General features: G+C 44.9%; 6 protein-coding genes across 12 annotated transcripts; 5 read left to right on the forward strand and 1 right to left on the reverse strand.

Annotated features, from left to right (window-relative positions):
* The first annotated feature begins 13,488 nt into the window (after positions 1-13,488).
* On the forward strand, positions 13,489-121,656 carry KIFAP3 (kinesin associated protein 3). 3 transcript variants are annotated; one of them, XM_036272709.1, is made up of 21 exons: positions 13,489-13,731; positions 19,857-19,988; positions 23,346-23,500; positions 25,022-25,077; positions 25,603-25,744; positions 29,151-29,250; positions 30,507-30,631; positions 32,774-32,872; positions 34,523-34,701; positions 41,225-41,387; positions 57,747-57,847; positions 65,039-65,147; positions 66,312-66,424; positions 67,290-67,455; positions 68,195-68,320; positions 70,132-70,230; positions 72,586-72,671; positions 84,815-85,004; positions 91,377-91,476; positions 117,065-117,133; positions 120,611-121,656. In XM_036272709.1, the coding sequence occupies exons 1-20, from the start codon at positions 13,700-13,702 to the stop codon at positions 117,108-117,110; spliced, it is 2,319 nt and encodes a 772-aa protein (XP_036128602.1). In that variant the 5' UTR covers positions 13,489-13,699; the 3' UTR covers positions 117,111-117,133; positions 120,611-121,656. The 3 variants fall into 3 exon arrangements, with proteins under 3 accessions (XP_036128602.1, XP_036128601.1, XP_036128603.1); XM_036272708.1 differs by lacking the exon at positions 117,065-117,133 and having other exon boundaries at positions 120,611-121,067; XM_036272710.1 differs by lacking the exons at positions 117,065-117,133; positions 120,611-121,656 and adding an exon at positions 93,936-94,200 and having other exon boundaries at positions 13,545-13,731.
* Positions 121,657-124,991: 3,335 nt separating this feature from the next.
* SCYL3 (SCY1 like pseudokinase 3) lies at positions 124,992-149,252 on the forward strand. 3 transcript variants are annotated; one of them, XM_036272272.1, is made up of 15 exons: positions 124,992-125,147; positions 125,648-125,885; positions 129,629-129,839; positions 131,837-132,022; positions 133,322-133,435; positions 134,970-135,026; positions 136,205-136,307; positions 137,280-137,391; positions 138,838-138,915; positions 140,637-140,776; positions 141,960-142,141; positions 144,980-145,151; positions 146,925-147,071; positions 147,674-148,296; positions 148,682-149,252. In XM_036272272.1, the coding sequence occupies exons 3-15, from the start codon at positions 129,675-129,677 to the stop codon at positions 148,739-148,741; spliced, it is 2,139 nt and encodes a 712-aa protein (XP_036128165.1). In that variant the 5' UTR covers positions 124,992-125,147; positions 125,648-125,885; positions 129,629-129,674; the 3' UTR covers positions 148,742-149,252. The 3 variants fall into 3 exon arrangements, with proteins under 3 accessions (XP_036128165.1, XP_036128166.1, XP_036128164.1); XM_036272273.1 differs by lacking the exon at positions 125,648-125,885 and having other exon boundaries at positions 147,674-147,745; positions 148,217-148,296; XM_036272271.1 differs by lacking the exon at positions 125,648-125,885.
* A 97-nt stretch (positions 149,253-149,349) lies between these two features.
* On the reverse strand, positions 149,350-191,018 carry CUNH1orf112 (chromosome unknown C1orf112 homolog). Its single transcript, XM_036272270.1, has 24 exons — positions 190,908-191,018; positions 186,858-186,897; positions 185,397-185,485; positions 183,254-183,358; positions 182,467-182,607; positions 181,296-181,461; positions 179,747-179,831; positions 177,203-177,341; positions 172,632-172,712; positions 172,200-172,264; positions 167,800-167,948; positions 167,412-167,541; positions 165,750-165,936; positions 164,908-164,990; positions 164,518-164,569; positions 163,004-163,093; positions 160,103-160,288; positions 158,197-158,319; positions 157,062-157,157; positions 152,305-152,418; positions 151,789-151,893; positions 151,247-151,327; positions 150,508-150,627; positions 149,350-149,565 (listed from the first exon to the last, which is right to left on the reverse strand). The coding sequence occupies exons 1-24, from the start codon at positions 191,016-191,018 to the stop codon at positions 149,365-149,367; spliced, it is 2,739 nt and encodes a 912-aa protein (XP_036128163.1). The 3' UTR covers positions 149,350-149,364.
* A 173-nt stretch (positions 191,019-191,191) lies between these two features.
* On the forward strand, positions 191,192-193,573 carry METTL18 (methyltransferase like 18). Of its 2 annotated transcripts, none has more exons than XM_036273108.1 (2): positions 191,192-191,526; positions 192,253-193,573. In XM_036273108.1, exon 2 carries the CDS (start codon positions 192,452-192,454, stop codon positions 193,571-193,573), a length of 1,122 nt encoding a protein of 373 aa, XP_036129001.1. In that variant the 5' UTR covers positions 191,192-191,526; positions 192,253-192,451. The 2 variants fall into 2 exon arrangements, with proteins under 2 accessions (XP_036129001.1, XP_036129002.1); XM_036273109.1 differs by having other exon boundaries at positions 191,192-191,304.
* A 31,139-nt stretch (positions 193,574-224,712) lies between these two features.
* On the forward strand, positions 224,713-231,729 carry LOC118637866 (E-selectin-like). Its single transcript, XM_036273491.1, has 11 exons — positions 224,713-224,755; positions 225,509-225,895; positions 226,402-226,509; positions 226,889-227,074; positions 227,275-227,460; positions 229,075-229,263; positions 229,675-229,863; positions 230,059-230,235; positions 230,788-230,898; positions 231,547-231,568; positions 231,672-231,729. The coding sequence occupies exons 1-11, from the start codon at positions 224,719-224,721 to the stop codon at positions 231,727-231,729; spliced, it is 1,650 nt and encodes a 549-aa protein (XP_036129384.1). The 5' UTR covers positions 224,713-224,718.
* Positions 231,730-240,073: 8,344 nt separating this feature from the next.
* SELL (selectin L) lies at positions 240,074-259,721 on the forward strand. Of its 2 annotated transcripts, XM_036271908.1 has the most exons (9): positions 240,074-240,228; positions 241,037-241,106; positions 243,087-243,473; positions 244,605-244,712; positions 248,362-248,547; positions 249,678-249,863; positions 251,313-251,438; positions 255,545-255,563; positions 259,529-259,721. In XM_036271908.1, exons 1-9 carry the CDS (start codon positions 240,226-240,228, stop codon positions 259,545-259,547), a joined length of 1,104 nt encoding a protein of 367 aa, XP_036127801.1. In that variant the 5' UTR covers positions 240,074-240,225; the 3' UTR covers positions 259,548-259,721. The 2 variants fall into 2 exon arrangements, with proteins under 2 accessions (XP_036127801.1, XP_036127802.1); XM_036271909.1 differs by lacking the exons at positions 251,313-251,438; positions 255,545-255,563; positions 259,529-259,721 and adding an exon at positions 250,080-251,262.
* The last annotated feature ends 8,109 nt before the right edge of the window (positions 259,722-267,830 follow it).

Here is a 267,830-nt window from a genome sequence, read left to right on the forward strand (position 1 = left end):
TTGAGGTTTCATTTAAGCCTGAGTTATATGCACACATAAAAATATCCACATATAAGTTAAGCTAACATAGTAGGGAAAAATATTGCATATCCAATTTATCTCAATGTTAATATCAATTCTGCTTGATTCAGAACTTCCTTACTCTAAGCATTTTTCTTAACTTCTTACTATGAATATTAATACTATGTTTGGAAGCAAAAATGTATCCAGTAAGTAAACTTGATGATGAGTGTCTACACAGTAAATCTGATTGTCTTCAAGGAAGGTCCCTGTCTCTCATTAATGCTTATTGGTACTTGTATATTGATTTGGTTGACAGCACCTTAATTCTAACAAGAAGTTGTGATGAGAGAATGATAGATAACTTACACTCACATTTTAAGTCCCTGAAAAAAAAAATTAGTGATTCAGGAATGATGTACTTCAGTCTACTCTGTGTTGAGAAACACTAGTTAGAACTGGTAAGTGTAGTAGGCATTGATAGCATTATATATAGGTACATGTGACAATATAATCTATGGAATAAATTAAAGTAGTGCTAGACTCGCACAGATTTGATTTTTATGGTAATGGGTAAGACCATATGGCTAAGACATCATCACATGCAATTTAAATCTTCAGCACCACGGCCAGCATCTATTTGCCCATAAATTTCTGGTAGGCTGACAATGAATCACTTGTCAAAGGTTAGAAAATCCACGATCAACCAATCAACCACCCATTTAATCCCTGAATTGTTTTCTTCTCCCATCCAGACCCTGGTTTTAGTGATCAGCATCATTCTCTGTTTATAGTGATACTGTATGCCGTTTACTTTGTGTGTGTTACGTGACAACTGGCTCCGACTCTGGCAGCCCTATGATGAGTGATGCCCACAATGTCCTGTCCTCAACAACCCTGCTCGGCTCCTATAAACTCAGGCCTGTGGTTCCTTTTATGAAGTCAATCCATCCTTATTGTCCACTTTGCTAAACCATTAACATCAAAACAAAACAAAACAAAACAAAGGTTAATACAGTCTTGTAGCTTGGGAAGAAGTGTTTATTCTAAATATGTAACTTTATTTTAGTGTCCAGTATCTGCTGGTTTACATGATTTACTGACTTTACATATTAGAGCAACCCTCCATTAAGTGTAAGACAAACTGCTCTAGGTTTCTAGGAACTGAAATGGGCTGAGAAGGAAGAAACAGACATGAGAAAGACACAATTCTGTTTCTCAGAGAATTCCTACTCTACCAGGTGACAAATACTAGGGTCCAGCCAGCTATAACACTGTAACACAGTCTACAATCTAAACAAAAGTGCTGGGGGAGCCTAGAAAAAAAAAGGGGGAATTTATTCTACTTTGAAAATCAATAACCATTTTCCCAGGATAGGGGGCACCAAAAGGCGAGCCAACATTTGAAAGGGAGATAAGCCAGAGAAGAGAAAGCCCGAGAAGGCAGACTGCATGAGCTAAGTTACAGAATAATGCGAATACGTAGCGATTTGGTAAGAAGTAGTCTTATGTGACTCAAAAAGAGAAGGTGTGGTGGGTAGACAGACGGACAAGGTAATGTCCAGATTGGAAAAATCCTCCGAGAGCATGCCGACATACAGAAACCCAGTTCCTGTCCTGATGAGATCAGTATCCTTGTGAAGACAGGCACCAGAGAGCTCTTTCTTTTCTCCCCTTTCCATGTGCAAATGGAAATGCAGCGAGAGGTGGCTATTCACACGGCGGGAAGAGTGTCCGCATAGGGGCTGACCCACCCGACCCCGGCCTGGACTTCAGAATTGTGAGAGAATGCATTTCTGATGCTGAAGCCACCCAGCCTTTGGTAGTTTGATACATACATCCAAGCAGACGAATGCGGCTTGTAGGTGATAGAATTGAAACAGAATGTGCTCAACTCCAAATTCCAAGCTTTTGTTCCAGTGCCAAGTATTTTTAAATCTAGTAATCTGGCTAGAGGGAAAAAAAAAGAAATGCACATGAGACAGGGAGGAAAAGACAACAAATGATAAAATATTCAACTGAATAGAATGAAATGTAAAGAAGGGGTCTTGGGGACTTCATAGAGGATTTAAGGACTGGTACGACTTTGGCTGGACGGGAAGGAGCCGGTCGGGTGGGATGGCAGAGAAAACACGGTAGGAACAAGAGTAGGCGTGCGTCTGCAAGTTTGGGCGAAGGCGCTCGTATTTCACAGGAGAACCGGGATCTGAAGCGCCATGCGTCACGTGGGAAGAGTTGTGGGCTGGAGATGCTAGCAGGGCCGGGGGCAGGCCCAGCAGGAGAAGGTCCTCACCGTGGGGATCCCCTGCGCCCTGAGGTTACACCTGGCAGGAAGGAGCACCTTTACCTCGAACGCCAGGAGTGCGTTGATGCCAACCCTCCCCTAATTCAAGGGGCTCCTCTGGGACAGGAGTTTTACCAGAGGACACCTCACTAAAAAGGGGTGTCTAGCAACGATAGCCATGGTCCAGAGTGAGGAAGCTCTTTAAGAATTAAGAAGCAGAAAGGGCTGGAGAGAGGCCGGGAGCCTACAGTAGGGATGGTGCCCCGGCGATTAAGACGTCCCCAGGATTCGTTCCAAGCAGGCGTGGTGAAGCCAGCAGACCAGGAGGCAGCTGCTGGTGGAAAAACAGTTCATTACCTCAACTCCCAAGAAGAGGGGTGCTCCGTGGCTTGCATGGCCCCATGGGGAAGTACTTGGGTAAACCAGGAGGCAGAGGAGAAAAGGGAAACTCGAGGCCAGAGCATTTACTGAGCGAAGGAATGAGTGAGGTTAGCACGGGATACTTTGAATAATTTGGGTGGGCGCTGGGCTATAGGAGTGGTCCCTGGTTGGCTGGGCCCCGGCCCTGGGTGACTTAGGGCATGAAGACTACTGGCGCAGTGTGCATGAGTTTGATGAAGAAGGCGACTGGAGGTATGGCTGGGCTTTGACTGGTGGGTTTGCATATCCAAGCTGGGCCCCTAGGCAAGTCTGCTCTTTCTAGGAACGAGGTGACCCTGGGAGGGGCAGTCCCTCCCTGAGTCCAAGACCCCCGACATGTCAAATACGGAAAATAAAAATATATGATTTATATACAAAATCGTATCCAAAATGTGCAAGATGAAAGAGTAAGCTGAAATAATAGGTTAAGAGTCAGGAGGCAGCCCTGGCCGGTTTGGCTCAGCAGTTAGAGCCCCGGTGCTTGGACAGAAGAGTCATGGGTTTGGCTCTGGTCAAGGGCACGCAGCTCGGTTAAGGTTCGCCCCAGCCCTGGCTGGGGTCGTGTGGGAGGCAGCTAATCAGTGTGTCTCTCTCACATCAATGTTTCTATCTCTCTTTCTCTCTCCCCCTCCCTCCCACTCTATCTGAAGATAAATAGAAACATCTCCTCAGGTGAGGATTTAAAACAACAACAACAAAAGAGTCAGGAGGCAATGTGAGCCTGGTATCTGGGTCTTGAAATAGTTGATTCAGCCACTTGGATTCAGATTGATGATAGATAGATAGACAGACAGACAGATAGATAGATAGTTTTCCCTTTGTCTTAAAAGGGCCATAGCGTTGCCAGGCTAAGTTTGAGGACAGCCCACAGGTGGTTATGTAAATCTATGAATACATTGAAATAACTGTATTCTCAGAAATTTATGAAGTCATTAAGGCCTTAGCAGGGTATCATACTTCACCAAATCACCCCTTCTTGGATTGAAACAATGTATTTCCAAATTTATAATTATATTCAGGTATCGACTTACTTAACTTTCAGTCTCTGGCCCAGTAACTTTTAATTCTGAACATATATTTAAAACAGACATGATTTTAAACCACATTTTATTAATGGGCTCTGTTTTCAATGAGTTTCTTTGTTTAAGTAATGCTACTTTGTGCTTGATTTGGTTAAAAGCTATTTAAAATCCTTTGAACCTCGATTGTAGTATTATGTCTTAATGCCATTCTCATTTATGGAAATGTATGCGGAGAGGCAGAAATGCGTGTTCCCGTGCTTTCTTTTTTTCTGTTTGCTCCCCCAAAGAGAGCTAATTGTGCTTCTTTAAAGCAAAGTGACAATTTTTGATACAGATTTATTTAATGTTTTTTTAAAATCACATAGAATAATCAAACATGAGCGTTAATGAGAAACACATGTGAGGCTCCAGATATTCTGGAAATGAGTGCAAAGCAGCATTCCCGTCCCCACGGGTCAGGTTTCCTGGGCCTGCACGCGGCGTGGGAGAGCACGCGCCCGGAGCGTAGGTGTGTGGCCGTGCGGCCCCGGGCACCCCTGTGAGCGGCGGGAAAGGCCCGCTCCTGCGGCCGCTCCCGGCAGCCCGGAGCATCCGCCCTTTACACGGAGCAAGACACACTCCAGGATATTAACACCCCGCCGCGTCCAAGAGCCTCTGTTCACACCAGCTCCAGAGGAAACGGCATGAAAGAGGCAGCCCTCCAGCTGCTAGAAGGCGCACAGAGCAACCAGGAGAAACAGCTGCCCGTTTGTTCCGAGGGTGCCCACGGAGCAGGAGGGGAAATAAAACTCAGTACCTGTTAGATTTATGGGCAAATAATCATTATCTACTACGTGTAGATGAGTGAAGGATAATTTTATGCAAACCACAATAAGTAAATTCAAACAGTGCGAACTAAGCCTGCACAGCGAGAGCAGGAAGTTCAGGGAGGAAAAAAAAATAAGGAAGTGGCATTTTCTGTGTGGTGTATCACCGACCTGGGAAATCCATTACGGAGCCAAACACTGGAACAGGGTTTTATAAAAGCACTGGTTTGAAATAGAGCTATGCATCCCCTAGGACTTGTATGGTGATTTCATTCCTTCAGCCAAACTCTGCTCCCCAAGATCTAATTACTAATTGGCCTTACATAGAGGATTATGGAGAATTAGTAAATTGGAGTTTTTACATGACGAATGTACGGTATAAATTCTTTGGGGGCCTTCATGGCAAATTCAATTTTTGAATGAATCGGTTTCTGTCGAGTATCAGGAGCCAAGCACCTTACCCAACGGAGCCTGGGATTTTATGGACTTGTGTCTCAGAACTGGAGAGCTTTCTAATCAAAATAGCGCTTTTATAGGATTTTTCAAAAGCAGGACATTTGATTTTGGCCAAGTTTAAAATCTCTTTAAATTGGGCGGGTTTTAAATTGGAAAGTGAGACCCAGGTTTTTCAGGTTCAGATTTCGTTTACTCCTTATCGAATGTGGTTCCCTGGGTGGTAGTGGAAGATGAAAAGGAGGCTTTTAAAGGGTTATAGAATGCCTATAAATAGATTCATTAAAATGATGGCATCAGTTTGCTCGGTTCCATCTGAAAAGCACGTGAGCGTTAAAACAGCGAGGACAATGTCCTCCCTCCGAGCAAGGCGAGTGCAGGTTTCAGGGAAACTAATTTTGTGCACATGGCTTTGCTAAATTACAGGCTCCAGTGACTTCACACTTTGGTGTAACAGCCTAACAAAGTAAATGAGCTTGCAGAAGCCTTGAAATCAGAAACAAGTGGGTTTAAATCTAGGCTCTGGAGGAAACGAGGGAGAACAAGAGACAGAAAGAAGGGAAGAAGAGAGGGAGAAAGGGAAGGATGGAGAGAGCACACGTTGCAGTTTCTCTGTACCGAGCACTTTCCCCCAAGATGCTTTCATGTACATGTATCTCCTGCTGCTAGCTGTGTGGTCTGGGGCAAATACCTTTACCTCCTTGGGCCTCAGGTTCCATATATATAAAGCTGTGAGATTCTAGGAAGATGGTGGTGAAAATATAGCTTTTTGGGTTTTCCAAAATGACCACATTAAATAGACAGTACCAAAAAAATTAAAAATTAAAAATAACAAGACAGCACTTAGAGAGCAGAAACAAAAATCCGACAAAACCGGGCAGCAAAGTATAATACAAATCTCAAACTACAAGCAGGTAGAGACAAGTTACCAAGAATCTCAAGGCTTGTTTGTTATTGGCATCTGTGAGGGAAAAAGAAGGGGAATAACAAGGCATTTGATGATTCTGAGAACAAGGGAACCAAAAAGCACCCAACAGATAATAACCAGCTAGTACAGCAGGTCAATTTGAGAAGAGAGGCAGAGTCTGAGAAAGGTTTTGCCCCCCCCCCCCCCCCAGCAGCAGGTAGGCATAGAGCGCCTCTCATACCTGACTCATCAGAACAGGGCTCCGTAATGTAGCAAGAAAAAGACAACAGAGGTCAAGGAAAGAAGACAAGATAAAAGTGGGGAAGGTGAACAGAGCTAGGAAATCTCAGAAAGCAAGATGCTCTGTTTTGCAAACTGCAGGCAAACTGCAGAAGATGAATGTCTGCCAAGTTGGAAATGCTGCTGTTAACGATGGAGTTAGACCTTGATTCTTGAGTTCGGCTGAGACAGAATTCAGAGCCAAGAATTCTAACTCAAGAAGTTTATTTAGAAAGTCACAGAGGTAAAAGAAGTGAGCCAGCTGGGCTTTGTGGACTCAAGAAACAAGTTACAGGGGCAAAAGCTCCCTTAGAGCTTAGGAGAAAGAAAACACCTGAGAAACAAGGTGCGGGCATGAGAGAGACAGAGAGAGGGAGAGAGGACCTGTACAGGACACTGTGTCCCTTGCCTTAAGGGTTTTTATCCGTTTTTCAAAAGCAGGAGTTCTAGGGGAGGTCTGGCGGCAGGGTGAGGGGGGATTGGAGGATCTCAATAGGATATCCATCCGCTTTCCTGGTGTGCCCCCTCAGGGTTGTGGTCTCTACTGATTGGTCAGTGCTGGGGGTACTGGCCATTGCAGCTGGTCCTGATGCCAGCCATGGCATTGCTTCCTCTGGTCTTGCAGCTTTTCAGGGCCGGGAGCTGAAACACAGCTGAGGCCTAGATCTTACCTCTAGTTTGACCCAAATTGTCTCTGGTGAACAGACCCCAGGCCTTGTTCCCGAGATTATTTGATGCTGATCAGAATCTCATTGTCCTGAGGGCTTGATGCTTAACGTGCAAGGGCGCGTTTGGGTGTTCTCTGAGGCTTTCTCCAGCCCTTCTTCCTCCTCCATGACCAAGGACCGGCGAAGGGAGGGAGGTCACCCTGGGGATGAGGTCCTAGCCTGTACAGTTGTTTTCTGCAGTTTTGCCCACTGCTAGGCCCTGGGGACTTCCTGCCCGGGTGGCACTCTGTCCCTGGTTCATCGTTCCTGCTCTGCTCGTGCTAACTGCCTACTCTATCACCACTACTTCCTAAATTCAGGAACGCTAACTGCATGACAAATTAGCAACAAAAACGTGTCGAGGTCAAATCCCACACAATCACAATGAAGTCACAAAGGAAGACATGAAGGAGATAAAAGCTTAATTTACTTAGAAAGAACCCAAACTGGATTAATGATAATAAAGCATGAAATAATAACATAAATCCAAAGTAGAAAAGTCAGAAACAAGCCTGTATGAAGAGCTTCCTTCCAATGGCCTGTTTTGCTTTTTCTTTGCTCTGAGTAAATCAACCAGCAAAATGAAAGAGTAGGAGTATGTGTCCCTTCGGTTTATATTTGACTTTCCAGTGCAGGCTTTTCATGTTTGCTCAACTTTAATGATATTATAAACTCAAATGTACTGGCAACAGAATAACCTTGGAATCAATCCTAGCCCAACATCTCATGGTCTAAAAACAAAAGGTATTCTGGGAGCCATGAAGATATTTAATAAGGTAAAATAAAACCAATCTCGCTAAAAATGTTTAAGCCGTTAATGCTTCCCGAGCTCAGAGGGAGGAATTTTCACCAGCAAGCCTTCCTGGTTACGGTGGAGATGATTTGGTAGGGTTCAGTCAAGAGAACATTTAAAGGAAAATACACACCATGCCCCGTGTCCTGGAGAAAACAAATGGAGTAAATGGACACTCAGCATGTGCGGACTTCGTTTTGACTTTGTTTTGTTTAGGGGATGGCATTCTATCATCTCTTATTCAGAGCAGTGTGACTTCCTCTCGACGGACTCATTTGGAAAGAAAATGTCCATATGGCAGTGAAGGGTAGAGGCAGGAAGAGGGGTGTTTTGGGAGATGCATTTTACAATTTGTCAAGCTTGAAGTCGCATCTTATTTTTCACATCTCCCACTTTAAAGAGAGAGAAAAAGGCAATGTGTATAACGTATTGAAGTGTGAATGAAAACTAAATGAATTTTTAAAAAAATAACAAAATGAATTAAATCTGTTTTGTCACTAACACACACAGGAAGGATTCCGTCCTTATTTCAACCATTTCTCAGGGTCTTTGATATACATCTAGTTCCTCGCTGCATGCAGTAATGACAACATCGAAGAGTCATGGATCTGGCAGGAAATTACCCAAATCAGAAACAATTCTGTTTCCAATATGCAGTTATTTTTATGACACGTGATGTTTACACACACACACAAACACACAAAACAAAAAAAAGGAGAGGAAGAAGGAAGAGATGGGAGGGGAAGAGAAAGTTTTCAAGTCGAATAATATATTATTTAATTCCTGCCCCATAATGAAAAGGCTGGGCTTATACCGTCCATTGGAACATCATATTTTTCAACCCTGGGGACACAGATTTATTCCCCACCCACCTGGCTAACCGACAGTTGCTAAGAAGCGGCCTAGAACGCACCGGCAGTTCTAATTCTGTTCTTCATGACACGGAGGGCGTGTCACAAACTCTGAGGCTACGGCACTACCTTTCTTGAAGAGGTGAAGAGAGACACTCCTTGGTGACCAAACGGCTCTCAGCTCCTTCCAGCAGAGGTGTGTGTGGCTGCAGTGGCCCTGTGCTTCCAGAGCTAAAAATGTTCTAATTCTGCTCCCGAGGCTTGAGAGGAACACCTGGTTGCTAATCTGCCGTTGCCCGAACTGAGCGCATCTCGGCGACGCCTTCAGCTCCGAATTGCTCCTGGAACACATAGTATGCTCTAAACAAATGTGCTGAACAAGAGATTGGATTTACTTTATATCTCTAACATCGATCACTGTGAGAGCTTATGGAATTGAAGCAATAAATTGAAAAGAGATGGTGTGGCATCTTCTTTATAAGAAGCTTTAAAATCAATAGGTAAGCAGTTTAAAGTAACAGAAAAAAAAACAAAAACGACTTGGGATATAGATGTGGGGAAATATGGCTAAGATACCAATTACTTGTTCTCTGACAGCCTGTTCATTGACTTGAACTCCGTTAGGGTAAGGTCTGTGTCTCCCTCTCTTACAGCCTCAGTCTCTCGGATGAGTGCCTTGTGCAGAACAGGCGTGTCTAATGCCTCCACATTCATCTCTTCAGTTTCTACAGGGAGACAGTGTAGCTCTATCCTAGAATGTGTTGTTTCTAATCCCATTTATTTATTCACTTTGTGTGTATGTCTACCGGATATAGATATAATTCTTCAAGTCAGGAAGTGCGTCTCTTCATTTTTGCACACTCATGTCTAAAGCAATGCCTGCTCACAAATTTTGGTGAAATTAATAAATAGTTGATCTGGCTGGAAATACCCAGGTCCTCTTCCTCTCTCACCTCCCCATGGGCATCTCTCCAAAAGTACACACGCGAAAGCATGCTAGTAGCTACGCTCTCTTTCAGCGAACTTCCAACTGAACATGTGTGTATACATTCACATATACAAATTCAAACACAAATATGTGTGTACATGCGTGGGGAAATGCACACACCTCATTTATACTGGTTACCACATTCACTTGACTACAGGTCTTCAAGGATCATCAGGGTGACCTATCCCACAGCTATCTTCTCACAGTGTGGTTCGGGCTGTGAAGGAAGCTGGGGAAGGAGAGGGGCACAGAGATTAAGTACTCGTTTTCCTAATGGGCCACCCCTGTCCTGACTCTTGGAGCAACCCAATGATGTCATAATTGTCTTGTGTTATACTAGCTGAAAATAGAGGTTACCACCATCAAGAAGAGGCTGTATTTCCAAGCATCCTTTTAGTTGAAACATCCTTTGGACCAGGATGTGCAGCGGGAGCTGGAATTAATTCGGAAAGTGAGAAGATGAACGCATTACTAGCCAGTGGATATGGACTCTTTGGACCACAGTGGCCATTTGATGACATCCCAAAGGCAGTCACAAGGTAAGACAGGGTTTTCTATGGACTCTGGAAGCAAATCAGGATTGAAATTTCAAAGCAATGTATTGGAAGATAAGAAAATCTAATTCTTATACCTCTGTTCTATGTTGGTGTAGGACAATCACTATTGCTAAAACTAATAAATTTCAACTTAATAACTTTCCTGTATTAAAACGCTTTCCTGGCTTCAGATGCCTGAAGAAAGTGCCCAAATATCACACTGTCTTATACTTGCCCCCCATTTTGCTCCTCCTAGTTTTTCCAAACTTATTTTTCATTGGTCTCCCACTCAAACCTAATCCTGTAACCATTTCAACTAAATATACAGCGGTGTTCCGCGCATTCGTCTTTGTACATACTACTGCCTTTCCCTACAATAGCGCGATTATGCTCTCTGCCACATAAATTACCATTTATCCTCTGTGAGCCTTTCTCTGAGCCTCTGTCCATCAAGAGTGGACTATTCCCTCCTTTGTACCAACATTGTACTTGTCCCATGCTGCCATCGTGACGGCCATCAATGTGCTCATTATTTGTTACATGCTGATGACTGTTTTCTTTGAAGGCTGTCATTATATCTGATATGTACTGAGGAATGACACAGTAGTAAGTTCCCTGAGTTTTCATTTTGCCTGATAGCTGGGGATCGGCGAGTAAATTCATAAATTAGTGGAACACCAAATCCATCTCTTTCTCTCCCCTGCCTCCCTCCCCTTTCCCCCTCTTCTGTCTCATCTCTCTCTCAAACAAATGTTTTTTAAAAAACCATGAAAAGCTTCTCTTGCCCAGAAAATGTTTCAGCTGTGACTTCCCTATTCCATCCAAACACTGTGAAAAAACTATGGTAGCACCCTCACCCTATTACTAAAAGCCAAGTGGAGAGCCTAGATTTCTACCCCTACCAAGTTATGACAAGGTACCTTCTTCCCCACCAGAACGTTCCCAACATTTCAGTGGTAAAAAGACCTTCCACCACCACGGTGTCGGTGGAGACCTTATGGGAAGCAATAGAGACATGATTACTCAAGTATTTTGAAATCGTTTCTGTTTTGTTTTTTTCCTAGTATGTGCAATACTATCATGATAATTCTAGAATAAACCTCATTGTGCACACATGCTAGAATGTGAGGCCTGTAACTAGAAGTCGAATTGTAAAGATTTAGGTATATGCCTGTTCAACTTCACAAAATATTCTCAAGTGGTAGCCCCAACAACATACACCCAAACCTGAAATGTTTGCTAAACAGTTTCCTGGGGGGTCCATATTTTCACCAGCACTTGGTATCATCAGACTTCTTAATTTTTCACCCTCGTCAGTGTAAAATAGTAACTTTTTATTATCTGCATTGGCATCTTCCTGGTTACTGTTAGGTGGAGCATCTTTTCATGCTTTGTTTTCTTTCTTTTTTTCTTCTTCTTCATGCTGTTTCTATTTCCTCTTTTTAGTCTTTGCTCATTTTCCTATTGGGTTTATTGTCTTTTCCTTTTTGATTCATTGGAGATCTTTTAAAATATTATTCAATCTATTTAAACTAAAAGAAAAACGTTTACCCATGTCTTCTACCCCATCACACAGACCGACAGCTTCTGTAGTTCAGTCCCAGTTTCAGTTTCTCTCTTCGTCGCTCCGGTTTTCAGCTCTTTCTTTCTGGCTCTGACATTTTCTCTAGATTATTTGTTGTTGTTTCAAGCTCAGGTATACATTTTTTGTTTAAACTCCAAATGTTTATTCAATACCAACTACGGCATGGATGCTGTTCTAAGCATATAGAGGTGAACAAAAGTCTTTGATCTCAGGGAGCTTACATTACAAAAATGTGTGTTATGCATTTTAATGGATATTGTGATCTGGCAACTTTAGGTATTGTGGGGGTGTTAAAGTAATCTAGGCATGAATGATAATTTGTAAAATTTTATATCAATTTTAAGAATGAATATTTTGGGGCAGAATAAAATAGGAATGCCAGTTAGTAAAGAACTGCAGTATTCCAAGTAAGATGTGGTTAGACTAGTAGGTAGTAATGAAAATGGGGAAGAAAAGCTGGATAACAGGACTGTTTTGAAGGAAGAAATAATAGAATTTTATAATAGTTTAATAAGAGGGCATGAGCCCAGCTAGTGTGGCTCAGTGTAGTCCCCTGGACTAAGAGGTCCCAGTTTGGTTCCTGGTCAGGGCACATGCCGTGGTTGTGGGCTCGATCCCCAGTACAGGGCGTGCAGGAGGCAGCCAATCAATGTCTCTCTCACATCAATGTTTCTATCTCTCTCTCTAAAAAAATCAATAAAAACATGTTTTAAAAAATAAGAGGACATGATACAGAGGAAGATGTTAAAGTTAGCTCCCATAATTCTTCCCTGGAAGACTGAATGAATGACTACAACACTGACTTAAACAGTGCTGCTGGCGGGAATGGACGGGCAGATAAAAATAACATCTCTAGCGGTATTGACTGTGTCTCTGTATTTAATATTCCATGTAGTGCATTGCAGTAACTTACTGCATTTGAAAAAGGCTGTGGAATAACCACATAGACATGGCTCTAGGTGGCTGAAAATATAGAACTAGAAAAGAGTAAGGGACAGGATTACAGGTGCGGAGAGGGAATGAAGGTGTCTTCTTTGTATCCCTGGAGCCTGGTTTGGTGTTTGACACACAGCTGGCCCTAAATATTTACTGAATAAATGAACGTGAGTCGTTTGCATCGATGTGGCAGCTGAGCCCATGGGATCAGACGTGAAAGCAGATGACATTTACTTGCTAAGGTTCAAGGACATCCCTTCTTCCCTATGGCCTGCACTGCCAACAGCTGCCTGCCTCAAAGGAAACAATTCCGAAAGTGCCTTGATTTCGGGATAATGAGGGGAGGAAGTGGAGTTTCACAAGTTGTGTGTGTGTGTGTGTGTGTGTGTGTGTTGGGGTGGGGGGGTGGGGGGAGACAAGGTTCATTCTAGGTCTAGGATACCAAAGTGGAAGGTCACGATTTGACTCTGAATCCAAACTGCTACTAGCTGTATTCAATTGGCAAAGGGTCAAGCTATGTGCAGTAGTTCGGGCTTCTCAATGAGCGCAGTGCAGTTCCTTTTCCATGATGTCCCTCCAAAATGCAAACCTCACTGTGCAGGTTGTCGCCCGACGGCTGGACCGCTCTGTAGCATCCTCTACGGAGAAGGTAAACGGATTCCTTTCCCCCCTTTTCAAGAGGACGACCTGAAATTCTAATTTGGGTGCCTGGGGATTCTTTTCAATTCCCATCCTCAAGGGGGCGGTGACCAGGGAGTCACTCCTTAGCCACAGACGCCCACGTGCGCCGCCATAGCCTCCAGGCTCTGCTCCCGGGGCGTCAGATTAGTCCCAGGGTCCAGCACCTCTTACTGAGCCTGCGCGTAGTGGCGCGACGGAGCGGGCGCATGCGCCTTGAGGCGGGGCTGGCCGAGGCGGCGCTCTGGGAGGCTCGTGTTTGGGGGCCTGGGAGATGTGGGAGGAGCCGGCGGCCTCACCGTGGTAACCACAGCGCTGCCCGGGCTCCGCCTTGCAGGCCTCAGGACTGTCATCGCCTTTGGGGGTCGGGGCACTTGGGCCACCGTTTCCGGAAGTAGCCCCGCCAGCCTCTCTCAGACACCCCCATCCTCCCCACGCCGTCGCCGCCGCCGCTATGCAGGGGGAGGACGCCAGATACCTCAAAAGGTGACTCCCCAAGGCGCAGTCCCACCCTCCTGGCCCGGAGTCCTGCTGATATTCTTAGAGGTTCTTGGGGTTGGCCTTGAGGTGTCACTGGGCAAAGCGAGAAGCTCGGAAGAGGGGTGGACACGGGGAGAAGTGGGGGACAGGGGAGGGAAAGGTGCATTGGGTGAAGAGGTTCTGCAGCCGCCCACCTGCCTCGCCAGGCCCTGGCCGCACCGACGGTGGCTTCCCGCTGCATCACCTCGTTCTGGGGTGCGGGGCGCAGGGCGGAGACGACCCCGCTTCCCCGCGCTCCCGCCCCCTGGCCCATTCGGATTCTGCATTTCCCCTAATCCATCAACCCGTGGGGGCCTGGACCTGAAGTCTTCCGGCGCCTCTGCGCTCTGTCTTCGGTTTGGGGGTCACTGCCCCGGGGTTCTGGAACGATGGAGGGGAAAGAAGCGATGGCTTTTCATTGCTAAACGGAGGCTGGACTGAGATGTTGCTTTCCAGTCTGCTTTCCTCATCAGTTTCCTCCATCTGACTGCCAGGTGTACAGTGTCATTTTTTTTGTAGGACTGTAATTATCAGGAGGTTTGTCCAGGAGCTTGACATGGAACAGGCCATAATCATTTTAATTTAAAAATATTTGTAGTATCAATTACTCTTTAAAGAAAACTATAGATCTGTCGGGATTATTTGTTTGACTTCTGTCAAAGATAAGATCATCCCAGATGAAAAGGATACCTCTCAGTGGACCAAGAGTTAGCCAGTGATCCAATAGAGAAAAAAAAAAAACCTTAATTAGGGTGCTCCATTTTAAAATTCCTTGTTCTGATTGAGTAAATACCCTGGGAAAGTCACATGTATTCATTTGGACACCGTTTCCTTATCTAAAAACGGGGCAAATATTACCTTATGAGAGGACCAAATGTGAAAATACTTTTAAGAGATAAAACATGCATGTAAGGTAATGGTATTATTATGTTATGCTATACTTTTACTGAATATATTTACCCAGGCAGGACCCTCATCATTGCAGAAAGATCTTCTAACCTTTAATAGACACTTAAAAGGGATTCAGTCAATTGTATGATTAAACAGTCAACCAACCAACTGCATTGTCTTTGCAGAACTGAGGCATCTCTTGCCTGCCCTTCTCATTTTGCAGAAATATATCCAAAACTGTCAAATAACCAGCCTTTATTTTTAAAAAGGAATAGTAATCATAACAAGTATATAGTCAGTATTTATTTCCTCACTGAATTTTGCTTACGTTGATCTTTTGATTGAAAATTTTGTAACAGAAAATAAATTTTTTCTTTCAACTTTAAATATAAGATTGTTCTAGAGCAAAGAGCCATGGTGCACCATTAGCTTATTTTTCACGTAATACAGTTTTTCTTAGGCATCTTGTACCCATTTGGACCCTTAGGCATACTATAACTTACAACCTTCAACCTATTGCTTACTTTCAAAGCCATATTATCTAGAGTTAAAAACAACAACAACAGACAAATAAGTCACCATCATGTTTGAAGTACAATAATAGGTCAGAATCTGGAAATGTTGAAATATTTACTTCCCAATTTTGTCTAATTTTGACAAAATAGGTAATAAAAAGTTTGCATGGCCTGCTTCAGATTAGAAATATGCAGGTGACTGACATCTAGTCATACAGACCTGAAGGTTTATGATGTCTGACAGAACCTCCCATTTTAATGATTGGTTCTTTGATGATTACATATATTCCTTTTGTAATATTTTTACTTTTATATTTTGTTTGTAGCAGGACAAAAGTATGTTTTCAGTCTAATAGATTCACTCTACATTTAATTAACTTCAGTGATTTCATTGTAGCCATCACTGATGAATCTCAAATCTCTATGTTCTGCTAACAGTTAGTGTTTTGATTCAATAGTGCTTAATACTTACCAAATATCTGTATGCCTAGCATTGTTTTGGTCACTGGGAAAATAATTAAAGATAACAAAGTTTTTATCTTTAATTAAAACACACACACACAAGTAAATAGACAGTTAACATTTAGTGATTATTTTTTTTGGCTCCACTTAAAACTGTCCAATGGCTTTCCATTGCTCTTAGAGCACCTACCTTTTCAGCTTCATCTCTGCTCCTATCCTACCCCCAATAACTCCATACTCTGCAAATAACTTCTTTTAGATGCCTGTATGTTTCAGTGTTATGTTCTAAATGCCCTTCCCATTGTCTTGCCTTGTTCACTCAGTTAACTCTTCATCTTTCCTTTTTTGTTTAAATATCACTTTTTCTAAAAAGTCTTTCTTGAGCCACCCTTTCCCACCCCACATTCTGGGTCAACTGTGCCTGCTGGGTTCCCATGATACCTGCCTTATACCTTATCTTTCCCCACACTCGGCTGCTTCATTGTTATTGTTTGTTTTTCCTGCTGGTCTATAAACTTCAGAAGGGTAGGGTACTATGTATCTTACTTACACTCAGCACAGTGCTTGGAATGTAAGTACTCACTAAATAGTTATTCAATGAAGTGAGAATAGGCTACAAAGAAAAATGGACCAAATCCTATAGGACTTATGATCTGTAGTGAAGAGTTGAGACTTATAAGAGCAGTGAGTAACCACTGAAGAATTTTAAGAGTGAATGGTATTCATTCATTCATTCATTCATTCAATAGTTATTTAAAATCCTACCATGTAAGTCACTCAGCCAAGTGATAAAAAGTATTAGATGAATGAAACATTTTCCCCGCCTTTATGGTGCTTATAGTGTAGCAAGAAATACAGACTTTAAACAGTATATTATCAGAAGTAATTATTTTATTGTATGTATGATAAGCAATATAAGTGTATGATAAGTATGTGACCTGTGTAAAGCTTTTTATACACAGTATAATTTTTCAGCATTCATCTATATTTTAACATTCATCAGTATAGTGCTTCATTCCTTTTAATAGCTGGATAATAACCCATTGTATACATATAGCACATTTTGTTTGTCCATTCATCTGTTCATGGACATTTAGGTGGTTTTCTTCTATTGGCTATTAAGAATAAAGCTACTATGAACATTCTGGTACTAGTTTTTGTTTAAACATCTGTTTTCACTCTTTTGGTATGTTTTCAGTTGTTGCAGGGTCATATGCTAATTATATGTTTAAGTCACTGAGGAACCGCTGAACTGTTTTCCATAGTGGCTGCACCATTTTACTTTCCCACCAGCAATGTATGAAGTTTCCAGTTTCTTTGCCTTCTTGCTAATACTTATTGATTTTTAAAAAATTATGGCTATTCTAATGTAAAGTCATATCTTATTGTGGTTTTGATTTACATTTCTCTAGTTACCAGTGACATTGAGCATCTTATATGCTTCTTGGCCTTTGTCTGCCTTCTTTGGAGAAAAGAGTTCTTTATATGATCTAGAAATTAGACCCGTCATATCAGTGATTTGCAAATATTTTGTCCCACTCTGTGGATTGTGTTTTCACTTCCTTAATGCTGTCCTTTCATATGCAGAAGTTTTAAATTTACATTTTCTTTAGTTGCTTTTGCTTTTTCAAAAAAACTTCACACGATCATTGATTTTTTTAAATTCCAGTCTATCCCTCCCCTTCATGAACCTTCAACTCTTTTTCTGTATCAATGGGTCTGTTTCTGTTTTGTTTTGTTTATTCATTTGTTTTGTATTTTTAGATTTTTATTGCTGAGTAGCATTCCTTTGTATGTATAGATCACATCTTCTTTATCTAGTTATCTATTGCTGGAAACCTAGGTTGCTTCCATATCTTGGCTATTGTACACAGTGCTGCAGTAAACATACGGGTGCATATATCTAGTATTTTTGTTTCCTTCGGATAAATACCCAGAAGTGGAATTGCTGGATCATATGGCAGTTTTATTTTTAAGGAATCACCATACTGTTTCCATAGTAGTTGCGCTAATTTACAGTCCCACCAACAGTGTATGAGGGTTCCTTTTCTCCACATCCTTGTCAGCACTTGTTATTTGTTGATAGCCATTCTGACAGATGTGAGGTGATATCTCATTGTGGTTTTGATTTGCATTTTCCTAATGATTAGTGAGGTTGACCACCTTTTCATGTGTCTGTTGGCCATCTGTATGTCCTCTGGAGAAATATCTATTCCAGTCTTCTGCCCAATTTTTTTTTTTTATCCTCACTCAAGGATGTTTTTTTCATTGATTTTTTTTAGATAGAGCGGGAGGGAGGGAGGGAGGGGGAGAGAGAGAGTGAGAGAGATCAATGTGAGACACATCAATTGGTTGCCTCCCGCACAACCCCTACTGGGCCAGGGATCGGAACCTGAAACCAAGGTACATGTCCTTGATCTGAATCGAACCTGAGACCCTTAGGTCTGCGGGCTGAGGCTCCAACCACTGAGCCACACCGGCCAGGGCCTGCCCATTTTTTAAAAATTGGATTTTTTGCTTTTCCGTGTCAAGTTGTATGAGTTCTTTATGTATTTCAGATATTAAACCCTTATGGGATGTATCATTTGTGAATGTCTTCTTTCATTTAGTAGGTTGTCTTTTCATTTTGTTGATGGTTTCCTTCACTGCACAAAACTGTAGTTTAATGTAGTCCCATTTGTTTATTGTTTATTTTTTGTTTCCCTTGCCTAAGGAGACATGTCCAAAAAGATATCACTAAGAGCAATGTTGAAGAGTTTGCTGCCATGTTTTCTTATAGGAGTATTATGGTATCAGGTCTTACATTTAAGTCTTTAATTCATGTTGAGTTTATTTTTGTATAATGTATAAGAAAGTGGTTTAATTTCATTTTTATCATGTATCTGTACAGTTTTTCCAACATCACTTATTGAAGAGACTGACTTTACCCCATTGTACTTGCCTCCTTTGTCATAGATTAATTGACCACATAAGGAAGGATTTTCTATTCTGTGGGCTCTGTATTCTATTCCGTTGATGTATGTATCTATTTTTGTGCCAGTACCATATTGTTTAGATTATTGTAACTTTGTAGTATAGTTTGATATCAGGAGCATGATACCACCTACTTTGTTCTTTCTTAAGATTTCTTTGGCTATTTAGGGTTTTTGTGCTTCTATATAAATTTTAGAATTATTTTTTCTAATTCTGAGAAGCATGCCAGTAGTATTTTAATAGGAATTGCATTGAGCCTATATATTGCTTTAGATAGCAAGGACATTTTACCAATATTAATCCTAATAAATGAGCAAGGTATAGCTTTCCATTTATTTGTGTCTTCATTTCTTTTCATCAGTGTCTTATAGTTTTCAGAGTACAATTTATTCCTAGGTATTTTATGCTTTTTGATATAAGTATAAATGGGATTGTTTTCTTAATTTCTCCTTCTGATAATTCATTATTGGTATATAAAAGCACAATAGATTTCTGTATCCTGCAATTTTACTGAATTCATTTATTAGTTCTAATAGGTTTTTTTTGGGGGGAGGGGGTTGTCTCTAGGGTTTTAGTTGGTTTTAATGCCATTAAGAAACCATTGCCAAATCCAAGGTCATGAAGTTTTCTCCCTATGTGTTAACACTTCTAAGAGTTTTTTAGGTTTAGATTTTAAATTTATTTGGTCCTATTTGAGTTAAATATGTGGTGTGTAGTAAGGGTCCACTTTCATTATTTTACACATCCAGTGTCTCAGCACATGTTAGAGAGATTGTTCCTTCCCCCAGTGAAAGGTCTTGCCACCCTTGTTGAAACCAGTTGACTATTTATGTCGAGGTTTATCCCTAGGCTCAGTTCTATTCCACTGGTCTGTGTCTGTCTGTCTTTCTGCTAGTACTTCGCTGTTTGATTACTGTAGCCTTGTAGTACATTTTGAAATCGGAAAATATGAGTCTTTCAACTTAGTTATTCTTTTACAAGATTGTTTTGGCTACTCAGGGTCCCTCGTGTTTCCACATGAATTTTATGATCTCTTTTCCATTTCTTTAAAAAGCCCCGGAGAATTTGATAGGGGTTGTATTGAATCTGTAGATCACTTTGGGGAATGTTGCCATTTTAACTGTAAATCTGATTTAAATGTATATGTTAATCCAACCCACATATTTTTGGAACTAGAATCTAGATTAAAAACCATGAACATTTTATAAGTTTTTAATGTATCTATATACCTGTTTTTATTTTACATTATAGGAAAGTTAAAGGAGGAAATATTGATGTACATCCATCAGAAAAAGCACTCATTGTTCAATATGAAGTGGAAGCTACCATTCTTGGAGAAATGGGGGATCCCATGTTGGGAGAACGAAAAGAATGCCAAAAAATGTAAGTTTTCTTTCTTTGTGTACATTTTGAGAGTAGTGAACCTTATACAAACGTTATAGAAATATGATATTTAAATCTGCATAGATGATGAATATCTACGGCATTCTTCTAGACACACTTCATACTAGCGAAGCAGAGATAACATTCAATTAAAAATACAGATATATTTATTTCAGAGAAAATCATGTCTGTAAGCATAATGGGAACCTACTGAAAAATCTATTCTGTTTTATCCCATTTAGTAAATGCATATAGTAGAAGATAAGCTACAACTTGTGAAATCAATTATAAAAATATGTTTATGTGGTACTTTTTAGCTTAATTTAGGAAATTTCTATTTTGGGGGATCCTGTGTTCTTCCTTCTTCTTCCCTAGAATTGCAGAAAGTGGTATGATTTTTAAAATTCGCAAATGGGGTATGCACCTTGAATTCATTCCTTAAAAATCTAGCCTTCTGGCCCTGGCTGGTTTGGCTCAGTGGTTGGAGCGTCCACCCATAGACCAGAAAGACCCGGGTTCAATTCTCACTAAGGGCACGTACCTCGATTAAAGTTTGTCCCCGGCCCAGTGGGGTCGTGTGGGTGGCAACCACTTGATGTGTCTCTCTCCAATGTTTCTCTCTCTCTCTCTTCCACCCCTTCTTCCTCCCACTCTATCTGAAGATAAATGCAAAAATGTCCTCAGGTGAGGATAAAAAAAATATCTAGCCCTCTGGAAGTTCCTAATAAGACAAAAATTTTCTGACTCACTGAATTGAACTTAGATCTTCCAGTATCCTACACACTTTTCTTTCTGCATTTTAAGACTTTCAGGAGCCCCTTGGGAACTGGCCTCTTCCGTTAGTCTGTAGTTGTGTAGGTAATGACCTTGCCTTCCTTCCATAGTTTTGTGGAAGCAAGGAAGGTCTGAGATCACCTAGTATTCTCTCCCAGCCTGTGGGGAGTAATTAAAACTAATTTTAGTGTGTTCTGGTGGCAGTAAGTGTATTCAGACTGCCAGGCACGCATGGCAAAGACTGCCAAAGAATAGTTAGGAGAGCAAGGTCTTTGCCTTTAGAACCTCCGACCTCCACATTTCATGAGACAGATTTAGTTTTTAGTTCTTAAGAATGCAGTCAGCAATCTTATGCAATTAGAAATACATGAGAATGCTGTTAGTGTTTGAAAATCTGCAGTCTTTCTAGACAACGGATACATTCACTAGAAAGAGTTACTACCGACTGTGGCTGGAGTACATGGATGTAAACATCCGTAAGGGGAAACCCGAGGACCTCAATTTGGGACACTTCACCTCGGCTGCACACGACCTAAAGAGGCATCATGTTGTGGGACCTAAAGGAGAACGGGCCTGTTGATAGTTCAAGAGGTTTTATCAATGGCAGCAGCTGCGGGGGTGGGGGAGGGCTGGGGGGCTGGGGGTAGAAGGATCGGGGACACTCATATAGATTGAGATAGGTGTGAAGTGAGTCTGTCATTGAACTGGGTAGTCAGTGCTGCGGCCCAGGTCAGGAAGACTTGTTCTTCATTGTTCTTTATTGGGAAAAGAGTATACAAGCCCATCTCCAACAGAGTCCCAGTGTCTGAAGGTTTCTGCATAAGAAACTGATGGTTATAGTCCAAAAGAGTATTTTTCTTGTGAGTTTTGTGTGTTCTTAGTAGGCGTGGGCTGCCTAATGAAGATTCTAGTTTTTTATTATACGAATAATCAGTAAATGTACTGGTAACGTTTCCTAAAAATTCTAGCCCTACTGATTTTTTTCTTTGTCTTTTATAATAAGGAAAGGATTTAGGAGAGACCTACACACTAAAAGAAGAAAATCTGTCTATTATTTTTAATGGAAAGAAGATGAATCAGATTGCTAAAATATATATATATATATATATATATATATATATATATATATGATACATGACATTATGCATGTGTCAAAGCCCATAGAACTATACAACACAGAGTAAATCCTAACATAAACTGTGGACTTTAATTTATAATAATGTCAATTTCATTTCATCAGTTGTAACAAAGGTGGTAATAACAGAAAAAAAACTGTATTGGGGGTAGTGAGGGGTTACATGGGAACTCTGGACTTTATGCACACTTTTTCTGTAAACCTAAAAAGACTAGTAAGAAATTTTAAAAATATATATTTATAGCATTTCTATTGTGCCTCTTCTGAATTAGAGGTCTTTGGAGAGTTTTTCTCTGAATGGACACTCATTTCTATCTGTTTTGTGATTTGCAGTAAAATTATACAAAAACATAAGCAGGAATTTAAAAGATTTAAAAGGTAGAAATATAAACAACCAAAAAATAAAATAACGGGACCGAGTATAGCTCGGGTTCTTGTGGTAAACATGAGAAGCCACTGTAGCATATTTAAACTTTACAAAAGGAATTTATTAAAGGCTGTTAGGTAGATCATAGAATCCCAGACTTGGGATGACCATTAGCTGTGAATAATTTCTAAATCTCTCTACTGGACTTATTTCAGAAGAGATCACCTACCCTGAATGACAGTTTCACAGATGCTTCGTATAGGACCTTTTTCTCAGCTCTCTGTCCCTGCTCGCCTCTCACACCTTGATGTCTCCACATACTGGCCGTCCTTTCCAGGAAATGATTCTATACAGTGCCTACCTTCTTTTGTTTCTCTTTTTGAATCCAAGCCTTGCATGAGTATATCTGCTTGAGTCCTAACCCTGAACTTAATTTTATGTTTCATAGCTCATCTTGGTGCCATAAATTCATATAAATGGGCAACTGTTTCCAGACCCTGAACAACCATTTTATTTGTCTTCCATTGAATCTCCTGCGCTAAATTAAAAAGGAAGGAGAAGCTGGTTTATTATCTGTTTTTAATGTACTCACAAATATAAAATGTTCCTCAGAATTCCTCATATAGTTCTTAAAATGCAGCCTGTTTATTTTCTTCTTCTTCCTTCTACATAATTTCCATGAGAACAACTGAACCTGGACCTTAATTGAAAAACATAAATGATCCCGTGACTGCGGTCAGAAAGTGATTCACTTTTGGCGATGTGAATTCTCACATCCAGTGACTAGGACTTTATATGTGTTACATCAGAAAGACTGTTTTAAACTGAGGTCTTCGCGTGGTTCTGACTGGAAGAAGCAGGTGTGGGTTTATGTTCCTTTGTGATCTCATGTGTTCACCTCAAAGGGAATCATTGCTTCGCATGTTCTAAGCCTAATGATATTTAACACTTAATTATATTTTACTGAAAGAGTCTGTAAGGTCCATTGAAATGCTTTGTAAATGGTTTATTTAATGAACTGTTGTTTCAGTTACCACTCACTTTAGTAATACCTGAGTTTGAAATTCTGATTCGCTTGCAGCATTCGTCTGAAGAGTCTCAATGCCAACACAGACATAACTTCCCTGGCACGGAAAGTGGTCGAAGAGTGTAAACTCATTCACCCCTCCAAACTAAACGAGGTAGAACAGCTGCTGTACTACCTTCAGAACCGCCGTGACTCTTTGTCAGGGAAAGGTAAGCCGAGGCTTCCGACTGTTCAGTGCAAAGTAGGGCTTGATTGACTGCAGTTTGTGTGCTTCAGACAAGTGTTTTATCTTTCGTTTTTGCCAGTGCTGTGAATAGTAAACGAAAGAATAGACAAACATATTAGTTTTCTACATGTTGGGCTTTATAGTAAATGGTTCCACACAAAATGATATTTCTATTTCATAACTGTGTGTGTGTGTGTGTGTGTGTGTGTGTGTGTGTTTGGGACAAATACTTATTTGTGTGTAGGTGGCTATCTTTTATATATATTGCTGAAATAAGGAATTAAAAAAATAAATATCTGTCATATTGATTCCAGAATACTAAAAGGAAAGAATTTGGGGGCAGAAAACCTATTTTCTCTACTCCAACTAGATTTATGTTTTCTAAATTTCTTATTGGCATTTAGTTTATTATTTGAATGGATGACTTAAGTATTTAAATGTAAAAATATACATCATTTGCTTTAGACTACCCTAAAAATATGTTTTATGAATCTTTCTTAGGAAAATACTACCTTTTCATTCCTTAATGTCTCTATTGCTGACATTCTTCTATCTTTAGTTCCCTCATATAAGAACTAAGCCATTAAAATGTTAGAGCTAAGTGACTGATTATTTATAGAAGACGTTTTCAAATAATATAAACCAAAAATGAAACAAAATAAAAACAGACATTTTAATGCAAAATCATCTCAGATTATTGAATGGTCAGTTATTCCATTTCATAGTATTAAGTTTACGTATCTCTCTCTCACCGTGGGGGGTCCCCAAATACGGTGCCCTTGGAATAACATAGAAAGGCTTAAGTTTTTATTGTACTAAGTGAAAAAAAAAAAAGGAATAGAAAATTTGTTTAAACTTTTTTCAAGTTAGCATTCTTTCTCTATCCACAGCAAATAAAATGCCTTGTACCTAATATATATTTTTATTAGTTAGCTAGCCCAAATACAGTTACTAACTCACATTATATGATCAATAGGTGTGCACTGAGTGAATTGGACAGTTGTGAACTTATTTAAAAGCAAAATCAAGCATTTTGAACTTGATTGCTTCCAACTATATAGCTGGCATTCAGTGTATATTTGTTAATTATTAATAAGTACATAAGGAAGATATCAATAATCTTTTTAAATCCTTACTTGAGGATATGTTTTCATTGATCTTTGAGGGAGAGAGATCGAGAGAGAGGGGGAAACATCAAGTTGAGCTATTTATCTCCCCAAAAACTCAGCCAGGGAGGAAGTTAAAAGTGCTGCCTCACATAACTTTTTTGATTTTATATTTGTTGATTTTATTTATTTATACTCTCCTTGGTATATCCTCAGTAGAATAGATGGGTTATAGACGAGCATTTATTATACATTGGAAAAAAAGATTATTTTATTAACTATTCAGTTTTTAAATTCTCAGCTAGAGTTAATGAGCTGCTGAAAATAAAAATTACTTAGTAATACTAAAAACTTAGTTCTTCTCATTAAAAGAAAACAACTATTTTTTTTTCTTACAGAAAAAAAAGAAAAAACAAACAAGCCTAAAGATCCACCTCCTTTTGAAGGAATGGAGGTGAGACTGATCTCATAGAAATCTGACTAAAGTGTTGGCCTTGACCATCGGTAATTCATACAGTCACACCGAAAGATGTATAATTTTAAAAGCTGATTGAATTTAGAAGTGCCTGAAAACGGTAGAAAATGAGCATTTAATCGAAAAGACAAAAATTATTGGGTTTGTTTTTTTAGACAGTTTATTTTGATAGAAAAAAATTTGTGAAGTGCTTTAAATATTCTTATGTTTTGAAATACTGTTTATTGTACTGATACAAATTACTTTGCATTACATTTAAAATATTTTATAATTGATAGGCCAATTTTAGAGTTTGTATACATCCCATTTTATCACTTGGGATATAATTACTTTTATATTGGGAGTCCTAGCACCCAAAGGCCTAATTTCTGCCTCTTCAGAAAGATGGCTACTCTGAGTCCTTTGGAAGCTCGTCTATTGTTGTAGAAGGCAGTATATTGATCACAGAATACCTTCTGTAAGCATTATTGTTCTTTTGGAGTACTTTCTTTTCTTTTGTTGCAGATTGATGAAGTTGCTAACATTAACGATATGGATGAATATATTGAGTTATTATATGAAGATATTCCTGACAAGGTTCGGGGTTCTGCTTTAATTCTGCAACTTGCTCGAAATCCTGATAACTTGGAGGAACTACTATTAAATGGTAACTTATAGTTATCAGTATTAAAATTAGAAAAATTATTGTGAAATATGATTTTTAAGCTTATTATATTAGAGTAAGTTAAAATTATATACTGAACTTAAGAATGCACTTATTTTCCAGCTCTTTATTACCTTTTTATTCAAATTTTTAATATGAGAACATAACATTTCAGTATTCTCTGGAGAATTCACAAATCATTTAATTTAAGTAAGGGAAATCAAGAATTAATGATACTGTGTCTTTTCTTTCTTCCACTTTGGAATACTTTTTTATTCTTTCAGTTAGGATGCAACATGATATTTGTACACATTTCAGCCTGAAGAGTTCGGACTCCCTTTAGTATTTTTCATGGGGAAGGTCTACTTTCAACAAATTCTCTTAAGTTTTATTTACTTAGGAATGACTTAATTTTTTTTATTTTTTTATCCTCACCCGAGGACATTTTTCCATTTTTTGTTCAGGTAGAGTGGGAGGGAGAGAGAGGAAGAGAGAGAGAGAGAGAAACATCAATGTGAAAGGGACACATCGAGTGGTTGCCACCCGCACAACCAACCAGGGCCGAGGACAAACTGCAACCGAGGTATGTGCCCTTAGCGGGAACTGAACCCGGGTCTCTCCGGACCGCAGGCTGATGCTCTAACCACTGAGCCAAACCAGCCAGGGCAGGAATGACTTAATTTTTCCTTGTTGTTTGAAGGATAGTTTTACTGGATAGAGAATTGTCGGTTGATTGTCTTTTTCTTTTGGCACTTTGAATATGTCATCCCACTGTGGTCATGTCTCCATGGTTTCTGATGTGAAATTCACTGTTAATCTTATTGAGGATCCTGTGTGCATGCTGAGTTGTTTTTCTCTTGATGCTTTCAACATTTTCTTTGCCTTTAGCTGTTGCCAGTTTGACTCTGATGTATTGATACCTTTGAATTTATCTTGCTTGGAGTTTGTGGAACTTCTTGGATGTGCAGATTAATGTTTTTCAGCAAACTTGGGAGGTTTTTAGCTATTATTTGTTAAATATTTATTTTACTCTTTTTTTCTTCTCTCCTGTTGGAACTCCCATTTATGTTAGTATGCTTATTGATGTCCTGTAGGTCTTTGAGGCTCTATTTATTTTTCATTCTTTTTTCTTTCTGGTCCTAAGACTAGATAATCTTAATTGGCCTGCCTTTACATTTGTTCATTCTTTCTTTTTCTAGTTCACATCTGCTGTAATGATTTCTAATGGATTTTTTATTTCAGATATTGTATTTTGCAACTGCAGAATTTTCACTTGGTTTATTTTTTAAATAATGTGTATATCTTTAGGATATTCTCTGTTTGGTTAGACATCATTCTCCTACCTTCTCATACTTTTCTTTAATTCTTTCAATATGTTTTCCTTTAGTTCTTTGAATATATTAAAATGATTGGATAGATATTTCCTTAGATACCTGGTACTACGTGTCCCAACCTTTGCTGAAGTTTGTGTGTGTGTGTGTGTGTGTGTGTGTGTGTGTGTGTGTTAGGGCATGTCTTCCATGCTCAGGCAGGTGGTTTACAGCCTTATCTTGACTTCCTGTTTGTACATTGCCTCAAGATTGTCCAGAGATGAGAGGTTAGGTCCTTCTCCAGTCTTTCTCTGGCATGTACTTATCCCTGTACATGTGCGTAGCCTTCAAGAGTCCCAGGGAGTATGTTGGAGCTTTCCAGAGATCCTGTGAATATGCTTTCCCAGTTATTCCTCTTAAAGAGTTTAGTCAGCCTCTTGTTAACCCCACTAGCAAGCCTGCTGCATGTAACTGCCGCGTCTCCGTGGGTAGTTTTCAACCCATGTCCTGGGTATAAGGCTGCACAGAGCAAGCTCTGAGTCGGGTCAAGTACGGAAACCCTGGGAACAGCTTTCCAACAAGCATCCGGTTAGGTCAGAGGGTGACAGTTCTCTGGAGCAGGGATCCGGGCAGGGCCACACTGCTCTGCCTCCTCCGTTGCTGCGAGGCTGCTGTTTGACAGATGTCATCGGGATTTTCTTTTATATTTTTGTACAATTTCTTGTATATTCTTTGAGATCACTATTATGTTCTCTAAAAAACATAATGGAATTTTAATTATACCTTCTGTAAACTCTTTAATTTTCTTTTGGCTATTTCTTGATAACCCATGTACAATTCTTGTAGTTGTATTTTATTGATATATTTCTCTGTTGTATACTACAGGAGAAAAAATAAATAAAATTTAACAAATGTGTCACTGAACCTATGCCTACATTATGATATAGTATATCACTTCCAAAGTATATACTATGAAATACTATTTTTTTCTGGATTGTAGTGGTAAAATGCCCAGATTCTTTGTTAAGTGGAACTTTTTGGAGCCTTTGCTCTTAATATGCATGGCCGTCTATGTACTTGACTCCAGAAAGATTTTGGTTTGTATGTGCTCGGCCCTGTGGGTATGAATGATTCAAAATGCCATTATAGGATTTCTTAGTTTGTTTAAAAATTTTTTTTACCAAGTGGATTAATATCATAGTGGATTCTTACTGCTTCATAATCTGAATAGCCCAAAAGCTCAAATAAATTGAACACTTTCATTACAATGATAATACTGATAATGCAGTTCATGAAATAGAATATAGATCCTAAGTGCCAAAGAAAGTTGAATTAAGAATCATATGTAACACAGAAATATTTTGTTGAATTTTTTATTATTTTAAGAATTTGTAGGCCATGTAGCAACACTAATTTGAAAACAGTCTCATTACTTTATGTTTACTTAATATGTGGTAATTCTCGTTAATCCATTCATTAATTTCACCTTTCTGGAGATAAAAACCTAGCATGGATATTTATTAATCTACCCTGAAGCTAATTTTATGAAAGATTTTTGTTTTATTTATGTCTGTTGGCATCAATTTAACATGATATTAAAATATTAGACCTATTATTTCATTTATAAGTTATACTTGGTCATTAATTTGCTTTAATGGAGCTAGTGTCAGCCTGCTAAACTGCTCATTATTTTTTTTTAGAGTTCTAGTTTTTTTACTTATTCACAAACACCTTAAATCAGATGTTAAAAAAGGTAAAAATTGGTATTGCTGTAGCAAGATTACAAGTGGAAATTCAACTCAAGAAATAAATGGTTTTCTTTTATTGTCACCCAAAATATATTTATATTACTTTATCTAAGTCATATATTATTTTTTTGTTTACAGCAATAGACTTAAAGCTGCATGTTATGAGTTTTTAAGTAACAGTTGGATTTCAGTTTTAAAAATAGCTTTCTGTGTTGGAAAGAAGCATCCTACTTTTTTGTCCCAGTTCTATCTTAGCTTTGTTACTTATTAATAAGTAGACATTTAAAACCAATCACCCTTTATACCAGAGGCAAGGCGAATGATTATTTTTGTACGTCCCATTTTCTTTAGAAACTGCCCTTGGTGCATTAGCAAGAGTCCTGAGAGAAGACTGGAAGCAAAGTGTTGAGTTAGCTACAAACATAATTTACATCTTTTTCTGTTTTTCCAGGTAAGTGTTAAACTTAGGAAATAAAAGTACTAGTCTGTATTTCTCTCTGTGTGTGACATTGGTTTAGATTATAGATCATTGGTTTGCTTAGTCTACCCATGCTCTTCCTCTGAACTCTCATTCTGTTTCCAGTTCTCTGTCCGCTCTGTTGTTCTGTCTTTAATTCAGTCTGTACTCAGCCATGCATGTACATGTGTGCATGCATGTACATGTGCAAACACCCACTCACCCATGCACACGCACACAGAGTTGGGTGGTATATTATTGTTTAGAGTTTAAGAGTATAGGCTCTGGACACAGACTGTCTGGGTTTGAATTTAAGTCCTGCTGTTTATTAGCTGTATGATCTTAGCTACATTACTTCACTTCTCCTAGCCTCGATTTTCTCATGTGTAAGCTGTGGATAGTAATCATAGCATCCTTCAGGTAGTTTCAGAATAAAGCCTATCCAGTGTAAGTGCCAATAAATGTTACTGTTTTACACACACACACACACACACACACCTGTTATGCAATCATATATATAATTTTATACATATATTCTTTAGAAAGATATTTATTGAGACATTATAAAAAGTTTCTAGCTAATTTCTAGAGAATTGCCTTCCTCTAGTCCGAAAATGTGTCAGGATTAGCAAATAAATATTTACCGAATACTTGGATGAATGAATTACCTAGGAAACGTGTGCAAAACATGATTGCTCATACTTTTAAAATTTTTTATTGATTGATTGATTTTAGAGAGAGAGAGAAACATTGATTTGTTGTTCCTTATTTATGCATTTAATGGTTGAATCTTGTATGTGCCCTCACCAGGACTTGAACCTGAAACTTTGACATATTGGGATGATGCCCTATCCACTGAGTTACCTGGCCAGGCCTGATTGCTAATACTTTACTAGCTTATTCTTTGGTATCAGTTTTTATTTTATTAATAGTATTGTCATAGTATTAGTTATGTTAGACAGTAGTCTGAAAATTTATTTTGAAAGTATCTGAATAGTTTAAATGGTTGTTAATTATAAATGTGTTCTATTTAATTTCTAACTTAAAAATAATTTTATTTCAGGTAAGGGCAGTATGTTAAAATATAGTTAAAGGAATCTCATATTTTCAAGTCTTGCTAATATGCCATGGGTGTATTTATTTACTAAAATATATCTATCAAATGTATTTTGCACATTGTTCATGCCAGTGTTTACCCAAAACAATTTCCCGAACCCACAAAATGTTTTCCTAAAATCTCTCCTTCAAAGCTTTTCTCAGTTCCATGGACTCATCACTCACTATAAAATTGGAGCTTTGTGTATGAATATCATTGATCATGAATTAAAAAGACATGAGCTTTGGCAAGAAGAACTTTCTAAAAAGAAGAAAGCTGATATCCTTTTAGAGGTTACCCTACTGTTGTTGCCTGTTACTGTGAGCTTTAGATAGATGGGGTGGCTTTTTCTTGTTTTCCATTTACAGTATGTGAAAAGTGCAAGAGTGTTTCAAAGAGTAAGATGAAGATTGAAACTGTCAGAACGTAGTTTGACATATACTTTTAAAAATCGTGTTCCAACTTTGATGAGTTGGTAAGATAAGGGAGCAGAAAATGGTGGTCCTGGGTACAGAACTGGTGTTTCTCCCAGTAGCTACACTGATAGCCCTGAGACCCTGCGGCCAGCTGAAGCCTGGCTCACCGCCGCGTAGTAGGTGACTTCCTCTCTAGTAGGTGACTTCCTCTCTAGTAGGTGACTTCGATCGGAATGGGTGTGGATTTGGAGATGAACCTAGTTTTAAATTCTATTTTTCTAATTAAGCACAATAGTACTTTTCTTAGTACATACAAATTTGAGAGGCCTGTAGAATGATAGAACCTTTAAAGTGATCTATTTTAACCTGTCTTTCAATAGAGGAATCTTTTCTGCAACTTCCCTTACAAAGAGGTTACTCAGTCTCTTCTTACCATGTCACTGCTTACTGATTTAGCTCATTCTGTGATGTGGCGTCCTGTTTATTATAAGGGTTTTGCTTAGTGTACTAAAGTGTACTTCCCAATAACTTCTATCCCTGGGTTCTAATTTCACCTACTGCATCAATATATAGAATGGATGTTTTCTTCAGCATCACATTTCTTATATTTGAAAATATTTATCATGTTGCCTCTATAACTTGATTCTTCTAGATTGGGGTCCTGATTTATTCATGTCTGTCCTTATATGACATGTTTTGCGGATTAACAAACCATACTGGTACCTTTCCTTTGAATCCAAAATGTATTGATCTCTTTTAAAAAGTTAAAATATTATTCCTATTGTGCAGAGTGTCATATGTTTCTTACTTTCCCATCATGGAATCCCCAAGACACTATGAAAGCACACACATAAGGTTTTTGACTTAATTAACATCTTTTGAATTTTAGAAATTTTCTGTGTGCTATAATCTATCTAGATAGGTATTGCCTTAAACTACATGGGCAACTCAAAAATCCTTGAGATTTTAGATTATTTCTGGAGTTCCAAGTCTCCTGAATATGTCTCAGATTTATTTAAACTGAAGAGGACCACTGGTGGGACTTTTAGCCACCATTAAGTTATACATTGTGATTGTTTGGTGGTAAGAACTGATATTTTAGAACATACCATATTCCTATAAGAATCAGATATTGGTTGTAAGATGTACTCTTATTTATGAACCACTAATGAAGAAAAAAAATGCTTCCAATTAAACTATAGCACACCATGAATTATAAGACTCATCCAAATTCTGGAGATGTTACAATGTGGGAAAATTTATCTTAGAATCAATGGATTTCAGTAATTGAAGGAATATAAAAATGGCCTATCAGAATTCTGGTCATTTCTCCTAAAATATTGCTATTTTATTAAGTTTTAAGTTTCTTTGTGTTTTGATGTAAGTAGCACTACTCAGTAGGGGATTGTTTTTAAGTGCTTGGGGATCAGAAGTCAGACTGAAGTATCTGGTTATTTTCTGCAGGTGTCCAGGGGCTTGTTTGAGGCCATAGACATAATTTTTGCATTTTGTGTCCCTCTAACTTTGGTGTATTTCTTTCTGGCATCTATTCTGAAGAGGGTGCTAAAAAGCTTTAAACCCAGTCCGTGTTCTTTGACTATTCTGGCCATCTCTCTGAAGTGGAATCCAGTATTCTCATTAGCTAAACCATTCTCTAAGGCAGTAATCTTTTTGGTACATGGACACACTTGCTAATCTATTCAAAGTTAAAGACTTGTGCACAGACATAAAATATTTGCACATGATTTCTGGGGATTCAAGTATTTTGTTAAGTCCAAACATATGTTTACCCAAGAACTCCGAGCACATCCTTGAAACTTTGGTTAAGAAGTCCTGTTATGACACAACACAATTATTGTGCAGAGAATACTATTTTATCAAACTATTGATTAGATAAAATAACTGGGTAATGTAGCACATACAGTTTAATAGCACGGTTCTTCATAGTATGTTTCAGTAGGATTTCTTTGCTTCAGTGAGTATGGCAGATCCTTAACTTGCTTACTGGATGAAGACCCTGAAAACCAAACCTTGAGAAAAGAGTATGAAAAAACCTTTAAAAAATACCAGGGGCTTGTGGTAAAACAGGAGCAGCTCTTACGAGGTATGAATTCTTAAACTCTGAGAAAAACAGCAGAGTACTTATTCTGCATTTAGTTTGTTCCATTTTTTGTCGGGTCAATAAAGCTAATACCAGAATAACAGAGTTTTATATATTTTAATATGCTACAAATTCTTTTGTCTTTAGCATGGGTAATAATGTTTTAAGTTTTACTTTACTATTTTCCACCAAAAGGCCCATTCAGTTTTTAAATGTATAGATACTTGTTATTTATTTACTCAGTATGATATTTTAATCTATTGTGTGAGCTTTTCAGTAACAAGTATTGTGTCTCTCAAACCCTAATATAGTTACATAGTGAATTAGTTTGTTGCTTTCATAGAAGATTGATGTAAAATTTTTCAATATTTCTCTTTTATAAAAATTAGTGTTCTTAGAGGGGTTATTGAGACATGTGCATGCTCACTAGTATGGTTTCTCATTCATGAGCTGCAAAAGCTTGCGAGAGTTAGAGAGACTGACCTGGGGCTTCCCTGTGTACATTCAGGGTCTGCTTCGTAGCTGACTACTGAGGTTTTTCAGCTTTGTTGAGATATAATTAACATACAGTGTTAAGTTTAAGGTATCGATGGGATGATTTGATCTATGTATATATTGAAAATGTTTATCACAATAAGGTTAGTTAGCACATCCTTTACCTCAGATAATTACCATTTTGTTGTGGTGGTGGTGAGAACGTTTAAGCTCTCTCACGGGAACATTCAACTATACAATACAGTGTCGTTGACTGTCATCACCGGGCTGTACGTTAGACCCTGGGAACTTACTCGTCTTGTAACTGAAAGTTTGTACCATTTGACCATTGTCTCCTCATTCCCCCGTAACTTCGCCCCTGGTAACCCTCAATAGTTTATGAGTTCAACTACTTTAGATTCTACATATAAGTGATAACTTACAGTATTTGTCTTTCTCTGTCTGACTTATTTCACTTAGCATGATGCCCTTAAATTAAGGTCCATCTATGTTGTCACAAATGGCAGAATATCCTTCTCTCTTTACAGATGAATAATGTGTGTGTGTGTGTGTATTGGTTATTGCAGTTATCTAAAAGAACTAGTAGACAGTGAGTTCAACATTGTCTACACATTGTCTAGTGTAACAATTATGTTACTGAGTTTTATCTGGTTATTTCCTGTAGTGACTATCAGAAAATCAGTTTGAAAATGAAAAATGTTTTAATATCCTCAGATTGAATTCTAGCTGTACAATACATTTTGGATTATGGCTCTTTTTAACATAGCAGTCCCTAGTTATTGAAGCTTTATCTTGTTTTCTGCATGTATAAAATTATTTTTCCCCATCCGCTTACTTTGTTATTTGCTAACATATACTTTTAATTGCCATTTGATTATTATTAAGCTCTAAGCTCCAAGAGGGTAGGAATCATTGTCTTATTTTGGTTATTGTACCCTTCTCAGTATATATATAAACATATATATATATATATTCTTTTATATAACATCACTCAATAACAATAAATGTTTTCTAATGAATGAATTAATAACTAGTTAAAATTTCAAAATAATATATTCTCTTGTAAGAACTACATCTGTTACTTTAGTGAGTAGGAATGGTTTGTTAAATTGTTGCTTCAATGTGCAGTCACGTCATTCTCCTCTCTCACTTCTCCAGTTGCTCTTTATCTGCTCCTGAACCTCGCCGAGGACACGCGCACAGAGCTGAAGATGAGGAACAAGAACATCGTGCACATGCTGGTGAAGGCCCTCGATCGGGACAACTTCGAGCTGCTCATTCTCGTTGTGTCCTTCTTGAAGAAGCTCAGCATTTTCATGGAGAATAAAAATGATATGGTAACTTACCCTGAAACAGTCCACATTTCCCATTTTCAAGTTAGAATATTTTGATAAGAAGTAGACACATTATCCCCCTACTGAGATCATTCTGAATGGAAAATTTACAATAGAAATAACTCCCTTAAGTGGCTTTATGAGGAAATACATTTCATATTACTTAATACTCCAGATAATTGAAGTTTATAGAGAAAGATAAACTTTTTTTCTAATGTATAGAATGCATGGTTTCATATTAAACATAATACATAGAAAGTAATTTAAACAAGATTGTGCTTCAGAGTCATCTGCCCTTATATTATTTTTTCCTCCTGCATTTCTGATATCTGTGCGTGGAATTCCAGTGTAGCCAGTCTCTTCGTTCTCACGCACTGTTCCAGCTGGCGGGCGTAAGCCTTTGATTGTGCTCCCTGGCATCCCCCTTCCTCCTCCAGGTGCCACGCGCCAGGTCATTCTTTACTCCGTCTTCATTTCTTGTTCGAGTTCTCGCATGGTCTTTGAGACTTACAAGTTCATTGTATAGTGTTTCTCCTTCTGAAAAATATGCATAATACAGAAATATATAAAGATAGAATAAAAATTACCTGCGTTTTCCATGTTACTAAAAAGTCTTTGTGAGAACAGTGTTATATTAAGTAGACCAGACATTAACCTTACCTTGTTTTTGAATATTTAAGTTGTTTATAATTTTAGCTATTATAAAAAAATACTTCAGTGGACACATTTATACATGTATCTTTGCCTATAGTTCTAATTATTTTCTTAGGCTATTTTCCTGGAAATGGAATTATTGGCTCATTGGCCTTAACTCCACTGAGGACCATTTTAGAACTATATGCTAATATAACTCATTATGTCACTATGTATTATTGGTATAAGTGGATTCTACTTCAGATAGTCTAAATATACTGTATTTTTCATACTTTTTTTTTTTTTTTAAATCAAATGAACTAGGAAGTAGCTTACTAAATGACACGTATGCTCTTTGAAAACTTAAGACTGATTTATCAGCTTTATTATTAAAGCTGATATGTGCCTTCAATTCTGATACTTGAAATATATGAAATTTTATTTTACCCACAAATGTTTAGCATCTGTCATCTTTATCATTAGTATATAATTATTGATGATCACTGTATTCCTGATATTGTTTTAAGATTGAATGTACTTGAGAGATTAATCAAAACATTTTTAAATGTATTGATTTAATATTTAAGAGAACATGATGACATGGTGATATATATATATATCACATACACACACACACACACACACGCACGCACGCACGTGCGCTCTCCTGAATAATTAGAATGTGGTAAATAGTTAGCTCCCCTTGCTTTATGTTGCAGTATTGTCTTTCATTTATGTGTTTAGATTAAGTTTACCTTTAGTAGTAGATTCCCAAAGTTTAAATTGATTTATCATCAGCATGTGTCTACTATATGTTGATTAGATTTATATTTAATACAGTTCTTAGATGTTTATTCTATCAAAATTATCTCAAGAATATTATTAAAAATTATTTTCTGATAATATCATAGATTGAGAATATAAATGATCTCATCAAACCTTTATTTTTATTAAGGAGGAAAAATCGGAGGTTCAGGAAAGGTAATCCATGCATAAGAATGATTAGTCAGATTTTTACTGTCGATGGTATGCATTTGATCTTTCATTGTGGAAGAAATGCATTTTATTTAAGGGCATTGTATAGAATTAGGATTTTTAGAGCTTACCTGGACTTTACCTCCACATTTGGATTTAGTGAGTTACCTCCCAATTCTGCAGATGAAGTAGCAGAGGATCAGAGAAGCTAAGTAATTTGCTCAAAGAAAGATCTTCAGGTTATACTTCCTACTCTTTCTCTCTGCCTTCAGGGCAAACATTTTTTTGTCTTTATTTTATGTTGTTAAAAAAATTTAGCAATCTTAAGTATAAGCAATTTTTAAATAGCTGCCAGAAACACTATAAAGAATTACTTAAAGACCAAAATAAATTTACTGATAGATTGTTGATAAACTGACACTTTATATAGAATGTTTAATAAAAGTATTAATTAACTATACATTCCATTTTATAGATATCAGATTGAGAGAGCATTGCATGTTGAGACAAGTACTAAATTTAGCTTTGGGATTGGGCTTTTATAAACCTGAAAGATATGATTAGAAGGCTGTCTAGTGTTTGACTATCTGATTGGACTACCTGGCAATTTTACATTCCATTTTCTGCAATGGAAATACAAATTAATAAAAACAAACAAACAAAAAACTCTTCAGGTTACTGTTATTAAGTTTTCTGTAACACCGGTGTATACTGTTGCTTTTGCAAAAGAAAAATATTACTTAATTAGTAACAGATGAAGCCTGCGGCAATTTTATTTAAAAGGGGTGGTGGAGAGGGATGGCTGATCTATTTGTGAGGTTGTATTATTTATTTAAATAATACGTTCATTTTACTGTTGATGTGAACTAATACTATCCTTGCTTTTTAGAGTCATATATTTTAAAGGAAATTTTGTTTACTTAAAAAAATTTTTAATTAATAATTTAAATTTAGTTTTTATATTTTAATATAACAAAAAGGTAATAAGTCATATTAGAATATGATTTTAAGAGTAACAATAGGGTATATATATTCCTTGGGTTCTTATTATTAAAAATTTATAGTTCTTTATATTTTAAATATGTCTTTTATCAGTTATATTTTTTGCAGATATTTTCTCCTTTTCTGTGGCTTGTCTTTTCATTCTCCTGTAAAGAGCAGAAGATTTTAATTGTTATGAAGTCCAGTATACTAAATAATTTTTTTAATGGATTGTATTTTGGTGTTGTATTGAAGAAATTTTTGCCTGAGTTAGGTCACAAAGATACCTTCCTATGTTCTGTTCAAGAAGTTTTATAGGATTTGTATTGTTGATGTTTTGTTTTAGTCTGTGATTTATTCATTTTTAGTTGATTTTGTACATGGTGCAAAGTATGCATTAAGATTTATGTGGCAAAATGGATGTCCAGTTGTTCCAGCACCATTTGTTGAAAAGACTATTCTTTCTCCACTGAATTACCTTTATACCGTATTGAAATTGCCTTTGTACCTTTGTTGAAAATCAGTTAGCTATATATGTGTGGTTCTCTTTTTGGACTCTTTTCTGTCTCTTCTATTCCACTGATCCATGTGTTTGTGCTTTTACCATTACATCTTTGTCTTGATCACTGTAGCATTATAGTAAGTTTTGAAATCAGGTAGTATAAGGCCACAGATGTTATTCTTTTTAAAAATTATTCTTGCTATTTTAGATTCTTTACTTTTTTATACCTATTTAGAATCAACCAGTTTATTTCTTTAAAAAAAAAAAAAATCCTGGAATGTTGATAGGGATTGCATTGAATTTATTGGCAGTATTCAGTATATTAACCATATTGGATTTTCCAATCCATTAACATGGTATAGCTCTCCATTTGTTTAGGTCTTTCTTGATTTCTTTCATTATTTCAGTTTTTAGCATATATATTTTACACATATGTTGTTAGATTTATTTCTAAATATTTTACCATTATAAATTATAGTTTTTATAAAAGAACGATTACAATAAAGGTATGGAAAAGGTGGTATAGACGCTTTATAACTCTAATAAAAGAAAAAATATAGCAAGATTATTCATAAACTTTTTGATAATTGCTTTATCATAAAGATATGAGATGTTTTTATAACCAAATTTTTCTAATTGCTACCTTAAGAAATGAGAATACAGGCTTACATTACCAAATACGTTTTGTCCCCTGTGATTTCACAATCTAACCAAGTTCTCTTGAAGCAATTTTATAATCTTCTAGAGTTGGGGGTGGTGGTCAACAGACCTTTTCTGTAAGTGGTTAGTCAGTGTTTTAGGCCTTGCAGTTCATAGTCTCTGTCAGTTACTCAGCTCTGCTGGTGGAGCATGGTAGCCGTGGTAGGCCGACTGTAGACAAACGAGTGTGACTGTGTTCCCATGGAACTTTATTTATACAAACTGCATGTCACAGTTACTCAGCTCTGCTGGTGGAGCATGGTAGCCGTGGTAGGCCGACTGTAGACAAACGAGTGTGACTGTGTTCCCATGGAACTTTATTTATACAAACTGCATGTCACAGTTACTCAGCTCTGCTGGTGGAGCATGGTAGCCGTGGTAGGCCGACTGTAGACAAACGAGTGTGACTGTGTTCCCATGGAACTTTATTTATACAAACTGCATGTCACAGTTACTCAGCTCTGCTGGTGGAGCATGGTAGCAGTGGTAGGCCGACTGTAAACAAACGAGTGTGACTGTGTTCCCATGGAACTTTATTTATACAAACTGCATGTCACAGTTACTCAGCTCTGCTGGTGGAGCATGGTAGCAGTGGTAGGCCGACTGTAAACAAACGAGTGTGACTGTGTTCCCATGGAACTTTATTTCTAGAAACTGCAGTTTGAATTGCAAATAATTTTCATGTGTCATGAAATAATCTCCCTTTAGTTTTTTCAACCATTTAAAAAGGTCAAAATCAAAAATTATCTTCAGTTCTTAGGTTTTATGAAATGAGATGTCAGTCCAGATAGATACATTAGCCATAGTTTTCTGACCCTTGTCCTAGAGTTTCAATTATTACTCAACCCAGTCTCTCTCCTGAGTTTTATAAGATTTTCCAAGATCCACAATTACCTCGAATTATAGAAGACAGAAATAAAGTAACTTTGCTTCCTTATCATACACCTGTTTTTCAGTTTATCAAGTGTAGTTAATGGCACCTACATGCACCCATTGACTGTGTGGTAAATGGGCCCGAGACTGCTCTCCTTATATAGGCCTTCTCACAAGGTTGGCCCTTGGTGGGCGTCTAGGAGCCTGGATTTCTGGAGTGCTTCCACTATTCCCTAACTCATAAGGCTGGCGAACTGTGCCGAAACTGTCTGCGTAAGCAATGTGGTTCATGGTGAACACCTCTTTCCTTCTAGGAGCCTGGAATTGTAGTTCATGCCAGGCAGAGGGTACCTATGTACTTATCCCCAGTAAACACCTTGGACACCAAGTTTCCATCTCAGTCCAACATAGGAGCACATCCTGTATTCGTCAGTGGGAAGAGGATTCTAGGGAGCTTACACCTGGTTTCCTCTGGACTTGGCCTTCGTGTGTCTTTTTTCCTTTTCTAGTTTTACTTTGTATCCTTTCGTTGCATTAAGTCACAGTCGTAAATATGGCTATATGCTGAGTCTCATGAGTCCTCCGAGCAGATTTCTGAACCTGAGGGTAGTCCTCAGGACCCCGAACACGCTGACAAGCCGAGAACCGGAACAGCATCTCAGTGCCCCCTCATTTCTCGTTCGTGCGGTCTGAGTGTGTCTCATGGACGCCTCAGAGGAGTCTTTTCTCCTCGATCTTTACGCCTTTTCTTTGATTCAAACCCTAATCATAATACGATATATCTTTCACTCTCTATATAGGGCCCCTAGGGATTTGTGTTTTTGTGTGTGTTATGTATGTATGTATATATGTATGTATGTACTGATATGTTTATGTTACTAGTCTCACCGTGTCACCTTGAACTTAAAACCATTCTGGACACTCTACTACCTTTAGGACAAGGTTAAAGCTCCTAGCAGAGCATTGAAATCTTTTTGTGATCTGTCCAGTGTCTGTCCTTGTGGGCACCTGCCACTCTGCGGCAGACACTTCGTACCATGGCCACCCCAAAGCACGGCTGTCTCCCAACAAGCTTGTGTGCCCAGGTGCCTGACCACTGACGCGTTCTTCTCTCTGACCAGAGGGCAGATTAGCTCACATTTTAAAGAACTTTGTTTCCAGTGTGAAGTGTTTCCTGTCCTTCCAGGTGGCTCAGTGCTTTCTTCACTGTTGCTTCCAGGGCACTTGGTTGATTGATCACATTGTGGTTTGTGGGTGTTTTGTGTTGTTTTTCTTTCATTTTTAAAATATGTTGTTAATTGGTTTTTTAGTGAGAGAGGAAGAGAGAGGGAGAGATAGAAATATCTATGAGGAACACAGAGTGGCTGCCTCCTGCACGCCCCCTGCTGGGGACCAAGCTCGCAATCCAGGCGAATGTCCTGATCAGGAATTGAACCTGCAGCCTTTTGGTGCATGGGTTGATGCTCAACCAGCTGAGCCACACTGGCTGGGCTATCACGTTGTATTTTAATTATTTGTTCAATTTGTCTGCCCTCTTTTTAGACTGCAATCCTTGAAGGCCAAGACAATATCTTACTTGATCTAGCACAGGGCTGGTACTTAGTAGGTGGTACTCAATGTGTTTTCAGGAATCCAGTGTAATTTGTCTTCTAGTTGATGCTATTATGTAAGGAAGGAAGGGATGGTGTTACAATGTATATTTTTGCTTCAAAAGTTCGCTTTCAGAGATGTTTATAGATTAAAATGAGTGTATATATTAACACATAATTACTTAGGGTACAATGTAAAAGTAATCATTTGTCATCTTTTTTTGTCTTATTGTGCAGCAGAACCTCACTGCATCTGTATAATTATTTTACATAGGTGGAAATGGATATTGTTGAAAAACTGGTAAAAATGGTACCATGTGAGCATGAAGATCTGCTGAATATCACCCTCCGACTTTTACTAAACCTGTCCTTTGACACAGGACTGAGGAATAAGATGGTACAAGTTGGACTGCTTCCCAAGCTCACTGCACTCCTAGGTATGCTTTTTAAAAATTAGTGATAGTGTTGCTTGGAATTTCCAACATCACTGGAAAATTGAGCTGTGTGTTAAAAAGTCAGCTGAACAGAAACTATGCTCTACATATTCTTTGGTTGGGAGCTTAAAAATAAACAGAATGAGTGGCAAATGGCACGTGCCAGGCTCCCCTGGCGCTGTGAGATGCCCTGGAATAGAACCTCACTCTGACTTCATTTACCCTGTGAAAGCGAAACCAGAGTGCAACCGCACATGCCTACCGAGGCGGCGAGGGAAATATTTTCTTTCCACCGTTTTCTTAGAAAGCAGACCTCATTTAAGTTCTTATATGCTGCCATACTTTTAGGAAACTCCTGACAACTACTCACAATTGGTGAGTCTTTTTGTCATTAAGTGGAAAGGGCACTGTTACATAGCGTGAGTTAGCAAATACGGTATTGGAGGGTTCAGTTTATAATACATTATTTTCTTTTAGCTGTTAGCAAGGTATCTACGTGCCAAGGACGGACTCAAGTGCTAACTCCCCTGTGCTCTCACACAATAATGCTTCTCGGCAGAGTGGCGTACGCCCTAGACCTCCGCTCAGTGTCTCTGTAGGCACCTGCTCCTCCCACGCGTCCTGTGTTCTGTGTCCCTGGTGAGCCCCTCACAGTTTCCCAAACAAGCTTTTTTTAGGCCAAAGTGCCCGTTTGTTGCTCTTTCCTTCTACCAGGAATGTCATTGCCTTTGTTAATCAGAAAGCAAATTCTCACTTATCTTTTAAGACTCTGTTCCTTTGTTTCAGTACTGCAGCTTCATTTTTGCTTTGTAGCATTCTCCATAGAGTCGAAGATTTTGTAAGTTTCCAATAGTAGTAGTAGTGAATGATTTAAAAGTAAGTTTATTCTTTGGTACCTAGTATCTATGAATCCAGTCTCATTGACATCATCATTTTCTTTGTAATACTAGTATTAACATTTATTGAACCTTTACTGTCCCAGCACTTAGCTCTGTGCTTTGATTACATTATCTCATGGGATCCCCATCTGAGATCTGTACTACGGATTACATAGCTGATACAAAGCAGAGCTCAAACTCAGGACTATCTGCTGCCAAAGCTGGATTTATTAACTAGTATAGTAAACTGCTATGTATGGTGATTTTAAGAGGGCTATGATTAAGTAGACTAGGCAGAACTATAATTTAAAAATCCAGTTCTCCAAGTCCTCTTTAAAATAAGTTTTAACTTATCTCTTACTCTTTTCTAAGAATAGGAAACTTTTAGTTTATTGGTCAGTCCAAGAACATTTGGCTAATTGGTCAGTCCACAAATACCACACAGGACTTGGACTGCACATGTTCGAGAGACTCTGTTGAGGAGTACTTTCAAAAATTGCTTTGGAGAACCAAAGCAATACAAACATTAGTGAAGAAACAGAAAAACTTTAAAAGTAAAATTGATGGGTCTTGAATTTAATAATGTGACCCTCCATTTATCATAATCTAGCAGAATTATATATCAAACATTACAATTCTCATTGTATGAAGATGAATAAATTGATTCCTTGTCCTGAAGTAATTTAGAGTCTGTTTGGTTTGTTCAGGATCCAGTCTCCTACTTTTATGAAACATGATTTAAAAGAGATTTTGGGGGGAAATTACAGGATACTCATTTCATATTTTGTTAATAAATATCCGTCTCTTTTGTTGCTTGCAAGTCACTGAATTTTAACTTAAGGAGTTTCTTTTGTTTTCCCAAGTGTTCTTTCGCCTAGTAACTTTCTTTAGTTCTTCCTTTTCATTCCATGGAAGCAATGGCAGTCATACCTAGTAAACAGAGAGAGAATTTATCGATATTCCGGGGTCAAGGAGAGGGAGAACATGTCCACATTGAAGAGAAATCCATCCATACTAGAGAAAGAACTCTGCCTTCAACTTCTGTGAAGTGCTTCAAAATGTTACAAGTTTACGTCTGTTACTTCGTTCACATTCTTTTAATTTATTTATTTGAAGGGGACTATTATTTTTCTACTCTTTTTCATTTAAATTATGGGTTTTAATAAGCTTCTGTAGGCTCTTTATAAAGTGAACCTATGAAAAAAAGCATGTTCCAAATTTCAAGTAACTGATTCAAAATGAACTTTTGGAACATAAAACCATGTTGTAAACTTTATTTTATCATCTCCCAAAAATGGCCCTTTTATCCATTAGTTCCCAGGAAAAACCTATCTAATAAATGTATTAGGAGGAGAAGGCTATGGCTATTAATAAACAACCCTAAGATCTCAGGAGCTTAAAAAACTACAGTGGTTTATTTCTTGCTCATATTACATGTCCATTATGAGTGAGTAGAAAGTGCTGGTCTATGTTAGCATCAGTCAAGGACACAGACTGGTAGAGCAAGAAAATGGAGAATTGTACACTTCTCTTAAAGGCTTCCACTGGAAATGATCCACATTATTTTTATTTACATTTCCATTGATGAAAACAAGTCACATGGCCATGCCATACTTTAAGGGGTGGGCAAATGCTTGGAAGGACTAGAACTGAAACACAGGTGAGCAGGCAGCCTAAAAATCCTGAAAGGTGTTTTTCTGAATTTTAGCTGGGTTTCCAGAGTTTACTAGAATTTCTTAAAAAGTACACCCTGAGACATTGTAGCGAATACTTCCATATGTACTATCTCTAGCAACAATAGTAGTAGCACAGAACACACTGATTAAAAGCCAGAATTATGGAGCCAGCCTATACAACTTTGAATATTGACTTCATCAATTACTAGCTATGTGATATTATGCAAATTACTTAACCCATATGTCAGTTTTCTCATCTCCAGTATGTAGATAATTTGTACATATTAATAGGGAGGGTTAAATGAGGTAATGCAGTAAATGTTAGGGAATTATACATATGTGAAATTATTATAAAATTACATAGAATACAAACAATAGCTAGCCAGAAATGGGTCTTTTTTTTTTTTAAGTTTTTCAGGCTAACGCCATTAGGAGTATTTAATCATTTTGTATGTAGGTTTTTAAAAATTGATTAACATCCCTCTTTTGTTAAATATATTCTTAAATTTCCCTTAATGACATGAACATAATTTAAATTTTTATTGAGAAGCATTACAGTGTAGTAGCTAAAACCACAGGCTTTGGAGCCCGAGGGCCTGGGTTCAAGTGCTCTGTAATTAGCTATTATTGTTTTTGCTAACGTTGATTCAGGTTTATAATTCTGGAGATAATTTATTATGCAAGGCTGTGAAGATGACCGTGCTCAAGTATTTCACCTTGCTACCCGGCCCCTGAATGCCATGTATTGTAATTTTTATGTGCAGTTTTCCTGTTTCCCCTCGTGTCCTTGGCTGTCACCTCTCATTTCTTCTGCGCCAGCAGCAAGTCCATGGCAGCAATTTTCCTCTCCTCTAACGGTATTTCTAATCTCCTGTGGTCTTGGAAACCGGGACCGGGGCTTATTTGAAGTGTATATTTTGTTGAAAATGAATTCCAAGTGAATGCCTGAAAGGTTCTCTTCCTAGTGACATTCTCATCCTTGCAATGTTTACTGCGTGGGCTTTGCCACGTTTCTTTTGACTGTGAAGAAACCCATTTTGCATGATTGTGCTCTTTGCTATGTTTAAAGAAATGTTATTCAGTGTATAAATGATTTCCTGGTAAGTGATTATTAGGATAGTCATTTTCACATTTGTTAATGTGAATGTTACTTGTGTGGAAAATTAAGTCATTAACCCCTAACATAGTAAACTAAACTTCTCCATTGAGTAATGATATGTTTAATTTCTCTAATCTTTGGTCATTGCGATTAAATAGAACTTGTAGTAAGGAAGCATTATAGAGAACAGATTTTAAAGGATTAAGAAATAATTCATCTAGAGCAGAGACTTTCAGACATCTTTTACCTGATCTATAGTAAGATACATTTTATATTACAACCCAATACTCACTCATGTATGTGATGTATATGTATGTACATATATCCATATATGTTTGTTACTATACATTGCATTTTATTTATGATCTATTACATATTTAGTTTAATAGCCATTTCTATATGTAATGCACCATATTAGCTATATTTTTATTCTACTTAGGACTTACTCATTGATTTTATGTTCTCTGATTGATTTTGATGTTCAGTTGAAAAGCATTGAATAAGGGAGTGATTAGACTTCTTTCCCTTCAGATCTTCAGAACTATCAAGGTCGCTGCTGGACTTTTAATGTGTTGTTCAGTTGATAATCTAAATTGTTCTAGATTATTCTTTGGCAAATATTTGGAGTGATTACATGGGAATGAAAAAAAAATTTTGAAGTGGAATAAAACCTTCTGTAAATCAAGTATTTAAAGAATTTGGGCTGCATTTTCTTCACTGTCGTGGAGAAAGAATTAAAGAGCATGCAGTAGAACATGAGTGGTCAGTTTGCTTTTTCATTAGAAATAAACTCATTGTTTAATATATGTTCACACCGACAGATGACTGAATTAAAGAATTGCCCATTTTATATGTAGAAATTACTTATTTTTTAAAAGATGCAAAAAATGCAGAAGTACTATTTTAGGGCTATCCACGTGGTGGAACTTTTCAGAAATGATTTTTAAGGGATGCTGTTTCAGTTGGAAATGGTATCAGATTTTAAGTAGGTTTTTTATTATTATTTGGGGACCCCATAATTGAAAAGTCTTTTTATACTTAATAATAGATTACTTTAACTAGAGTACAATGAATCATGAATCTTTCAGGTTCCAATAAAGCTGTGCTATGTGAACATTTAATCCCCTTCTCTTGTATCCTGAAACATTTAACTAGTACATTGCGACCCCTGCTGTTGTGAGAATGGCTGAATAACTGAAATATGTATATAACGGAGGAAGGTTTTGTGATCTAAAGAATTGTTACAGGCAGAGGAGAATTTGTTATAGTTCAGCTTTTTTGCCATGCAAGGCTCTGAGTGAACTATAATATTGCCAACATTTTTTTTCATATTGTCTTATCATATAAAGCATTTCCCTTAAGAATTTTGATTTTTTTTCCCTTTGGCATCAGGGACTAAAGAGAAGTAAAAAATTTTAGAAATTATTATTTAAATTTTTCTTTCTCCACTTCATCTTGAAATTGATTGGTTTGAAGAGTCTTGGTCTTTTCTGAGGCATAGAGAATGGTATTCTCTCTCAAAAAGTTTCAAAATATTACTTGGGTTTGTAGAAAACCTTATATCTAAATATTCCTTTGTTTTTATTTTCTTAAATGCCACCAAAATTACTCCTTTCTTATGTTTTTTGATATGTTATTTTCCTAAGATTTCATAAGGACCCTAAAGTTATCTCTGCCTAGTTCAGTATCAGTTTCAGATCTTTCATTTCTTTTCATCCCTACACTCGACATCATTTCTTCTGCCCAGAAACGTCACGTGTGCATTCGGGACCCCTGTCACAGCCGGTGGTTTGTATCATAGCAGTGTGATTGTATGCAAATTGAACTGGACCTAGTAAGCTTGGCTTTACTTATCCAATTGATGGACAGTTTGTTCAGGTGTTTATGATATCAAGTTAACTTTTTAAAAGTGTTTAAAGATTTTTGGCTCATCTAAGAATCAGATCATTAAAAAATAAATTTTCTTGTCATAAGTCCTTAAGCCATTTGACCTTGATGTGTCTCAGGAGTGCTTCCTTATGTCAGAATATCCTGGGCTGGGAGATGGCAAGGAAATACCTTGTCACAGTGTATTCTTCAGCTCCCTGGAGAATGCACTGATAGTGTTTCAAAAGCAGCTTGAAAAACAAAATCTTCTTAGCATTTTGTCGGATGCACCAGGCAAATCATGTTTTTTGCACCTCTCAGTTGCTCTAGCGGGATGTTTCTTCAGCCGAATATTGTTTGATGTGCTTGGGGACGAGGAGCCTAGAAGCAGGCATACAGAGATGCATGGTGGAGATGTGTTCTTCGGAAGGGCCTAGTTCGTTACGACATTGGTGCGAGCATAAAGTTTAAATATCACATGACAGGGACAGTGTATTACAGAATGTGTCACACCTAATGATTTTATTTTTAAAACTATTAGATTTCATTGGTGAACTCTTTTAGACAATTTTGAGTTTATTTGATTTTTTTCCCTCTGTGAATGATATTAATATGTATTTTAAATTGAGTAATGTTCTGAGTTTTCATGTCAGCTTTTCAGTTTTTAACTAGATTTTCAAAGGAATTTAAACTCACAAGAATAAGCCTTCTAAAATATAGAGGTCTCATCAGATATATATGAATTTTTTAATTTGTTAAAATAAAAATTGAACAGGCACAGCCAACCTGATGGTTAGGAGATTAGGTAGCTGCCCATAAATTACAGGCAGTCACCACTTGCTTTAATTTTGCTGCTATTTTGTAAGTCTTCCCTGTTTATCAGGAGATTGTAGGAATTTAGTGATTAGTGCGTCAGTTTTCAAACTTTTGGTCTCAGGACCCCATTCACACTCTTAAAAAATATTGAGGATTCCCCAAAGAGCTCTTAATTATGCAGAGTTATATCTGTGAATATTTGTGGTATTCAAAATTAAAACTGAGAAAAATGTTAATATTTATTCGTTTAAAAATAACAAACCTGCTACAAGTTGACACAAATATTTTATGAAACGTAATTTTTTCCCAAAACGACACCTAGAAAAATGGCATAGTTTTACATTTTGCAAATCTCTTTAATCTCTTAAAGTCAGGCTTCATAGACAACAGCTGGTTCACATATCTCAGCAATCTGCTGTGATGTCATAGATCGTGTCTGTCCTGTACATCATGTCATGTGGCCTCTTATGAAAGAAGGAGAATTCTAAAATGGAAAATTGTATATTCAGATTGCCATAAAAGTGGTGTGACTTTGTGGGTCTCCTTTAAGGGTGCTCAGAACACACTTTGAATTAGAGCATTTCTGAAAGCTTTTAATTCCTATTAAATGAAAACTCTCCTGGTAGTAATAATTCACCACGAGTCTCCAATTAGCTGCTTAAATCAGCTAGAGGACATGTTTGATTTTGCCAGAATATATTTTCTTAATCCTTTTTTTTTTATTTGGATTTCTAGGCATGACCCAAACCCTGCCGTTCCCCTAGGATAACGCTTATTTTCTCTTAATCTAAACATTGAGTTACATTTCTTGCTCTTTGGACATCTGCATGTTCAACCACTCACATCTTAGAGTCATGGTTACCGATTTCTTTGGAGCTTTGCAAAGGGGGTGGGGAATGAGTGACATGGTGCAGGGCTGTGGAGACGGAAGACCCTGAGCCCAGACGGCGGCCACATACGTGAATTCTGGGTAATTAACATGCTGGACTTGTAATGCTGCTCAGCAGTCTCACTACGTTCTCCTTGTCCGGTCACCCCACTCTCCTAGGGGAACTTCCGTCCTCTGCCTCGTCCGCTGCCTCGTCCCCACGATCCAGCCTCGGCCGTCTCCGCACTCAGGCCATTGCCTTGCTTCCTGTTTCCCAGAGAGCAGGGCCTGAGCTCCGCTGCCTGCTGGCCCTCCGCCTGCGTCTGTCTGCCCTTTGCTTCTCCCCCATCGTGGATGAACTGGCCCCTGCCTCACGTCGGCCAGCACGCCCTGCCCCCCTTCCCTCTCCCCCACGCCAGTTCCTTCCCCAGAAAGTCCCCTCTTCTCGTGTCCTTAACTCTCCTCCCCTCTAGGAGATCATCCTGTCCACATACAAATGTGCTCTTCTTCCATCTTAGTAAAAGTTCTTCTTGCCTCTCACTTTACTCTTTTACCTTGCAGCTGTCTTCGCATTTTCTATCTTCCTGCGACTGCAGAATGCTCAGGAGAGTTGTTTTCATTTCCTGTCTCCATTTCTCTCTTTCTTTTCATATATTTATGTCCCTTCCTGTGTGCTGTCTGCTGTCTCCCTCTCTCTGTCCTGTCCCCTCTCTCAGTTTCTCCCTCACTGTTCTATACTCTTTCTAATCTTTTTTTAAGTCTTTAAAAAACATTTATTGATTTAAGCCCTGGCTGGTTTGGCTCAGCGGTTAGAGCGTCGGCCTGTGGTCCAGAGAGACCCGGGTTCGGTTCCCGCTAAGGGCATGTACCTCGGTCGCAGTTTGTCCCCGGCCCTGGTTGGGTCGTGTGGGTGGCAGCCACTCGATGTGTCCCTTTCACGTCGATGTTTCTCCCTCTCTCTTCCTCTCTCTCTCTCTCGCTCTATCTGAATAAAAAATGGAAAAATATCCTCGGGTGAGGATAAAAAAAAAGAATAAAAAATATTTATTGATTTGAGGGAGAGAGAGAGAGAAACATCAGTTTGTTCTGCTTGTGGATGCATTAATTAATTGGTTGCTTCTTGTATGTACCCTGACTGGGGATGGAACCCACGACCTTGGCATATGGGGGCGATGTTTTAACCAACTGAGCTATCTCGCCAGGGCTCTCTTTCATCTTTTGCAGTGAGGCTTTATCCCGTCTCTCTGTATCCCCTGCCAACACCCCCCATCACACTACTCTGGCCAAGTCCCGGCGGCCTCCACATCGCTCGATCTAGCAATCGCTCATCAGTGTCCAGCTTCCACAGTGCTCAGCTGAGGACAGTGTCTGAGGTGGCTCTCCTAACCCTTTCCGTCCCTCTTCCAGGACACAGGGCTCTGTCCTTCCGGAGTACCCAGCCTTCTCCGTCTCCTCCCCCAGTCTTGAAGTACAGAGTACCTCCCGGGCCTTAGTCCTCGGGCTTCGTCTCTGCCTGTGCTGGTCATCCATTCCATTAGATATGTTGCCTTTACTGGTACGAATAGGAAAATAATTTCAACCCTTTCTGTATTTTCTTACTCCAGCATTACCACTTGGATGCCTATGAGTACCGGAGGTTTAACACATTCAAAATGATGCTCCTGAGCCTCCCACACACACTCACACAATCCTGCCACCGCCCCCAATCCTCCCTCAACTCTTTATTTTCAGTCTTTTCTGTTATCTCCATAAATGGAAACGCCCTCTTTCAAGTTAACTGACCAAAACTGGGGAAGTTTTACCCTTGAATTCTCACTTCCCCTCTTTTCCTCCCTCCAATCTATCAGGTCAGTCAGCTCTCCTCAAAGTGCAGCTGCCACCCCCCGGGCCCAGCCACGGTCAGCTCTTCCTCTTTAATGCAGGAGCATCCTGACCTCTGTGCTTCCTCCCTGGGCTTCGTCTTTCCTTAACACCGCACACACAGTGATCCTATTACAATTTAGGTTAAGTCATGTGATTTCTCTGCTCAAAGCTCTCCAATGACTTCCCGTTTCAGAAGAAGAACCAGCTCCTTACAAGGGCCTGTAAGAGTTACATGTTCCCTCCCGGCTCCTTGCCTCTGTAACTGCAGCGTGTAGTACACACTCTCTCGTTCTTTCTGCTAAAGGCATGTTGGCCTCCTCGCTGTTCCTTGAATCCAGTAGACACACTCCTACCTCAGGACTGTTGCACTTCCTGTTCCTGCTGCCTAGAATGTTCTTCCCCAGTTTTGTTTCGCATGGTTAATTTCCTCACCATCCTCAGGCTTTGCTTTTAAGTGACTGTATTTAAAATTTCAACCCCTGGCTCCTGATGCTATCTTTCCCCATTTCCTTGTTTGTTTCTTTCTTTATTTATTTATTTTAATTTTTTTAAATTTTTTTATTTTTTTTGGTTACAGATGTTTCTCCTTTTTTACCCCATTGGCACCCCCCCACCCCGTCCCCAGCTTTGTTGTCCATGTCCATTGGTTATGCATACATGCATATAAGTTCTGTGATTTATCTCTTCCCACCCCCCACCCCCTCTTCTGAGGGATGTCAGTGCCCTACTTCCATGTTTCTGGGTCTACCATATTCCTCAGACTGTTATGTTCATTATATTTGTATATAAGTGAGATCATGTGGTATTTGTCTTTCTCTGCTTGGCTTATTTCACTTAGGATAATACTCTCCAGGCCCCTCCATGTCATCTCAAAGGATAAGAGATCTTTCTTTCTTACAGCTGCATAGTACTCCATTGTGTACATGTACCACAGCTTTTTGTATTTTTCTGCACGGCACTTCATCACCACATAATGTATCTTTCAAATAGTTACCTTTTTTCTTGTGTTGCCATCCTCCCACCAGGCCTGTCGTGCCCACCATGCCCACTATGTGCCAGGCCCCAGAGAGGACGCGCTCCATGACAATGTGGAGTTGTGTTAGTTTCCCTTCCTGTGTGCCCAGCCTGCAGCAGTGCCTGGCACAGTACAGGTTCTCGTAAGTACTGGGGTGGGTTCCTGTGTGAAAGGAGCACATGGAATGAATGGATTTCAAAAGAGCTGAGGTTGAGTCTTCCTTCCCTTCGCTCTTTAGCTGGTGACCTTAGGAAGGTCAATTAATCTTCATGGAGCCTTTTGTCTTGTTGAGAAAATAAGGGAATAAAATAGGACCTAGGTCACAGGACTGTTATGCGAAGCAGATGAGCGCATTCATAGAAGGCCTTATACCAACGTTGGGTATGACAAGGAGAAGGAAAGGAAGGGGCAGGCTTCAGGGACTAATGGTTGCTAAATGAAAAGGGTCAGGCGCGCAGGAAAAGTCTTTTTGCTTCATAGGTTTGAGACTATTTCTAGGGGTTTGTTTTAAACATCGAAATAGCTCTGTACTTTCACTTGCATTATATGATGTAGATTTCTTGAGTGAATTGTGTAAATTCAGGGCAGGAGTCTTCTAATACAGGGACACTCAAAGTATAAACTGTTACTGAGTAATGAGTAAATCTAGCAATTGAGATAATAAGCATTTGGACACTTACAGCAACTTAATAAAAGCAACTTGAATAAAAGTATACCTTCTGAATATAATAATACAAATTTTGAACTTCTATTTTTGCATACCTCTTATTTAATTTCATTTTTATTGTACGTTACAAAAGTATTGGTATTTGATACACTGAGAGGAAGAATAAAAACCTGACCCCATGGCACAGATAGTTTGAGGAACTATTTAGATGAATGACAGGTTTGATCTTAGATTAGCATACTGTTCTTTTAAAGTCTTCAAACGTCCATGTCATGTTTAAGCCAGCATCACAAATGACCATGCCTTGCCAGACTGTCTTAGTTCATGTGTTAGCAGAGATGAGAATATTTCTAAAAAAGTGAGGAATTAGTAGTATTACCTAGAGATGTTGCTAAGTTTTTTTGGTATTTATAAAAATTGTAATAGCTAAAAGTTAAACTCATACTCAATAAAATATTCATCAAGTGCTTGACTTGTATCAGGCACTTTAACACATAATTTATGAATCTCTGTGCAAGTTAACTACAAAAGTTAACTCTCTCCGACATCTTTGTTAAATGTGCCCTTTGCTCAGCGGAGCCACACTGGTCAGTGTTCAAGTTTGCAAGTTTGGGCCATAGTTCACGTCTTGATTAAAATCCCTATCTGTGTAAATTTTGATTCTTCTCAATTTGAGGAGCATGAGTCCATGTTAGTTTGCATGGCTGGTCTGTGCTTCAAATAATTTCATTGGTTATGGTGGGAGAATGAAGTTCCTAGTTCAACAGCGCTGTCGTGCCTGCCTCTCAGTTCCGCATGAATCATCTCACAGAGGACCCACATTTTAGGCAGAGTAATGTTAGACCGTATGCTCTTCACAAAAGATAAACGAGAGTTTCTGAGGTTTCATAGACTCACATACGTGTTGTTGTGTTCTGTGAGGGGACCCGGGCTGTATCGGAGAGGAGGGGCAGCATCTGATTGTCATGCTCCACGTCACATCAGCTCATCTGGGTTTCGGGGCCCTTTCCAAGGCCCGGGAAAGGTTTTATCAGCGTGTAGGGAGTCAGAAGAGGTCAGGAGCTAAGTGATAAATGTTTGATTTCTTCCGGTTGAGACAAGTCTGATTTCCCTTATGTTGGGGATGGCCAGAACAGATACAGTTGGGCTCTAAACTTTGATCACTTAAAAATGAAGGGTTATTTTCTTTGACCATTCTGTCATAAGTCCTTAAAAAAGAAATTGAAAAAGTTAACTTCTGAACACTTTTGAAATGCCTCCATAATGTGAAATTTACTTTTTTCATTATATATCAATATGACTTAATTTTTAATTTATCAGAAGCATCATAAAATGAAGAAATAAAGCCAGCCTTTATTTTGTGAAGAGCATTATTTTATAAATAGCCTTTTCTGACTTGATTATTAAAAACTGTTTGGGAAACGGTCAGAATAATGTTTTCCAATTAGGAGGTGTTTTCTTTTTTCTTTTAAACTAGGTTGCCTTTATGAAGGTTTCTTTAAGAAACTTAAAGTAGATTTTTTTAAATAACTTCATTTGGCCTGTTTATTACAAAACTGTTATGGAATTTCACACATCTGTTTTGGAACGCAGGTCCTCATAGACTACTGCACTGTTTCTCAATTTTAATAGGCCTCATTATCCTATAAATAAACCTACATTTTCTTACCTGATCAAGTGAGCAAACAATAGGGGTTAGATGTGGTAACCGCTTTAACAAAAAGCACATGTCTAGCCGTCAGGGTGAGGTAGAGTCATATCAAGATTGCTTGAAGTTATTAATGGCAGTAAAATTTATGCTTCCTCCTGTTTTCCCAATTAAATCAAGAAGCCTTTTTTCTTAAGATTCTTCTATCACCAGCTGGTTCCAATACTCTGTGTGTGAATATTGCCTGGGGTGTCTCCATTTCTGGATGGTAAAGGGCGACCAAAGCACATTAAGTCAGTGCTGGGGACCCGTAAGCTAGAAAGCAGGCCTCGTTAAGGGCTCCGTTTTGGTCCTTATCATTTGTACCACAAGCATGCATATTTTGTAGGGTGTATTATAAAGAAGTTGTTGTGGTATGCTCTGGAGGTAATAAAAGAATACTACAGACAAGGTAATAAAATAACTGAAAACATGTTGAAAGTCTTTGAAAAATAAGTTACATGGCAAAATGTACAATTGTACATACTACAAAAATGAAAATGCATCTAAACTTAGTGAATGCCTATTAATGTAACAGAGCTATTGCGATAAATGGTCGATTTGCGATGTCACTTTCTTGTAGTTTTTAAATTAAATAATTGACACACCATCATTTATCCATGAAGCATTGCATCACAGAACTATTATTACACTTGTTTCCCTACTGATCATTGTAACTTAACCATGTTGTCATTTTTTTTTACCTCTCAACTCATGGTTAAAAACTCTTGGATTTTATCTATTTATCTCACTTCTTGACTAGATTTGACGGTGAACACATACATTATAAAATAGGAGGCTATCCAATGCAGTTGCATTCTTAGAAATTGGTCTCTCCAGTTTCAAGTTTTAACTAAGGCTATCCGATTTTACTGGATATGTATCTGTAGTGTGTGCTCTAATAAGTTAAATGTAAAATTTTGTGGAAACATGTACTGAAGACGTTCTCATGTGCCTTCAGTACACTTTCAGTATATGTCTCCATATTCAGTATATATGTCCAGTAATTGCTGCAGTGATCTTTTAAGTGGTGTTCTTGCCTGTGGCATTTTCACTGCACTGACTGCTCTGGCGGCTCTAACTCTGCGGAAACTTACAGACACTTGTGATTTTTGAACTATGTTGTATTCGCACAGACGTTCTAGGGGTGATATATCGCCTTACTGCTACTCTATCCTAATAGAGGGGTGCTTATATTTCCACTTCGCCTATCTTTTCACGGAGCCTTTGTGACTTCAAAGGGAGTGTTCCACTTTGAACGAGACGTGGAGTGAGGGGAATGAGAATCTGGCTAATGATGTGGCCATAACTCGTGTTCTCACTGTTCCCACAGAGTTGGGCTGGGTCCACGCAGAAGCGGACATTTGGCCTCGAGTTCAGGTGTCCAGAACTCATGTTTCTGCGAGATTGAGCTGTGAATGGAAAATCCCGGGTGTCCTACAAAATTAGTAGCTAGATGGTGTTTTTACTAATCACTTCAGAGATGAAAAAACTGAAGACATTTTACAATTCAAAACCCATCAGCCTACGTTTGCCCTTTAATTGGCAGAATATCGATCGTGAGAGCAGCCGCGAAAGCTGATTTTTTTCCCTCCTTCAGCTGTTCCAGCTGAACTACAGCTGCAAATTTCTTTAAAAAGGAAGAAAGAAAAACAAAACCTCTTGACTGTATTTTATAAGTGCAGTAATTCCCACAAAATCAGTTACTGGAGTTAATGACCAGTTTGTTAAGGCATTAACTGCCCTCAGCTGGGAATGACCAATTTTGGGGGAATGGGGCGCACAACTGCTAAGATAATTCAGGAACACTTTCAAATAACGATCCAGCTAATTAACGGTGAATTCCTGTGGAAATCCTATCGAAGTACTTATGACCTCTGCATTTAATAGCCAGTGAGTTCATCACGATTCATGTTTATTACCATAAATACCAAGAGAAGCATAATGACTAGGCCATTTTTTTTCCACCCTGGCCTTATTACTTGAACAGATTTGACTAATCCACCTCTACTCATTAAGGCCTAGTTCTCAAAATACCCGGTCTCTTCACTGCTCTGCTCAGAATTCACAGGGCCTGGTGCTACGCCAGCCTGCCGACTGCCGCAGCCTGCCTGTACTCGGGGTGCCGTTGAGGACTAACGGGTGTCTACGAGTCTTAAAGGAGCCCTTCTGAAATGCCTGCCATTTGTAGGATGTAGAGGAAGCAGAGCTGGTTAGCTGGGGTTTATGGTTTTTCATCATGAATTTTTAGAAACCATACCTTCCAGCCCCTCGAATTGTTTAGGATATACAAGATTGTTGAGTGTTGTTTTTTGTTTTTGTTTTTGTTTTTTTGTTTTTTTGAGGTTTATGTTTTAAGGACTAAGATATCCATTCTTTCAATGAATGAAGATTATTAGCTTATAATAAAGGATAAGCTCTTATTTTACTTGGACCATTTAGTCTAACTTAATGGCTGTTTATTGCTACATGATCTGCAAATTAGCCTTTAAGTAATAATAAATGTTGGCAGCCAGAAAGCCTGTACTTTGTGTATGCAGCTGTGTTTGAAGAAATGAATTCAGGTTTTTTCCAGACATCTTCTCTCTCCAGATACTCACTTTCGTCCTAAAATACTTCGTCTTTCGTTGTAGCTGTCAGGTATCTGCTAGATGTCATGAAGTTACAGGCTGTGTTTTTATCAGGTTAATAACTTGTAGAAGTATTGATCAGTGAATAAGGTACCTGTGGTTTATATGCTGTAATCTTCATTCATATATTGCAGTTCTTTAAAAGAGAAAGGAAATATGTAATGTGTAACAAGATTTGAATTACAATCATCAAGGTAACACCTGGGTAACAAGACCATTTATGAAATATTTACATTTTTTAAAATAAAAAGACAAGTGTCAGTTTATGTCTTTTTTCATCTCTAAATAAATATAAAAAAGGATGAAAATCAGTTTCATAGACATTTGCAAATCAATTGATTGAGTTCTTGGGAACCTTTACCCAGATAAAATCTAAAGGACGTATCAGCAGCTTGGGGTAGATCGACCTCTGAGTACAGAACTGTAGTCCCTTGGCTCTGTCGTCATGTCTTTCACACTTTCCTCAAGGAAAAGTCTCTGGTGTAGTGCTCGTCACATTCCAGTTTCTTTTGTTCGACTGTGCTCAGCCCAAACAAGGGGGAACTCCTATAGGTTTTCTTTGCCGGGCACATACTGCTTAAAGAGAAATGAACTAATGAAATTGGAAGGTTTGTGTGCAGTATTCTGAGACCTCTCTCTCTGTATCCGGTCATCTTCTTCATAGCCCTTCCCCTCCACCTTCTCCTCTCGAGGAGAGAAGTTCACTTCTGTTAAACACAAGGAAGTTTGGAAGATGGAAGAGAGATTTGCAGTGTTTGTGGTGGTGGTGGGAGAGCATACACTGAGGATAATAATCTGTACTGTGATGATTTTCTTTTCTCAAGTTTATTTTTGTTAAGGAATTTATTGCCTGATGAGAATGAGAGAAGAATGAGGGGTTCTTAGGAGAGCAGAGCCCTCGAGTGTGGGGACTCTCCTAAGCCCAAACTTCTAGAGCAGCAGTGCTTTATAGGAAGTATTAATAACGTGTTTTGATTAAAAATAATAATGAGGGTGGGGAGGCCAATTTTATAGTGGGCTACTGAAAGTGATTGGTTCTCAGATTTGGGCCTCATTTTTTATCTAAAAATATACCTTGCAAAATACACATTACCTCTTGGAAATTATTAATATTTCACAGATAGTTGGCTCCAGACTTGGGAGATGAAATAGAGAGCAGGAATATTTTCTAGGAGAGAGTTACATAAGGGTTTGATTCAGCAGTTTGAAAGTTTTAATGCATTACTTTGAGTGAGTTATACAAAAAAATTAAAGCATATAAATATCGATCGCCATTTCCATGATTTTTTATTCCCAGGCAATGAAAACTACAAACAGATAGCAATGTGTGTCCTTTACCACATAAGCATGGATGACCGCTTTAAATCCATGTTCGCGTACACAGACTGCATACCACAGGTAAGTGGCGGAAGTGTTTTTAAAAAGAGCATTCAAAAAAAATTTCTTTTCACTTTTTTCTCTTCACTTGCCAGATGTCTGTTTCCTAAAAAAAAACAAGAATTCCTTAAAATATCTATTATAATATCAATTTGTTATAAGTACAGAACAGTATAACATGAAAATAACTTTGTTATCCCAAATGCAGAGATAATCATTTAACATTTTGGTCCATTTCCTTTTATGTAGTTAAAACGAATATATTGAGATTGCAGGCTCTGTGTAATTGTAGGTTGCTTTATTTACTACACAGACCATGAGTCTTCTCCCATGCCACTGAGCATTCTTCACAGATTTCTAACAGTGGTATAAGGTTCCATTGCATACATGTACCGTCATTTAAATATTGTTAAATTGTATGTTTAACTTTTTTCTAGTTCATCATGTAAAAACAGATATAAGTAAATGTATGTAAGCAAACGAAAAAATGTGGAATAAATATAGTATACAAATACTTATCCATACCTCTGATTTTTTCTTTAGTTTAAATTCCTAAAAGTAGAATTATTAGGTTAAAAGTCATGAACACTTGTGTATTTGACACATTGTGGCTAAATTACCTTCTAAGAAGACACAAGTTTGTATTTCCAACTAGCATTTTACTTTTAGCAACACTGGATGTTATCATTTATCTAAAAACGGAGTGTCTATTTCATTTTATTTGCATTTCTATGAATTGGTGAGGTTAAACATTTTTCTTTTAATTTTTTTCTTTATTGATTTTAGAGAAAGAGGAAGGGGGGGAGAGAGAGAGAGAAACATCGATGAGAGACAACATCGACTGGCCGCCTCCTGCACGCCCTTTGCCAGTGGTCAGGCCCACTCCTGGGCATGTACCCTGACCAGGAATCGAACCAGCGACCTCTTGGTTCATGGGTCGACACTCAAGCACTGGGCCACACTGGCCGAGCATAAACATTTTTAATATGTTTATTATGTTATGAATTACTCATTCATGTCCCTTGCCAGTTTTTCCATTGGCATGTTAATATTTTCATGATTAATAAATAAGATCTTGCCCTGGCTGTTTTGGTTCAGTGGTTAGAGCATCAGCCTGTAGACCAGAGTCACAGGCTTGATTCCGGTCAAGGGCACACACCTCGGTTGTGGTCCTGTTTGGGTCCTGCAGCAGGCAACTAATCGATGTGTCTCTCTCACATCGATGTTTCTTTCTCTCTCTCTCTTGTTCTGCCTACTGTATCTGCAGATAAATGGAAAAATATCCTCGGGTGAGGATTTAAAAATAAATAAATAAGATCTCTAAATATAACTACTTGGACTCTGTCATATTACAAACCCTTCCCAACTTTGTCACTTGCCTGTTAATTCTGTTATGGTTAGTGGGAATAAGAACTTTGCATTCTCTGAGGAGAAAATGCTTCATCAGAATTATTTTATTTGTATGGAACTGTCCTCAGTTTCTTGATATATTTCATATGTTAGGTCTACTTGTCTTGAAGGAATTTAGTGATTTATCTGTTTGTTTATTTTTTGGCATGGACTGTAAGGGTAGAGATTCTATACATATATGATTTTGCTCTTAGGGGATTTACATTCGTAGAATAACTAGTGTGCCATTAATCTTTATTAAACCAAGCTACAGTAATTTGATTATCTGATGATTAAAACACTGGCTGGGCTGATTTTTATTATATTATTTTCTATAAAATGGTTTTCTAAAATAGAGAAAGGAAAATTGCAGGATATATACTATACAATAAAAGTAACACTTTAAAAAACATTTTAGAAGAATATGAATAATAGGTCATACTTACTAAAAGTAATTGCTTTCAAGACTCCTAAAGGCAATTTCTTGTTAGCCTAATGTAAGTTATTAAAATTTTGTATTACTTGAAAAATAATAAGTAGTAAAAAGTAGACCACAATTTCTCTTTTTATTAATTGATCATCCTTCTGTTCATCCCAAATCAGTAGACAGTTCTAAAATTGAATTTCGTGTTACATAATTTTAGCACTTTATCTACATGCAATTAAAAACTGATAAACTCTCACGGATAACTCCTCAGCCTTTTATGTCAGGAGATAAGCTAACCATGCGTGTTTATAGGAAATAGACATCCTTTAAAGAGTATACAGCCTATTTTATCTAACAAGGCAAGGCTTCTCACAGAGATAACGCATGTCAGACCATAGCCAATGTGAAGTGTAATCAAGCTTTTTGTCAAACAAGTTTTCAATAAGAGAGTAGCCGTGTCAGAGGGAGATTACAGGTGATTTACTGCAGTCTCACCCACATGTTCCCGGGGCTCTGCTTTGCAGTTTCAAAGGGTTCCCTTTAGTCCAGCTGGTGTCAGAACCTCATTGACTACAGGATATGAATTGGAAAGCAGCCAAAGAAGAGTAGTAGTCTCACCTAGGTTGGCTGTTTCTTTATCCAGATTAGAGTTTTTTAAAAAAGAGAGGAATGTAAACTAAAAAGGAAAGGAAAACGTATTTTGTTGACGCTTGGATTTGGAGTTACCCTTCTCTCTTGGAATGTATAATCTCAGACATAAAATATAAAACCTTATTTTAAATAAAGAATCAGAAATAGAAGCCTGTTTAGGTTACCTTTGAGACATTATTATCTACTAGTTGACAACTTTATGTGTAGGAAATTCTCTCGTACCTTTTTAGAACAATATTCATGCATGTTTTCTTGCCAGATAATTTTCTAACATCAAACATTTCTGCAATGAGGTTTTCAGAACATTTATGATGTATATTTTATGAGTAGACTCTTCTAAAATTCATGTAGTGTTCACCATTTTTTCTCTTTCTTTTTAAAAATTCAACCTTTATAGGAATAGGTGAGGTTATATTATCAAATTATGTCATAAATACCCTGAAGCTTTTTAGTATGAGGTCATATTATGAAAAACCAAAAGATACTCTAGAATATATTTGTTCCTAAAGTGCTATCCAGCCTATAACTTGTATTTTATAGGGCTCAATTTTGACATATTTAGGGAAAAGCTGACATAGTTTGATTGACACCCAGTTTCAGGTTCATTGTAAAATAAAAGAATTATGGAAAGCAAACATGGAATGAAATTGAAATTTCCAAGCTTTCTTCAGGAATTAAAAGATAGTCCCTTCAGAGGTATTGGCTTTTTGAAGTAATGTTTATAACACCAGTAAAGCATTAAGCTCATTTGTGACGAGAGACTAACCTATTTATTAAATAAAGCTATATCTGAGGTTCGGAATATTTTTGAGTTAATGTAATAATACTCTGTTCACTTTGAGATTATGCACATTAGTTTCTGTTTAGTAAAGACCATCAAGTATTGCAAACAAATTTTTCAAATGAGAAGGCTAAACTCGCTTGCAGTATGATCATATTCTTCATTACATTATAGATTATGTCAGGGAGCTTTCCTGAATTGTAAAACACTACACAAAAGTAAGATACTGTTAGTAAAACGGCAGATCTTTTTCCCATTATTGTGGACCCATTCATAGTCCAATTTAAATACTGCTCTTTTTATATGTGTTTTATAGGTTAAACCTATAATTAAATTAGAGTTCACTTTTGAAAATTATTTAACATTCAGAGTAGGTGATTATATATTCAATGTGCCCTATAATCTCTCCCAATATTATGTTGTTTTGCTTCTTTTGTACCTTATTGCCTCTAATTATCCAATATATTCTAATTTTTTCCCTATTATGTCAGTATTCTGAAAAATTTTGGGGCCAGGGCAAGTCTTTCTTTACTTGTGATCTTAATGGTCTCAGTGGGTGAATTGTTTTAGGTAAGCATACTTGGGGATAACCAGGAGTTAATAGTTGTATTCTAATAATAGTTAAAAGTACACATTAACAGTTCATTGTTATTTAGACCTCTAAGATGCATGTTTTGTTTAAATAGGTGCAAATGCCATCCAGATGCTTATAAAAGTATTTATTGGTAATAGAGTGGCCAATCAAAGTACATGTTTAGGTAATGATGTCATGGTGTTATTTAATATTTCACCCTAGAACAGTGTGCAGGGATCTCCGTAGTGATCCACATGTTTCCACCACAGTTGTCCTGTTTGGCCCCTCTTTGATCTACATGCTTCTTTTTAGCCGAACGCTGGTGAACGTCCCTTCTGACAGCCCCTTGGCTCCTGCCTGCCATTATCTGCTGAGGTTCAGAAACCAGAGCATCACTTCAAACAGCAGAGTTAGGGAGTAGCAGTCAGAGAGATTCCTGAGGCATGCAGAGTTCTGCCGTAATCATTCAAAGATGTTTGGGCAGGGGTTGGGGGTGGTAGAGGTGTATGTGAATACAGAGAGCTGTGGGGGTTGGCCTCTGGTCACTGGTAAATAAGTAAAGGCAGGTGCCAGAGAGTCTAGACACAGTGATTTCAGTCGTGGGTCTTTGGTATCTGATACTCAATATGGGACTTGTCTGATTGAGCACTGTTGCCTCTTCATTGCACAGGCTGAAGCCCTTTTAGTGCCTTCCTGTTAAATTAGTAAAAGATGACAATGGATGTAGTTAAAGCAGAACAAATCTAGTTTTAATATTTCCTAGTTGTCAGCAATTACATTTACTTCTGAAGTGCCATGGGTAGCAATCAAATTACAGCCGTCACATTCATTGCACATGGAGTTTGAGCTAAACTATTATTTTAAAATGTGAATGCTTTAATTAAAATTGAAGTGTTTCTCTTTCTTATTATGAAAAACTAATTCTGTATCATGAAACATTTAATTCACATGTAGTCCTAATTTCTTTTGATTTGGGTGGGGTGGGTGGGGGTTGTATAAGATTTCAAATCAGACATTATTTTTTTTTTTAAATCTAGCTCCTGATTATTTCACCACAGGATGTTACATGGTTACAAAAAATAAAAACCTGCAGTTTCTAAACATATCATTTGTAACCTCATTTTTAAGGGCAGTTTTCATACAACAAGGTTAATTTCAAGTAAATAGCAACAGATAGTTTGCCTTCTTAAAGCTTTGCTTTGCTATAACATATTTTTGTTATTACAAAAAGCTTCTTGTATCAGTAAAAGTTTGGAAGAAATCTGTGGTAGGTTTTTAATGAGTATGACAAACATACTAATTACATTAGAGGATTGTTACCTACTTTTTATTGATTTATAATTTAATTTTAATTGGTAGTTAATTTATAGATAGGTAGCAAAATCTGTTAAAAGTATATCCAACAAATTTAGATAATTTTTGCCATAGAATTTTTTAGCCTGTAACATTAAAAGTTAATGATTCTTTACTCAAAGATTCCATTGGTAACAACATTTGTGGTTAAAGAGCTGACCTGACCTCTGGGAAAAGACTTGATACATGCCAACCTGAGATAGTACTTTGTAACTTTCAGCATATAGCAAACTTTATATATATATATATAGTTTTGTTAGAATTATACTTAAGCCCTGGCCAGTTTGGCTCAGCAGTTAGAGTGTAGGCGCACGGACCAGTGAGTCACAGTTTCAGTTTCGGTCAAGGGCACGTACCTCGGTTTGGTCCCCAGCCCTGGTCAAGGTCAGTCATGTGGGAAGCAGCCAGTCGATGTATCCCTCTCACATCAATGTTTCTCTCTCTCTCTCGTTCTCTCAAGATAAATAGAAAAAAAAAATGTCATCAGGTGAGGATTTAAATAAATAAATAAATAAAGTAGAATTATATTTAAGTGTTTTATTTTTAGAGCAATCATAAGTGTTTTTGTGAATTTTGTTTTGGTTTCCAGTTGTTCATTGCTAGCAAATAGAAACACAATGATTTTTGTGTGTTTACTATGTATTCTTCTTGAAACTTAGATGTTATCTGAAACTAACTTAGAGATTAACCAAAACAGTATTTAATAAAATAGAGTCTAACCAGTCAAGAGATAGTTATTATTCACTTAATTTATATAAGGTGCTATGCGATTCAGGAAGGCATGTTGATCTAAAAAAGAAGATCATAATAGACTAGCTTCTCAAAACCACAGCACCAAGTTTGTTCATTTCTCCTTTGTGATGGCTTCTCTCTCTTATGACAAATCTAGATTACTGCTAAATAGCATAGGTGGTAGCCTGCCTTTTCCTTCCTGCTTTTCTGTCTGCTGCTTCTCTGACCCTTTTTCTTCCTCTTAACCTTACATAGAATTCTTTTCTTATTTTATACCCATGCCCAAATAGTTGTGTCCAGCCTACACCTTCAGCTACTAACCATGTGAGAATTCCTAAAATTATGCCTCCAGTCCAAACATTTCTTCTAAACTTGGGCTTGCATCTGTTACTTTTACTGAATAGCTATACCAGACTCTTAAGTAGACCGCTTAACTCAGCATATCTAAAACCAGAATCACTGCCTTCCCTTTAAAGTTCTCTCCCACTCTGGTTTCTTTTTTGGTAAATGTTGGCACCACCATCCATGTTGGTGCAGAAACCCGGAGTCATCTTTGACCGTTCCTCTCCGACGTCTCCAACACAGTTATTCAATCCCATTTCAGTTCTTTCTTCTAAATTTATCTCTAGCCATTCTTTGCCTGTCTTCACTACTCTACCTAGTCCTGGAGGCTCTCATCTACCTGGATGTTCCCTCTCCCCTCCTGGCTGGTTTTCTTAGGTTTTTCTTACCCTGTTTCAGTGTTTTCTACACTGGCCAGATCTTTTTGAAACCCGGATCTTATCCTATCAGTTTCCTTATTTAGAAGCTTTTAATGGCTTCCCATTATCTTTAGGATGAAGCCCTAAATCCTTAACATGTACTTCAAGAACCTGCCTGATCCGGCTTTTACCATCTTATCTCTCAACACTGTTCCCCTCACTTCAGCCATGCTTTTCTCGTAGTTCCTCAGTGCACCGCGTTCTTTGCTGCCTTGTCAGTTTTGCCAAGGTATTTTTTGCTCAGAATGCTCTACTTCTGCACCACTTTAAATTCCTTAAATGCATGGGCTTTATTTACTATTTCTTTTGTATTCTGCACTTTATTTGGAAGTTTCTATTTAATGCTCCATGTCTCATTGTTCATTAACCATTTATTCATGTAGTTATTCAACAAGTGAGAGTGTACCACTGCATTGTGTTGAAAATGTAACTGTGTTATATTATTTTCAACATGCAATCTAAAGTAACACGTTGTGATAAAATACTGATTCTGTTTTTTTGTATGTGTCTTTTTGAGTAAAATATTCCCTGTGCTTCTTGCTAGTTAATGAAGATGCTCTTTGAATGTTCAGATGAGCGAATTGACTTGGAGCTGATTTCTTTCTGCATTAATCTTGCTGCTAACAAAAGGAATGTACAGCTTATCTGTGAAGGTTAGTGCCTCTGAGCTGCATAGATAACCTCTATCATATGGCAATTGGCATAGGATGGAAAATAGATAATAAGAAAGTAAAATTATAGCTATAATCCTAAAATGTCATATAGACTCAGAATATTCTTATATCAGGAGTAGAAACACTTACCCTTCAGTAACATTTTATAAACCAAGGTCAGTTGCCCTTAAATGAAATTTTATTTTTAAAATACTTTCTAGATGAAACAAAACTTTTAGTTTACAAAGTATCCATTACAATTTAAGATAGTACAATACAAATGTGTTAGGTATTTGTTTATATAGTATCTTTGCAAAATTGCTTGTCATGCATTATATTTCAGATTCTTCTTGATAGATTTTTTCTTATCTGAAAAGTATACGTTTGTTACAAAAAACAAATGAGCAAACAAGAAAAAAATTAAGCCTGTACTCTCACTATTTAGAGGTAATTGTGGATAAAATTTTCGTGTACTGCTTCTACATATTTTTTAATTAAAATGGGGTTCTTCTCTCTATGTATGGCGATACTTTTTAAATTAATAATATATTGAATATCATCATTCCATGTGATTAAATACTTTTATTAAACATAATTGCCAGTAGCTGCAAAATAATGCTTTGAAGGGTTTTCCACAGTGTAATCTGCTGATTTTGATGTTTAGTTTGTTGCCACGTCTGTGTGATGCAGTGATTTTCTTTTCTCTGAGGTTTTCCACATTTTCATTTTTATATTCTTGGGCTGAATTCTTAGAAGTACAGTTTTTCTGGGTCAATGAGCATGTCCATTTTTAAAATTTGTGACACACATTCCATAAACAAAAGAGCACATACTGTGTGATTTCATTTATATTTATGTAAAATTCTATAAAAGGCAAAACTAACCTATGTTTAATAAGAAAGAGAAGGAAAAGAGGAAGAGGGGGAAAAGAAGAAAAGTGATTGTATTTGGGGACTAGGATTGGCTGGGCACAGAACTCTGAATGGAAATATTCTGTACGTTATAAGTGTGAATTATCACAATGAATCTATTGGACACTTAGAATTTATGTACTTTACTGCATGTAAATGGAATTATTTTATTTGTTTTGCTAACTATGAACAATAAGTGATTAAACTTAAATGAACCTTATTTTTACTGGGGACTCTGGTTTTTCTGTACCAGGAAATGGGCTAAAGATGCTCATGAAGAGGGCTCTGAAGTTCAAGGATCCACTGCTGATGAAAATGATTAGGAACATTTCCCAGCATGATGGACCAACTAAAAATTTATTTATTGTAAGTATAGTTTTTGGCCTATTGTGTATTGAAATGGCCTGAGAATTGAAGCTTTAAAATGGGACATTTGGCCTTGTCCAGTTTGGCTCAGCGGTTGTGCAGCGATTCTCAACCTGTGGGTCGCAACCCCTCTGGGGGTTGAGCGACCCTTTCACAGGGGTCGCCTAAGACCATCGGAAAACAAAATTACAATTTTGAAGTAGCAACGAAAATAATTTTATGGTTGGGGGTCACCACAACATGAGGAACTGTATTAAAGGGTCGCGGCATTAGGAAGGTTGAGAACCACTGGGTTAGAGTGTCGGCCGGCAGACCAGAGAGACAGACCTAGTCAGTTCCCGCTAAGGGCACGTACCTCGGCTTCGGTTCATCCCCAGCCCCGGTTGGGTTGTGTGGGTGGCAACCAGTCAGTGTGTCTCTCTCACATCCATGTCTCTCTCTCTCTCTCTCTCTCTCTCTTCCTCCCTCCCCTCCCCCTCTATCTGAAGATAAATGCAAAAATGTCCTCTGGTGAGAATTAAAAAAAAAAGAGAATGGGACATTTGGAAATACAACTTTTACTGAGCTCTCATCAAATACCCAAGTTGGCTTTCTGTGAACTTCTTTGTAAGATTAACTCCTAGAAATATCAACCTAGGTTTCAATGTTGTTTTTGTTTTATGATCCCTACCCCAACCCTTCCATCCTCACTCGTTTTCTTGCCTTAAATCAGTTACCATAGGCTCCCTTAGTAATTCCGCTCAAAATGATTAAAACAAGGGAATCGCATTTGATACTAATTTTTCTTCCCCATGGGCTGAGTTATTAGAGGGGTTGTTCTGCAGAACGCATGTTTAAATTTGTATGAAAATTCTGTTTTCCTCAGGATTACGTTGGGGACCTTGCAGCCCAGATCTCTAATGAAGAAGAGGAGGAGTTTGTGATTGAGTGTTTGGGCACGCTCGCGAACCTGACCATTCCAGACCTGGACTGGGAACTGGTGCTGAAGGAGTACGAGCTGGCGCCGTACCTCAAGGACCAGCTACGACCAGGTCTGCGCTCAGCCGCCCCTTTTGTCCCAGCCTTAAGTTATTTCTTTGTGTTGTGGTTAACGCTCTAGAGCAGTATTTAGTGACCATTATTATGGTGACATTTTCTCCCTCACCTCTAGTTCTGGTTTCTTTCTCCCAAAAAGGTGGTCACTAGGCTCTTCTTGTGTATGTATTCCTTTTCCTAACAATTACTATTAGTTCCCCTTCCCCATTCTGCCTTCTTTCTTTTTTTTCTTTTTATTGATTTCAAAGAGAGAGGCAGGGAGAGAGAGAGAGAGACATCAATGAGAGAGAACATCGACTGGCTGCCTCCTGCACAACTCCCACTGGGGATCGAGCCCACAACCTGGGCATGTGCCCTGACCCGGAATTGAACCGACAGCCTCTTGGTGCGTGGGTCGATGCTCAGCCACTGAGCCACACTGGCCGGGCTCTTATTTTTTTTTAAATCCTGCCTTTTTAAAATCACCAAGTGCCATCCTCTTCTGCACATGCATGTACACACATATCCAAAGTGCTTTGGGGCATTCAAGTGAGTCTTCTGTTTAAATTATCATCTGTTTATATTTCCAAAGACTGATTTCTACCTCCCTGCACCACAAACTGTCATCAGTGAACATGGAAATTTAGAAAAAGACAGATATATAACTATGTTAAGGATTCATAAGAACTGGCTTAATAGTTTCAGTATCTTTTATTTTTTCTACACATGAAACTTTCTGTGATTTGACTTTATTAGGTGCTGCAGAAGATGACCTTGTTTTAGAAGTGGTGATAATGATTGGAACTGTGTCTATGGACGACTCTTGTGCTGCACTGCTGGCCAAGTCTGGGATAATCCCTGCACTCATTGAACTGCTGAATGGCGAGTTACAATTTATCTTTATTTGTTTTTATGCTAATACATTAACAGGTTATGAGTTTAAGTTTTTAAATATAAAATAGAATCTGGAATCATGAAATATCATTTATCTTGTTACATTAATGATTTTATAGCAACTTAAATTATATGGTTATGAAAAATGAATTAGATATAACTCTTCCTGGGATTAGTTCTCAACCTGTGGGTCACGACCCTTCACAGGGGTCGCCTAAGACCATCGGATGGTCTCAGGAACCGAGACCCCGCTCCTCTGTCTCGAGGCAGGTCCGCCGCCTGCAGATACGCCCACAGACGTGAGGAGCTGTGTTCAGGGTCGCAGCATTGGGAAGGCTGAGAAGCACTGAGCTAGAGTAATCTCGGAGTTAAGAACAGTGCTGTGTGGAGTTTTGCCTCAGTCTAGGGCACTCTCTTATGACCTTTCCTCTCTGAGCCCAAGGGGTCCTAGCAAATCCAGGCCTCTGACCAGGAGCCCTGCACGCACGGTCTGTCCCACCGCTCCCCTGCACCTTCCCCATTCCGGCCCGGCTCAGCCACACAGTCTGCGCGTGCGCGGTCTGGCCGCCTTAGGTTGTTCACATTCCTTCCAGCTATTATGTAGGGAAGTAAGAGACTTTCTAACTCAAAGAAAAAGAAAGAATATTGCTATTAAGAAATTCAGGACCAATTTTAGATACTGCCTTCCTCTCGTCAACCTTGAACAATGACTATTCCACCATTTCTTCGTCCTGTTGAATTTTGGATCTCCTATCTTGGGCAAAAGCTCTTTAACATTTTGATTTCTAATCAGGAAAGTTTATTTGGAAGTTAATTCTAAAAATCAAAATCCCCCCAGGCCCAGACATAGTCTTGTCTTCTCAACTGTCTTTGATGAAGAGAATGTTCTCAGTCCGTGCTGTCCATCACATGTGGCTATTGAGACTGAGAGCCTGAATTTTAATTTAATTTAATTAAACTTAAATGTAATTATCCACAGTGACTTATGGTTACAGGAACAGACAGTGGAGGCCTAGGTTGAGTCTTCCCCTTGTATTACTCTTAATGGGTTTATTGGTCTCCATATTGCACACAAAATTCATCCGAATCTAATATTTTTCTTTAAGGGCCACATTTTCTAGGACCTTGGGCTAGTTTTCTCAGGCTGCTATTAACTGAGTTCCACAGGCTGGGTGTCTTAAACTACAGAAATTCCTGGAGGCTGGGAAGTCCAGGATCAAGCTGTCAGTCTGCTTGGTTCCTGGCGAGGAAAACAGAACCGGAGTTGTGTAAAGAATTCTTATGATGGACAAGAAAAAGCACAAGTGGAGATGTGTTGCCATTTCACATTAGGGATATAAAGTTAATTTAATCAGTGTCTTCATAACTGGTGGCAAAATGCAGTGAAAACTATCAAGAAGCACTGTTACTATTCTCTCAAACCAGTCTTGTTCCTCAGTTCTTTCAACCTGGTCTTTTAGACAGATCATCTCAAGTAGTCTGGTTTAAACTCAGATATGATGTAATTTCTCTTTTTTTCAAAATCTTATTTTTTAAATCTTTGTACTCCAAAATAATTGTACCTATTTTGTTTAGAACCATATTTACTAAAACTTCTGAAAATATATTATTAAGAATTTCCTCACTGTCATCATCATGTAATTTAGAGAAACATCTCAGACATAAATGATATCTGCCACCCATATATTACAAATACTTTAAACTAAGTGTCTTTTATATCTCCTTGTCACTTTTAGTTGTTTTTAATTTTGTGTATACACATAGTATTCTTTTATTTAAAGTTTTCTGTTTCCTTTCAGCTCAACAAGAAGATGATGAATTTGTGTGCCAGATAATTTATGTCTTCTACCAGATGGTTTTCCACCAAGCCACAAGAGATGTCATAATTAAGGAAACACGTATCCTTTCAATGTTTACATAGATAATGACATTTCACATATTCAGAAAAGATGCATCTTTAGGTATTTTTTCTTGCAAATGTTCAAAAAATGTAGGAAATATCAAGCTTTCAAATACATTTTAGAGGGCAAGCTATTTTTCATGGAAGCTGTTGTCCCAAAAACAGTATATAGGTAGAATATTTTGGGGACGTTTCTATTAACTTGTCAGACTGTGATTTCTAAGAAACTTGGCAAATGTATCCACACTTCCTTTTCTGTTGACATGACTTCCCCATCAGAGGTCCCTAGGACTGCCCTTAGTTCTCGTTTAATCTTACCTGATTCACTCTGAGTGGGAAACACATCTATTTCCATGACTTCAGCTGCCAGCTATATGCAAAGTACTTAATATTTTCAGAACCTCTTTCTTGAGTTCCAGGTGAACTGCCACCTGAATGTCTTACATCTGCCAAAGGGGCACAGTGTGGTGTAGCCTAAGAAGCTACATAATCTCATAACCCTAAAGGTAACCTTTACTACTTACTAGCTGCAGACCCTTGATAAGCTACTTAACCTGCTTGAACATACAATCTTGCATCTATAAAATGGCCATAATATTATTAAATAGAAAGAAGACCTTCCTTATGGGATTGTTATAAGTACTAATGGATTTAAAGTGCTATATTGGTTCCCAGCACAGAGAAATGCTCAGTGGTAGTTTATCATTATTGCATCTAAAAGAGTTCTTGACATTGCCAACATCTTCACCTGAAAAATTGTCCATCTGCCCTCCCAGTCCCAGAGCTGAGAATTTTGTGCCTGCTCTCTCTTTTACCACACATAATTAATCATTTATTCTGCAAACAGTTATCTAGTGCTGACCATCTGACAATACTTGAAGTGTTAGATGTACTCAAGGAGTTTATAGACTTTTGGAGAGTTAGAGAATTAAATAAGAAATATAAAATTATAATCTAGTGTGATCAGTGTCATAAAAGGAATGTGCCAAGTACACAGAGAAGACATATAACCAAGTCTGGGGTGTCATGAAAGGATGGCAATGAAGTGGTATCTAAGCTGAATTTTTGTCTCTGCTTTTTTTTTTATTGTGGTGGTCTGCTTGTGGACCAGGAGAAAAAAAAAAAAAAAAAAAAAAAGTCTGCTTTGGAAATCCACTGCATAAAATTCTTCATTACCTATGTGAAAAATTCTAATTCTTTGGCTTAGCATACTCTTTATAACTTGACCTTAACCTAATTTTCCAAAGTTCCCCATTTAACCTTACTATATGTGAATTTCTCTTAGCACACCAAATTTCTCATCATTTATTAGACATGACCCACTTTGTCAAAACTTTCTGCCTTTTCAGGTCCCTTGTCAATCTCAAAAGTACTTCTCTCCTTTTCTTACCTGAAAGTCTCCAACTAGCAAAGATAAGGTTATGAGCCATCTTCTGAGTTAAGCCTTTCTAATCCTGTGCCTCCTTCCTTCCCAGGAGGAGTAAAAACTAGTTTGCCTTCTTTAATAATAATTTGACAAAATATGGACTTGTAGCTTGCCAGTTGGAAGGTATTTTTCCACTGTCTTCTGGCCTGAATGCTGCCAATGAGAAATCTGTAGTCTACTAATTATTGGTATCTGTCAGAAAGTCTGAGGACAACTTACTTTTCTTTCCATTATAAGTGAGTCAATCTTTCTTCCAGGAAGACCAAAGGAATGTTCCTGTTTCTTTAAAGCCAAGTAGTTTTATTAGAATTTGACTTGGTATTTGTCATCCTTGCTTCATTTTTTCCAAGTATGCAAATGTGCTCTTTTAGTATGTAGTTTTGTCTTTTTTTTTATTTCAGGAAAGTTTTCTTGAATTATAGTTTTTAGTATTTGTCCTGTTCTATTGCTTTGATTGTCTTCTTTGAGATTTATGTTATGTTGGATCTTCTTTGCCAATTTTTAATATCTGTTTCTAATTTTTATCTCTTCAAATTTTCTTTCTTTTTATCTTCTATTTCTCTTAAAGTTTCATCTATTATTTTTATTCTGTATTGTTATAAATTGTTTTTATATATCGTAAATGATTTTTACTTTTACTTTTAATTTTATTTCTATCCTGAATTATTTTATTTCTGAGTTTTCTAATTCTGACATACACTCTTTCATATACTGTTTTCTCTGATTCTTTTATCTCTTTTTGAGATATCAGGTTGCAGTTTCTATCTCTTATGTAAAAATGTCTTTTTTTCTCTCAAAATAACTGTATATGGAATTTGACTGCGATTCTGCTCTGTTGCTCTTTTAGTGTGAAGTTAACTCTCCTGAACTTTGGATTGAATAGCCTCAATCTCAAATGTCGTTTGTGTCTTTAACCACTTGTTTCAGAGGCTCCAGCATATCTCATAGATCTGATGCACGATAAGAATAATGAAATCCGGAAGGTCTGTGATAATACACTAGATATTATAGCGGTAAGTAATTGATCTGTCTCCACAAATTATAGCAGTCTTCATCTGGGGAGAAATAAGGCGTTGTGCACCTATTTAGAGCATTGCATTCAATATAAATACAAATATGTCTTTTGGTAAGGCTCAGAAAATACAGTGATACAAAATTTACTTTTTAAACATTATTAAGACTTTTGGCTCTTTAAAAAAATATATGTCTTTATTGATTCTGGAGAGAGAGGATTGGAGAGGGGGAGAGAGAGAGAAACCTTGATCAATTGCCTCCCACTTGCACCCCAACTGGGGACCTCTGTACCCACAAGCTGGGCATGTACCCCGACTGGGAATCTAACTGGCGACCTTTCGATACACAGATGACACTCAGCCTACTGAGCCTCTCGGGCCAGGGCTCTTCACTTCTCAGTATCAGCTGCTGATGTAAAGAGGTTTTACACATAGAGTTCTAGGTCTAGTCTGCATGCCATTTCAGAATCACTTGTTTGTCAGAGAAATTATCGCGTAGGGGCAGAGGGTTTGATGATGATTTCTGCCAGAGCTCAACACAGTCTACTCTGCAGTTTGGCCATTAATGTTTTTTCAAATAAGTCAAATATTAACTATTTTTCAATTCTCTGATAATTTTTGTTATATATAGGGTGAGGCAAAAGTAGGTTGACAGTTGTGATACAAATAATATAACAATTAATAAATTATAATACAAGAATAAATGGTATGTTTTACGTGCTCACAACTATAAACCTACTTTTGCCCCACCCTATACATAGATTTATTTTGTAAGTTACTTTGGAGTGATGAAATGCACACAATTATTAATGCTACTGATGACTAGAGAAGTTTTTAAAGGGTATATATAGCTGTTGGAACGTGATCAGATCATCTGAGTCCTGCATAGAAACTTGCCCCTTGTGCAGACTCTTTCAGAAATCGTGCTGCTCACCAGTCTCTGCCTGGATTCGGGCCTTGCACCTGGCATGTGCCAGATACTAGATTCCTTTACATTTTGTTTTCCCATATGGCAGACACTGCTACATACAACCTGCTTGCTTCCTTCTTTGAACTGTTTTTCTATTTTTTGTTTTGGCTCACCCTGTAAAAAGTTTCTTGAATACAGCCCATTCAGTAGTTTTCAAAGTTTAACTTGTGTTTTAAAAGCATCAGAATAACATTTAAAGAATCAATTAACAACTTCATTGCCAATGCTCCGAGTTGATATTTCTGCTAGTGATCTCATTATGACATTGGACAGTCACCATCAGGTACTTTTTGTCAGTTTTCCACATTTTATTTCAGAAATTCATCTTATTTGATAACATCTGCTCTTTGGATTTGACTGATTATATCATTACTGGTTTAAAACTAAATGAGTGCATTGATATTTTAGCTTTGATCTCTAAATTACAATAGGAAAACTTTGCTATGAAAGCCATGTTCCACCCAGATGTTTCATACATATCAGCCGCTGGTCACAGGGTTTATGAATACAGACTGGTTATTACTCCTGGAGAACAATTTCATGACTCATGTCCTATCTTTTAGAAGATCACTGATGTCACTGTTGCATGTAAAGTATGTGATGTAAGAACACTAAGCTTTTTAAGTTCTGTGGGTGACTGTTTTAGCAATGAGGACAGGAGAGAGATGGCAGCCTGGTGTGAACAGATTTGGCAAACTCCTTAAATCTCCTTCTTTCGAGAAAGGGTGGACGGAGGCAATGATAGATTTAGATGTACATATTAGGTATGTGTGGTCTAGAACGTAAGTTAGTGAAAGTTCCAAAAGGCCTGCTCATTCTTTTTATAACAATATTTAGTATAAAAATATGAGTATATTTATTATAAGATGGAATTTTTATTCCCAGTTATTTCTAAACTCTGAGCTCAAGTCTCTCATCTGAAACAGGAATTATCCCACCCTTTGTCTACCTTTCTTTTCTAGATACTATTCTAGCTCTCTACTTCTCTCTAGAACCATGGTTTTGGAAAAAATTGCCCACATGTTGCAGTTGATCCTTGAACAACCTGGGGGTCAGGGGAACTGGCCCCTATACCTCCAATGCAGTGAAATCCACAAATCACTTTTGACACCCCTAAAACTTAACTATAGTCATCCCTCAGTATCCACAGGGCACTGGTTCCAGGATCCCCACAGACACCAAAATCTGCGGAAGCTCAAATCCCTTACAGAAAATGGCTTAGAACAGTGCTTACAGTTGGCACACTGCATCTACGGATTCCCAACCGTAGATCCAAAATACTGTCTTTGGCCCATGGTTGGTTGAATCCCAGGGATACAGATGGCTGACTATATTTACTGAAAAAAAAAGATCCACATATAAGTGGACCAGCGCATTTCAAACTCGCGTTGTTCAAGGTCAGTTGTACTTCCATCATTTCCTTACTTCCCCCACCGTGTCTTCAGCCTGTGCCACATCGGGCTTCTGCCTCTATGGCTGCATTGAAACAGTGTCACTAAAGTCACCTGACCTTCATCTTTAAAAATCCAATGAGCTCTTTTAGTCTTCGTTTTACTTTGTTGATCCTGCTCTCTTTGAGGGAACTTGCAAATCCTGGTCAGCATTAAAATATAAATCACAAAGAAGATTATTTTAAATAATTACATTCATAAAAAGCCTTGTTGATGTGAAGACTTCAAAGAAGATGATCAGCAAAATGAAAGTGCTAATAGATCAGCTACTATACATGGCTCTCTCAGATGCTGTCTGATCCCTTGAATCAGCATTTAAACATCTGAACAGTAACCTGGAGGTTGGCCTGTGCATTAGTCATGTGATTTGCAGGTCCTGCTGTGCCGTCAGCTGAGCCATGGCGGGTCTTTTGGAAGAGAGGTGATGCTAGAGGGCACAGCTCTGGAAACATACTAGGTTCTGCCGGAGGATGTGTCTACCTTTTTACTATTGCACACCTACCAGATCCAAGGCCCTGGTTCAGCTGTAGCTCGATCATTGGGAATGGCACCAGTGCAAGTAGCTTTTCCCCAAAACCTCTTCTCTTCTCAGCTGGGTTAGGATTCTGGTCTTAGTTTTGGAGCTCTGTGGAGTGGCAGCTTGGTCTTCTAGGCATTGCATCTAGAATAGAACTGATTTGAGTTCTCCCACCTGCTGGATGATCTCAGGCAATAATTTAACTTGTGAAGATCCAGTTGACAGTGAGTCCTGAGGACCAGAGCTCCTGGAAGGGGTGGGAAGGGGTGCACGAAGCATCTCCCATATGGTGGTCACTCAGTATGTTCTTTTCAGACTAGACCAAAACTCAGACCTGCTAAGCTTACATGTAGACTGAATCTCTGGATCAACATTTCCCTTTTCTTAGTGCAGATAATTATGCTATTTTCTGTTCATTTAAATTTTTTAAATGGTATAGGAAAATTACCTGTTCACTGTTTGGATGTTAACTGTGGGAAGTTATTTGAAGTGTGTATTTTAGCCGGGCATATTACCATTTATAGTTTAATGTTATCCCACAAATGGCTGAATTTGTATTTTAAAACTTCATGTTGACAATTAACTGAAAATTCTTGACTGGGACGGTGTTTGAGGAGGGAGCTGCCTCTGCAGTGCAGAGGTGCCCCGCCTGTCTGGGCACCGTGTTCTGAACTGTGGTGACTTGTTGGGGTTTGTGCTCAATTTATCAGCTAACCTCAGACCGCAGTTACACTCCTCGCTTGCTGGGCCTCCATACTGGGGAGAAATTTGAGGAGTGGGCATTTCAATACCTCAGTAAAAAGACAGCTTCTCGGGCCACTTGGGACACAGCTGCCAGTCTTCGGTTCTTTGAGCCCAGACTCTATTACTGATCATGACTTCGGGGTGCTATTTGCTTGTCCTGAATCTTTTTCAAGAGTAAAACAAGAGGAAATTGACTTAATTTGAAACAGGGGGACTTTGATTAGGCACAGCAGCGATGATGAAACACTAGAAATAGGCTGTCAAGGGAGAAGGTGAAGTCTCTGTCCAGTTGCATCAGTGATAGCTAAGTAACCAGCTGCCTAGGGTGGAAGACTCTTTACCCTGAGATTTCGATGTCCTGGAACCTCAGCATGGCTGTGTCCTATACTAATAAGAAATCCAAAAATAAAAAAGAGAGAGCGAGAGAGAGAGAGAATGGAAAAATTTATAGCTTAAAGCAACTTATCTTTAAGAAAACAAACTTCTTTTTCACTCAAGACTGACAGTGTGAAATAATACTAAGAAAAATTCGATGCCTTGCAAGCACTAAGGAAACATGCCTTCTGCAATGAAGTGCGTGTCCCCAGATTATGGAAATGTTACATTAGTGATGATTTGTTTAATGTATTTGCGCCCAAGCCCTGAGCTGGTGAACTGAAACAGATGTGTGGTGGGCGTGCTCCTTGCACCGTGGAGGGTTACACGTTTGGAGGTGGCCTCTGTGGCCTCCGCGGCCAGTTGTCGCTGTGTGACTGGGCCCTACAGGTAGTTCAGGAGGCAGAGAATGGCGGGTGAGAGGAGCCTAGTAGCTTCTTGGTCCTCAGGGGGTTTCCATGGCAGTTGACCATTGCCTTTTCTTTTCTGAGATCTGGGAATCTTGAAGGGAAGAACAGAACCCTTTATATGTAGAGAGCTCCTGAAACCCCAGATAGATTTTCACCCTTCCGTGCCTCCTCAACTTTGTGCGAAGTAATTGTGAACCATGTAAATTCTTCCCCAAGTGCCAAGCAAATTCTTTCCCCGACTTTACTGGGATTTCAAACATGTGCTACGTGTTCATAAAGCACCTACTGTGCTCCAGACACAGGTAGACACTGGGAGTACAGCGCAGCATGACCTGAAGCCCTAGAATGCACAGGGTTACCATGGAGACTCTAGAGCACGAGGGTCCTGGTGTCTAGGTAGAGCTGGCCTTCGCAGCAGCACCACTGCGTGGCCCCACCCACTCGTGTTCCGGGCCAATGGCACATCATGGCCGCAGGGCGTTCATAGGAGTAGACGGTACCATGCTCCAGTAAAGATTGACGTCTGTTGTCTGCAGCCAGCCACAGGCCCCCGTGATTTGGTACCATCGCGGGTTTATGGTGCTCACATTTTCGATGGCTGCCCTTTTTGTTTTAGGAACTCTATGATGCTGAGCAGACTGTGTGCATTTGAGCGACTTGGAACTAATAGCTAGCTCCGGTGTTCTAAACTTGGAAAGCACGGTGCTGTCTTCATTCCAGGAGAGACAAAATCATAATAAGACTGGTGTATTGGAATGAAGTAAATCAATGTAGGTTTGTTTACATGTAACCTCTAAGACCTCAATTGTTACGGTCTCCACACAAAAGTCCCAGGAATGCCTGAGTCAGGCAGAAAAGCTGAGTTTATTAATGATCTTGCCAGCATGGGAAAGCACTTTAGAAACGTCTCTTACATCTCTAGAAGGGAAGTTCTGGAGGAAGTTTCATAGGGGCAGGATTAGAGTTGCGTTAGAAGTCAGTGTTTCAGGACAGGCTTGCAGAAGCGGAGAGAGGGTAGTAATTGGGCACAATGGGTAGATGGTCATCACTTTTCATTGGCTTGCAGGTTCATTATGGGCACAGAGCAGAGATTTCTTAGTTGTTGACAGAAACTTCTAAGATGTTCTTTCTAGAGCAGGTGCAGTTGATTCTTCCTTGTTTTACACTCTTGGTAAATTTTCATTTCTCAGATTTGTCCATTTGATCTTTATGTCTCAGTTCCATACAGTCAGATTGGGTTTAGTGAGACCAGTTTGGTTAGCCCTCTTTTGAAGTTCGCTTTTACACTGCATAAACCTAAGAGGAAAACAATCAGGGTATTTTTCTAGCTTTTTAGAATTCACACACACACACACACGCACACACTAGGTCTTCAAATAAGGTCATTTCATTCAAAGTCGTTTCTTTATACCATTGAGGAGATGCCCTAGGAACTTAACTCTTGTTTATAGCAGTTAGCCTACTGTACAAGTGGTTTAGTGTGTCGTTTCGCTTGAAGTCACAGAACAGGCTGTATATTATCTAGGTATATGCATATGTGTGTGTATATATATGAATGTGTGTGTATCTCTGCCAGTCCTATGCATGTTACTTTGCTTTTTTAATTGTCAACAGTTGGATTTAAAAGAACCCAAGCATAATATGAAAGATAAAAATCATGATTTCTTGTTTAACTACATTTTATGTAGGCATGTCTTCTCCTTTGTGGCCTGACTGGACATGCTATTTAAAGTGATATTGCACAGATGAGCCTCCTTAGTGGTTTAAACAGAGATTGAAGAGATAATTCTACTGTGAGGTCTGGTTAGAAAATGCCATAGGCAAGACTGAAGGGCAACACTTGGGACAGTACTGTTGCAGAACAGGCCTTATGTGCCTCAGAGTCAACATCTCCATTATGTATGTGTTTAATTATGTGTATCTACATATGTATGTCATATACATATCATTGGGAGAAGTAATTTCTAAGATATAAAAGGCACCTTTTTAGCAGCTATTAACTTAACTTTAATGAGCAACTAAATTACTCTAGATCTGCTTTAATTTAGTATGAAGAATTGTATTAAATAAACCATATTACATTCTCACTTAGGGGGCTGCCACATTAAAGGAGAAAGGAAAGTCTGTTTTCCATCAGGAATTTTAGAACACAGAGCAGATCTATGTAGCTCTATGTTATCCTGTACTGTGTTAATCAGATACAAGGTGTGACGGAAGCCAGTGACAGAGTTTCCTGATAGTGAGCAGGCTCTGGTAATAGGCTGGCTAGGGCTGCATACTGTTTCATTGGTTAAGTGGTAAACACAGTGATATAGGACTTCAAAAAGGATGGCACATTCCACACAAAGTCAAGCCATAAGTTTTCATGACACTTTAGAATTTATGGGAACTGAGCGCTTAAGATCATATTGTCAGGAGCTGAGAAGAAAATAAAAGACATAGTGTGTGCACCTTTAAATATAAGATAAGCTCAGGGCTCAAAGCAAGGCTATTTGGGCACACTCCTTGTGAAAAGAAGCATTTCAGAAATGAAGAAAAAACAGCTGTATTCCTAGAGTATTTCCACAACAGCTCGATGGATGTTCATATGGTTCAGCTTGGCTTAGCTCTGACATCCCTCAGTTTCCATAGTTATTTCTGACAGCCAGGGGTGGTGATGGAAGAGCTAAGTAGAGATTGGAGCAGAACGGTTAAAGGGAATGGATTTCATTGATATATATGTTGAATGCGTTAAATTTTTGACACTGGACATTCACTTAGAATTACCATTTAACTTTTTAAAATAAACTTATACTGCCAGTATTCTTCAGTTTTGGGGGGATAATTATTTCAACAGCTTTATGAAGTAATGGTATTAATCACAGATTTTAATTTATAGAATATTAGAACTTGAGTACATCTTAGATTTGGTTTTCATTTTAGGAATGAAGAATCTAAGACAGAAGATATTAAAATACCTGTAGAAGGTTACATACTTCTCTAAGTATCAGAGCTAGAACCAGAACCCAGATCTCCCAACTCCTAACTTGGTGTTCTTTGCATCATAGCATGCCGTATTATTAATAACGTTGCCATGGTTACTACTCTGCTCATTGAAGTGCAGCCTCACAGAAGCTGGCTGGGTCCTGGGATTCCCGAATGCTGGCCGTGGGAGCGGCGAACGCCTCTGCGCGCTTCACTGCGGTGGAGGAGCACACGCAAGAGTGCGTGTGTGTGTGCGTGTGCATGTGCGTGAGAGAGAGAGAGTGAGAGACAGAGAGACGGACAGAGAGACAGAGGTGCACAGAGACCAAGGCCGCGGAGGAGTGGCAAATGTAAGGCGGCTGTTAACATGTTTTTTTGGAAAGTATATATCTTATCTATTTTCAAACTGTCTTGTTTACATTTTTAGTGTTAAAATGGCCTTTCTTTGCTAAAATAGTAATAGTAGGTGGCAGTTGATTTACATTTAGTGTCAGTTCCCATTTGCTTTCGAACCTTTCTTGAAGTCTGAGGCTCTTGGACCACACTCCTGGCCCATTCACCACCCTGGCTGCACAGGCCCTCCGCAGCCACTCGCCGCAGTGCTGATTGTAAGAAATCCAGGACAGGGAAGCAGTGTTCAGAAGTATGAAGATAAAAGCCAGCACCATGTAGCAAGATCTCATTGGACTCTAAGCAGGGTTTACTGCTAAGGAAAAGGAGAAATGAGTCGTGTGAATGAATGGGGCGTGCCTCTGCACACACCTGCTGCGCACCCAGATGCGTGTTTGGGAACGCACACCCGAGGCTGCCGTGTCACAGAGGGAGCGAGCTTTTGTGGCACAAGTAGAACATCACAATGTTTGACACTGAGCCTCTAAATTTAAAATATATATTTAAAAATATTTTCCGAAGTTAGCTGTTACTACTAGAATTGAAGTCATTCAAAACTGGTTCTTTTTTATTTGGGTTCTATCTAGGTAAAGGGACTATGGGTATTTTTTTCTATAATTTTCAACTTTCAAAACTGAGATAGTTTTATAATTGTAAAACTCCAAATATTTTTTAAAAGTAGTTTTCTACCTGAGTGAGACTTGAAGGCCTTGATGCTGTTTGGTTGGGGTTTTGCTGCTACCCTTGCTATGGTCTTAACAGAAAGCCACCTACACCAATTAAATCTCAAGACCACCACTGTGAAAACCACTTGTCACTGCGGCCGGGGTCTGTAATCATCGTTGGACCTTCTGCAAAACGTAGTTTTCTGTGTCCTAAATGGTGGAATAGCATGCCCTGTCGTGTGCTCCTTGACGGAGAAGCTATTTTGTTGTTTCATCTTGTTTTGTGTCTGCAAAGCTGGAGCGACAACCAGAGTGTTTTCATTGCGAAATCCCGTAAACAGCAGGGCCCGCATTACCGTGTCAGTCACGGAGCTGCAGACCTGTGGCTTCACAGCACAAAAGTCCTTAACATTAGAACACAGTTCTTTTTAATAAGGAAAATGATAGTATAATCGATGGCATTGCTACTAAAACGTTGTGGCTTTATATTAGAGGCACCCTGGTTCTGTGGGTTCATTCAGTCATAAACTGGTAAAAGACAGAGGAGGAAACTTGAGAGAGGAGGCCAGTTTTACTTGTAATAGAACAGCAAACCCTATATTTTATAGGCTTTGGGCACATGACTGGGTTTTAACTCCTGTTCTTGCACTAGCAATCCATGTGCTTGAACTTAAATTGTAATAAAACAGTCAAACCATATTTTTCTGTCATCTTCCTTGAATACTTATTCATTCAGATAATCAGATTTTAAATTTCTCTGCCAGAATGGAAAGTTAGTTTTATATCTCTTGCCAAGTGAAACATGCTAGTATTCATAAAAGAAACAATACCACTTAAATTAGTTCCAGTATTTAATGTAGATTTAATACGATTTCTGGTATTCTAAGGCATATTCTGGGAGTTTGGATGACTTATAACTACCTTATCTTATAGGAAAAAAGCAAGTTAGAATGGAAAATTTTTTGCCCAAAGTATCATTTCACTTTTTGTTTATGCATTAAATTCTTTACCTTAATGAATAGTAAGTTCAGCCTTCTCTTCTTTTATAAGCGTACATGTGATCATTCTTAAATTAGCTAGCCACTTTGCCCTGGCAGTTTGGTTCAGCGGCTAGAGCGTCGGCCTACGGACCAGAGAGGCCTGGGTTCATTTCCCACTAAGGGCACGTACCTCGGTTGCAGTTTGCCCCGGGCCCCGATTGGGGTCGTGTGGGTGGCACTCGATATGTCTCTCTCACATTAATGTTTCTCTCTCTCACCCTGTCTCCCTCCCGCTCTATCTGAAGATAAATGCAAAAATGTCCTCGGGTGAGGATAAAAAAAATTTTTTTTTTTTAATTATCTGGCCACTTCTAAAATGACAGTAATATTTTTGCAGCTAACTTTGAGCATATACACTGTACCACACATGGAACCAACAAATATACTGTACTTTTGAAGTCATATAGTTTAAATAGGTTCAAAGTTATATTTAGCACTTGAGCTAAATTATTTTAAAGCTAATTACAGTGCCCCTATTGCATAATTAGCACCACTCAGTATTTTATTTAATTTTGGAAAGCCAAAGCTAAAATCTGTAGTCAATGAAACTACTTGTAACAACATCTCTCTGCTATTTTTTCAACACCCTTTTCCCCTAACACCCTTGCATGTGTGGTCAGTCGAAAAGAACATGCTTGAGAATATAGTGAGTAATGTACTTACCAGACCAGAAGCCACTCCCTCCCATATCATTGCCCGGTCAACAGTTCGACCCCTTCACAGACTCTTAGAGCTGAAAGTTGACCTTGGAGGTCATTTATTATACGAATTCACTGAAGAATCCTTTCTACAGTGACCCTGCCAAATGTTCCTTTATTCTCTCTTTAATTGCCTTTTCCACATGCTGCCCAAGGTTACTTCAGTGTTCTGGGCCTCGTTTTCTCATTTGTAAAATGGCAATGATTATAGTACCTAATTTAGAGAGCTGTTACTTCAATTAATTAACAGATTTAATGGCTAACATTAAGTGTTTTCAGTATAGGTTTTCTAAATGCTTTATCTGTATTTTCTCATTTTATCAGAACAATTTATGTGTGATCAATGATTGGATGGATTGTTTAAACGATTATATCTAATCACTCTAACCATACCAACAAGACATGGCATCTGGATTTAGCACTTATTGTTTATATTTAAATTATCAATTTCAAATATAGGTTAGCATTAAAAATATAACTTAGAGTAAAAAACTCCCTTCAGTGATTTAAATATTGACATTATAACAGTAGAACTAATAAATGTTTATTATTTTTAAAGCAAAATGTAGTAATTAATGTTTTTCATAGCTCTAGTTTTATATAATTTAATTTTCAATAATTATATTCAGAAGTAGATTGACAACTAATAGGGATGTTAATAGATAGCTATTAGAAAGAAGGGAAGCTTAATAATTTAGAGGCAACATTGTCATTAGCAGCACCATAGCCCAAAATACCTCCTACCTACACCGACCTCCGTAGACAAGGAGCATCTATAAGGTTTCAGAGATGTGCAGTGAGGACACCCAGTCTGAAAGCTGACACCGCTAAGAGACTTAGTGATATTGTGAAACTTTTAAAATTTAACAAGTAAATTATTAACAAGATAATAATAATTACCCTTATTATAAAACTTCAGACTTATTCTTAGATCCCAGAAATTCATTCTATGATGACAGTTTTTGACTCAAGCCTCAGCTTTGGATAAAAATCGCACAACTATTTAAGTACAATGTACATTTGGCCCACTTCTTAGTTATCATGGTCGTGTTGCCTATCGGAGGGCAGTGCTGTTAGCTGGCACCGTCCCACCTCCTTTCTAGATAACTGTGCACAAGTGTCACTATGACAGGATTTAGAACTGAGAACCCTAGGGTAAGGATGAGAAACACCTGAGGCCTTCTTCTGTCTGTGTCGTCAGTGGACTGTCCACTAATTGTTAAGTGAATGCATTGGTCAGAAGTAGCTATGACCTGTGGGAAAAGTAGGAAGCTAGATCCATTCGACTGTAGTTTATAATAACTTGCCTTTTCACCTGCAAAGTATCCACCAAGGATGTTCTCTGTGAACAGGTGTTGCAGACACGGCGGTGAATAGGCACAGTCCTGCTCCTTAGGAATTCATGGCTGAAGCAGGGCATAGACACACATAAAGACATAAGTATGACTAAATAAGATAACACTATTATTTTATTTTCCCTGGTAATCGTTTCAGTAGTTGGGAGCAATACTTTACCAGCGCTTTTTATCCCTACTGGAAAGTGTTATCTGAACAAAGAGACACAGCAAAAGAACTCATTGCAATGCTTCACCACCCTGTCATTCGCGCGCAAATAATCGCAGCCGCAGAGCTCCGTGGAAGCTGGAGTCCGATGTCTGCCCAGCGTCTAGTGATAAAGAACGTGTGAAGTCTAAACTTTTCCAGAGTTTGCCATTGCTGTGAGCAACTGGCCATCCAAACAGAGATGGCTTTAATTGATTTTATTGGTTATTATATAAAATCATTCTGAACAGGTATTTTAAATGTCTCCCCTGACCCGAACGAAAGACCCCTGCGTTCTCATGCCGTAAAAGCAGTTACCTGAGTGCCCAGGGAGTCCCTTCTCTTGCCGAGGCAGTGATCACTGACCGTCCCCCCAGGAATACGACGGAGAGTGGGCTAAGAAGATCCAGAGCGAGAAGTTCCGCTGGCACAACTCCCAGTGGCTGGAGATGGTGGAGAGCCGGCAGCTGGATGAGGGCGAGCAGTGCCTGTACGGCGAGGAGCGCGTGGAGCCCTACATCCACGACGGAGACATTCTGGAGAGGCCGGATCTCTTCTGCGGCTCGGGTAAGGGCCGGTCCCGGCGGGAGCGCTGCGGGTGCGGGCCTTCCGCCGCTGACTTCACTCCTGTTCGTTCCTGCTGTGTTTTTCCAGAATAATTCCTGTTTTATAATGTGATCTCCATGAAAAAACGCCATGGCCAGGAAATTAATTGCTCTTAATTTATTACATTCTAGAGTATAGACCTTGAAATGACATCTTCAAAATGTTTTACTTCTGTTTGAAAATGTGATATTTATTTTTCTTCATTTATTTCAATGTATACCTTACTAAGTTATATTTTGTTTTCCCTGTATTTCATTTTAACAATCTAATTTTGCCATGGTTTTACTTTAGTTTCGAAGTAGTAAACTATTTGGTGACTCTTCAGTTGGGATGATGTACGTACACATTTTATAGCCATACTTGTTTTTCCTTCTAAACTGTGCTAGTGTTTTCAAGGTAAAATTTTGTTTTTGCATAAATCGTACATATAACCTTGTTGATTCTGCCATACTGCCTTTTCCCAGGGATGAGTTTGGCACAAAGGTTGGTAAGTTTTTGCATATTTTGGCTTTTAATGTGTTTCACAATTGCCATTATTAATAGTCATTGAAGTGATTTAGTTGAAGGAAAGGATTTCTAAAACCTGCAGCAGGTTGGAAATGAAAGGCATGAAAGCAGTTGTTTCTGAATTAATGGCTAACTTTTTTCCTACTGTGTATAGATTCCTGTGTTTTCATAACTGTGCATTGTGCAAATTGCCCAAAAGCATGCATTATTTTTTATATTTGGTATAGATATTTGAATCCTGGAAAATTGATACTGTATTTTGAAAATTAAATAGATCTCTTCCTAACTGAACTTTACAGTAGTTATGAAATACTGCTTTGTGTTTCAAACCAGATGGTGTAGATCATTAATTTCAACCAACCGGAATTTCTTAGTTCAATAATGGCAAGCAGCTGTCTCGTACATATTCAGATATTCATGAAGTAAATGATGTAAAATATATGTGATATGAAGTTTTCTGTTAATAGAAATCAGAATTTCTTGGAATCAGATTTCTTGCTTTGAAGATTGATAGCTACTTTTCAGTGGGAATCACAGTTTGCAAAACTAAATAAAATTGTAACCACCACACTATTCAACTTTGTTGTTTTAATACAATTAGAATTTTAGAACAGATTTCTAAAAAGTTAAAGTACATTTTCAAAATTAATTTATTTAAATTAACCTCTTAAATGAAAATTATAGACATTTTTAGATAAGATATTTTATAATTAAAATGTACAACTTAGGCTTTTGTGAGAAATCTAAATTGAATATATTTTTATATTCCAAAATTTAGAAACAGCCACCACTGCTGGAAAAATAAATAAAGCATTTTGGGGGCAAAAATGTATCATCAGCTATACTCATGGTTGTTTTTTAATACCTGTAGCCTGATGATATGGTGGACATCTGACAGTGAAGATTACATTGCTGTGAATTTAAAGATATAGTTCTCATATCAAGCCATCAATTTTGTTTTAGTTTATTAATTATTTTACCTAGTTCATTTTCCATGAGTAGTTCATCTACTAAATGAATCTCTGTGGTATCTCTTGATGTATGTCATGGAAATCTAGATAACACCAGCCTTTTGTCTCTTGTGTGCAGTTGTATCTTCAGAAACTTAAGTGAAATTTGCAATACTGCAGATTTGAAAGCCATCTGATTTAAGTCCCTGGGTCTGCATGAGACTTTAGGCACTTCCGATAAAAGCAGGCTTAGTTGCTTTTTAGCCACAGAGGTTAAGCAAAGTGGCCCATAATTCCCTGGGTCTTATCTTTTGCTTTAAATGAAATATCATTTGCTACTTGCTAGTCATTAGTATTGCCTTCTATATATTCAAACTGTTAAATATGTCAAATATATCTGTTCCTTTCTCTGTTGCTTTTATTTTATTTTTTTAAGGATCTTAGTATTGTCATATGAAACAGGGATCTAGCATTTCCTTTAGTCACAGTATTTTTTTCTTACAGTCTAAAATTATTATGATTGTAATCACTGATTAGTTTCCTTTTCTGTCATGAAAAGTATGCTGTTTGCTTTAGTACATTTACCACAGAGGAAGCATATCGTAACTTATTACTACTGTTATAGCTGTATTGCTACTACACATTTCTAAATGACTTTTTACTTTCTTTTTGTTCTTCATCAATTGTGGTGAATCTTATTTCTAGCATTTGACATGTAAATATATGTCTGAATATGAAGCTTAAGATGGTTTGCTTCTGTCTCACAATCCTTGTAAAACTATAGTTTTCATTTATGTATTATCTGTGATGTCTTATTAGAGACAGCCAGATAAGTTATGATTTATCTATTTTAATTATTTCTTTTTCTCATTTTCTCCATTATTGATATCTGTTTTCTCCCACATAATCACAATTTCACCTTTAGCTGGTTCACCAAAGGGCCCAATATTGTTTTCATTTGACTTGAAAAAAATAACATTTGTGTATTTGTTACTTTTGTACACAATGTTTACAAGCCAGTTTTTAAATCGACTTTCAGGATTCAAAAGCCTCATAAATTACTCTCCTGACAATAGATGTGCTTTGATTTCACCCTCATTCCAGTACATACCCATTTATTCGTAAGCGTATTTACCACCATTCCTTGAAACACCCCAGAAAGATGTGTTGGACATAACATGTATAAAGGCTTTATGTAACCTAGTAACCTACATGTAAGGAGGGCTCTGCAGCTCACCAGGGCTCTGATGGGCATCTCTGTCTTCTGTCATTCTCTGCTTATTTAAATGGCCCATGAAAGTCTCCGGTTCCCTGTTACTGTCTTTGAAGCAATAAGGATAGAGTAGGAGCCCGAGAAGGACACGCCTAGATTTATCTGAAGTTTGTAATCAAGAATGAACAATTTCTCTTTAGTATTTCTATGACACAGTTACTTTTGGATTCAGAATGCTGAGAAACAGATAGTCCCGAAGAAGTTGGGGTGCCTGAGGGGAGGATTTAATTTAAGGTATAATTTAACTCTTATTAAATTATAATAAACTCTAGTGAAAAAAGATCACTCACATATCAGAGTTGCCTAAATTTTGGCAAGCCATTAAGGGCACAGTAGAAGCTGTGGTGGACAGAATGAATTGCAGTGTCTTAGGAGTATTAAAAAGTAAGTTCAGAAGTATAAACTTTCTCTTTTATACTCACATCGTATCAGGCTTGTTATGTTGTTAAACTGAGTGTAATCTGCGTTTACACAATTTCTGGCTGAATCTTTAAACTGAAAAACACTCAGTCTGGTCTCTGATGAGCCTCCAGCTTGTAGTTCTGCTCCTGCTCCGTTTCGCCTGCTCCTCGTTTTCCCTAGGAAGCCGGCGGCAGCTCCATCAGATGGACGATGTTGAGAATTCGATGAGCGTTTTTTATTTATTTTCTTCCTAATCTGGCTCACTTCATGGGGTCACGTTTCATGTAATAACTTTTAAAATATTATTCAGTTATCTTTTTTATTTAGTTGTATTTATATCTGAAGTATTTCTGAGTGTAGAATCTTTCATTGTGCTGACACGCTGAGTCTCTGAATTCATTTTCAAGGTGTAGTGTACATTTCATTTTGGTATTTTACTTAGCTTTGTTCCTTTAGATTGGCAGATTTATTAAACTCTGATCCTCAATTATTTGGTTTTAATTTAACAGAGAAGCTTGTTGATTTCTGTGGCCTTAACCTTATTAATTTTAGCCATACTTTCACAAAGTGTTAGAGTCATATAAAGTTGTTTTTTTTTTTTAGCTGTTCAGCTCTCTATGGTTTCTTGGCATTTCCTACAATTTGATTTTTTTGTAACTTTTTGTGTTTAGCTGTTTTGTTTTAAATTTATGGAATCTTTAACTTTTAGAGAACATAGAAACTGGTCTAAATAGTATAAGACATTTTTAAGCTACCTCTTAAGTATTTTAAATTTACTAAAGTAATGAGACAGATAGCAAAGGTATTCACTAACAATTCAGCAATTAAATAATAATATGTCTTTATAGATACATGTACCAAATGAGTAGTACAGGAGTCTAATAGAAATATAAGTCACCTCACTTAATCATTTGCCAACTGTATTATTTTTTCTGTTTACTCAAATTTGTTTTTTTGTTTTTTTTTAATTCTCACCCAGGGATATTTTTTCATTGATTTTCGGATAGAGTGGGGTGGGGGTGGGGGGGAGAGAGATACAGAGAGAGAGAAACATCAATGTGAGAGAGATACATCAATTGGTTGTCTCCTGCACGACCCCGACCAGGGCTGGGGACAAACTGCAACCGAGGTACATGCCCTTGACCAGAACTGAACCTGCAACCCTTTGGTCCGAAGGCCAACGCTGTAACCACTGAGCCAAACTGGCCAGGGCTGTTTACTCGATCTTTAACATCCTTACTCCTGAAATTGATCTTGTCATTAGTGCTTACCTATATTTCAGGACTCAACCCAGTCACACCTCTGCCCCCTCCCTCCCCAAGTGGGATTGTCGGAGCCCTGTGGACACTGTGACCCACTACAGCTTCTCTGTCTCTGGCGCTCATCTGGTACCTATACCCATTCCCTCTGTGTATCATTTATTAATGAGCCATAGTGTTTAACTGCATCTTACGTGTTTGTCTCATATTTCACTTAACCTAAGATTCTTGAACACAGAAATTATGTACTGTAATTTTTGTGTTGACCACTGGACCTAGGAAAGTATTATTATGCATTTGGTAGATATAAGATGGTCATCTGTGACTGAGTAATTTATTTACCACGTCCCACATCTATAAACAATGTTGTGGGTGTACCTAGCCAATATTTATCTAGAGGTCACTTCACAATGCAGAATACTTTCAAAATAGGAAAACCTAAAAGGCTTAGAACTTTCTAAATAGTTATTATGAAAGCCATATCTTAAAATGTATTTGTTCTGCGCTTAGGACAGCCTTGAAACCACCACTTACACCTTTTTATTTTTATCAGATTATTCTTAACCTGTTCATAATTCTATCAAAACTAGGTTATCTGGATTCTTAGTTTGGAGCAAATGAGAAAATAGTGTTACTTGAAAATCGGTAAGAAGTCGTAATAAAGACCTGGATTTAGGAAAATAAGCACTTTATAATCAACGGAAAAGACCTCAAAAAAGTGTGGTAGTGTAGAGCCATTTAGTGTAAGTAGTCAAAGGTATCCAATCACCTAGGCCCTAAGTCCTAGGGCTTGCTATTTAATAATTGATGCTTATAATGAAGACTGCATCATCAGGAAGTATTTAAGTGTGTTATGTACACTTTTTAAAAACACAGGGAGCAGCCCTGGCCGGTTCGGCTCAGCGGTTAGAGCGTGGCCTGAGGTCCCGAGAGACCCGGGTTCAGTTCCCGCTAAGGGCACGTACCTCGGTTGCAGTTTGTCCCCGGCCCTGGTTGGGTCCTACGGCTGTCAACCACTCGATGTGTCCCTTTCACGCCGATGTATGTGTGTGTGTGTGTGTGTGTGTGTCTCTCTCTCTCTCTCTCTCTCTCTCTCTCTCTCTCTCTCTCTCCTTCTCTCTCCCTCCCACTCTATCTGAACAAAAAATGAAAAAATGTCCTTGGGTGAGGATAAAAATAAATAAATAAGTAAAAAAAAATAAAAACATAGGGAGTATAAAATATATTTATAAAGATGGCTAACCCAAGTTTGTGCGTGTGTGTTTTAAGGTTTGTCAAGCATTATTTATTTAGAAATTTACTTATTTGAAATATCAAATTCCCCAGTCATGTTACGCAAATGAAGCTGTGTGGGTAGAAAATTTGGGACTAAAGTTTTACACTTGACTGATACCATACTATTTATTTCATGTCTCCTTGCCTTCACTCACTCTCTTTCCTCAACCTGGACCCTCCTCACTGTCTGTCCCTCCTCACTGTCCCTCCTCACTGTCCCTCCTCACTGTCCCTCTTCACTGTCCCTCCTCACTGTCTGTCCCTCCTCACTGTCCCTCCTCACTGTCTGTCCCTCCGCACTGTCCCTCCGCACTGTCCCTCCGCACTGTCCCTCCTCACTGTCCCTCCTCACTGTCTGCCTCACCCTGTCCTCGTCTATCTTTGTAAGTCCCCTGAAGGCAGGCGTTGTCTCACTCATCTCTGTACTTATACAGACCGCCACATAGCAGACACTCAGTAAACGTGCCCGCCCGGTGCTGGACTGTTGGAAAAGAACACACGGGCGTGTGCTTGTCTGGTCATACTCCCAGGAGAAGAGCATGTCATGCTAACGTTTTTCCTGCCAGATTAAATATGCAGATCATTTTCTATTGTGTTGCTCGATAAAATAGTTCCTTTTTTATTCCCTACAAATATGTTTTGCTAGTTACCATTTTCCTTTTTCTAGATGGATTAATTGCCTCTGAAGGAGCCATAAGTCCAGATTTCTTCAATGATTATCACCTTCAGAATGGAGATGTAGTTGGACAGCACTCATTTCCTGGCAGGTAAACCACCTTTCCAAGAAAATCTAATGTTTTCTTTGTTTTTGAAAAGCTAGAATTCTCTTCATTTCCCATTTTTCTTTTTTTATTAAAGAGGAAAAACATACTCGATATTTTCAAGAATATGCTTGCTTGATTTTAAATTACTTCATAAAGTCGCATTTTCTATGAAAAAAATGGAAATCACAGATCTGAAAAATGTATGTGCTTCATCACTGTAGAAAATCTAGGCTTTCTATTGAAAGAGACAGTAATTTTGTTAAATTAATGAACCCAGATTGCTTTCCAAAGCTAATAAAATATAAAATAAGAACACAATACATGTATTTTAACAGTTATTCAGACATCACTGTTAACAAGTTGATGCTTTGATTAAAAACTTTTTCCTCCTTGGATATCATGCAAATAAAATATTTAAGGAAAAAAATCTGACATGTTAGCATTGTTCTACAGTTGACTTGTAAACTTTTACCAGGATGTGTAAACAGTATTTTCTTCTTCATATCATTCCTGGAGGCATAATATTTGAATTTAGACTGACTGTTGAAATTTCACATTAAATTAGTCTCACGAATACCTATGGTCTTATTTGCCATTAAGACTATTTTTTCTTTAAATTATGTATTTAATTTCCTGTTATAAAATTGTACTTTTCATTAACATAAACTATTTTCTGTTTGGAAGATGTGTTTATGTATTTTTTATTTAAAGAATACAATTATGACTAATATTTAATAATTCTTATTGATTACTTATAATAAGCCATTTGATCCAACAGAAATTATTACAACCATTATTATTGATCATCTGTTGTGTATAATCTCTTTTACAAATATTCATCATATTTATTTTAGCCTGCTCTGCAGTGTTTTAAGGCAAGAATTGTTATAGCCATTTTACAAATGAAGAAATCAAGGCTCTAACTATTTAAGTAACCAACTCACACTAGTAGGATGTTACAGAAAAAAATTTGAACTGAGATCTGTATGTCTCCAAAGTTGATGTTCTTTCAAACATGATGCCTAATTTGGAAAGAAACATAGCATACCATAGTGACTTCTAAGTGTCTTTTTGTTTTTGTTTTACCACAACCCCATTAAAGAAACACTTGTCATATTACAGCCCAGTGCACAAACACACATTTGTTTATTTATTTGTTTACATATTTGTTTATATATATGTATATATGTAAAACAAAAATTTCTTAAAACAATAATTACTCTTACTGTCAGTAATGTACAATGATATATTCTGTTTTATTCTATTACTTCATTTTGGAATGCATGTTGCAACCCACTCTATTGGTTTCACAACTCATTGATGGTCATGACTCAAAGTTTAAAAGCATGGTGGAAAATGTAGTATTACATGAAATGTGATACCATATAGGTAGTTTAGAATTCTGTTGTGGACTTTAAATAAGTAATAGCACTTTAGAAATAGTTTTATTGGTGTACTGGATTGTCATGGTAAGAAACTCCTTGCCTTAGGAAATAAAAGTTAAACGTGGTTACATACCAGAAAGCATATGGCCTTTGATTACTTCTGATGTTTCTGTCTATATTAGCCATAATTATTTAAATGGAGGCTCTGTTTAATCATAACTACTATACTCCATCATGGGACAATTCCCTGTACAAATGTTTCCTAAAACATAATTGGAAAAGGAAGAAATGATTTGGGTTTATAATCCTAATATTTATATGGAAGATTTTTGCTGATGGCATTTACACGATTAATTGTTCTGTCATTTATATTTCACCATGAACAAAACATTGTTTTTGTATCTCCTTCAGAAACTGCCCATCTAAAGAAAGCAGACTGATACTAATTATGCATTACTTACTTGAGAAAGACTTGATTTCATTTTTATGTAATTGTGTGATTTTCAAGAACCTGAATATTTTCATTAAAATTTAGTGTATAAAACAATGAATTTATGAGCTCAATTCAGCAAAATTTCTCATTTCTGGTTTTCAAAACATGTTTTTTATATAAACATGTTTTGAGAGACAGCTGTACTTGGTGACTAAGTTATGCATGGTGGCCAAAGATTTCAGGATTTTATTTATTCATTCTGTTAATAACTCTTTAAAAATGACTGGGAAAATTCTCTTGCCTTTGTACCTCCAGTTCCTTTACAAAGGTAAAAATATTAAGTAGTGTCTTTTATATCATAAAAGGCACATCATAGTAATGTTGGCTTAAAAGGTTCGTTAATAAAACTTACTATAGACTATTTTCAAATCAAAAGAGTGATATACTTATTTATTGTAATCATTTTGATTTGAGAATTGTTTGCCCTTTACAAAGAACTCCCCTGAGAAAGTTAAGTCTTTCATCTCTTGTCTCTTGTAATTTTTCAGGCCTTAAATCAGGTAACTGTATCGTTTTCTTTTTTTATTTCCAGGAGAAATAATTTACAATGAATTTCCTTAGCTTTTTTTTTTTTTTTTTTTTAGGTAATAGATCAAATAAGAAGGGATTCTCTGTTGGATCAGCAGAGATACTGGGAAAGTCTACAGTGTAGCCCAGACTCGGGCATCCTGTCCACATTCCCTACTCTGTAACCATTTACTCCTGCTTTTATTCAATCACTTTTGATTGGTTAGGATTCTCTTTTAATAGGATTTCTATGCTCTTCTTTGATAGTAACAAACCATAGATCTTATCTGGCTTATTTTTTAATTCTGAAAAGACTTAAGTATTTTGAATTGCTACATAATTACTCACATATTTTGGCATGAAAATTTTGCCGCAAAATGTCCCAGATGTGAAATTTTAAACTAATGGCTACCTTTCAGCTTCTGATATCCAATCGGTAAATTTAAAGCCCATTAGATCAAATAACATTGACTTAAAAGACTGCTTTTGAAATTTTTTTATTTTAACTGATTTTAAGCAAAATAGGAATATTTTCTGAGAACTGTAAACAGAAGGTGTTGAGCTCAGAATAAGAAGACCTAATGGACAACACGAAGAATTGTGTTAGTTATGAAAAAATAGTGTCTCGATTGAATTTTGAATATTGAAAAAGCTGATTTTTAAATACTTTTAAAAAGAGTAAATGAATTGTTTTTTAAACAGGGCAGTTGTCCAGATGACTTAAAAATCCTTTCCCTGTTCCTTATCAGATGTCTTTGATAAGTAAGCACTGTCATGTTATCTGAAAAATTAATAATAATAAGTTAATGTCTAAAATGTGAATTTTTAGTCATCATGATTGTTTTTAATGTGAGACCGGATGGCAGGGCCAGTGCCCTCCAGCCGTGCGCATGGCTTTCCGGTCTTTGTGGGGTTTTAACATCGGTTTCCCTGGGGTCAGGTAAAGCAGATGGTCCCAAGTTCCTGTGAGGTAAAGAATAAGTTTCTGATTTCTATAAGAGGTGTTTTTGTTTGTTTGTTTGTTTTTAATTGTTCAAAGAAAAGCCTTTCACTTTCTTCCTAAAATGGCAAATTTTGGTAATAGGACATATCTGTTAAATTGCAGAAACTAAGCCAGATTTAGAGAACAATTCAAAGGAGTCTTTTCCTTAAAATCCAAATCAGGAGGTCCTTAATCTGGATGCCTGCATTTCTGTAATGTAGCAAGTGGTGTGAAGAATGGCAGTGCTGAAATCTGTCCGTCCGTCTGTCTTGTTCTACAAGGGGGAGTGACTGTCTGATGAAGTGGCTGCGGCAGCTGGACAGTGAATCCTGGGTTTCAGACACACGGCACCGTCGGTCTGAAACTCTGGCGCTACAGCTTCCCGACAGTTAGAGGCGACGCAGTGCGCCAGGGCTCCAAGGCTTTTAGCTGTGGAGTCGCCAGCCCCAGAGGGTCAGATGTACAGCTTCCCTCCCCAAACCTGAACTGGTGTAAAGTAAAGTGGAGCTTGCCATTTAAGCTAATTAAAAATAATAGGAGCGGGGCTAGCTTTTCTCTCCCTTTTTACCACGTATCCGTACCATACTTTTGGACCGTTTTTTATTATAACTCTTACTTTTCAAGACTAACAAGAACCTCATGTTGAGTATTTTTAAACTGCTTCCAGCTTTTACAAATCAGTTTTTGTTGCAGTAAAAATGGTCCATTTTTCTTTTATAGGAATCCAATTTTCATAAACTCGAAAAAAATTACAGAGGCTGCGTAGGTTTCCTTGGAGGCTTTGGACAGTGTTTTCAGAGGGAGGCCTGGAGTTCTTTCTGGTGGTTGCCACAGTGATGCTGTTTCAGGGGAGCCCAGCCAGCTCGATGCACCCTTCCTGCCGTCTGATCCAGGCACTTTCACCTCCTGTGTCCGTTAGGCAGCCCGCCTCCTTTCTCTTCCTTCTCAGATACGTTGGCGTCGCCTCTTCTGTGCATCATGTGAATCATACATCACAACTCCGCACCTTTCATTCTGTTCACTCGATTCATTTTTTTCAAACATTAAATCACGCTTAAAATGTTAGTTGTAATTTAAAAATTCATACTGGATAGACCAAACAAATTATGTATTTCCTTAATATATAAGAAATAATCTTTTATTCCGATTTTTAAATGTAGACTTTTTCCTAAGACAAGGACTCTACATGTGAAAATTAGACATTTCTGTAGCTATTAGGCCACCTTGATTATACTCAGCTATTTACTCAGTTTTTCACTTGAGAAAAGCACCTGAAAGTTGTGTATTATTCCCTGTCTAAAGCTCCCTGCGTAGTTTTTACAGGCTACATATTATTTCTAGAACTCTATTTGATGAGATATTTCAAAGCAGTTACTCAAAGAAGAAATGAAAGTATTGTCTGTTACAATCCTTAATTTATTTGGCCAATCCAAACTTCTTTTATACTGACAGGAAAGTAAATATGCCTAAAAAATCCCTTCTCTAATGAGTCTTTCATCAATTTTTAATTGATAACCCAAACTCTCCCATTTGTTCTAATAATTTACGTTTTGTGACCTTTATTACTCTGGCAGTAGTATAGACATTATAAGAAAGAATAAAAAAGGTGAAAAGAACCTTCAGGAAATGTTTCGTTGATAGACATTGAGACCAGCCCTTGGTTCAGCAGTATCATAAGGACTAAATGTACTGGCAACTGCTGATGAAATCATTCAAAGATAATCATTAACTAAAATTTAGTCTATTATCGCTCTGGCCGGTTTGGCTCAGCGGTTAGAGCCTCGGCCTGCGGTCCAGAGAGACCCGGGTTCGGTTCCCGCTAAGGGCGCGTGCTTCGGTTGCAGTTTGTCCCCGGCCCTGGTTGGTCGTGCGGGTGGCAGCCACTCGATGTGTCCCTTTCACATCGATGTTTCTCTCTCTCTCTCTCCCTCTCTCTCCCTCCCACTCTATCTGTACAGAAAATGGAAAAATGTCCTCAGGTGAGGATAAAAAAATAAATAAATAAAATTTAGTCTATTATTAATTTTTATCAAAAATGAACAGAGCCTTTCTGTTATTTATCAGTGTCTTCTATTTCTCTCAGTAGAGAACATGCTTCATGAAACCTTTAGAAGAAAACTCGACTTTAGTGATTTTTGTAGACACTGTGGTTGCAAAATAAAGCAGCCAGATTCCATTCTCGCCTCTGGATTGCCCAGGATTTTTAATGCTAATACCCGCTTATCAGAGCAAAGAGGACTCTGATCACCTCCTGTAGGAATTTAAATGATGGAACCGTCCTGGGATGTATTTGGTAACAGAGAACAGGAGCCTTAAATTGCTCACTTCCTTTCAGTCTTAACTTTATTCCTAAGACTTTATCCTTGTGAAGTAATCATAGACAAATCCTGCATAAATAAATGCATGTCAAAGAAAATAGATCAACTGAGTGTAGTGAGGTACGCTTACCTAATTGTGGAATAAATGTTATTTTCAGCACCTACTTCTATGGCACATGATTTTGTCCACATATAAGAGTATATTATATCAGCGTTCTGGTTTAAATCAATATGAAAGTCAAAATAGGTAAACATAGATACATTTAGCAATAGACATTCATTTAACATAAAATTCTTCACTTTTTAAGAGTTGACCACAGACACCTTATACAGGGTGTCCCCCAAAAATGTGTACACACTTTGAATAATAATAAATTCCAATGGGTTAAATTGAAAAGAAACATCAGGTGAGCTATCAGCTAACTGTTAAGTGTGTATACATTTTTTGGGGACACCCTATAGTTTGCTTCTTATTGAAAATTCTTTTTGATTAAAAAAAGTTATTCGCCTGTGTTTTGATAACATGATATTGAGTACATCACTGCCTCGTAATGGAAATCCACAGTATGTTTGGGGTATTTAGTCATTCTATTCATATTCATTTGCATGTATTCAAACATTATGACAACAGATTCTTTGATTTAATATGTAAATATGTTTTTAAGACAAGCCTATTATCAAACAATATATAAAATTAAAAAAAATTTACCGCTCATGCAAGGCACTGCTATACATTTTATTTACTTTTTGTTTTTGATGTGCATGGGTTCCTCATACTGTTCTTGGCTATATTTAGTTTGGGCTATTTGCAAGAGTTGCTTCTCTGTTTAAATGGGATTTTTTTAAACCATGATTAAAACACACAGAGTAGAACCTCTTTATAGAAACAACAGGGTTGAATAACAAGACAGTATTCTGTTTACTTTTAAAACTTGCTCTGTTTCAGAGTATATTATTTGATCTGAAAAGATCCAGATCTCTGCAAAGTTTTATTACAATTGTATTTGGTTATCCAAACAACATTGTTTTTAAGTGCTAGACCCAGGTATGATAATAGAAACACTTTTAAGTTCTTGCCACTTTCATCAGTATTAACCAGTCAGAAATGAATGGTAAAATTTCTCGGAATGAATGAAACCATTCATAAGAAAGAATACTGTATGACAGGGAAAATCATATCTAAGATAATGAAATGGTCATTTTGCTCTCAAACTAGTGGGCTAGTGAAAACAGGAGAACACGAGTGGCCTTAGCTCAGTCCTGATGAGAAAAGCAAACCACGGCAAACAAATGTCTCGTTCTAACATAATGCTTATATCAGGTTGCATTTTTCTTTCTAAATACTCCCATAGCAATTCTGCCTTTTTATGTTTATTATTATTATTACTTCAGAAGATGCCTGTCCTAGGAGCCTTCTAGAAGTTCAAGGAATAAAATGTTTAAGGCTTTTTTTGCTCTCAATTTAAGTATGCAAAGACTAATAACTTGCATTTAGCTAACATTTATATCATTGTGTATCTCAAGTGATCACCAACAAGCGTGTGAGGCACATAAGGCAAGGAGTAGTGTTGTCCCTATTTTAACAAATGTAGAAATTCAGTCAAAGGGATTTGTAAGGGACAATCCCCAAACCAGCTAGCTAGTGAGCAGGGAAGCCTTAAAGCTGGGTCAGTCTGCCTTCGTGGTATCGCACCATGACTGCCTCCAAATGGCAAGCCTTTATCGTCGTCTCTCAGTGAACTGTGCTTTAGAAAGCTTTTGAGTCAGTGCTATTAAAATTCAGAGTAAGATACGTAGGTTTCACTGTACAGCACAACATGTTGTTTGCCAGTTTTGCTTTAATACATTTGACATGGTATACAGCAAATTGGTATTTCAGCGTATAGGCAAATTGCTACAAATGTATTAACACCTCAGTTAGTTCACTACTGTTAAATTGTCCTAAATTAAGTCCTAAAGTCCTCTATAGATGAATCCAGTTGTATAAACAAATGAGGATGAAATGAGTGGGATAATTTCAGTCTAGAAGGGTTAATGTCTCATGCAAACCACTTATTTAGCTAATTAACCAATGTCAGTGTTTGTATACACGACACTGTTGCTTTATGCCTATAAAATGAATCTTTATATATTCGTCTTACCTTATTTGTTTGGACTTTTTATCAAGACAGCTTCTTTCTAGTCTTGAAAAGGCAAGGGAATGTGGTTCCACTGCTTGGACACTAATGATTTGCATTTCCCAAGGAGAATTGAATTAGGTTTTATTAGCAAATTGGGCCTATAACTTTTAAGGCTAAATTTTATTAGATTATCACACATCAGCATTAGCAAATTGTAAACTTTACTGAAATATAGAAATAGAAGCCAAAAATCAAGGCTTAGAATTCTGGAAACTTGGGAAGATGTTTTATCCTAGAGAAATTGTACTACTGACTTGGAAAAAATATTTTAAGTGATTTCCTTTCCTTTGAAATTTAGAAGGAAGAGAACTGGCGACAGAACTGCCCTCATGAAGTTTGCGTTAGTTTTCAGTCTGTGATCTGAGTTTTTGGAGGCACGTTGGCTGTGTATAAGGTCCAAAGGTGCCCCCAAAGAAAACCAGAGTTAAAATTGAATTTATTGTCACTTTATTAAGGCTACATTTAGAAGAAGAAGTCCAACATAACTGAGTCTATAAATAAAAAAGTAATCTGAATATGACTAGATCCTATAAAAATGTTAACACATCAATTATGGTGTAGCTTTGTACTAGACGAAATTAGATGGGAGTTAATCCAGTCATGACTGAGAAGTTAATTATATCACCACCATTTCAGAGTGATTATCTAGTGTTAAAGTTCATGCATTTTTATGTGTATTAATTGCATTTCTGTTGGTTGTACACATATATAAAAATTAGTTGTAAATTTAAATGGAAAGAAAATAGAAAGTCCTTCAGTAAAGATAACTGCTTTTATAACATTTAACCAATGGAATGCTCTTATTTTCAAAAAAAAAATATGAGAGTTTTTTTTTAAAGGAATAATATGCAAATTGCCATTGTAAAGGCGAGCTTAGCCACATTCCAATGATAAGAACAAAACTGTGAGCAAGTTGATTGCTAGGCCCTGCCACCCAAATGAACAATAGGAGAGAGGGAAACAGAGCACGTCATCTTCTGTTCCCTTGAGGCCTGGCCTCAGTGAACTGCGCTTGCCCCTAAACTCAGGGATATTTTCTAATCTAAGGTTGATTTATTCTGGCCCATCTGTGTTTTGATTGATTTAACAATGTGATTTAAGGATTTATTAACAATTTTTAAAAATTTATGTTAGAAATGTTAAGCCAAATATTTTTTTCTTAAATATTCTTTGAAAAAAAACAGATGAAACCTAGAGCCTATGGGTTTTAAAACGTAATATTAATTAATTCCCACATTCTCCATAGTCCTTCCAGATGTGCTGTTACCAACAGCTCACCCCTCAGATACAAGCCACGTGGGCTCTGTAAACCGATTTGCACTGATTTTGAATAGGAATTATACAGATTGCTGATGAATTATGAAGGTAAACGTATTGCCAAATAAATCTAAGAGCAAAATATTAAACTGCAGTAAATGAGAAAGGAATGTGCAGATGAAGACCTGCCTGCTTAATAAGTTTAGCAGTTACCTTCTCGGTTTCAGCCAAAAGAAAAGAGTTTCGTATTTTTGTTGTTATTGTGTTAAAAAAAAAAAAAAGAAGAAGAAGAAGAAGGAAAAAAAAGGTCTATAAAACTGCTTACAGAAGTATCTAAGACAAAAACAAGGAAATATAATGTTCTGAACTCAGCCAGTCCAAACCACTTGAGCCGCTCTGACAGCTCATAAAACAGAGCAGTTTTTAGCTGGGCCCTGTTTCACATCGCCAAAGTGAATTTTCCTCGCAGGAAGTAGCCAGAGGGTTTATTTAGTTTCCAGTCCGTGGCTTTGATCTTTCTGTACTGTCACGTCTCGGGTTACATAGCTCTTTTTCACTGCAGTAAATCTGCAACAGTTAATGAGAATAAAATTTCCTCCTCCTTACTGATCACATGCTGTTAAATGCCAAACCACAGCCAACTGCATATTTGCAAAATTTCAGCTACAATGTATGGAAAAGGTGCAATCAGTTTAATCTTGTCGTCTTTGTAATTCATTTTATTGGGCTTTCTTTCTTTTTAAGTGACCTACTTTATCAAGTAAGTGGTTGCAAGGCCAAACCTGGGAGAAAGATTTAGACTGTTAACAAACAGAGGAGAAAGGTGCGCACTGTGGAGGGGGTGGGCGAGGGGGCGGGCACAGGGCATGTGTACTGCTGCTGAGACTCGCAGTGGCCCTACTTTAGTGCTTTGGGAAGACCAAGCCGTTTTTCTCTTCAAATAAAATAAACTAGTTTGTTATTTCCTTGATTATGTTGTATGTTCAGTTTCAATTTGCACTTGGTGTTTATTTAATAAGTCAGAACACTATTTTTCACTTTTGATTAAAGATTTCATAGTATTTCATGGAATTTAAAGCATTTCAAAAAACATATTCTTCAAGTAGAAATAACATTGTTATAAGCATCCACTGAACCTTCTTACCAAATGAGGCCATATACATATTGCAAATATTTGTAAAATAAATAAAAGGAAATTGAAAATCACATTTAAGCAAACTGGTTTATATATCATTAAACATAACCATCTTCATGTGAAGTATAATAAAATGTTATATTTTTGTTTGTTTTTTTTTCCTACAATAAAACCCCTTAATTGAGGCATTATTTGATTCAATTAACATGTGTTGTTAAATTTATTTTTTACTTATACCTTTTATCTCTTTTTACTGTCTTATTTTGTGGTTGATAACTGGTTTTAAATGCTAGGCATTGATAAGTATATTTTATTAATATGCATTGATATAGATCATAACTTAAATAAATATGCAGTATTATTATAACATGAACCATATGAAAGAAGGAAATCAGCTGCTAGCGTCTCACCATGGAAGGCACATTGGTTGTTACCGCGTAGCCGTCCGATTCCACAGAAGAAATCATTAGTATTCCCATACAAACCGGCTTGTCGGGTATAAATCAGTAGTATGTAATACCCATTCATTGATTTAGATGTCATTAAAATGATCACTAACATTACATTGAAACTCATAGTATTTCTAAATTGGGGGCAGTAGCCCTGGCCGGTTTAGCTCAGCGGTTAGAGCGTCAGCCTGCGGTCCAGAGAGACCCGGGTTCGGTTCCCGCTAAGGGCGTGTACCTCGGTTGCAGTTTGTCCCCGGCCCTGTTGGGGTCGTGTGGGTGGCAGCCACTCGATGTGTCTCTCTCACATCGATGTTTCTCTCTCTCTCTTCCTCATAAAAAATAAATAAAAATAAATAAATTGGGGGCAGTAAAGTCAGAGTCCCTGGTGAAACAGAGGACCCACTCGGGAAAGTGCCTGTTGTTAGTTACCCCAAGAAGGAAGGAGTGATTTGAACACTTTAAAAGAGAGAGAGGTGCAGTACTACCCTGGGCCTTTCATTAGGTGTTAGATCTAATGCAGAAATGTTGAACTTGACAATAAGCCTGTCTGTGTCCTTAAACTGCAACGCCAGAGTGTTCATGTGGAGGAAATGCAGGTGGAGGGTACACAGAATTTTAGACTCTGTATCGGGAGCGGGGGGAAGGGGGTGTTCTGTAATTTGCTTCTTTGTTTTTCCGTCACATTAAATGTGTCAGACCATTAGTCAATAATCCATCCAATGTTCTGGATTTGAAAGTTTCTGCACAAAATACACATTAATTTTAAACAGCTTTTATTGTTCTTACTCTTTAAGAAAATACGAAAAAAAATAGCACGTAAAATTGCATTAAAAAGTTTGTTTCTGGGACATGAACAGTCCAGTCCAGTTTTAAATGAAATTGCTGGAAAGAATGAGAAACAATTCGGGCTTCAATGTCATACAGATTTCATCTTTATCCTAATTCAATTACTTGGAATGTTACTCTCTAAACGAGTTTCAAATCCATCTGAGAGCTGTTGATTAATAATAGCAATGGCACTGACTGAAATGTACGGACCTGAGTGCCAGGCAGTATGCTAATAGCCATCTGTTACATCCCTGTCTAATTCAGTCTTCACAACAGCTCAGGCAGGAGCTGTTCTAGCAGGAAAAGTGAAGCTTATCAAGTTAAGCAACTTGCCCAAGGTCATCTCCTCACCTCCCAGGGTCTCCTCTTGTTTACCCTCCTTTCTTCCTTCCCTCTGGGCCAGGGAAGGAAGTGTTCTTCCTGCAGCGTCCAGTCAGTCCGGCGGGCCCTGCCCGTCCCGTTGCCGTCTCATGGACTTCTCGGCCGACCTGTCTGTTCCCTCGTCTGGATCGTTGGGTCAGCTCAGGGACCGTTCTGGAGTCTCCGAGATCCACTCCCATGGCCGCCAGCACAGTGGCACTGCGGCCCATCTCTCACTTCCCTTAGCGCTTGCTTCTCGCAGAGGCCTCTCCCCCTCCCCTCCCCCAGTCCTGCGGGATCGGATCACCAGCGGCCTTCGCGGCCCACGGCCAGTGGACGTCCCCCACCTCCAGTGGACGTCCCCCACCTCCAGTGGACGTCCTGTCCTTCCTGCTCAGCCGCATCGGGTCCTGCTTTGGGAAACCTGCCCTTTCAGCTCTCAGGGTGCTCCCTCTTTTCCCGTTTCCCTCCTAAGCCCCTCTCCCCTCCTTCCCGTGTTCTCTGCTGCTTTACTTCAGGGTCTCCTTACACCTAGAGGGTTCCATTCCGGTCCCGAGCTTCAGGTGCATCTGTAAGCATGTTTTCACGTGACAGTCTCCTCTGAGCGCCAGCCCTGTTCCTCTCACTCTAACACATCCAGTTGAATGTTTGACAAAAGCCCTCACACCTGACCTTCGATTTCCCACATGCGAACAGGCTCCTCTCCTAACCTTCCGGCTCAGTGAACGTCACCACCATTCAGTGGGTCAAGCCGTCAGCTTGGGAGTCTACCCTGGTCTTCCCCTCCCTCACCGACACCACTGTCCCGTCGGACCATCTGTCTGCAAGTCCTGTAGTTTTCGTTTCTAGACTGTGACTCGAATTTGGCTGTTTTGTTTTTTTCTCCATTTCCACTGTGAGTACCCTAGTCCAAGCCACCAGTGTGTGTCACTGGAACCGTTCAGTAGCCTCCTAATTGATTTCCCTGCTTCTATACTTTCCTTCCCTTGCAATGCATTTTTTCTCTGTAACCACTATAATCTTTTTAAAGTGTGACCCAGATCGTCTCCCACCTGCCTTCAGTGGCTGCCCACGCTCTGATAAAATCTAAATTTCTTACCATGGTCCATGAAGTCCTGCAGTATCTCACGCCTACTTCTCCAGCCTCATCTCCTGCAAGGGTCCTAATGCTCGCTCATCCCCCCACTTGGGGCCCTTTCTGTTCCTCAGACACACGCCAAGCTCTTCCTCACTTCAGCACCTTTGTATTTCAGTCGAATGTTCTTCTGACTTTTTGAGCAACTGGTTTGTTCTTTCAAGTCTGAGCTCAAGTATTCCTCCCTCGAGTCTTTTCCTGACAAAACTGTCAAGGAAGCTCCTTCCCGGCCCTCTCATTACTGTCTGTGTTCACACCCTAATCATTTACTTTTTGGTTCACTTGTTCCCCACCTTCTTCCACAAAAATACAGCCTCCAGGAGAGCCGGAGCTTCCCCCGAGTGGCGCCCCGGTGCCTGCACACACTGGGCGCCCGGTCGAGGTTCGTCCAGCAGGTCAGACAGGTCAGAGCCGTGTTCACGTTCACGCACGGACGTGTCTTCCTCCATCTCCGGGCTGTCCTTTGTCCCCGGATTAACTTTTTCACTACGTCTTAATTTTGTGTTCATCCTTTCCAATGTACCATATTAGTACAGAGCGGGGCAAGAGTAGGTTTACAGTTGTTCAGATGGAAAATAATATAATAATGAAGAATAATAGTTAAGACCAAGTTAAATTCTTAGTACACGTGTATTATACTATCACATAGCTCCTTGAGTGTGCTGAGAGGTACTTACAGTATCTATACCGAAGATAAGCATTCTCTATCATAAATTTTTTTTTTCATTTTGGGGAAAAGAAACTTCTATTGTCCCAGTATTAACAAGTTTTGTATTATTATTTTTTAAATCCTCACTTGAGGATATTTTTCCGTTTATCTTCAGCTGGAGTGGGAGGGAGAGAGAAACAAAGTGAGAGACACATTGAGTGGTTGCCTCCCACACAACCCCGACCAGGCCAGGGACGGGCCACAGCTGAGGTACGTGCCCTTGGCCGGAATCGAACCCGTGACTCATTGGTCCGCAGGCCGAAGCTCTGCCGCTGAGCCAGACCGGCCAGGGCCTGAGTTAGTTTTCATTATCAAATAGCCAGTGTTCTGTAGAAACAAATTATGCTTCAAAAGGATAAAGCGTTTCCTTGATCTCGTTTCTTCCCTGTGACTGAGTCTGAAGCAAGGGCTTGTTCGGGACTAGTCAGAGGACAGCACGTGTCCGTGGAGCTTATTTCCGAGAGCTACTGCGAACTTAAGTGTCTGTGGTCACAAATTAAATTAACTTCATAGAATATAAAATAAAGATATAATCAAGGTAAGGATGTGCATGTTATGTTTTCCTTTAACAGTTAAATTTTTCTTTATTTAGTAACCTTTCTAATTGACGGGGACCTGAATGGGGTCCCCAGGGTTAAACAGATTAGTAAGAAACAGCCCCTCAAGAAGCTTACAGTTCAGCCTTAAAACAGAATTTTTTGAGATGACTTAAAGCATAATATTTATTGTTCTTTATTTCAAATTTCTCTTTTTGAAAATACTTAAGAGTAATAGAATTATTAGGCTTAGAAAAGGAATTAAGGAATTAATACTAAGTACTTGTCAATCTTGGGACATCAGTGGTCTTCCACACATTCCTGCCTGCTTTTGTGTGAGTCCTACACCTTGATTTAGTGTGTGTGTGTGTGTGCGCGCGTGTGTGTGTGCACGTGCACCAATGGAATAAGCATGTTAAACAGTTCTGAATTGCCCTAAATCTTAAAAGGACACGAAATCATCTTTGGAAAAGAACACCATGCCATTTTAAATGATAAACACTCTTTTTAAAAAAAGAGTATCCTATTTAAAGTGTTATCATTTGTTAACTTATTTCCATTACAAAAGATTATACCTTAAATATTTTCTTACAGGAAAAAACATCAGATAATTTGATGGCAATGTTATATGTGAATTATATACCAAAGCTAGAAAAAATAAAATTAAAAAGATTTAAAGATACTATGATGCATTTTCTTAAATAAAATCATAAATAGGTTTATAGATTCACACTTATTTTTGCCAAGCAGTGCAATTTTTGAGAAAGAATCGTGTTATTATTGAAATACAACTTCCCAAATACATAGGCTGTTGAATAAAGTGCTGCGCTGGGATGGTCTGGGAAGTCAGTACAGTTCGTGTGACAGTAAATTCTGCATCATAACAATAAGCTCTTGGAAGGATTAGTCCAGAAGACAGCTTGTTGTGGCTTTGCACTTGAGATAACGCTGCTTTTTTTAAAAATATTTTTTCTTTATTTATTTTGGAGAGAGAGGAAGGGAGAGGGCGAGAGAGATAGAAACATTGATGAGCGAGAACATCGACTGGCCGCCTCCTACACGCCCCCCCACTGGAGATCGGGCCACCACCTGGGCATGTGCCCTGACCGGGAATAGAACCGGCGCCCTCTTGGTGCAGGGTCGACGCTCAACCATGAGCCACACCAGCCGGGCGAGATGATGCTTCTTTAGAAACACATCTATGTCCTCAAAACATAATTGTGAGATTTGAGGGAAATTATTGTATCAAGGGTTTATTATAAATGGTGATATTGTTTTTTTATGCCTCCCATCTCATAAGCAAAGGTTTACTGAGTAAAAACCTTTCATTTTAGAGAGAAAGGAAAGAAAGAAAAAAGGAAGGAGGGAAGGAAGGAAGGAAGGAAGGAAGGAAGGAAGGAAGGAAGGAAGGAAGGAAGGAAGGAAGGAAGGAAGGTCATAGCTATTGATGAATTCTCAAAACTTGTAATAGAGTTTAGATTACAAAGGTTTGTTAAAATGGATCAGGTTTCCTCATTTTAAAAAGGCAACAAACCTCCATTGATAATTATATGAAAATGGAGGCGATGTCTGGAGTTAAGGGGGTTAATTATGGATTATAGTTCTGTAGGTTTTACCTGTAGGAATTTTAGGGCAACCTGCAGTCTTTCCGTAGTAGCCTAAGTCACTTGGCAGTCTCTTAGCTACTTAGTGCCTCCATCATTAAACAGAACTGAGCTATTTCAAAGGGACATGTGTAGCTCTGTAATAGAATCTAATTTCAAATGCTCTGTTTTTATAGATGAGAAGAGTATTAGTAATTTTCTAAACTTTATACTTCTATTAAAGTTAATTACTGGTGAATATAAAATATATGTGTGTCTATGCCCATTTTTATGTAAAAGCTACATATTTCTGTGGTCTCATTTAAGACGAGTGAAGCACAATCAAGAAATGCTTTCTTGTGTCCTTTGATTAAGTTAAATATTAAAGTTAAATCTTTTGAATAGATTTATAAACAGAAGCATTATTAATGATTTCCTGGATATCTTTTGTGGACATAAGTTGGCATTCTATCTCATGTAATGTCAGATATATATAATGCCTATTTTCTTTGTTTAGTTTTATCTAAAGTTGATACATCCTGCTTTTTCAGAAATTCTTTCCATTTCAGGTTTTTCCAGCCAAAATCAAAGCACTTTCACATTGGCCTGTCAGAAATTAAAAGGCAAAGAGGAACCCAGACTTGTGTGCAGTGTCAAGTAGGTAGTTTAGAGCCCCTCAAATGAGAAAGGAGGGGAGGAGGCTTCTAGGCACAGAGTTGGGCAAGTAAAATGTTAAATTGCAACTGTAACTTAAAATTACATCTTTTCAAATTGATACAAGAAACCCGTAAAGCTGTATTTACATGGGTACTAAAACTTCCTGCTGAGGTAGCTTTTGAGGTGGTAAATGAACAAGGAATTCTTAAAAGTCTCTAAAACATTCTTTTAAAAGGTCTCTGGGTTTTAAAGACTTTATAATTATTGAATTACCATTTAACTCCTTCTCTGTGAACACAAAGGGGAAAAAAGCAACACAATCTCTCACTGTTCCATTTGCCTTTCTCCTCCCAGAGCCTGGGCGGGAGGGACCCACAGCAAGTGGACATCCAGAGCCACTGGAAGTAGATCCGTCCCTAATCTTTCTTGTCCTGCTGCCTTGAAACGACTGGAGATACGCAGGGACCCTTGAGCACGCAGGGGCTAGGGACTCGGATCTCCGAGGCGGTAAAAAGCCGAGTGTGCCTCCAGCCGGCCCTCTGCGCTCGCGGGGTCGCACCCGGACCCTTGAACACGGCCGTTGCACGGGCTGGACCTCGCCGGTCAGACCCACAGCGGTCCAGGGTCACGGCCGTGCGCGAGTGGGAGACACCGCCTCGAACCGTTTGCCCTGCAGTCTCGGGGTGCGCGAGTGGGAGACACTGCCTCGAACCGTTTGCCCTGCAGTCTCGGGGTGCGCGAGTGGGAGACACGGCCTCGAACCCTGTTTGCCCTGCAGTCTCGGGGTGCGCGAGTGGGAGACACGGCCTCGAACCCTGTTTGGCCTGCAGTCTCGGGGTGCGCGAGTGGGAGACACCGCCTCGAACCCTGTTTGGCCTGCAGTCTCGGGGTGCGCGAGTGGGAGACACCGCCTCGAACCCTGTTTGGCCTGCAGTCTCGGGGTGCGCGAGTGGGAGACACCTCCTCGAACCCTGTTTGGCCTGCAGTCTCGGGGTGCGCGAGTGGGAGACACCTCCTCGAACCCTGTTTGGCCTGCAGTCTCGGGGTGCGCGAGTGGGAGACACCGCCTCGAACCCTGTTTGGCCTGCAGTCTCGGGGTGCGCGAGTGGGAGACACCTCCTCGAGCCCTGTTTGGCCTGCAGTCTCGGGGTGCGCGAGTGGGAGACACCTCCTCGAACCCTGTTTGGCCTGCAGTCTCGGGGTGCGCGAGTGGGAGACACCGCCTCGAACCCTGTTTGGCCTGCAGCCTCGGGGGGTGTGCTCCCATCTTGGCGAGTCCTCCTCGCAGTTGCCCAGCTTTGCTTTAGGTCGCAGACTGTCAGGCTGGCAGGACCCGGGAACACCCCGGAAGGGAATGCACCCCCTCACGTCTGAGGCCCGTGTCCTCTCAAAGAGCAGCCCCGCTCTGGCCTCAGCCTGAGCCCAGGGGTGCGCGAGGTGAGAGGGTGGTTGGCGGAAATAACCGGACACCTACCCTGGACGAGCTACTCGCAGCATCGACTCGGTGCCGAGCTGACGGAGACGCCGAGCAGAGCTGCCCCGTGTCTCCGGCGCCCAGGCTCGGCGTCGTCTGCACCGGTCACCACGCGGACTCCGAGGGCCCGGGTGGTACGGCCTCGAGCGCCCTGCGCGGAGGGAGGCGACTGTGCCCGCCGCCCGCTGCCTGCGTGGGCAGAGCTCGACTGCGTGGGAGCCCGAGGGCAGGCGGAGCACGCGGCCGGCCGCCCGGGGACGGCGACCTGTCACTGTCCATTCAGTGGCACGAGCCGGGCTCTCCTCCGTTCTCGGGGAAGGCTCCGTTACGTTCCCTGGTCATAACGAGGACACCGAGGGCAGAGCCGCCGCCCTGTTCTGCAGGAGACTTGGGAATACAGCAGTGAACAAGGCAGAGGGTTGCCAGGGGTAGCTGTTACTTACAGAATCAACATGACAAAGTTACAGGTGTGCACTGAAACACGTGACCAGTAGAGACAGAAATCGTATTCAGATATTCTGGTTTGGAGGTCATTGTACCCCGCTAACTTTTAAAAATTCAGGAGTTGTTAAGTTCATATTTAAGTTAGTGTTGCTGAATTTAATAAACGTAATTGTCAGTCCTTAAATTAAGGGAGAAAAATGCCTATATGCATCAGCCTTTAAAAAGTTGCCCTACGTTGCTTTGCAAATAATTTATTTAAAACATGATAATAGGGTACAAGTCAAGAAACTATTTGTTAGGATTGAATACTTACTTCTACTTTCCAGTCTACACTGACTTTGCTTGGTAGTAATTCAGTGTGTCCAGAGGGTGCTTTGCCCCATTCTGTGAAAATCATAAGGAAATAACCTATCTTGTCATCAGAAGACTGCACTGTGTGTTGTATAGTACTCGTGATAATTTTAGGTTGATCGGGGGACTGAAGTCAGACCACATTTTTGCAGTCTAAAGTTACCTTAGAATAAGTAGAAAATGAATTTACCTTGGGTTGGTTGGTTGGTTGGTTTGTTTTGTATATCCATAATACATTCTCAAGGACCAAGAATGCTTGTCAAATTGAAGAGTGGAGATATACTTTAGAACCTGTTCTTTGAGTGTCACATGCAATGTTGGTACATTGCACAGTAAACTGAGGTCCTGAAGGAATAGCTATCCAACTCGTGTTGGTGACTGAAATTATTAAGTTAGTGCCTGGACGTGTTTGCATAACACTGCCCAACATAGAGGTTTTAAAATATCATAATGCAAGGAAATGCCTTTAGGTTGTATATTTGATAGTATAAACTTACTGAGAATCAAAATTTCAAACTTTTATGCTTAGCTATTTTTTTTTTATTTTTCCTTTATTGATTTTAGAGAGAGAGGAAATGAGAAGGAGAGAGAGATGGAAACATCGATGATAGAGATCATTGATTGGGCGCCTCCTGCATGCCCCTCCCCCCACTAGGGATTTGGCCCACAACCTGGGCATATGTCCTGACCGGGAATCGAACTGGCGACCTCTTGGTACATGGGTCGATGCTCAACCACTGAGCCATACCAGCTGGACATGCTTAGCTATTTTAAATCACACACTTTTAATTTGTTTAAATATTATTTCTAGTACCCATTCTTGTACCCTCAATTTTAGAAATATGCTACTTAGTTTGATTTAGCTACAAACAAGTCTTTACTTGTCAACCACCGTTTGATTTTTATCAGCCAAAGGTAATTTGTAGATTATTTAGCCTAACCATTGAGACAAGTAAATGATTAAGTAGACATGACATAAATTGGAAACTTTACATTAACCTTCTTATATTTGATAAGACTTTTGAGATTTTTTTGTACAAATGTGTCTACCTCTTATGTAATAGAGTAGAAAAAAGAGAAAGTTTCAAAACTGTATCAGAATGTCCCCAAACTACATTATTTATTTAAGGACTTTGGTTTTTACAGAAGCTTAACAGTAATTCCCGTGGACGAGAGACTGCTGTGTCAGTAGGGTAGCACCTTGGAACCCATGTCGCCTCGTCGATTATGTCCACATGTCAGCTTTCTGTGTTGTATGAAGAAAGGTGGGGAGTTGATCCAGACCATTTTGTAGTACTTGTGATAATGCTGGGTTCTGTTCCATCGCTTGAACTTGTTCATTTTGATAATGCATTATCACTTTAAGATTCTGGTCAGTGCTTAAATCACAGTAACTGGAGGTCATTGTTCATATTTCAACTGGACTAAAAAGTTTAGTACCAGCATTAACTTTTGAATTATGCTCAAGGTCTTAGACTTTACAGCATGTTTAGTTTCTTTTCATTTCTTATTAGTATTTTTCAGTACTTAATAGTCTCCTGCTCCCACCTCTAGCAAGAACTCTCCTCTCTGTTCAACATCAGAAACATTTTCCTCTTTGGCATGTGCTTCCCAGGTCCCCAAACAGTATAAGCAAATGGGAAAGTTCAGCTGTCATTCTTGGAAGGTCATAGATCACACTCGCAGCCTGAGTAATCCAAGAGGTTTTAAGTATCATAGCATTTAGTTTAAAGTGAAATTTGCTCTGACAGGGCTGGCAGACCAATAGGAAAAAGAAATATTTGTGCTTGGAGAAGTGCATATGTAGAGACCAAGAGTATAACTGATGGCTGGAAGTGATTTCAGTCTAAAAAAACAAATCATTAAGAGAGTGCATAGGGGTAAAATACACAGTTCATATTTTAAAGAGTCTCAAAATGAACCAGCAACTAAGGTTAGCATTACAGAGTAATTAGCTGTGGTGTTCGGGCTTTAACTCACTCAGTACCAGACAGGATGCTTAAACCATCACTGTGAAAACATTGCTACTTACATTATATTCTCTACTTTAAGCCTACAGCAGCAACTTTTGTACCTTAAAATGCCGAGGTATTATGACAGATTATATAAATGTTGAAGCAGTAAGAGACAAACAGTTATTCAAAGGAGGTGCTAATGACTCACTTATCGACCCAGCAGCCCCTGCGTTTGGTGTGTGGCTGAGGTGCTGGCGAGCCCCGCGCGGCCGGTTCGGTCCCGGCACTTCCCTGAGGAAGTGCAGGTCGGAGACTCTGGCGTTAAAAGACCCCTGTAAAGCGCCCGAGACCGTTAGAGATTTGGGTACCCGTTCACATGGGCTTCGTAACCACATCTGACAGCTTCCAGCAGGCACCTCTTGGTGCTGTTTCTGTTAACTGCTGCAAATAAGGACAAAGCGGTCTTCTGGTGGCTCAGTTGGAGTCACAGGAGCAGAAAGCTGGCTTCTTGCCCTGACTGTGCAGAGCGGGTAGGACTAAAATGGAAGAGGGTAGACCGGGCGGACTTGGAAGGGCCCTCCCATGTACACACATAGAAAAGGTGGGCACGGCATGGCAGCCAAGTTCACGAGAATTCACGACGACGGGTGACGTCCCCACTGACACCCAGGCACAAGAGCACCACCCACAAGAATGCCGGCCCCGGCCTGAGGCCCGGGGGACGGGCCGATTCCCTGTCAGGTCAGAGCTGCAGGTTCAGGGGCTGCGTCCGTCTCAGCAGCGGAAAGGAGCTGACTGTAATCCACCAGCGCTCCTTCCCCGCACTCGGGAGTGGGCTCAGACCTTAGACCGTGTAGTCTAATTGAGCGAACCCTGAGTCCAGAAATCATTAAAACTGTTTCAGGACAGTGAAATCCCCGTGGCCTTGAAAGATTATAAACAAATACAGAACCTCTCTGTAGAAATATGTCCAAGCTCCAGGGCCAAGAGACAGGCAAAAACAAAACAACACACACGCACACACCGAACTTGAACACAATAAAAACCCGCCAGGCTCATGACGAAGGGACCGTCACGAAGAATTGTCAGACACAACAGCAAGAGTCAGGATGCCCAAGAACCAGTTAATAGAGAACCCCCAGCGAGACTATCAAACGTAGGAAAAGTGAAAGGGTAGACGACGTAACGCAACGATAAGATCATGTGAGACAGTACCAGCTCTACGTCTCCACATCGACGTGTCACCAAACAGACTGGAGACGGTTACACGACAGATGGAGACGGACAAGGGGAGAAGTGTAAACTGAATGATGTTACAGGAGCATCGGTGAGATGATCTCCCTTCATTTGGAGTGAATTCGTGACTGGTTTACACATTCCCCCCCATCAATAGTACAATTAGTCTTTATCAGCAGCATCTCAGTATAGTATCTGAATTGAAAGGATCTGTCAATGGTAGTTTTCCCCCTTAGAACTGACAGATTTCTTTTTCTTTTTTTTTAAGTTTTTTAAAAATAAATTCCACATGAGTACTTTAAACACAACTTCCCACTACTCATATCATTTGTCCCTGATTTTGGAGGGAAATACTACTTAGTTTGATTTCACTAAAAATATGATTCTTTGGTATTCTTGAGCCATTTCGTTTTATCATAGTAAAAGGAACATTGATGATCATGTATATAAAAGACTAAAAGAAAACTAAATGGAAAATGACAGCTAAACCTGATATGTATTGGTGAAGCTCATTAAAAGACTGCTTAGCTCTGGCCGGTTTGGCTCAGCGGTTAGAGCATCAGCCTGCGGTCCAGAGAGACCGGGGTTCGGTTCCCGCTAAGGGCGCGTACCTCGGTTGCAGATTGTCCCCAGCCCTGGTTGGGTCATGCGGGTGGCAGCCCCTCGATGTGTCCCTTTCATATCAATGTTTCTCTCTCTCTCTCTTCCTCTCTCCCACTCTATCTGAACAAAAAACAAAACAAAACAAACAAAAAAGACTGCTTAACTGCCCATTTTCTCCATAATCCAAAGGCTCAAGTCCAAAGCAATCAGTAACACCTTTGAGCCACCCAAAATATACATTTATTACATAAATTCATAGGATGCTGTTACAGTTAGATGAACATTTTAGAAGCCATTCGGCAACAGCAGTACCTGACACGCGTGCAGATTACATTTCCGCCGTGCAGGACAACAGCATTTTCTAGCGTTTTCACGGGCCCAGTCACACCACTTTGCATATGCAGGATAGACATTCCTGTTCAGCTTGAACTAAATTTTTTCACACTTGTAAAATGAAGACATCGATTATATGAGAAAGTGATGGAAACGACGTTCTGTCCATGGTAAATATGCTGAGAAATTTAAATTTGATAAAGCTTGCTTTTTAAGTTTGTACAAGTGCAATACTCAGTGATAAGACAAGCCCTCCATCTAGTGGTTGGTCTGTAAATTACAAACGTTTAGATCAGTTTAATAACATCACTATACACACGTTAAGTATAATTTTATTGGCATTATCTCGTTCAATCGACACTTCTCTTGTGACTATATATAAGAATATCAAGAACAAAAAATGTTCCTTCTTTCAGAGTAATCTATCCCTTTCTATCGAATACAGAGGCCAACTACTGCAGTCTGATTTCATCTACACGGAGTAACACAGCCTCTAATTACTGGATGAAACAGAGTCCCATTTTAATGGGGCAAAAATCATTTTACTCCCAATTAACTGTACCTTCTAAATTTTTCAGCCAGTTGTGATATTCTTTCCCTTTGTCCTCCGTTCCCAAATAGTAAGTGTAAAACTACACACATCTTAGAAGAAGAAAGTGCTGTGTTTTGCTCCTGACATGCTGCCTGCTCGGCCATGCTTCTGTGCCAGAGCCCCGGGGCTCCCCGCGCCCACATCTGGATGGCCACATCTGCCCTGAGTGCGCGCGCCCCTCAGCACGCTCTGCTACCAGGCTTCCCTTCCAAGCACGGCAGGAGCTGTCCCCCTTCTTCAGAACATTGGCAGCTCCCCCGAAGTGTAGAGGTCTTCACATGGCACGTGAAGAACTTCCAGAATCCGCCCACCTCCCTCTGCGGCTCTCTCTGCTCCACCATAACGTGCCCCTCGCTGTCCTCAGCCCTTCTCTCTCGCTCGGACTCCCGCACGGTCAGGAATTCTCTCTCCACCGGTGAAGGCCATCCATCCACACAGACAAATACTTTTTGAATGCCCGCCCCTTGTCAAATAACAGTGGTAGATACTTGTGACATAATGAATAAGACACTCCTTACCCTCATGGTGCTTGCATCCCAATAGGAAGTAAAGACGAAAATGTAATGGCAGGAATTAACAGGTGTATGGAAATCAAAGTATTTTCTGTGAAGATGTTCTGGGCCCCAAGATTCTTCTGTAACAATTTGTATATACATCTAATATACTCTCATACTGTATTAAATATGTGGGCCTCTTCTATTCTCCTGTAGCAATTTATAAATATACTAGCATAACACAGCATCAGTTATTGTCAGAATTTTGTTCCATGTTAATTGCCTCCAATCCATGGCCAGGCATCATGTATTATTTATCATTGCCTTCCCAGCACCACATCATTTAAAAAAAAAAAAAAAAAAAATGGACTCTCAACTCTATATGTAATACATTGTAAGAACTCATGTACTGTTTGGACGGACGGATGGACGGACAGATGGATAACTGTACTAAGCATCACTATTACATAGACCTAAATTTTCCATGAAAATCATACTTAAGCTGAAATTACTCTGGTAATCAATTTATAACCTATCTAGGAAGAAAAACATACTGGTTTTGATTCTATGACCGATATATTGGAGTAACTGATAAAAGAATACTCTTCTAGAAAATTATTATCGTTTTATATAGTTCTCTAATGTCCTGGAAAGTTCTCTCTGAAGAAACTCAGCCCTGTCAAACCCTTTCACTTCACATCTGAAATAATGTCAGCCTTTGATCTGTCTTGTGGATCACAGCCAGGTAGTAATAAGAATCACTGTTCCCTATTTCTGAATTTATTGTCATAAAGGGTTTTGTCTTAGGAAGAATAGAATCCCTAAAGAAAGACCCCGAGTAAAAAGAAAAAAATTCAACCTGGTCGTTATAAGTGAAAATTGCGTGTGTCTGCCCACAGAATTATATACACACTCACATTCCACGTGAGCCACGTGGTGACGATACCTAAAAACACGGGTGCAAGGTCAGTACAGTCCTAGCCGACATGGGCAGGGTCAGAAATACTCTCGGGATATTCTACACTGGCTCCAGACCACGTTAGAAGTGCTGCATTTTCAGCTTCTTCATTTTAAGAAAAATACTGAAAAAAGTGAAGTTATTTTAGAGAGCAAGTGAGGTGGCAAAGATCTCTGAGGCCATGAGGAATGGTGACATGAGAGCTGTGAAGTGGATACTGAGGAAGAGCGAGACTTCTCCTGTGGCCCGGAGGGCAAGCGTGGGACCCGCAGGACCAGGCTCAGCGGCGACCGAGCTGCCTGGGTCTGTCTGTCCGTCAGCGCCCCACGGGGCGGGGCCTGCATCTCGGAGGGTCCCCGCGGGTCCCCGCGGGGCGGGGCGGGCCTGTCGGGATGCTGCTGTGGATAACAGCGTAGACTCTCGGTGGTTTCTGGAGCTGTGTCCAACAAGATCCTGGGAGCCCGTGGAAAGAGCACGTGGCTGGAATTTACTACCTTTACTTTTGTCGTATACATTAATACATTCATTATTTACTCTGTGTTCATACTGCTGCTTTGGGAATCTCAAAGGAGGACAAGAATTGTATTGCTTTTATCTAATTTTAAGAAAATAACGATCCTACTTTTCACTTACGCAGCACTTTTCATCCAAGGATTTCAAAGTGCTTTTCAAATGTGCACTAATTAAGCCTCCCAAACAGCCAGAGGTAGGTGGCATCCTTCCCTCTCTGTGGGACTGTCAGCTCCGTCCGATGTTCACTGAGAGCCTCGGGGAGCCTGGGACTGCTCCCCGCTGCTGTCCCTGTGTCCTGTGCTGCATGTGACCCACCACCTGTCATGTCTGGGCCCCCACCCCGATCATCTCAAGTACAGAATTCTAATGAATGCTGCTGCTAAAAATGTGTCTGAAGCCTTGTAAATATTACAGAAAATTCAGTCTTCGGCTTGCTGAATGCTAATTAGATTTCTAAATTTAAAAAATTAATACGAGGTATAGTTTTATATTTGTTTTTGAATTTTAAATATAAATGTTTTGTTTATGAAGAATCTGTCACTTTCCTTTCTGGGTACCCCCAAATCATTGTTCTTGGAACTAAGACTTGACAGCAGATGGAACTGGTCCTTACCTTTGCGACTTGTCTTTTCGCAGCAAACAGTGACCATTTCCATCGAACCCGAATTATGTGTTTTCAGGAAAAGATCTTACGTTTTGGTATTTTTCTAATTTAAAGTTGCAAAGTACAATATCTAGACATTGAGGATACAAGTCAAATGACACTAGTCCTGGAAAGAAAACATGGTCTAGTTGGGGGTGTTCTGATCTAGAGGGACATGCAGCCCTTGTACAGGTCAGGAGTCCCAGGAAGAGGGGTGCACGTACGGAGACACACAGGCGCGTGGGATACGTCCCCACGCCAACAGCCACATGTACACACTCACCCGAAGAACAGCCACGCAGGGCAGAGCAGGTGCACGTGTCACAGCTCAGCCCCCTGGTCCTCAGGGTCCCCAGGAGGGGCCTTTGAAGGCCTTTCACGTGTCGACACGAAGTCTCAGTGGGTCGAAAGCATGGTTTTTACGACACTTCCCTCTTACATTCATGGTTTTGTCCCTTTCCGGAAGAACGTACGAGAAGAATCCATCTTACTCTGTTCAAGGACATGTAGTGTTACCTCTCCCGGGTGTGAACCAGGTCAGCGTTCACAAGGCTACATCGTTATCCCAAGGGAGCAAGTAGAGTCAATAAATACGCACACGTCCCAAAAGAACAGGGTTGGCTTCAGATTTCCCTCCCCTGTGGAAGTTCAAGACATCTTGTCCTTGACACTGAACTGCACAGAGATCTGTTGCATAAATAGAGCTTGATCGCAGGAAACCCGCAGACTCCGAAACAAGCTCACCAGAGTCCTAGGTCACGTCACTTCCACAGCCTGAGGTGCAGATTCTTACCAACACTGTGACTGACACGTCAAAGACACCATAGTGTCTGCCTGTCAGCTTACAATGAAAAGTATACCCAGCAGGCAAATCAGAAAATGTCTAAGTTTATTCTTTACCCTGTGGGCAAGCCCCTTGGGGAAACAGTGATCAGAAGTTTGCCTGTTGGTCATAAAAAGAAATAAAATAAAAAACAAAACAAAAGGGAAAGTTTTGCAGTTTGAATGTATAACGACCTCAGACTCAGAACCTGTATTAAGGCTCCTTCCTCAGTGAGGACGAACCTGCCAGATGGTCAGCTGCTCCCGGTGTTGACAGAGGTCACCCCGAGGATTTGCTTGGATCAGATCCACCAGCGCTGCCTCGAGGAGCTTGTGGGTCTGTGCAGGGTGGCACGCAGACCCCTCTGAGGCTGGCTTCCTCCTCGAGATGGAAGGAGTCACGCGCCACCGTTCTCTGCCAGAGGGCCTGTTTCCCAGGCGCCTCGTAGGTTTCCTCACTGACCTGCTGTCTGCTTCCTGTTCCCAAGTTCTTGAGGGAGGTCTCGCCACAGCCCCTCGATGGAGAAACAGACAAAACCAACTTGGGTTTAACCTAAGTCGGCTGCTGCTCAGCCTCACCAGAGGCTGAGAAAATGTGAGGAGTGGCAGAAGGCGGGCAGGAAGTAGAAAGATGAAAAGGAAGGAGTTGAAATCCTCGAGCTGTACAGTCGCTTTGTATAGTGGAGAGTTGTCTAGATGCGTGAGTATCTGCGGGCCTTAGCGCTGCAGGGGAAGATCTCCGACAGCCAGCTCTTGCTGATTCCATGCGGATGCGGGTGTAGTTAGCGCGGGGACGCCACCGACTTCACCGCTCCCTCTAGAGTAGTATCTCCCTTCATCATAAAAGTTACCCTTCCCCTGGGACCACGGCAGGAGGGGTGTGCTAATGTTTCCCATTGTAAGATAAAATTCAGACTGAAAATTTTCCAGTCAGCTTTCAGAAATTATAGATGGAGCCCAAAAGTTTGACTGATCCGGCATCACTCACGCAAATGCTGACCTGCACTTGTGTTTCAGAGAGTGCGTTCCCCTGAGCGGTAGGGGCCCATCAAGGCCAACACGCCCTACACCTGTCGTGACTCTTCACATGTAGTGTTAAGTCCTATCCCAGCAAACACACACACAGTTTAAAACCTTCATATTTTAAGTTCCAAAGTGTTTCTTCTCATGTTGAGCTGCGAAAGGAAGTTAGTGGCCCTATGAAAAGATTGTTTAATCCTATTGAGATTTTACTGGTAAGAGAAAAGTATTTTTTATCGATAGAATCTCAAACCATCATAAACCATTCAAGCACATCTTACCCTCTGAGCTCACGTCTCTGCATCACAAACCATTTCCCGTGACGAGACGAGCCCCCCGGCCACTGCATGCACCATGCACCATGCACCATGCACCATGCACCATGCACGAGCATGCCCAGGCCCGCCGGCAGGTGTCCCCGCGGCTTTGTGAGTGTCGGGGATTCGCTGGACCTCAGAGTGCCCTGGAGAGCAGATTCTCTCCTCAATAGCCTATTGATGGTGAAAGAATGATTTTCTAAGAGCAGCACCCCCAAGGTCACCCATGGTCACGCTATCTTTTTATGACTGAAGGTTTGCTTTGGGCTTCGATTTCCACGCAATAAATTGAACCAAAATTTTATAACTGACTTGCTATTACTCAAAAGAAACATGTACTGTTGAGTAATTTTTTTTTGCCCTGAGGAGTCGGAAGAAGGATGGCAGATCAAAGCTGGCTCGCTTTGAAATTTCGTAAAAGGCCCTGTCTTCTTCCTCGCCTCACATGCTTAGCGTGGCTTGGCTCTGAGGGAACACTGACTGTCAATCACACTGCGTGTGCGAACCGTTGACCAGTCTCTGTCTTCACATGAAGGTGATCTCTTTAGAAACAGCAAAGCTCACCCTTCTCCACGTCCACCACTCCCTACAACTTTCCTGATCTGTCCTCCTTGTCTGCTGGTTCCCCGATGACAGTGGTTCCAACACTGTCAACACGCAGTATTAGAAGTGATTATTCACAATGCACATTGCCGTGGCTATATGAACTTTTTGGAAAAGGGTCAACGATGTCCACATCGATCCCTTCCACATCACTTCCACTGCTAGGAAGAGAATCGTGAAGGTGTCAAGTTCCAGGCCCTTTACTTGACCTGCATTGCAGATGTGTGATGAAAAATATAACCCACATTTCTTCTTCTCTCTTTAGCCTCGGAATGGATGGTTTTGGACAGTCGGTTGGCATTCTTGGACGCCCGGCCACAGCGTACGGGTTCCGCCCGGATGAACCTTACTACTATGGCTACGGATCCCGATGAAGTCGTCCTTCTCCATATGTACTCTTAGCGTAGAAGAAACCTGTGTGGGTTGGGTTGACTTTGAATCTTGAGCTAATAATGCATGTTGATACTATTGCGGGTCTGTGCTTGTTTTTATTTTGTCATGTTGTTAGCTACAGGTTAACTCTCCCCCTTCCATCCCATGTTAAGTACAGTGGATGCTTGACATTGTTCATCATCAAACCACATCTTGACGCTGGATAACATTTCCCATGAGCCTCAAAAGCAGATGCTGAAAAGCAACAAGACTGGAAAACAAACACTACATTATGTGTATTAACTGACTAATTTAATTTCTATTAAAAAGAAGCATAAAGTACAAGTGAATCAGAGAAAGTCATGTGTTTCTATTTAATGTGTTTCATTAGGCGTTACATGCTTATATAGGGTGCATATGAATTTTATTTTTCCCTGCCCTTTTTGCCCCCTGGTAAACTCTTGAGTATTTCATCTGATATGTGCTACCCAGAAAGTTTATAAAAAGACGTCACCTTTTTATTCCATGACATGTGCCTGAAAGGTTGCTTCCCAATGTTACTGAGTAGGAGTTTTCAACTAACAATGGAACATATGTCATACGTTATGTTATGTATGAATATAGTCTCTTCGGCCATATGGATTCATGTCCTTCTGACTTTAATAGAGACAATCTGGGACATCTGTTAGCATGCATGAAACTAGACTAGTATTTTCCAATTATATTGTTTGTGAAATCTAAGATATGAAAACGCTAATTATGAGTCTCATTGAGGAAAACTAAGGAACAGCATTTTGCTCACTAAGGTACTTGTTTCCCATTTGTTCACTTGTTATAAGGTAGATTTACGTAGCAGGAAATGGAGGGACATTATAATTAATCATGAGTTTTGAAAATAGCTCAATGTTATAATGCTGAAAATCTACTTAAAGCAAATAAAATGGCTATAATCTAAGATGTTTCCAGAGCACTTGCTGGGGGAGGAGTTATGTCGATGGATGTTTCCGGAGCACTTGCTGGGGGAGGAGTTATGTCGATGGATGTTTCCGGAGCACTTGCTGGGGGAGGAGTTATGTGAGGCTCCGAAGGGAACGCACAAAGACCACGTCTGTCCTTGGGTTTTAGGTCTCACTGATCTACGACGCTGTCTATTGGCCTGATTTCTGTTTCAAGCATATAATAGTAGAGCTGGAGAGGGCGGAAATAACTCAGTCCATCTACCTTTTTGAGAAACCAGTCACATAGAAAGTTTTCATATAATCAACAGATTTTTAAAACTACCTCCTGTGTCTAAGGAAGAATACGGCCCTGAAGGAGTATGTGACTCTGAAATGTGATGTGTGTCTTTGGACACACAAGCTAATTGATCTTTCTGAAAATACATATTTGTCTTAGTTTCTTTTTCTGAACCATAGACAATTAAAGCTGGAAAGGGCCTAGAAGTAGAAATTCTTTCCATTGAAAAAAACTGTCCAAGAGAGACGCTCTGATCTGCCCAGCTTATCCATTTGGTCGGTGACATAATTTGTCTGCCTGCTTCCAGCCCAATAACCTCGATACTAAGCACCTTGTCTTGTTATCTGTCACATGTACAAAGATTAAACACACATAATAAGTGACATTAATATAAAAACAAAGCAAACATTCTATAGCTTAACTTCCCACATACTATTACAAAGTGATTTAAGAAGAACAGCATATAAAGTATCTAATGTACAGTAAGTACTCAACCGTCAGCCACTCATTATATTACCTCGTTTTATTTTTTTTCATAGAATTTACCGTTACCTGAACTTATCTTTGTTCACTTGTGTGCTTATTTTCTCTCTATCCCCTGCACCCTAAGATGTGAGGTCTGTTGAGAACAGGGAGGTGGTTCTGCGTGCTGCTGCCTCATCCCTGGAGCGGAAGCTGGCACACCGTGAGCCTTCACAGTGAACAGAGAGTGTGGAGTCACTTAACTCAGATCAAGATTTGCACACTGTAGTGTGAAACTTAAAAGTCCGTAGTGGGGCAGGGCACTTTGAAAAACTAAAATAACATTCCTAGCACATCACAGCCCCTTAAACAAACAAAAAAGCTTTATTTGGGCCCCTCAAACAGCCCACTTTTCGGCAATGATTGTTCCTTTTCTTAGTGGTCTGCGCAGCGCATGGCACAGAAAGGGTGTGTGTTAAATACCTGTGGAATAAACACAGTCCGTAACATTAGGTGACAAGTTCTAGAACATTTGTACAGTGTTTGCAACACAGGGCAGTATTTCTTACAATGACATGGGTGTCACCATGTCTGTGACTGACTTTAAATTCTTCAGCATAGATACTGTGCTGTCCTGTGTGGGTCAGCAGTTCAAGGTGTGCCCTATAGGCAGCTAGCACTAATCATCAGGGATGCACTCTCCAGGGGTAGTACCATCCCCGAAAGGCCCCGTTCCAGAGATGGTGCTACAAATACTTCAACCACCTTGATCTCTGATGACACCTGATGGCTTACTAATCGTCACAGAGTCAGATATGGGTTGTTACTGGCAAAAATAACAGCTTACAGCCCTGGCCGGTTTGGCTCAGCGGTTGGAGCGTCGGCCTGCGGTCCAGAGAGACCCGGGTAAGGTTCCCGCTAAGGGCACGTACCTCGGTTGCAGTTTGTCCCCGGCCCTGGTTGGTCGTGCGGGTGGCAGCCACTCGATGTGTCCCTTTCACGTAGATGTTTCTCTCTCTCTCTCCTCCTCTCTCTCCCTCCCGCTCTATCTAAACAAAAAATGGAAAAATGTCCTCGGGTGAGGATAAAAAAAAAATTAAAAAAATAACAGCTTACAATCACAGTGTACACTAGAAATGAGGTCTAAAACGAATTCAAGGGAGGTGATTGGCCTAAAATATTTTAGAAAATGCCCTCTACTCCTAAATAGGCTCTAAACATTCAAGGAGTCCTCCACTTTTGGAGATGCCATCTGAGGCTTTGTCCCTAGTGGTCCTGGCTCTGTCACTGGTCTGGGAGATTTCTGGTTACCAGCTGGTGATGCTGACGACGACGATGATGACAATCCTGCTTCCAGCAGTGTTACCTCTGCTTCTCAACTTTCCAGGGCAAGGTGGTGGTCAGACCTAGAACTGCACTCTCCAGCATGGCGGTCCCTGTCCACGTGTGACCACTGGGCATGAAACTGTGGCCAGCCCAACTTGTAAAAAACAAAAATGCAAAGTGTCTCATTAATATGTCTCATTAATAATTTTTGTATTGAGTGAATGTGTAAATGTCCATCTCAATCTACTGTGTTGAAACAGAGTATTTAAAAATAGACGTCCTTCTTGTTACCTCTTAACGTGGCTACTTGAAAGTGTTAAATTACACGTGGCTCGACTTGTGTTTCTGGACAGCACTGGCTCTCCAGAGAGCTCGGCGTTCATGGAGCTACCAGGCCAGACTGGACGCTGTCGGTGTCCGCCTCCTTGTGAGCACTGGATCCATTTCTGAGTAAGGGGCAACCTTCGGCCCGCTCGTCGCTTTCATGTAACCTGGTGAAGGAGGTCTGGGCTCCTTTATCCACCTCCGAGTTCCAGCTACTGCTACCGACGAGAACGAACCTGAAGGACTTAGATGACCGAATTATTTGGGTCCACTGTCCCCCGTGAACTCAAGGGGGAGGGATGATGACCGCGACCACGCAGGTGACAACAGGGAAAACAGACTGTGTTTACGTTGAGTCACGCGGTTCTAAAACCATTACGTGCATTCACTTTACTCTCCCAACAGCTTATTAAGTAGAAACCACCCATGTGAATTACAGGTCCCGCGGTGCCACCTGGACTCCCGGCCGAATAACTTCGGACTTCCCGTCTCCGGCCGCAGCCGCCCCAACGCAGGGCTTCGGGCCACGCGGCTCAGCCAATCAGAGCTGCGGCGTGCGTGACGTCCCCGGCGGGAACGCCCTCTCCATAGCCAGACCCCGCCCCTTTGCTATTTGCGAGAAGCGACCGAGGCCATTTTGGATTCGGGCGGAAATCCCACGGCAACGCGGGGTGAAAGCCTGAACGTGACCAGCAAGACGAGCTGGCGCACTCGGCTCGCGAGCTGAGAGAGGAGCCTCTTCACAGCCCAGCAGGCTGCGGGGAGCCGCGGGGGAGCCGCAGGGGTGCCCGAGGGGGGCACGGCGCCCGCACTCAACATGGCCCCGGCCGCAGCGTCCCCTGTGCGGCCGCTCTAGCTCGCTTCCGGGTTCGCGCGCCTCGGTGGTGGCGCCGGAGGGCCGCGGGCGGGCCTTCTGTCTGTCTTCCGGGCCCGTCTCTATGGTGGCGGAGGGACCAGACCCCGAAGGTTGTGGGTGTAGTGGCCGGAGCCTCACGAGGGAGGCGAGGGTGGTTGGTGCCAACAGGGGGCGAAGCGGGAACCGGAGCCAAGACCCTCGGCCGCCTCCCGCCGCCCTCCGGCAGGTAACAGGGCGCCGAGTTCCCGTCCGCGCGGCCCGGGCGCGGGGAGGGGCGGGGGCGCGCGCCCGGCTCGCGGGTCCGCGCTTGGGGGCGAGCTCGGCGCGGCCGCCGGTTGATCCCGGCCCGCGCGTCCGCGCAGCCCCCGGGGCGCCCTGTCGGCGGGGTCGGCGGGGTCGGCGGGGTCGGCTGGTCCCGGCCCGGCGGCGCAGGCGGCCGGACCCTGGAGGGAAGCGCGGAGCCGGGCCTCGCGGCAGGTGGGGCAGGTGAGGGGCAGCCCAGCGACACCGCCCGCCCCGTCCCGAGCGCCCCTCCGCGGCCGCACCCCGTGGCCCCTTGGCCGGGCGCTGTCGCCGGAGCCCAGGGCCCCCCGCCCCCCGGGGCCGCGCCGCCGCGGGACGCCGCCTTCCTCCAGGATCCTAGACCCGGGCCCGGCCCCAGGGGCCCGGCTGGCGCCCGGCCGCGCGTCGCGCTGTGTGTTTCGAATAAAGATGAAACGTTTGTAGGAAACCACGGGAACCCTCAAGAGTCGCCCTGAATCTCGGAATCACTGCACTGGCAGCGCTGTTCATAGGACCCGCGTGCAGCCCCACGTCGCCCCCTCTCTGGGCCGAAGTCAGACTTCTTTTGGGTCCAAGGCCTCATTTGTATCGTGGTCACCTGGTAGGGCCGGACCGAGCTTCAGGCGGGGACATACACCCGACACAGACCAAAGCAGAGGACCCCAAGTAACGTTACCACCAGGTAAAAAACGTCAGCCCTTGCAGGGTGACCTTAGAGCCACAGTGCAGGCCATTATCTCGGGCACTCCCAAGCCCAGGGCCTGGCCCGAGACCGCCCAGGCCGATTGGGGAAGGAGCAGAGCAGAGCAAACCAGAGGACCCGGTTTCTCAGTTGAGCAAGTTGCCCAGTGCCCCAGACCAGGGCTTTGGGATCCACAGGTGGCCCAGAAGCTTGGGGGTGCAGCCCAAGAAAGCCAAGGAATGGAGGCTGGTAGGCTCACACATTTCTAAGGACAAGACAGGATGCGTATGCAAGTCAGAAACGGCCTGGGTGACACAACTAGGAGACCTTTCATTGTCGAGTGGAAATGGCCAATTCTGCAATGTCCCCGAGCTCATAGCACAGGGCGAAGGTGTCCTCCTCCCCTTCTTGTGACTTCTGTCTCAAAGCTAAAAGATTTCGTGTTTCCCCCTTCACTCCTCAGACCGAGAAAGGGCACTTTGGAAATCCCGGTGCTCACTGCTTAACAGTCTTACATGTCAGAAAGTCCATTTCAGCAGGATTATCGTTCTGAAAGCCCTGCTGCTTTCAACAGTTTCAGTGTCTCTTAGGATCCAGTCGTGTGACCGAAAGAATGAAGAATTACTGCTTTTAAGACATTCTCACCCTGGCCGGTTTGACTCAGCAGTTAGAGCGTCAACCCCTGGACCCAAGAGTCACAGGTTCAGTTCCGGCCAAGGGCATGTACCTGTGTTGCAGTTTGTCCTTGGCCCTGGTCGTGGTCAATGTGTCCCTCTCATGTTGATGTTTCTCCCCCTCCCTACCATCTCCCCTCCCCACTCTATCTGAAGATATTTGAGAAAGTATCCGCGGGTGAGGATTAAGAAAAGACAGCCTCAAATCGCAGTCAACAGCATATCTTTTTATCCCACCCTAATAAAGTTTGCCCTGGACACAGGTTTGACGTTAATCACGCTTTTCAAAAATGGCATCTTTCTCTTGAGTTCTCACAAGAAAGGGAGTCATTCCTTTGTAGTTTTTAAGTGATAGTTCTCAGGGCCCGAGACCCAAAGTGTACACTGCTAAGAAAATGGCCAGTTTTGGCCTCCTGCTAAAGCTTTTATGACCCTACGCTGCTAATTATCTCGAGGGGAATCCATACTGCTAGGTCGAAGGTGAATAGATGACGCAAGGCCCAGGGTTGCCACAAGGAAGCGTTCTGCTCAGAAGTGACTACATTCTTCAGCCAGAGCACTGCCCCTGAATCGCAGGGCCCTTCTGTCTGCTCTTGACTCATACTCAGACTAAACGGCGTGAGTTTTGCCGGGTGGATTTTCATTCTCTTGATGTTTCGGAAAGCCGTCCTTTGTGGCCGAGGCTGGCTCCAGAGAGGCCCTTGAAAGCAGCGCCTAGAACTCATTCCTCTAGTCCGACTGGTTTGGCAGACGAGACCTTAGAGAGGAGCAGGGTTTTCTGCTTATGAACCAGCTATTGTTTTCATAGAACACAGACCCACTAGGCTCCCTGCGTGGACCCGAGGCCTCCTGCGTGGAGGCGCTCACTGAGGCAGGAAGGGAATGGCTGTCGAGCTGGGAGCAGTAACGTGCTCTGTAAACACCACTGAGCTGCCCGCCTGCTGCCCACTGGCTCCCTCTGTGCCTGCCAAGCATCTGCCTCCATGCGACTTTGGCTTGCCAGAGCCCTGACTCTACCTCATTGCACCCCTTTACCTCCTGTGGGAGACAGCCAGACCACAGGTCCCAGAGACGACACCCCACCCTTGACTATGTCCAAGCAGAGGAGCCAGATCCACACATGAGCCTGACCTGCTCAGCCGGCGTGGGGGTGTCTGGAAAAGAGAGTTAACGTCGTTGCTTTTCTCCGTGATCCTGTGTAAACTCGAATTTTATTTGCCATCCCTGTAGAAGGGCGAATGTGACGTGTAGTTGAGACACTTGGCCTTTTAAATACCGTTTTGTGGTGTTTTGTTTGTTTTTTACTTAGGGAAAGTGCATTGCTGGCGGGCAGGAGCTCAGTAGATTTGTTCCGAAGCTGACTTCATCCTCTTTCAATCCTCACCCGATAATATTTGTTTATTCATTTTTAGAGAGAGAAACATTGATATGAGAGGGAAATATTCACCAGTTGCCTCCCTTACACACCCGCACTGGGAATCGAACCTGCAGCCTTTTGGTGGACGGGCTGACGCTCCAGCCAGCTGAGCCACCCAGCCAGGGCCGGACTTCCTTATCCTCCGATCATCCTTGTATTATGAAAGACTTGCGTTTAGCTCGCGTCAGCCTTGTCCGGTGTCCCTTGCACAGTGTCGCCCGTGCGTCCGCAGCACTGGGAACTCGGAGGCGTGTGTCTAGAGCAGCCCGGCGTACTCAGAACATAGCGAGTGTGTGGCTCTTCACCGACGGGGTAAAGTCCAAGGGGAGGGTCTGTGTGTAACGGTTATTAGGTTTGTATTTATCCAAAGGAGGCATATTTTAAACTAAAACTGTTAAAGATCAGTGTTTGGCCATGTTATCTGTTTGCCAGATTAGTAAGAACTCTTTATTTTTTAAATTGTGGTAAAACCAGAACCGAAGTCTGCTACTTCTTTTTCAGACATGTTTGGCCTATACAGACTTTAAAACAGTTTGAGCCAACACTGAAAAATGGGGACATTTCCCTGTAAATATTCAAGCTCTTGGCTCCTTCTGATCAAGGACACAACCTGACATCTCTGGGCCTGCACCCTGGTTGTCACCTGGTGAGGGCACAGGCCTGTCTCATAGCAGGTGCTGTGCCCGCTCGGCAGACCCTGCGCTACTCTACTTGCTGGGCTGCTAGGCGTCGCCTGTCGTGACCATGTGAGCTGTGTCCCTGTTGGAAAGACAGGTCTGGACGGGGCAGGTCCACTGCGCATGTCTGTGTGCCTGTGAGTGCCCTGATCTGACACCCACAGCAAAGCTCTGTTCACACTGCAGCGTGGTTTTCAAGTGTGTGTGTGTGTGTGTGTGTGTGACACACACACATTTATAGGGATAGGCATACAATACAGATTTATTTTTTAAAATACATTTGAAGTGTACAATTTTACAAGTTCTGACGTTTGTAGTCACCCATAACCATTATAATCAAGATAACAAATGTATCCATTCCTTCCAAGGTGTCCTTATACCCTTTGCCATCCCCTCTGACTGGGCCCCCACTCCAGGCAACCACGGGTCTTTGTGTTATTAAGAGTAGTTCTCGTTTTCTAGAACCTTGTGTATGTGTGGGGTTTTTAGCATTCGAGGTTGCCCAGCTTTGCACGTGCCCCTTGCACTTAGCATGACTTTGAAGGGCAGGGAGGCTGCCCGTTCTTCTGTGTGTTGTCATTGGTATTCAGTGAGCTGTTCCCTGTCTGTTTCTCCACTGGGATTGTACTGGCTTTATGTGAGCTCCCCATTTGTTCACGTGGTTTTTGTCATTGTTGGAAGTAGTCTCCAGTTTGTATTGTTTTCCTTTATAACTAAGTTATTTTAAACGTAAAGTTTAGTGCTCATCAGGCATGCAACTTCCGTGAGGCGGGTAAGTGCGCGGGTCAGGGACGTGATTGCTCGTCCCCCACCCCGAACGGCAGGTGTGCGTGCCGGGGTCACCGACAGCGTCGCTGGCACCTTGCCGAGCATCACCTAGTTTACTGTCGAAACTGGCAGGTTGGCCTGGCCGCACCTGGGTCCTGGCTCGTGTTGCAGAGACTTGAAGTTTGACCGTGTTCTCTTTCCTTTCAGGTCCGTGGCTTTGGGGAGGGGCTGCCTTAGGCCCCCCGCCCCAGGGATGGGAGCAGAGAGCAGTGCTCTGAAGAGCTGTGCAATAAAGGGGCCCCCGGTCACCCTGCCCTCCGGACTCGCCGTGTTCCCCGCCGAGCTGCAGGATGGCAGAGTCGCGTCGGTGTTTGTGTACAAGAGAGAAAACGAAGACAAGGTTAACAAGGCCGCCAAGGTACGCGGTGTGGCCCCTTCGTAGTTAGTCCTTTTTACTGTGAAGAACATGAAATGATGGAAGGTCAAGGAGGGTGCGCCACAGGAATAGTGTCTTTGTTCGTGGCCTTAACAACATAGTTGTCCTTACTTCACGGGAGTGTCCCCAGCTTGTAGCACGTGGTCAGGGACCATGGGGATACTCAGAAGCTTCATAAAACAAAAACTCAGCTTGTGGCTTCCACACCAGATGTTACTTCGTGGTGAGGCACGTGGGAGGTGAGCGTGTAAAGAGGTCGCTGGCTCTGCACAAGGGTTTCAGTAGCCTGTTGACGGTGGGCCTGGAAATCAATCTTTTAGGAAGAGCTATTTCTCATGAGTCTTTAGGACTGCTGTTTTCTCTCCCTGGGGCAGTGGCACTTAAAGGCGGAATGTGCGTCCATCTGGTCTCAGCTTTGCACCTTAGGAGGAGGAATGTTTCTCCCTGAAATTCTGTGCCCTCCAGTCTGGGCCTCTTGGTTACTTATGTATTTAACAGTGAAATGATGGTATTCTCTCTGTCTACAATCCTGCAAGTGAATTCAGGCTACAGTTAAAAACTACTGCTCTGTGTAATTCTCAAAGTGAAATAGTAAGTCAGAGGTAGAACTGTGATGAAAAGTTAAGCCCCTAAGTCTTGAGTTAACTGTGTACCTGAGCCGAAGCTGATTCCTGGAAGGGGCTTAGTGTGTAGTCAGGACTAGATCTCACCCTCAGCCTGGGTAAGGGTGCGTCCTGTTCAGTCGTCTGGTCCTGCTCCTCTGGACAGCAGAGGTCCTTACTTGCAGTCCCTTCCTTGGCCAGTTCCTGGACAGTGAATGGGTAGACCAGGCATTGGGAAACTCAGGATGGACACTCTGAAGGTGCTGTCGTTCAGTCACCTCTGTCCCTCAGAACAGCTGTTTCTCTCCCCAGTGGATGCTCATTCGAGTTACATTCGGCAAGTGCACCTGGTCGCTCCCTCTGTCCTCTGGAGCAGAAGCTTGAATCAAGAAGTGTTTGCTGGCTGCCGGCCTAGCCCGGGGATCTGGGTGCAGGATTTGATAACTGCGGGGCGGGCGCACACACAAGGTTCTTGCTCGGGGTCAGACAGTGAGCTCTCCCTTCCTTCAGTAAACGCACCAGGAGTGACTGGACCCACAATTCTGCTGGGCATGTAGGATTGAAAATACACAGAAGAGAAAACAAAATTTATTTTTTCGTTTACTAACCAAATGAATGTTTATCAATTGTATTTCCAGGCCAGTAGTAAACCAGGCAGCATTCCTCTGACTTCCTGTTCCCCTGAGCCCTAGAATAAGAATGAAACCAAAGGGAAGCCAGGCCGGTGTGGCTCAGGGGTTGAGCATCGACCCTGCACCACTAGGTCACCGGTTCGATTCCCGCTCAGGGCACATGCCCAGGTTGTGGGCCCGATCCCCAGTGGGGGGCATGCAGGAGGCGGCCAGTCGATGTTCTCTCTCATCGATGTTTCTATCTCTCTTTCCCTTCCTCTCTCTCTAAAATCAATAAAGAAAAAGAAAACCAAAGGGAAATCATTCCAGCCTAAGACAGAAAAGCCGAATGAAGAATTTTTCCTGGAGGCAGAAGTGAAGGAGACTCACCACCCCCCCACCCCACCCCCGTGTCTCCTCCCCAAACTTTGACTCCCCTTGTGGTCCGCACCCTCTCATTGACTGCTGAGTTCCCAGGCGGTTGCTGTGGGCACTGTTCAATTCAGAGCAGGGACCCTCAGGAGGGCTGGGCTGTGGGGGCTGCATCCTGGAACCGAGACTCTGCCTCGTATTAAGTGTGGATAAAGTCGGAGGAGTCCGAGGTTCTCCGGCCTGGTTTGAGTGTGGGGTAGCCGGGGGAGGGAGGGAGCTGCAAGGGAGCTTGAATGCAAGTTTCCATCTCCTGACTCTTCTGTGACATGCATGCAGCTGTCATGGTGGGCAGCAGAGTCACTGACTCCACACTGTGCTGCTTGTGTTTTTCAAGCACTTGAAGACACTTCGGCACCCGTGCCTGCTGAGGTTCTTGTCTTGCACGGTGGAGGCGGACGGCATCCATCTGGTCACGGAGCGGGTGCAGCCTCTGGAAGTGGCCTTGGAGACGCTGTCCTCCGCCGAGGTCTGCGCTGGCGTCTACGACGTCCTGCAGGCGCTGGTCTTCCTCCACGACAGAGTGAGTGGCCGGGACACGCGGCTGGGGCTTGGCTGTGCACGAAGCTGCGTGTGGAAGTCAGGACTCCTGTCTGTGGGCCTGGGCAGTCGGCGGCGTTTGTTACCGCGCTCCCGCGTGGGGTGGTCGGTGCCTGCAGAGGCGGTGGCGGCAGCCGCGGGGGTGTCAGTACAGCAGGCGGCACCGCGCTGCTGCGGACCAGTCCCCCCTCCTCTTCAGTAGTTGGCTCCATTTTCAGTTTTGAAAACAAACGCTACCTTAACGGGGCAGAGTTTTACACGTCCCTTCCCGGCCAAGCAGGTGGTAGCGTGAGAAACGGCCTCTTGCCCTGGCGGGGTAGTTACTGCTGCTGGTGGAGTTCACACGGCGACGTGCTGGGCTCTGGCAGCCCCACCCTGAACACCTGTCACGGGGTAGACGCCTGCATTTCCTTCCTCTTCGTGTACGCCTTTACGTTTTGTCTGTTAGCGGGAGAGTGAGTCTCCAGATACCCGTGTGGATTTATCTTCTCCGGAGGGCGTCTGAGGTTCAGAGAGCGGGCAGCGTCCTCTTGCGTCCACGGTGCCAACTCTGGTCCTGGAAGTCTGTGTGCGGGGGCACCCCTGCCGCTTCTTCGTGTTTCCCAAGTGGAGAACCTTCCGCACTACCTGAGGCTCCCTTTACAGTAGGTGCGCCTCGGGGTAGCAGACGCACCACCAGGCGCATGTTTGCTCTGCCGGCTGAGCTGTTAAAACGCACTTGTCCCCGGGATGATCTCTGGTTTGGAAAAGGGACCTTGTTCTTCACCGTCTCCTCCTCTTCCTCCCTCTCGTATGTGTGGCTGCCTGTATTTACGGTGTCGACTGTAGCTCTGCTCTGGTCTGCGCTGCTCTGTCCGTCCTTATCCACTTCCTCCTCTTGGGCAGAAACTTGTCATGTCTTCCAGGACAGGATTTCAGCTCACGTGGGTCTGGGTTTGGGATAGAACGTGGGCGAGAAAGGATTCAGAGAAGGAGATTAATATAGGAACCTGTGGGAGCAAAGAAACTTGATCTTGGAAGGTCTCAGAGGCAAACATAGGTTCTGAAGATGGTGGGTCTCCTGGCATGGGAACGGGGTGCAGTGTGTTAGTGACGGCCTCGCTGGCGGGGTTGACAAGGCTTCCCAGCCTCTCCCCTCTTCCTGGTCCCCGTGCTCCAGCAGGCCCCTTCGGCGTGCCGTCTCCGGAAGTCCGGTCGTCCACGCAGGATGCCACACGTGGGAAGGCTTGCCAGGCCTGTGTCTGGTGATTCGTATTTAGTTTTTTAAAATTTCCTCTTTCAGGGACACCTAACACACAACAACGTCTGCTTGTCGTCTGTGTTTGTGAGTGAAGAGGGGCACTGGAAGCTGGGAGGGATGGAGACCGTCTGCCAAGTGCCCCAGGCCACCCCGGAGGTAAGCGGTGGCAGGCCCGGTACCAGCCCGGACTCCTGTGGTGCTGGGCGGTCGCAGGTTGGGGACTTGGCTTTTGGGCTCATATCCTAGAAGTGTGGGATTTTCTTCTCCACGGGGCACTGGGGTCATTTCTTCTTTCCTCCTCTGTTATGGCCGAGGAACCTGAGACTGAGGTAAACGGCGTGGTCAGGTTTTCAGTTAAACACACACACACACACACCACCCCCACCACCCCCAGAGCAGTGCTCTGTGCACAGCTGTCGGGCTGTCCGAGTCCGTCTGTCCTAGAGCTGGCGTCGGACTGTGCGTCCCACCTCCCCCCGGCCATGTGGCTGCCGGTGGCATATCCAGTCTGCCTCACGTCCGTGGGTGTCCCGGGGCTGGCCCAGGCCACCCCCTCATGGGCTCCTGCTCACGGCAGCACCGCTTCACCACGAGGCCCTCCTGACTTCAGCTTCCGTCTGGTTCGGTTCTGAGCGTGTAGCTCTTTCTGGGACACGCTCCAGGCTCTTTCCCACGGAGGCGACCAGGCCCCGTCTCTTCCCAGCTTCCCTCGGCCCCGTGGGTGCTCACACATTTGCTGGGCTGCACCGACCTGGCCTGCGCTGAGGCTCACGGAGGGGGGCCGCTGCTTCCGCCTCACTGGCTCTGATCCTGGGCACCCTCCCTGCCCTGGGCTCTGGGCAATGTCAGAGCCGAGGGTAAGACAGCTCAGTGTCCTCTGCAGAGCCCTCTCGGACACCTGCCCAGCAGCACGAGTCACTCCTGTGCTTTGTGTCCCTGAAACTCGGAGTCGATGGTCTCGGCCGAGTGCCTCTGTGGGGCAGAGTGGACTGCATCCCCTCGGTGTTCCTGGTGCCCGAGTGGTGTTTGGGACTGGGAGACTCTTCAAGAGCCCTGCCCTAGCCGGTTTGGCTCAGCGGTTAGAGCGTTGGCCTGCGGTCCAGAGACCCGGGTTCGGTTCCCACTAAGGGCACGTACCTCGGTTGCAGTTTGTCCCCGGCCCTGGTTGGTCGTGCAGGTGGCAGCCACTCGATGTGTCCCTTCACGTCGATGTTTCTCTCTCTCTCTCCCTCCCACTCTATCTGAACAAAAAATGGAAAAATGTCCTCAGGCGAGGATAAAAAAAATTTTAAAAAAGCCCTTACATCAGTGACAGAACGTCCTTGTTCGGTGGTGATGTTACAAGATCCTCAACTTTTCCGTCTCCCATGGCCGCGCGCCTTTCGATGGGGTCCGCGCCCTGAGGTCAGGGGTACGCGCGCTGTGCTGGAGGAGCTCGTTCGCGCCTGCGCAGGAGGGAGGCGGTTCCATGATGCGTGCAGGTGCCCCAGGAGCAGGGTGCCGGCGGAGCCGCGGGAAGGCAGGGACGGCGCAGGCCTGGCGCTGTCCGTCTTCCGTTGGGAGGGTGGGAACGCGTGCATTCACTGGTGGCAGTGTCGTGGCTGCTCTTTCCATCTCCTTGCTTTTGTCACTCGGTGTGAGATTGGTTCACCAACAGCCACCTGAATTCTTTTCCTTATTTCCCGTCTAGTTTCTGCGGAGCATCCAGTCAGTGAGAGAGCCGGCTTGTATCCCTCCTGAGGAGATGGTAAGCCGATGCCCTGCGCTCCAGCCTCTGCCCACCCCTTTGCTGAGCAAACTGAGGCCTCCTAATTCCTGCGACCCTCAGGCTCTGAGTCATCGCCACAGAGGGAGCTTCTCGCCACCCAGCTGACACCCGTGACATTGTTTAAAGGTGGTGGGGCCTCACACACATGGGGGACCTAAAGAATAACATAAACGCACAAACAATGACACAGACGCAGTGAGGGGCCGACGGCTGCGGGGGGGGCGCTGGGTGAGGTGAAGCCAGATGGGCAGGTACGGACAGTCATGGGCTGTGACGTGCAGCACAGGGACAGTCAGTACCACTGCTGTAGTGGGTGTGGGGTCAGCGGGTGCAAAAATACGGGGGACCACTTGGTAGAGTACAGCTTGTCCAGCCACTACGCTGTGCGCCTGAAACTGATGCAGAGTAACACCGAATGTCCACTGTGATTGAGGACGGAAGGGTAACGTGAGATGAAGGGGGGCCTCTGGGAACAGGCTGGTGCTTCCTCCCGGGTCATGGTGTCTCTGCACATGCTGGAGGCAGCACCAGCCATCGCTCCGCTGTCTGCCTCAGTTGCGGGTCCGAGACGCACACAGAGCAGTCACTGCGCTGCGTGCTGGTGAAGTAGCGCTGTTGGCCGACAAAGTAGAAGCAGCTGCTCAACCTGCTCTTACAGCCACTAAACAGACGTTCCCAGACACGTCTGAACGTGCTTTATAGGGAATAAAGCCCAACCAGAGAGACAGACACGAGTAGGAACCTGAGGCTCGAAGGGAGCAGGGTCATCCAGCAGGACTGCGTGTGTGCTCGTGTGTTCTGAGGACTGGTAGGTTGGAAGTCAGTTGGAGAGTTCTAACTAGCGTTCGGAGAAAAGGAATGGAGAATAATCTCTGGGCATCTTCGGTAGTGAAGTTTAGTGTTGTTTTATGAGACCTTGTTTCCATCACGTGTGCATTTATGCGCGTGTGTGTGCCGATCATAGTGAGTAATGACAGCATGACGACGGAGACCGTTTATCCTGGGTTGCTGTCGAGCACGTTTTGAAGGGCACAGACGGAGCCGGGAGTTGGCAGGTGCCGCCGAGGGCAGCTTTGAGCCCAGTCGGCGCAGAAAGGAGAGCGCTTCAGAAATGCTTGCGGCGGCTTCTCCGGCTGTGACGGCCTCTCTGCTTCTAGTCTCCAGAATTCACGACCCTGCCCGAGCCACACGGACACGCGAGGGATGCCTATGCGTTTGGGATGCTGGTGGAAAGGCTGCTCTCAGTCCTGAGTGGACAGGGTGAGTTGACGTTCAGCTGCTGCATGCACAGCACAAGCGGGACACCGACGGCCTGCAGGCCTCCGCGGCAGTGAGGCCGGGGCTTCTCCAGGACCCCTCGTGAAGAGGACCTTTGGTAGAAGCACCTCGAACCCTGGCTGGCACTGTGCTGTGACCTTACTACCTGGCGTGGTGGGGATGGTCCGAGCCCGAAGCAGCCCGTGAGGCAGTGAGCGCCGTTAGGACTGCTGTCTGTGCCCCGCAGGTGCGCGGAGTCCGGTCAGACCTGGTTTCTAAGTGAAGCTTGATGCTTTTACCTTCATTCTGTCAGAGGCCTGTAGAGCTTTTCATCTTGCCATGACCACCTCGTTGCCTGCTTCGTGTGTTGCCCCTTACAGCCTAGACTCCCGAGTCCTGCTTTGCACACGGGGTGGCAGCCTCGCCACTGCCCAGCAGCCACTCCTGGGGACACAGCTCCTAGCCCCTCACCGGCCTGTACCCCCCTGCCAAGGCCCAACCCGCCGCCGGGCTGATGCCGCGGCCTGGAGTCACTTGCACCGTGCCGCTGTCCCTCTGACTGTCCCGGCCTCGGCACTCGGCCGTGCACCCCCGCCCCCCACCTGTCTGGAACGGTGGCGGTTCTGTGCCCTCCTTGGGAGAATGGGAGGTGTCCTTCCAATGGCTCGGTGTTTGGCAGATGAGCCGCCCGGCGACGGCCCGCACACCTGCCCGTGTGACCTGTAGGCCTGAGCTGAGTGACAGTCAGCAGTGAGGGGCACCGGAGGGGAGGCACTTGGGGGTGGCTGCGTCGGCGGGGGAGGTTGGCAGGGCAGTTCCCTGACCTGCCAGGGAGTCGGCTTGAGGACTGGAAGCTGTTTGGCAACAGCCAGGCTCTGTTTGTTTGGGCTCTTCCAGGTTGGTTTTGCTCTCGTCAGTCCAGCTAGAGGCCCTGAGCGAGGGCGCCGCCGGAACTAACTGTCCTCTGGATTTCAGTTTCAGTGGACGTTCTCCGCAGCTTCCGGCAGACCTCGCACTCAGCCCTGCTGAGCCCCGTCCCCCAGTGTCGGCCGGCGCTCCGCACCCTCCTGTCCCATGACATCTTCAGGTAGGGGCCTGCCGGGACGCCGCCCCCTGCACGCCTGCCGTCCACGCGTCTGCCCCAGTGAACAACGCAGCGGCCCCTCTAGTCGTCCGTCAGGAGACCCAGTCGGGTCCACGTGGGGTAGGGAGGCCGGGTCGCCCTCAGGGTCCGGTCGCAGACGGGAAGCGGTAGAAGTCACAGGTGTCAGAAGGCCAGGCAGACACCAGCGGGGCCTTAGGCTCCTGGGGGGGAGAAGCCAGGCCGTGGCCGGGCCTCCGTTGTGAGGAATTGGGAACCTTGATGAACTGGCTTCTCCTTCCTGCCCACGTGTTAGCCACTTGAGTTTGGTCGGACTTGTGTTGGGGTGGCGATGAGCTTACTGTTCCTCAGGCAGCAGGTGTGGCTGTGCCAGGGGGAGCGGCACAGATCTCTCTCCGCTTCCGCTGTTTCTGAGCCTCTCCAGGCTGGTTCGAGTCACGTGTCCCTCGTGTTTTTACCTCCGTGAACCGCTGCTCAGGTTAATTCCACCTTTGTGCCTTCTGTCAGCAAAGCGACCCTGTGTCACCTTTGAACTGAAAGCCCTCGTTTGCAGAGAGCCCGAGAACAGGGCGGAGGGAACGCTGGTGCCCCCAGGGGACACTGACCTCCAGGACGGGGTGGGGGCTGTCGGCACACGGGCAGAGGCGCAGTTTTATGGTTATCGGAGCTCTGCCCTTGTCTCCAAGAAACAGTTCCGAACGTTTCCCTTGCAGGAGCTTTAACCAGGGTATCGCCCCGTCTTTCGTGTGACCCACAATAATGTCTTACATACCCTGACAGTCTCTGCAGACGCTGTCCTTTCGGTAAACAGATTCCCTCGTCACTGCGTGTGGCCCGAGTTCTGCAGAACTCTTAACAGAAAGGGCAGAGGGAAACGAGAAAACACACCTGCTCTCCTTCCCAAAATCCAGGAGTGACACGTGGGAGAACCCGGCAGGGGGCAGGGCAGCCGGCCAGCATCTCCTCCGGGCAGCTGTGCTGCTGGGGGCTGCAGGCTGCGTGGGAAGCCTGGTTCCCAGGGCACCGTCCCCGGAGGGCGGGACAGGAAGACGGACGGCTGTGGCCCCGCAGTAAGCTCACCGTCCCCTGCCCAGCTGGAGAAAGGACCAAACAGCTGCAGCAGGGAAACGAGAGTCCTGGGACCTGTACGGGAGCGCCGCTTCCCGCCTCGTCACTAGTTTTTGCTTCGGCAGAGACTTGAGAAGCAGCACCCACTGCAGTGACAGCCGTTTCCCCAGGCCTCTGGTGTGCCCTCCATCCCAGCAGCGTCGGCACGCGTGCCCTCCGCAGGCCGAGCCCGCTCGCTCCCAGGCTCCGTGGCAGCGGAGCTGCGCAGACCTTCCCCAAGTGCTGCTCGAGCCGCCTGGGTAGGCTTCGGCGTCCACATGCCTCCTCTGATCTGTTCTGCACCTTTTTCTTTTTGGCATTTAGGAACGATTTTCTAGAAGTTGTGAATTTCTTGAAAAGTTTAACATTGAAGAGTGAAGAGGAAAAAACTGAATTCTTTAAGTAAGTTCAGAGCATTAACACCTTAAAACTCAGTGACTTGGGCTCAGTCCATGAAATCGCGTGGTCTGGAGAGGGGGTCAGGCGCCGGGTTTGCTAACGAAGTTTCCCGAACATCACCGTGTCGGGCTCCACGTGCCCAGAGGTGGTGAGGGCGGCCGGTGGGGACGACAGTCCTTCAGTGATCGAGTTCACGGCGTCCTGAGGACACGGGGGAGGGGACGTGCTCTGGGTGGTGAACGGACACAGTGTGCCCTGTGCCTGGGCGACCAGCGCCAGGTCTTGCTGGGCAGGCGAGAGGAGGGCACCCTGCACGTGGCAGTGAGGGGTGTGCGTGGGCTTCGGGCACTGACACCATCCCCGGAGGGACCCCACGCTGCGGAGCCATCGGTCTCCCTGAGAAGGGCCTGCTGTCTAGAGGCACAGGCTCAGCCCGTGGCGGACTTGGGTCCAGTAGCCCAACCTGAGGTAGCCAGGGTGGTAGTGTGAGGCCATACGTACAAAGAAGACGGAATTGCAAGTCTTAGTGATCGCCACCAAGTGAACTAGGATCCCGGAGCAGAGGACCTACCGTGCAGGGAAGAGGACGCACGGACGTTCGGCGTGTCTGTGGACTTGAGCGGTGCCTGGTGCTTGGCCAGGCGGGTCTGAAGCTCGGGAGAAGGCTTAGCTGATGAGCTGCAGGTGATTTAGGGCTGTCAGCTTGTAGTTGGCGACCTTTTCCCGGAGAGAGTGGAGCACGAAAGGACAGTGGGCCCAAATGGTCAGCCCGGGGGCCCTGCCTCGTCAGGGCTGATGGGAGGGAGTGGCTGACAAGTGAGACCAAGGACCGGCGGTTGCAGGGACTCGGCAGGAAGGTCGCTTCCCAGGAGGAAATGGGGGGGGGAGTTGGCAGGAACGCACGGGGCGCTCGTAGAAGGAGCTGCTTCCCAGAGGGAGCCGGCGCCGCGGATTGAACTCCAGAGTGAAGGCAAGGGGAGAAGGTAGCCGTGGGGAAAGACCTCCTCCTGCAAAGATCAAAGCAGGGGAGCACAGACTTGCCGAGGATGGAGATGGAGTCGGGATGGAGTTGGGGACAGTTCTCAAGGCTGGAAGAGGAGTGGAGGGGCTGTCAGTGGTCCTGGCAGGGAAGGGAGTGTTGGCGCAGTGGCTGGATGGGTGGCCTTAAACACGAGGGAACTCCCACCCGTGGTGCCTGGACAGGAGGTAGGGATAAGTGGGATGTGAGTGGACCCGTTTCCTAGTAAAGCAGGAAGCAGGATTGCCCAGAGGCTGATTTGTAGTGGGGTGGCATCACCAGTAATACGTGTTACCCGTGTTCTTGTTAACTCGGAGCTTTGCAGGGGGTGTTTTAATGTAATGAGCTCAGTAACAAAAGGCTGCTTGTTTACTGCGGGATGTTTGGATGATCTAACGTCCTGCATCTTATTTCGGGGAAGCACCTTTTATTGACTCCCAAGCCTGTGGCTGATGGGAAAAAGGACACTTCTGTTCATAAGGGCAGCATGTTGAAAGCATTTCCTCGCTGGGGTTGGAGGTCTGAGTGCTGGGGAGCTGGCTGGCCTCTCACCTGCAGGCGTCGTAACCCCCTGGGACCCACCTGGTCACCTTCCCCAGCTTCATTCAAAGCGCGCCAGCCGGGGAGCAGGGGACAGGCTGCACGGTCCGAAGCGTGCACGAGTGGTCCAGGGCGCGGCCAGCCTGACCGGCCTCCTTGCCCGCAGGTTTCTGCTGGACAGAGTCAGCTGCTTGTCAGAGGAGCTCATAGCCTCCCGGCTGGTGCCCCTGCTGCTCAACCAGCTGGTGTTCGCGGAGCCCGTGGCTGTGAAGAGTTTTCTTCCTCATCTGCTAGGCCCCAAAACAGGTGACTTTTTTTTTTTTTTTTCAAACTGTTGATGGTAATTGAGGAATTTGGGGATGATTAGTCCGTGTTGGAGCAGTGAGCTAATGGCGAGGTGCCATTAGTGTGGCTGCTAAAAGTGGGGACAGTACTGGCCCCTGATGCCTGAGACTCAGACCTGGGTCCCCGAGCCCACAGGGCGGACACGGAGCGTCTTCCTGGAGTCAGACTTCCCACGGTCAGGCTGTCGCACGCACCTGCACGCGCACACAGGACTAGCGTGTAGAAGCAGGTGCCGCTGTGACGGGAGCATCCTCCTCAGGGACACGTGGGCTTGCGGGGAGTGGCTGGAGCCTCCTGACCCCACAGCACCACTTGGTCTTTCTCGGTGCGAGGATGGAAAAGCAGAGATCACTGTACTTCTGTGAACTTCAGGTTGTTTTCTGACTGAAATGAGGTTATTACTGTGTAACTATAGCACCGTAGATGGTAACATAAGCTTAGAGGGAATAGCATTAATGGGCTCTAGAATTTTCAGTTGCTTTTAGAACTTATTTTCTTAGACAATCTCAATCCAAATGATCAGCACAGGTAATTATTACAACCAGAATTTCCTTGTATCTTACTTGATGTCATTCCCTTTCCGTGAACATTTCGCTAGAGCACTGCCCTGCAGTTGCTCAGATCCGAGGTGGGGTGCGCTTCTGCGTCACCTGGAGCTCTAAAATGTTGCCTGTGCGCCTGACCCCCTGGTTCTGGGACCAAGGGCAGGGGCATTACACACACTGTAAAGATTCCCACGACCACACCACCGGAAGAGGGCGCTCCGGCACCAAGTCCCGTGGAGCATTCGGCCCCACCCATCTCACAGACGCACGTGCACCAAAGGATCGCTTTACCGTGCTCATGAAGTTCCCCACTGACTAAGCGAAATGTGTGAAGAGTCATTGTTCGGGCTTCTGTTGAAATCTAAGCTTTCTTTGTAAGAACGACGCAGTATTTTTAAAACGCTTCTGGCCAGTGGGGTGTGTTTATGACTCTGCCTTGAGAAGTTTGGGTCAACAGAGCTTCCCTTTGGTTCGGAGCCTGAGAATTCAGCCAGTCCCGAGGCGTGTCCGGTTCTGCGCTGGGTTGTGTCACGTATAGCGTGGCGCCCTTCACGGAGGGGGCAGTTGTTTTTCATCTGTCCCCCCTCTGCCCGGGGTAGGTGCGCCTGGAGAGACCCCCCGCCTGCTGTCGCCGGCCCTGTTCCGCTCGCGGGTGGTCCCCGTGCTGCTGCGGCTGTTTGCGGTGCACGAGGAGCACGTGCGCACCGTGCTGCTGTCCCACCTGGAGGCCTACGTGCAGCACTTCTCCCCGGAGCAGCTGCGGACCGTCATCCTGCCGCAGGTCAGGTCAGGTGGGGGGGGGGGGGGCGCCTGGGGGAGCGAGGCTGAAATGGGAGCTGCACGGGCGCGCATTCGCAGTCCTGTTCGGCATGGGTTTGGGCTGAGCCTGAGAAAAACGGGGTCGTTGGCCAGTTGTTGGGGAGGAGGCAGCGTCCTGGTGGAATGCTGGGTGAGCACAGGCTCTGCTCGTAGCTGCATGGAATGGTCCTCGCTGAGCAGGAGGCGCTCGGTACCAGGGCTCAGCCTCTGCAGCCTCACAGGAGCCTCGGTAGGATCTGCCCACTCGAGGGCTCCGGGCTTGTTTCCTGTGACCGCAGACTGGCGGCTTAAAACAAGAGAACTGCTCTCGCTCTGGGGGCAGAGCGCAGACTCGAGGTGCCGGCAGGCCCTCCCTGCCTCCGCTCCCGGCAGGCCTCAGCCTTTCTTGGTGTTGGCTGTCACTCCAGTCCCTGCTGCTGCTGTCACGTGATCTTGTTACAAGAACACCAGTCGATGGATGTGGGGCCCACTCTAACCCAGTATCACCTAATTCTGGGGTCGCATTCTGGGTGCACATGAATTTTAGGGAGACACTATTCAACTCATTGTGCAGTCTTGAAAGATTTTGTCAATCATGGGACAGCTTTCAAATGAGAGAAATTTACTTGAAATGCAAGGGCTGGCTTTATGCTAGTCCCTGTGCTGGTGAACTGGGCCTCGGGGTACGTGACACTTCCTGCTCTGAGGAGCTGGTAGGTGGGAAAGGCAGGTGCTGATCTGTGTGAGACACCCCAGAACTCAGTGCCTTCAGATGGACTCATTTTATCCTCATGGTTCTCTGGATGGATGGGGCTTATCTGGGCTTCTGGTCCACAAGGTCAACTGAAGCAGCTGTCATTTGGGCCCATTGGTGCCAACACAGCCAAACGGCTCCTTGGCACTTTGGAGGGCACGGCAGCGATGCCGGGCTTAGCTGGGACATGGGGCACTGCGCCTGTCTCTCCACGATGCCGTGGGGGACACAGTCTCCGTGCCAGGGTAGACGCTGGGGCTGTGAGAAGTGCCAGGCAGCCTACAAGGCCTGGGCTGGGAACTGACAAAGCCACTTCATCATTCACTCAGTTCAAGTGTCACAGATGAGCCTCGCTGTGCCGTGGGTGGGCGTGCTCGAGGGCGTGGATGGTGCGCCGTGGACGTGCTCGAGGGCGTGGATGCTGCGCCGTGGATGTGCTCGAGGGCGTGGATGCTGCGCCGTGGGTGGCGTGCTCGAGGGCGTGGATGCTGCGCCGTGGGTGGCGTGCTCGAGGGCGTGGATGCTGCGCCGTGGATGTGCTCGAGGGCGTGGATGCTGCGCTGTGGGTGGCGTGCTCGAGGGCGTGGATGCTGCGCCGTGGACGTGCTCGAGGGCGTGGATGCTGCGCCGTGGACGTGCTCGAGGGCGTGGATGCTGCGCCGTGGGTGCCATGCTCGAGGGCGTGGGTGCCGGGCGTGGCTCCCTGGGGGCTGGCTCCAGCAGGACCTGTCACTCCCCGTGGAGGTGTGTCTGCAAACCCAGAAGAGGGAGGAGGCTCTGAAAGAGGTGCCGCCGTCGGTCTCAGACCCGGCACTGAGCCCAGGTGGAAGGACTGACAGTCGGCATGTGCCGCAGTGACGGCTGCTGGCCTGGGTGCTGGCGCGCTCTCGGGGCTGCACTGATGGCTGATGTGAGGACAGTCCGGCCGGGAGGTGGCAGGGCCCTGGAAGTGTGGCAGGTTGTGGGAGAGGACAGGGAAAGCAGGGAAGGGGTGGGACTGGAAGTTTGAGGGTGACTTAGGTTTTTGCCTTGGGTGGTGGTTATGATGATCACGTTCAGCTGGTAGAATCCTAATCCTATGCAAAAGAAACACGCTCAAGTTTACTTGTACAGCTTTGTTGTGAGTGTCTGATTGTTGCCCGGCCCGTGTGGCTTAATGGTTGAGGCACCAAGAGGTCACCAGTTCGATTCCCAGTCAGGCCACGTGGCCAGGTTGTGGGCCCGATCCCCAGCGGGGGGCGTGCAGGAGGCAGCCAGTTGATGTTCTCTCTCATCGATGTTTCTGTCTCTCTCTTCCTCTTTCTCTTTCTCTAAAATCAATAAAGAAGAAAAAAAGCCTAGGAAAAAAGTGCCTGATTGTTAGCACTGGACCTGATAGTTACCCGAAGCCCTGCTGCAAACCCTGCTCTTACATGAGTGAGGAGACTGGCACAGAAAATAAAGTGGGCCATCAGTTCAGCTACGGGATTCCTGGCAGAGCTGGGATGAGAACGATTCCCGGTCACCCAGGCCCGCGTCCTGGCCGCAGGTCCCCTGCTGCAGATGCTCTGGGAGTCATCTTCCTTGCACCTGTGCCATTCAGAACAGAACCTCTCCTGACACCCGACGTGGCTGTCTTACTTCAGGCTCTGGCTGGGGGTTCAAACGAACTAAAGCACAGAGGCCTTAGTGCAAGAGGTCAGGTTGCTCCCGAGACCAGGCAGTGGGACTGGAGCCGGCGGTCTTCCCTCACTGGTCGTCCTCACCGCCCGGGACCAGCTCTCCGTGTGCTGTGCGCATGGCCACGCACGGCTGCCCCGTTCCTCTGTTTACCGTCCTCATTTTAAGCTCTTTCCGTGCATCCTCAGCTATGGGGCTTCTGTTCAGCTAGTCATCAGGTGGCCAAGGGTGGTGGCTCTGTAACGTTGTTTTGTTTACCTGCCCGCAGGTGACCATACGTCCCCTTACTGTGGTTTTTAGGATAAGTCTGCGACGGGTTGGGAGGGGGACACGGTGGTCCCTGAGCACAGAGGTGAAGCGCAGCTGTGGCAGGCAGTGGGGCTCCTACACTCACCTGTCCGCTCCTAGGTGCTACTGGGCCTGCGCGACACCAGCAGCTCCATCGTGGCGATCACGCTCCGCAGCCTGGCCGTGCTGGTCTCCCTGCTGGGGCCAGAGGTGGTGGTGGGGGGGCAGAGAAGCAAAATCTTCAAACGCACCGCCCCCGGCTTCACCAAAAGTGCCGACCTGTCCCCAGAAGGTAAGAATGATTTAAAAGGTCTCTTATGGCAACTGCTGGTACTTGATTAGATTTCTAACGTTGTGCAAGTAGCGCAAGTGGCTGTTCAGTCAGGTGACAGAAGTGGAAGGCACAGTTGGTCTTTCCCTCTCCCGACCCCTCTCAGGCCAGGAAACGGAGAGTGGGGGATCCTTGCACCCCTTTCTGTAAGGCCACAGAAGGACAGATGTACATTTACGCACAGGTTTTAACACGATGAGAAAATGCTGCCCAGTTGTACAGCTGGTTATTTTCATGGAGCAGCCCCTCAGGGACCGGCCTCCAGGCGAACACTCGCTCCCGTGACAGCTGCCTGTTTCCCAGAGTCTGATTCACTCGTGAGCTCCCTGCTGCCGGAGAGCCCCCCTCTGGGTCCCCAGCACACACAGCCACGAACCACTGCTCCCGCCTTAGTGCTGCGGCGGCAGGTCCCGGGAGCAGGCCTGCCGGGTCAGAGCGTGCAGGGGTGGGCAGACATGCGGGTTATGGTTATTGCGGCGGCTTTATTAACTCAGAACGTCAGTGCGACTGTGGACCTACTTTTGCCTACTCCTGTATTAGAGATTTAGTAGATCTTGTCAGTTTCCAAAAAGGTTGTAGCAGTTCTTAGTCCAACAGAATCAAGAGCTTGTCAGGTGAGCAGCTGTTGACGTTTAGGCGCTCCAGGGAGCCCTGTTTCCGGCACAGTCCCGGCGGGTGTCACCTGGGGGGGCAGTGGCTTCTGGTCTCAGAGGCAGTGGGGTCAGCAGGTTCCTTGCTCTTGGGCTGTGACGTCGTGGAACTGGCACAGGGAGTTACCGGGAGAGGACCAGATGGGCTCTCACGTGGGGCCAGGGAGTGGTGAAGCCTCACGGACTCCTGAGTGCAGCTCTGAGGCTCAGCCCCTCCGTGCTGGCCAGACGGGGCAGCGGGCGCCGAGGACTGGCAGCGGGTAGAAGCTGCCGTGTCTCCACAGCTGTGGCGTGGACTGAACGGGGCGAGGCCTGTGCTGCCAGAGGGAGGGAGCACCTGGAGCCGGAGGTTTGCGGGATGGGGTGGGTGTGAGATGAGGCCCTGGGACAGCTCTGCGCTGAGGCAGCAGAAGCCCTCACTCCTGGCCTCGGCTCTCGTTCCTGCCTGGAGTTGCTGGTTCTAGACCTTCTACACCTGGGTCACCTGTGATCTAGACTGAGGAGGCCCCGAGGCAGCAGGTCCTTCTTACTAAACTGTTTCCTGAAGACACAGCAGGTCTAATCCCAGGCTAGCCCAGCTGGACGCCAGGGGCCCAGATGGAGACACTCAGCTTTTCCTCTTCTTTTACTTGCCTGTGTGGCAGACTTCAGTCTGCTGAGAGTTGGGGGGACGTGTTAGAGAAGAGGGTGAGTTAGATTAAGAAAGACCGGTAGGACTTCAGCAGGGAACACGATGGCAGAATGAAGCGAGGGTGGAGGGGGGCCTAACTGCTGGTCTCCTCCTCTTCTTAAAGCAGAAGGTGTATCAGGCAAAACTCTGTTCAAATCCCTTTGAGCAACACCCACTCCTCAGAACGTCCAGTGTCCCAGGCTGTCCCTTTCCTAACCAGGTGTTATCAGAAGGGCTGTCTGTCCTTCCACACCCCCAGGGCAGGCAGTCTGGTCCATGGTGTCCGTCCCTTCAGATGTTTGATGCTCTCCTGCACCTGATCTTGTGTCAAATATACTGCGGCTCACCTATCACGTGCTGGAGCAAGGCCCGGTGCACTGTCCCTGTCATTCTCTGGAGCTTGTTTATCCTCAGATTCTCCCACGCACGGCCAGCACGGGACCTCCCCGCTCTCCGAGAGCCCCTCCAGCAGGCTCCCTGCGGGCTTCTTTTCCGGCAACAGGCCCATCGACAGTGAGAAGCACAGACAGCGCGATTCCTACAACACTCTTCCCCAGACAGGTAGAGATACTCAGTCTGCATGGCGTTTCCACTGCTGGGTGAACATAAAATTACCTGCACTTTGACACTGCTCACAGAGGTGAGCTCGGGTGTCACGCTGCCTTCCTGGGCCACAGGGTGTCTGACTGCCTCTGCTCCACAGCTGGGCGAGAAGGGCAGGTTGACATCAACGGAATCCTTTTTTGCAACAAACACTTGACTTGGGGCCTTCTGATGCCTCATTGCAGCATTTTCCGAGTCGTCTCCAATACGAGCTCTGGGAGACACTCAGGTGTGCCCCAAGGGTGGTGTTGTGGTCGGTGAGTCTGGGGAATGCTAGTAGTCACCACCACACAGGCCTCTCTGGACCACACACTCCCACAGCTCACACAGTTGTCATCACGAAGGTAACGTCGTCTGGCTTTGAACACTTCTGTTTATAGACAGTTCTGCCAACAGCAGTTCCGCTTGACTGCTTCAAGGACACTGTTGTTCTTGTGATTTAGTGTAAGGGTAGTTCCAAGAAATTCCATCTGTACATGTCTTCAGTGTTACCTTTCCCCTAACTATACTTTTGCTTTCAACCAGCATTTAGGAGAGTAATCCTTGTACACACCCCGCAGGTGATCGGTTCTCTCGGTCGAGGACATTTCCCATGAATGGACTTTCAGACGCGAAAAATACCTCAGGAGACGGTGAGAGCCCCCCGCCAAGCCCCCCGGCGCCCGAGGAGTGGCCCGACTGGAGTGAGCCCGACAACAGCCTCGTCTGCACCCCGGTGTGGCTTCCAGAGCCTCCGCAGGCTGTCGGGGCTCCACGCGCAGAGACTTGGGCTGGCCCAGGAGGCGGAGTCCTGGTTACCTCGGGGGAACAGGACGCCATTCCCACGTCACTTCCGCTCACAGAGGCCAAGCCCTTGGCATCGAGCCCACCCCAAAAGACTGGTCCTGCCCCAAGCATGGACGACCCAGGCCAGGCCAAGCCACCAAAAGTGGCATCACTAGAAAGGTGCCTGAAGGTTCCATCAGAACTCTGTTTAGGAGAGGAGTTCACCATTCAGGTGAAAAAGAAGCCAATACAGGACCCTGAGTTGGATTGGTTTGCTGACATGATCCCTGAAATTAAGCCTTCAGCCGCTATTCTTGTTTTACCTGAACTGAGGACAGAAACGATGGTCCCCAACAAGGATGGTGTCTCACCAGGGATGCGATTTTCCTCAAAATTTGCTGCAGCAGAAATGACCGAGGTAAGGATTTCCCTCTGGGTACCAGCTGCCTGGTCCCCTTCATAACAGACACCGACCTGTCTTCCCGCCGAGGGAAGAGACAAGTGTGCACAAGACTGGTGGTAACAGTCAAGGCAGCAAAAAGTGAGTAAAGTCACTTCCTATTACTACCTTTCCTTCCCCAGAAACACGTAGCCACTTGTAAATAATCACTTGGACAGGGGAATAACCAAGAATAAGGTGTCATCAGATGGAATTCATTGGCTGAGACCGTGCTCAAGTCATTTTACTTGTTAGCACGAGGAATGTATTCTGGCACCAAAAGACAAGTGTGAGGCCCTGTAAACTGCTGCCTTTTGATGGAGATGCTGCCCCAGTGGCTGCCCTTGGCTTTGTGTCGTTGCAGGCGGAGTCGGAAGGCTGGGGAGACGCTGGGGAGCTGAACTGGGGCGACAGCAGCTGGTGACAATGGCTGTGAGTTAAACTCTGGGAAAAAGGATCCTTTTCCAATACGTCAAACCAATACCTCAAGCAGGCTCTGCAGACAAGAAAACCCCCAGGCGTCCTGCCTCATGCCAGGAGCTTTGCCAGTCTGTGCCAATGAAGCCAGAGCCCTGGGTGCGGCCCACAGCTGGGGAAGAGCCTGCGCCTCTGAATGGGGCCAGGTAATTCTGGAAGTAAAGGAAATAAAGACAAAACTTCAAGCTGATTAGCTTTACTTTGTGCCATTTCTTTAACACAGGTGAGAAGAGTAAGCTCTATTATGAAATATAATTTACTGAAATTTATTAGCTATTATGTGTATCAATGACTTAAAATTGTTATGGTTTCCGTAGGCAGCTTATTTATTTGTTTACAGTTTCCCAGAGTGGGGACTGGGCAGGTACTGACTGTCCCACATGTATTCCGTGTACCAAAGTTCATGAAAAATGTCCCCATAATCCTGTTCTCTAAACATCCAATAAAGACTATTTTCACTAGATTCACCTTGACAGAAGTTGTTTTGTGTGTTAGAAAACGTACAGCCATAGTTACATCACTGTGCCCTTACAAACTACACTGTAGAACGAGTCCTGCGGTCTGGTCTACTCAGGCTTCATCTTGGAGCCCACAACGCTTCAGCTCATCAACCTGTTCCTGCAGCCGCAGCACTTCCACGGGAAGCCAGTCCGGAGCCGGGCCGGTCTGCAGCAGGGCCCCCACGGCCTCCAGGGCGGCTCTTGCTGCCCGCACTGCCGACCTGTACTCTTCCTCCAGGGGGCGCTCGTGACGGGCTCTTTTCGAGGAAGGCTAGCAAATGAGAAAAACGTAAGTGATGCCGTGGCCCCTGTTCTAAGACTCAAGAACTTCCCTTATGGACTGGAGCGGAGCTTATTAGAACCACTGTTAAAGCTGTACGTGCAACGTCATTCCAGTCCCTGGTTCACGGGCTGCGCCTTCCGCCGTCACCTGGCAAACTGCAAAGGTACTTGTGTCTGTCGGCGACCCAGGGAAGCCTGGACGCGTTGAGTTCACAGCTGATGACAGCGGTGGCCTCCCGGGTGCTTCTGGAGCCAGGTCAGCTGCACCGCACAGGGAGGAGGGGCCGAGGCACCTCTGTGCTCACTGTCCTCAGCCAGGCAGTGTCAGTACTGAGACTTCTTCACAGCACCGACAGAACATGTGACGTCAGACGTCAGGCTAAGGGTCAGTCTGGAAGACAAGTTCCTCACATACTGTCACTGCCCAGCACACTGCCGACTGCAACCCAGATGCGCTCAGTGCTCAGGGAACACTTGAAACATCCTCCGTGGTGGCCGAGTTCGGCCGGGTGGCAAGCAGACAGGACTCCCAGACAACACTGCCCAAATGATCGGGCTGGTCTCGGGATGTGGTGAGGGAGCTACTAAACTTTCTGGAAGGGGGTTCCCTGCTTTCCTGCTGTGGGTCCAGCTGCTGCCCTGGAGCGTCCCTGGGGCAGAGGTCACCGCAGGTACGTGGACAGTGCGTTTGGTATGGTGTTCAAACTCACTTTCCTGCAGTCCTACCTGTTTTAGGTGCCCACGTAACCTTTCAGGGCAAAAAAATATTTTTAAAAGAGCAACTACCAGAAAACAGGAGGCTTTACACGTCTAGGTCTATCTGATACTCAGCGTGAGTCCAGAACTGTCCTTGCTTCCGTGCTGCTCACTCAGTAAGTCGTGAGGGCAGTTTCCCTTCTGACAGCCTGACCCACACTAGTGCAGTCCATACCTCTGAAGACGGCCACTGCGCCTCTTCTGACAGAACTCTCGCCGAGGAGCCCCAGAAAATCCCCTTTTCCTGTTTCACACGCTCCACTCTGGCAGCTGCCGTCTCATCTACAAACCCCGTCTGCGAGAGAGGGAAGGCAGGTCAGCAGCGCCCTCCCCAGGCTGTAGCGTGAGGCTGCCCCCACTGCCTTTTTATTTTCTTTATTGATTAGAGAGAGAGGGAGGGAGAGGAAGAGACAGAAACACCAATGAGAGAGAACATCGACTGGCCGCCTCCTGCACGCCCCCCACTGGGGATCGGACCCACAACCTGGGCATGTGCCCTGACCGGGAATCCAACCAGCGACCTCTTGGTGCATGGGGTTGACGCTCAACCACTGAGCCACACCAGCTGGGCCACCCCAGCTTCTCTTAACCCTTAACTGACACCCATGGTGTCCCCACGGAAGTGTCAAAGGAGGCACATATATGGGAGCCGGAGGATTGAGTCCCCATGTTCACAGCAGGGACAGGGTCCCGGGGTGGAGATCGTGGTGCTGGTCCGTCAGGGCAGAAGGGCCATGCCTGTTACAGCCGATCGGTGGTGACCACGAGCCCTCTAGGCCCCCAGGGCACAGGGGACTCTAACTGTGGTCAGGAACAGTCAGGGTCCTCCCTGTCATCTTACTGCTGCGACTCCACGTGCTTCACTTCTGTGACGTGTAACCGTGCAAAAAGTGAAGCCAGGGAGACAGCCTTACCTTCTCCAGAAAGGATACAACTCTGTCCTTAGTGTCTTCAGACCGGAGGCACTGCAGGATGACGTCTTCATGATTTGTTCCCTATGAACAATTGATAAGGCCGATTTCAGTGTATTTCAATAAGGACACGTGCATGAGGGTTACGGGCTGGCTCACTCAAAGATGCAGTTTAAAGGAAACAGCACCAGGACCCTCGGGAGATGACCAGCCCCTAGTTCAGGCGCCTCGGGTACCACCTGCAAAGCATGCAGCGGTCACTCTGCTGCCATCCTCGTGTCCCAGCAGACAAGCCAGCAGGCCTGTTCACTGCCTGGCCCCAGGACAGTTTGAGATGAGACGTAGCATCACCCAGCCCACAACCGGCGTCGGGGAGGCGCCTGCTGCCTTGGCCCCACCACGGGCCCCGAGGAATCACTTCCTCCAGGCCTTTTGCAGGAAGATCTCCTGAGGCGGAAACTGCCCCAGCGACACAGCAGCAGCTCGTGTTTCTGGGTGTCTGAGTGAGTGGAGGGTGCCCTGCGGTCACCGCCACGCGGTCTTACCTCGGCAAACTGCGTGAACGCCTCCAGGGCGTGCTGCTGGAGCAGCCAGCTCCGGTCGGCCAGCAGCGCGGCGAACACGGAAGACAGGCTGGGCAGCACCCTGTCCTGGGGAGCAGAGCAGAGCCGCGCTAAGCACAGGACCTCGGAGAGGAAGCACACGTCCGCACGCGCTCCCCACCGCGCCGCTGTCCCCAGGCTGCCTGTCACCCGCCCTGGTCAGCGGCCTGGCAGCAGAAGGGCCGGGGTCCCTGACTCACTCCCCAGGCGTCAGAACACTGCCCAGCACACGGGAGCTCAGTACATTTTTTCTTAAATAGGAATCTTATCTTGTGCGTTTAAATGCCTCTCATGTGCGGATCAGATATAGGTAAGTCAACATAGACTTTTCTAAAAGAAAAAAACGTGAAATGAATCGTTTCCCCCCGTCTCGTCAACAATCCTGGGCTGAAATTAAGAGCCTGAAACCTGTCCGTCGGTCCTTCTTGCTGACTCCGTGAGAACGGCCTTGCGTGCTACCTGCGTGGCTGGCCAGAGAAGCGTCTTCCCCAGAGCACGCACGAAGTCCAGGGCGGCCAAGCGAACGTGGTCCGGAGGCTCCCGTCTGAGCAGCGAGGCCTGCACAGTTACCACCTGCAGAGGCAAAGACCCAACAGGGATTTTGCAGAAACGTCCTGACAGATTCTGATGGGGATGTGGGAGGGGAAACAAAGCAAAACCCACGACAGCTGAACACCCCCAAGCTCCCTTTCGTGAAGGCGGGCTGTGGCTGAGGCAGGGTGGAGCCGTCGCTCGGCGTCCCCCGGCCCCGTGCGGACAGGAAGCCACACGCCAGCGCTCCTTTCAGACCGTCCGAACTGCTCTGTCTTCAGTTCTAGTGGCGGCTGTGCACTGTCACCAGCAGGGAGGGCGGACCCTCCGTCCAGGGCCAGGCGGACGCATTGGGGCTGCGGCAGCAGGTGCCCGGCGCGCACTACTTCAGACCTTCCAGAATGTAAAGCCACTCGGCTCTCTGCTGAAAGGGCAGGATCTACCCAGGGGGCATATTGGGCCGACCCCTGGCAGTGTCTCATAACATCAGAACCTTCGGAATCAACAAATTCAAACTACTGCATTCAATATGATTTGAATCAATTATTTTATCATTCTTTCTCTATAATTCATGTCACACACATATTTTAAAATATACCTAGTAAGCAAATACTTAAATTTTCCATGTACACAACCACTAAGCTACTGAAACAAAGAGCTACTGACACCAAGCATTACTGGTTTTACCTCCCCCCATACACTGTGACAGGATAGTTCTTCCATCACCCACCCTCCTGAATAGCAAGGGTTACTTTTACTAAGTTTTTCTTTGTCCGTTTATGTTACTACGCACAAGCCAACTCCTGACTGGGGGATCGTGTGTCCACCCTGCACTCATTCCAAAGCCTCTCAACCACCTCAGGAAGATGAAGGTCCTTTCCCCTTTCTCTCCATTGGCCTAGAACCTCCAAAGTGGGGGATAACTGAGCAACACCCAGACTCCCCAAACAGTGACCCCGGTTCTGCCTAACCAGGCCAGGCAGGCCAGGGTCAGAGGGAAAACTCGGCAGGGCAATCACTGACTTCCTCGAAGGAAGAGTAAGGATCGGCCTCCGCCCACATTGGTTGCAGCCCTCGCTACCAGGGCCGCAGAGATGCCTTTCAGCAAGCTGGGAATGCGGTCCAGCGCCAAGGCTAGCTCAGCCTGGGGATTTTTCTGGGAAGTTCAAAGCAACAGAAAAGTTCTGACTGTGCCCTCAGGGAGACAGACAAAGGCTGAGTTAACAGCCCAGCACACTCTCAACACTCCATTAGAAGGAAGAAGGAAGAGATGAGGAGGAGCCCCCCCCCCAGCCAGCGTGTGCCTTGGCTACCTGCGGTCGAACAAGAAAGCTAACAAACTGAAACAAATTATTAAAAGGACTGTTTCTCGAGTTGTTTTTAACTTATCTTTAGTGTTGAATGTATTACAGATGTTCCCCCAGTTTTTCCCCACTGACCCCCTCCTTAATCCCTCCCCCTCCTGCCTTCCCCATACTATTGTCTGTGTCCTTTAGTTATGCATATATGCATAGAAGTTCTTTGGTTTATCTTATCACCCCTCCCTGCCCCCTTCTCTTTGAGGTTCATCAGTCTAACAACCAATTTGTACTTCTTAATTCCTTCATCTTTTTCACCCCCCCAGGCCCCGCCCATCTGGCAAGCAACAAAAAGTTCTCTGTATCTGTGAGTCTATTTCTGTTCTGCTTGCTCATTTGGTTTGTTGATAGATATGTATTAATTGCCATTTTATTGTTCCTATTTTTGTTCTCCTTCAAAAAGATCCTTCAATATTTCATATAATACGGGTTTGGTGGTGGTGAACTTCTTTAGCTTTTTCTTGTCTGGGTAACTCTTGATATGTCCATCGATTCTAAATGATAGCTTTGCAGGATAGAGTAATCTTGGTTGTAGGTCGTTGCTTTCATCACTTTGAATATCTCTTGCCACTCCCTTCCCTTCTGGCCTGCAAAGTTTCTTTTGAGAATCGGTTGAGTCTTATGGGAGTTCCTTTGTCGGTAACAAACGCTTTTCTCTTGCTGCTTTTAAAATACTCTTTGACTTTAACTTCTGGCATTTTGATGATGATGTGTTTTGGTGTGGACCTCTTTGGGTTCATCTTGTTTGGGACTCTGCTTCCTGGACTTGTATGTCTGTTTCCTTCACCAAGTTAGGGAAGTTTTCTGTCATTGTTTCAAATAGGTTTTCAATTTCTTGTTCTCTCTCTTCTCCTTCTGGCACCCCCATGATGCAAATGTTGGTACGCTTGAAGTTGTCCGAGGCTCCTTACACTATCCTCATTTTTTTGGATTCTTTTTTTTTTGCTCTTCTGATTGGGTGGGGTTTTTTTTTTGTTTTTTTTTTTGCTTCCTTATATTCCAAATCGATGGTCTGCTTCTTGGCTTTACCTACTCTACTATTGAATCTCTATAAATTACACTTTATTTCAGTTAGTGCTTCCTTCATTTCTGATTGGTCCTTTTTTATGTTGTTGATATTCTCACTAAGTTCCTTGGAGGTCTCCTTAACACACTGTTGGCTGCTCACAAATTAACTCATAAAGAATTTTCTGAGTTTGTTGATATTGATGGGACAAACGAAAAAAAAAACACATTGGAGGGATTACTGGTCAATGGACCCTTTGGTTGAAGCTCCAGTATTTCCTAAGACTATAAGCAGAATGACGTTTGAACAAATTCTTACATTTTTCCATCTTAGTGATAATTCACAAAATACATCTAATGAAGACAGACTGTATAACAGTAGGCCTCTTTTGGATTACTTTCTTCCAAAATTTCAGTCTTTGTATGTACCTAAGCAGGAGTTATCCCTAGATGAAAGCACAGCGAAACCAGATGTATTTGCAAAACATGTTGTGTACCATTACACATAGGTGATTGCTACACTGTATACCACACACAAAATAATTACTAAAATACATAATATGTATAAAATATAATATGTAGCAGATATGTACAAAGTTTCATTGAAATTCATTATGTATACAAAAAAGTTTACTAAAGTTTAGTTAGACTGCTTCACTTTCATACTCAATTATGAAAAAGTAGCTGGTGACATGAGATAACTTCTGCGTAAAATTACTGGTCAACAAAGTGTTAAGTTCCTTGACTGTCTCACCAAGTTCCTTGAGCAACCTTATGACCAGTGTTTTGTACTCCGCATCTGTCAGATTGCGTATCTCCATTTTAATTCTTTTCCTGGAGTTTTGTTCTGTTCTTTCATTTGGGACATGTTTGTCTCATTTTGGCTGCCTCCCCATGATTGTTTCTATGTATTAGGTAGAGTTGCTATGTCTCCTAGGCTTCGTAGGGTGGCGTATTGTTGTAGGTGTCCTGTAGGATCCAGTGGCACAGCCTCCCTAATCACCCCAGCTGGGCCCTCAAGGTGCACCCCTAGTGTGGACTGTACACCATTCTGTTGTAATTGAGTTGATTGCTGTTGGCCATGTCTATGGGAGGGATTTACTCAGGTTGATCCAAGGACTGGCTATGCCCACTGACCACTGGCCTCTGACCACCACACACAGCAAGACTTACTTCAGCAGGACTCTGGTACCTACTGAGTCCACTTATTGAGTGTGTCACTTGTGGAGGTGGTTGGGTGGTGCTGTTTTGATGTGGTCTGAAGCTGTGCACTGGGTGTGCTGGCTCAGGGGCAAGGTTAGCCACTGCCTGTGTTCTATCCAGGGCCACCCAGCATAAGCTACAGAGTGATCTGCAGATGGCTGCTTCTTGTGCTGGGCTTGGAGCTGCCCAGGAAAAGCCAAGTTGTGAACCAAGGCTGGCTGCTTCTAGTGCCAGGCCTGGGGCCACTTAACGAGAGGTACGGGGCTGGCTGAGACCAGATGCTCCTTGTTTGAGATTTTAGGAAACTCTGAAGCAGGATCCAAGACAAGCCAATCCTATGGTAAAGCCTTTGGAAACAGCTTGGGTGGGCCCGAAGGTTGGGTGGGGCAGGGCTTCAGGGAGTCACCAGGGCGGGGCTACCAGTGTGAACCAGGTTGCTGGAGTCCCAGATATGGTGGCTGTCTGCCGCCCCAGGGAAGGGCTCACCAAAGGAACAAAGGCCTCTGACAGCACGTCTGTGCAGGAGAAAGCCCCCTCTCCAGTCTTAGTCCGGAGGCCAGACAGCTCAGTTCTACTCTGTATGTCTCTGGTGCTCCTCAAGCTGCCTCCCCTCCAAGCTTAGAGGGAGCAAGTCCCAGTAAGTCTGTGCGCGGGCCCTTTAGAAGGAGCTGCCTGGGGATCGATCCAGCAGCCTCAGCCTCTCTCAGCCTCAGTTCCCCCCCGTTTTTTCCAACCAGAAGTGATGGGGATTCTCTTCCTGGCACTGAAACCCTGAGCTTAGTGCCTGGTGTGGGACGGGGACCCCTCAGTCCTCAGGGAGGACCCTCCCAGCCGAGGTGTCCTCCTGATTTGTATCTGCCACAGGAGGGGTGGGACCAGCCCGTCCCCTCTGCCCTCCTACCAGTCTCCATGTGGCTGCTTTAATTTCGTAGTTGTAGGACTTCCATTCAGCTCCATTTCAGGCGGTTCTGAATGATGGCCGTGCTGTAGTTTAGTTGTAATTTTGATGTGGTTGTGGGAGGAGGTAAGACCGCATTTACCTACACCGCCATCTTGACCGGAAGTCTCTCGAGTTATTTTACTTCCTCAACAAAGTACCAACTTGCTCACTGTTCTTACCTGAGTTATCAGCTGAGGATCTAGAGTTTGAATGAAAAATCCCAGCAGTGGAAATAAAAGGCTGAGTGTCTGTTGAACATAAGCTTGACCTGTTACCTTAAACAAGAAACAAAATCATTCTGGTGAGAATTTTCGATTACAAGTGACTAGGAGCATCATCCTATCCCAGGTGCTGTCCATCACTTCCCTTAGGCCTCACAACCCTCTCAGGCAGATCCTCCTCTCAGCTCACCGAGAACAGGGGCAGAGGTCACGCCATCTGCTCAAGACACACATCTAGGAGAGAGGGCCACGATTCAAGCCCAGATCTAGTCACTTCTGTCTGCCTCTGACCAGCCCAGACATGAGTCCTCTCCGCGCCCACTTCCCGCTCCACGCCCTCTCGTGACCCCTAAGTGCTGTCAGCAGTGGAGCGCCGGCTCCCCGATGCGCATTTCTCAGGTGCCGTGTGAGGACTGGGGAGCACTTGCGAAGTGGCAGCTCTGCGTCTGGGAAGTCTGACCACACAAGCTTCATGCTGAAACACCTGCAGAACCACGTCCGCAATGGCCCTACCATGGGGCTGCTGCCTTCAGCGCCCCCTGGTGGACAGCTAGAGGTCTACATTACTTCTCTTCGGTCGAATAAAACAAACGTCACGTTCAGCTTTCTAAACTACAGCACTTCAAACTGCCGTGACCCACGGTCTCCCCCCTCTACTTCCAGCCTGCTGTCCTCGCTGGCCATCCATCCACCTGTTCCTTCCACCTTTACGCCCCGAAGATGTCAGTAAAGAAACCAGAATCACAAAACAGGCTAAACTAACCCGAAAGAGAAGAAAAATAACAGGGCGAAGAGACTTAACAAAAACAAATTGGGTCCAAATGGTTCTGAAAACAAGCTGGACTGTCATGTCTTTACCAGGTTCTGGTTTTACTAGTCTAATCCCTCGCTCATAGAAGAACTGGTTTTACTAATCCGCTCGCTCACCCTCACTCATAAAAGGACTGGCTGAAGAGTCCACAGCAGTCGTAATCCCAAGCCCTACCCAGCACCTGCAGAAATGAGATCCCTTTCCTCCACAGGGAAATCTCAGCACGCTTCCTTTTCAACATACTATCCCTTCTTCAGGGACATGACCGGTTGCTGTCCTTACCAGGTTAGCGTTTAGAAAAGCCCAGAGCTCAATTCCAGCGTCCATGACTGCCGCCTGCTGCCCGACCTCCAGAGCCTCACCAGCAGAATCACACACCACAAGCAGAGCAGAGAGAGCCGTGTTCTAGAGACCGGAAAAGGGCCCGAGTTTAGACACCAGCCTGGAGGAGCTGAGCCCGATTACGCAGAGGTTATGAGTTACTCATAGCTCTTCGTAAAAGTCCATGTGGAATTATATTCCTAAGACCCAAAGCTATCTTTTCAGTTATTTCTTTAATGTAACTATATTTTATTAAAACTAACTTTCCTTAACATAGGAACATTTGCTTCATTTTTCTAAATAAACCTTTTGTCCTTTTAGGTTGAAAATTTTAAAATGAAATAAAAAGAACATTGTATTTTAACGTGTCACGGGTTTGATTCCCAGTCAGGGTGCGAAGCAACCAATCAATGTTTCTCTCTCACATCCATGTTTCTCTCTCTCCCTTCCTCTAAAATCAATCAACATGTCCTCGGGTGAGGATTAAATATATATATACTCATCAATTTAAAATTCTATTTTTTTAATATTAGCAATCTTTTTAAGTTACTAAATTTTTATTGCTGCTGCTGCTGTTTTGTAATCAATCTTTAAAATTCCTCAGCAACTCTGCATTCAATAAGCGAATCCAGTGCTTAAGAAGTACACGATCTAGATCAGAGACTGAACACACCTCCTCCGGCTCACTCTTGGCTGCACGTCCCATCTCTGCCCGCACCCCCTCTCCGGCCAGAAGTGGGCGAGGTCGGGACGTGGTGGGCATGAAGGCCGCGAGAATGAAACGAGAGCAACGATGCCTCTCACCCCTTAGTCGACAACCCACTGAGTTCTATGTAATTACCATACTGCTCGTCATTTCCGATTCACCGTTTTCCTTTTACAAATAAACAGGTCATGCGAGTGGGTGAACTGAAGTTTTGGTCATATAACAAAGATTTACTCAACTTTAAAAATAGGTGCTTTTATTTTACCCAACACAAAATATTTTTTGTCTTTACTACAGAAATTAGTGCACAGTGAATGCAACCCTGAACTCAGTCTGCTCCTAACCAGGTATTTAATAGTTCTCCCAAAATAAAGGCACACGAATACTTTCATTTCCTTTGGATATATTATTATTATGCTCAAGTGCCATTAAATAAGAGCCCCGGAACACTGACACGCAGGAATGAAATACGAGCCCCGCGAACATCCTGAACTTCCTGGCCCCCGAGCCTCTGAGGGCCCCGCACCCGCCCTAACTTGAGTTCTCTACCAGACTATCCGTTGTTTCACTGCCTCGCTAAGCTACAGCGTAGGTCCGTGAGAGTTGTTGTTTTGTCCCCTGATGTCCCCAAGCTCAGAACAGAGCTGCCACATGCAGGCACTCAAAATCCGTCAGAATGAATGAGTGAGCAAATGAACACTGAGCTGGAAAATTCAACACATTTACTATCATCAGTCCATTTTCAAAGTCATGTATTTACTACTTCTTCCAGATGAGTTTCTTTGTCATTCCATTGTTTTAAGAGGGAGCCTGCTAAACAGAAAGGCACATCGAGGCTCAGGGCAGATCTAACAAGGGGCCTGTCAAACAGAAGGTGTCTGCCTGACCCAGAGTCGTGTCAGCAAAAATACCAGATGAAGGATTTCATGCTGCATGGTGTCCAATGTGTCCTGAGCTTCGGAAGCCCTCCCCACCATGTAATCTACATCATCTAAAACGAAGTTTCCACACGCCCTTTAACACAAGGTAGAAATCTGAAAACCTTGCCAGTTTCTAACCTGAGGGCAGAGACTGGTGCATCTATCACCACCCATCCCACGCCCTACAGTGGTGCTCAACAACCGCTCCCGAATAATCAAGTCAGTGGAACTGATCACTTGCCAGCGCCTCGAGCTCCCCCACAGTGCGACTGCTGCGGAGCCACCCCCGGCTCTGCGTGGCACCCACGCTGGTGACCTCGCGGGCGGCCTGCTTCCTCAGCTCCGCAGGGAAAGCCTGGAAGGAAATATGTTGCCACAGAGGCAGATTCTCTGTTGCTTCCGGAGGGAACGTCTGGATAAAGTCCACCTGGAACACAGGAGAGCACCGTGAGCAACCAGACAGGCTGATGGACGGCACAGAGGCTAAGCGTCACCTCCCAGACCTCTCCCACGTGCTCAAGCGAAGGCGCCCGGTGCCAGGTCAGGGGACTTAAGTGGACGAGCGCTGCCCTGTCGCACTTGCCTCCACAGGAGCCAGCTGGAGGCACATGACAGAGACGCCCCGAGAGTGTCCCAGAGTGGATTTCCGCAGTCAGGCCGGCTACTTCCTCGGGCTCCTGCCCGGTAAGCCCACGGCCTTCTAAGAATTTATATTCTCGTGCCTTGTACGATTAAGTAATACTCCAAAGATGGGGATGACAACTTAAGCACAGGTGACAGGGCCGGCTTTGCAGGGGAACTGGCTGTGCCCCACCTGAGACAGTGGCCAGCGTCTGGTGTGAGTGAGCTTGGGGAAGGTCTTTACTTTCTGAATCAGCTTCTACATCTATAGAGTGGGAATGCCATCCACCCCTTGTACAAGGCTGATAAAAGGACCAAAGAGTTCAAGTGCCTGGTACAAGGCTGGGCCCACATCAGTCTCCAAAGGTCCGCTCCCTCCCTCCCTCCTTCCCTAGAGGAAGGGAGTGTGGGAAAGAGCTACGCCGGGCAGAGCGGACACGGACAGCGCCCCCTCTAGGTGTGCTTCAGTGTCTCCATCTCAGGACACGAGCTCTCCCAAGGACTTGCAGAACAGGGGTTCAAATTCAGGTTTTCCTTTCATCTTAAACTGTAGCACAGCAACTTGACCAGAGCAGCATCTATGTGATAACTGAAGGAAAAATATTCCAAGTAACCTGCATTCATCCTTAACTTACATATCTGATACCCTCGATTACTGGGAAAATTTTAGAAAACGGAGATGTGAGATGTCTAAAAATAGATTATCTCCTTTATAACAAAGCTTCTAGACTTCACTTAGAGCAAACTTGTTCTGAGTTGTATTATTCTAAAAGTTAAAATTTCACAACAACCCTGGGGAAAGGATAATCTTACTCCTTTTTCGTAAGTGAGTAAACTGAAGTTAAAGGACCCTTTCCCTTCCTCACGAACACGGTACCAGAAGCCTAAGGCCTCTGATGGGGAGTCAGGCAGGAAAGCTCACGGGACCTGGAGCGGACCGTTCGGGCTGGAGTGTGGGAGGGAAGAGCCTGCCTTCTGGAGCGCAGCTCGGCCCGGGTGCTCTCGCCTTGCAGGCGCCGGCACGGAAGAGGGTTTGGAGATGGGGGTGGTTCTGGGGCCTGGGCAGCCTCTCCAGGCAGGAAAGCAGATGTGGGCTTGGGGCAAACACTCTAGTGAGAAGGAACCCCCAGCATTCACTGAGCACTCTTCCAGTGCTAGTGTTCTGCATGGATTATTCTGAGTCCTCACATTTTTCAAACATTACACACATCCACACTTCGCAGACAGAACAAGCTCAGAAGGCGGCGCCCGAAGTCACAGTGAGCCAGGATGCAAACCAAGGCCTCTGACCCGCCGCTAACCTAGCAGTTCCCAGGTGTGTATCCGTGTCAGATTCACGCAGGAATTTATTAACAAAAACAAGTCACTGAGCCTCCCTTCCAGCCAGTACTCCACACCCACTCCATTCAGACGAAGGTCCGGGAACCTGTACTTTGGCAAGGCTGCTGCTTCAGGCAGCCCAGGTGCCCAGCAGAGGCTGGCTGCACGGCCAGCAGGCCCCGTGACCGCAGGACCCCTACAGCACGGCCTGTCTCCCCACAGCAAAGAGCTACGGCCATCACACCTTCAATTCCCCGCGTGTCGGACATATCTACTGTACAAAAATGAGACACCATGAAGGGCATCAATAATGTCCGGCTCTTCACGTTAGTTAAGGGGCAGGAGACACAGAGCCATTTCATGCATGTTAAACGCACGGGAACGAGGGAACAGTCTCAGGAAGAGGGTCAGAGTGAGCACCTGAAACCCGCAGCGAGGCCGACAGACCTCAGCCAGCTCCTCTGAGCCTTCTTACCCACCCTCCTGCAACCAGGTTCCTGTGCCCCGCCAGGCTGCACCAGTCCGTTTAGAAAGGGTCTCTCACCCTTGCTGTCTGGTCACCTGGTCTTTGTTCAGCAAGAACCTCGTCAAGACGGTTTAGCAGAAATCACCCTGTGCGATGCTTCCTCTTGCTAACTGTCCGCTGAGCCCGCCTGACCGAGCCCACACGTCCGTGCGGAGCTCAGAACCGAGCCCACACGTCCGTGCGGAGCTCAGAACCGAGCCCACACGTCCGTGCGGAGCTCAGAACCGAGCCCACACGTCCGTGCGGAGCTCAGAACCGAGCCCACACGTCCGTGCGGAGCTCAGAACCGAGCCCACACGTCCGTGCGGAGCTCAGAACCGAGTCCACACGTCCGTGCGGAGCTCAGAACCGAGTCCACACGTCCGTGCGGAGCTCAGAACCGAGTCCACACGTCCGTGCGGAGCTCAGAACCGAGCCCGCCGAGCGCTGGGGCCTCCTTTCCCAATCGCAGTTCCTGCGCGACGTCTGCGTTTCCCACTTGAACTATGTGGAGTTCTCGTTTTTCTGACTACATCAAAATCTAAATCTATCTAAAAGCCATAAGCAAAGCAATAAATCGATACGTTAAAAATTTTGCTGTCAACTTTTAAACAGAATAAATGGGGAGAGGACAACACCCTCCGACAGCCTGAACCCGGCCCCCGCGGGGGAAGACGTGAGGGCGGACAGCCTTGCCTGCTGGGGCAGGGCCAGGAGGAAGCAGAGGCGCCGCAGCAGCAGCGACAGGTTGGTGAGCTGGCAGCACTCTCCGGGGCCAGACTTGACCTGAGGAGACAAGAGATCCTGCCTGAGACCACCGCCCCACCGCCCCACGTGCCGAGTGCCAGGAGCTCTTTCTGGGAGACAAGACTACAGGTGACTTACACTGTTTTCTTCCGTGAACCTAATTACTTTTATAATGAAAAAACTATTTTGATATTATATATTTATTTTTAAGATTTTTAATTTATTTTTAGAGAGAGGAAGGGATAAGAAGAAAAAGAGAGAAACAGTGATATGAAAGCAAAACATCAACTGGCTGCCTCCTGCACACCCCCTTCTGGGGCTGGAGCCTGAAACCTGGGCATGTGCCCTGACTGGCGACCTCTTAGTGCACAGGACGATGTTTAAGCAACTGGCCACACTGGCCACGGCCTGACGTTATATTTTAAACACCACTTTGAGCCCTGGCCAGTTTGGCTCAGCAGTTAAGAGCATCGGCCTGCGGTCCAGAGAGACCCGGGTTCGGTTACCGCTAGGGGCGCGTACCTCGGTTGCAGTTTGTCCCCGGCCCTGGTCGGTCGTGCAGGTGGCAGCCACTTGATGTGTCTTTCACGTCGATGTTTCTCTCTCTCTCTCTTCCCCTTCACCCCCCCCCCCCCACTCTACCTGAACCAAAAGTGGAAAATGTCCTCGGGTGAGGATAAAAAAAAAACAAAACACCACTTTGAAATCTCAATTTCTAATTACCATTTTGATGACAACTTCCTACTCAAAAACAATCCGTGGAGTTTTTTAAGATCTCAGCACAACAGTGCACAGGTGGATATAACTCTGTATGATGGAAGCATTATTAAAAGATTTTGTAAACTCAATTTTCTGGAAATCAATTCCCTTCATAATATACTAGGGTTAGGGACCAAAAAAAAAGTAAGGAATAGGTCATGACCATCTTAAATGGAACATATCAAACATCTCGGAATTTAAAAGTAAAAACAGGTTAACGTGAAAAGATTAGAATAAATCATCACTATGTAATTTTCTCCTGTATCCATTCACAAAGCATCACTTCTTTCCCCAAAAGGCATTGGGCTCCATCACACTCAGTCTCTCCAGACCGAAAACATACAAGTCAAGAGTCCACTTGCCTAAGTCATATGAGAGAGAAAGAAATAGAGAGCGAGCGAGCTCTTGGTCATTAACATTGCAGTTCACTCTCTCATTCTCTACTTTGCATTTAATTTTAAATGTATTCTCAAGCTAGTCTTTATTTCCCAGAACAATTAATGAAACTCAATAAAATTTTGAACATATGAAACAATTTTCCCAGTTTTACACTGTTTCTAGAGCATCATTCTCAACAGCATCAATGAATGGCCGCAATAACGTGGCTGCCACGTATTTCTCCGTTGCTGTTCACTTTCTTTAGACGAGCGTATCTCCCAAGGCCCGGCGTGGGCAGTGGGGCCCAGGCCTGCAGCTGTACTCACCAGGTGGGCCACTACGGTGACGTGGTGGGCACAGAGCTCCGCAGTCCCGTATCTGCGATGCAAGGAGGCAGTCTTTACAGTTGTTTATACAATTTCCCAGAAAAGCAAGGAGAGACTTCCATAAAGCACTAACTGTTCTAACTGCAGTTATTCCCACGGCCAAGGAGTATCAACATACTAAACCACCTAAGCAACAGTTACCTATTGGCTTCAACCAAAGGAAGGAGAAAGGAACTCGGTTCCTAACTAAGTGCTGTGATATAAAATCAAACCACTTGGGGGCTATAAAGGCTTATTGAGACAGCACTTTTCTATAAAAGTACAAATCTAAAATCATTTACTGCTGGTCACTACTATGAATCAATCCGAAACCAAAGCAGTAAGCTGTACCGAGCAAGGAAGCACCAGGCGTCCATGGCCAGCAGGGCAGTGATCATGTTAGCACTCAGCACGGCGCTCAGCAGGGCCACGTCCTGGGGAGGCACAGAGCTCACGTAAGTTGGCTTTCACATTACTCTCCTCAAAGTAAAACAAGCAGGTCCCAACACACCCTCAAGGGAAAGGCTCCATTCCCTAGACCCAGAAGGAGCCTACGCTGCATGCCGGTCCCTGGACAGGTCTTCAGCACCTCTATATTGGACACTGTGCTGGGCATGGGGACTGAAACTGGTTTTAACTGTGGTAACTCCATCCCTGGGATCTACCAGAATTCTCTGAGTAGCTCAAATCGTTAAAACAGGTGTAACATGTAAGAAGCCTATACTTTTGTTTCTGCCTTTATCCACACAGTATTTATACTACTGATAGTACCCACTGTATAGTATCTTAAATCATACTGGTACTTCTGTAGATCCTAAGAATTTTCCCTAGAATTTCCTCAGCATCTTTTCTAATCCAACTCCACTTAGAAACTCTCTTACCAAAGATCATACTCCTCTCCACTTCTTCTCCTCATGAACTGAGTTGGTGCAAACCCGCACTCTCCTCCCTCACTCGTGTCCCCTCCCTCCTAGTTCTCCCAATGTTGCAGCTGCCTCGACATCTGAACGCTATGGGCTCCAGGGTCATCGTTTCCCAGGACATGGCTGAGTTAAAGGGTAAGACGTGAGCTGAGACAATGACGGTCAAGAAGAACATACACTAACTAGTCCCACTTTCTTCTGTATATAAACCACAACTTCAATTTAAAAAGAAGAGAAACTTCAGCTTAGCCCAACAAGTACCAAACTCACCAGCTCCGGAAACAGGGAGGGATGAAAGGAAGCGATAAACGTGCACAGGTGAACACAGACGTGCTGATACAAGGGGACGGCGCCCGCGGCTCGCCCTCCACCCTTCACTCCCTGTAAATGAACAGGCAGAGACAGTTCACCAGAACACTGCTCAAAACTGCAGAAAAGCGCTTTGAGTAGAGGTACCCTGCAGGAAAATTGAGAATATGGAACCCAACGTTATTAACACTTAATAATTAGCAAATATAATAACAACATATCAAAGTAAAATATCTCAAGAGATACCCATTTCCTGTATGTGAACATGTGTACAGAAAACCAAATGCAGTCACCGTCAGAGAAAGTCCTCCGAGGACAAGACTGCCTGCACACTTTGTATCATTTACCAAGTGTCTATCCCAGAACTATTCAAAGTCAAAGACAGAATCCATCAAGAAACTTGATGTTTCGCCCTGGCCGGTTTGGCTCAGTGGTTAGAGCATCGGCCTGCAGTCCAAAGAGACCCAGGTTCGGTTCCCGCTAAGGGCGTGTACCTCGGTTGTAGTTTGTCCCCGGCCCTGATTGGGTCATGCAGGTGGCAGCCACTCAATGTGTCCCTTTCACGTCGATGTTTCTCTCTCTCTCTCTCCCACTGAACAAAATCTGGAAGAATGTCCTTGGATGAGGATTAAAAAAAAAAGAACCTTGATGTTTAAACAGCCAGAGAGCATTGTAAACCAGACAGGACAGTTCCGATGGGGGAGGTCATGTTATGACTGAAATGGTTCAGGAAACCTTCAGAGGATGTGAATAACAAATGGAAGCGGACAAGCTGCAGAGCACTGGTAAGCCTGAGTAACAGGTCTGCCAGAAGCCGGGCACGCGAGCAGGAAATGGGCGAAATGATGAGGAGCAAGAGAAGGCGGCAGCAGGACGGAACGGCCTTCCGGTGCAGGGCTGAGCAGTCTGACGTGAGACTCCTCAGCTTTAGTTTGTGAGCAGCAGGGAGCCCCAAGCTGGCTTAGGAAGACTGACGAGAAGGCGGCACTGAGATGGGCCAGAGCGAGCGACACGTCCCAGCACAGAAGCACCCAGGGAAGCAGGACAAGCGAACTCCCAGGAGGACACGCACAGACCTCACACCCGCTCACCATAGCCCACGTTCCTGTTACTAATCACATCCACCGCTACACGTGACGTCTACGACACTGCTGGGCAATGCCTTCTAAAACACTGAACAAAATTAAAATAGTTTAGCATCTATAGATTTCTATTATTTTTTTTCCTCACCTGAGGACATTCCCACATTTATCATCAGATAGAGCGGGAGAGAGGAGGGAAGAGAGAGAGAGAAACATTGATGTGAGAGATACACATCGAGTGGTTGCCACCCACACGACCCCCACTGGGGCCAGGGACAAAATGCAACCGAGGTACATGCCCTTCTCGGGAACCAAACCCGGGTCTCTCTGGTCCGCGGGCCGACGCTCTAACCGCTGAGCAAAATCGGGCAGGGCTATAGATTTCTGTATTTTATGTGTATTTTTATACAGCAGCAACTACACAGGAGGTCTACAGTAACTGTTAACTAGAATGTCTGACACAACAAGAAACATAATTTCAAGATCTTTCCAAACAACGGACATCTAAACCACCCCGTGCCCAGAGGGAGCCCATCACTACCTGGGTGCAGCTTTGGAGGCCGGACTGTGGGCACACCAGAGGCTCTGCACCTCCCGGGGCTGCGCGGGCAGAGCGTCCAGGATGGTGACCAGCAGGAGGCACTGGGGGAGCTGCAGGGCACAGGGCAGCACTGTGGGGCATCAAGCACAGTGATTGCGTTACAACCGACCGCAAAGCATGCTCTGCGCCTTTTCAACTCATGTAAAGAAATTAGAGGCATCATTTTTAAAAATGAGAAATATGTTACAAGAAAAAAAAAAAAGTAAAATAAATTTTTACTAAAACTCTCAAACAAAAAACGACGACAGCTTGAGGGAAGATGACCCTGCCTGTTACATCACGCCATGACTAACGAGCGAGGCTGCACAGGGCTCGGTCTGCCGCTCACCTCGTTCACTGTCCAGCACCGCGCACACGAAGGGCGGAAAGGGGAGCAGCTGAGAGACCAGCGGATCCAGGGTAACCAGGAAGGTGCCCGCGATCTCCTCCTGCTGGGCCTGGGAAATCCCGGCGGCATACAGACTGGGAGGGACCTTGCTGGAAAGGGAGGGGACACGCAGTCATCGACCAGCTATCTTCCAATCTCAGGAAGAGGTAAGTACTGCAGACTGTGTTAGCAGTGAGCGTATGAAAACCAAGTAGCGTGTGTTTTGTTAAACAAAATTCAGACTGCGGAAATGACACCATGACTGTATGAAGAACCTCAGAACTCAATAACAAGGCTCAACACAACACTGAACGTCTAGAATCTTAGTGAAATCTCGGAATTGCTTTGATGCATTTTAATACCATTTGAAAACAATGTCTTCTAAAAATACTGTAAAAGTCTGGCTGGTGTGGATCAGTGGTTGAGCGCTGACCCATGTACCAAGAGGTCACCAGTTCGATTCCTGGCCAGGACACACGCCCAGGTTGTGGGCCCGATCCCCAGTGGGGGGCATGCAGGAGGCAGCCAATCGATGTTTTCTCTCTCATTAATGTTTCTATCTCTCTCTCCCTCTCCCTCTCTCTAAAACCAATAAAGAAAAAAAAATTAAAATACTGTAAAAATATGAATCTTAACTAGTAAAAATATTATATGTAAAAAGACATGTCTGATAAATTCTTGCATAGTCACTTGTATTGAAGGTCACTGTGAAACAGACAGAACGCTGAACTGGCCAGGGAGGAGCACTCAGATTCCCAGGAGCAAGGCTGCACAACATACTGGCCTCCAGGGAGGCGTGCAGACTGCTTCCTGGGGACGTCTCAGTAACGGGGTGTAAACTAACTTCAATTGAAACCTATGTGAAAGGAGACATGTGCTCAGACTTTCAGCCATGCCATTTTAATTGTGGCACACTGGACAGTACATGGGAACACACCGTCCCACGGAGGATTAGGACGCTTAAAAGAATGCACTTAAGCCCTGGCCAATGTGGCTCTTTGGTTGGAGCACTGTCCCGTACATCAAAAGGATGCGGGTTCAATTCCCGGTCAGGGCACATAACTAGGTTGTGGGTTTGATCACCAGTGGGACACGTATGAAAGGCAATCAATCAATGTTCTCTATCACATCAATATCTGTCTGTCTCTTTCTCTCTTCCTCTCTCCAAAATCAGTAAGCATATCACTGGGGAAGCGGGGGGAGAGCCCTGGCTCAGTTGGTTGAGTGTTGTCCCATGCACAAAAGGGTCTCCGGTTCAATTCCTGGTCAGGGCATACTCCCAGGTTTCGGACTCGACTGCCAGTCGGGGTGCAGGTGGGAGGCAACCTATCAATATTTCTTTCTCCCTCTCCCTTCCTTTCTCTCTAAAGTCAATTTTAAAAAATACACTTAAGTTAAACACTTGGGGCCTTTGTAGTGTGACAGAAAAAGTGCCCATCTGTCAGTTATCAGTTATTAGTTCCGTGACTTTGGTACATTCATTTGATCTGGAGTTGTGAGAATTAAATTTTAAGGCAAAGAAGTTTATAAATAAAAGGTAATGAAACTCCAGACTTGAACTATAGCTACTGAGATCAAAGTGTTTGCATTTCAATCAAGTGGCACATTTTAATGTATGTACTTGATAACCGTGCTGAACGCCTGTGTATGGTCACGCGGATGCACAGCAGTAAACACACCACACAGAATCGCAGCCTCTGCAGTGTCCATCCCAATGAAGGGAAGCAGTTAGCAAAGGGAACAAGTACATTCACAGCACAGTGGACGTTAACATTGTGGAGAAAAACAAGGTAAGGTGAACAGGAAACCTACTGAATTCTATTTGAATATTGAGTCATTTGAGGGTTTGCACAGAAGTCACAAGATCTAATGTGTGTTCTGTCACTCACTCTGGCTACTATGTGGGGAAAGACTAGAACAAGACAAGGATGGAAACAGACAGTGGCCTGGATGCTCCTTCTCAAAATCCAGGCAAGAAAATAACAGTGGATGGGACTGGCTGGAACAGCAAGGGGATGGGAAGGGGCTGCACTCTGTTACAGTGAATATACATGTTTGTACTAAAGGCGGTGACAAAAGACTTTTGCTAAATAACCAGATGAGGGGGATGAGAACGAGAGAAAAACATTAAAGATGATGGCAAGGATTTGGGGTCAGACCGATGCGAAGAAGGAAGCTGCTATTTAAACTAAACTGAGGAAGCACAAAAGGAATAGACTGTGTGTGTGTTGCGGGGGTGGAGGCGTAAAATGGGTGGGAAATGAGTTTGTTGGGTGAGTTTAAGTGTAGTTACATTAAAGGGAAAAAGATAAATTTAAAGTCTTGAGACTAAACATCCATCGAAGGGGCCAGAGGGCACAGGGCGGCTGCCCAACTTGAGAAGCTGGGAGAAGAGGGCCCGCCCAGACGGCGGAGGAGCAGCAGCCAGTGAGACCAGGACAGAACCCAGAGGGAAGGTGTCCCGGAAGCGAACAGAAGGCTCGAAAGACAGGGCCAAGCACCGCTGACAGGACAATAAGGTGAGGCCTAAAACTGACCCCAGGCCTGGTCGGTTTGGCTCAGTACAGCATCCGCCCTCAGACCAATGAGCTGCGGGTTTGATTCCGGTCAAGGAAACGTACCACGGTTGCAGTTCATCCCTGGCCCTGGCTGAGGTCGTACGGAGGCAACCAGTCAATGTGTCTCTCTCACGTCGATGTGTCTCTCTCCTTTCCCCTCCCACTCTATCTGAAGATAAACAGAAAAATATCCTCAGGTGAGAATTTAAAAAAATAAAAATGTAAAAAAATAAATAACACTGACCCCAAGATGTGGCAACATGGAGGTCACCACTGGCCTTGGCAAGAGCTGTTCTGGGAAATGGTGGAGTAGAAAGTCTGCCGGGGACAAGTGTAAGAAAGCAAGTACCGCCCTGGCCGGTTTGGCTCAGCGGTTAGAGCGTCGGCCTGCGGTCCAGAGAGACCGGGGTTAGGTTCCCGCTAAGGGCATGTACCTCGGTTGCAGTTTGTCCCCGGCCCTGGTTGGTCGTGTGGGTGGCAGCCACTCGATGTGTCCCTTCATGTCGATGTTTCTCTCTCTCTCTCCCTCCCACTCTATCTAAAGAAAAATGGAAAAATGTCCTCGGGTGAGGATAAAAAAAGAAAGCAAGTACAGTTAGTACAGCTGACGCTTGAACAATGCAGGGGTTCGGGGCGCCAATCCCCTGCACAATTAAGTCTGTGTATAACTTCTGACCCCTCGTCCCCAGCAGCCTGCTGCTGACTAGAAGCATTGCCAGCAACAGTCAACAAGTACTGTGTCCTATCACACACTAGATTCTTACAGCAAAGTGAGCTGAAGAAAGCGTCATTTTAAAAATTATAAAGAAAACACACGGCATTTACTGACAGAAACCCACGTACAAGGAGACGTGTGCAGGCCAAACCCACGCTGTCCAGGGCCAAGTGCAGAGACAGCGGTGCAGACAAGCTTCCCAGTTGTGTTAACAGAGGCAGAGAAGCGGGAAGGAACGTGGTGGATGAAGCGCTGAGAGGTTTTGTTTGCTTTGTATTGTTCCGAAGACGGAAAAATAGCAGCATGTGGATACACTCAGGGGAGTGATGGAGGGCGGGGAGGCTGGCGATGGGGGAGGAAAAGGCTCCCCACTAGAGCGAGGTCCCTGCGCACGGGAGGGACGACTCCAGTGCACACGTGGGGTCTGGCCTCAGAGTCCCCCCAAGGGAACAAGGGCCTGCGTCGATGGGCTGAACACAGGCCACGGGACTGTCCCGTGTTGTAGGGCGCGTGCGGAAGCTCCCGCTCCCAGTCCCACCACGCGCGCCGTTTTCTCGGTGACGCAAAGTGAGGACACCGCCTGACGAGGGGATGAGGCGTGGAGGACGGACGGGGGCGGTGTGAAAACGGGTCGAGGGGGAGAGCTGAGAGGCCCGGACAAGCGGGCTGCCGGGTTATTCTGGTGTCGAATCCAAGGTAACTGCCAATTTCCAATATCACTTAGCCCCTTTCTAACGTAATACTTTCCTGGAACTCACATTTTTTCTGAGATGGAGTTAACTACCAATGACTTAAATCTCATGGAAGTAAAATCTAAATTAACAAAGATAAACAAGATGCCAGTAGAAAGCACACACGCATACATAGCCTCTTTTTCTGGCCTTTGGTATTTATCACCACACCTGTGATTCACCACTTGGTATAAGATACTAGTTAAGAACACAAAGACATGCAAAACCCACATGGAACCTACTTCTTGAAAGCTGGCATCTCCAGTTATTTTAAGCAAGTAGATAAAAACTTATGAAAACTTTAAGATGACTGGTTCAAACGGCGCTGTTGCCTCTCAGTAAACATACGGCACTTACCTGTGTATCTGCAGGTACAGCTGGTGCAGAGCACAGCAAGCGTCGGAGAGGAAAGGAAGGAAGTCCTATGGCAGAAGAGCGCTAGTCATTCTTTACGTACACGTACCTTTCTGATGCACGTGCTTTCAAAAAGGCATGCAAAAATCAAATAAAACCCTTGCATGAGACTATAACGGAGGATAAAGCTAAGCATCTATAATTCTTTACTGTTAAGACTGTCCCCAAGCCCTGGGGGATAGTGAAAGAGACACACCCACTGGCTGCCCACCACATGACCGACCAGGGCTGGGGACCAACCGCAACCCAGGTACATGCACTTGGCCGGAATCGAACCCACAGCTCTTTGGTCCAAGAGCTGACGCTCTAACCACTGACCCAAACCAGCCAGGGCTAATTCATTCACATTTATGCATTATAAAAAATAAGCCTTACCTTAGTATAGTGCAAAAGAGAGTTGGCAAGGAAACGACACAATTTGAGTGTTTTCTGAAATAATCTGTAGTCAGTATTATCCTATTTCAAAAAAAGAAAATAAACCATAATAAGAAAAGAATATGAAATTAGCTTAATTTGTAAATGAGACAATTTTTTATAAAAAGGTCTCTTAATAAACACGTAGGGCGTAAACATTTTCCAAGAAAACAGACTTCTACCCTGAAATGTTAGGATCAGTATAAATAAACACCAAATGACAACAGAGACACTTTAAAAAATTAAACCCATGTTACTGAGAATAAATCAATATATAATAAGCAAAAGAGGTGAGCATTCTGGGTCGATCTATAAGTGAAAGAAATTTAATTGCCTTATTTTTGCTGTATGCAAATGAACAGATGGTCAAAAGAAAAAGGTAGTAAAACCAATAAATGATATATGAAACAGGCAAAACACACAAGAAGACAGTTCACAGAAAATACAAACTGCAAAAAAACTATTACTGAAAAGAATCCAGATTACAATCTCAGTACATATGTTTTGAGGGGGAAGAAGGGAGGGTTATTCAATTAGCACAAATTAAAAAGGCTGATAATACCCCAGGGTTGATGAGATGGTGGGGTAGTGAGCACTTTCTTTTGCCATTCGTGGGAGCATAAAATACTGTACTCTTTGCATTGTTATTAAAAGCTGAAGTGTTAAAATTCCTTGACTCAGACAGAAGCAGTTCCACCCTGGAAATACATTCTAAAGGAATACTAGCACAGGAATGCAATGCAACATTTTTTAACTAGCAAACTTGGTTCAAGTGTCCAACTGGAGAATGGTTAAATAAATTCAAGGTAGATTCATAAACTGCAATAGCAATTATTTAAAGGGATCAGGTAGATAGTATTTCATGACACACTAAGCACTAACATAGATTATCAACTAAAAAATCAAGTTGCAAAACAATACGTATAAAATAAAACTATTATTATTTTAAATCGTATGTTGCATGTTAATCCTTACTCCTTAGCCCCTCAAAAGTAAATGGAGACCCTACCTGCGGCCTCTCTGGCAGAGGACAGTGGTACTCCACTTTCCTGTCAGGCAGCTGTGTAATGGGTGTTTTCTGAGCTCACATTACACTGTAAGCTGACAAAACGTGGGGGTTACTGCCATGATCGAGGCATGTATGCAGGGAGTTAGAGACTCGGAGTCATCCTGCAGGACGGAAACCCTGGCCCTCCCACACCTACTGCACGGTCACGGGAACGCTGTCTACTCTCTGCGGGGTTGCAGTTGGCTTATACGAAGGTTACTCTAAGGGTTAGAGTCTGACAATTTCGCTCAATAAATACTGGCTATGTCACCCAAATGTGTTATACACATTATAACCCAAAGAACCTTATATTTGTACCATGAAATTCTGTCAAATACATACACTGTTGTCTTTAATTTTGAGAATAACATCTCATGAAATAAAACATCTTAACTTTAATGTTAACCTTATGTTCAATTTCTTTCCAACATAGCAAAACCATATTTAAACCAATCAAAACAGAATTGGACAACCCACTAATCAGACATGACCCTTCACTTTGACCTACATTAAAATTTAAAATACTTGAAAACAGTCACTTTTCTTTAGCAGAAACAGGTGAGATGAATACTGACCTTTTCTTTGACAATTCTGAACCTGAACACCACAGTGCTATGGAAGTTCACAAACTCAGGGACTAAAGACGAACCTACACTGATCTTCTAATATACTCATAAGACATTTTATTCAGCTCAGATGTCATCACAAGAACCCTCCCTGACTTCATGGCTGTGTTTCTCTCTTTACCTACACAAGCCAACCCCCAAGTCTCCACGGACCACTACTCTATAATTACCTGCTTAGCTGTCCCCGAGCTAGACTGTAAGAGTTTGAGGGCAGATTGTGACTAAGATAGCACCTGGTACAGTGCCTGGCACACTGGAAATACTAAATACATGAATGTTGACACACAACTTATGTTTGCCTACCTTAAATTCTTCTCATTCAAGGGGAAATTGTACAAGATTTGGTTGAAGACTAGTTTCACTTCATTACTAAATAGTATAACAATTAAATCTGGAGCTTTTATTTTGATATTTTCAAAAAGCAAGTATATAACACAAGCCCTGTCCCTTCTTGATGTACTGGACCATTTAGGACAGAAAGTTTGCATCCCAATGCCAGCAAAGGGGCTGGGACATATGCAAGGAAGACCTTTCTTCAGTGTTTCAAAACCCTGAGTACCTATGCTTCTTTTCCTTAAATGAAACAAGAAAAATACTAATTAAAAACTAAAGGTAGTAGGCAATAAATCTAAGTGTAGGCAATAAATATAAAATTATTTCTTTTCAGAATATAAATTTCTATAAGCAATGTATAAATAAAAGTAGGAATTACATGGAAATTAAATTTGTATCAAAGAGCCTTCCAAAAAAAAATTCCCTACCTTTATAGAAAAACTAAATCTTTGATGGATAAGAGACTATATGCTGGGGGGTGGGGAGGAACAAAAGAAAAGAAAAAAAAGACTATGTGCTAAAAAGTCTCATACAATATTCTCATTTTAAAAGCACATTCAAGACTTAGAGAACAAACATTTTAGCAGCTGTTATGGATGAACAACATCCTCCAAAAAGATATGCTGAAGTCCTAAGATGGAATGTGACTGTCTTTGGAAATAAGGTCACTGCATATGTAATTAGTTACAATGACGTCACCCAGGAGTAGCATGTGCCCTTACTCCAACCACCTGGACCCTACATGAAGATGTGAAGACTCAGGGAGACACACCACATGACGAGGGAGACAGAGATCAGGGTCACACAGAACGCCAGCCCCTCCAGGAGCGAAGCGACAGGCTCAAAACACACTCTGCCCCATCTCTGCAAGAACAAGGTCCAGCCGACAATTTCAGACTTCTCTCCTCTAGAACTGTGAGAGAATAAATGTCGTTTAACTTAAGCCACCGCATTTGTGGTAATTTGCTATTGCAGCCTGGGAAACACAGAGAATGACATATGCATAATGTCTCCATTAATAGCGCACAAATAATTAAATCTAGTGACTTTATTGAAACATTTCTTTAAACACTACTTGGAAAACTTTCCGTTTGATTCCTCAATAAATACCAATGGTGAACAGGAGAGGGCGCTGCTGATCAGAATGCAGAGTGAAGAAGGCAGAAACTCCAGACCATGGCAAAGCTCTGTCTCAGCCAACAGTGTAGAGGGATGGTCAATATTGATCCAAAATGTTCACAAATAAGAAAAAACATGAAAATGCACTTGGGGTTAAGAGAATTTACCATTTAAATTCCCCGACTTTCAGCTGCAGGCAGCTGACAGGAGCTGAACTTGCACACTGTGGCAGAATAGCCCTCCACCAGGCACTTGTCCCTCCCACTACAGACTATTTAGTTGGGCGGGGTTTCCACTGCTCGCCCCAGAAGCCTGCATCTAACTTCACTCTCCAAGCACCAGCTGGCGGCGCTGCGGTGCCAGGACAGGCCAGAAGGACCTGGGGGGGGGACTGGGGCTCAGGGTACAGACGCACAGGACAGGCCATGGTGGAGCGAACCACCTTCCTGCCGTGACATGGATGGGGACGGAAAAAAGATGAAAAGGAAGATGTGAGGGGAGCAGAGATGAGAGAAAGGGAGGCAGAGGGAAGGCCAGTCCCCTCCTAAGCTGCCCCTCACCTCCCTGGCATCTCCAGAGCTCCTTTCCACGCTCCCGGCCTCTGCGAGCATCTGTCTGCCCCGAGCATCCCCGCCCCAGCCCTCGCGACCAGGGTCTAGGAACTGGATGAATCCTTATGCCTCCTTCCCCACAGAGGCTCAGCAGTGAAGACACAGGTCTTCAGCTGGAGGAGTGGGCTACCACTACTCAAGGAAGAAACATTTAATCCATTTCCCATTGAGATATTATAACTGTCAGGTCCTGAGTACTATTAATTCCTTAATTTAGGGCTTTATGAGTTACATAAAATGTAACGGGCTAGTAGAGAACAAAAGGCACTATGTATAGCTTTGTCATAGGGAAGGAATTACAATTACCAGTAAGCATATTAGAAATAAATTTTTAGAATACAGTGGTTCATAAATGGGATACCAGTGCAATGTTATAACTATTTGAAATCAAAATAAATGCAAGTACATATTGATTCTAGAAGACACACACACACACGTGGCACATTGCATCACGCAGGCTTCAGCGGACTGGTGAAGACAAGGCCGGGAGTGGCTCTATCAAGATGATCGTAAATACACCGACCACAGCAGTAGACGTGTTCAGGGGAGAAAGGATGAAAGGATGGTGAGAAGAATGCCTCGACCAACCAGTCAGTATGCAAAGAGGAGGGACAGGTGGACCCTAGAAAGAACGAGGGCAGAGAGGAGTCTAATGCAATGTTCTGAGTGAAGTCATTATGGGCTATAATTCTAACACAAATTAATACCCTTAGAAGTAAAGTGATCCATAGATCCCAACGCAATTCAGTAACTGCCAGAGGATGCGAGAGCCACCAAGTGTGAGAGCGCTCGTACCTGGAGCCCTGCCTGGGCCATCTGCTCCGCCAGCTGCAAGCAAGACCCGAAGGAGCAGAGAAGGTCTTCGCACAAGCTGGTGACGATATCTTTGTGTCTCAGCTGACTCTTTATAACTGACTGGTGCTTAAGGCTCTGCCTGAATGAATAAAAAGAGCAAGTCACTATGAGTAACACATCAAGTAACTTAGTACCATAAGGATACGACGAAGGAACATGTAAAAAATGACTGTGCAGCACTGGCTGGTGCTGCTCAGGTGGTGGGGTGTCGTCCGGTGCACCAAGATCGCCTGTTCAATTCCCAGTCAGGGCACATACAGGGCTTGTGGATGTGCAGGAGGCAGCTGATCAACGTTTCTCTCTCCCCCTCTCACCCCTTCCTCTCTCTCTAAAAATTCAATAAAACTTTTTCTTTTTAATCACAGTGCACACATACGATACAGGACATAATTCAGATGTGCCAACTTTACCTATGAAGCAGTTCTGTCAGGTTAAGTTACTAATTTTTATTTCTCCATGTAAAATATTAATTGAAGTCTTACTGTGTGCCAGCCACTCGGCTAGGTTCTGGGGACAGAGAGGTGAATGAAGACAACCTCTGCCCTGTCTTCATGGAACATGTGGGCCAGCACCAACGAGAACATTAAGTAATAATTACTCAACTACGGCTGTGATTAGTGCGAAGTGGGAAAAGGCCAGTGTGCTACCATAGAAAGATGTGATATACCTTATTCTTAGGATGAGGAAATCAAAGGATGCTGCCACGAAGATGCAGCACTTAGACTTAGAGCTGAGAGAGAAGCAGGGGTCAGCACGGTGTAGAGGATGGAGAGGAGCATCCTGGCAGGACAGAAGCCGTGACAAGGCTCCAGGACAGGAGAGTTCAGTACATCTGAGGAACTAAGACCAGGGAGAGCAGCAGAGACAGGCTGGTGAAGAAGGCAGAGCCCAGAGAGGGTTAAGTGGTTAGCCTAGTAAAATGGGGTGGATTTTGCCCTGGCCGGTTTGGCTCAGCGGTTAGAGCATCGGCCTGCGGTCTGGAGAGACCCGGGTTCGGTTCCCGCTAAGGGCATGTACTTTGGTTGCAGTTTGTCCCCGGCCCTGGTTGGTCGTGCGGTGGCAGCCACTCTATGTGTCCCTTCACGTCGATGTTTCTCTCTCTGTCTCTTCCTCTCTCTCCCTCCCACTCTATCTGTACAAAAAATGGAAAAATGTCCTCGGGTGAGGATAAAAAAAATTTTTAAAAATGGGGTGAATTTTAAGCAGAGTAACATGAACTGATTACATTTTTAAAAGATCAACACAAATGCTAGGTAAAAAGTGAACTGGAAAGAGTTAAGAGTGGATGATATTTGATGATAGTGGTGATGGTGGTGGTGGTGGTGGTGGTGAAGGTGGTGATGATGATGGCGGCAGTGATACAGCTAATTCACTGAGCACTTAGTAAGTGCCATGCACCACTCTAAGCATTTCACCCTGATAAACTCAACTCTATTACAACCCACCAAAAAAGGTAACACTATTACTACTCCTATTTTCAGATGAGCAAACTAAGGGTCAGAGAAGTTAACCAAATTGCCCAAGTGTTCAGGAGGAGTAAGTTATTTAGAATAGAATCAGCAAAATGCAGCACGGCTCTGAGCTGACACTTCTGACCACTGCTCTGTCACTTGCTGGCAACTTAATGACCTGGTGCTGCAAAAGCTCCTAAGACCTGAGAGCACTGTGCTGACTTTAATGTTTCAGACGTGTGTGCAAAGGAGAGGTTCTCAACACATTTACATCTCAACTGCATCTTCTCCTGCACCCAAGACACCCGTGAACACTATGGGCACTCGCCCTAGTAACCCTTCATACTGCTCCAGTTAAAATTACTTTGTAAATGGAATTCGTTGAACAATTCAAAAGCTTATAATGAAGGGATTATGTTCATCTCTAAATACAGTTACTAATTTATCTCAGCCTGGAAATCAGATACTCAGTAATCTGTTAAACAACAGTAGCAGGAGGTAAGTGGCTAAGGGTTGGTCTGACCATGGTCCATTATTTCAGAATTACTAACTAAGCAGGGAGAAATTTTTTTTTTTTTTTTTTATCCTCACCTGAGGACATTTTTCCATTTTTTGTACAGATAGAGTGGGAGGGAGAGAGAGGAAGAGATAGACAGAGAGAAACATCGACGTGAAAGGGATACATCGAGTGGCCGCCACCGCACGACCAACCAGGGTCGGGGACAAACTGCAACCGAGGTACGCGCCCTTAGCGGGAACCGAACCCGGGTCTCTCAGGACCGCAGGTCGACGCTCTAACCACTGAGCCAAACCGGCCAGGGCAGCAGGGAGAAATTTTTAAAAAAACTTTACAGGCAGCAGGGTAAAGTCCAATTTGGTTTGTGAGCTACATGTAAGACTATCTGGATTATCAGACAGCACGGTCAGCGAACATTTTATACACCTACAGAAACTGTTTTAAATGCACTCTAACATTAATAAGATTTGATATGGAAAATTACAAAAAGTAAAAACAAAACAAAAAAAAACTTACTTAATTATAAATTTCCAAGTATTGGCATGAAATGCATGGTCCATACTGGAAATAACAGAGCAGATATCCAACAATGAATGAATAACTACAAAGAAAAATAACAGAACACTTAAAATATTCAAATGTCATGAGTATAGTCTGTATTTAGAAGTATCTACTGAACAATCAGACATTTATTCAAACAGGTAATGCAGTTTGCAAAAAATGTGTCAAAATAATCATTGAAAATAAGTGTCACACTTTTAAGGTTTTTATAAATCATGGGAAATTAATTTCTGAAGTGTATACCTACCCTATGACCTGACTAAAACTAAGATGTTTAGTGGAATAAAGCTGAACCCTGTTATAACTGAAATACTCTGGATGCATGTATTTCCACTCCGGAATGACAAAGTAACCCTAAGGAAAGCAACCCTAGCAGTGGAGAATCAGAACTAAGTTGCACAGTTCTCATGTAAGGCTTCTACCCTCCCTGGGGCAGATTTATACAAACGGCCCAGTAACCTCCCTTTCCATGTCCACACTCTTGGGCAGGCCCCGTCCCCACAGACTCTGGGCTTAGTCATGTGATTTACTTTGGTCAGCAGGACAGAAATAAATGTAAAGTAGGCAGAGATTTGAAAAGTGCTTACATATTGTGGTTTGCTCTCTTGAAACCTGAGAAATGCTGAGGTGACAGAACCTGGACAGCCTGGGGATGACACTCTACACACGGCTGGCTCAGTACTTCTGCCGCTTCCGACAACCCGATGTGAGTGTGGTCACTGACCACACACACACACACACACACACACACGAGCCACTTCTGCCACAGGGAACAGAGAAAGCTGTCCCAGCTGAGCCCAGCCTAAACTGCTGACTCACAGAATCATAAATAAATAAAACAGTGGCTTTTTAAAATAAAATAGATTTTGGAGTGGTTTGTTATAGAATAAAAGGTACCTAATATGCTGCAAAAAACCAATTTACTCTCTTCACACTGAAGTGCTGAATGTAATCTGTGCCCTTACTCATTAGAGTAGACTGCTTTCCAAACTGGGTCATAACCTAATAGTGAGCAAAATCAATCCTTTAAAAAGTAAAAAGAATATAACAAAGTGTATCACATGTAATATGGGTTTATTTCATGTATAATTAATTAACGAGGTGCACCTCTTATACACACAAACATACACATACATATGTAATTATATGTGCTCTGAGAAGGAATGCAAACTATGAGTTATGATTTAAAAACTCTTTAAGCCACTGTCTCCAAATCTGAACTACTTCAGACGGTGTCAGGTTGCACACCTCTCTTTGTTAATCACTGTGGGGAAATTATCTATTATGAACATTAACTGAACATACAAATCTAATGTTAAGGCATCAAATGTCAATTTTAAATTCTAAAACTTAAAAGATTAAAAATTTACCTGGTATGATTTATTCTGTTCCACATAAGATGTCACATGAATCATTAGAAACAACGGTGGGTTCAATAATTTAAGTGATACACAGTTAACAGTCAGTGTATGTCCTGAAGTAAGTAATAAGTTTCTTCACTCACCAAATACCATATTCAAAATGTCGTCACTCTCATCAGCTTCAGGGCCCACGCAGACCACATCCAGCAGCTCCATCAGCTGCTTCTGAAGAGAGTAGGCCTCCCTGAAAAGGGCCTGCAGAAGGTCGGACACGAGGTGCAAGCGCCCAGAATATACAGATTCACTATTCTGCTCAAATAAAAATGAGAGAAAAGGCAAATCATAAAAAGCTCAAAAGCCAAATTTCTTTTCATTACTATTAGAGATCATCAATTTAATGCTTTTCACTGAATCACATATTCACTCATTAAACAAATGTTTAGTGAACATCCATTAAATATAGTGTACTTCAAGAGATGCAAGCCATGTATCATATGATTTGGCTTCTAATCATTTATCTGCAAATATAGAACTAAAAGGCAGATGAGTAACGTTAGGTGGGATGCATAACAATGTAGTACCCTATCCCCAAAGAGAAGCTTTAATTAACCAAAGATTTTCATTCACTCAAAAAATACCAGTATCAAAACTGCCTGTGACTCACAAATCTCACACCATCTTTTGTGCTTAAAGCTGCCTCAGGAATGCAGAGATGAACTAACAAGGGTTCGTGTCTCTTCGCAACACCTAATCATTAAGGACTAGTCATGCCTGACGTCACGACAGAATATTTCAGGATCCCTGTGACTCAACACAAATCCTAGCACTTCTTTCTTTACAGAGAGGAAACAGGATAAAAAAATTAAAAAAGCAAGCCCTGGCCAGTTTTGCTCAGCGGTTTGAGCGTTGGCCTGTGGTCCAGAGAGACCCGGTTTCGGTTCCTGCTAAGGGAATGTACCTCAGTTGCAGTTTGTCCCCGGCCCTCGTTGGGTTGTGCGGGTAGCAGCCACTCAATGTGTCCCTTTCACATCGACGTTTCTCTCTCTCTCTCCCCCTCCCACTCTATCTGAACAAAAAATAGAAAAATGTCCTCAGATGAGGATAAAAAAAAAAAAAAAGGCAAAAGCCCACTTTTTATCACTTCCTTATAACCACTCGTTATAAAATATTCACATGCATGCTTTATTTCTATGGCAAAGTGTATTCCAATAATATAGGCTAAAATGTAAAATCTTATGTACAAATACTCATCCACTCAGCTCCTCTGCCCGTGGATTCCTGGCCATTTCAAGTGCACCTGCACACACTCCTCACCTTACAGTGTACAAAGGTACTTCTGATCACATGTAGGACTGAGGAGGGGAGGCTCTGGATATTTCTGAGAACAACGGACTCCTGTGTGGCACTGACATGCTGAACACATCCTGTAAGAGCTCCTAGGACCTGTACCATCGTCTGGAAATAAGGAAAGACGTTTCATTCAGAACTTCAGTCTATCGGGACTACAAATACTGGAACGACTAGCTAGCCATGTGGTTTTAAAAAAAGTTGAAATTCTAACCCACACGTCAAAAAAGCCCATATGCTTTGAAACTACAGGTAGGGCATGTTATCTCAATTACTCGTCTTCCTTTAAGAGTTTAGATGTTTGCCCTGACCGGTTTGGCTCAGCGGTTAGTGCATTGGCCCGTGGACTGATGAGTCACGGGTTCGGTTCTGGTCAAGGGCACATACCTCAGTTGCAGTTCGTCCCGGGCCCTGGTCAGGTTGTGTGGGAGGCAACCAGTCGATGTGGTTCTAACACACTGATGTTTCTCTCTGCCTCTGCCTTCCTCCCTCCCTCTCACTCTATCTAATAAGTAGAAAAATATTCTTGGGTGAGGAATTAAAAAAAAAGAAAAAAGAGTTTAAATGTTTACTGAGCAGGAAACTGTGGCAAAAAAATTCAGAATTTATGTTTCTGTATTCATCTTTAATTCTATAAACATAATTCCAGTATTGGCCATTACATAAAGAATACGATGATAAAACATAATAGCAGTGTAGAAATTCTCACACTCTTTGAGCTGCCCATCTCTCCTGTTTTAATACTTTGACTTACTTGTAAAATATTCCTTAGAGTGGTCTGGATTTCTAAGTTTTGGCTTGATAGCTCTCTGGCTTGACTACTCAATTCATACATCATGTCATCAAATAATTTCACAGTCTGTAAAAACAAAGCAGGTTATTAATAATAGAAATCACTAGAAAAGGAAAGATACCTTTAAGAAAAATCAGATGACTCTTGCCCTGGCCAGTTTGGCTCAGCGGTTAGAGCGTCGACCTGCAGTCCCGAGAGGCCCGAGTTCAGTTCCCGCTAAGGGCGCGTACTTCGGTTGCAGTTTGTTCCCGGCCCTGGTTGGTCGTGCGGGTGGCAGCCACTCGATGTGTCCCTTTCACATTGGTGTTTCTCTCTCTCTCTCTCTCTGTTCCTGTCTCTCCCTCCCACTCTACCTGAACAAAAAAGGAAAAATGTCCTCGGGTGAGGATTAAAAAAAAAAAAGAAAGAAAAATCAGATGACTTTTATTTTTGCATCAGTAACACCCTTGGGATATTGTCTAGTTTAACAATTGTACCTGATTAAGTTTAAAATATATATGTTATATATACAACATATACAGGATGGGGTAAAAGTAGGTTTATAGTTCTGAGTATGTAAAACAGTTTATTCTTGTATTTTTATTATTGTATTATTTACCATATGAACTGTAAAACTACTTTTGCCTCATCCTGTATAATATATAGTAATTCTACAGTACAATTTCTTCAAAAAAAAAGCCTCAAACAGAAACTGACTGATTTTCCATTTCTGTGGTTTGAATCTAATAATAACAATTTTAAAAATCATTAAAAGTTCACTTTTGGTGAAGTGCTACTCTACATAATCAAAGATGACGGTCTTGACCCATCAACGTTCACATGGGCATTTACAAGGGTGACTTCTGGTCATGGTAACGAATCTGTGCTGAGTCTCCCATTCATTTGTATTCCAACTTGTTCCCCTTTGACCCAACTCAAAATACAGTTCCTGGGTTACAGGCACAGTATGTGACCTCAGAACTAAGTACTCTGTCGGGGAAAAGTCAGCCCCTAAGCCAGGACCTTTCTACACCACTTCAAGGGCCTGCACAGTGCAGGAACAGGCACCCAGGCAACAGCCCAGGTGATTCCAGAGAACATACCGTTTCCCACAGGTCTGCTGATGCTCAACATCCTGTTTTCTTTTTTTTATCCTCACCCGAGGACATTTTTTTTTTCTTTTCGATATTTTGTTCAGATAGAATGGGAGGGAGGGAGAGGGAGAGAAACATCAACGTGAAAGGGACACATGGAGTGGTTGCCACCCGCACGACCAACCAGGGCAGGGACAAACTGCAACCGAGGTACATGCCCTTAGCGGGAACCGAACCCGGGTCTCTCTGGACCGTAGGCTCTAACCGCTGAGCAAAACCGGCCAGGGCTCAGCAATGTTTTCATTTACACAGCAGCTGAACCTTTTCCTGGTGGTCAAGAACAAATTCTCAGAAGCTTTTCAGACAGAATGAGTGAGTATGAGTAAAAGGAATTCTGATGGTTATCTGCCTCAAAGCTAAACTGAGAAGAGATCCATTCCAGTAAGAGAGTAAGTTACTGTAAATAGGTTTCATTTTAGCACCAAAGTACCTTTACTTCTCTCAATTAAAAAAAAAGAGAAGACTGCTTTTCAGAGAAAAAGTATATCATGCATTTATAACGTAATAATATAATCTGTAAACAGAATGTTTTCCCTTAGTTATCTGATTTTACCAGGATTCCAGCCTCCATCCTAAGACTCTTTAATAACCCTTGGGTCCATTTCTCCAGACAATGCTGCCTAACAATTACTAATAAACTGCACAGAGAAGACGATACAACAAAGGGACTCGCCGCCACCTTTATCACGCATCCCAAATTTTCATTTAACAGTGTCAAAATACAAGAGCATTTAAAATTAACTACAAATAGTTTAAATTTAGTTACTAAAGGATCCATATCATCTGCAAGTATAATAGTTTTTAATCACTTAGTTACTCTAACACCACCATATTCTCACAGGATATCTACTTTTTACAACTATATTTGTATGACAAATACATTTGATACACTTAAAAAACAAAAGCCACAATTAAGAATGATCTGAAACAGAGATTTGATTTAACAGCCTTTTTTTGTAATAGTACTATACCTTTGGCAGCACTTGTGAAAAGAAAGTCTGTTCCAATGTCAGGTGGTTCATATGAGGTAAAAACCTTTCTACAATGATTTTCAGAATTTCTACAAAGCAAAACAGTAACACATTTTGTAGGAATATTAAGTCTGTTAGCCAACAAAGATCAATGCTGTTAACAAATGGGAGAATATGTAAGTACAACCAACAGAAAGCATTGTACAGTTTCAAGTACCATAATCTATGTAGAGAAACTATTAAGTAATTGAAATAATATCAAAAAAACGAACAATATCTAAAGCAACTGAGGACCACTTAATGGACATGGGTACCTTTACTGAATAGGATCTGTAAATGATGCTTAGAGATTATTTAAAAACCGTAAAAAAATGTTTACAGTACTTTAAAATTAAAAGTCCCCAAATAGAACCCCAATTTTTTTTTTTTTTTTTTTTTATCCTCACTCGAGGACATTTTTCCATTTTTTGTTCAGGTAGAGTGGGAGGGAGAGAGAGGAACAGAGAGAGAGAGAGAGAAACATCGATGTGAAAGGGACACATCGAGTGGCTGCCACCCGCACAACCGACCAGGGCCGGGGACAAACTGCAACCGAGGTACATGCCCTTAGCGGGAACCGAACCCGGGTCTCTCAGGACCGCAGGCCGACGCTCCAACCGCTGAGCCAAACCGGCCAGAGCTAGAACCCCAATTTTAATATATGTAAAAATGTACACCCAAAGAATAACAGTCTCACAGGAATGTACGGAAATGCAATGACAATGTTCTCTATTAAAATCTTAACCATTTCTTATCCATGAATGTTTTATAAGTCTTCTGTTTTTCTACATGTTTCAAATTTTCTACAATTTCGAATGAAAATGTGTAATTCATACCCAGAATTTTTAAAAAATTAGACCCCAAAAGACAACATAGATTCAAAAGTATAAACAAATATTCCAAATCCATTCTAACTAAAAAGAAATGTAAACTCTACTGTCTAGTCTTTATTCTCTACCACCTCTTCTGGATAAATCACATCAAGTAAGAGCCATGAAGACAGATAAAGATGGTAAAGTCAATTTTTTCCAAATGACAAATGTGTCATCACCTAAATAATCAGCTTTCTGTGGCCCAGAAGCTGTTTTCTAAGTGCTGCTTCACGTCAGAGGCTGAAAGCAACAGCCTGCACATCACCTTTCACAGCGGCCTCACCACGGTTAACAACCGACATTGAGAGCTTACATTGTGCTTACACATGCATTAAACAGAGCACGTTTGCTATCTATCAAAAATAGAATTTAAAAGTCTAAGTACTGTAATTAGGAGGAATTTGGGCATTTTAAGTAACTGATGGTTACAGTGGCTGTAACTCTAAAATAGGAAAAAAATCAATTTGAAAGGAATACAAAACATTATCGATAAGTATTATTCGGATCTTAACATCAAAATAAGTCATACAATTAAGATAGTTTTACTCACGAATGTGCTCAATCCAAGTGTCAGACTGTTGATACATGGAGTAAAATAATTAAGGAAGATCTTAACATAACAGGACATCACTACTAAGAATAAATGTAAAAGGACCATTCGTGACTTTTAAGCAATGATCCATAAGAGACTGAAACTGGACTCAATTACTGGTATAATTTTGCCTTTTAAAAATTAATGCCTATACTATGGTTTCTCTTCATATCGTATCGATTTTTCTTCTTTTACTAAAAAGTTAATGCTTATTAGGTAAGCAAACAATATTATGAAAATACTTTACGGAAATATTTCAAAATTGCTCAGGGATCTTCTTGCTTTTTCAAGCTATGTGTATCCATAAAATATATTTGACAAATGACAAACAGTGCTACAATTAACCAGGGCTTTCTGGTTTCTAATGCAGGAGAGCAATCTCCCCCTCCTCCGCATTTCTATAGTTTATCTGTACCTGTCTTAAGTCACTCACCACTTTCTATCTTACTTTCATAACTTTCTTACCAAACTTATCAGACTGAAACCCTTCTGCACACAACAGGAACTTACAAAATGTCACAGTAAATTAGCCTAACAGTAATGATATTATAAAATATATTCCTGGATACTATCAAGAATTGTTAGAAATGTTACAACGTAAAAACAAGAATCGTTAAAGAATGTGTTAACAAGAAAAATGAACAGCCCATAACTCCATCACACTAATAAAATTAATTTTTCTTCTGAAATCTTAACATTGCATATTTTTTCTTTATTGATTTTAGAGAGGGAAAGAGAGATAGAAACATAGGTGAGAGAGAATATCAACTGGTCACCTCCTACACGGCCCCCACTGGGGGTTGGGCCCACAACCTGAGCATGTGCCCTGACTGAGAATCGAACTGGCGACCTCTAGGTGCATGGGTGGATGCTCAACCACTGAGCCACTGAGCCCGGGGGGGGGGGGGGGGGCCGGGCCTGGGGGGGATGTTTTGCAGTAGCATTGAAAGTGAGGTATAGTCATTAGCTTGAGTCTGGTAGGACAGAATTTGCCTTACGGAAAAATTTCAGCAGAGGTTAAAAAAAAAAAAATTCTAGCCTCCTCAAAAATTAAACATAAGTTATGATTATGAAGACATGCAGATAAAGACCAGAAAATAATATGTAAAGTGCAAAACATGAAAATAACTATTTCAGGGCTGAATCGTGGGTTTATTGCAAACTTTAATTTGTTGAAAAGAAGTATCGCCTGCCCTGGCAGGTTTGGCTCAGCGGTTGGAGCGTTGGCCTGCGGTCCAGAGAGACCCGGGTTTGGTTCCCGCTAAGGGCACGTATCTTGGTTGCAGTTTGTCCCCGGCCCTGGTTGGTCGTGTGGGTGGCAACCACTCGATGTGTCCCTTTCACGCCGATGTTTCTCTCTCTCTCTCTCTCTTACTCCCTCTCCCTCCCACTCTATATGAACAAAAAATGGAAAAATGTCCTCGGGTGAAGATAAAAAACAAACAAACAAAAAGAAGTATCGCCTAATGAGACTTCTAGGAATTTAAAAAAATACTATTTTTAGTCCTTTACTCGGTGCTTAGTATGGGGCCAGGCACTGTTCTAGGTGTTGGGATAACACAGTGAAAACACAACCCTGCCTTTATGAACTTCACAGTGTTGTGAGGGAAAGTGAAAAGTGAACAAAACAAAATGATTTCTGTAATGATAAAGTACTCTTCAGAAAACCAAACAGGGCAAAGTAATAAAAGTGTTGCTGACTGGGTTTGGGGAAACTATCTAAAGTTGAGGGCTCTGAAAAGGGCCAGGTGAGGTGATATTTGAGCCAAGACCCGAGGAGTGAGTTGCATAAAGGCTGGGAGAACAAGCGAGGCTGAAGGACCAGCAAGCATGATGACCGCGAGGCCAGGCGCGTCCTGCCTTCGTGGCTGGAATGCAGTGAGCGAGGCAGGAGAAAAGGGCTTAGAGCAGGGGCATTGAAGGTAAGATCGGATTTTATATCCAATTTGTTAAGAAGCCACTGGAGAGTAGTTCAAAAAGAAATGACACGATCTATCTTCCGCTCTGAACTATTTGGGGAGAAGACGGATACCAAGAGGGCATGAGGACGCTATCTGGAGTAGAGTGGTAGCAACTGGGGATGGGGATATGTGGGTGCATTCAAGATACAATCTGAAATCAGAGACAATACAAGTTGCTGATGGGATGTGAGGATTCATGTGAGGTTTGTGAAACCATTTACAAGAGTCTTCACTCGTCGACAGCTGCAACTTGAAGCAACATGATATATAACAAAACCGTTTTCCACAGGCTACCTGATATAAAGACTTAAGTTCCTATTTTACAAGGAAACGACTTTGAACAAAATTGTTATTCAAGGACCTTCTGTATTTCAATGAAGAAAACTGGGGAAAGAATAGGTTTGGGTCCTTCTGAATGTTACAAATATTAAGTGTGAGATGCAAAACCAGGTGGGAATATTGACTTTCAACTACTGAAGTCCCCGTGTAAGTTTGAGGGGCATTTTGTTACTCCAAAGCCTGCCACCCTGTGTGACACAGGCTAGGGACCCAGTACATGTCTTTCAGAAGGATAACTCTCATTTCCCAAGTTAAAATCCCCGAGGATGGCAATTCCATACCTGCACAGCAACTGAAAAGGGCTTGGGGACCCAGTGGGAGTGTGACAATGCCTAGACAAATGGTGTCCACGGGACGGTAACATTTGTATTTGGCTTTCACTGTAAAAACCATTTGTACCACGTGGAGACTCAACTGAAGGTCATGTTTTTCTTTTAAGTGTAGTTTTGTTGAAGGTGAGCTCAAAAGCATTAAAAAAAAAAATTACCTTTTAACCTGAAAGGCTAGGACTCCAGGCACGTTTACAACCACTGAGGCACCAGAGATGACTCAAGAATGGTCTGCACCCACCCAGCGGAGGCACCAAGCCCCTCAAACCCAGCAGACAGAGCCAGTCACAAAGCTGGCGGCTCCTTCCAATCAGCGAAACAGGGGACGAGGAGGGAAGGGAATGTTAACATCGTTTTAGACTTGACACCACGGCAGATCTGCGTCCTTCGGTCCTCCCGACACTGGGGAAGGTGCTGTGCATCACCACCCATCTCAGAGGTAACAGCTCAGGGTCCCTCTCGGCCTCATCCAGCTTAGAGCCAGGGCTAGCCTGATAGCCTGGGTCCGAGTCCCTGCCTGCCCCGCTCTCCCGTGCAAAAGTACTTACACTTAATTGCACATGACGAGTACAGAAAGCCTTCAGGGGGCTGAGGAAGGGAGAAACGCCACTCCCACTCCAGGGGACGGCGCGGGACGCGTCGTCCCCGCTCGCCCTCCGCGTCCCCGCGCTGCCCCGTCCCCCCCGCTACTCCGTCCCCCCCGCTGCCCCATCCCCCCCGCTACTCCGTCTCCCCCGCTGCCCCATCCCCCCCGCTACTCCGTCCCCCCCGTTGCCCCGTCCCCCCGCTGCCCCGTCCTCCCCGCTGACCCGTCCCCCGCTGCTCCGTCCCCCCGCTGCCCCGTCCTCCCCGCTGCCCCGTCCCCCGCTGCCCCGTCCCCGCGCTGCCCCGTCCCCCCGCTACTCCGTCCCCCCTGTTGCCCCGTCCCCCGCTGCCCCATCCCCCCCGCTGCTCCGTCCCCGCGCTGCCCGCGCTGCCTCGTCCCCCCGCTACTCCGTCCCCGCGCTGCCCCATCCCCCCCGCTGCTCCGTCCCCGCGCTGCCCCGTCCCCCCCGCTGCTCCGTCCCCGCGCTGCTCCGTCCCCGCGCTGCTCCGTCCCCCCGCTACTCCGTCCCCGCGCTGCTCCGTCCCCCCGCTGCTCCGTCCCCCCGCTACTCCGTCCCCGCGCTGCCCCGTCCCCCCCGCTACTCCGTCCCCGCGCTGCTCCGTCTCCCCGCTGCTCCGTCGCCGCGCTGCCCCGTCCCGTTCCCCGACCGAGAACCGAGAGTTCCGGCCGCGGGAACACAACACGCCCCGGCGGCGGCTGTGCCCGGGCCGAGGAGGAAGGGGCGACCCCGGCCCCACGCCCCACTGCGGGTGCCGGCGACAGCGAAGGATATGAGGAGCCGAGGCAGGGCGGTCGGCAGCTCCCGGCGGCACAGCCCCTCCGGCCAGCTGCTGAACTCCTCCAGGGAGGCGGCGCGGGCCGGGGCCGCGCGCTCCTGAGACATGCTGTCGCCCAGCGGCCGGCTTCCAAACGCTCCCGCCACCGCCGAGACCGGAAACGCCGCCGTCCCGGCAGGCCTTGCGAGCTCTCGGCGGCGCCAGAACCATAGAGAGGGAGCGGGCTGCGTGCTTGGTGGAGCCCGGGCCCCACGCGGCTGGGAAGAGCCGGGCTTGTCTGGCCCGCGGAGGACTCGACTCACTGGTGAGCGCTTTCAGTCGGGAGGATCTGGCCCGACTTCGGGTTTCTCCGGGCCGGGAGCTGGGAACCGGCCGGGCTGCGAGCATCCCCAGGTCAGGATCGCTGCGCATGTTACACTGAGGCGCTCTGTGGAGGCGAGGGCTGGAAGTCCCCAGATTTGCTACCCTCGGTCCCAGGGGGCTTTGAGATCCCACATCTGGGGTGGCGTTGGACCCGGCTCCTGCCCACTTAACCCTGTGACCCTACTGTGTCATCTTGTGTTATGGGAATAAAGACCCGCCTGCGATCTGACGCAGATCTAGCACCAGATGCAGGTAAGAGTCTCAGTCAAGTGGCTGCGACTTTCTGCAAACGTTCAGGGCCCTTATGTTGTGTGTGTTCTGCCTCCAAACTCACCTTCCTGGTTACTCCAAAATCACCCCACTCGCCTACACCTGGGGCTGCTGGTCTCCGTGAGTGTGCTGAGGCGTCTGGACGATCCTGCACCCAGCTGACCGTGCAGCGCTTTGCACGGCTACACATTTACCAAAAGAAACCCGTGCCCTGGCCGGTTTGGCTCAGCGTTGGGGCGTCGGCCTGCGGACCAGGGAGTCCCCGGTTCGGTTCCCGCTAGGGGCACATACCCCAAAAAAATAAAGAAAAGAAACTCGTAGATTCCTGCTACTTAACACAGGATCAGACTGAAGCGAAGGGACTGGCAGTTTAGCAGGTAAATATATTGGACAGGGTCATAACAGATGGCAGACACCAAGTAGCTAGGCCCGTCATTTCCTGCCCGACAATTTTGGCCTTTACGGTTTTTTCCTAGTTGTTGCTGCTGTTCTTTTATTTGTTTTTACTCCTCATTCTCTAATCCAGCTTTTGACCCCTGAGGGGTTGTGTGTTTCCAAATCTCTTTATCTCCCTCACAACTTTTATAGGAAAAGCACCTACCTGTATTGGGGCATGGGAGGATACTGTTTAATATTCTATTTTAAGGAAACGTGTCACTTTACTTTTTAATAACAATGTTATTTCTTTATTTTTTTTTTTCCCTCCAGAGTTAAACTGAAAGAAAAGCAAAGACCTTTAAAAAGTCATTTGGAAACAAGCCCAAAATATTTTAAACTGTGGATAAGCCGCTACAGAGAAATTGACCCAAAGGAAACTACCTGAATAACTGAGACAGGTTTATGTTTGCATCATCGATTCTATCCAGGAGCTGAGGAGTCTCCCTTTGAATCGAAGGACTGTGCAAAGATGACCTTCCAGTTTAATTTCACTATAGAAGACCATCTAGAAAATGAATTAACGTTCCTTGGAGATGGAGCTTTGATCCCAAATTCCTCAAAAGCGTCTTCAGTCTCAGAAAGTCAAGAAGGTGAGCCCAGGGACACGGCATGTTCTACAGAGCAGTCGGACTTGTCTCAGGGTCACTTGGGGCGACACAAGCCGGTGGGAATCACAGCTCCCTCCCAAGACACACACTGCTCACTCGGTGCAGCTAACAGTTCCCTTCACTTGGAGCCCCGTGAAGGACAGCCATGCTTGAGACTTGCCAAGGAGCATTCTGTGCCTGCAGACTTACAGAAAACGCTAGAAAATAAAGTGGTGGAAACGTCACCAGGCCTCCAGCACCTTAACGTATCCGTAGTGAAAACCATCTTGTTGAAAGAGAACTTCCCCGGAGAAAACATAGTTTCAAAAAGCGTTTCTTCTCACTCTGATCTGATTACCGGTGTTTACGAAGGAGGCTTAAAAATCTGGGAATGTACCTTTGACCTCCTGGCTTATTTCGAAAAGGCCCAAGTGAACTTTGCTGGGAAAAAAGTATTGGACCTTGGCTGTGGATCAGGGTTGCTGGGTATAAGAGCTCTCAAGGGAAGGGCCAAAGAAGTTCATTTTCAAGATTATAACGGAATGGTGATTGATGAAGTAACCTTACCGAATGTAGTGGCTAACTCCGCTTTGGAAGATGAAGAAAATGATGGAAATGAACCAGATGTGAAAAGACGCAGGAAGTCAGAAGTAGCACGAGAACTAGGGAAATGCCGGTTCTTTTCCGGGGAGTGGTCTGAGTTTTGTAAGCTTGTGCTAACCAGTGAAAAACTCTTTGAAAAATATGATCTCATTCTCACCTCCGAGACCATTTACAATCCGGATTATTATGGTCCTTTGCACCAAACACTCCTTCACTTGCTGGATGAAAATGGGCGGGTGCTTTTGGCCAGCAAAGCGCATTATTTTGGAGTAGGTGGAGGTATCCATCTCTTTCAGAAGTTTGTAGAAGAAAGGAATGTATTTGAGACTAGAACACTAGAAATAATCGATGAAGGACTAAAAAGATTCCTCATTGAAATGGCTTTTAAGTTCCCTAGTTAATGTCTACAATGTCCTGAATGAAATAAACAATAACTAAAATTTTGTTCTGAATGTTTATAATTTCTGCTTTGCTGTTATTTTTTCCGAAATTAGGATTCAATGAAATGTATTTACTGGACATCTGTTGACTAGGTATTTTGTATAGCGTCTTGCTTAGTATTTATAACCTTATGAAGTATACATCATCCTCATTTTAATGAAGATCATAATAGCTAACAGTTTTCAGCATATACTATATGCAGAGCAGAAGAACTTTCCATATACTAACATTTAATAGTCATAACAGCCCTGAATTAGGTTACAATTCAGGTGATAGTTAATACCTCCATTTTCTAGATGAAGAAATTGAGACTCAAGGAAGTAATTTGACCCTGGTCACATTTCTCACTTTGAACCAGAATCCGGACTGAAGTCTATTTAAAAGTTCTTTTCGCCACTGCAGTGGTCTCCACCTTACACTGCCTGTTTTTCATCAGAAATATTTCTTAGCACCCTTTTATTATTCCGAAATGAAAGTCGTGGCTAAAGAAACTTATTTACATTCATCACTAGGGAGTCACTGAAAACAGGAGTCAAAGCATGAGCCCAGTCTGGGGAAGTAGACAATTCTGGGGCAACCTTCCAACAGGGGCACACCTACCTAAGTGAGGTGGCAGCAGACAAGCCTTGAGATACAAATTACGGCCCCCAAGCAAGAGGAGATGAACGGGGCACTCGCATGTAAATGGCTTAATTCAAAGAGGCGGACATACGTTACGACAATGAGCTTTGGAGTCTAATACCTTGGGTTAAAATTCAGTTTCCCCATCTGTAAGACAGGGTTGATAATAACCGTATCTTCCTAACAGAGTTCTTTTAAATAACAATAGTTTAATGTGGAACATTTATCATGGTCCCTATATACAAATGGAAATTGTCATCTCCAAGAATTTTCATTATGTTTAGTCATCCTGTTTTCTCAACCAAATAGAAAGCCTTGTTCACTTCTGTTGAAAATTGTGTGTGCCTTTACAGTTTACAAATCTCAGTTAGGAATTTGGAGAAACGAGTAAGTCCCAGACCTGGCACTGCCCAGCACCCAGCCCCCTGTTCTCCCTCCACCCCGCCCCCCACCTCGGAGTGTCTAAGCTGTCCTTCTCGGACGCTTCAGTGTTTCAGTCACTGGGCATGAACAGAAGTTCATCTTGTGACGCTGCACCACAAGCTTCTTCTAAAGACTCCGTCCCAGCCAGCGGGCTCCGCCTCGGAACGCCCACCTGGCAGACGTGGCTGTACCCTTCTGCCAGCCCACTGCCCAGAAACGGGACGCTGGGGGCGGACACCTGCCTGGGTCAATGCAGTGGCCGTGTCCTTGGGGCAGGAGGGGTCAGCGCTCAGCTGGCCAGTTCACTGTCAGGGGAGGGAGTGTGTCTTCAGGTCTCAGCGGCCTCCAGCTTTTCTTCCCTGCTTGGTAAATAGCGACCGGAGCGTCTGTTTCCGGTGCCCTTTGGGTCCCAGGGCACAGTCCAAACCACCACCACCACCTGGGTGCAGCCCCGCTGAGAAGCCACGCGCTGCCACTCACTGATCTTGTATCTCAGCCCAGGACACAGCTCCTGTCAACCGGGCTGGTCGGGGGAAGCCACCGTCCACTGGGTGTTATCTCACGATTCTGATTTCTGTCCTTCTATGGAGTTAAAAGTGAACTCAGGTAACCCTCAAGAGTGGGTCCATCATCTGTAGAGAAGCTGTCAAAGGGCCGTGCTTTCTCAGGGGGAGGGTTCATACTCTATTTGAAAGAAATTAGGTGAAGATTACAGTGATGGCAAACAGCTGGGTACCCTAAGCATTACTTAAGAAAGTGGGGCATTTTACCTCTCCCAGACGGGGTAAGTGACCCATAAATCCGGATGGTCCGGTATGGTACGGGGACAGCTGTGGCTCACCTCGTCCCTGGCACACGAATGGGAAAGGAGGTGGGCGGGCTGGCCCTTGGCCCGGTGTGTCTTCAACCTCTGCAGTGGAAGCCACGTGCTCAGTCTCATGGGCCCCGCGTGCTCGGCCATGCTGCTGCCGGCCCGTGTGGGCCTTTGTGCAGAGAAAGACGGTCTGTCCCCTGGGCAGATTCAGGCCCGTGTTCGGAGACACAATGGGGCAAGTGGAACCGGCCTGTTTTCAGCCCCATTCACCCCCTCAGCTCCTCTTAGCAGCCCCGGGGCTTCATCCTACAAGCGTCCACGACTTTCCTACTGAGAATACAAAGGAAAACGGGCAGTACACTGATGAACATCAAGAGGACCATGGGACACCCACCACATACCGGAAGTGAGGGCTGTAAGAGACACTGTCCTCTTTCTCAAGGTAAGTTACAGCCTCCGTTGGGGGCGACGAGCCAGTGAGATGGACCAGCAGTAGGTGAAGGCGAAGAAAACCTCTGAGCCTGGGATGAGAGCCACAGAGGCAGCGCTCCAAGGTGACCTCCCCGCATGCTGGTCACTGCGGCGAAGGTTATCCAGGCGAGGGCTGAAGTCAACCCTGCTAACACCTGTCTCCACCCGGGACTCTGACAGGTTGTCTGGCTGGCCCGGCTCAGCCTGCTCTGAGGTCACCGACAGCTCCCACGCGCGGGGTCCGACGCCCAGTCCCAACAGGATGGACATCAGTCGCTCCACCAGCCCGGTCGTCCCTCAGATCGGGAACTGCAGGGAACTCGATGGGTCTCACGATGTGTGGACAACAAAGTCCCCCACTCTGAAACATGTGTTTAGCCCTGGCCGGTTTGGCTCAGCAGTTAAAGCATCAGCCTGCGGTCCTGAGAGACCCGGGTTCGGTTCCCGCTAAGGGCATGTACCTCGGTTGCAGTTTGTCCCCGGCTCTGGTCAGTCGTGCGGATGGCAGCCACTCGATGTGTCCCTTTCACATCGATGTTTCTCTCTCTCTCTCTGTTCCTCTCTCTCCCTCCCACTCTACCTGAACAAAAAATGGAAAAGTGTCCTCAGGTGAGGATAAAAAAAAAAAAAGAAGAAAAGAAAAATGTGTTTAGCCCAAGAGATCATTAGAAAAGAACTATGACCCTCTTTCTGCTCGCGGAAATGTGAGGTAGGAAATGCCCTAGGACTCAACATGTTTCTGTTACTCTCAGCAAATAAACTTCTGGTGAATTTTTAGAAACTTGATTCTGAACTTGTTTTATTTATTTATTTATTTTATCCTTACCTGGGGACTTTTTTTTTTTTTTTTTTTTTGCATTTGTCTTCAGACAGAGCAGGAGGGAGAGAGGGAGAAAGAGAGAGAGAGAAACATCGATGTGAGAGAGACACATTGACCCCAACTGGGGCCGGGGACAAACTGCAACCGAGGTACGTGCCTTTAGCAGAACCGAACCTGGGACTCTCTGGTCCACGGGCCAACGCTCTAACCGCTGAGCCAAACTGGCCAGGGCTGAACTTGTTTTCAATAGCAGCGCACAGAGTTTGGGTGGGGGGCATAGTTTCGAAGGGCGGAGTGTGTGTGGGAAGGGAGAATGAAGCTAGCCACGCCCAAGGCCCCGAGTTGGCTGGCACACCGCACCCTCATTAACCATCTTGGCGCCAGCTTCCCGATGATCCCTGCTTTTCCAGGCTCTGTGTGCCAGTCTGCAGAGACACGCGTTCTCCCCAGCTTTCCAGAAACTCCGCTCTGTTTCCTGTTTGCTTTGCTATTTCCAAGCCTCTCCAGGAGTTTTACAATAAGAACCAAAACAGATCCTCTCTTCTAAGGAAAATACCTGAGACACCTCTTCTAAGAACAGCACGGATGTTCCTGACTCTGCATTTCAGTTCCTCTAAGAGAAAATGTGTTCGAGCCAGCATGAACACCACCCTTCTCTGAACTCGCTCTGGTTTTCATTTTCCCAGAGTGGAGGAAAGGTCTTACTCTGCAATCTCCCCATGAAATACTTAGAAACTCTCCCACGTCTCCTCCGCCCTGCAGTGCAGCAGAAACAGAGTCGGCCTCAGAGCCAGAACTACCAGAGATGAGTTATGTCTGTAGTCATCGGAGTTTGCCATCATCTGTTACTATCATACAGACATATTCCTCATTGCTTCAAAATTAACGTCCAATCCAGATGCCGGAGCCTGAATGTAAATTTTTTTTTTTTTTTAATCCTCACCCGAGGACATTTTTCCATTTTTTGTTCAGATAGAGTGGGAGGGAGAGAGAGGACCAGAGAGAGAGAGAGGACCAGAGAGAGAGAGAGAGAAACATCGACGTGAAAGGGACACATCGAGTGGCTGCCACCCGCACGACCAACCAGGGCCGGGGACAAACTGCGACCGAGGTACGTGCCCTTAGCGGGAACCGAACCCGGGTCTCTCAGGACCGCAGGCCGATGCTCTAACCGCTGAGCCAAACCGGCCAGGGCCTGAATGTAAATTATTTTATCTGTATCTGGTCTAGAGAGACACCCTGGGCAGGCCCGCCATTGGGTCCCATATAATCGTGATGCAGTTTTCTATGTTTCAGGAATATTTGGCAATAGGAAGAGCTGATCCCCTCCCGGATGCCACCTTCCCGATGCCCCACCCTTTGTGTTTCATTGTCTCCAATACTTGTGCACCGAACAGCTTCTAAAGCCCAAATGTGGTCTCATTCCAACAAGAATGAACAGAGTCCTTACTGTCGTGGAAAAGAGCTTTTTCGTTAATGTCTGTTCAATATAACATGTGCAAGAAAAGTTTACGCTTGGGTTGTGTGGTAACTGAACACACTCCCAGTTACACCCATTTTTCCCGGATTTGTACAGAATCGGTGTGATGAACACTTGGTAAACCCCCAAGTGTATTTGACGCCTGGGTGTCGCTTTTACTGTGACTTGTGCATTTCCTTTGTTTGAGTCAAGGGACTCTGTCAGATCTAATTTATGAAGGGTCAGAAGTTAACTTACGGGAAAGAGAACAATAGACGACCCATAGCTTTGGACTAAAGTCTCAGAGGGAGAGAGGTGTATACAAGAAAAGAAAAAAAAAAACCCAAAGAAATGAAGCCAGGGTGCTGACAAGGGGAGGAGAGAGATGAAGAATGACAGAGACGGATATGGACTCATATTGATTCAAGTCAGAGCGGCAGAAAGCGTCCGGAAAAGATACAATGGTGGAGCCCGAGGAAAAAGACCTAGCAGGGAGCGAAGAGGTTGCCTGGAATTCACACAACAGTTGGACTTTGAAACAAGTGACTGGAGGTTGGACGTCTGGTCGCTCGGGGCAGAGCAGACAAGGCACAGGGTCATGCAATGAAGAGGCCGAGAAGCCTGAGATGACAGCGCCAGGGACCTCGCCGTGGCCCTGCGTGTCCTCCCAGGTGCGGTTGTGTTTCAGGGGACACCGCTGTGAGCCTTATGGCCTAGAATGACCATACACCCCAGTTTGCCTGAGACAGTCCCATTGACGGTTGTGCCAGTCCAACAGCATGGCCCTTAACCTTATCACGGTGTGAATAAGTCACAACGGAAACCACTCAGTAGATAAACACTAACTTCAAGCTGACTCTTTTTTCCAGTCCCTAGCATGATGACCATAACAGATGCTCAATGAATGTTTGTTGAATAAACGTTATCAACAGAGCGCTTTAATCCCCTAAAAGTCCACCATCCGTGAGCAGTTTTGCCTGGCCCTTGTTAAGAGAAGACAGTTCAATCTTAGAGGAAGGGTTACAAAGCAACTTCGGATCTGGGACCTGGTATCGTGAGGACCCACAGGAGTAACCGTAGGGAGGCTTACTGGGATGGAGCTGGCTGCACAGAGGGTACGACTGGAGGGGACCAGGGGCCCCTACTCATCCACTCTTCCCCACCCCATACAAAAGCTATGCGATGAAGAGGAAGCCTGCTCTGGGGTCCAAGGGTCCTCCCCTTGCAATTCCTTTGAAGAGACAATTACATTAGGACATTAATACTTTCATGGAAATTATTTTATCAGATCACTTTTTTTTCTGTAGTGGTGAGACCCAGGGACCATGATACCTCTGGTGCCTATGGAAGGAAACCATCCACCCACACCCACCCCCCCCACACACACACACCATGGAAAAAGGGGGCCTCCAAGCATTCATAATGTTTGCATGACGTTTTCCCCTAGTTACGGTGAGAAAGGGAATCCATTTACAAAACTCTCATTTTCAGTCTGGGGTATTTCCTATTAGTCAGTCATCATCATGGCTTATAAATCCAGTGACTCTCCAGAGGCCAGCAGGCCTGGGTAAGTCTCTGAATTTGACAGTTTCAGGAACAGAGGGTGGAGAAGAAAGATACAGTGGGCCAAGAGGCTGTGAGAAACTGTGGACACCCTTCGTCTTACCATGTCAATCACGGGGACTCTTTGATTGCTGTGGAAAGTGTCTCCTTAAAACAAATCTTGTTGGAGAGCCATCTTTCCGTTGTCTGGACCAGTCAAGTATATAAATAATTTTCTTGTTACCAAAAGAGTTTGGGAAACAGTTCGCCCTGTGGGCCCCTTGAACCTTGGAACTTTCTAAATGGGGCTTCAAGCTTCCTTCTTGAACAGGAAGTAATTCTGCAAAATATGAGCCATAACCCATGAAACACCAAAAACTTTCCCACTAGAAACATGTCAATGTAAACGATCACATTCTAAATTTCTGAGCAAATGATGGTATCCAATTTTCCAGGGACTCTTCTAGGGTATTACTCTCATGTTCTAATGACATCAAAAAACAGAAATTTAAAGCCACCTCTCTCCAATGTTGCTTTATTTCTCTTAACAGAGTCCTCTTCTTGGCAAATCACAAGTCACCCATCCACCCATCCATCATCCATCCACCATCCATCCATCCATCCACCCATCCATCATCCATCCATTATCCATCCATCACCCATTCATCCATCCATCCATCCATCCATCCATCCATCCATTATCCATCCATTATCCATCCATCATCCATCCATCCATCCTTCACCCATCCATCCATCCATCATCCATCCAACATCTATCCAACATCCATCCATCTATCCATCCATCCATCACCCATTCATCATCCATCCATCCATCATCCATCCATCCATCCATCCACCCATCCATCATCCATCCATCCACCCATCCATCATCCATCCATCCATCCATCCATCATCCATCCATCCATCCATCCATCCACCCATCCATCATCCATCCATCCATCCATCCACCCATCCATCATCCATCCAGTCCTTCAGCCAGGAAGAGCTGAGAATACACTGAAGAGCAGAGCTGTATGCTATGTAGTGCAAGTGCATAAACCAAAGGATAAAATACTGTTCTTCATCTCAAAATATTTACATTTCCCATGGGAAGAGAAAATGTGTTAAGACTCCAGGTCTCTGTTCTCTTTTACCAAAAAATGTCTCTAAAGTACTGTTTCTACTTACAGGCTACATTTCCTCATTTTTCATTATTTTCTCAACCTGTTCTCATTGGGCTTCTGCCTCACTGCACCGCTCAGGTGATCATCGCTCCATATTTCCAAATTCAGTGGTCACTCTCCTGTCCTTTGTTTGTCGTTGACCACAGCTTTCTCTCATTTTCTTCCCAAGAGGATCATTGTCTGAAATCACCTTATCCAAATATATGTTTACCTATTTGTCTCCCTCTCCCTCTCTGGATGTCAGTTCTGGGAGGTCTGGGACTTCACCTGTCCTATTCACTGCTGCTTCCTTAGTGCTTAGCCTGGTGCCCTGCACATAAAAGGCTGTCAATCGATATTTGTTGAGTGAATGAGTGAAAGACCCCTCAGCGGCTCCCCATTGCACTTAGCATAATGTCCAGGGCACTTCACTTAAAAGCTGGTCCCCGCTTCCTTATTGAGCCTTATTTTTCACTACCCAGACCCTCTCTGGATTCTTCTTGGCTTTGACCTTATACTGTCACTCGTCACCACTTGTGGACTTTAGCATACATTCTCTTTCCTTGGATGCTCTTCCTCCTCTGTGTCCACTGTTGCCTGCTATTTCTACTTTTAAGACTTAACTTGGACTTCAGTTCCTCTGCGGTGGTAGTTGATAATCTTCCAAAGCTGCTTCCTATTCAGACCAGAAAGCTTAGAGTCCTCATTTATAAAGTTCAGAGGTCTTCTTGTGTTCTTGGAATGAGATATTTCTATACATGTCCTTAACAAGAAAACTCTTTGTGGTTTGGAGTAAGCCCATGGCATGACAATTCATAATAAAGGTTTGCTTTGAATAGTCTACTACCATAGCAATCAGAAAATAGTTGTAGTGACTAATATAGTAACACAATATTTAAAGGTTAGGTTAAGCAAGGTGTTTCCTGTGTAAACTGATGGCTTTCGGTTCCTTGCCCCCCTGTCCTCGGGCCCCTCAACTCCTCACCTCGTGGTATTGGGAGTAATGGCGGACAGGAATTGGTCTTTAATCACCAAGTTTTGTGAGCCTATTTCAAAGTCAAAGTCAGACATCTGGTTCATTCAAAATGGGCAAGACCCTTGAACTTGAGAATGGGAATTTGTCATTTGTAAAAGACATTCCTCCCTTCAGGGTGGACAACTGAGGAGGAAAAAACAAGCAAGTATCAGTGTACATTCAAGTCCACTCTGATCTTAATGGTGTCTTTCCAGAACTTCGAGATTGGATGAGGTTTCCCCTGCTCTGTGCATTCATACTTCCCCTATCACCAAACATGGTACAGTACGATTATTTTTCTACGTGTTAGTTGGCAAGGAAAAAAAATCTCATTACAGTCCTATTGATTGTCATCTACTCTTCTTCTGGCTTGGCATTTAATAAATATCCGTGGGATGGATGGGTCACTGGGTGAAAATAGGAAAGTAGACAGGGCAGCGTGGAATATCACGAGGTCATCTGTGAGTACATGTGAGTTACAGAGTCAGAAGTTTGTCCTGAAGTTCAGAAGACACAAAAATCATGGCGGGCTGACGCAGTCAGGGAGGCTTCCCGGGGGCTGGGACAAGAACGTGGCCTTGGAGGTTGGAGACAGTTGAGTCACCAAGAGGAGAGTAGACACTACTCCAGAAGCAGTGGGAGAGAAGACCCAGGAGACAGGCACAGGGCCAGGGAGGGGACAACTGCCATGGTAGTGACATCAGGAGAGGTCCAACTAGGGAGAGCCCATACTAGGGCATCAGGGCCTTTTCCTACGGATCATGCAAAACAGTAAAAATCTCTCCATGCAAGGATGTGCTGCACACCCGACGGAAGAAAAGTACCTGGTCGTGGAACGCAGCTCGTGTTGGAAGAAGGAGGAACTGGAGGTGGAGAAAATGGCTTGGGGACTCTCGTGAGGTGTGCAGGAAAGGCTCGGGCGGAGCCAGCGACATGGGAAGGACAACGCAGAGGAGAAGGAGGGCAGCCAGTGTGGAGGCAGCAGGTTAGGGAGGTGCTGACCCACCGTCCTTCCCTTCGAAGAGTAAATGTGCTTGACTCCCTGGTGGTCTCTGTGGACTTCTCTCCTATGCTCTCCGTGTGCACCAAGTCTCCACGTCCTTCATCACTCTGAACCAACACTGAGATTCTTACGGTTAAGGGTTTCCTTCCTGGGTGTATTAACGCTGACGGCACAGAGATGGGACGTAGACTAGCTGGTCACCCACAAGCAGGCCTAAGTTGCCAAGGGAGCTCAGATCCCTCTGGTAGCGTCAGGTTAGAGAACGCAGAGCCGTTCTGGGCAGGGCTCCGGCCTTCAGTCTGGGTGGAAACGGGTTCCACCATATTCATGAAACACGTGTTTTGGCCGCGGGGACACTGTCGGTCGGTCCTACATGGCATGTGCAGTCCGCTGGCTTGGACCCGCTGTCAGTTATACCAACCTGTCAAATTGTCCCTGAAAGGCACCTAGGAGTCTCGTTAATAACTGTACCCCGGTGACTTAGTTATTACATGTCTATATGGAAGATTTCGGAAGGAAATTTTCAAGTTGTTTGTGACATGGGCCAGAGGACACTTGCTCCTGGTCAGCGCTTTGAGCGTCCGATAGAAGCGGAGGGTCACTACTTACTGTGGTTGCTAACCACACTTACCTAGGTGGGTCCACCCTATGACCCCAGACCCCACACTAGGTCTTCCTTCTCCAGGCAACAAAATATACTTGGATCCGATATTCAGAGACATGACTTAGTGCTCCTCAGAGTGGTATTCTGAAATAAAGTTCCTACCAGCACTGAGAAGTAAAATAAGAAAATGTACAACGCGGAGTCAGGTGCCCATCTGCCTAGCGGCTTCCTGGCATCCCTCCTGTTGGGTGGCCAGTCCCACCTCTGGCGGAAAAGCCATGGGACTCTTGCTCTTAGTATAAGTGGAACTTATCTGCACAACCAATGGACACAGACAACGGTGGGGTGAAGGCAAGGGAGGGCGGGAGTGGGGAGAAGGGGCTCAATGGGGAGAAAAAGGAGGGACACCTGTAATATATTCAACAATAAAGATACATTTTAAAAAAAGAAGTTGCTGCCCTGGCCGGTTTGGCTCAGCGGTTAGAGCGTCGGCCTGCGGTCCAGAGAGACCGGGTTCGGTTCCCGCTAAGGGCACGTACCTCGGTTGCAGTTTGTCCTCGGCCCTGGTTGGGGTCGTGTGGGTGGCAACCACTCGATGTGTCCCTTTCACATTGATGTTTCTCTCTCTCTCTGTCTTCCTCTCCCCCCCTCACTCTGTCTGAACAAAAAATGGAAAAATGTCCTTGGGTGAGGATAAAAAAAAAGCAAGAAAAAAAAAAGCAGTTGCTTATTGGACAAGAAAAGCACTAATATTGTGTCCCCAGAGGCAGTATATTATGACCACTTGGCACCGTCGTAGGCGAGGAAGCCAGCTCAGCTTTGTAACAATGGGGGATATGTTCCGGAAATCCCTCAGTGAAGCTCATTTTCAACCAGCTTTATTCAATTAGCGCCATGAAACCCTGGATCCCATGGGAGTCTGAGCCATTTTCACCCTCATATGCGTTGCTGGGACCTGGGTCCCTTCAGGTCCCTGTGGCTGTCACCAGCAAGCTGAGATAAACGAGAAAGGCAGGCCAGTCTCCTGTGTCTCGTCTACTTCCTCAGAGCACAGCTCATTTTCAATCCCATCTTTTCTTCCAGCTACCCAGGGTCCGGCTGCAACTTCCCTCTGGATAGAGCAGACACGCAGGGAGCCCAAGAAAGTGGGCCTGGAGAACCGGCCAGAAGAGTCTCCCACAGAACCAGCTAATCTGAGGAGCTTGTCCAGCCCAGGCCCGACCAGCTGCAAGAGGTGCAGGAAAAGAGCTCACTCTGTCTTTTAATGCTCCCTGCGCCCGCTTGCCTTTGCTGCAGCAGTACTCGACCACAATTCCAGCCTCACACAGCGTGTGTCTTCTCGTCCCGCAGGTCACAGGCCCGACACAGGGCTCCCTGGCCACAGTCGGAGCTGCGCTCTTCTCTGAAGGCTCGTGGAGAAGAGCCGTTTCCTCGTTAATGTGAGCTGTTGGCAGAATTCAGTTCCTTGTGGTCTGAGGACTGAGGGCCCTGCTTTCTTGCCTGCTGTCCGCTGAGGGCTTTGACCGGTTTCTCAAGGCTGCCCACGTGCCTTGGCCAGCGGCCCCTTCCCTCCCATTTCAAAGGCAGCAGCAGTAGGTAGACTCGTTCTCTCACTCTGAGTCTCTCCTCCTTTTCCCTCTGACTGATCTCTTTATTAACCTATCCAGGAAAGACTTTCTGCTTCTGGGGTCTCATGTAATTAGATTGGGCTCACGATGCTCTGAACAATCTCAAGGCCTGTAGCCATAACCACAGCAGCAAGGTCTCCTGCATGACATGTAACATATATGGTATAAGCTCTGGGGATTTGAGTTTGGGTGTATTTTTGGGGGGCAGGGGGCAGCGAGAGAGTCTATTACTCTGCCTACTCCATCATCTAGAGGCAAGGATCTATCTACCTATCCATCTATTGATTCAACAAACATTTATCTAGTGCTACTATATACCAGACACTTTACAGGGCACAAATCTCTGTCATACTTCACTTGTGAACTGTGAGAGGTGACGGAAAATGTGTGCACGGAGGAAACTTACCTGCTGCATTTCCTCTCGAGCCGCACGTTGTGCACAAGGAGACAAGGCCTGGGAAGGGACCGAGGGCACAGGAGACGCTCAGGCAGCCACAGGAGCTGTGCACGGCCCCCCACCTCGCCCACCCATGCTGACCCGATGGGTGTCACGAGGGGTTGGGCGTGAGATGAGGCATTCACGGTGGGGAAGTACCTCTGTGGGAGGTACCTTGCGTTCGGAAAGAAGCTGTTCGTGGAGCAACACGAAGAGCCGAGGGGTGCGCTCTGGCGTCCCACCAGCACCCAGACTTGCACGCTTTTCTCTGAAGAGTTTGCCGTTCGGTTGGGGAGATGTGGCGCTTCGGACAGTTTGGTAACAGTAAGGAGCAGTGTTTCACTTCATCAAAGCAGAAGTCGGGCTTCAGCCTGCAGGGAGCCTCGAAGGGCCCAGCTAGAGGTGCAGGAAAGTCCCCTCCGGTGTGTGGGAGCAGCGGGCCTGGTGGAGAGCAGGGTCAGAGTTAAAAATACCGACCGTGCAGAGCATCTCAGTAACGGATGGACTACACACACAAGCCGGCACCGTCATTATCTCTCCCTTCTCTATTTCTATCTCATTTCCTTGAAAAAGAAAACAGAGTCAAAGTTAAATCAAAATGCGATTCTCGGACACTGCCGACGGGCGCTGGTGAAGACGTGGCACAGCGGGATCCTCACTGGGCGCTGGGGGCACGCAACACGGAGCAGCTGCTCTGGAAGGCAGTCGGCAGTTTCTTGCCACCTGAGTATGCTCCCACCCCATGATTCGGCCGTCACGCTCCTTGATAGTTACCCAAATGAACTGAGAACTCAGGTCCACATAAAACCCAGTGCCCAGAGATGCTCATAGCAGCTTCAGTCATAATTCCCCAAGCCTGGGAGCAACCACGATGTCCATTACTAGGTGAATGGATAAATAAACTGTTATATTCAGATTATGAAACATTATTCAGTAGCAGAAAGAAATGAGCTATCAAGCCATGAAGGAATATGAAGGAAACTTAAATGCAAAAGACTCATTGAAAGAAGATACCAGAAAAGGCCACATACTATATGATTCAACCATAGGAGACATTCTGGAAAAGTCAAAACTACTAAGACAAGAGACAGACCAGTGGTCCCCAGGGGTTGGGAGGAGGCAGAGATGGACGAGCAGAGCACAGGGGATGTTCAGGGCAGTGAAACTATTCTGTGTGATATTATAATGGTGGATAATATAAGTATACATTTGTCCAAACCAACAGAATGTGCAACACCAAGAGTGAACCTAGTGTAAGCTATGGATTTGGGGTGATAATAGTGTGTTCTGTGCATTGGTTGTAAGAAATGTGCCACTCAGGGGGGAAATGTGAATAATAAGGGAAGCTATGCATGGGTGGGGAGGCGCTTTATGGGAACCCTCTGTGCTTTCTGCTTAATTTCTCTATGAACGTAAAACTGCTCTAAACCCAATGTCTATATTTAAAAACAGTATTGCTACCATTTTTGAACACCTGTTTTATGCCAGACACTGTTTGTTAGTGATCTCTTGGGTGCAACACTAATCCAATAAAATAGGTGTTATTTTTTTCTTGTTCTACCAACAAAAACCATGTTGTTTGTGGAGAGTCAACAAGTTTCTCAAGGCCATTCAGCTCCTCGGTGAGAATCTGAGCTTCTAACCTTAATTATCTGGCTGCAAAGACCAACATTTTTAAAAAGTATACTGTGCCCTGGTTCATATATAGTATTTCACAATATGGGGGTCACGTGATAACAATCACTGAATCTTCAAGCAGAGAAAGTATCTGAGCTGGGAAATCAGGACATAAAAAGAACGTGGCTGAGAAAAACAGGAAATCGGGAAGCAGCTAGAAGGCCTGTCCGAAGAAGGATGCTGTTCAAAGGCCAGTTATATTTAGAGGCTCCAGCTTCCTCCAGTTACGGTCCCTGTCAGACCAACCCTCCCACGGTGGAGGGGTGCCCACACACGGAGGAAGCGAATGGCACCAAGATGAAAAAATTCCTCCCCCGCTCATATCAGAAGTTTGCCTCAGAGCAGGCGAGCTCAGAAAATCCAACCTCCTCCTGAGACGAAGAACCAGAGGGCAGAGTGCGGGGCAGCCAGAGGGGCTGGAAGGAGGAACTCCAGAAGAGGAGACATCCCAAGAAAGAGAGCCCCCGTTCTGTGTATGATGTGCCCACTCTCCAGCTGACCCCCGACCCGCACGCATGCATGGCAGAGTCAAGTATATGGCTGACGCCCAAAGAATTGATCAACAATTTCTGTTGCTGCCCATTACATAGGAGCTAGAGTTTGGAGTTTGAGTTCAATCAGGTTACTGGCCAGATGGAAAAAAATTCCATACTCTTCAGAAAATCCAGTGTTTCCACAATGAATAGTTCAAAATGTCCAGTAAAGCCCTGGACGGTGTGGCTCAGCGGTTAGAGCGTCGGCCCGCGGACCAGAGAGTCCCAGGTTTGGTTCCCGCTAAGGGCATGTGCCTCGGTTGCAGTTTGTCCCCGGCCCTGGTTGAGGTTATGTGGGTGGAAACCAGTCGATGTGTATCTCTCACATCGATGTTTCTCTCTCTCTCTTCCGCCCTCTCTCCCTCCTGCTCTGTCTGAGGATAAACGCAAAAATGTCCTTTGGTGAGGATAAAAACAAAACAAAACAACAAAATGTCCAGTAAATGCAAAAAACTCTTTGAAAGAAGCCACCAGAAAAGGTTACATACGGTATGATCCAACCATAGGAGACATTCTGGAAAAGTCAAAACTACAAAGACAGGAGACAGACCAGTGGTCCCCAGGGGTTGGGAGGAGGCAGAGATGGACAAGCAGAGCACCGGGAATGTTCAGGGCAGTGAAACTATTCTGTGTGACATTATAATAGTGGATAATATAAGTATACGTTTGTCCAAACCAACAGAATGTGCAACGCCAAGAGTGAACCCTGATGTCAACTATGGATTTGGGGTGATAATAGTGTGTCAGTGTAGGTTCATTGATTGTAAGAAATGTGCCATTCAGGTGGGAAATGTGAATAATAAGGAAGGTTATGCATGGGGGAGGTGTTCTATGGGAACTCTCTGTTTCTGTTCTGCTCACTCATTTTGTTTGTAGATTCAAGTGTTGATAGATAGGTATTTATTGCCACTTTACTGTTCATATTTTTGTTCTTCTTCAAGAAGTCCCTTCAACATTTCATATAATAACAGTTTGGTGGTGATGAACTCCTTTAGCTTTTTCTTGTCTGGGAAATTCTTTATATGGCCATCGATTCTAAATGATAGCTTTGCAGGATAGAGCAATCTTGGTTGTATGTCCTTGTTTTTCATCACTCTGAATATTTCTTGCTACTCCTTTGTGTCCTGCAAAGTTGCTTATGAGAAATCGACTTGCCTTGGTCGGTTTGGCTCAGCGGTTAGAGCGTCGGCCTGCGGTACAGAGAAATCGGCTGACAGTCTTATGGGAACTCCCTTGTAGGTAACCAACAGATTTTCTCTTGCTGCTTTTAAGATTCTCTCTTTGTCTTTACTCTTTTGCATTTTGATGATGATGTGTCTTGGTGTGAACCTCTTTGGGTTCATCTTGTTTGGGACTCTCTGTGCTTCCTGGACTTGTATGTCTGTTTCCTTCACCAAATTAAGGAAGTTTTCTGCCATTATTGTTTCAAATAGGTTTTCAATTTCTTGTTCTCTCTCTTCTCCTCCGGCACCCCCAAGATGCGAATGTTGGCACGCTTGAGGTGGTCCCAGAGGTTCCTTACACTCTCCTCATTTTTTTGGATTCTTTTTTCTTTTTCCTGTTCTGATTGGGTGTTTTTTGCTTCCTTGTATTCCAAATCGATGGTTTGCTTCTTGGCTTCCCTCTAGCGTCGATTCCCTAGCAACAGCTTGGGTGGCCTGAACGCTGGTTCAGCCGGGGCCTCAGGGCCTCACCAGGCGGGGAACACAGCGTGGACCAGGCTGTTGGAGTCCCAGACATGGCCGCCCCGGGGAAGGGCTCACATAAAGAACAACGGCCTCCACCGGCATGTCTGTCCAGCTCTCACCCCGATGCCAAACAACTGTTTTTCTCCGTAGGTCTCTGGTGCCTTTCAAGCTGCCTCCCCCATGCAGGAGCCTGGAGGGAGCGGGTCTGGGTACGTCCATGCGCGGGCCCTCTAAGAGGAGCTGCCTGGGACTCCAGGAATCCTCACAGGAGGCTACTTTTCCATTGATGCTTAGATAGAGTTGGGGTGAGGGAAGAGAGAAACATCCGTGTGAGAGAGACACATCGACTGGTTGCCTCCCACATGACCCTGACCAGGCCCGGGGATCGAACTGTAACCAAGGCACACACCCTTGACCAGAATTGAACCTGAGACTCTTTGGACCTCAGGCTGATGCTCCAACTGCTGAGCCAAACCGGCCAGGGCGAGCTTCCTGGTATTTATCTGCCACACGTGGGTGTGGGACCAGCCTGTCTGTACCTCCACCCCTCCTACCAGCCTCAGTGTGGCTCCTTCTTTAATTTCGTCGTTGCCGGACTTACGTCCAGCTCGAATTCAGGTGATTCTGAAGGATGTTCGTTCTGTAGTTTAGCTGTCATTCTGATGTGGTTGCGGGCGGAGGCGACACCCCCTTTACCTACGCCTCCACCTTGACCGGAGGTCTCACCACAATCTTCTTAACGAGCATATTAGTGGCCGCACAGTAAAGGATTTCCCCAATGGACAATTAGGTTGTTTCCAGTATTTGGTTGCCCAAATCAAATTATGTTTTGCGCTGAGTGTTTTGTTACTATTAAATTATTTCCTTAGAATAAATTCTCAAGTGTGATATTACTGAATAAAAGGGTATAAACAGGTTTTATAGCCCACACCACATAATACCACGTGAGTAGACAGAAGGGCTGCATGAATCTTAGTGACACACACAAGCGAGGGTAGAGCTAGACATTTTCAGAAGAAATCTTGCTGCTTTCCATTTTGGATGACAGCGGCGAGTTAGAAACCTTCAAAGACCCTCCGAGTTAAAAACAACCATGATACAAATAAAATATAAAAACCATCCTCTTAAATGAGTCACTGAGCTGACAATAAAATTAAATCTAAGATCCTCACCCTGGCTGGTTTGGCTCAGTGGTTAGAGCATCGGCCTGCAGTCCAGAGAGACCCGGTTTCGGTTCCCGCTAAGGGCACGTACCTCGGTTTATCGTCTCAAAACGGAGTAAAACCAGCAACCCTGGAAAGTAAGTAAAAAGCTGGCCTTTACCTCGTGTGGTTTGTTCAACACAAAGAATATCTCATTGATGATGGTGTTTCCTTCCTGGTGCATCGTATTAGAGGCAAGTGATGCAATTTGATCCACTACTGGTGATGTTCAATCTGATACTAGATGAAAGTATCATGTGTCAGATTCCCCCATTGTAAAGGCACCTTTCCCAATTTGTAATCAATAAGTTATCTGCAGGGTGATACCTCGAGACTGCATGGATATCCTGTTCCCACCACCTTCACCCAGTGGTGGTACCTGCATTCTTAATTCTTCCCTGAACCGATTATTCCAATCGCCGTTCGCAAAACGGTTTTTCTCCAGTTCTGTCATTTCTTCTTCATTTGTTATTTGCTATTCTTCTGTAAAAAGAGCTCCTCCTCCCTTCCTCCTCCGTGGGCTCATGGATTCCTTTTTATTCGAAGTGTTATATTTCATTATTCTTGATCGTCTTTCTGATGATCCAATGGTCCCAAGTCCGGCCATTGTGTGTCCTTCTGATGTGTTCCTATGCGTTCAGCAGTGGCCTGTTCCTGGCACAGCCAGAAATTCCCGGCTCGCCTTGTACTTCGCCTGCCCCAGACCTGGAGCCAGTCACTCGCGGGAGGAGACCTCGTTTCTCTCAGTGAAGAGTGAGAATTAGAAATCAAGTTCTGGGCAATAGGCGCACGCATTTCTACTAGGTGACCTCTGAGTCTAGGTCCAGTCTGTGGACAGAAGGAGGGGATATATTTTTAAAATAATAAGTGACATGAATACTCTCAGCACGGGGTCTTTCTTTCATTTTTCAAGTCCGATTTATGGTTCTCTTCTCCCCCAATGATCATCTTAGTTCCCAGTAACGTCAATAGATTTATTCATTTACTCAATCCTATAATATAACAAACAAAAAAAAAACGGTTTCGGGATTAGTCCATCAAGGTGGGTACCTATAAAATCCAACGAGCTAAAGTTCGAGATATTTTTGCAGTTCGTTTTGTCCTTAGAACATACCCCCTGAGCATATCCAGGGAGAGTACTAGGTTCCACTGGTATTTGAATTGGGTCTTTTTTTCCTTCTCTGAGTTTATGTTATCAGTACGGTTAAGTTCAATTATTTTCTGTTTGCATGCAATTGTAGCTGGTCAATGTAGTTCATTTTTATTTTTTAATATGTAAACGTGAATAAGGCCCAAAAGTCAAAGCCAAATGCAGACACATGCTGAGGGAAGCCTCGCTCTCTCTCCACCCTACTCCCCCTGGCACCAGGAGATAAGCAGTCTCATCAGTTTTGATGGATCCTTCTTATATTTATTACTGCAGAATAAGCAGCAGATGCACATATTTATTTTATTTCCCCCTTCTTACACTAAACATAGCATACTGTGTGCCTTGGCCCTTTGGTTGGCAACATAATTGAACAGGACTTCGTGGTACGGGTGTGCCATCGTTTATTCAATAAGTCCCCTATTTTGTGCATTTTAAAAATATGTTTTTATTGATTTGTTTAGAGAGAGAGGGATAGAACCATCGATGTGTGAGATACACCCATTGGCTGCCTCCCGCACGCCCCCTACTGGGGATGGAGCCTGCAATCCGGACATGTGCCCTGACTGGGAATTGAACCAGGACCTCTCAGTCCACGGGGTGACGCTCAGTCCACGGAGCCACACCGGCTGGGCTTTTGTGCGTTTTTTTTATTGTTCATGATATTTTGCTAATAAAATCACCATTAATGAATAACCCTGAGCATATATCGTTTAACGTTGTTGAAATTTATCTTCACCTTGAATTCCCAGAAGTGGGGTTGCGTGGTCCAAGTGCAAGGACACCTGTTATTTTGCTAGACATTGCTGATTTCCTTTCCGTGGGCGTGGGGCCGTGTTCCAGCCACTCAGCAATGTATGAAGTTAAAAGTTTCCCTGTTTGTCCTCCTAGGGTCTCTTTTCTCTTTCTTCCTCCCTCCTCTCATCATTTTTTTTTTAATCCTCATCCGAGGATATTTTTTTCATTGATTTTTAGAACAAATGGGAGGGAAGGAAGTGAAGAGAGAGAGAGAAACATCAATGTGAGGGAGACACATGGATCGGTTGGTTGCCTCCCGCACGTGACGATCGAACCCGCACCCCAGGAACATGCCCTCAACCGAGAATCGAATCCGCAGCCCTTTGGTGTGCAGGCTGATGCTCTGACCACTGAGCAACACCAGCCAGGGCCTCCCATAATTTTTATAATTTTTTTTTTTTTTTTTGCCTTGGACTTTCTTTGGTTCTGTTAAGTCTCCAGAAATATCGTATTTGCCTTGGAATGTTTACATGTATAACATTTTGAGAGGAACTTCTTTGTACACAGCTTGTACTAAGACAAGAAGGTTGTCGCCTCATCTTCCCAGAACACCTAAACAAGCACAAACAGTTCTTAAAAAAAGTGATTAGCTATGAAAAATTCTCCCCGTGTCATGCTGAACTTTGCAAAAGCAAAGCCAAATTTCTTTTGGGCGCGATCACGCAGCAGAACAAATCTCAGAACATGTTTTTCCGCCCTTGAACTTTTACATGGCCACATGCGAAAGGGAAAATGAGTGTCCACGCCAGGACCAAAGGTTGCAGTGGATGGATGAAGTACTGGACAACGGCTTACATTTCTGCTTGCGTAGGGAAGCGAAGACAGTCTCACTCCTGCACAAAAGGCTTCCTTTATTTTTGTCGACAGGACTCCTTTTGTCAGAGGAGGACCAGTGTTTATAGCAACTTGTCGACCGAGTAGGCCCTTGGCTTCCAAAGACAGGATTCGCAGCTTTGAATATCGAAAGGGCATGACACTTAGTGATGCAGTTTTGCCAAGACCGGGATTCGAACAGTATGCTCAGAAAGACAAGTGTCCTTTGGTTCCAAGGCCCCTGGCCCATGATTCCTCTTCTTGGGCTTCTGTAAGCCTTAATGATCTACACATCGTTTATGAAGAAAAGGTAAACGCTGTGCGTTTCAATGCAGGTTGTGTCCCATGTTTTGCTATGAAAAGTTATGCCACAGTGAACAACCTTGTGCATCTATGGTCTGTACGCCGTGAGAGGTATGTTGGAGAATGGTGTTGTGGAGGAAAATGTATCCGCAGTAAAGGAGATTGGGAGATGTGGAGTCAGACACATTTTTACGCTGAAGGACTCCTCAGTCTCTCTCGTGCTCGCATGTCTGAAGACCCTTCAAGAGCCTTAGGTAGTGTTTCCAGAGTTGTCTGACTGTGGTGTTCTTCCCACCTCCCGGGAAACAGTGCTCCATGGACTGTGTTCCTGCAGCCAGGGACTCTGCAGATGCGGGTACCCACTTCCCAGGAAGGTCAGCTGTCTTCTCCCCTCCACCTCCCAGAACCCATCCACCCTCTGCAGAGCCTCGGGGGGCCTGCTTCCCCACGGGCAGCCTTTCCCATCTCTTCTCCCTCACTCAATCCAGAGGTTTCTCGAGCCACAGACTGCGCGACACCAGCCTGGACATTTCCCACCTGGCCTGGGCGATCGGGCTTCTTTTTCAGAATCGGGCATCGCTGATCATTATTTATTCCTGCTCTGAGGGCCGGGCAAATTCTCAGTTGCCACCTGGCGTAGCCGAGCCCCCCTGAATAGCGGAGCCTAAGACAAGCATCTCAAACGGTGTTTCAGGCGCTAGTATTTACCGAGGGACGGCACACGCCCGGTGCTTCATTCGTATCGTCTCGTCTATTTTATTTTTCCTTAAACCACAGCACTAAGACGAAGGAAGACGCCCATTTTACAGACCCCCATAATGCTTCATGGGGGTCGACGTCAAGCCCACAGACATTTAATGCCTTCTCGGGGTCACACTGGCGGTTTCTGACAATACCCAGCTTTTTTTCCTTCGGCTGATTTGCGTAACGACAGCGACCAGGGTTCTCTTCTATGCCAGGCTGCTTCCCAGTAATTCAGCAAAACGAAGACCTGTGCCAATTATCTATGAGACAAAGAAAACCCAGAAGAATATACTTTTGCTTCAGTTTTCTGAGTATTTCGAGGGGAAAAGTGACTCATTCCTGACCACTCCCGACAACGGCCTGATTTCTCCCGAGGGTCTTATTAGTGGCGATGCCCGCCTGCTCGTGTCGGAGAGAGTGTCTCATTTCCCCGAGCCCGGCGCGGCGCCCTGATTAAGGAAAACACTGCCCTGGCCAGAATCCTAGGCAGAGACGCTCCCGGGCCTGTTCCCTCGGCCGCGCGGACCGGAGGCATCTTTTTATGCAATGCGGTGATAAAGCCTGAGTTTCTCCAGGAGGTATTGTTCATCTCTTCCTCCCCTCCTATCTACTAGAAGCAGAGAGGAGGCCTTGCTGGCTTTGTGACATCGCCCTCTGGCTTCCTGTAACTCCTCAGAGGAGGACCTGTGGGTTTTCAAACGCTGCTTTCTCTCCAAAGTCAATATTGTTCCACAACAAAAGGAATCTCTAATACTCAAAGGCCAAGGAAACCAACATCCAGAGCAGGGAGATTCCATTTTGAAAGTCAGCCCCAAGTCCCTTTCCGGACAAAGGATGAAGCCTGGTGCTCCTCCCTGACGGGTCTATCACTGCATCGTCCTAGGTGCTGTCCCACGGGGAATTTCCAACCAGCGACTTTGGTGAACAAGGTGAAGGGGAGGCGGCTGACCACCGTGGCTCCGCTGTCACAGGTAAACGGTCATGTCTGTAGACAAAGCACAGTCACACACACACACACACACACACACACACTGCCCGGCTGGCCAGCTCGGGTCTGGGCTCTCGAGGATGCTCCTTTCTAGATGTTCTCATCAGAAACGAAACGGGCTCCCCACTTCTGTAGCACAGTGTCCAATGTCGATACAAAGGCTACAACGTCCTAGAATGAGCCGGGCACGAAGGGGGGCGGGGGCGGCGTTCAGTATATTCTAGTTAGAATTTTAAGACTGTTTCAAGGAGGGTTTCCAAACGCTGTACGTTGGAGTGGTTCCTTACTGAGAAAAATCTTCTACCACCTTTCAGCATAAACACGTTTTAGCGACACATGCAACTGTCGAGCCTCGTTGTGTTCAGGGTGGAAATGAGACCCTCCCTCCATGTCTTAGAGCTGGGACTCAGGTGGGGATCAGGGGACGCTGAGGCTGACGGCCTTCCCTGGGTGCTTTCTGTCCCGATGCTGTGCACCATCCAAGCAGAAAGAACAGAGAGAGCGCCCCCTTCCTCCCCAGGATGTCAGCTGTGCACACTTGAACAGATGTTTACATGTTTCCAGTGACTGTGTCCATTTATTCCTTCAACAAACATTTGTGGTCACTTACTAAAAGCCAGGCTGAGTTGGGGGCTGGGGATGACAACAAATAATATGCTCTGCGAGAAGGCATCCTAGTAATTCCTAAATTACCCCCATTTTTCAGTAAAAATCTGGACACCAGAAAAGAAAAAACTGGACACCAGCAGTTAACGGACAGTGCGTAAAACTGGATGAAACACCATGGATTGGAAAATGACTCCATGTAGCAGAATCAGCCCTTCCTTATTTCATTTTCTTTTCTTTTTTCTTTTCTTTGTTTATTTTTTTATCCTCACCCAAGGACATTTTTGCATTTATCTTCAGATAGAGCAGGAAGGAGAGAAGGAGGGAGAGAGAGAGAGAGAGAAACATCGACGTGAGAGAGACACACTGAGTGGCTGCCACCCACACAACCCCAACTGGGGCTGGGGACAAACTGCAACCGAGGTACATGCCCTTAGCGGGAACCAAACCCGGGACTCTCTGGTCTGCGGGCCGACGCTCTAACCGCTGAGCCAAACCGGCAGGGACTTCCTTATGTCATCTTAGATCAACTCGACAAAATGAAATTCCAGTTTACTGTTGGACAACATTGTTTCACACATACATCACAAGGCCAAAAAATAAACAGCAGCTTAGACTAAACAACATAAAAAACAAAAAAAGAAAAGAATACAATAAATAAATTAAATAAAAGCTGCAAGGGCCCATCTCAGAAGGTAAATGCAGTCAGTTCCCTTGGAATCCAGCCCACCTGCAGGGGGCACGCGCTCTCTGTCCGCCAACCCGAACCACGAAGGAGAATTCGAAACGGGAGGAAAAAAGAACCCAAATTTCCGAGACCCTGATGTTTTTCCTTGAAAGTGCTTTGAAAAGGAAAACTTGTTTGTGACTTTTCTTGACATTTCATTTTCTGGTGCTTATTGTTAAGGGTCAGCCATTTGTAAGGGTCTCGGAGGACCAAACTAGGGCTCAGACGATTTTCTGTTCTACTTCAGACCTTGCTTACGGTGGGACCCGTCAAAGTTATTTAAACTCTCTAAGCCTCAGCATCCTCATCTGCAAAATGGAGACAGTAGTACTTAATTCCTGTTAGGATGGTCAAAGGACTTGGTAGAGTTCTTAATACTGCCTCTCGTGGAAAGTGACCTCTTCATGGCAGTTGCTAAATTAACGGTCATGATCGTTACTCAAGTACGAGGACTGACAAAATGAAGTGTCCATGTGTGTGACCTCGGTTCCCAGAGCGAGAGGAAGGATGTTCTATGGAAACCAATGGAGTTGGATTATCCGGGAAAAGTGAGCGCCAAGGGGGTGTGGGTGGGACACTGCAGTGTGTCCTCTGCTCGGTATATGTAATTCCCGCTCAAAGGTCTGGACCACGCCTAGATCCAGGGAGTTAGGCCCTGCTCTAAGTGCAGGGGATATAATAAGCATCAAGTCAGAAAACACATCAGCACAGAACCGGCTTGGGCACGCTAATTTAGGGTGGCCACCCACCGAGCTCCCGGATGGCCTACCTGTGACTAAGTCCCCACCATGGTCGGCAGAACGCTAAAGACATTCTCCCCCCGCCCCGATGCCCGCCAAGATCCCTGTGTTTGGGTTATGCACACACTAATCTAGGTACTGCTGGAAGAGATTTTGCAGATGGAATTACGGTTACGAGTTCCCTGAAACGGGGAAATGATCCTGATTGTCCGGGAGAGCCCTCAGCTGCAGCGTGGAGGCAGCAGCCAGGCAGAGGTGCCGGGGACGCGTTAGGCAGAAAGGTGCGGGGACAGAAGGGACAGTGGGAGAGGTCTGGAGAGGGGGACTCGACCTGCCATTGCCGGTTTGGAAGGTGAAGGGGGTCATGAGCCAGGAAACACAGGTGGACAACAGCCAGCAAGGAAACAGAGACGTCAGTCCTACAACTACAGGGAACTGATTCTGCCGACAATATGAATAACCCTGAAAGTGAGATCTTCCTAGAATCCCCCAAGAAGAGCCCAACTGACCCACACCTTGGATTTGGCAACATGAAACCCAGAGCAGAGAAACCAGCTGAGCCCCCCTGCACTTCTGGCCTATGGAGACTATGAAATAATAACCCCGGGGCGTTTGCAGCCATCAAATCTGTAGTAATTTGTTAGGGCAACAGTAGAAAACTAATGGCTGTCTTGTCCCATCACAGTGTACAAATCATCATCTTTTTTTTTTTTTTTTTTTATCTTCACCCGAGGACATTTATATTTATTTATTTATTTATTTTTATCCTCACCTGAGGACATTTTTCCATTTTTTTGTTCAGGTAGAGTGGGAGGGAGAGAGAGAGGAACAGAGAGAGAGAGAGAGAGAAACATCGATGTGAAAGAAACACATCGAGTGGCTGCCACCCGCACGACTGATCAGAGCCGGGGACAAACTGCAACCGAGGTACGTGCCCTTAGCGGGAACCGAACCCGGGTCTCTCAGGACCGCAGGCCGACGCTCTAACCGCTGAGCCAAACCGGCCAGGACCCGAGGACATTTTTTTTTCTTGTTTTGCATTCATCTCCAGGTAGAGCAGGAGGGAGAGAGGGAGGAAGAGAGAGAGAGAAACATCGATGTGAGAGAGACACATCGAGTGGCTGCCCCCCATACGACTCCAACCGGGGCCGGGGACAAAGTGCAACTGAGGTACGTGCCCTTAGCGGGAACCAAACCTGGTTCTCTCTGGTCCGCGGGCCAACGCTCCAACCGCCAAGCCAAACCAGCCAGGGCCCTGCTGACACTTCAAACTGGGCAGGTGTGGAGTCAACCCAAGGGCCATGGGCTTCCAAATAACGCAGACATGGATTCGAATCCCTGCTCGACCATTGATTAACTGGAAACACACACACACACACACACACACTTAACCTCTCTAGGCCTACGTTTCACCTTCGGAAAAACAGAATTAATACTATCTACCTTTCATTTGGTGAAATGCGTACGGAGTCGTGTACACCAAATGTCCGGCGCACAGTGGGCGCTCTGTAGATGGCATCATTACGAATGACCAGCGAAAGGGAAAACCACGAACACCTGCATCCGGGTCGCTGTCTTTCCTTATGTTTATACATTGTGTCACACGAGGTCGCAGCTGGCAGGAGCCAGAGTCAAGCCCCTTCGGTTCCCAGATGGGGAGCCGAGACACAAAGAGACAAAGAAGCTTTGCTCCCAGCCCCAGAGCTAATCCGTGTCAAGTGACGACCTCCAAATTATTTTTTTTTAAGCGACCAGACCAGAAATTTTCTGATAACAGGCACTGAGAGCAGAGCTAAGAATAACCTGTTAGGAAACTTCTGGCTTACAAAACAACTGCACGGGAGCCAAGGAAAACAAGCGAGGGGGCTTTTCTCAAAGCCAGGGCTATTTTCCCCCAACAGCCGTCGGCAATCAGTCTGGCTGCATCCAGGAAGGGCTGTCAGCTCCCCAGCCCGCCCGCACGGGCTTCTTCCGCTCTGGGAAGTCATCAGAACTGGCTCATGTGTAAGGTATTTCCACTAGTCCGTTCTTAGATCCCCAAACAGAAAACGGAAGCTTCGAGATAAGAAAGCAAGGAAGCACATTCAAATGGACTCGGTATTACCTACGGAGTTTGGAAAAAGGGGAACTGGTGGGATCCACTGTCTCCTTTGATTCAAGAGGAGAAAGGAGAATAACCGAAGGTGAACACACGCGCGTCACATGAGCAGCTTTTCTCCGTCTTTGGCTACAGACCATTTACTTTCCATGCCCAAGAATTCAACACCCCCCTCCTCACCCTACAGAGTCCTTGTATTTGCCCAGCGCCGTTATCGATGGGGCATCTAGCCTTCGGAGAGGGTGTCGGAATTAACTGCAGTTAATCTGGCACCTATAACGGAGCGCCAGCCACAGGGGCGTCTTGATATTCTCCCCCGATAGGTGGCCCTGGGCCAATACATCTCAAAGTGTGGTAGGATCTGGGCATCCATGTCGAAATCACCCGAGATATGCATTTAAAAGGGCAGATCCCTGGGCCCCACCCCAGACCTATTTAGTCAGACTCTCTCAGTGTTGACCTGGAGATATGCATTTTAAAGGAGCTGTCATGACCCTGGCTGGGTGACTCAGTTGGTTAGCGCATCGTCCTGAGACATCAAGGTTGTGGGTTCAATCCCCAGCCAGGGCACATACAAGAATCAACCAATGAATACATAAATAAGTGGAACAACAAATTGATGTTTCTCTCTCCCTTCCTCTTTCTAAAACCAGTAAGTAAAAAATGGTGTAAATCAACATATAAACGGGCTGCCCAGTTAGTCCTCATGAGGAGAATCTGAGAGCCCCTCTCTTCCCTGGCTGGGGGCGCAGACCCCAGGGCCCCCGGCTGACTCAGATGTCACCCGAAGGAGTGCACACGCCTTCCTGGGGAATGAAGTCAGAAGGAGCCAGACCAGTTTTTGTTTTTTTTTTTTTATCCTCACCCGAGGATATTTTTCCATTTTTTGTACAGATAGAGTGGGAGGGAGAGAGAGGAAGGGAGAGAGAGAGAGAAACATCGATGTGAAGGGACACATCGAGTGGCTGCCACCCGCACGACCAACCAGGGCCGGGGACAAACTGCAACCGAGGCACGTGCCCTTAGCGGGAACCGAACCCGGGTCTCTCCGGACCGCAGGCCGACGCTCTAACCGCTGAGCCAAACTGGCCAGGGCGGGACCAGTTTTTCATCAAATATGCCCGTGGATTGATCAAACGAGGAACACCTTTCTACACCATTATGGCTCACTGATAGGAACTCTATTTCATGATTTCGGGTGTGCAAGAAATACCACATTTATATTCTGCAAATAGGATGGAATCTTTATTGGGATTTCCTCCCCCTACCTTAGACTCTACAGAAATACTTTATTTTATTTATTTAATCCTCACCCTAGGATATTTTTCATTGATTCTTTCAGATAGAGTGGGAGGGAGGGAAGGAGTGAGAGAGAGAGAGAGAGAGAGAGAGAGAAAAAGACATCGATGTGAGAGAGATACATTGATTGGTTGCCTCCCGCATGACCCCAGTTGGGGTCGGGGACCAAACCCACAACCCAGGTACATGCTCTTGACCAGGAATCAAGCCCTCAGTTCTATGGTCTGCAGGTCGATTCTCTAACCGCTGAGCCAAACTGGCCAGGGCTCTGTAAAAGTACTTTAGATGTTAGCAGAGTAGAATTGGGGAGAAGGTACCAAGGTTTTCAATAATAAGTGCCCAGCAACACTGCCCGGGGTGGGGGTGGGGGGGACCCGGAGCCTCAGGAGGAGAGAGGAGGCCCCTGCCCAAGCTGTGCAGTTCCCGTCCGAGTGAGGAAGCAAAGGAACATCAGGGCCTTGTACAGAAAGCCTTGCCCCATGTGGTCACGGGCCGCGCTGCCGTCCCTTCGACCCGGCGCCCTCCCGGCCGTGGCTTTTACTTGTCCCTAGCTACGGATGGCGGGGGCTGCCTTGGACAGAACTGTAACATTGGTCTCAGGAGAACCCACCATCCTTTCTCCGGCTCGCTCGCGCCCTCCAGGGAGAATGAGGTGATCTGGGCACCGAAGCGGAAGCGGTTTGAGTCCTTGGTGCCCCATCAGTGGCTGTGGAGGAGGAGAGGGCAGGGCACTTCCAAGAAAAGGGATGCTCAGCTGGGAAGTGTGGCGCCTCAGAGGAAAACGCCCTGCTGTGGAGCTGGGCTGTGCCCACGTGCACCCCACCTTCCTGCCTTTTCTCTTTGTCGCCACCAAGGTGGAGACGGTGGTGGCGCCCACGTGAAGCCAGGGGTGAAACCCGAGCAGGAACACCTCTCACCAGCACGTTAGACAGGGGACATGAGGGCTATGTGGGGAGGGAAACAGGATTTAACATCCCCAACGATTCAACTCTCACCCAGTTTCTTCTGCAACTCATTGCTGATCGCCAACAAGTGGGTGCCCCCATCAGACCCGACAGGAAGATGCAGGTGAAGCGGCTACAGTCTGGCTATCAACCCGCCCCTGCCCCGCCCTGCGCTGGGCTCTCTCTATGGCTTGTCAGCAACCCTGGAACCTGAAGAGAGACCCCTGCACCCCAGACTCCACCTCAGGGGCTCTCTCTGGGAGAAAGCAGGAGGACTGTGAGTGGGTTTGGGGTATCACACCTGTGGTAATAACAATAAAAATCATGTAACTGGAACCCACAAAAGCCAAACTTGTGAGGCAAACGTTGGTGAAAAAGGAAAGGGATTCGTTCAAGTGCCGTCATCTCGAGAAGATGGGGGACTCTCGTCCAAAGCCCATCTCCCCATCTCAGTGCAGCCGAAGGTTTTTATAAGGAGGGAGAGGCAAAGCCAAGCAGAGAGCAGGCCAGCACAGTCCGTTCCAATAGGACCTCGAAACTGGTCAAGTGATGGTCTGGGGCGTGTCATTCTGGTCTTTGTCATCCTGGCTCTATGTCATTCTCCTTCCATGGTTGAAAGTCAGTAAATCTCCCAGAACTGGGGTGGCTGAAGGGTAGAGTCTACGTAGATCTTCTATAGATCCTAGGATCCTTACACAAACATGCTGTCCACCTACAAGCCACATATTAGTTCGAGTCAACATTTATAGAAACGATGTCAAAAGAATGATGGCGTGGAATATACTTCCCGCTGTTAAAACAACAACACAACAACAATAATAATAATAAATGACTTTTATTCGTGAATCTCTTCCACTCATTTCTCTTATCCCTCCTTCTGGTACTGGGTTCTCCCCCTCAAGTTCTCTCCATTTACATTTCAAATAATCACTTGGCCCTTTAGCTGTAGGGAGAGGTGCTCTTGAATCAGGATCTCCTGGGAAGTGTGGCAAAGGGGTTCACAGCGTTTTGTGGGTACATCTCCACCCACCCGGCTTGTTTCCTGGTCCACTTTCTGCCGTGTGCTGAGCACCCAGGTCTGTTCTCACTGCAGGCCTGGTTCCCTGTCCCCGGTTCCCTTCCTGCCTCCACGTCCCAGGATCCCAGACATGAGTGTTGTCCCCTCGGCAGACAGCGGGGACGGTCCTGTCGCTCTGGCAAGAAGAGGGCAAGGGAGGGGTGGAGACATGGGCAGGACGGGGAGGCTCATGGGGGCCCTGACAACAAGAGGACCCGTGGTGTAGGGTGGCAGTCAAGGGATCCGCTTTGGAGATCGACTGCCGGCATTTCAACCCCTTGGCTCTGTGCTTTCGAATGAGAAAGGAAAAATCTTTGGTGTGTCAATGTCTTCATCTGCATAATGGGAATAATAAGAGTACCTATTTCATAGGCTGTTGTGAGGATTAAATAGTCATAGATGAATGTGCAGAATACTCAGCTATGGGCCCTGGCACATAGTAGGCACTCAATAAATGTTCGAGATGTTATTCTAAATTAATGTTCGAGATAGTATTTCTAGTAATTTAGCCATAACCATGTACAGAATCTGAGGATGCATGTTTAGCTTGTGACTCAAATATACCTTCAAATGGGTGAGAGAGAGAGAGAAAAAGTGATTGGGCCCTGGCCGGTTTGGCTCAGCAGTTAGAGCGTTGGCCCGTGGACTGAAGCGTCGTGGGTTTGATGCCTGGTCAAGGGCACGTACCTGGGTTGCAGGTTTGATCCCGGTCGGGGTTGTGCAGGAGGCAACCACTCAGTGTGTGTCTCTCTCTTGCTCTCCCCCCACCCCTCACTTCCATGCCCTCTAAAAATCAGTGGCAAGTTATCCTTGGGCGAGGATTAACAAGGAAAGAAAAAGTGATTGCTGGCCCATTACCGACAGGCCGGCTGGGAGAGCTGAGGCTGGTAGAACCATTCCTAGTCGGCTGATGTTTAGGAGAGTCTGGTCACTGCCACAGTTCCAGAAGAGAGGCTGCCACTCAGCAGAGCTTTCAAACCTCCCAAAGGCAGAGACTGTATGTTCTTACAATAAAAAACCAGGCACGTGTGTCATATTGATAGAATTCATGTAAGCCAGGGAGGCATGAAACCAAGGAGACTTTGTTTTGAGGACTAGGGCTCCTGATACATGCTAGTTTGTGGCATCGTGGATATTCCCGGGAAACTTTGTGGATGCTGCCGGGGAATTCCTCTTCGCCGGCTTTGGACGTGTCCTCCTATGACTCACAGGAAGCCGGCCGTGTAACCAGCTGTATAAAGCGCTCCCGCAGGAGCAGGGCTCTGCGGTTCTCGGCGGACTTGGCATCGGCTGACTTCGAGAGAGCAGCGGGGACACAGGAGGGACGCCGAGGGGACACAGTGGGGACCCGGAGGGGACGCACCTGGAATCTGGACAGGGAAACGACCTCTTCACAAACCTGTAAGTCTTCAAAGAGCAGCCTTGGGCCATGCGACTTAGATGATCAGTAGGAACAGATATGCGGAGAGCCTCCTGAAGCGTCTGAGCCAGCCCTTACTGTTCGGACCAGTTAGAGATGGGCTTTTCCCTTTGACTTCGGTAATGACGGTCTTAAACATTTCTATCTGTTCATGCAGGTCAACTTCTCTTTCATGGAGAGTGGGGTGCGGGAGCCCTTTACCAAAAACCTCACATAGAATGGTACGAGTAACTGGGGTTTCCTTCTGCCATTCGTTTTGTCCTTTTTCTTCCCAGAAAAGCACTTCAAGTATAATCCTTCGGAGAAAGGAGCTGTTAGCGCCATGCCTGCGTCAGGGTTTCTCTCTGCTGTGCCCTTTGGTAAGTCAGTGTCATGTAGTCAGAGCGGGGTGGGGGGTTCTCATCCTCCCCCCATGTGGACCAGGGGCAGTTCACTTTACCTGCTCGTGTCTCAGTTTCCTTACGTGCAAGGTGTTGATCATAACACACCTGTCCCAGAGGCCCCGTGAGGGCTCAATGTCACGCCGTATGCAGTGCCTCAGCGGTGCTGGTGGCGCTCAGCGAGCCTGGTCACCCTGACGATGGTCCCCCTGTGAAGCGGGCGTGCTCATAGGTTCTGGCGGGAGCAGGCAAGGCAGGCGCAGGGTCCGTCACAAAAGAGACGCACAGGACACGGAGGTTTCTCCACCCAAACCCCTTCTCACTTTGGAAGCGGCGAACAGAGTCGAGTCATCCAGAGGCCCACTGTCGGCCACAATAAGACGAGAAAGGTCCCGCTAACAACCATGCGGTTCCCTGTTGAGGCAGAGCAGTGAACATTGTAGTGATAGAAGGTAGATGGTGGTCGCCTGGGGCTGGGGGAGGGGGAGAGAGCTATAGTTCAATAGATACAAAGTTTCAGTGTTACAAGATGGAGAAGACCCCACAACATTATGAATATTTAATACCATTGAACTGTACACTTGAAACGAGGAAGATGGCAAATTGCATTTTACCACAGTAAAAAAATAGAAAAAGAATAGTGTGTGTGGGTGTGTGTGGGGGAGCCCAGTTAACAGAGTCAAACTTTGACAGGACTAAACTTTCTCTTCCCTCCCACCTTTGCCTGCTCAGTGCTTCTCCTGCTGAGAGAAGGTGCAGCCTGGTCGTACCACGCCTCCGTCGAACCCATGACTTTTGACCAGGCCAGCGCCTACTGTCAGCAGAAGTACACCCACCTGGTGGCGATTCAAAACCAGGAGGAGATTACCTACCTGAACTCCACGTTCAGCTACTCATCAAATTACTACTGGATTGGGATCAGAAAGGTCAACAATCAGTGGGTCTGGATCGGGACCCAGAAGCCCCTGACGGAGGAAGCCATGAACTGGGCCCCGGGGGAACCGAACAACAAGGACACCAACGAGGACTGTGTGGAGATCTACATCAAGAGGGCGAAGGACAGCGGCAAGTGGAATGACGAGAGGTGCAGCAAGAAGAAGCTCGCCCTTTGCTACACAGGTTGGCGCTTTGAAGGGGCCGCGGGAGGGAGGCAGCTTGATACATTCATTGTTGACATAAGTCAGTCTCTATTGTGACTTGATGCTGGGAAAGACCTGGCTTTACAGCGTTCTGTTTGATCAAGCATCTCTCTGCTTCTGGGTGCGAACGGAGGCAAGTGTGTGCGCGCGTGTGTGTGTGTGTGCGCACGTGCATACATGCAGCTCTCGGGTCTGTACATAGATAGATGCATATGCACACACACAGCGCGTATTTCAGTTACTTGTCTACTTGGGGTAGCGGATCCATCTTTAGAGTTTGTGAGACGGTGACGGCTGCTCGCCTGACATCCGTACATGAACGTCAAGGCTTGAAACACGCGAGCCTGTAACTCAGCTCTGGCCCTCGGCAAAGCACTGCACTTACGACCCCTGGCTCTCCATGTCGTGGGCGACATCTGCGTTGCACCCTGCTGATGCTAAGGGCGGAGGGGCTCACCCTCCTTGTCACGGCCTGTGTGTCCGCAGCTGCCTGTAACCGCACGTCCTGCAGCGGCCACGGCGAGTGCGTGGAGACCATCAACAACTACACTTGCCGGTGCCACCCCGGCTTCCGCGGACTCCACTGCGAGCGAGGTACGTCTGCTGCCACCTCCTCCTTCACGTGTGACGGCAGCGTCCCCCCGCGGGCTGGCTGGCTTTGGAGTCAGGTCTGCAGGCGGCCCGGGGTTGGTGCTTAAGGGCCGAGCTGTGAAGTCAGGCCCTCCGGGTTCCAGTCCCAGATTTGCCACTCACCATGGCCCAGTGGCCGGTAGTTATGCTCTGAGTCCCAGCGTTCTCACCGGGAAAGGAGGACGGGGACAGACTGACCACAGGCTTGTGGTTCGGGTCAGTGAACCGGCGCAGACAGGACGTGCCCAGGAAATGGCCAGTGCACAGTGGTTAGCGTCCCCAGAGTCCTTCCCCCTCATAGGAGCCGAGCGAGGAGCAGAACTGACTTGGTTTCCCGTTTCAGCTGTGACCTGCCAGGCCCAGGGAGACCCTGAGCACGGAAGCCTGGCGTGCACCCATCCCTTCGGAGGCTTCAGCTACAATTCCTCCTGCACCGCGACCTGTGACGAGGGCTACCTGCCCAGCGGCCCCGAGGCCACGCGGTGCACCTCCTCCGGGGAGTGGAGCGCGCCCCTCCCAGGCTGCAGAGGTAAACCTCTCCCATTCACCCCTCCTCGCCTTGGCTTTTCCTCCAACTGGGCACATTTTCCAAGCTCTAAGGAAAGTTCTTTAGGTCTCCGTTTTTAATAAAAGTTCTGCTCTCGAGCCAATGCGTACGGCCAAGATAGTGCCCGCCGGGTGTGAGGGGTTTCAGTCTGTGAACGTCATGGTCCTCTTTCAAACCCGCAGCGGTGAAGTGTGACACTCTGACAAAGCCTGCCAACGGATCCGTGAAGTGTTCCCAAAGCCTGGGAGGCCTCCCGTGGAACACAAGCTGTGACTTTGACTGTGAGGAGGGATTTGAACTCGTGGGACCCCAGCGCCTGCAGTGTACCCCATCTGGGAACTGGGACAGCGAGAGGCCGAGGTGCACAGGTAGGGTGGCTCCAAGTCGAGATTCGCTGTCAATATTCTTTTGCTTGACCTCTACTTGCAATGGCCAAGCAGGCCCGCCCAGGTCGAAGGCACCGCACAAGGGCCCTGGACGAGACAGCAGGGGTCCCCACGCGCGGGTGTTTACAACGGGCCCAGCTGCCCGCGGTAGCTGTGGGTACCGGAGCTGATGGGCGGCGCTCAGCTCAGGCCTCGGACATGCGTGCAGAAGGGCCAGTGCTCCTCCAGGGGAAGGGCCGTGTGTCACGAGAGCAGGTGCTTGGCTGGCTCCCTGACTCTGCTGATGCAACTTCACGGACATGGGCGTGGAATGGGCGGACAGCTTGCTCGGGGGAAATCGATTAGCAAGTTTAAAAGGGGGGAGCATGAGGACAGGCCCCAGTGCTAAGACCCGTGTGGCACCTTCTTCTGAAATGGCCCGGGGCCAGCGGGGTGAGGGTGTGGAGGCTGCTGTTGGCTACAGAGGCTCTCTCACCACATACAGCAGCACCAAAATGGCATCCGCCTGAATCGAGAGCAACAGTACTGCAAACAGGCAGGCTACCATCAAGGACCGATACTCTTTTTTTTTTAAATACTCATCGGAGGATATTTTTTTATTTATCTTCAGATAGAGTGGGAGGGAGGGGAGGAGAGAGAGAAACATTGACTTGAGAGGGACACATCGACAGGTTGTCTTCTGCACGACCCCAACCAGGGCCAGGGATGAACCGCAACCGAGATAGGTGCCCTTGGCCGAATGGAACCTGTGACTCATTGGTCCGCGGGCCGACGCTCTAACCGCTGAGCCGAACCAGCCGGGGCAGGACTGGTATTCTTGTAGACAAACATAGCACAGGGTGAGCTCCCACGACAAAAAGCCACAAGACCAAAGCCAAACTGCAAGGCAGACAAACGACCCCCGGTCGCCTTCTCATTCGCTGCGTCTGGCATCAGCCCCAGGCATCCGCCATCCAGGGGTCGCCCTCTGACTACATAAAATCCCTCTCCTGACCCTCCCTCCTCTCCCGAGTCAGAAGAGCCCTCGGGAACTCTGGTCCTGTTAGAGGCCGGCCTGTTACCGGCGCCACTGCCAGTCCGGGGGCTGGGATCCGAAGGAAGCACAGCCCTGCGCCCAGCTGTCCGGGGTGGCGGGTCCTGAGTCCGCTGAGCCCTGCGCCCAGCTGTTGGGGTGGCGGGTCCTGAGTCCACTGAGCCCTGCGCCCAGCTGTCTGGGGTGGCGGGTCCTGAGTCCGCTGAGCCCTGAGCCCAGCTGTTGGGGTGGCGGGTCCTGAGTCCACTGAGCCCTGCGCCCAGCTGTCTGGGGTGGCGGGTCCTGAGTCCACTGAGCCCTGCGCCCAGCTGTCTGGGGTGGCGGGTCCTGAGTCCACTGAGCCCTGCGCCCAGCTGTCCGGGGTGGCGGGTCCTGAGTCCGCTGAGCCCTGAGCCCAGCTGTTGGGGTGGCGGGTCCTGAGTCCACTGAGCCCTGCGCCCAGCTGTCCGGGGTGGCGGGTCCTGAGTCCGCTGAGCGCGGCTCCGCCCGCAGCCGACGGTTCGCTCGCCGCAGCGCCAGGCCCTCTCCCGACCCGGCAGCTCCTGACGCCGCTTTGGTTGCAGCGATCCAGTGCGAGGCCGTGCGCCGGCCTGACAGGGGCCGCGTGGACTGTCCTCCCAGCGCCTCCGGACGCCTCCCAGCGGGGTCCAGCTGCGAGTTCTCCTGCGAGCAGGGCTTTGTGCTGAAAGGGCCCACGAGGCTCCAGTGTGGCCCCACCGGGCAGTGGGGCAGCGAGGAGCCCACGTGTGAAGGTAGAGTTTTGTTTACATCTTCTTTTCAAGATAAAACACACACACACTGCCCTGGCCGGTTTGGCTCAGCGGTTAGAGCGTCGGCCTGCGGTCCGGAGAGACCCGGGTTCGGTTCCCGCTAAGGGCACGTACTTCGGTTGCAGTTTGTCCCCGGCCCTGGTTGGTCGTGTGGGTGGCGGCCACTCGATGTGTCCCTTCACGTCGATGTTTCTCACTCTCTCTCCCTTCCTCTCTCTCCCTCCCACTCTACCTGAACAAAAAATGGGAAAAAATATATATATCCTCGGGTGAGGATAAAAAAAAAAAAAAAAAAAAAACACACACACACTACTGAAGAGCTGGGGACTTGGTGACCGGGAGGACGCTGTTGCTAATGTCCTTGCTCTTCTAATGTCCTTGCTCGCCTTGCAGCTGTGAGGTGTGCCACCCTGAGCCGCCCCCAGAAGGGCTCCGTGAGCTGTAGCCATGCCCCTGCCGGACAGTTCACCGTCCAGTCCTCCTGCAGCTTCGCCTGTGAGAAAGGCTTTGAGCTGCGTGGAGCAGCCCACCTCGAGTGCACCTCTCAGGGACGGTGGACACAGGAGGTCCCCTCCTGCCAAGGTAAGGCGAAGCCAGACGTCATAGAGCAGATCTAGGTCAAGTCCTCATCCGTCACTGAGCCTAGGTCGCCTAGGGGCTGGGCCTCATCTCCTCCCCCTGGGAACACAGTGCTCTGAGGCAGCTTGCGTGCCGACTTCCCAGCTAGTGTAGACGCTTCCAGAGGGTTGACCTCAGCCCGGTCCCTGTCCCTCGCAGCGGTGCGCTGCTCCAGGCTGGCGGCTCCCGGCAAGGTGGACATGAACTGCAGCGGGGAGCCCGTGTTCGGCGCCGTGTGCACCTTCGCGTGTCTCGAGGGATGGACGCTCAACGGCTCGGCAGCTCTGACGTGTGGGGCCACGGGACACTGGTCTGGGGTGCTGCCTACCTGCGAAGGTGAGGCGCTCCTTGGTGGTGGTCGTCTGGGGGGCCAGGGAGAAGGAGGGGAGTTATCTGGCAAAGATAATGAACGATCCATTATGTCCAAACGGGAAAGGCCAGAAGGGCTGGCCGGGTTAATGAGCTGGTGAATATTCAGTTTTATGGGGATATAGAGAGAGCAGAAGAGGTGACATGATAGAATGAGCAGAATCCTGACAATCAGAAAAAGGGCAGCTGGGGGAAAGGAAAATGAGAGATAGAGATGGAGGTAGGAATAGGGATGGGGAGGGAGGGAGGGAGGAAGGGAGCGGGAGAGGGAGAGAGAGACAGACAGGCAGACCCAGGTGCAGTGTGGTGCCAGGGGAGAGCTTGGTGGTAGAGTTCCGCCTGGCGGTGGTTGGGGCAGACCTCGAAGTCTTTAATACAATGCCCCCTCCTCACACACTGGACTGCAGGCTCCTCTGCTTTGGGTATTGTAAGCAGTGTACAAGGACAAGGGCGGATCCACACAACAGAAGGACTCTCAGGTCAGTTCCTTCTGGTGACAGTTCTTCCCTGTCTCCTTAGCCCCCACCAGGTCCAGCGTGCCCCTGGCGGTTGGCCTGTCCGTGGCCGGAACCTCCCTCCTGTCCTTGGCATCCTTTCTCCTCTGGCTGCTGAAACGTCTCCGGAAGAAAGGTGAGCGGTTTGTGAATGTGCTGCAGAAATGTTTGGGAGGGTGATTGCTTCTCTCACTGAGGACCGTGCTCTCTAGGTTCTAGATAAACAATAAACCGCATAAAACGGAGCAGAAGCCTTAGGGAAGGGCCTACAGCAAACTCAGCGGGGAGGGTTTAGGAGACGTACATGTCAGCTGTGCCAACCCTGCTTGGCCCAGGCAGTGCCGCTCGCTGACTTCTGTGGGCCCTCAAAGGCGCCCTGAGGCCAGGGTTAGTGCTCCCGGGAAATGGATACAATGTTTCAAAACACTGTATCGGGAACAGCAGGCTTAAGTAGAGGACTCTCTCATAGGCCAAGCGCTAGCACATGTAGCCACCCTTCGCGGTCTGTTTGGCCTGCAGAGTAGTTAAAATTTTTTGAATTAAGTTCTGATGCTTACAAAATAAGAAATTTCACATAAAATCCGGATCGGGGACTTGTCGTGAGAAACCGGAAGCCACCTGCGGGTCTGTGTGAGAAGCAGCTGGGCCCGCCGGCTCCGATCACGCAGGGCCCCGGGGGCACGGAGTTTACGGCCCCTGCTGATGCATGCGGTCAGGCTGTTTCTGGAGCTGATGTGTCCTTAAAAGTCGGAGTCCAAATTAACGGTGGTCCTTTTTCTTGCAGCAAAGAAATTTGTCCCCTCCAGGTAAGTCGCCCTCCGCACCCCGCCCTGCACAGCACACCCTACAAGCGTCCTCGCGTCGTGTTGGCAAACCGTGCTTTACTTGGTGTTCTCGTGTGTTCCACAGCAGCTACCAGAGCCTTGGATCAAACGGGTCCTACAAAACGCCTTCTGCGCCCGTTTGAGTCCAAAAGGGAGCAGGTAAGGCTTGGCATCACATTCCGTTTTGAGAGAAGATACTTCTTTACACGTGCTCTTGCTCCTTGAGCTGTCCGAGCCCGCCAGCTTCTGGAGTGGGGGTGGGGAGACCTCCACCTTCACAGATGTCACGTAGGAACTGTGGTCTCACGTGTCTGCAGAAGGATCTAGCCTTTATGGAGTCCATTCACTTATTTAAGGTCATACTAACGATGATAACAGCTAACCTTTTCACGGCACTTACTATATTCTAAGAACTGTTCGGAGCTAGGGATTCTACGAGATGGGGCTATTACTCTATTTTTAATTATATAGATGAAGCAAATGAGGCACAGAGAAGCTGAGTAACTTGCGTAAAATCTCAAAGCTAGTCAGTGGGGGGCCCGGGATTCAAACCTCGGCGGGCTGGTCCCAGAGTCTGTGATCTTAACGAACACTCTGCTCCGCTTTCTGAGAATTTGGGAGAGTCAAGTCTCCTGCAAAGAGCTTTAAAAAAAATTAATACCTTTTTGTGTGCATTGTTAGGTCATAGAAAAAGTGAGCAGAAAGTACAGACTTCCAGCATCCCCTGACTCCCCCCCATTGCCTCTGCTATTAACCTCTTGCATTGGTGTGGCATTTTGTTACAATTGGCAGGCCAACACTGCCGCATCATGAACTCAAGTCCGCGGTCTACATCAGGGCTCACTCTTGGTTTTGTATATTCCATGGGTTTTGACAAGTGTATAATGACACAAGCCCCCATTTCAGTCTCATACAGAATAGTTCCAATGCCCTAAGTGAATAGGATTTTGATGTTCATATTGGGACTACCCCAGGGAGAGTGTGCATGGTGGGCAGAGATGGATTTTGCTGTCACTGCTCTCGTGCAGAAGAGTAAGTGTCCTGATGGCATTCACTCTTTCACTTGCAGAAACACGGGGAAACTAGGGCGTGAGAGCGACGCTCTGAAGACAGCAGAGACAGAGTCCCCTGGCATCTCAGGCCCTTGGCACCTGCTGCGGCTGGACTGCAGCACCCACGAGAACTCCAAAGGACCAAAATGCTCCAGCGGGCATGGCCAACCTGCCACCAAAAAGACTCAGTCCTCTTTTTCCTGTTCTCAGGATCTGGGAAATTCTGGTGACCAGAGGGAAAGGATAGTCTCTTCCAGGCAAAAGTGAAGAACCCAAGGCTCTGGGCTCTCAGAAGGTCTTTTCTGACTCTCCCTGGCTCAAAGTGAAATCCTGGCGGAGAAGCCCAGTATTTCGTGACATTGTTTTTTTCTCTTGTCCCTCACAGTGTTTCAACTGCTGATTACAAAGTTGCTGTCATGGGCTGACTGATCATTGTTAAAGGCTTAGAGGAAACAAATTGGCCAAAGATACTCTGTTACTGACTTGAAAAAAAGTGACACATTTTTGTTGTTAATGGTGCAAATCCTACTGAGTACTCCTGTGTGAGGATGATTAAAACCTGAATCACTTTTATCCCCATGGGATTTAGTGCCTTTCAAAGTATTCTTAGAGATCTCATTCTTCTGGCTTGCATGGGGTATGCATTCCATAATTCTTAATTCAGTACACGTGTTGTAGGGACTTTAACATACGTAAATGTTAGGACTATGACTAGGTAATATTTTCCTAGATCGCCATCTCTTTATTTATTAACAAATTCTAATGTTACATTGGCAGTGTATATATTTCAAAGAAGAGCAAATACGATCCTTTGACAGTGTACAATGGTAACCGTGTAACACTGTGATCTTTTAGGCTCACGATGTATATGTATATTACTGACTTGGAGAGAGGAAAACCTGTGTGAGCAAGTATTTATATTTATTTATAAAGGAGCTTAAAATTCCTAAGGAATCCAGATGTTGATCACTGGCAATGAGAAATGTCTAGTCGGTAACTACCAAGGCTGCTCCAACCTCACAGGGTGTGAGATTCAAAAGTCTCCCACATTGCCGTCAACTTCTGGGGGGCCTCTGGCTGCATATTGGCAAAGACAAGGCCGAAAGCAAACATGGGGAGATGATAAGAACCAGGATGGTGGGGGTTTCTAAGGGCAAAGGACTCTGGGAAATAAGGGAGAGGGCAAAAAACAGCTCTTGTGATCATGCTGCCTATGAAATGAATTATCCTTTTATCTGAAACTGTTCAAGTGTAAATATGTATATTAACGACTTGGAAATAACTGTAAGATATGTGTGTCTGTGTCTGGGTTTTATAAAGTATTTGAAATTATGATTTTATATTTTACAATTTTTTAAGTGTGTATTTATTTAAACTGATGTCATACTTGTATTTGATGTGACATTATGAAGTTTGATAATAAACATGTTTCTATTTATCTCTGTGTATGGCCTCTTTCTTAAAAATCCTTTTTTAGCCCTGGCTGGTTTGGCTGAGTGGTTGGAGCATTGGCCTGCGAACCAGAGAGTTCTGGGTTCAGCCCCAGCAAAGGGCACGTACCAAAAAAAAAAAAAAAAAGAAAAAAAATCCTATTTTATTTAGATAAAACTCACATACCATAAAATTCGCCCTAAGTGTACAAGCCAATAGTTTTTGGTATATTCACAAGATCCTGCAACCAGCACCACTATGGAATCCCAGAGCATGTCTATCACCCCAAAAGAACCCCGTCAGTGGGCACTGTCCATCTTCCCTCCCCAGCCCTGGGCATCCGGAATCTACTATTTGCCCGGGGATCTGCCCGTGCTGCACACCTCACTGAGCAGAATCACACGGCGCGTGGCCTCCTGTGTGTGGCTCCCAACAGTGGTCTCAACCTTCCTAATGCCACGGCCCTTTAATACAGGTCCTCATGTGGTGGTGACCCCCAACCATAAAGTTACTTTTGTTGCTACTTCATAACTGTAATTTGGCTACTGTTATGTCATAGGCGACCCCCAAAGGGGTCGTGACCCACAGGTTGAGAAGCGCTGACTTAGGGTCCCGTGCTCAAGGCTAGTCCACCTCGTAGCGTGTATCGGCACTTCGCTCCTTTTCGTGGCTGAACCACACCCTGCTGTGGGGGTGTGCCGGCCTCCCCTCCCATCCCCCAGGGGTGGGCATCCGGGTCTCTGGGCCTTTGGGCTCCTGTGAATGACGAGCTGGGGGCTCCTGGGCACATTTCTGCGTAGCCTTAGGCTGCCAGCCCTCTCGGAAGACAGGGCATGTAGGTAGAAGTGTGATAGCTGGGTCACGTGGAAACTCTGGTTCTGTTTTCTGAGGAACAACCAGACTGTTTTCCAAAAGGAGGGCACATTTTGCAGCCCGCCGCGATGCACGGAGTTCCAGTCTCCCCAGTCTGTCCAGCACCTGTTACTGTCGGTCCCTCTGATGGTCACCACACGATGGGTGTGAGTGGGATATACAGAGGCCCTGGCATCGACACTGCACAGTTGTCTGAAAAAATATTAAGAATCTAAAAAAATCGTGAAGATCAGTGAAATAAAGTCTTTACCCTGGAGTCTGCCTCGTGCCTGTCTCAATCCTCAGCTTGCTCACGTTCAACAACCACCTTCACTGACTCTCACACTGTTTCCTCCGGGGTGAGCCCGAGCAGTTTATGGTTTTGTTTTCTTGCCACCTCGAAAGGTGTTTTTCTCTTCTGAAATGAGTCGATCCACAAGGCCTGCTGTGTGCCAAGCCAAAAACCGCCTCAAGAATCTCCTTGGTATCAAAGAATCAAAATGCCTGACACTTCTAAGAAAACATGGTGTGACTTTGGGCTTGATTGTGCAGACTATAAAAATTGTGGTTCTACACTGTCATCGACTACAGTTGGTTTCACTTTGATTTAATGCTTCGTCTGAGCTCAAACGTTTTCCTTAGGAGAAAGATTAAAGAAACAATGAAAAACAAAGCGAGATTCTGCAAGTTAGGTCTGTTTTCACGTAAACGGAAAGGCAATGCCCTTCAGAGAGCAGCTCAACGTGCAGAGACAGAGTGTGGCTGTTGGCCTTCCCAGGTATGAAATGATGGACTGGACTAATTAAGTGTATTCAGGAGGAATACAGGGGCCCAAGTCAAATGAAGATGGTGGGTGGTGAGCATGGATGTGAGAAGTGGGACCGTTCTTGGGGTTAGCTGAGTAGCTTTTATGGAAAACAACGAAAACCTATTTGCACCAGAGTTAGCCCTGAATGTCCACGCACCTCCGTGACCCGAGCAGGACACACCCACCACAGCCACGTCTTTGCTTATTCCTGGAGTGTAAGCTCCTCTGATCACCTGTCACCTCCGAGCCAGTTCACCCAGGTGGCTGTCCCCTGACCCAACCTTACTTTCCCTTCCAAGCTTTTCCTTCATCCTCTGGAATTCCTGCTCCACAATCAGCAACACCCCAGCTCCTCTCCCAAACGGATTACGTTAGTGACTCTCCCTTTCCGCTGCCCTCCATCGCTTGGGACCTAGCTTCATAGGCAGTCCATCTCCTTCCCAGTATACACTCGGGAAATGCCCCCAAACCCCAGGGCAGAAACTAGGGTGGCTTTGCTGTTCAGGGCTTTACTTTAGGGCAGTGGTTCTCAACCTGTGGGTCGCGACCCCTTTGGGGATCAAACGACCCTTCCACAGGGGTCGCCTAAGACCATCAGACACGGCTCCGCCCACATGCAGATACGCCCACATACAAGTACCCGGTGTGATGACATCATTGCGCCAACCCCAACACATACACCCCGTACAAATACAGGTGTAAGTGACAGGGTTGGCACAATTTACTTACGTGGACCAGTCACACATGTGTAGAGAGCAGCTACTGTGCAGAAAGCAGCTACTCTGTTAAAAGCAGCTACTGTGTTGAAAGCAGCAGTATTGGAGGTAAAATGACACTTTGTGAATTATAATTACTGGGAAATGTAAAATCATGTACTGTAAAATCATCAACTACTGCAGAAAAATAATATCTGTACCATGGGAATTTAATCTGGATGCTGATCCGTCTTTTTATATTCAGCTGTGGTTAATGTGAATACGGCCCCCTTGTGATAGTAACACGTATGTAAAAAACAACAACAACAACACAGAGAATGGTAAATCATAGGAAACTTTAATGAACTGCATTGACTAAACTATGCCAGGTATCATCTTTTGTATTATTGAAGCTATTGTTATATATTATTTTTATTAGCAAACCATCCCATGACAATGTATCATGTAGAGAAGAACATTAAGAAAAGAAAATAGAGTGAGGTTTTTTACAGTATGGTTTTACCTCAATAATTACAGCAGGAATTGAGAAACCGCAATGTGTTATTTGTTGTGAAGTTCTATCAGCCAAATCTATGAAGCCAAACAAACTAAAACGCCATTTTGATAGCAAGCATCTGAGCTTTGCCAACAAGGATACCAACCATTTCACAAGCAAAGCAGATGGACTCAAGAAAGCCAGACTTGACACAAACAAAATGTAGCAGCCGTTGAAGCTTCACATTTGGTGGCACTCTGAATCACCAGAGCTATGAAACTTTACACCATTGCTGAGGATTTACTGTTGCCAGTGGCCAAAGACATTGTTCGAGTTACAATGAGAGACAAGTTTGTTACAAAATTGAGTGCAATTTCCTTATCTAACGACACTGTCTGCAGAAGAATAAATGACATGTCTGCTGATATTCTTGATCAGGTAATCCAAGAAATTAAATCTGCTCCACTTCCAATATTTAGCATCCAGCTTGAAGAATCTACAGACGTTGCAAACTGTTCACAGTTACTGGTTTACATGAGGTATATTAATGATGGCGACTTTAAAGATGTGTTTCTCCATGGAAGTAGGGCACAGACTGACATCCCTCAGAAGAGGGGGTGGGGAGGTGGGAAGAGATAAACCACTGAACTTAAATGCATGTATGCATGACCAATGGACATGGACAAAGCCGGGGACGGGGCGGGGGTGGGGTGGGGAGGGGGTGTCAATGGGGTAAAAAAGGAGAAACATCTGTAACAAAAAAATAAATAAATAAATTTTTAAAAATAAATAAAGATGTGTTTGTTTTTTGCAAGCCTCTTGAAACGACAACTACTGCATGTGACATATTTGACACAGTTGGTTCATTTCTGAAAGAGCATAAGATCTCTTGGGAAAAGGCTTGTGGTGTTTGCACAGATGGTGCTCCAGCTATGCTAGGATGTCGATGTGGATTTCAACGTTTGGTACTGAATGAATCACCGACAGTTGTTGGAACTCTGTATGATTCATCGGCAAATATTAGCAATGAAGATGCTGCCCCAAGAATTACAAGAAGTAATGAAAAGCATCATAAGTTCTGTCAACTTTGTAAAGGTGAGCAGTTTAAACAGTCGACTGTTTTCGCAACTGCGCAACGAGTTGGATGCACTGAACAATGTTCTGCTATTTCACACTGAAGTGAGATGCTTGTCGACAGGAAAAGTTTTAAAATGTGTTTTTGAGCCCTGGCCAGTTTGGTTCAGAGGTTGGAGCGTCGGCCTGCGGTCCTGAGAGACCCGGGTTCGGTTCCCGCTAAGGGCATGTACCTCGGTTGCAGTTTGTCCCCGGCCCTGGTCGGTTGTGCGGGTGGCAGCCACTCGATGTGTCCCTTTCACATCGATGTTTCTCTCTCTCTCTGTTCCTCTCTCTCCCTCCCACTCTACCTGAACAAAAAATGGAAAAATGTCCTCGGGTGAGGATAAAAAAATTAAAAAAATAAAATGTGTTTTTGAGCTTCCCGATGAAGTCAAAACGTTTTTTAATCAAAAAGCAAGACCGCAGTTCGAAGCACTTTTCAGCGATAAAAGTAAAATTGCAGAAAATAGCTACTTGGTTGCCATCTTTGCCATCTTGAATGAGTCAAATTTATCACTGCAAGGACCAAATGCAACATGCCTTGATTTGTCTGAAAAAAGTTGATCATTCCAAATGAAACTTCAGCTTCGGGGGACAGAAAAAATTGGATGAAAATAAAATTCACATGGTGCCTACCTTATCTGCTTTCTTTGAGGAATGTGACATTGAACCAGACAAAAGGATTACGATGATAATTTCTGTGAAAGAACACTTGCACACACTTGCAGACAAAATTTTATCATACTTTCCAAATCGACCTGACACCCCATCGGCACTTGCCAGAAGCCCATTCACAGTCAAAGTTGAAGATGTTCCTGAGACAGCACAAGAGGAGTTCATTGAACTTATTAACAGTGATGCAGCGAGAACTGATTTCTCTACAATGCCAGTTACAAAATTCTGGATCAAGTGTTTGCAGTGTTATCCTGTTCTGTCTGAGACTGTGTTGCGCCTTCTTCTTCCATTTCCAACAACATGTCTTTGTGAAACAGGGTTTTCCAGCTTGTTGGTTATCAAGTCTAAATACAGAAGTAGACTTGTTGTGGAAGATGATCTTCGTTGTGCTCTTGCAAAGACTGCCCCGAGCATTTCTGATCTGGGGAGAAAGAAGCAATCTCAACCTTCACACTGACGTTGGCTTTTTACGCATACTGTTGCAAAATGTAGCAATGTAGTTTACTGTTGTTATATTAAGACTGTTACCCATGCTATACTATGCTTCAAGACAAAATTTCATTTACTTGTAATTACAAATAAATATTTCACAATATACAATTAGATATTGTTTTTGTGATTAATCACTGTGCTTCCATTCTGTTCAATTTGTAACAATGAAAATACATCCTGCATATCATTTACATTACGAGTCATAACAGTAGCAAAATTACAGTTATGAAGTAGGAACGAAAATAATTTTATGGTTGGGGGTCACCACAACATGAGGACCTGTACTAAAGGGTGGCGGGGTTAGGGAGGTTGAGAACCATGGCTTGAGGGGGTGCTCTTAACAGGTTCTCCACTAGGGGGTGAGCAAGAGGCAGGGACCAAAATCAATGACGTCTGTTGCAGGTTAGCTCCACTGAAGTTGAGCAGACATCATACATTTGTCCCAGGTGCTTTTCGATTGTGTGGTGTTTGCAGTTAGCAGGTGCCCTCTACCATGGATAGCCAAGAGTTAGCCCAGTGTTTACAGAAAAAGAAAGGAGAGAAAGACAGAGAGATGGAGAGAGGGGGATTGGGAAAGAGGGAGGGAGGGAGGGAGGGCAGGGGGAGAAGGAGCAGGAGGAGGAGGAAAAGGAGGAAAGGAAGAAAAGAAGGAAAGACAGAAGGAAAAAGTAAAGGAAGGAAGGAAGGAAGGAAGGAAGAACGGATGGATGGACAGAGGAAAGGAAGGAAGGAGGGAAAGGAGAATCTAATACCCTGGTCAGCAGCTCTCTTTCTCTCTGGGGAGGTGAGAGAGGTCAGCCTAGAAAAGAGGTGGAGAAAGAGTAGCGAGAAGAGGTGGGGGAAGTGCGGGGGGAGGAGGAGGATGTGAGACTGGGTTAGAGAAATGAAAGAAAGCAAGTCCCGCTGGGGCACTGGGCACAGTCTGCAGTCACACGCCTGGCCTGGGATCGGGACCTGGGGACCCCTGGAGCAGAGCTGGGAGCTGGAGCTGAGGGAGGACGGAAGCAGGACCAGGCAAAGCCATGGTGAGCTTTCCACCTGAGACATTTTCAGATGCTCGGGTAGAACCTCTTCTTTGAATTGCAGAGGCAGGTGGCAAAGGACACGAAGCAACATATTCCAATTTGTGGTTTAAAAAAAAGCCAGGAGCAGAAATTGCAGAGTGCTCCTTGCTTCCTTCCCTTTGACTCGTCTCTGGTGAGATCCTTGCGGGGCTATCTCGTGGAAATGAGCACCTTTGCAGCCTAGACACTGTGACTCCCTGAGAATTAACACCCTTCAGATAACATGGTTTTAAGGTGTGCAGAAAAGGTATGATCTTGTCATCTGAGTTGCTCAAAATTCATCTCTTTTTAGTTGAAAAAAAAAAAACAACTGAACTGCTTTTCTTTGCTTATGTCTCCTTGGCTGTCTAATTTTTAGGTTTTTGGAGCATTGGCTGACCATAATCAAGTGGGAGATTTTCACATTAAATCTAGATGCCAAGAGCTCAATACGCAGCAATGAACACTTTAAAACAATAGAGACTACGTATCAAATAGTTTCGTCTAGCAGCTCAGCAGAAAAGTAGGGACAATTAACTACTGGAATAAAGGAAAAAGTCAGTGTAGTCATGATCAGCAACTTGAGGCTAAGGCATGAAAATAAAAGAGCCAGGTATCAGTTTTGAGGTCAAGTTTTGATGCTTCTCTCTCATCCGTCTGAGAAATCAATGACCGTAGCCAGGTTTCGTATGCATATGTGTTTTTCTTTGAACTTGAAGAAAGTTGTAGAAGCTGACTCAAGGGGCCACAGGTGTAACTGAGGAGGGTACACCTTGTGTTCTATTTGCAGATATTTCCAGGGAAATGCCAGAGTGCTCAGAGGGTCTTCCAGGTGTGGGTGTGGACAGTGCTCTGTTGTGGTAAGTTCTGCTACTTGTATATTGCTAAGCCATGTAGTGTTTTTTTTTTTTTTTTACTTGTCTACTTTTTCCACTGAGCGTACAAAGTCACAGGGAAAATGATTAGGTAGATAGCTGTGAATTCTGCCCCTTCTGTGAAGATCTCTTTTCTTCCTCTTATCTTGAGTCCCTCCCAGAAACCTCCTAAGCCTGCCATACCCTTCGCTGCAGGCTCCAAATTCCGACAAACCCAGAGATCTTCGTTATGAAGCAATAAGGTCAAATAAGGAACATCCAATAGGGAACTTACAAGCTACACCAACTATTTAGCACTCTGCTTTCTATTATCTGTCGATAATGCGGTGGACACCAATGCCATTTCTATGATTAAAGTGTGAGCCCTTTAAAGACAGGTCCTTTACATGTTTTTTGATCCTTCTCCCATTGGTGTGACAAGTTCTGTGTCTGATTCCTGAGATCTGTCCAGCAACTGCTTTAAACTGTCTTTCCCATTTCTCCAGCGGGCTGGGACCCTCTTACTCCCTAGCTTGGCTTTTCAGCTCTGGCTGAGCAAACATGCCTCCCAAGGCCCCTCACACATGCCTTATACCGTGTCTGTGTACGCCACCTGCCCCAGGGGGTCCCCGCACCGTCCCAGGCACCGAGGACACAGCGAGCAGGGAGCACAACCGTTTCTTTCTTCTAGAACTTCCATCCACGCCCCCTCACAGCCCTGCTCTAAATGTGCACATCGTGAGATGCTTTCCTCGTGAAGCATCTGTGTCACGTCCGCGAGGTCTGACTTGACCCGGACGACTTACGTGTCCTTTGCGTCGGTTATCCCTCGGGGAGAAGCTTCCGGAGACCATCACACCGAATCGGTGTGCTTCAGTATTTCTCCCCGGCCTCTGCCCTGCGGAGTGGGAGCTCAGTCAACGCGGACGGCTGTGAAAACCTTTAGTTCCGAGCAGAACAGCGTTCCCCGTAGAGCGGGCCACGCTGAGAACGGCACATCTGATCACAAGATCATGTGTGAGGATGTGTTTGCCTTGGTTTCTTCAAAGCCCTCCTATGTGAAGCGCCCATATGATGACTAAACATTATCAGTTGAGTATCTCTGTGTGCAGAACACTATCTAAATGGATTTCCCAATCTTACATCCTTTGGTTTTGTAAATTGTTCTTTTCACTTTTTGGGGGAGGGTGGGGTGGTTTTTTTTATTTATTTTTGTAGTCAGATGTCTAAGGGTTGAGCTGGGCACCAAGGTTTTCCCAGAAGCAGCTCTCTCGATGCTCAATATTATCTTTTTGATACAAAAGAGATCACTTAAAAATATGTCAGTATCCCTGTCCTCATTTTACTTCTCTCGCAGAAACATAAATGCTGGCCCTTGGGAAAGTGTCCCAGGATGAAAAAAAAAAAAAGTAGACAATAAATCTTAGAGATATATGATATGATACTTAAATTAATTTTCAAGGGTTGACCGCTACTAAGAAAAAGAAATGAGAGTTTCTAAAGTATGTTGGTTAAGTTTTACTTGAAAGAATTTTGAGAAAAAAAAATGATTTCCTGAAAATAAATCTAGAAAGCCTCCAAATTTGTGTAAAATAGAACTTTGGGCAAAAGCATTCTAGATTATGGTGAAAAGTGATGAGGGCCCCGGCCGGTGTGTCTCAGTTGGTCGAGTGTCGTCCTGGGCACCAAAACATTTGATTCCGGGTCAGGGCGCAAGCCTGGTCGCAGGCTTGATCCCCACCAGGAGGCGTCCAGGAGGTGGCCGATCCATGTTTCCCTCTCACTGATGTTTCTCTCTCTCTCAAGTTAATAAAAACATATATTTTTAAAAAGTGATTAGAACTACAGACATAGCTTCTACTTCGAATCTGCAAGTGTCTAATTCTGTGTCATTGAGAGAGTGACTTCCCCGGGAGGTGCTACTGTCCCTGCATCCAGGTGGCTTCAGCTGTGACCGAGCCTACAGCGTTGGCTGCTGTCTTTCAGACTTCCCTCCGCACCACGGAGCCGACGGCTGGACCTACCATTATTCTGCGACACCCATGAACTGGCTGAACGCCAGGAGGTTCTGCCGGCAGAATTACACAGACCTGGTGGCCATCCAGAACAAGGGCGAGATCGAGTACCTGAACAGGACGCTGCCCTTCAGCCGCACGTACTACTGGATAGGGATCCGGAAGGTCGGAGGGGTGTGGACGTGGGTGGGGACCAACAAGTCCCTCACGGCAGAAGCCGAGAACTGGGGAGACGGGGAGCCCAACAACAAGAAGTCGAAGGAGGACTGTGTGGAGATGTACATCAAGAGGAGCAGGGACGCGGGGAAGTGGAATGACGACGCCTGCCACAAACCGAAGACGGCGCTCTGCTACACAGGTGGGGCTGGGGTGACGAGCCAGGGACCAGCGCGTGGCGTGGGGGAGGGCACCCCGGTGCGTTCAACACCAGCCCAGGCCCCAGAGCAGCTCCAATCACATCCCTGCGGCACACTCCTGGTGTGTGAGGCTGGTCCCAACACCCCAAAGCTGCACCCGTAGGTCGGCTGTGTGAGGAGGAAGGACGACAGTCAGTGTCCCCGAGAATAAGGCAGGGAAGGGGGGAGCTTAGCCTCAGTGAGCCCACCGTAGCAGAGGGGCCTGGCCCATCCCACAGTTCTGCCTAATGAAGCGTTGCGGTGTTTCGCTACCTGCGGTGCATACATTTTCCATAAAGGCTATTACAGCAGTTCCAAACAGTCCGCATTGTCCCAAGACCTGTCTTAACAGTGAAGCATAGTTCGTTTGGTCCCTGGTAACTTGGCTTCCCGATTAATTTAGCAGATTCTGACTTTTTCATCTTTCTATGAAGAAAGGGATTACCAAGCAGTCTGACTGCAGAAATGATTGGAGTTCAGGGCATCATTTAACCTGCTTATTACATTAGAAACAAAGTAATTTCAAGAGTTCCAGTGTGTGTCACTAAATTTCCCCAAAATAGTACAGAGTATGAGCACTGGCAAATTCATTAAAAAACAACAACAACAAATGTTTATGGCTATACGGCCAGTGTATGACATAAATAGAAATTTTTGCATATTTTTTTTTTTTTAATCCTCACACAAGGATATTTTCCCATTTTTCTTCAGATAGAGTGGGAGGGAAGGAGAGAGAGAGAGAGACATTGATGTGAAAGAGGCACACAACCCTGATCAGGGCCAGGAACCGAACCGCAACCGAGGTACATGTCCTTGACCGGAATCAAACCGGTGACTCTTTGGTCCAAAGGCCGATGCTCTAACCACTGAGCCAAACCGGCCAGGACTAACATAACGGTTTTTATGCAAAGGTACTATGAATGTACACATAAAAGTTTCCTGTTTATTAAAATAGTCTCAGCTGCCCTGGCCGGTTTGGCTCAGTGGTTGGAACATTGGCCTGCAGTCCAAAAAGTTACCTACATCTAAAAAAAATGACAATGAGTACTAAAAAGTAATCACATTAAAATAATTTCTCCCTGATCCCCTTACAGCTTCTTGTCAGCCCTGGTCATGCAGTGGTCACGGCGAGTGTGTGGAAACCATCAACAACAACACCTGCACCTGTGACGTGGGCTACTATGGGTCCCAGTGCCAGTGGGGTAAGCTCCTTCCCTCCCTGTTCCTTCCTGTGGGCAGCTGCGGGCTTCCTGCAGCTTCTGGAAGTTGGCTGGGACAGAATGATACTAGCCGCTCTGAGAAATGAGAAGTTCTGACCAAAAGGTTGTGCTTTGCACAATGTCGGTCGCTTTCCGTAAAGATTTCGTAAGTCAGGATGAAGTTGCTTATGATCGTGTGACACGAAGGCTTATGGTCGTGCACCAGGCGTGGTAGGTTCCTACTTTCAGAAATCATAATCTAGTAAGCTTGCTGGGCTCATTAGGACTCTAAAGTCTGAAAGAAACAAAAATGTTTCTAGTTAGGAGCGTGAGTTACCCAGAAGGCGATCTTGCTTGCTTCCGTAATCTTCAAAGTCAAACAGGGTGAGGCCAAAAAGAAAAGTTCATGTAACCATATACAGTACATATAGGTCAGAGAGATATAATAATAAATCCAATACATGTATTTGGGCTGGGTATTTCAGACGATAGAAAGGCCAATCTATGAAAGATTCTGCCCTTACAGGATTTACAATTAACTAGTGGAAATTATATATGCTCATAATTTGGTTTGCTTGACAGCCAGATAAACTGAAATAAACTTGCAGAGACTAGAATTTGCCCAATGAAACAATCTGGCCTTTATTTGACAATGGAAGGGAACTTAGTATCTTTTTATTGGATATTTTTTTATGACATTGTTTAATAAAATTTTATAGGTTTCAGGTGTAGAATTGTATACTACACCATCTGTACATTGTATAGTGTGTTCACCACCCCAAGTCAATTCTCCTCTCATCACCACTTCTCCCCCCCACCCCCTTCTACCTCTCCCCACCCCCTTTCCCTCTGGTAATCACCATACTGTTGTCTGTGTCTATGAGTTTATTTTTGCCATGTAGTGCCTTAACACCTGCATTTAGGGCAATTACCCTAGAAACAGTGCATGAGAGGGATTGGATAGCAAAAAGAGAGAAGTTGGAGGGAATCATTAGTCTATTGAAATCACTCAGAGTCATGGTGGTAGAAATAAAAAGGGAAGAATATACAGATTCAAAGACGAGGAGTCTTGGACCCAGTTAACTCTCTACTGAAAGACACATCAAATCCTTCGACTGATATTGGTTGAGTTTGAAAACGATGTATGAACTATATGGTGCATAAAATAGAAAATTACAAGGAGGGGAAAAAACACACAACACTGTAAAGAATAAAGACTTACCCTTTGAGATGACATGGAGGGACCTGGAGAATATTATGCTAAGTGAAACAAGTCAATCAGAGAAAGACAAATATCATATGATCTCACTTATTTGTGGAATATAATGAACAAAATAAGCTGATGATCAAAACAGATCCAGAGACATGGAGGGGGCAGGGAGAGATACACCAAAGAATTTATATGCATATATGCATAACCAATGGGCACAGACAACAGTACTGTGAAGGCATTGGGGGCGGGGGGAGGAAGGACATCTGTAATAAAACAAATTAACTAATTAATTTTTTAAAAATAAAGAATTGAAGTCAAAGTAAATTTTAATGTCAACTAACTGGAACCGAACAACTCATTTCACTTGATTGCACAGTTGTGATTCTTACCCAACACTTGACCCTCACTCCGTTCGAAAACGTTATTGTTCATTGTTGTATCAGTGGCATGTCCAACGCACTCCTTGTTGAACGTTTGTATCTTTTTTGCCTTGGCTCCCATCATATCACTCTTTCCTGGTTTTCTTTCTACCTATGATTATTTCTCTCCGGTTTTCGTCACGGGCACGAATCTAAGCCCATCCACCATGGTCATTTCTCATCGTCTATCTTTTTGTCCATTGCTCTCTTGACTCTTATCTGCCCCCTTTGGTCAAACTTGCCAACTTTTGTGAATTCACAAATCCATGTGAGCTGTGGACTGACCATCTGTTTCCAGCCCTGAACCCCAAATATGCAAAGCAGGTCCTTGGGATGCCCACAGACTGCGAGACCACGGCCCCAGCCCTTTCCTTCTGTGTTCTTCCTCTTCGTATGTGGTGCCACCATTTATGTGGGTACTCTGGTATGGAACGTTCGCACCAACCCTGCCAAGTAACACACTACTCATTTTTATATATTACTGTTTCTCCAATTTGTCTCCTACTTGTGAATTCTACTGCCGTGGCCCTCATCAACTTCCTCCCAGATTTTTGCCATCATTTCTTAGCTGAGACTCACAACTTTCAATTAGGTCCCCTCAAATATATTATTCATACTGCAGGCAGGCTGATCAAGTCAAAGCAATCATCAAACAAACATCATGTAGATGTGACCAGGCTTTCATTTCTACCTATCATTTGTCCTATAGGATAAAATCCTAAACCCCTCCAGGTCTAGAGTCATGCTGATGTGTAGCAGGTGCGCATGAAATCGATGAGAAAAGATGAGAGCATGTTGCCTCAGCTCCTATCTTCCTCCCTAATCTCATTTCGCATCATCCCCTGTCTCTTTCCTTCTCGTGGTGTCAAAATGCCGTTCTCCACTGTGACCGCATGAGCTGTTTACCTCATTGACTCGCTCATGGAGTTCTCTCCCATCGTGCTCATGGCTAATACACCTGTTTATCTTGAAGACATAGTTCAGGGACCATTTCTGTCAGGAAGCTTTCTGAGTACCCCCAAAACAGGCTGTGTCCCTACTTTTTGTTCTAATACCTCCACAGACATCATTCTCCTTTGTCTCACACTTGCCGAGGTCATCTAAGCACTCACTTGTGTCCCCAGGCAGACGGATAGCTAATTGAGATCGGTGAGTATCTTACTCATCATTGCATCTGTTGGAAGGAGACTATGTCTGGAATGGACTAGGCATTTGCTCATGGGTATGAATTGAGTTGGACAATGCAATTTACTTTCATTTAGACTTGGACTGTATGAGAGAAATCTAAACATTCTTCCAATGGATCCACTGGATCCATTCTTTATTGAAATCTCCAGAGCAAGATCAAAACAATGGCTCACATTTAATAAGACATAAGGCACGGGAGTTGCAGTATTTACCAAATAACACGGCAGGGCCTAAAATGCGGAGACTGATTTTCAAGCCTTAATTCGATCCACTGCACCACCAATCAGAGCAGGGAAACCGATGCAGCTTCTGCAGAGGGTTGTCCAAATCGGAGGAACTCGAGTTCCGGCACCGAGCCAGAGGGGGAAGACAGAATCCAGGTCGAAATGCTTCCTAAAGCTTTGCTCTCCGCCCCTTGGAAAGAAGACTAATGGCAGACACCCGCTCTTTCTCCAAATCTCCTGCTCCCAACACTCCAATATTCTCAGTCATTTCCAAGCTGAGCTGGTCATTCCCCCTGAAACCTATGTAGGTTTTTAAATTCTCTCCCCAGATAATGCCAGAGCTAACAAGACAATTAGCTAATGTTTCATTAAGACTTCCTACGAGCCAGGCTGTGCTAAGTCCTTGACTCGCATGATGTCACTGAATGCCCACGTCCACTGTAGGGAGTTCATCCAGTGAGCACGCCCCCCCCCCACGAAGAACCTGAAGCGGGAGGGGTGGAGTGACCCTGCTTAAAGATGCTGATTATCAGGGGGCTGAGCGCGGACTCAGCCCCATCACCTGGGCCTCTTAACACTCCCCAGTGCTGTTTCTGTTCTCGTTGAAGTGGTTGCGTGTGAGCCTCTGGAGGGCCCGGCCGGGGGCACCATGGCCTGCACCCACCCTCGGGGGGACTTCAGCTACAGCTCGCGGTGTGCCTTCCGCTGCTCTGAGGGGACAGACCTTGCCGGGACGGAGGAAACCACATGTGGACCGTCTGGAAACTGGTCATCTCCGGTCCCCACCTGTCAAGGTGAGTCACGGTTCCGGCTGGAGGTTTTGCCTGGCGGCCCTGAGCCCACAGCAGGGTCCTGCCAAGAAGTCGGATCCCTCTTTTGGAGCATAATTTAACCTTAGCCGGTGATGCTTTGCGGAGGGGTAATTGTTACTAAAGTGAGAAAGAAAAACTGCCAACAAAAACCAACCACCAACCCCCCGAAGCCCCCACCGCTGTGTGAGCGAGGATCCCGGCAGCGGTGCAGCTGTGGTTACACTGCACTTCTGTCCGTCCTGTTGTCGGGGCTGAACCTCAGTTAAACTTGGCTGCTCTCCCCGCTCCATCACATCTGTTTTAAGTGGCGCCCTCCTTAACACCTACCAGGTTCCTTCTCACAGGGGAGAGGTCTTCTTCTTTTTACTGTCTCATTTGTTTATTCTTGAAATCAGTTTTAAATTGTTCTCCTCCATGAACTCTCAGGAGAATAACAACTGCTATGAAAAACAGAGATACAAAGTCTTGGTCGTTTTGGTTTTTGTTTTCATTTGACACGTGGTGGACGCTTCCTCTGTCGCTGGGGAGATAATGCCCTTGCAGGACAACCTGGTGGCTGGTGGGTCCGAACGGGTAAAGTGTTGGTTACGGTTTCTACCTGGATGCTTCTGACTCACTAAAGAGTTTAATGTTCCAGAAAATTAAACTGTCAGAATCATGTACTGTAGCACTAAACTGACCAACCTACCGAATGTTACAAAAGTTGAGGGACTTGCTTCAGGGAACTGGGGTGTTTTTCGAAATTGCTTGAGTTGACTTTAGAACAGGCCAAAGGGTAGACGTTGTCACACTCGCTGCGGAGATTCATGAGAGCTCCCGAGACAAAGGTCGTGTCACGGGGCACTTCCAACAGAGGCGGAGTGACACCTGGAGGGGCTGACACGCCTCCTCTCTCCACCTCCCGCCCCAAACTCCTCCTGTGCTCTCCTGGCCGCACCCCGACCCTCCACGGTCCACCCTGCCCAGGACACACAGGCTGGAACGTATCAGAAGCGAGCTCAGGGATGCCCGGAACCCTGCGGTGGTCCCACGGTCCAGGCAGGTAGCTTTGGCTCTAATCCTGCAGTCAAGAGGGGTCTCTGCTCAGAACACTGTTTTCTTCTTCACTGAAGTGATTCGCTGTGAGCCGCTAGCAGCACCTGACTTGGGGGCCATACACTGTAGTCACCCCCTGGACAACTTCAGCTTTAACTCCACCTGCACCTTCCGCTGCTCAGAAGGGACGGAGCTGATCGGAGAGAAGAGAACCGTCTGTGGGTCATCTGGAACCTGGTCGAGCCCTCGTCCCCTGTGTCAAAGTGAGTCCGTTTGCCCCAGTATAACGAGTACCTTAAAGATGGAGCAGATGGTGCAGAAAGATACACTGAACTTTTACATTTCATGTTAAGACATATATGTGCCTTAAAAATAGATTTGCACGTATTAATTTACTCCATAACCCCTGACTGTGCTTGCCTCTTCCTTCAAAGACAGCCATTTCTTTTCTAGCCAATTCTCAGTTCTTCCTCTCTCAGCCCTTCACATCTAGGCTCACTGTCTCAGCTGACATGTTCCTCATCCAGCCTTCTATCCCAGCACAAGCTCACGTCTCCGTCGGCCCACTGAAATGCCACCACAAAGCTCACCACTAACCACGAAATTCCGAAAGCAGTGGCACTTCCCAGTGATCATTAAGCCGAATCATCCCAAATCCGTCTGTGTATGAGGGCTATGTCTCCGTCATCCCTCTGTACCTTCCCCCTGACGCTGCGTGCTAAATAAATACATATACTCGAAAGACCAGCTGCCCATGTCTACCCCGAGACCATTTGAGTCAGGTGACAAGAGTCTTGTAGACGTAGGATCCGTGGAAGCTGTCAGAGAAGCTGGTCTCTGGGGGGCGCGGGCCAGGGAGTGGGTAGGAGTCCGGGTCTGCAGGGGGGGCTGTGTCAGGGTAGCGGGCCTTTCCTGTTAAGGCTGGGCTAGTGTTCATGTCCTCACCCTCACGCAGCCAATAGGTGCCCTCTGTCTGCAGCCTCTGGGACCCTGAGCCTCCTTTCCATTGCATAGTTGGGTGTGGGGATGGCAGCACCTTGAAGGGGTTCCTCAAAGTCATGTGGAGAAGAAGGGTTGCCATCAGACCCTGGGCCAACGTGCAAAAGGAAGGCCCTTCGACTGGTGCTCTCCGGGTATAGATTTTTCCACATTGGTATTTTTTTCAATAAAGGTTCGCAAATGAACTTAGTTCCCACTTACAAGAGGACACCGAGATGTATTCCTTACGTGATAGTGAGGGAAGTGGGGGGAGTGAACCCTTTGACAGACAGGTCAGTGCCGGCCCTGGGCACGTAAACCCCAAGAGCAGACGTCGGCACAGCTGCTTCGAAGTAAAAGCATTGACCCTTCCTGTGAGTGACAAGTTACCTGGTTCGGGTCGCTGGCTTTTTAGTGCTCCTCTAACTTAGAGTGCCAGCCGTCCGACAAGGCACCCAATGCAGCGACGCCCCCTTCCTGACCACCCGTCCAGGTGCCCCCCCAGGAGCCCCATGCATCACAGATCTGGGAACTGAGGCTCCACAAGCATTGGGCTAGAAGAGCCGGTCCCGCCTTTGCCTCTGCAGTCGACTCGGTGGGCCTTCCTGTGCCCATTTCGTCTGTCAGAGGGCATCAGACGGGCAATCGCGGGGAGGTGGGAGGAGGGGAAGAGACCAAGGCTAGGAGATGGCACTGCGACCTCACTCAGTCTGCCTCCCTGGTTCCTCTTTCAGAGCTGGGTAGGAACTTCATGGTCGAGGAGAGCGACTACAACCCCCTCTTCATCCCAGTGGCCGTCATGGTCACTGCCTTCTTGGGGCTGGCGTTCATCATCTGGCTGGCAAGGCGACTAAAGAAAGGTATGTGAGTTTGCCTACCTGTGAGAATGATAAAATTGTAAAGAGGGAAAAAATACAGAAGCCCACGGGGAATTAAGTAGGATCGCTTCAGCTGAAACAGGGCAGCACGCTCGGTGTTCTGTAGACGTCAGGCCCTGGAGATGCATGAGGCAGCCTATTCGTGCTTGCACTGAAACACGCTGCTTCTTGTTTTCCAACCAACAAACCTTAAGAGAGAGAGAAAAAAAAGGCCTACTATCTTCAAGGCACCTTGATTGAGTGATAACAAACGGTCCTTTGCTCTTATTTAATTCTGGGAAAAAGATGCAAGACTCTCTCTTCTCAGAACCCATGTACCTTTGAGTTCAGAGCTGCAATTCTGGAAATGAATCTGATGTCCAGCAAAGTTTTTAAGGTGCTGCTCCCAGAGTCCTGACCTCATCAAGAGTCACATACCTGCCTGGCTCATGCACGTGGAGTCGCACTGTGCCCAGGATAAGTCCCCACGTTGTCTCCCCAGGGTCTCTTCACTAGGGACATGGCCCTGACAAGGCAGCACACGCCCATGCTCCCCTCCACTCGGCTGGAGAAGAACAGGGAGTGAGGAGGGCTCCCCGAGAAGCCAGCATCTGCCCTGAGTAGCAGATGAGCACCCCGGGAAGGAGAGCCCCCTCCCCCTGAGTGTGGCCAAGCCGTGCAGTGGGATCAACCTGCTGCTGACAGGCCCACAGTCTGAGACAGTCCTGGCTGTGCTGCTGTGTCCACCAGCCTCGCCTGGCAGAAACGTTCGAGACTGAAATTCACGCACGTGAGGCAGTTACTGAGTCCCTGCTTCAAGCTCGGGGGCCGTCGACGGCCTCAGAACAACTGCTGAGCGCTGAGCTGAGTTGCCTTCCTGAGGGGTCAGCCGATGGCCATTTGAATTCCACTTCCACCAGATTAATTAGTATGTATTCTTTTGTTTCGTCTTGTTTTGTTAATCCTCACCTGAGGATATTTTTTTATTGATTTTTTTTTTTTTTTTAGAGAGAGTGGAAGGAAGGGAGGGAGAGAGAGAGAAACATTGACGTGAGAGAGATACTTCGATTGGTTGCGTCCCACATGACCCTGACCAGGGCCAGGGATCAAACCTGCAACCCAGCTACATGCCCGTGACCAGAATCGAACCCAGGATCCTTCAGTTGGCAAGCGGACGCTCTAACCACTGAGCCGCACTGGCCAGAGCTAATTAGCATGTATTCTGTTTCATGCATATGGTACCCAAACGCTGCACCTCTCACCCACCCATCCTTGAGGGCAATGGCAGGAATAGTATCTACCATTTCTTTATGGTCTTCCACTATGATCATGCACCCCAAATTTAAGACAGTAGATGTGCAAACATTTTAGTGACCTAACCTGAGAGCCCGGAGCAAGTGCCACGTCTCTGCTCCTGCCGTTAGGAATTGGCTGAGATTCGATCCCATCAACTTGCAGTACGATAACAAGTCTGTAAGTCTTGCACGGAGGCCGAAGAGGGATGAGATTCTGCTCCCGTTACTGCTCCTCATTTCCGCTGGGCCTTGGAAGCCTGACTCCAACGTCCTTCCTTTCCTCCTCCCTCGGGTGGTGTTGGCAGGACGGAGGGGGCCGAGGCCCCCGGGGAATTGCACACGGCCCTCTGGATAAGAGCTGAATAGCCCTTAAGAACTGTGGGCTGTGAGTCACATGCCTAAGGGAGAGGCTTATTCCCCAATTCTAAGATCTTTGACTGCGTGCTGTGGGATCACAGGGGCAGAACTGAAGCCCCAGGTACTCGGCGGGGGTGGGCGCTGGCTAAGGCTGCTTTGTGAGCAGGACTGAGAACCAGCAGTGGGTTGTTCTCAGAGGTTTCACCTTGGAGTCATCTCTGTACAAGATCTCAACCCGATAGCTTGAAAACAGCAGGCCCCTGCTGTGGGAATGAGCGGGGCAAACAGGAAACAGCTTACGGGCAGCGGGGCTGGTGACAGTTATGCCAACAGCGAGAACAGAGCCCCGAGAGATCACTGCTGCGCAGGAAACTGGCGCTCTCTCGGGCCGCGGTCAGTGAGTCTTCACTCCGAAACCTCTCCTGATGGCTCCGGCTGCCAGGGGCTCTGTCTTCCAAAACTTTGAGTTGTAGGTTAACGAAAATGGGAAGGGTATTTGTTTGCCTAGAGGGAGACTGTTAGAAGCGATGGCTTCAGCCCTAGAGGTTTTCTAACACAGGCCAGCTGATGCACTTACGAGAACAAAGGTCACAAGCTGCGTCTGGATGTATACCGGACTCCTTGGCTTTGCTGACTGTACAGGCTTTGGGGGTTCAGAAAGCTGGGAAAAGGGGGGACAGATGAATATTTACAACATAATGGCCAATGAAGTGACCAGAATCTGGACCCCGTCCTTCTGCCCTCAGATGGATCTTCTGAATCTGCTCTCTGACCTCTGTCCTGGTTGGTTGACCTCCGACTCCGGCTCCTTTCTTCTGAGGAAGGAATCGCAGGCTCCAGTGGCTGGCTCCCCTGCACATGGGCTTGTCTAGACCCCTTTTCCCTGCCTCCTGGTTCTCTGACTAGTCCTTCTCATTGGCCCTGTTCAGTAAACGAGGAAAGAGGGCAACAATGTTTCGGACCAAACCTCTAAAGTCCCTGAATATCAGCAGGGGCCAGAGTCAGACTCCCATCCAGACGTGCCCCCTGAAACGACTGGTCTTGGGGTGAATGAGGCTCTGTTTCTGTCCTTGGTTGGAACCCTTTCCACCTTAACCAACTCACAGGGTTAGCACAGGGCACGAACCTGAATGCATGCCTCTCGGTTCCCTTTCCTTCAAAACAAACAAACAAACAAACAAACAAAGAAACACAAAACTCTTAGTAGGAACAAATTCTTGCTCACATATTGCAAAGTGTCTCATTATCCCTACAAGACGAAGGCGAAGATGAACAAATAGAAATCTGAAATGAATTCACCTTTAATTCTCTCTGCTCAAGTGCATTTGGCCCATGTCATCAGCAGGCCGAATTTTGCAAGAAATGTTTAAAATATTAATTTCTAATCTTTTAAAGGTTTAACATAGTACCTGAACATTATCTAAGCCTCAGGCTCTACACTAAACACGTGGAATACGTGTTTGTTTGTTTTTTAATCAACTCAGTAGGGAAGACAGAATAGCATGCCCCTTCACAGAAGAAGAAATTGTGGCTTCGAGAAGGGAAGTGGCTATTCAAAGACACACCGCTGGTGGCAAACAGGACCCGCACCCCAATTGAATGGCTCTTGTTTACCACCACTGAAGTATGCTGTTTCCCAGTGATCTTTTTTCCTACAAAAAAAAAAGCTTCTTTTTTTTTTTGGCTTTTATTTCCTCTACAGTTCATTCATTTATCTACTTATTTGTTCTCTGCTTTAAAAAAAATAAGTCACATAATTTACAAAATGCATTCAACATAGCAAGTTGAAATTAGTTCAAAAGTAAGAGAAAGAAGGTTAAAATGTACTGCACAAAAGTAGGTTGGAGGCGGGGGTGAGGTTCGAACACAAAAATGTGTGTGTGTCACTCAGTCCTATGCACTTGGTAAAGTCTCAGGTCTGACTCAGCGTGTCCTTGAAGCCAGTCAAAGGAGGAAACATAACTAGCTATGAGGGTCACTGTTTCTGTAAGACAAAAAGCATATCGGTTACTCAGAAAGGGGTGTCATTCCTCCCACTGAGATCTGAGCGGAATTTCTCCTGTGGATTCTCATAGAGAAGATGGCGTGAGACGGAAGGACACGGGTCCTCACAGTAGGGGCAGTTACGTCTCCCAGGGACGGATCCGCAGGGGGCAAGGGCTGGCAGAGGGGAACCCCGAGAACGGTGTATGGGGTCTGATTATCAGGTCCTTCGGGCCAGGCTTGCCTTTCTGAGCAGCCAGATCATGGGAGGGACTCTGCTCTGTCCAAGCACTGACCGCTGAGTGAGCACGAGCCCCGTGCCTCTACCCGAGACGCAGGGGTCAAGCGCCCAGTACACTTCCCAAGACCGTTCTGAGGGCGGGAGTCTCTCTTCACTCTGACTTTTTTTTTTTTTTTTTTAATTGAAATTGTCTACTTTTGCTGATGTCATTTTTCTATTTCTTCTATTTTTAGGCAAAAAGTCTCAGAAACGGTAAGTTTATCAGCGATCAGCTTCTACGTCTGTTGATCTGTTCTCTACCTTCCTGAGATACTTCCTGTGACGGTTAGACATGTCGACTCTTGAGTAGTTATTTACACGGGGTCTCATTCCAATGACGGGTCCAGGTAAACTGATCAATCTACCAGCCTCCCTTAAAAGCAGCGGGTTTCGTGGTTTTTTTAGTGTATGTGGAGTTGAATGAATGAATGAACAAGTAATGCCCTATTAGGAAAAAGGCATTCACCTAAAGGGAGAGCTTTGTGATTATCCCTGAATAGTTTTGGAGGATTTGTGGCGTATATTTTTTTCTTGCCCTGGCTGAACGAGAGGGCAGTGCTCAGGAAACATCCAATTCAACACATATGCATCGAGAAACTAGTGAAGCCCGGGCTTTAAGAAGCAGGTGTAACCCCAAGGTCCTCAATGCCTAGCACAAGGCGGTAGGTGACTACTGCTCGGATAGGAATCAACCTTCAGAAATCTGGGCAAAGGGGGAGCACACATTCTACCTGCAGCTTCCCTACGGAGGCAAAGGCGTAGTTTGGTCTTGAACCCCAGATTTCTTTAGTTGGAGAAACACATACTTAGAAGAGAGGCAGTCACATGGAAAATGCATGAGCCCGTCTGGCAGAAACAAAGATGGCAAAACATGTATCAGTTCGAGAGGCTTGGCGACTTGCTCTGAAATGTCAAGAAGGAGGGTGTACGTAAAAAGAACTGTGAAGATGAGATTTTGTTGACATACTGAGCACCCAGCTACACACTGAACTCCTTTTCACCCACTGGAGATGCAGCAAGATGGTCCCTGAGGGGGTTGGTTGCTTGTTTAGGCAGCCACCCTACAAACCACAAATTGTCACTGATAAGTTCAATGGGCTGAACTCAGAGTGCAAAAGAGAAAGTGAGGGGACATAAGGCAACAGAGGCCAGAGCACAAAGTGATTCACACACCACGTTCAAGAGTATGGACGGTACCCTGAAGTCTCTGGGGTATCGCGACAGGGCTGTGAGCAGGTGACTGTCATGCTGAAAGTGTATCTTTGCGTTTGATCTGTGGGATCACTACATAAAAGTAAGCAAAGGTGGGAAGTGGGTGAGCTTGGAGGCCAGGACTGTCTTGGAGGAATTTGAAATCGTTAGGCTAAAACTGTCTAGAGCAACAGCAGTGAGGATGAGTCACGAGATAAGATGAGGTAGAACCAACCTAGCATGGTTACTAATTGACAGAGAGGGAGAGAGAGAGAATCAAAGAGGTCACCATGGTTCTGATAGAGGAACTGATAAATGGCTGCTATCTGTACTGCGCAGTACCATGTACTGAGATGGGAACACACACACACACACACACACACACACACACACACACGCAGAAAGAAGAGAAGTTTTGGGGGTGGAGCTCCTGGGTTCAGTTTTGTCCGCATTGAGCTTTGGTGCCCACAGTTCATCCCTGTCCACTGGTTGTGTCTGTAGTCCAGGGGCTGCCGTGGGTCAGGAGTGGATGAGAGGCCCTTACTTTGCAGGGGTCACCGCAGCCAAGGACCAGGCACACGCCCAGGCAGTGTGAGAGTGGAGGGCATGTGGGGAGGGAAGGAACCTGGGAAGCATCAACAAGTCAGCCGGGAAGGGAGAGGGGGAAGCGGGTCCCGGGGGTCAGAAGGAAAATGACGAGAGCATGGGGTCAGGACTCTTAGGACAGGAGGAGATGGGAGCTTCCCCAAGCCGCCAAGGGAACCAGTAGGTCTCCCCCGGATGTGGGGTCGGGACAGAAGGCCAGGGGCCAGGGGTGAGGACTCCGAGGGGTGATAGAGGCAGATCATGTAAGCTGTCTCTTTAGAAAAGCTTGGCTAGAAGGAGATGAGAGAGTTGGGTTAACTGGATGGGGACAGAGGGTCGTGGAGGTCCCTCTAGTCCATGTCATTGCCCTATATTCCATCTGACAGTGTAGACAGCTCCTAGACCCTTCCTGGAGCTCGCCTCCCTGTCTCTGTGGGCAGGAAATCTTCGTGATGTACAGTCTTCTTTCAGCCTCACACCCACCGAGTGAAAGTCTTTGCGGCACGATCTACTCAGAGCCGTTTTCTGGTCGCGGGAAACACCTGTGTTTCCATAGATGGAAGCAGACCATTGCACCTGTTTAGATGGGAGACAGGAGGAGGCCTGGCATTAAGTCAGTTACATATTAAGCTAATTAACTGGCACATTGAGTTGAATGGTCCACTAATTTTCACACGAACCCGTCAACAGCTGTTTGTTGAACACCTTTGCTCAGAAACAATGCTAAGTGTGACTGAGACAGAGAGGAGTAGGTGCTTGTCCCTGACCTCAAGGAGATGATCTAGCTGGGGAGTTCAGACAGAAATATTTTAAAGAATCAGAAAAATACAAGGCAGACTATAGCAGTGGTCAATGAATTCTGTATTGGGGGCAGGGGGCAGCTTCCTTCACTACAGCAGTTTGGTGACCCCAGAAAATCTTGAAATCTGTAGCTCCCTAAATTCAAAGATCACACTCTTACTGTTTATGCTGTTAGAACTCAGGACTCGGGACTCCCAGGTTAGAGGTGTGAGTCCCAGCAAGGTAATTTTTTTCACACTGAAACCATTGTGTGCCCACATCGAGGAAGGGTGGGGTGCACGATGTAGGGCGTGGGTCTGAAACCAGCCAAGGTGAAATGGCCACCATCACACCAAACACCTGGATCAGTATTTTAAAAGCCCTTGAGCTAATGTTCAGTCTGTGCTCAATCCTGTGAGCACTTGGTAGGTGAATGACGGGCACCTGTGGTTTTCATTCTGGCTGGGTTATTTTCACTCTTCTGCAAACTGGTTCTGTTTATCACCTCACTTGGTTTCTCATGTCTAAATTCTGCCTGGGTAAAAGCTACACCCAAGATACACAGGAAGATACGATGCCAACCTCAGAGGAGGTCTCGGTGAAATTGTGTTTTCAGAAGCCTCTCCGCCTGGGGCTGGCGGGTCTGCAGCTGCTGAATTATGGTTCCCCGGCGCAGTTCTTCATGGGAACAGCCTCAGGGCCTGGTTCTCCCTGCTAAACGTGCCACTGAGACGGACCCCATGGGGTTCTCCACGTCCTTTCCAAGAATGAGCCACTGTTTCACAAACAAGAATGTGTCATGTATGTCATGACACTGAACTTGTCACCATCTCCTCAGATCAAATCCCACCGGAATCAGGCCTTTCAGATCCACCTCCATAGCTTTCATGAGTTTTGATTTTCTCTGATTTTTCTTTCCTTTGGAGCATGTGTTCATTATTATTGTTATTATTGTTTTAATCCTCACCCGAGGACATTTTTGCATTTATCTTCAGATAGAGCAGGAGGGAGAGAGGGAGGAAGAGAGAGAGAGAGAAACAGTGATGTGAGAGAGACACATGGAGCGGCTGCCACCCACACGACCCCAACCGGCGGGGACAAACTGCAACCGAGGTACCCGCCCTTAGCGGGAACCGAACCAGGACTCCGGTCTGCAGGCCGAGGCTCTAACCACGGAGCCAAACCGGCCAGGGCTGGAGCATGTGTTCTTCAAATGTCCTGACTCTCACTGTTCAGAACGTACCTGACACGCCCTGCGTGCCCCTCGGGTCTGCAGACACAGCCTGTGCCCCAGGCATGGCACTAAGGGCGGGGGTGGACCAGCATCAGGAGCCTCTCCTGGAGCTGTCAGGGATGCAGATTCCCAGGCCGCCCCCAACCCACTGAATCCGCATTGGGGTGCCCCACCTCTCTGGGTGGAAAGCACCCGAAGGTGTGAGAAGCCAGCTTTAGGGTTTTCTGGCCTCATTTCTCTGCGTCAGGGCACGTCCTGCACTTTGTCCAACCCTCTGGAGAGTTTATTCTTCTCACCTTCCATGAATGTTGACCTTTCCTACCAACACTTTAATTTCCGCGATTTTACGCTCCTTCGTTTCACTAACACTTTCTTGTTTTTCACTCAGCGCGGATGATCCGTATTAAATCGTCCTCTGGGACAGAAAGTTCTCGGGATACGAATGCATCCCCGGATCCTCCCGACCCTCCGTGAAAAGTTTCGCGCGGCGGTGTCTGCTCCGTGGAGATGACGCGTGTCTCGTTCAGTGCATCCAAAAAGATCTCTGGGGACCACTAGCTTCTCCCCCCCCCCCCACTGGCCTCCCATCCCCCCACCCCAGCCCGCCGCCGTTTTATTCCCTTTCCCGTGGAGAAACAAGACCACGGGGAAAGGATTCCTGTGGAACGTGAGGACATTCGGTGTCGCGCCCCTTCTTGACTCATTTCCAGTTTCAGCTCAGAGCTATGCCTGATGTATCCATATACTTCCAGATACAGTGAGAAGTTGATACATTTGCAACCTCAGGCTGGAGCGGGAGGGGAGTTGCAGACCACACTTGACATCCTGGCGGGAACATTCTTATTGAAGGTTCATGAACGTGCTGTTGCCCTTGCTTTCCAGCCAGCAGAGGCATGGGCTTCTGCTCGGAACAGGAGAGATCCTGTCTGCACTGGACCTCACCTTCTACACCTGCAGCTGCTGCGCATTGCCCCCAGCTGCCCCGCCCCTCCCGGCCCCTGGTCAGTGGCTGACCCCGCACCGTGTCCAAGCACCAACCAGCACTGACGCCTTTTTTGTTCGTTTGTTTGCATTTGGGTTTTGCTGTCTCTTTTTATTAGCCCATCCAGATGTCTTGAATCTCGTGTTTCTTTTATAACCACTACATTGTTAAAAAAGAAACATTGTCACCAGAATGCCGGCTGCGGGCAACATCTAGCCCTGTGATGTTCTACAAAAGAATTCAAACAGTGGAAAGAAATTCCTTGCCTCATGCTGAAATGCTCCCCCTTCCCCGCCCCCAAGTCTTTGATCCACCGAGGTTCCACCCATGGCTCGCGATTCATCTCAGGTACCCCCCAACCCCCTCACTACTTCTTTCATAACTAGTCCAACCGATCTCAATCTCCGCTTCCTGGCCTCCCACCACAAGGTTCATCTGTGTCATGCAATTTTGTACTTAAATACAGTTTGGGTTTTCTTAATGTTACCTAGTTTGTTATTTTACAACTCGTTATATGTATGTTTCCTCCCCAATAAAATTCCACACCCCGCAGCCCTGGAGTGTCTGGTTCGTTACTTGACAATGAGTGTGTATTTAGATCAATCGGAAAGTGTGTCAGGCACCGCTGATAGGAGTCGCAGCCAAGCCTCTCTCCAGGGCGTGTGAGCACCTGGGCAGACACCCGTCAATGTCGGGGGGCTGAGTTCTTAGAAAAAAATAGGGCCCTGTGTAAAAACAAACAACAAAAAAACCCAGCTGGGAATACGCCCTTGTCCCACGGCCAACACAGCATTCACACCCATTCGTACAGCGATGAGAATGGGGTTTTTGGTGGCGATTACATTTTCCCCTCTCTGAGCCACCCCACATTCTGCATTACAACAAGAGTGTCCGTGTCGCGCCCTGTAAACCCGGGGTTTGCCCTTCACATTCGTGCAGCTTAGGACATGTCCCTCAGAGCTGGGCCGCCTGCTCAGACTCATGGGGGAGGGGGGTGTCACTCAACTAACGCATCAGGGTCAAAGAACCAAAGTGGAGGCTACTCCTTGGGAGTAAAAGGTGCACAGACTGACACACACAGCCTTATGTTTAAGTCCACAGACTGACACACACAGCCTTATGTTTAAGTCCACAGACTGACACACACAGCCTTATGTTTAAATCCACAGACTGACATACACAGCCTTATGTTTAAGTCCTGAGGAATCACGATCTTAGGAATTACAACATGACGCTACATCTTTTAAATGAAGATTCATAAGGTAAGTGTCTCCAGATCTCAGGTTTAACCGCCCTGAGACTTGTTTCCTGTTTCCTTGCCTAGAACATGAGGATGAACTATGCCTCATTGATCTCATCGCAGGGCTATTGCTTTCCTGGTAGGACCTGGATCTCCGCAAGGGCTTGAGCAGAAGCCGACCTGAGGTCAGAAACCAGAGGGTCCTTTGCTTGTGTTCACCGAGGAACAGGGCTGGGGTTCTCGCCGGAGGTCAGCCTGCTCCCTGCACACTGGCTGGTGTGAGGAGGGGACTCAGGCTCGCTCCGCTGGATCCTGCCCCTGCTCGGTGGTGCGACCCTGCCCGTTACCAGCCTCTCTGAATTTCAGGGTTATTTATGAAATGGGGGTGCCATTATCTTCCTCATACAGTTGTGCTGCAGAGTAAGCGAAATAACCCAGGATGCCACCCTCCGTGAAAATGACAGGGTCCAAGGGACACAGAGTTATTTGTTTCTCTAGGTTTAGCCACCAAATTTATCTGCTGGGTCTGGCTACATTATTTTAGTTTTCTGAATATGCATTTTATTACATTAATATTTAATTCTGTGACCTTGGGTCTGATAAGAAAAATCCATCGCCTGAGTGTCACACACTTCCCATGGGTGACCCTAGTCCCCCCCTCGGCCTCCCTGAGACTGCTCTGTTCTCTGACACATGCCTGAGACAGACCCAGCTCCAGGATGATTTAGCAAGCCTTCCTCGTCAAATCCTACTGTGGAAAATGAATAAACATACCCTGCAGACATGTGCGTCTTCCCCCTCAAAGTTCCCCTTCTCTGCCAACTGACCCGTCTCTTTAGACTCCTTTCCCCTAAAGTTCCTCCAAAATCTCCCTCTGTCAACTGCAGCCATTTGGTTCTTCCTCCTGTTCATGTGTCTCTCGTTCAGGAAAGCAAAGCTGCCACCACCACAGTGACATTAACTGTGACAAAGGACAAGGAAATCATCAGGCGAGATAATGAGCTCTCCACTTCCCTTTGGCCTCGGGCATCCTGTGCAGGGGGAGGCCGGCACCGCGAGCTAAGCCCTTCCTGGCCTGACTCCATCGCTGGCACTGAGGCGTCCTCAGCGTCCCGGTGCAGGGCTCAGCCCCGTAGCACATCAGTGTTTCCAGCTCCAAGGTGCTCAGAGCCACAGTAGCCAGCAGGACGATAATAGTAGGGTGGCGGATTTTGTTTTCTTAAGTTTGGGTTGTTGAACTTATTTTTGCTGGCGTCCAGTTCTCTTATTTGACATCCAAATCCAAGTCGGGAGAAGACGGTCTTTCCTGGAAAAGTGTCTACGGGGGAAGGTGAGACCCCACACCCAGCGTCACAGAAACTTAGCTGCGGGGACATGTGACGAGGGCTCTGTGTGAGAACATGCAGAAAGGCCCGTCCTTTGCTCCTGCGAGGGCACGAGGGGAACACGAGGGACAGTAACTTACGGGGACAGAGACGGGCTGGAAAGTGGGGGGGGGCGAGAACTCCATCAGGCAGCCCCCCTCTGAGGACTCGCGGGAATATTAATTCCTGCCATCGCCTCGGCAGCGCACGAACCTTCTGGAAAGATCCCGCCACAGACTCGAACCTGTATTTGGGTGGCTTTGAAGGGGGCGTTTAAGGTTGAAGGGGCTGCTTTCTTCGTTTGGGAAAATAGCCAATGCGAAGGAATAACCACCAAAAGCAAAGTTGGAACAAAATATTTTGGCAGAAACAGAATATTTAGAAAGAAACCAATGCCTGTGTAAGCATGAAAATTAATCTCTCTGAGAATTTTCAGAACTCATGGAGAGGGGGTGGGCTTCTGCCATTATCAGCACTTTGAATCCACTGGATCTGATTTTAAGGGACAGAGAGAGCCTCGCTGACACCTGGCTCACACTGCCCGTAGCCCTGAACCCTTGGCCACAGGGCTTAGCATCCCCGATTCAAGTTTCAGGACACTGAGGCCCAGAGATACTAAGTAACTTGTCTAAGTCCACATGACCTGCAACTGTCCATTTAATAGGTAAGGAAAGTGACATTAAAAAGAGCTGTGTGTCTTAGGCTGAAGAGAACAGGAGATAACAATTGATTCAAAACGGACTTGATTTTAAATTCTAAAGCTGGACTGTGAGGGCAGGCGAAAGAATGTGGCCATTCCCCCAGTCACATGAAAACCATCCTCAGAAGGGATCCTGAGAGAACAGACTGGTTTTTTCATCCCTCACCCAAGGATATTTTTTACGTTGATTTTTAGAGAGAGGGGAAGGGAGGGAGGAATGGGAAAGGGAGAGAGAGAGAGAAACATTGATATGAGAGAGATACATCAATTGGTTGCCTCCCACAGGTGCCCTGACAGGGGCTGGGGATTGAACCTGCAACCCAGGTACATGCCCTTGACCAGGAATTGAACCCTCAACCGTTTGGTCTGTGGGTCAACACTCTAACCACTGAGCACGCTGGCCAGGGCCAGACTGTGTCTCTTGACCTCAGCATCCTTAGAATTCACCCCTATACCTGGGGGATAATACCCGTGCATGGTAGTCATTAGGTGACAAGGTACATGGAGATGTTCAAGGTGAAGAGAGACTTAAGGCGTTGGATGGCACTTTTCCATTAACCAGTTAAACGTCTACCACAAATCTGCTGTTGCAAGAAGTGTTACCAGAGGTGTGCACACAGGGCAGAGTCCTGACCTGCAGGACCCAGCACTGGAGGGGGAAGGGGAATGAAGCTGCAAGTCAAGGCACTGTGCCCCAGGGTGCCAGCCCAGGGAGGTCGCGGCTCAGGGGAGGGACGGCCACCCAGCCGCGGCAGCAGGATTTACAGATAAAATGGAGTGAGGTCGAATGAGCAGCCAGAAGGTGACTTAAGTGTCTAAGACAAAGCTATTGAAGTCAGAGATGCCAGACAGATTTATCAGCTCGGCAGAGAATTAACAAAAAAAAAGACAGACCATCGCTTCAAGCCCCTGACTAAGGCTTGTGAAGTGTCTTCTGTAGTTTCTGGGAAAACCTGACCAAGAAATGACAGGATCACAGCAATATTCTGGGAAGGTCGGCACATCCGAGGGTTCGTGGGCGGAGAGAAACGGAAGCCGAGGACGAGTCAGTCGAGTGTAATTAATCAGATATGAAGATTCGGGTGGGGCCAGGAAGATTCCACTGTGAAACCCGGTCAACACTTTGGTCTCCCGCTAGCCGGGGTCAGGGGTCAGGGAGGGGGACCATCAGGGAGTGTAACAAAGCAATCAGAAAGGAAGAACATAAAACAAAGCCTCTGGTTAAATATGGTTTATGCAAATATTCTTTTTTTTTCAAAGATCTTGTAGGAAAGTCCCTCCTTTGTTATATTTCCTCTGCATGAACCTGTCTCCTTTATTCTCAATAGAGAATGGAGTCAAGGGTCTGGTCAAAGTGGCTTTGGATTCTGGAAGGCAAGTGGCAGAGCTGAAGACTGGAAAAGGCTCCAACCAAGGGCCATTCGAGAGATCGGTTTAAATCAGTTTTGACTCTTTATATGAAAACAATCTGAGTTTAGGTTCAGAAATGCAATTTGGACAGAGACTCTGCTGCCGACGAGCCAGCCCTGGTCAGTCCTGTCTCAAGGTGCCGGGGCCCCTGCGCATGCCCGTCCCCTGAGCTCACCCATGACAGCTTCACGTGGATTTAGAACGAACACGCGGCAGGCACGGCCGATGGCGCACACGCCCTGGCCGCTTAGCTGGTTGCTTCCAGGGCATGGCGTGGATGTTCTGGGTCAATCTGAGTCGCTTTAGAAAACCTCTACCCACAGCCGTAACCCCCAAACTTTTCTGTTATGAGGAACACTCATTAAAGTTAACACATTGTAGGGTAGTTAACTGATTGAGAAAATACAGGTGTATATATAGATGATTTAAAAAAAAAAAAAATACCCCTTGCCTGGAGGGAAGAGGTTAGAAATCACTGCTTTTCCAACACTCTGCAACATCTTTAAAGAGCCCAGCTTTATAGATATTAGGATTTTTGTCTTTATCAGACTGTCTATTCACCAGTAGTCCCCAGGCAAAAGCACCCATGCCTGCTGTCATGGACGTACGTATTTAGAACACTTCACTCAACGATTAGCCAACTCCACTACAGGTGGACCATGTGCAAAAGTAGGTCATAGGATAGGCTACATAGCAGGTTGATACATTTCAAAGAACTAGAATGAAACAGATCAAATTCGATCCTATGTAAGTTAATAATACAAATTAACTTGAAAAATCCCAGCATGCTTCATAATTTCTTAAAAATTTGAATAACTCACAAATAGAAAAAACATAAATTTGAATTATTATTACTAAACGATATTGAAAATATTATGTGTCAGCAGTGGTGGAACACAGCAAAGAAAATGTCAAGGAAGATTTACCATTTGAATGCTTGTATCAGGAAAGCAAAGAAGACTGAAAATTAAGCACCCAACTTAAGAAGTTAGAGGGGAAAATGATAGAATAAACCACAACAAAGTAAAAAGAGGGAAATAATAAATCTAAGAGCAGAAATGACTATATATAAACATAGAACACTAGAGGATCAAAAATAGACAAACTGATCAAGGAAAAAGAAAAATGGTATAAAAATACAAAATTAGGAGTACAAAAAGCTATATCTGAAAATATCACAGATACTTTTTTAAATTAAGAAAACATTAATAACAATTTAATTTAAATATATTTGGTAATAGTCAAAATAAACAAATTTGTGGGAAAAAATTTACTTGCCAAATTTACTGCAAAGAAATGAAAAGTCTGAATGGTTTTCTATAATCATTAAAGAATTTGAATCTGCAGTAAAACTCTTTCCACAAATAAAACACCAGGCGTAGATAGTTTTACAAGTGAATTCTACCACTTAAAAAAATAAGCCCAGTTTTTTCCAAATATATTCAACATTTCAAGTGAAGCCCTACTCCCCAATTATTCTATGAGGCCCAAATATCCTTAATTCAAAACCAGATAAGGACTTTGCAAGAAGAAAATTATAGTCCAATCTCACTTACGAATGTATGTGAATAAAATCTTAAACACGCTGTTACCAAGCTAAATATAGCAGAAAAATTATATATATATATATCCTCATGCTCAGTTTAGGTTTATTTCTGGACTATGCGGGTAGAATTTACATTAAAAAATCTCTAACTTTAAAACATCATACTAATAGATTAGAGGAGAAACACGATATAATCATTTCAATATTGCCAAAAAAAGTATGTGTTTTTTAAAAAGGAAAAGAAAAGCTGTTAACCACCAGAAGAAGGGATTTCTTTAACCAAAAAGGATGCCTAGCAAACACCGTGACAAACGTCCTCCTGAATGGTGCACAGGCATCAGAACTCCTTCATGATGCTGAGCGTCACCACGCCCTGTTCAGGGAGTGGCAGCGACTGACAGTCCCACCTGCCACCCTCTGGACCCACCGCCACCTTCACTGGGAGGCTGGACATTCCTCAGGCTGCTCCCAGCCAATGACCGACAACGTTGGTGACGTAGCGCGAGTCCATCTCACCTGGTGGGACTCCTCTGCTGGAGGACTTGGCCTCAAGGATTCCCCGCTGGCCTAATTAAAACTGTCTCCGGACCGTGCTACAGTCTGAAATGCTGTCTGCCCCCCCTCCCTCCCTCCTTCCTTTCCTCCTTACTCCCTCCCTCCCTCCCTCCCTCCTTCCTTCCTTCCTTCCTTCCCCCTTTTCCTTTTATAGGGGTCATGCTTGTGCCCCATTCTGAAGGCTCTCTTTACCTCCGTTTTGTTCCCTTTTTGAGAGTATTACAGATGTCCCCCTTTCCCCCTTTTGTCCCCCTCCACCAGCTCCAGCCCCACACCAGGCCTCCGCCTCACTGTCGTCTGTGTCCTTGGGTTATGCAAACATGCATATGAGTTCTTTGGTCAATCTCCCCGGACCCCTTTCCCTCTGAGGTCTGTCAGTCTGTCCCCTGCTTCCACGTCTCTGGACCTATTCTTTTTTTTTTTTTTGTACGTGCCCCTGGCGGGAACCGAACCTAGGACTCTCTGGTCTGCAGGCCCACACTCCACCCGCTGAGCCAAACCAACCAGGGCTCTGGACCTATTCTGTGTGCCGCTTTATTTTGTTCATTCCACTCCGCCTTCATGGTGTTTCTCCCAACACAGCCCTTGGGCGCCTCCCCGTCTAGGCGGGTGTTTCACGGAGGGTCCCCGCTGACACCACGCGTGTCCATTCACTGCCCACTGTGTTCCGGAGGCCCGGCCGGTGCGGCCCCCATCCCCGCCTTGGCGTTTGGATGTGCAGAGTAGCTACTTTTCCTTGAACTCACTCTGCGTTTCTGCTTCCACATCCCTCGGGCTGTGGCCTCCGCTTTCCCTCATCTCTGTTCACGTGAGTCCAGCCCACCCCACGAGACCCCGTTCACAGAGCCAGGAGAGACCGGAGTCACCTCTTCCTCTCCTGAAACTCAGCAGTG

Source organism: Molossus molossus, unplaced genomic scaffold (genome assembly GCF_014108415.1).
Source record: "Molossus molossus isolate mMolMol1 unplaced genomic scaffold, mMolMol1.p scaffold_m16_p_20, whole genome shotgun sequence".
Classification (NCBI taxonomy): Eukaryota; Metazoa; Chordata; class Mammalia; order Chiroptera; family Molossidae; genus Molossus; species Molossus molossus.

What these genes read in the sequence shown, in the direction of transcription:
- KIFAP3 (XM_036272708.1), top strand. Translation starts at nt 13,700, where the DNA reads ATGCAGGGGGAGGACGCCAGATACCTCAAAAG. An exon ending in TTCTAAAAAGAAGAAAGCTG is followed by an intron (nt 30,632 to 32,773) that starts ATATCCTTTTAG and finishes TAACTTGCTTAC; the next exon opens with TGGATGAAGACCCTGAAAAC. An exon ending in TGGAGAATAAAAATGATATG is followed by an intron (nt 34,702 to 41,224) that starts GTAACTTACCCT and finishes TATTTTACATAG; the next exon opens with GTGGAAATGGATATTGTTGA.
- SCYL3 (XM_036272272.1), top strand. Translation starts at nt 129,675, where the DNA reads ATGGGAGCAGAGAGCAGTGCTCTGAAGAGCTGTGCAATAAAGGGGCCC. An exon ending in AGGTTAACAAGGCCGCCAAG is followed by an intron (nt 129,840 to 131,836) that starts GTACGCGGTGTG and finishes GTGTTTTTCAAG; the next exon opens with CACTTGAAGACACTTCGGCA. An exon ending in TCTGCTAGGCCCCAAAACAG is followed by an intron (nt 140,777 to 141,959) that starts GTGACTTTTTTT and finishes TGCCCGGGGTAG; the next exon opens with GTGCGCCTGGAGAGACCCCC.
- CUNH1orf112 (XM_036272270.1), bottom strand. Translation starts at nt 191,018, where the DNA reads ATGTCTCAGGAGCGCGCGGCCCCGGCCCGCGCCGCCTCCCTGGAGGAG. An exon ending in CCGCCCTGCCTCGGCTCCTC is followed by an intron (nt 186,898 to 190,907) that starts ATATCCTTCGCT and finishes TAATTATTTTAC; the next exon opens with TCCATGTATCAACAGTCTGA. An exon ending in TGGCCCAGGCAGGGCTCCAG is followed by an intron (nt 172,713 to 177,202) that starts GTACGAGCGCTC and finishes TTTTTGAAATAG; the next exon opens with GATAATACTGACTACAGATT.
- METTL18 (XM_036273108.1), top strand. Translation starts at nt 192,452, where the DNA reads ATGACCTTCCAGTTTAATTTCACTATAGAAGACCATCTAGAAAATGAA.
- LOC118637866 (XM_036273491.1), top strand. Translation starts at nt 224,719, where the DNA reads ATGCCTGCGTCAGGGTTTCTCTCTGCTGTGCCCTTTG. An exon ending in GGTGCTGCCTACCTGCGAAG is followed by an intron (nt 230,236 to 230,787) that starts GTGAGGCGCTCC and finishes CTGTCTCCTTAG; the next exon opens with CCCCCACCAGGTCCAGCGTG. An exon ending in AAGAAATTTGTCCCCTCCAG is followed by an intron (nt 231,569 to 231,671) that starts GTAAGTCGCCCT and finishes TGTGTTCCACAG; the next exon opens with CAGCTACCAGAGCCTTGGAT.
- SELL (XM_036271908.1), top strand. An exon ending in GACGGCGCTCTGCTACACAG is followed by an intron (nt 243,474 to 244,604) that starts GTGGGGCTGGGG and finishes ATCCCCTTACAG; the next exon opens with CTTCTTGTCAGCCCTGGTCA. An exon ending in TCCGGTCCCCACCTGTCAAG is followed by an intron (nt 248,548 to 249,677) that starts GTGAGTCACGGT and finishes TCTTCACTGAAG; the next exon opens with TGATTCGCTGTGAGCCGCTA.